Source organism: Rhodnius prolixus, unplaced genomic scaffold (assembly GCF_049639745.1).
Source record: "Rhodnius prolixus isolate KJV_2025 unplaced genomic scaffold, Rpr scaffold_8, whole genome shotgun sequence".
In the NCBI taxonomy this organism is placed as follows: Eukaryota; Metazoa; Arthropoda; class Insecta; order Hemiptera; family Reduviidae; genus Rhodnius; species Rhodnius prolixus.
Window position 1 is genome coordinate 27532687 of NW_027411593.1, and position 243793 is coordinate 27776479.

The 243793-nt window shown below is 32.4% G+C and overlaps 10 protein-coding genes and 3 long non-coding RNA genes across 30 annotated transcripts; 8 read left to right on the forward strand and 5 right to left on the reverse strand.

Moving 5' to 3' along the window:
- Nucleotides 1–3308: 3308 nt before the first annotated feature.
- LOC141451075 (uncharacterized) lies at nucleotides 3309–16873 on the forward strand. Its single transcript, XM_074122125.1, has 3 exons — nucleotides 3309–3591; nucleotides 11285–11869; nucleotides 13534–16873. Exons 1-3 carry the CDS (start codon nucleotides 3586–3588, stop codon nucleotides 14674–14676), a joined length of 1734 nt encoding a protein of 577 aa, XP_073978226.1. The 5' UTR covers nucleotides 3309–3585; the 3' UTR covers nucleotides 14677–16873.
- On the reverse strand, nucleotides 16386–28399 carry Hgsnat (Heparan-alpha-glucosaminide N-acetyltransferase). Of its 4 annotated transcripts, XM_074122132.1 has the most exons (14): nucleotides 28383–28399; nucleotides 27722–27783; nucleotides 24253–24313; nucleotides 23805–23946; nucleotides 23311–23551; nucleotides 22931–23087; nucleotides 21904–22011; nucleotides 21731–21827; nucleotides 21505–21660; nucleotides 19719–19840; nucleotides 18056–18225; nucleotides 17786–17972; nucleotides 16733–16845; nucleotides 16386–16613 (listed from the first exon to the last, which is right to left on the reverse strand). In XM_074122132.1, the coding sequence occupies exons 4-14, from the start codon at nucleotides 23937–23939 to the stop codon at nucleotides 16432–16434; spliced, it is 1668 nt and encodes a 555-aa protein (XP_073978233.1). In that variant the 5' UTR covers nucleotides 23940–23946; nucleotides 24253–24313; nucleotides 27722–27783; nucleotides 28383–28399; the 3' UTR covers nucleotides 16386–16431. The 4 variants fall into 4 exon arrangements, with proteins under 4 accessions (XP_073978233.1, XP_073978232.1, XP_073978230.1 ...); XM_074122131.1 differs by lacking the exon at nucleotides 28383–28399 and having other exon boundaries at nucleotides 23805–24007; XM_074122129.1 differs by lacking the exons at nucleotides 27722–27783; nucleotides 28383–28399 and having other exon boundaries at nucleotides 23805–24007; nucleotides 24253–24411.
- A 2374-nt stretch (nucleotides 28400–30773) lies between these two features.
- On the forward strand, nucleotides 30774–67946 carry LOC141451074 (uncharacterized). Of its 3 annotated transcripts, none has more exons than XM_074122124.1 (11): nucleotides 30774–30940; nucleotides 59902–59969; nucleotides 60057–60259; nucleotides 60601–60676; nucleotides 61035–61133; nucleotides 61244–61292; nucleotides 62544–62773; nucleotides 62910–63143; nucleotides 64076–64569; nucleotides 65772–66029; nucleotides 67349–67946. In XM_074122124.1, the coding sequence occupies exons 2-11, from the start codon at nucleotides 59903–59905 to the stop codon at nucleotides 67487–67489; spliced, it is 1851 nt and encodes a 616-aa protein (XP_073978225.1). In that variant the 5' UTR covers nucleotides 30774–30940; nucleotide 59902; the 3' UTR covers nucleotides 67490–67946. The 3 variants fall into 3 exon arrangements, with proteins under 3 accessions (XP_073978225.1, XP_073978223.1, XP_073978222.1); XM_074122122.1 differs by having other exon boundaries at nucleotides 30780–30935; nucleotides 59899–59969; XM_074122121.1 differs by lacking the exon at nucleotides 30774–30940 and adding an exon at nucleotides 59662–59714.
- LOC141451529 (uncharacterized) lies at nucleotides 42043–42462 on the forward strand. Its single transcript, XM_074122967.1, has one exon. The coding sequence runs from the start codon at nucleotides 42043–42045 to the stop codon at nucleotides 42460–42462; it is 420 nt and encodes a 139-aa protein (XP_073979068.1).
- A 655-nt stretch (nucleotides 67947–68601) lies between the features above and the next one.
- On the reverse strand, nucleotides 68602–88617 carry LOC141451072 (uncharacterized). Of its 7 annotated transcripts, XM_074122120.1 has the most exons (15): nucleotides 83900–84100; nucleotides 82463–82554; nucleotides 80830–80948; nucleotides 79372–79578; nucleotides 79178–79296; nucleotides 77613–77742; nucleotides 77133–77300; nucleotides 75390–76226; nucleotides 73064–73228; nucleotides 72939–72981; nucleotides 71539–71719; nucleotides 70405–70477; nucleotides 70255–70327; nucleotides 69638–69694; nucleotides 69449–69564 (listed from the first exon to the last, which is right to left on the reverse strand). In XM_074122120.1, the coding sequence occupies exons 1-14, from the start codon at nucleotides 83950–83952 to the stop codon at nucleotides 69687–69689; spliced, it is 2268 nt and encodes a 755-aa protein (XP_073978221.1). In that variant the 5' UTR covers nucleotides 83953–84100; the 3' UTR covers nucleotides 69449–69564; nucleotides 69638–69686. The 7 variants fall into 7 exon arrangements, with proteins under 7 accessions (XP_073978217.1, XP_073978215.1, XP_073978216.1 ...); XM_074122116.1 differs by lacking the exons at nucleotides 69638–69694; nucleotides 82463–82554; nucleotides 83900–84100 and adding exons at nucleotides 87639–87828; nucleotides 88477–88617 and having other exon boundaries at nucleotides 68602–69564; XM_074122114.1 differs by lacking the exon at nucleotides 69638–69694 and having other exon boundaries at nucleotides 68602–69564.
- On the forward strand, nucleotides 73573–76170 carry LOC141451089 (uncharacterized). Its single transcript, XR_012456530.1, has 2 exons — nucleotides 73573–74077; nucleotides 75063–76170. It is a non-coding gene; the product is annotated as an uncharacterized lncRNA (long non-coding RNA).
- LOC141451081 (parkin coregulated gene protein homolog) lies at nucleotides 84124–88508 on the forward strand. Its single transcript, XM_074122152.1, has 4 exons — nucleotides 84124–84513; nucleotides 85455–85626; nucleotides 86266–86415; nucleotides 86515–88508. The coding sequence occupies exons 1-4, from the start codon at nucleotides 84226–84228 to the stop codon at nucleotides 86673–86675; spliced, it is 771 nt and encodes a 256-aa protein (XP_073978253.1). The 5' UTR covers nucleotides 84124–84225; the 3' UTR covers nucleotides 86676–88508.
- A 28-nt stretch (nucleotides 88618–88645) lies between the features above and the next one.
- LOC141451085 (dynein light chain Tctex-type protein 2B-like) lies at nucleotides 88646–90154 on the reverse strand. Its single transcript, XM_074122160.1, has 4 exons — nucleotides 89870–90154; nucleotides 89629–89762; nucleotides 89167–89300; nucleotides 88646–88722 (listed from the first exon to the last, which is right to left on the reverse strand). The coding sequence occupies exons 1-4, from the start codon at nucleotides 90001–90003 to the stop codon at nucleotides 88675–88677; spliced, it is 450 nt and encodes a 149-aa protein (XP_073978261.1). The 5' UTR covers nucleotides 90004–90154; the 3' UTR covers nucleotides 88646–88674.
- Nucleotides 90155–90884: 730 nt separating this feature from the next.
- LOC141451076 (heparan-alpha-glucosaminide N-acetyltransferase-like) lies at nucleotides 90885–106946 on the reverse strand. Of its 3 annotated transcripts, none has more exons than XM_074122126.1 (14): nucleotides 106809–106946; nucleotides 106456–106697; nucleotides 106170–106331; nucleotides 104789–104911; nucleotides 104576–104685; nucleotides 96898–97001; nucleotides 96691–96821; nucleotides 96217–96323; nucleotides 95964–96071; nucleotides 94330–94588; nucleotides 93956–94244; nucleotides 92723–92847; nucleotides 92442–92625; nucleotides 90885–91131 (listed from the first exon to the last, which is right to left on the reverse strand). In XM_074122126.1, exons 4-14 carry the CDS (start codon nucleotides 104909–104911, stop codon nucleotides 90950–90952), a joined length of 1722 nt encoding a protein of 573 aa, XP_073978227.1. In that variant the 5' UTR covers nucleotides 106170–106331; nucleotides 106456–106697; nucleotides 106809–106946; the 3' UTR covers nucleotides 90885–90949. The 3 variants fall into 3 exon arrangements, with proteins under 3 accessions (XP_073978227.1, XP_073978228.1, XP_073978229.1); XM_074122127.1 differs by having other exon boundaries at nucleotides 106456–106539; nucleotides 106809–106918; XM_074122128.1 differs by lacking the exon at nucleotides 95964–96071.
- A 247-nt stretch (nucleotides 106947–107193) lies between these two features.
- Nucleotides 107194–110232, forward strand: LOC141451083 (uncharacterized). Its single transcript, XM_074122154.1, has 2 exons — nucleotides 107194–107526; nucleotides 109776–110232. The coding sequence occupies exons 1-2, from the start codon at nucleotides 107194–107196 to the stop codon at nucleotides 110046–110048; spliced, it is 606 nt and encodes a 201-aa protein (XP_073978255.1). The 3' UTR covers nucleotides 110049–110232.
- A 985-nt stretch (nucleotides 110233–111217) lies between these two features.
- On the reverse strand, nucleotides 111218–235507 carry PRL-1 (protein-tyrosine phosphatase 4A family member PRL-1). Of its 4 annotated transcripts, none has more exons than XM_074122158.1 (5): nucleotides 235342–235507; nucleotides 118552–119231; nucleotides 116794–116925; nucleotides 115703–115869; nucleotides 111218–113845 (listed from the first exon to the last, which is right to left on the reverse strand). In XM_074122158.1, exons 2-5 carry the CDS (start codon nucleotides 118672–118674, stop codon nucleotides 113734–113736), a joined length of 534 nt encoding a protein of 177 aa, XP_073978259.1. In that variant the 5' UTR covers nucleotides 118675–119231; nucleotides 235342–235507; the 3' UTR covers nucleotides 111218–113733. The 4 variants fall into 4 exon arrangements, with proteins under 4 accessions (XP_073978259.1, XP_073978258.1, XP_073978260.1 ...); XM_074122157.1 differs by lacking the exon at nucleotides 235342–235507 and adding an exon at nucleotides 206137–206369; XM_074122159.1 differs by lacking the exon at nucleotides 235342–235507 and adding an exon at nucleotides 133240–133261.
- On the forward strand, nucleotides 117517–119020 carry LOC141451088 (uncharacterized). The gene is made up of 2 exons (XR_012456529.1): nucleotides 117517–117999; nucleotides 118082–119020. It is a non-coding gene; the product is annotated as an uncharacterized lncRNA (long non-coding RNA).
- On the forward strand, nucleotides 166737–189940 carry LOC141451087 (uncharacterized). 2 transcript variants are annotated; one of them, XR_012456528.1, is made up of 4 exons: nucleotides 166737–167193; nucleotides 168556–168771; nucleotides 178118–178250; nucleotides 189526–189940. It is a non-coding gene; the product is annotated as an uncharacterized lncRNA (long non-coding RNA). The 2 variants fall into 2 exon arrangements; XR_012456527.1 differs by lacking the exon at nucleotides 168556–168771 and having other exon boundaries at nucleotides 166751–167193.
- Nucleotides 235508–243793: the final 8286 nt, after the last annotated feature.

Sequence of the window (243793 nt, forward strand, 5' to 3'; positions counted from 1 at the left end):
CTTCTTTGGTTTTATCCAAATATTTACATTTTTTATTCTAAAAGATATTGTATATCTTTCATATTATTAGCACTTATTCTTTACATAACTATTTTTCATTCATTAAATCAACTCAAATTTTGTTTGTATGGCTTTTTGCCTAAAAAATAAATTTTATTTCTGTTTTAAAATTGTGTTAAAAGTTTTAAACTTTAATTTCTTCTTGGCTGGCGGTTAGGATTTTCATCCATCCTCAGAGAATTGATTGCATCAGTTTTACGAAGAGAACTAGACTTGTATTTTTAACATTACTATTACATGTACCAGAGTTCTGTAACGCGTGCTAATGCCTTCAGACGTGCTCCTTTTTTAGTGAAAGATGTTTAAAAAATAGTAATAATAATGTAATTTCATTACCAGAACAAGTATTTTCATTTCCAAGTTACGGAAATAGCAGACTTATTTTCATTACTAGCCTCTTTGCGAGTCATCATCTGACCACCGACTTTATCATATCCTCTCTTGAGTATTGAGGGGTAGGGTTTTGTTTTTTGAAAAAGCGATTAGTGACCCCCTGATTGCCCGCATCTTTCTACAAAAACTGGTGGTGTACGTTTCTTTCATTATAGTGAAGTCATCATCCTCAGAACATCTGGAGCGTTTGTGGAGGTAATATATTTGGTTTCAGGGAATAGTTATCTCCAACTGGCAGCTCCTTCCTGCTATGTCTTTGGTGTGTCTGGGTAGTTCTGAAATACATGAATTTGGAGTGCCGCAAATGGATAAAGATTACGGTTCACTTCGATGCACTATTATCTTATGAAGAGATTAATCTGGGTAGTTTTTTGAAAGAGTAAATACCTTATATAATATGTTTCCGGTTTCTATGATGTAGAGGGCTAGTCCTTCTTGAGGGTACAAGAGGGAAAGCGTATGTTGCCACGTGAATGGTGATCCCTGATTGCTAGAACCTGCCGCTCGTGCAAGAACTTCGCTAGCGGATCTGGGTGAGTGGATTCACCACCTCGGTGTGCCATAGGGTGTGAGTTGAGGCCCAATAGAACTAGTTCGGTCTAGCACTTGCAGTAGATTACGATATTAAAAGAACAAAACAGAAAGAATGGAACGAATTCCGAAGTCCTGGTGCAACACCCCTTACTTTAAAAAACGGAAGGGAATTCCGAAATTATTGCGTAAAAATATGTCCTAATAATTTTTAATAAGCTACATATCGTACTCTGTGGCATGCCAGACGGGATGACATACAGAATTTGGAGTGTTGCGGGCGGATAAAGTGGTTTTTTTCAGTTGTGTCAAATGCTCAGACATAATCATAGTTATAGTATGTCATCTTTAGATCTTCATAAGTGGAAAAAATCAAATTGCTTTGTACCAAATCTCTGAAGTTGAATGAAAATCCGAAACGTGTAAGAATAAAATTTAACAAGAACACATATTATGATGGGTTATTTTAATACTTACCAGCGTATGCACGATCTAATCTAAATTAATTAGAAAAAAGGCCTCTACAAGGAAATAAAATATGCACTTAGACCATAAGCTGGCCGATTGCATGCGTATTTGGGCTTCCAATGGGGAAAAAAAGCTAACATCAGCCTTGTTTTTCTTTCGAAAACGCTATGGCAGATGGCAGCAAAAACTTCTACGTCCAGTTCAACTACGGATTACAATCTCCAAATATAAGGATAGTTTGCGTGCGTAATCGCGCATTCTTTAACCAGTTAACTATTTTTACCTCGATGGAAAATGTGTCCTCTACGTGCGTCGTACAAATTAAGCAATGACGAATGTATTCATCAAAACCAGAGTATGTTTGATATGAAATTGGGTTGCAATGTATATATGTACTCGTATATATTTTTTATATTTATATTTTTATATTATAATTTTAATTATTTAAATTATTTATTATTTAATTTTTAATTTTACATTATTATAATTTTTATAATATATTTTTTTTCGTTATTTATTTCGGGTACATTTATTAATTTATTTATATTAACATAAATAGGAACCAAATACATCAAAAATAAATTTCGTTGCACTCGAATATACTATTTGTTGTTGATCAGGAAACAGCTTGCCATACACTGATTTACTTTCTTCGATCGGACAAAAATATATTCTAAATCACCTTATAATCTCAAATACGCATTCAAATGATAAAGTGTTTTGAGGAAATCCGACAAAAAATCATAAAACATGGAAAAACCAGGTGCCACTAAACAGCTCACTCAATACTGTCCTTGCATAAATACCAAATTACAAAGAATGCACACTGCTGCAATTATCTCGAGTAGATCGCAACATTACAGACTGGTATTTATGCAAATGAATCCCTGACCAGATGATGAAATACAAACAATTATGCAGGGAAATATCTTGACAGGTAAATAGCCTACGACGCAATTTGGATGATCGCTAAATCGTGAACCCCGCACATGAGCCAAAAGCTCCGCCTCTTGAATACAGGTAAATAGGGAACAAAAGGATCCTCATCCTGTTTTTTTGTTACCAGGCGCGCCACTTACTGCATAGTCTAGCCTAACACAATTTATGAATTCGTTATTGATTGAGTGATGTCTAATAAAAGACATTTACGAAGACTAATTCATACTATATCTTCTATTAGTTCTTTTAATTTCGACATGGCCTCAAAATAATCCAAACTTCTTGCAGTTTACGAAATATTTTAGTTTTAACTAAAATAGCAAAATTAACTGCCGATGGTCACTAAACTGAAAACGCATGATGAATATACTCGTCATAACACAAAATTTTACACTTTTTTTCATAACGAATATCTTCGTCGTAAACAGTTAACTGGTTAAGAGAAACGAATCTGAGTTTCGTCCCGCTGGTTTGCAGAGGATCCCCAGCTAGTACCATTTCGTGTAGGAACGTTCGCCCAAGAGTTAGTTAACGCATTCGTTTTGCCCACGTTTTGGCCTTGTTTAATTTCTGTCCAGAAAGATCTAAGAGTGCTCAAATTTTTGTCAAAGCCTCTCACCAGTAGAGAGTATTTCACTGTCTTCACGAGCACATTTGTTTGTGCAAAATTTTGGAATAGCGGAAACTAATAAAAATTAAAAATGGTATTTAAAATGTAAATATGTTTAAATTCTTGAAGCTAAATATATGCAGAGTTTAGTCTATACACTCTCTAAGAAGAGAAGATACTCTGAACATAGAAAAGACAAGAGCCGCTAAAAGATAAAGTTTCATCATCCCCACCCTAACCATATGTATTATGAGTAGACATTTAAATGGAAATAAAGCAGAGTATCAGTGATAGCGAGCGATACCTAATAGGCCAGTACTACTAAGTAGTGGAGAGTATCTACTAGGTCTACCTTATACAGGATGTTGTAGTGAACACCAACAACGGCGTGGTAGAGGCTGGTGGAAGAAGTAGGGTGCGGGGTCAGTGGCACACTTACCTGCCAACGTTCTGTCTTGGTCCCATGTCGGCTTCTACTCACCTTTCTTCCAATCAGTCTACATCGTGTCCTTGACTTAGACACTAACTCTTCAGACCTCGGCTACACCTTCGCTGCTTTCTTGCTGACACATCTTTAAGCCATTATGAGGGTAAGTATTATTCTATTCATTCAGCTTCTTTTTTTTTTCTCTCTCTCTTGGTTACTAACATTTTCTTTAATCTTGATTAAAAAATTTTCAAACTTGAGAGAACCTAATATTTAATTACTCCCAAGTTTGTGACTATTTGTTACCGCTCTTTGAAAGTAGCAATATTTAGGATTAATTTTCTCGGTCCCGAACAGTGCCGGTAATATAAACAAAACTTTTTTTCCAGATAACTTCCGTTCTGCAAATGTGAGTTTAATTTTTGTTTGTTTGTTTTTTTAATCAAAAATCTCAAAAAAGAGAAGCAACCTTTTCTTTTTCTTTTTAATTTTCTTTCAAAACTTTTTTGAGTCCAAATATTAAAACAAAGTTTCTGCAAATAATTTAGTTGGTCCGCGGTAGCAATTTTTGTTCTTTTTTTATTTTATTTTATTTTTTGCCCTGTCAGCTATGCGGATATTCTTTAAATTTTGCTTTGTTTAGCTCTATCGTTTTTATTTTAAAATACTTTTTCAAGGCAATCAAGTTTTTCTCCTGATCTTGGCCTTCTCTAAAACTACAATTTCGTGGATTTTATTAAAAGACATTAATATTTTACTAGATTAAATTCTTCGTTATTAATTCTACTAACAAGATAAGCTTTTATTCCACCTAAACTAATCACATAATTGGGGCTATTACTTTAATAATATTCATTTTTAATACTTTATGCAGGAGTAAAATCATTAATTAGTTTACTTGCATTCTCGAAATTTGAATACAATACGAAATCCAATTGCACCACAATACAATAAGAACAATGGAAATTGAGTACAATGCAAGTTGTAATCAAGTTTGTGAGACAGAACTGACAGATTTGCAAAAAAACTCAAGTTTTTTTGAATTTTCTTTTAGACTACTCAATGGAAATTGAGTTCCATGCAAGTTGTAATCAAGTTTGTGAGACAGAACTGACAGATTTGCAAAAAAACTCAAGTTATTTTGTATTTTCTTTTAGACTACTCAATGGAAATTGAGTTCAATGCAAGTTGTAATCAAGTTTGTGAGACAGAACTGACAGATTTGCAAAAAAACTCAAGTTATTTTGTATTTTCTTTTAGACTACTCAATGGAAATTGAGTTCAATGCAAGTTGTAATCAAGTTTGTGAGACAGAACTGACAGATTTGCAAAAAAACTCAAGTTTTTTTGTATTTTCTTTTAAACTACTAAAAAGAGTTTTATTAACTATTTTTCCTGAGATTTCCCCTGGGAATAAATGTTGGGGGTTCTCAGATTGTAAATGTTTACGCAAGGTGTGTGAGTATTTTGACGTGTATATATGCCGCAAAATAACAGAATAGTTCAGAAAAGTTGCAAATTGTTTAAATTTAGGGTAGTCCTTAGTGCTGGTGCTATTGACATTCTAACTTCAGACTTTTTGGTGTTACCTTATGGAGAAACGATTATATGAAATTAATTATTCAGGAAATGCCCCTTAAAGACACGTTGAAGTGCTACCACCAGCAGGATATTAAGTTGTGTTTTAAGAACTTATAGAATTCAGAATTTAATGGAAATCGTGTTACCATAAGTGCAATTTGAGGAATAAACTTTAATGTTTTTGGAATTATCTCCAAAACAAAAGAAATTGTTCTAAGGAATTCATTTATTTTAGAAATCACATTAATCAACAAATAGATCTTCTGTTTACATTTATTTAAAACAAACATGTCCTATTTTGATGAATTTCTAGGTCTACAAATAAACATCATTTTTAAAAGCAGCTGGATTAACTACCCGTGTGGTCTTCAGTTTAGCCATTTGTAGAAAATTATTTTGAGAAGCCTGTACATTGCCTGCAAGTAATCCAAACTGGCCAAACATATGTTCAAAGAGGTCTAAGAAGTGTTTTGTGCAGTACGATGCATGGGTCTTTGTGCGGAGTCCGGTAGTTAGTGGGAATAGTTGTTTTTTAGTTGGATTTATTCTTGATGCAGTTATGTGTGGTTATTTACAATAGTTTAGTGTCCCTAAACTATATTTTGCTTCCTGGGTAGTTTAATAGACGGACGTGTCCATTCCTGAATTTACCCAAAAAAAACTGATCATTTTTACCTCTGTTTTAGAGTATTCAGCCGTAGCTTCAATCTTTAGAACTAATTTTGTTTAATTTTGTAACGAGTTTTCCGATTTTGGTTTTAAAATTGATCCATACATTTAGTTTAATTCCTTGTAATTATTTGTTCTATCATTATTAAACTTTTCCCATGAAGTGTACATTAATACTGATTCTTTATCAAGATTATATTGTAGAACTATTTATTTCTATTTCACATTTCTAATATTAGACTAGTTTACTATTTAAATAAACTTTTCTTCTCTTATTTTATACCAATTTTTTTTTGCCTGTTTTCAAAAAGCGATCCAAAAATTTAGTCCGACATGTTGGTAACTGCCTAGTAATAAGTAGGTTATCACACTCCTATTTCGTTTTCCAGAGAATTGTAATTTCAAAACGATCAAATCTAATAAACGCATCACCAGTGTAGAGTAAAACTTGATATTATCAACAACAAGAAGTTACAAATTGCGCAAAATATAATAAGTTTTATCCTAAATGGAGTTTAATAGATCTTCTTTTCGTTTACTTCTAATCGTGTTTCGATCCTATGCGCCCATGATATCATGGATCGGAGCGGAAGCACACAAGAAGTGGTCTTCACTAATTTTATAACTAATAAAATATAGCTACACAGAAGATTCGAACTGGAAATCTTCCACTTACAAAAACTCGCTTGTCAACAACTGCAGCAACAATACCTGATCCAAATACAATATGTATCATTGCTATATATAAATTTAAAAAAAAAAAAAACTATGTAATGTTAGCAAAACTTAAATATGTTTTGATATACCGAACTTGAAAAAAGTTTATAAATTAGATCCTATAGAATTGTAAGAGAAAATCATGTTTACGCCATATTGTATGTCACATTTTTAATGTTACGAATTCAAACTATGCTCTGAGTCAATTTCTGCACAAAAGTTAATAAACCAATCCCTAGGAAGGGATGAAAATCCGAAACTAGTTAATAGTTTGAAAACGAACACACATGCTGAGGAGAGATAAAGTTATTTTTCCAAGATGTTTACAAATCGAAAAACCTGATTTTCATATTTAAATTCAGTGTAAACTTTTCTTTAAATTTGTCAGAATGCATAGAAATTTTGTTTCATTTTTTGCAGTATCATTCCTACCAGACTCTGAAATCATTCTAATAGAATAATGCGCTTTATTTATAAGCAAGCGTAAATTAAAGCCCAAAAAAATTAAACTATAACTTAATTTGAAAGTTAGAAGTTATTTTGTTGTGTGGTTAGAAGTTAAAAAGTTGCTGCCCGCTTTACAGAAATGGAAGTACGCTTCGGCTAGAAAGTGGAGATTTGTATTTGTGAAGGAACATGTCAGTGACCGGCCCCGTTGGTTCCAAAGAAGATCTACTCTTGGCGTATAATGTATTAAACTAGAATATGTTATTTATTCTTCTTGTTTATTAAAAAGTTAACACCTTAATATTAATAAATTACATAAAAAAATTTATTAAGGAATTTACTATTTTAAATCGCAAAGGTTTCAAAATTTGAAATAAGAAATCTATTTTAAAAAAGTTAGTCCATTATGGGGATCTGATTGGAGTGGTTCTAGTAAATGAATAGTTGAACGGCCAGAATTTTCGGAAAGTGAAGTGACCATCAGCTATTTAGTTTCGGACATGATATATTTAGGGGAGTTGCTCTTACTTTCAAAATACGCGGGAGGGGCACGGCCGCAAGAACATGGTCCGCCAGGCAAATACAGTTTAGCGCAAAGAGAGGGAGTGAAGGGACGTCGTCGTACCGCTGCTTGTCTGGCTCTCTGCATGAAGAGCGAAAGAAACACACGAGCATACAAACCAAGCTGACAACCTGTTGATCTGGATTGTCCAAGTGTGCGTGCGGTGGATTGTGGTCAAAACAGGTTCACCAGCTACCATGGCGAAAGTTGCAATCTCTCTTCAACATCAAAATAGTATATTCTTTACAAACTTAACTAAAGTGATTTAAAAATCTGAGCTGAAAAGAAAGCGATCTGTTAATATTTGTATCAAATTCGAAGCAGAAAGTGCCGGGTGCGATCTTTAGAGAAGTCAAGAGAGTTTGAGATTGTTAACAGCCTAAAATTTGTTTTATAAAACTATTGATCAATTATTAACAAACTTGCTGTTTACTTTTTATTATTAAAAATACCTTCATAACATTATTAATCCAATATTTTAACTAAAGTTTACTGAATTCTAAGATTTGTCTCCACACAATGTTATTCTGTTACCCTATCCCCTAATGATATTAAATGAATGTTCATTTAAACCATTACCAATTGTTGTTAGAGAAAATTCATTACAAAAGTTCCATGGACTTTAAGAAGTTTAATCAGTCCATTTCTCTTGACTTCTTTTTTTTATAGACGCGTACACTCAGAGGTCCTTAGCACTCCTGGTCACTTCTGGAGCACTTCTGGTCTCCGAAAGATGTTCTCTTTGTTTGAGATAGTAATTTCCAACATCGGAAAGTGAACTAAAGATGCTCCAAGGAAATGAAGGTACAAAGAGGCCAGCTGCTTGGAATTAAATTCAAGGCCTCCGTGTTCCAAAATTAGTGCATTAAGAACTGAGCCTAATTGCATACCGATATTACGTTAATCTTCAGGATTTAGAGTATTTTTACATATGTTACGTCTATTTAAGGCATTTAAATTGTAAACTTTGACTGTAAAGAAATAATACTGTCCAGAAGCACAGAAAAAGGCTCTAGGCATCAATGAACTTCGGTGTTGAGCGGCTTAAATAATGGTAATGAATAGCAAGGGATTAGCTATGCGGATTCCGTGGATTCCCACGCGGAAATCCCGAGTTCAAATCCAGCTGCCGGCTCTTAGATTTTAACTTTCCCAGGAATTTCTTATAGTTTACCTTAATGTTGCTATAACGAATGAATTCTGTCTGGACGCCGAGAGAGTGCCAAAAAATGAGGCACCCAAAATTTAAAAAAATAGTAATAATAATATTAGAGAAGGGATTAGCTATGCGGATAGCATACTGGACTCGCACGCGGAGGTCCCGGGTTCGAATCCAGCTGTTGACCCTTAGATTTTCTCTTCCTAGGAGCTTCTTACAGCTCACTGTCCGATGATGGACAGTGTTGTCTGTAAAGAGAGAACACTGTCCGGAGGCCGGCAGTGCACTGAAAAAAGCTCCGGATGCCAATAACCTTAGATGTTGACGCGCCTTAAATCATAAATAATAATAATAATAATAATATTATGCAATAATAATAGAGAAGGAAGAGATTTGCCAATGAGAATTCGGATTCGAGTCTCTGAATTTCTCTCTCCAGGAGCCGTTGTTGTTTGCGGAGGTAGTATATCACATTGTTAAATTTAACAAGAAATAATGGGTTCATAACAAGTTGGTTCAACACCCTTATAAAACGAGTAAAATATGTCGATTCATAAGGCAATAGTTTTTAAAGAAAACTGAATATTTAGTAAAAATTCCTGGCTTTAAAGAAAATGTAGCGATTAGAATTATAATGTCGAAGGAAAAAGTCTTGTTAGTTTCCAGATCAGATAAATCTTTTTACGCAACTGCTCTAAAATGCAATTGTCGTGTTAATTAAGGCCGCTACAATTACGTATTAAAACTGTAAATATTTTTAACTGATGAAACAGAGCATAATGTGTAAAGGGGTTGTAAAGTCAAAGTCATTTTGATCATTGTGTTATGTTATGACACACATGTGATGTATAATGATGAAGTTCACTACTGTAACCTATGTAATTTCATTTCTGTAATGGTATATTTGATTTTTTTTTTGCTCGTTTCTTAAAAACAAATAATATTTTATTCACAAATTTTATTAATATTATTTTAGAATTCGTAGGCCTTCAAAATATACAATACATTATATTTATATTTAATAGTATATTTTTGTAAAAGTTCTTCAATAATATATATAAAAAGGTATTCATACTTCTACGTCTATTCCAACTTTACAACTCTTCATTTGTGGCTAAACTTTAACAATGGTTAAGATAACAATGTATTAGAAAGAAATATAAGCCCAAATTTTATTTAAAGCCACCTTTTAATTCAGGAGCTTCGTACTGATAAAAAAAAATCTGATTTTAATCAATCATTTTAAAATTATCACAAAAAAACTAGAAAAACTGGCTTAGCAATGCAAAACTATAATTTTTTAAAGGTCACAAATATTTATCGTTGCTAATTTCTTTTTCTTTTTTGGCATTTTTAAATAAAAAACCTATTTATGGTATATTAAGAATTTAGAAAGTTGATTAAATGAACAAACAAACAGCCGCTAGTAGAGAATTGTGGCTTTTTTTAGATTTATTTCTTTACATTAGTAGTAATTAAGTCCAATTATCCAACTCTTATTTATGTAGATCGTAGATGTATATCAAATTTAAATTAAACGCTCAGTCTTTTGAAAAATGACAGAAATAAAGTTCCTAATTCAATTATTAAAGTTATTATTTAAGCAAAAATGCTACAATACTTTATTTTCTCTTACAAAAGTGAACAAGGGTATTCGGAAACAACATATACAAAAAGAAAACTTTATATATAGAGAGCCGCACCTAGAATTTGGTTTGGGAAAGGGGTTTTTGGTTTGAAAAGTAAATTCATGATTCCCAACTCGTAATATTTATTGAGGATACAGACAGCTCTTTTGAAGCGAGTGGTATCATTCGTACGATACTAAACGTTTGTAGAAAAAACAACCTGAAGGACGAATAACTCTAGCCTGCCTAAATCTTGACATCGCCACCATAAGTGCTGCTACAAGCAAAGCGTGGGAGTCCAGAGTTTTGGCTTGCCTATCCGTTGATTGCGCCCAGTTTGAACCGATTCTTTAAAAAAAAATTACGTAATTTTGACAATAAACTGAAATTTGTTTTCCATATTTTAAATTACCATAACTTTTGAAAAACCTAACCGATTTCAAAATTGTTTTTTTTTAGGAGCTCAAATTCTATAAAAATATGCAACAAAAAATATAACGTTCCATTTGAAAAACAAAAGTTGGATGCCGTATCTTGAGATACAGGGGTTTAAAAAAATGGGTCAATCACTGAAAATAAACTAGACTAAAAATGATTAAATATGTGTTTTTTATTTTTTCGAAATTTCCCGCCGTTAAAAAAAAGTGGGTGGAGCATATAACTCTGGTCACCCTGTATAAGGCATTCCCGATAAATTTGAAAAAGACGAATGTATGGCTGTGAGATCGACTCTAAGAACTCATTCTTTTGACCCTCTCAAGATCATTACGTTTATTTAAACTGACAAGGACTGGAGAGTACTCCATATTGAGGGTGCTACGTAATTTATATGTAACAAATAACAATGAAGTAAAAGAAATTCGTAGATTTGTAAATTTGTAGATATTTTTCCTTTCTTTATTTATTTAAACTAAAAATATTTAATCCAATAAGTTGAAAAATTTTGGTGCATCCCATTGGCCCGTTAGTTGCTTGAATCATTGTCTTAACAAAATTAGGAAGTGCTATGGTATTATCAGAAAGATATCAACTCCATTTTTGATATTTGTAGAGGACTATTGGTATAGTGACAATGTTTTTGATGATGTTTCAGATGATATTGCTGGTCCCATGTCTGTTCGCGCTGAAGCTGGCCGAGGCAGGGTATTACAAGATTCGACCGCCCCCACCGCCTCCAATTCCTCCAGCGTCAGTACATTATGGTCCTCATCCTCCTCCACATCACTCGTCTTCCTCTTTCATATATCCACATCGGTCACCGCCGCATGCTCCACACCATTACATACCCCATGTACCCTATCACCATCATTCTTCGCCCAGAATACCACACCTACATAAAACTGCCTCCAGAGAATTTCACAGGCTACCACCATTTCACCCGCCGCCAAAAATAAATCATCAATGGAAAACCTACAACACATTCAGAGCTCCAGTAATCAAAGAGACATTCAACCCTCCTCCTGCTGTCACCTACCATACACCTTCTTACATAAAGGACGACGATAAAGGACCAATACATACAATTCCAGCACCAAATCTTGGACCAGCTGATAAGCCAAGTATATTTCAAAATGAATTCCATTTCCAGCAGAAGAAACAAGATCCAGAAGCGGATCTTGTGGCAATATTGAAACATGGAATACATCAGGTTAACATACCTCACTCTCCTGGTTATCAGGTAAAACTTTCTCATTTATTTTAGCCAAAATTAAGCAAACTTTTAGCGAACTTGATCTCATTTAAATGCTACAGAATTTAGTGAGGTTTGATTATGTTCAGTTTTCTACATAGCCAATTCTTAACAACTTCATTCTGACCAATACTTCCCGCTTTACAAACATTTAGCAGCAAAAAATAAAAATAAATATATTATAGAAAAAATTATATTAGTCGTTCTTTAAATTTGAAAAGAGAAATAAATTTAAAAAAAAAAAAAATTCTTATACATACAAAAAGTATTTTTAATATTCTATCTGCTATCAATCAATAAATCAATCAGATAATAAAATAAACAGAATTCAATATTTCTTAATTTCCAACTTACTTGGGTATTGACCACAGTTCACGAAAGAGAAAGGACCCTCTTGGCCCATTATAGTTTTATTTTTGTTCACAGTAATTATAAAGTAAGCTCATTCTTCTCAAAAGATGGTAGCTCTAAATATTTCAGACGCAAATAATTTAAAAAAATGCGTCATAAGAAATCTTTACGTTAGTTCGAAGTATTTTAGATTGTAGCGATTAAATCCTTTGGAGGTTGGAGCGTTTGGTTGAACCCACCCCTCTATTCCATACGCCCAGATGGGTTTCAAAATAGTAGTATAAATCAGTCTTTTAACTTCTTAAAAGATAGTGTCTGTTTAGTTCTGTTCTTTTAAGTCTAATGTGGGGGTTCCAAGAAAGTTTTCGGTCTAAGTAAAGCCGAAGGTAGCGGGCAACATTGCACTACTGATAGAGGTGTTAAGTTATAGTAGACTGGAGGAAGAGTAATGCGACGAAGATGGTGATGTTTTGTGTCTTAGTTTCATTAAACTTTATAGCCCATTTCTTGAACCACTGTTCTAATGAGAAGAGATGAGATTTTATGTCTCCAACCTGATTATACACACTGACCTTAACATTCCTTTTGTCACCCAAGTTGCTAAAACACGATACAGAAAACTCCACTTCAGCCTGCAATCTCATATAAATCCTCTAGCAAAAAATCTTTCTTCTAGAACTCTTCCTGACAACACGCCAAGACGCCTTAAGAGACAGTAGCCTCGTGATCTCCTCTCAAATGAAGAGAGCGACTAACCATATAATTTTTTGGAGTGTCGCCACTGGGTAACTTCTCCACTCATTTACTTCGACTGTTCACTGTTATCATTGTTACTTATAGCGCTAACGCGCTGATTGTAGCACAATAAACGCAAAAAAAAAAAATCTTTAACTCTTGTATTTATATGAATAATCGAGTTTATAGATTATTTTTTATTTTATCTTACTAAAATAAATGTTTTGGTAATCTAGAGAGACATAGGGGTTATGTCTGCAGAGCTGGGTAATATACATATATTTAATGTCATTTTCATTCTCTTTATTTCTAGCAGGTTAAACACCAATCATCAGAGGGTTATTAATCAGTAAATGCAGAGAATTTTATTTCCTCTTGTAATGTCAAACGAAAAAGGGATTCATACCACTGTTATGGATAATAGCTTCTTGGCTGAAGTGAACAGGACCCTTATCTTAATGATCAAAAATAATCAATAATTATTTCTACACTATAATTTTTTCATTATTATTGTTATTATTAATATATTATTAACTAATTTTAACGATTAATTATTTATTTTTCAGGTAACCGAAGATCCTACACTGCACAATGCACAATCTGATTCCCCATCATATTTTGCTCCCGATCCAGACCCAAGTGTTCCAACAGTCAAAGTACCCACAACAACCGATCCACATTCATTACCAAGCAACGGTCAAGTACCATTAGACTTGTACTTACAACAAGAAGCCGAAAAAGCGGAAACAAGTGCCCAAGTAGCCCCGACAGCACAACAATCATCAACTGGCGGAGGTGTTGGTGATACATTAACAGCACAAGATCTTTTTAATCTTCTCAATTACCAGCCAAGCAGTACGGTAAATCTTATACCACAATCTCAACTACAGCAGCATCTATTACAGCCGAACATACAGTTTTATCCTCAAGGAATATTAGTGCCTCAGTATCAAACATCTGATCTCGCATTACAACAACAATCTCAGCAACAATTCCAACCACAGTATCAAACGTTTAACTATGATGAACGTACACAACAGGGTGCGTACGGCAGTAACAGTTTTCCATCGTCCAGCATGAGTATTCAGATAAATAATGGCGATCTCAATGCACATAATGATCTATATGATTCAGCTTTCCTTGACAATAACGTTGCTGGTAGTGAGAGAGATGAAGTCTATCACAATGAGATTGTCCATCCGCAGACTGGTGCCAAAATTGGTGAAAAAAGAGACGAAAAATCCATCAGTAAAAGTCAATTAGTGAGCAGTAGCACAAAATATGGGACAAAAACTACTCAACAAAAAAATGAGCACAAAACACCCAGCGAGACAAATGCAGTTAATACCCCAAAACAAGAAGACAATTCGAAAGCACAGTTTGAAATATCTAATCCAGAAGTTCAAAATGAATCAGCCAGTAATGAAAACAGTGATTCCAAAACAGAAGAATTATTGAAACCAGATGATAATGTTCAATTGCAAAAATCAATTAAAATCTATGAAAGTAGTTTTACAGCAGGAACGAATAAGGAAAGTCAAGAAGATTTAAGAGAAACTTATGAATATAACAAAGGATATCAAAAAGCAAAGAAAAACGGAAGAGGTATTGTTGTGGGACAGGTAATTAATGATACAATAAACCTGCAGAGTGAAAGTGATCAGGGAGAAATCCCATTTGGAACACGTATTAGACCAAAAAGATACTAATTGTAATATTTATAAATTAGATTAAAAAGAACACAAACTCCCTTGTTTCTGGCTTTAATAATTTATATTTTGTAAAAAGACTGCGTGTTACTTTTTTTGTTATTGTTATAATGATTGCAGATCATTTTGTATATTTAAAAATTATTTCATATCAATATTTTGCAAGTATTAAATATTAGATATGAATAATCGTTTTGTAGCAACATTTTTTATAGTTTGGATTGCGTTCTTAATTGCTGACCAAATTTTTCAGAAAATTTAGCATCAACGTTTAAAATAATTATCTCGCAATCAATTCTTTCTTAGCTTATTTTTTAACCTAAACTAGGTAATAATTGGAAAAACTGAAACAACATTTGAAAAATTCCCAGAATCAGAATAGAGAATTAATGTTTTGATAAAATTCGGGATGGATAGTATCTAGAAGATTTTTGAGCTGAAAAGTGTGTTTATGTGTTTCATTTCGTCCATAGTGCAATGAGCTTCGTCAAAAGTTGTTGCTGGTTTGAGTTCTAGATTCTAACAAGAACTGTAGCAGTGCAAGAGTGCAGACAATGTGGATATCTGCTATTTTTCACAGTACTGTGGTTCCTGACAAAGCAACCACTCTTAGCAATAATACATGGCCAAAATAACTCTTTAACGCCAATAACTCTAATCAAACTGTAAACGCGAAGTCCTGAAAATCTGAAACGATAAACCAAAAAATCGTTAAATTTTTATGAAAGATAAGAATGGTTAATCCTTTACTGAAAATGTTTAACAAGATTTTCTGAGAGAATTTTCTTTTGAAAACATATTTCTTTTTAAAAAATCAGAAAATAAGTTTTAAAATAATGGAACACAACAAAAATTTGCAGAAGTTACCTTAAAAAAACTGCTCAATAAAAATAGTACATCTTTGTTGGATGCCATTTCTGAAGATTTAAGGTCAATATATTGTTGCTCAAAATAGTTTCTAACAAAAATGTATAATTAGTATAAGATAAATAAATAAGCATTCAATAAGTGAATTTTAATTTAAACCAGTTCTTAATTACAACACTTTTTGATCAATTAATTTTTCATTTGTGATTATGCCTAAATTTACTTTGATCCAATAAAGAGAGCATACGTTTAATATTGGTTTTATCGGGACGTTTCCTTATTATGCAATTTTAAAACAAATTTCAGAATTTTTAAAAACACTAGAATTTTCGTTGGCAAAATCTTTCAAAGTAAAATTAACTGTTTTACTCCCTAATTGAGGTGCATCATGCATTAAATTGTGCACTTATCACGAATAATTGTTAAATATATTTATATTTGTAATATAGTTACTAATACTAGGATATCATCGACTTCTCTCTTTTAGATAACGTATTATAATTTCATAAAAATGTTAAGTAGCAATAGTGGAAAATACACAAATTAAACTTATACTTGTTGCATCGTAAGATATGATTGTAATTATATATTTCAATATTAAGTTGCTTCGTGCAAAACTTGCTTTATATTTAACTGTAATATTTTTTGTTCTTCATGATATTTACTGTTTATACTATATAAGTACAAAGAACGATTTTAAGTCTACGCCATTAAAGACTTCCCTTATTCAAATTGAAAAATTTCTCGAGAAAAAAAAATTAAGAAGAAAGCTATAAGGTTTTTATAATTAAAGATATCAAGAAAAATAATAAAAGGGTGCTTTAAGAAACACATAAACGATACACAAAACACAATCAGGTTTATTAAAACAAAAACATTTGAAATCAATCATAAAGCTAAATAAAACTTATTTTTATGCATCCAGTAAGATATTAAGATCCACAAAAATGTACCCCAAATTGCTTCAACAGTTAATATTAAATGCGTATTCATTCTTCCATATCTGAAATGCCAGGGAAATAAATTCCAACATAATTCATGGCCAACGTACAGTAAAATAGCATTCATTCCTGCAAATATAGAATAGCTTCAAATTAATCTTTATAATAATATTTTTATTTACCACAAGTGACTGTGCATATTTTAAATGTAGTATCTATACTTCGAAAAATTGGCAAACTCTTCTTACCAGGATATTTGAATGGGGCTCCGCTCCATAAATTCTGTTCGTCTATGATAAAATTGAAGATAGTAAGTATGAAAAATCCCAGTGAAGATGTTACGGCAACATAAGATAACGACCTTAAAAAATTCAATAATTTAAAGCAAATTTAAAAACATCTGATGGCATAATATGAATTCATACTAAAAGAAAATTAATATGTATTTTATTTCCATTTCATCTGGACTCCAGTGTTACTGTCGTTACAGGCAGCACTACACATCACCAGATTGTGAGGTGTAACAAGCTCCTAAGAAAAGGAAATTTAAAAGGGGGATTCGAAACTGAGATCATCACGTGGGAATTTAGTGCGCTAACCACTGAGCTAAAACGTTCCCTCCTCTTTTAATTATTACCTTTATTATTTAATAAAAAATAATAATAATTGGGTACAGATTTACATCTTTTTACATAATGTACAAAAATAATACATTCAGTTCTACAACACAAAGATAAAAACGAGACACAAAAGAAGCTTTTTTTATCACTTTTATTTCTGATCCCTCAGTAATTCCCGAAATAATAATTATGTTGTTTTTTTAATACCGTATTAGGAACTGAATTTTTTGAATAACTTAAATTAAGGTATTGGATTATGATCAATACATTTAAAAAATTGATTCTTTAAATTTATAACCCAAAAAAGTGTCCAGTTTGAAATATTTCACAAAGGTTGGAGCGTATCAATTGCTTTAGACAGGATTTTTTTTAGTTTTTAGAATTAAAAATCATTTTAAAACAATTGCTTGAAACTGCAATAAATTTTATCTTTTAGAATTAAAGCATAATTAACTTGTGTTTGAATTTTCTGAAGATTTGACAAGAAAAACTAAATAATTTTCACCTATGTTTCCATATTTTTATTATCTTTTCAAAGCAAAAATTGTTGGAAAACGATTTGTACTGCAGTAATCGTACATCTATGCTCAGTTGATTGGTTAGGATAACACACTCCTCGTACCTCAAATAAACAATTCGATTGCTTAAAATCTTTCAAGAAAAACAAAAAAAGTTAATTACCATAAATTCTTATTTAAAGGTATCCAACCACCTTCTTGTCTTGCCTGGCACAATACCAAACCAGCAATACCAAATATTGCACCCCAAATTAGCCATCTCTTCATCCTTTGTTTCCATTCTGGATAAGTAATAATAATGCAACCTGCTATCACGCCTAAGAAGACTTGGAAAGTGGCGAGTAGGCAACCTAAAAAGTTAAAGTTAATTATTTTATTTTTAAAGCATTCTAAAAATAAAAATTTAAAAAGGAAGAAATGAGTGAGTACTTACCAAATATTCCTTCAGGATCAAAAGGCAAGGATTTATAGATTAACTTTGATGTCGGATTGTGATAAATATGGTTCATACCTAAAACCAACTTATCAACATAACCAGTGATTCCTCCTGTACAATTTTGATAAATACCATTGTAGTGGATTCCACCAGGTCCTATATATCCTCTGGAATCACATTGAAATTGTACTTGTACTTAGTTTTTAAATTCAAGATATAAAGAAATGGTATGAAATTCAATTCCAAGTTCCCATCATCTATTATCAAAATTATTTTCTTTAAAAAAATTAATTATTTTTCTGTAGGCTTAAGATGGAGAGCCAAAAAATTTTATTTTTCTGTTGGTCTTTATTTTGATAAAATTTGAATGTGCAATAAAAATATTCAGTAATGAGAAGTCTGTTAATGAACTTCAAGTTAATGTGGGGTTATATCAAATGATTATTCAAGAAAATATAGAGTATGTTGAAGTTGTAAAAGGATGGATTTCTCCAAAAGATACTAATGGTACGATCTAATCTTCTTTAAGATACCAAAAACAGTCTATCAGTATTTACAGGCCTGTCAATGCAAAAATGCATAGGCTCGGTGAAGGACTATTCTACAATGTACATGAAATTATCCACTCCAAGTTAAAGAGCTTTAAAATTATGGTAGGTCTTTCAACCAATTACCAGAGGCTATGTAAACATAAAAGCCTAAGTGGGGCAGTTGTCTTTGCATGCGCGACTTTCTTTACTTCACACTTCTAGTGAGGAAAATATTCCTCAATTGAATCGTCCTTGGCAAAGAGCTGATCGAAAGACCCCCCACTCAGATCGCTTTAAGACGTCTCTGAGGACTAAGTGATGAAGCCTAAAGTAACTTAACACGATAGAGTGTTCAAAAGATCCTTTGAGCAGAGAAATTAGAAAATTAATATTTTATAAGTGTTTTAATTTTTCTTTTTCCATTTAAAAATGAAATTAGGTAGAATTTATACATATATTTACTTTAAAAAATAAAGCACCATATTAACCACAAGTGAAACATTATGTATTTACAAGTACTATTTAATGTTTCAAGAATGAGAAAATTTCTATTTACAAAAGGCTAAGGTGGAAGAATATTTATAAAAGTGAACAAGTAGAAAATCTCAGGGTTTTTTTTCTATTTAGTTAGAAAGATGGAAGTAAGGCAGTGAAACTTCTTTTATAATCTTTGAAGCACTTTAATTTAAAAAAATAAATAAATAAATAAGCATCGCATTATATCTTGCCCTTATCTGAATAAGAGTTAGAAAGACTTTTTTGAAAGTTTACATTTGAATAATTAATAATTTGTGAAGTATATTAAATTACAAAGGCAAGAACATAATGGAGCATTCTCCATGCAATATTCCCATGTAAAGGGACCTTAATTTAAATGATTCAAAACTAGATGAATTAAAACAAAACAATTTTTGAAATACTTGAAGTTGTAGGTTTTTAAAAGTCCAGAAGAAAAGAAACAAAAATCATTCTACTAGATTGGTGCCCTCTGAAGTTTCATTGCTTACGTTATACTCAGCAGAGTAACCCATTAAACTAGTTTAACGTGCATTTTAGATTTGCAAAGCCCAAGTACTAAAGTATTATTATTATTAAGATAATTGAACGACTATTATCAAAGTAAAACTTACGTTGGACATCCAGGCAGTGGAAAATAGAAGGTTAAATAAAGATGCACAGCAACAATAAAAATCATAATAATCCATATAAGAGAAAGATTAATTAAGTCTTCACTTCCTTTTAGTTTTTTTACCTGTATTTCAATGTGTATATATACATTATGAATAATCAATAATAATAATAAAAAAATTATAATTTGCAATACTTCATTAAAAATAAATGGAATGAAGCACTTATTGAACTTCTTCGTGACTGTTAGCAATTGAGATCCTTTTCTTAAAGGTAGAGTTAAACTTTCAACAAATTTATTCTCTTCATCAAAGTCGATAGAGTTACGGTTATAGAGCTGATAATTTTTATTAAATCTTTGAACTGTTTTATTTGTAATAAAAAGTAAGTTGAATAATTCAAATATTTATATAGTAAATGTGTAAATAATAATAATAATAATAATGATGTGTGCCTGTAAAATCCAGGCCCTGAAAAATGATAAATTTGTCAAAACATTGGCGATAAATTATGTTAAATTTTGAAGATTTTTCGCTACCATTAAGAAAAGAAAATGTGTAAATGTTTGTTAATAGTTCAATTAAAATCATTCCTAATATTTTTTATAGTCCTGAATATAGACCTCTCTTAATTATGTGCAAAGACTGATAGTAAAGAAAAGCATAAGTAGCAAAGCAATAGTGATTATTACTTAATGCCGTTAACATAGAAACATTATTAATGTGTGCACATTATAAAATGATCTTTCTTTTAAACTATCTATTAATAAAGAAAATAATACATAAATTTAAATTTGGTTAAATAAAACATTAAACGAATTGACCTACTCCTGAAAATGTACATTCAATAGATCCATACTAGTATAAATATATTTCCACATGACATCTTCAATGATACTGCAGTAAACACTACAGGATTATACTCGTATATACCCTCACCACCGAAACCATAGGATTTTTTTGTTTGTTTAATTCGAAATTTATTGAAATGAAATTATGAGAAAGCAACTCTGTTGTTTTTATCATTCACACTATGAATAAAAACGGAAAAGGTGCCCCAGAATATGGTTTGAAGAAAGAGAAAGCCTTACAAGAGCGAGGACTCGACTAGAAGTCCAGAAAGTGTTCGGTTATTGAGTTTAAAAAATAAAGATAGGGAAGCTGATGTGGTTTTTAGAAAGGGCCCCCTGCTAGACAGTTATCTCTAAAGGTGATGATGATGGTAATGAACATGGCAAAAATAATTATTTATCGGTTTTAAAAAACATTGCTAAAGTTAAAGACTGTGGAGCAGACTGACTGCCTTAATCAAGTCTCTAGAAACCATATTTTTCAAAAATGATTATTAAAAGCGTTTCTTTTATTCTGATGTTCTAAAAATATGAATTATCATAGAGATTACTCGGATAAATAACCTTTATAATCTCAAGACGACATATTGTATTTCATTATTCTATGTTTGATGTAAGTTTGCTATAAAATGATTAATTTGTACAAAAGTGAAAAGCTAAATAAATATACAAAGATTCAAAATAAATGAAAGAGGAAAAAGCTCAGAACTGATACTAACAAAGAAAATTGTAGATAACTGCTAGGTTTTGTAGTTATCGCTGTATTGTGACTGAACAAATTAAAAGATGAAAAATAATAATTTTAACAAGCGCATCAAATAGATGGCTACCACAATTTAATTATTATTTCCAATAAAAAGGAATGTTTACTAAAACAATAATATTCGTATTTCTGAGAGAATGTTAATAATTGATGTATTCTTCAAATTTATACTTACGTTGCTATTAAGCATAAACAATGTTACAAGTACTGCAGTGATAAAGTATGAAATGGAGAATCTTTGAAGTACACCAAATATTCTGAGTGTAGAAAGTTCCGGACCAACGTCAACCGTGTTCAATGCTATTCCCAGCAAAAATAATAGTACAGATCTCTAAAAGCATTGATATTAATTAACTATAAAAGGCAAAATTAATAATCATCAATAAATTTTATCACAGTACCCTTAAAACAGAAGAGAGAATTTTCAACCTAGTAATTTCTTTGTTTAATTGTGATTTAACAGAAATTGGAATACACACACCCATGATCCACATGAACCTGTAATTTAAATTAGTAATTAAAAGAAAGTAATGATTAAATAAAAGTATTAGAAAAAGTCAAAATATTAGTAGACCATGGAAATAGTAGATCGGCCAAATGTAGACCGTTCCAAGTGGTATGCTGTAAGATGCTGTATCCCCCGGCTCCATCATTCACAAATATCATTAGCACAATGCATAATCTGTAAATAAATGGAGAAATGAATTACTTGAAGAAATAAATTTAGATCTTGCTATTTTTTTTTTTTTAAGTATATTAAGAATTTTGTCATTTTAAAATGAACTTATCATAAAATCAAATTATCACAGAAATTGACAATTAGCATTAATATTGTAAAGAACAGGTAAAGCGAATGGCATGTTAACTTGAAGATAAATATATTCAAATGAATAATTTTCAACCCTGGTTTACTGATAGACATTTTCTAAATGTAAGGGAAACAAAAGCCACGGTTAACGGTACTTTATAACTTATGTAGGATGAGAAAAAAGAAACCTAGGAAAATTGCAATGAGACCATCGATTCGCGATATCCGGCAGCCGTTTGGATGTATATAATAATGTTTACGGCATCGGGGATGGCGTTTTCGCCTGCAATTTCCAAATCGAGGAATCGGAAAGCACTAGTTTTCTAACAATCGGTTAGCCAAGGAAGGCTCAATAAAAATACTGACGCAAGCCCTTTGAAGTTCAAAACATTTAAGAGAATACTTTAAACGAAAGTGTTTGAGCCATTACATCCCTGCTGCCTTGTGGAATTTTCTGGGTGAACCAGTCTTCGCATACCCCAAAACAAATCGGTGGTGTCCAAGAGTATATACCGGTTTGGAATAATAAACTAGCTAGATCTGTCATCCTTGCAAAATATTCATATGCAAGAAAGTTATTTGTTTTCATGAGCCACAATAGATCCATTGGATGGCGATGGCGTAGGTCTTTAAGGCCGCCCTGCTAGAATTTGCATCCATTCCCGACCATGACCCCTAATAGTGAAAACCTCTATTAAAACAAAAATTGTCAACTTTCTTGACATCATCCATGCAAATTAAGAAATTATAATAATAATAACACAAATTAAGAACAGGTGAATAAAGACTTTACCCTCTAAATGTGTCTATGGCCGTTACCCTTTTGTTTTTCACAGTTTCTATTTGTCCTTCTTCATCGCCTTTATGTTTTTTACATAAATGCCTGGTACAGCAAACTATTGAATAAAATAATGCTAGCGTAAATAGGCACAAAATGATGATCAGTAATGCTAAAAACAAAAAAGCAATAATCAAACCTCAAAGAATAAACAACTGAAAAGTAAATATAATAATGATAATAATACTTTTTTTTTTGTAAAACAGTATTTATGCATGAAATTTCGGATACTTAATAATAATAACATTCCGTTAAAGCGTAATTTACAATAATAAAAATACTAACACAGTAGTGCATTTTAAGAAAGAGAAAGAGAAAACAAATGTTTTTCTTACATAGATAAATATTTACTGGATCTTTAACAGTAGTTAATATACAAGTATTATTATTTTGTTCTAATTCATATACGCCAAATTCGCCAAAATTTTTTGGTCTGACTTCACAAATATAATCTTGATTATTTTCATCAATTATTTTGCTAGTAACATTCTTATAAAGCCTCCAATATAGTTTATTAACTGTTGAAACTTTAAGTATTGATGAGCCATCAAATTTATTTATATAAGTAAATGGGCACTGAAAACATTAAATAAAAACAATAGTATTAATAATGAAAACTGTCCGGTAGGACAGTTGTATAAGGGTTGATAAGGTCATTAGTGATTAGTAGTAGAATTATAAAATATTCTATCAGAAGTTATTTATGTTTATATCAATCATGGAAGCTCTAATTATTAAATTTATAAAAAAAAAGTAATGTTCATAAAGAGATAAGATTATTATTATTAACTACATTAATATGTTAAAAAGGTAAATAAATAAAGATTACCCTGTAACACTCGTCTGTTAGTCCATATAGATAAACTGGGCTATCAGTTGTAATATTTAAATATGCTTCATCAACGTTTAATTCTGTCAAATCATAACTACCAAAATATCTTCCAGGATTTTCCAGCCATGACATTGTATGCCTGTCCGTTGATAATCAAAAGACAATGGAAACAAAACTCAATATGTTAGGATGTGATATTACTGTAAAATAAACGTGATACTGTATGAAACTGCATATGGGAAATGAATCGGTAACCGTCCTTGAGCATTCAATGGAATAAACAGCATTCTTTTATAATTATAATAATAATAATAATAATAAAAAGATACTAAAACCATTTTAAAAAATCTTGAACATGAATTTGCTTTAGTCAATCTATATTGTTATGTTAACATAATGAAGTTAGGTGATTATATATAAAAAAGAGTATTAAAACATTTAATACCTGTATAGAAATTCCAGAAATGGACGGGAAAACAGTAGGTGAACAGTGCACCTTCTTCAGGCTAGGTCACAAACATGTTTGGATTACTTTCTTTATTCAATACTGCCAGATAACTTTCATATTCGTTACAGTGGGGAGAACGTTAAATGTTTGGAAATATATTATGCAATGACCAACACTAACTTGTTTTTATTCTTCTTGATTTTCTTCTGCTTTTTTTTTTTTTCTTGTTTTCTTTTTTTAATTACAGAGCGTCAACATCTGTGGTCATTCTGGCGCCGGAGTTTTCTTCAGCACACTTACACCTCCAGCCATTTTTCTTTCGTTACAGAGAATACTTCCATCTGAGAGCTGAAAGGAATGGAAACCGGCATTTCCGCCTGGGATCCCAAATTCAGTTAAGTCTGAGCAAGTTCAAAGACAGCTAAATCTTTCCCTCGTCTTCTTTAATTTTTATTTATTTTTTACTATTAAGTAGTTTTAAATAAAATTGAACAGCCTAAAATTTTGCAAATTCTTTACGATACAGAAATAAAATCATTGAATAATTCGACAAATCAATACACACAAAAAAAAAGAAGCTGTTTCATCTGAAGTATTCTGATTAACAAAACATTCAAAAACCTCTCTTGTACGTGATTCCTTCTTTTATTAGTTACATTCTGGTAGGTTTTTATTCTTACTGGCATGGAGCCAGAACATTATAGAAACAATTACTATTTTAATTGATGTTATTTGGAAAAATTTGTGGGAAGTTGTTAAAAAAGACATAATGTCGCATGACGATGTACATTTCTTTTGGCATACTAATGCTGAAGGTTCTACATAATTAGTAAGATTTATTAATCAATAGCAATAAAGAATGTTACTTTCTCTGTTTCAATGAGGGTGTACATATAAATGGTATTATTGGGAACGCTAGCTACTCTTCTGAGAGTGTACTTCAGATGAATTGATTAGAGTAGAAATTAGAGAATAAGGCGCTGTCCAGTTACTTCGTAGAACTTTAGAATTTGTTTGACTAGTTTCAGTTACAAATACGATCAGCGAGTAGTGCAGTTTGAAAGATACTAAGTGGCCAATAGTGTGTCGTAATAGGTCAGTAATGTGCTATTATGTCTGTATTCTGGTGTGATTGAAAGGTGGTTATAAATACTTGAAAAGATCCAGCCCAGTTTGTCGAATAATCTTGTTGTGCAGTTTGTGACTTCGTTTCTATCTAGAAATAGTTTCTGACTTGGAATCTCGTACTGTACAACATTCAAAAATTGATGTATGTGTAATAATCCAACTCTTATATGCATAACTTTAAGTTCTTATAAAATTTTCGAAGCATAATTTTCAAGAGAAACTTTTCCAAGATTTTTTTAATAAGAAAGTAGATAGTACGAATTTAAACGTTATAATATTTAAATTTATATTAGTGATTTCTAAGTTTATCTAGAGGTACCGCTAACAAAAATCCTTTAAGTTTATTACCTGATTTTGAAAGAACTGAAAAGGGGGACTGGTTTAATACAATTTACTAATTCTATTAAGATTTAGCCTATTATTATTTAGGCTATGAATCGCCTAAGGATTAGTATAGGAATTGGTTTCTACCAGAGATTTCATCATTTCTTGAGGCAGCCAGCATTAGCCTTGACGACTAGAGAGTAAAAATATAATTGACCTGAGCATTAACATGGGGGTTGACTCCCTACTTAAAGTAGAAGAAGGCAAGTTCTTCAGTTGAAAAACAAACAATATTGATAGCGCAAGTAGTGCTTTGAATTAGCTAAGATTCACAGATTTTTTTAAATTTAATGTCGAAATTGCCCTACTCAGCCATAATTTGTTGGTCATAGGAATGGCTAAATACCTATAAATGAAATAGGTTGGTCTGCAGGGGTAGATTAAAATTGAGAAAGAAGTCCCCAGCTAGACAGAACTGCAATATAATGCGAATATGTGAATGGACAGTGGTTGAAATTCCAGTCATTATTGGCTAATTTAAGAAATGAAACAGAACAAGTTACCTTTTTTATCAATAAGATTTTCAACAAAATTTAACTTGGCAGCATTTCACCAAGAATGAAAAATATGTTCCACATTTTTCACTTTCTCCTCCTCTGCGGTATGTAACAGAAAGTATTATTATCATGCAGATTTCCTATTTTAAGTTCTCACCGAGAATATCCGTCCCCTGACACCAAAAAAGTGGTTTTTACAGATTGGTCTAATCGTTTGTTTGCAGGGTATAACTAAAAAAATGGAAAAATCACCGAGTTCTAATTAGCTATTTCAAATCAATATCACCATTCGATTCTTTTTTGATAAATTTAGTCAACTGAAAGTGCACATGTATATCTAAAAGTTTAATTTGAATCATTCTCTGAGGAAAATGCTTCTTGAGATCGTTCTGAGAAAGAGATGGTATAAGCTCCATTTTAAAGTGCCCAAAAATCCAAATTTGAAGACATCGCTTGAGTCAAAGTGCCACTTTACTGAATAAGTTTCGGGTATTTTTAATGATTTTTCACATTTATTAGTGAAAGCAAAAAGAAATCATCAAGTAAATTGCGGCAAAAGAGAGTCTTACAATTGTTCCACGCCAGAAATTAATTTTATTTTAATTTTTTTCACGCCTGATACAGATATGATTTATTATTTTATTTTTTTTTGGAACATTGATTTTAAGGGATACGAGAGAGTAGTCAAAAATTGTTTTGAATAAGTTTAAATGAAGAAAATATTTTAAGTAATCAAAAAATTAGGAAGTTTGAAATGAATAAAATGAAAAGTTAAGGATCAACATGTAAAGTACTCATGTACAAGAATTTCCACTCAGGTATTTAATAAATAAAATATATCATTATATTTACCACTTCATTACACAATGAATAATTAGAGAGTGTATAATTTATGCAATTATGAATATAATTGAAAGTAGAAGCGACTTTGCATTAATTATGTAAATTTTGGAAAAGTTTTCATGAAAAAGTCATCTTTTTTTACCGAGCTCTTATCAATCCATTTCATTTAACTAAAAATGTAAATTAGCAAATGTAAAAACTGGAAATTATTATTTTTAATACTAATTGATGTCAATATTTTCAAAGAAATCTGTTTTCCAACATAAATTATTTTAAAAAATTGTATTAATTTGACTTAAAAATTATTCATGAGATGATCATAGCTAGACAAAGAGGGAAGATAATTATATCTACAGACGAACTACTCGGTTTTAAAAAAATTCTAAACAATAGTTTCTAATTTATAAAAGTAAATTTATTTTAGTAAAATTTATAAATGCTCAAATATTATGTTAAACGCTTGGTCCTTTGACGGTGCTACACTCTTACCACAATCTCTTCAACTTTTAAGATCCAACTAGGTGTATTGTTAGTTGCGGCTTAAGTTTCAAATTAAAATTAGCTATTTATTTTTTATGCATTCATAAGTAAATCATAGAAGCATTGTAATTTACCTTCAAAAAGTTATAAAGAGATTCCAACTTCTACGTTTGACTTTGAATCACATTAAGATTTGCTAGAAAGAAATAAACATACTCGTTTAATTAAAAATGGAATTGATTATATACTTTAGAAATTATAAATGTATGAAGTAGATGAATAAGTAATCTATTAAATATTATTCGACTGAATAAGTATAAAAAACAATTCATTTTCCAAAATACATTTATTGCCAAAAAATAAATGGTTACCTAACAGCTAAGTTTCAAAATTATCTATACAAGTAATAATTCAAACGTAATTTACCTCGTACAATTTGTTGTCAATACATTTTACTAAAGAAAAAATCTCATTATGAAGTTTTAATTATCATTATAGTTTACACCTACTCCAAAAAACTGTAAGAAAATGTTTTCTGAAACTATAAGGTGAAAACCAGTAGGAATAGAAGCAAAAAAAACCATTAACTATAAGCTCATTACTCAAGTATCGCCCTAACTAAATTTGTATTCACAAAATTATTGATTCTAACATTATTTAAAATCTAGAGTTGTTTTTTTAAAGCTAGCTACAACTTATTCAGTGTTTTCATATTATAGAGTTAATATAAATGTAAATAGTGGTATTTAGTGATATTTGGATGATAAAATGATGCTAAATACATAAATGACTTACTGAAAACAAGACAAAAATAACTTGAGTTAGTTGTTAAGAAACGTCACGCCTTTTTTTTCTGTAAAACTGTTGTAATGAATGCAAACTTGGTACTGAAGTGGGAGTTGATTCATGAACAGTTTTATGAATATTCATTTGGTTATTAATGGATACAATCTTACCACACAAATAGTAAAAATGGCAATAGTTTTGTTTTCTTACAAATTACTTTACTTCAAAAGTGGTAGATTTACTAAATGAAAAAGTATCGGCATTTTAAGATACTGTAGGTACACCAATACCTTTTATCAGCCGTCAGGATCGTCCAAGGGGGGAAAAACAATAATTTTAGGAAAATATTTCATAATTTTATTTTTATTTTTCAGGGCACTAAAACTAAACAGACTAACAATTCTTAATACAACAGGGAGAGAAAAAATGTTATTAACTATCATGCTCAAATGAGACTGCATAACTAGTATCCTATTTAAGTGCTCATTTCCTCGTGAATTTGGTCCGTTTAATTAACATAGTTGCTTTCAAAGAGCAAAGGATTATTACATCCAATATGAATTGTGCATTATGCTTGTTTCTTAAAACATTATTATAACCACGTTAAAACATCAGTATTAAAGCTCAGATTTTTTTTATACCTCGTGGGCCGCTTCTTTCATAGTAAATGTACTATCACGTGAAAGAAGTTATTATATTCCAGAAAGCAAAAATTGAAAACAATGAAAGTTGGTTAAATTTCAAAAGTCATTAACTCCGTTTCTATTTCGTCTGAAATCTTGATATTTCACTTTGTTCTAGAATTAAACATTGTTCTTAATCAAGTTGATTTTGAAGGAGTTCTGAACAGTATTCTGTGAGATTTTACAATTTCAAATTAGAGTGAAATGTAAGTTAGTTAAATTTAAAAAGCCTTTATCTCCGTTTCTATTTCATTTGAAGTGATGATATTTCATTCTATTGTAGAATTAAACGTTGTTGTTAATCAAGCAAATTTTGTAGGAGTTCTGAACAGTACACTTTTACAATTTCAAATCTCTGGGAAATAAAAGTTGTTAAATTTTGAAAGCCTACATCTCCGATGTAATTTCATCTGAAATGATGATATTTCATTCTGTTGTAAAGTTTTAGAGTGGCTAACATTACACTGCGTTTAAACCCCATTAAGTTATCCAAAACATTTCTGAGCCTTGCAGCAACTTATCGAACCAATGCTTTCATAAGTTGAATAGATGTTTCCCATTTTATAAAGATGTCTACTTTAACTAGAGAGCCTAGCGATGGTACCAACCATTTGGCTGAAGGAGTTCTGTGAGAGATCTGAAAGCTTCTTACATTTGACTCCGGTCAGACAACGTGATACACAATATGCCCACCCAGCTTATCCACAAGAAAGAATGCTGTGTGATGCGAGAACGCTACGTAGATATGTTATGCGGAAACGATACGTACGACCAACTGCTGGCCCAGAATAATTTTATACGGTTTAATTTCAGTTTCGATAAAATCGCATCAATAGTGTCAAAATTTTCGGTTTAACTCATTTCTGTCAAAACGTTTCATCGGAATCGACGAAAACAAAATACTAAATTTGAGTATTAAGTAATTTTTAATTAAAGATATTCAGTCACGGACCACTCAGTGTGATTCAGACTACAGGTGTAGAAAATTTTGTTTCGACTTTAGGCGTACCAAAAACAATTTATGGAAGAAAACATAGTTTCAGAATTTCAACGTGATCGCATGCATTCCCTTATTAACAGTAAGCAAGAGACAAATATGTAGTGTGGTTTAGCATTCCACTATTTGTGATGCTAAAAGCGAATGTACGTTTAAAAGAGTTCCCAAATTAAAAGAGAGATATGCTCCTTTTTTTGAAGATGGTCCCATTGACCTCCGGTTTACCAATTAGTAACAATGGCTGTGCAGCGATTGTTGCCGGTGTAACCTTATTTTTGAATACTGAAAACGAGGAAACGAAGATAAGTTATGAATGAAAACTAATGTTGAAACTGTAAAAAAATAGAAAAAAAGAAAAAAGGAGAACATTAAAGTAAAATAAATGAAATGCTAAAATAGCTTTGTTTAGGAACTTATTAGAACAAGTTTTCTTCTCTGAGGACATTACGTCACTGCATAGCGATCCTTGTAGGCGTTGCATCTGCTCTAACACCTGCATAAATAACAATTCATTATTAATTATCTAATTAAGAAAACAATAACCCATTAATAGAATAACACAAGCCTTAATAGAAATCTTATGTTTTTCATAAAATTAAAAATTATAGTTAAAGTTAAAGTATAAAAAAAATAAATAAAAAATGGATTTTTAGTTTAAAATTTCTGTATGAGTTTAGTATACACTAGTAAAGATGCATACAGCCTCCCAAGGTTCTAATTTAGCGCTGAAGCGATGCCAATGTGCCTCAGTGTTCTCCCGTCTATTCAACTGTTCACATCGAGCATATGGGTGTTTAATATTTATTATATTTACGGGTTAATTTCCTTCATATTTTTTTCACTTTTTCTAGGCACATTTTATTTCTGAGGGATACAAAAAAAAACAGGTCAGTAAATAATTTGTAACAGTAGGGTGTTTAAGAATGACAGTTTGATTTACTCCAATGTGTCTGCTGACATACTTCTCAAAGCCGGCTTTTCTTATCTTTTTTTAATTTTTCTAGAGTTATTTATCTTTCTCCTTCAAATATCTCTAGAATATATTCTGGAACATTTAAAAAAATGATTACCTGTTGAAATAACTAATTGAACAAGTAGTTTTAGTGTAATTATTTAAAGTTAATATAATAAAAATACTTTATTTATTTTTTTTTAAATATTTAACTATTATAGAATGTTTAAATGTTGGAATAAGAACAGTAAAGAAATAATCATTTTGTAAGCCCTATTTCTCTCGTGCCAACATTTTGTTTGTGAAAAAATAGGGAATGACTCAGAGGACGTCTAAGTATATTTACTTTTACAAGAGGTAATTGCTATTTAAATTTCGAGCAATTTATTATCAAACTTCTTTCTTGTATTATAATTTTTTTGTACTTTTTTATTATTTCCTACATTCCCATTTTTATGATTTTAACCAGGAGTACATCCTTATGTCTTCTCCACATATAAAAAGCTATTTTACTTTGAAAAGTTTCCGTTTCCTAATGCTATTTTGCTCTACCCATTGTTCTGTAATGATTTAATCATTAACTAACAATAAAGCGTTTTTATTAAAAAGTTTTTCCCAATTTCGGAAATGGCTGCGAAGTTTTTAACTATATCTAGTTAAAGATTTACTACCCGTAGAAAGATATTGCTGGCGCGAGATCCCAGGAAAGACATGCCCATCAAATCATCAAATGAGATGAGTAATTCAGTCTGTAATGAATTCGTATCAATAGATTTATTATTATTAATAAGTAAATAATAGCATTTCATATTGGTGTTGGTCTTTTCACTTTCAAATACCGATTTCAACAGAATAATTGTATGATCCATCATTAAAATTTAAATTATAGAATAATTTTAAATTTAAATGCGTCTGTTACAATTATTTTTTCCTTTTATTGATTTCTTGTCTTTTAAAATAACTTTTATTTCTATAATTTAATTTGCAAAGAAGTTATTCAAATTTTTTGAGAAAATATAAATAGATACATATTTTGTTACTTAAATTTACTACAGAATATTGTATACTTTAATTTATATAAACATGTTTTTTAAGAAATGAAAATTGAATTCAACTTTAAAACCGTCCTATGCTAGAAGCAGTGTATTTTTAAATGTCCCAGAAATACAGTTGTTGGTTTCAATGAAACTGAGTTGACCTATTTCCAGCAAAGATTCAACTTAAACAGTAAACAATTACTTATTTTTTTTAAAAAACAGAAATAATTTTGTGTTTAGAATTATTTTTTATTGAATGAATAACATATTTTAGTGAAATTTGTTTAATTAAATATAACTTAATTTTAAAGATTGAGGTTTAGAAGTATGTACAAACACCATAAGGGCTGGATATATTTTGTTGTTTTTTTTTTTAAGAATCTGCAAATTGCAATTATTAATAAGATGATTTATAATTAAATAACAAATAATTTATATAAAAACAAATATATTGACAACAAAGATTTGTTGTAACGGGACAAAGTAAAAGTACATGCCCTAATTAGACCCAAGTTTCCTTTGTGGGAGCGTCAAGTCAGAAAGAGTGTCCTTGGTTCGACGTCAGATCGCCATATAAAGGCATAGAGTCCGGACTTGTAATCTGAAATCACACCTACGTCCTAGGAGTGTCCTTTTTTTTAAACAGCAGGTGTTGGGTGAATTTCTATTGGTTTTATATATCCAAAAACATTTTTTATTTTTTTGGAAATTATGGTAGGAACGCTTAAAAGTTTTTCATTAACATGCATTCTACAATGTAGTAAAGTTGCAAGTTATGAATGAAGTGGATGTTTGACCCTATTTCAATAAAAACTGCAATAGTATTATTCAAGTTATAGTAACCATATTTATCCCCCCAAAAAAGTGAGATATCTGTTTGAAATAAATATTACACTTGATCTAACACTAGTTTTGTTCAGAATTATGTAATTTGCTTTTGAATGAGCTATGGACAATTTATCAAGAAGTTTACTTACAGTAGTTCAATCTATAAAAATACTTGAACAAAATATAGAGGATTTAGAAACTGAGTAATGAATTCTAAGTACTACATCCCTCTCATAGATGCTTGGGTTGGTCTAAGAAAAACCTTCACATCATACAATAAGTGGGGAGTTCTTAGTGTCCATGACATAATGACTTTAAATATAAATAAAAATAGTTTTCTACAATTTCTGCCCAAGTAGTAGCTGTTAAAATAAATAAGAGTTTAATTAATTGATTCTAGTTGTAACTAGAGATAATATTATTTGGACAGTAGTGCAATATACGCCTACCTAAAAAATAATACCAGATGAACTAGTTTTTTAACTTTATGCAATGTGCAAGAAATATGTGGTAGACTGACCTAAAGCAATAACATAAGGTAGCATGCAATAATGTGTACAGCGATAAAAATAACTACAGTTACTAAACAAAGTGCCAGTTTTTTGGTTCAAGATGTGAGACATTCACACTAATTTAACGATTTGTGGTTGTTAAAATCTTAACAGACTTTCTGCAAAAATGGAATTCATTAAAAGTACTGAATAAATTTCTGTGTAGTTGCATTACAATGCATAAAAAGACTACTTAATAGCTTAGCTACTTAATAATAATAATAATATAAAGATTTAAAATATTGAAATATATTTCTATTCGAATTGAACTGTAAGCCTTTTGTAACTAAATATTTACCTAACATAAAAACATCGTCAAGAAACTTTATTTTGAGTCAAGCTAATTTTATCATCATCTCTGCATCAGTATTCTACAGCACAAGGACTTGTAAACAAGAAAAATTGCGTTTATCTTTTTGTTTTTAGATTCTTTCAGTGCTTAAAAATAAAACAGCTTACATCGGATAAAATTTCATTTCTTTTTTTTTTTTAACTGCGAGTCAGCAATCACTAAGGGGATCATAAAAGTTAAAGAAGGCAAGCTGTCGGATTGTACTAAATATTGAAAAACTTATAGTATTTAAGAACTCAAAAATTTTGTGGAAACTATGAAGATTTATTTCTTAAAAAGTTCTTAGTTCTTACAGAGTAAGCCGAGAGATAATAATATAATTGAACATATGTTTGTATGACATTTGAACTTACAATGATCTTACAAGTTAGGTAGTTAGTAATAATTTGATACCTAGCCAGAAATAATGTTGTGCTATTAGTATTATGCAGTATTTTTAACCAGTAGTTCTGGTACATAACATTTATAAAATTTCTGGTTGACAGAAAAACAATGCAAGCCTTTTCCAGGACATTCTTTTTTCTTTTTTTTTATCCTACGCCATGGTCGCTGGCTACTTCGGCCATGCGACTGCGTGCAGCCCAATATAAATCAGATTTGCAGCAGTAGCTGTTTCGTACATCCTGCAGAGATATGCAGTCGTCTAAATGCGAGGCAGTCATAATTTCTAATCTGCATAACGGGCATATTGGTGATCCAGCAACACCAATGCGATGTAAATGGGACTGTAAAATAGTCATGGCCCGTTTTCATCCGAAACAACGCCACCTCTATCCTACGTGGAAGGTTTGTGGGAACACGATCCGCCGGATTTCACAATGAGCCCCAGATTTTGTCCACCACTTTCCCTTCCAGCATTTCTTGTAGTTTTCCCAACATGTGACCCTTAATATTCTTCTTTGTTGTAAGGTACTTAATCGCGTTTTCGAGCTGTACCTTTTGGGCAACCAGTTTTGCAAGTTTGTCGGCTTCCTCGTTACCTTGTAGTCCACAGTGAGCTGGGACCCACTGCAGTACTACCCTGGTGGGACGGAACAGTAACCGTTCCAGCAGGTACTTGCAATTACTCACACTATCTGAGGAACTAAAAGCTGGTTTTGTGACCGCCGCTATCGCCGCCCGTGAATCAATGACCAAGACAATGTGCGTATACTCTCTCTCTCTCTCTCAACTAATTCGGCCAGAGCCACTTCTATTGCCATAATCTCGACGTCAAAATTGGATGCATTTCTGCCCACGGCTACTGACGTTTGGAAATGCTCTGAATAGACGCCGGCTCCTGCATTTTTCCTTGCTTCTTCAGCAGGGCCATCTGTATATAGGTCCAAGGAGGAGTAGGATACCATGTATGGATAGTCTCGAGGGCATATGCCCTTAATTCCAAGGATGACATACTCTCTTTGTCTGCAGGCTGTAATAGTTGAAAGACAGCTGGTGCAAGTCTGCTTGGAACCCGATCGGGTATGGATGTGAGAGACTGCAACGGAGCACATAGGTTATCAGGGCAACATAGCTCTTCTACTTTGGACCAGAATGAGACCTGGGTCTTTAGCCTGACGCTAGGGGGTCTTTTCGCTTCCCAGTTATCAAAGTTTAATCGTTTCATCCTCTCGTGCAATTTTAAGGCTGCTTCTTCTCGACGGATGTACATGGGTTCATTCTTAACGAGATTCTTAAAACATTTTGCGAAGTTAAACTTTTGGTTAATCAATTCTTTTCAAACTAAGATTAGCAATAACGCTTTAAATATAATTTTTATTACAGTGATGGCGGTAAGTGATTTGATACTTACCTTGTATCGACAAAATGTTCACTAAATTACCCATAAGGAAAGCTTATGTTATTTCGTTCTGTGAGAACCCCGAAAATCAATTTTATTGGAAAAATGAAGCAATTGAAAGTGATAACACTTAATTATACAATATAATATAAAGTTTGAATTGAATCGTTAAGAAAAGTCGCGAAAAACTGATGAAAATTTGGTACGATTAAGAATAAGTAAAGAAACTCTAATTATTAAAATACAGTCACAATCACAAAATGCTTTAAAATTGCCAAACACGTATGTACTCCTGAAGTTCTCCATTCGTTAAGCAATAAAAAATAACGCCGAATTAACATATCTATTCTACAGTCAAAACTATTCATTATTCATTTGATCTTGACTTTATCTTGAACACTGTCCAAGGTTCTGACCTTAATTTGGTGCATGGTACAATGTCCCGCACGTTTCTATTTCACTAAGTGTGCATTTTTTTGATTGTTAATTTAGTCAATCTTTATCTGTATGATCACTTACATATTAATGAAATTAACTTGAAAGATAAAGTAATTTAACATTGTATACAAACAATAATAAAATTCGAAGTTTTCTTGCCTAAATAAATAATTTACAAAAGTTTATTTACTAATATTGTTTGTTTAAATTTGATACATTCCTTTCAAATTTTGCTTTAAGAGAAAGTGAAAAAGTTTTCTACATCCTTTTCTCATCTGAAATCCTGTTTTAAATCTCTCTTCGAGAATGCTTCAGACAAAAATTCTGATTGGTGTTATTCAAACAAGAATATTCATGTTCCTTTTCTAATAAATATTTCATTACATTAATTTAAGGCGCAGTAACATCCTACGCGTCTTTGACACCATCCTAAGCCTTTCTAGGGACATGTCATTGACCTGAAAGGCTTTTAAAGGAAAAAAAAGCCTAAGAGAAGCACAGCTGGGTTTGTACCAGAGACCACCAAAGACTTATTAGCCTTATTAGAATTACCTTCCCTTTAAATTATAGCATTTATGATATAATGATATAATCCGTATGTTGGATAAATAAATATTGGAAAAAAATTAAATAAACACAATTAAGGCTACAAAAATATTTTGAAAGAGGGTCACAGAGTAAAGCCTCATTAGTTACTGTTTTATATACATATAACCATATACGGGTACCGTTTTTAAAAGAGTGTAACCCATATGTTCAAGGTTTTTAACTTTGTTTTTTTTTTCTTTTTATTATAAGGCCACATTCTGAGGAAGCGTCCTTAATCATTAATAAGAAAAGTATAATAACAAACTTGACACTTGTCTTCATTGAAAAAAAAGTGAACAACAAAGTGAAGGAATCCTTCAAAGTTGTATCTTATCTTTTGAAAGGCTTCGTAGTATTTTAGTGTCATTTTGTTTTTAAGTATTAATCATAGAATGCACAAAAAGCTGAAGTATAAGTTAACACGATGTAGTTATCATCATAAACATCTGTATGACGTTAAAGAAATATTCAAATTCGATATTTACCACCCACTGGAAGCTCTCCAATTAATTAAAAAATATTGCCAAGTAAATCACGAGACTATTGCCGTCTTGGTCAATGGTTGAAGTTGTCCGGAAGATTTAAAGATAAAATCTGGTCAATGAAAGAATTGAGAAAGTGCGGAAAGGCGATAATGAAATTTTTTGTATCGGACGGTGATTAGGTCTTAAATGAAAGCTGCTGATACCTTTAGATTAGAGTGAATGGTTCTATTTGAGATCTAATATGGAGCATTTAAAATACGGCGCACATTATTATTATTATTTTTAAATCTGTTCCATTTATGTGTATTGTGTAGGAAATTTTTGGTGCTTTAGAAAACGAGTGTTTTACATTTTTTGGGCACAGAGTATCAGAGCAAATTACCAGATAATCATTCTTCTGTTGACGAAAAACAAAATTTAAAAAAAGCAACCTTTAAGCAATTATAAGCGACATATTTAATGAAGTTGGTGCTAGTTACTGCCTGTCAGATACCATTGCATTTAATTCATATTGTTCGATCCTCGAAGGGATGTGCGGCCCCCCGGCCTAGAATTTATCTTTCGGCACAGCATTGTCCGATTGGCAGCACTGGAGAAGACAACGGAGAGGGGGCTGTAGCGTGTGCCTGGGAGCTCGAGCCAGTCGCCCTTGGGGCTTCTCAAAGGAAGTTGACTTTGCCGCCAAGTCCAGCCATGAACAAGATGTCCTGCTACACCGGTGTAGGCCCCCTGTCATGTGTCTCCTTAAAGACTTTATTATAAATATTTAATGGCCATTAACGTCGCGAAGTCTATGACTATTGGGTCAAGAAGTGAATTAATGTTGTAATAGCGAAGGAACATAAATTGTAATAAGAAGCTAAGCACGTGCTAATTGTAAGTGTATGTCTCGTAAGGTACCAAATTGTAAGTGTTTATAATATATATTTTATGTGGTCTGAATCAAATTATGTGTGCTTTTGTAAAACTGAACTATTTAAAAATATATGATCATTTTCTAACCAATCTCTTAGTATTCTGAGTGTTGGTGGCGTCCCCCACCCTTCCCAACCTTTAATCTTAGTTTATCATAATTCTCCTTTTCCAATCTGCTCTCCCAATTTGTCCTTTTGTTTCTCTAATTCCCCCTCCCCTTCTTCCAAAATCTTTCACATATTAAAAAATAATTTTACAAAACCTACCTTGGTTTTATTAGAATATTAACTCTTAGAATGTTCTCTATTTTTTAAATGGATAAATCTAACATAAAAAAAAAAATAACAACACTGCAAGAATCAATGATTCTAGGTGCACAATTGTACGAAAGACAGGTCTAGACAATAATAAAACTGACTTTCACTTTTCTTTTCTTTTTTTAACGCCCACTTAAACAGGAAATGAAACACACAATTATTTAAGATTCCTGATATAAACTAACATTATATATATTTAAGAACACCCACTAATAATGTGTAGGTTTAATGTAGAAATTTCTGTACGGATCAATAAAATAAAAGCCTCCTAGGTTGTTGTGACACTTGGAAAAAGAGACATAAAATAAGAAAGTAAAAGGAATATCATTATGTAAACTCCATCTTAGTTAAAATCATCAAAAAAAGTAGAGAAAGTATCTAAATAATAAATTTATCTTAAAAAAGAAGATACAATCGATTGTAGAATAATGACCAATAAAAATAGAAAAATGAATTATGGGGATTATAAAGAGAATGAAGCAGAGCATTGGGAACAACAGCGTTTAATAAGAGGCATTTTTTCATAATGAGGGAAGACCTACAATACTTTTGAACGAGATGAATCTGAAACAAAGATTATCGATGACAATTCTAAAATTTCTAGAGTTAAGAAAACTAAAATTAAAATTCACTTTTAACGGATTTCCGATTAATTTTAACAGTGCTATTTATTATACACTTATAGCATAAGTAACACTTTTTTTTTTAATTTATTCAAATTTATTTTAAATTTAAGTCTTGTGAACATCAGAGTTTTCTGGTCCCTGTATCCTACTTTCGATGAACTGCCAGCTTCGTATTCTTTTTTGCAGACATCATTATCAATCACTGTATTCTTTAATTTTAATTTTTGTTTTATTTTTATCACTTTTAATTAATGTACAACACTTCTCTAGCAGATGGACTGAGTCCATGCTCAAGTGTTTGGGAGGTTTATGAAATTTTCTGTAATTTGTAAAATAAGTATTTAAATAAACGCATTATTATTATTATTATTATTATTATTTTGGGGGGGGGGCACATTAACAGCTGAGGTTATTAGCGCCCGGAGCTTTTTCCAGTGCACTGCCGGCCTCCGGACAGTGTTCTCTCGTTACAGACAACACTGTCCATCACCAGACAGTAAGCTGTAAGAAGCTCCTAGGAAGAGAAAATCTAAGGGTCAGCTGCTGGATTCGAACCCGGGACCTCCGCGTGGGAGTCCAGCATGCTAACCTCATAGCTAATCCCTTCCCTTCATTATTATTATTATTATTATGTTAAGAGCCTGACGATTGTCGGTGGCTGATATAACCGAATATTACCGGTTATGGTTTAGGGAAAGAATGTATGGCGAAGTGGAAGAGGAATTGAATCGGGAATGGAGGAATAGGTGGCGAGCGTCAACTAAGGGAAGAACAACCTTTAGTTTCGTCCCCGACGCTGCCGGAGGTAGGCGGCTGGTTTCCACTGAGATGCCATATGCAGTTGCACGATTGGTCACGGGACACGGTATGTTGCGCGCCAAAATGTTCGAAATGGGCTTAGCAACGGACCCATATTGCGCTTGTGGAGATCCAGAGACAGCGGAGCACATTATTATGGAATGTGATCTTAATAATGATTTGCGCTGTATTATGTGGCGGAGAGTGGGATTTCCGTTCTGCTTGGCTGGAGACGTTTTCCCCTTGTTACTGGAGAACGCGTCTGCGTATGTGGCTTTCCGCGAATTCGCGCAGGCGGCCTTTGAGAGGCGGATGACCTCGGTGGTTGGTAGATGAAGTAGATCTGGTTGGTTGGTTGAAGGGTGTTGTTGGGAGTTTGATTTGGTGCGTATTTTTCGAGTTTGTGTTGGGTGTGCGCGAGTGTGTGTGTGATTTTATTTGTTTTATTTATTTGTAATTGTGTGATTGTTGTTGATGATTTGTTGTTGTTGATGATTTGTTGTTGTTGTTGTTGTTGTTGTTGTTGTGTTGTGTTGTGTTGTGTTGTTGTTGTTGTTGTTGTTGAGATTCTCTGTGCCTGTTGGCTTTGTTGCTTTGTTGGCCGGGACTTGTGAGTGTTGAGAGCTCATTTTGTGGTCGTTTGGTTGAACGGAGGAGTGTATACGTGGGGCGGGTATGAGCTAGCGCTCGGGGACCGCCCCTAAAAATAAAAAAAATAAAAAAAAATATTATTATTATCAATCACTGGAGTTGTAGTGGCTCCAAGGAAGACAAAATTTAAGATACATATTTGCGTGGATGTCCAGTGCACTAACCACTAAGCTTATCTTTCGTTTGCTAATAGTGTATTTGCTAATAATGAAGCATTTTTCAAACGTTTTAGTCCTACTTATAACAAAATGCATTGATTTTTTTTTTTTTTTTTTTAATAGATTGAATTTTTGGAACCGAATTAACCGTATTTCTTTGCGGATGAATAAACATTAGAAACGTTAACTGAAATAACTTTTCTTTTCTTAATTCTTAATTTCAAATATTTGGAAGATGTTAAATTTGATTGAAATGGTTAATTGTTTTCAAAAAAAAGAACTGTTTGAAGTAAAAAGCTTCATTTAACTAAAAATGCTTGATTTCAGTTCAGTAAAATCATGAAACTGTGAATTTGTTTACCATTTAGCTGTTTAAAATTAGAAATTTAGTTGCCGCCATAAATACATCTAGCTAGAGAGGAAAAGAACTTATTTCTGGCGAAAATAGTTTCAATATTTTTCTATTCAACTTAGAGCTTTTTCTTTTGATTGATTAGAGAAAACATAGCGCACAATGAGAAAATATTTTCTTTCTCCACATGTTTCAAAAATAAAATGACCTACATCTTCACATTCCATCACAGAGCTACATAGCTTTGTAAATATTCTAAATGTAAAAATTGGTTTTTATGATCAATAAAAATGATTTATTATGGACTGGTGCTTATATAATAAAACTAGTGCAAGGAAAAGACTTACTAACTATGAAAGAAGCCTCTATAAAATGTAATTTATATAGAAGTGCTCGCCATTTAACCACTTGGCTTAATTTAAAACTCCGTTAATGCGTATTAACAGCTTAGAATCTTGCGATGAAAATAAATTCCATTTAGAAGCATAGTGTTCAACATTTCCTAATTAAACCAATAAATTTAACTCAATTTATTTTCACAAATGGACGCAGAATACGAAAATTCTAAATTATACAAAAAGTAGAAGAAGTCTAAAAACTACTTGAGCGCATTTTATTAGAAAATTGGTAACTATTGAAAATTCCTAACATTAAAGACCGCTATCTATTGAACCAAATTGCCATTTTAATATTTTTGTTAAGATTTTCAGGTTAAACTTACACAAAAATACATGTGATTCTGTTTGTAATATGTACAAATAAAATAGAAGCATTTTGTTTTTGAAATAAAATTTTGGATAGGACTGCTCTCAACAATAGACATTAATCACAACAGATTAGTTGCAAAAGACAGAGCTATGGTTATTATAGAGAGTTTAAAGAAATCGTTGGAAAGAATTAAAGGGACACTTCTTTACTCGTGAAGCCCATCAAACTCTCAAAGGTCTTGCAAAAGTAGCTGATCTATAGCTTTACACAAAATTAGGAACTTACAACTCCAGTTTCACTCATGCAGTTCCCATCTTACATTTAAAGAAAGTTTATGATTAATTATTATTATTATTATTATTATTACGTGGCGCAGCTGTCCACTGACAATCCTCCAAGATATTTACAAGTAGTGAGGAATGAGAAATATGCAGACGACAGCTAGTGAATAAGATGAACTATGAGATGAAAGACTCGGAACTCTCGTTTTGGGAGCAGATCAGGCACTCTTCGGAGAAAGCCGCAAAGGTGACATCAGCACTGAGTGGGCTTATGTCAAACGTTGGGGGACCGACGTCTAGTAAACGGCGACTTCTGATGCCGGTAACGAACGCCACACTTCTATATGGGTGTGAAGTTTGGGCCGACGCTCTTAGAAAAGAAAAGTGCCAGAAGCAGATGGCTTCGGTTCAAAGAAGAGGAGCGTTAAGGATCGCCTGTTCCTATCGAAAGGTCTCGGAGCCTGCGGTACTAGTGGTGGCTGGAGTGATCCCCATCTATTTGATGGTACAAGTACGTAAGGTGGCCTACGATCTAAGGGAAGTCCTTGGAACATCGGAGGCGAAGGTGGCGGCCAGGGATCACTCAATCTAGTTCTGGAATGAGAGGTGGCGGACGGACACCCGAGGCAGATGGACTGCACGGCTCATTGGCAACCCTTCTGAGTGGGCCGGAGGCCGACTACTACCTCACCCAGTTTCTTACGGGGCACGGGTGTTTCACCGTGTAGGATGGGGAAAGTTGGAGACCCGTCATACATCTTCAGAGACTCTGACCTCGATGACGCCCAACACACATTCTTTCTGTATGATAGATGGTTGCCAGAGAGGGAGAGCTTGGAACAAGAGATCGGGGGAATCACTCCCGAGAACATAGTAGGGATAATGCTCTCTCACAGAGACTGCTGGGACCGGGTGGCTACCTTTGTCAAGGTAATATTAGAAAGAAAGAAACAGGAGCTGGACTTCCGTCTGCTCTGTCTTAATAGAGGATCGTATATAGGCCGGTAGGAGCTTGCATGAGCTGTTGTGAGGCACCACCTTGAAGTAATGCGTAAGTGGTTCCAGGGTGGGTTTCAATGCCTCTAGGGGAGGTGGGTTTTTTAGTGGGTGAGGATCCCACGTACCGTGGGCATTTCCCCACGACGATGTATAATGCATTTTTCCCCTCCATTAAAAAAAAAAAACTATTACTATTATTACAACTACTACTACTAAGACCTGACAAATTGCAAGAGTGACGCAGTTGTCCACTGACAATCTTCCAAGATTGTTGTCAAGTAGTGAAGAATGAGAAATATGCAGACGATAGATAGTGAATAAGATGAACTATGAGATGAAAGAAGAATTGAGGGATATGAGAGAGTAATTAGTAGAATAGCGCGAGATATGAGAGAGATATTTCATAAATTTACAAGAAATTGTAGGTCAGTTTTATCCAATCAGTAGATCTCAAATTGCTGGAAAAATCCAAAGAAAACAGTTTTTTTTTGTCTGTAAATAGAATTTCTCTTTTGAATTCTCTCAAATTTTGCTTTGGATTGAAAAAAAAAGAACACCTCCAGCTAGAGGCAATAATCACTCTTTTACTATAAATCGTATATAGCGCCCACTTCCTTTGAAAATTCAAAAGAAATGAATATAAATCCCAAATTAAGTTTATTTCAGAGAAATGTTATTTATTTTGACAAAACTGTAAAGGAAATATTAACTAACTGGTTAAACGACTACAGGAAGCATTAATCAACCAGCAAAAAGCTCTATTTTTTAGATTCAATTATTTAGTATTTATTTATTAAAAATGGTTAAGAAACAATACTTCAATTGATCAAGTAGCCATTACTGAAATATTTTGTTGTAAAAATATTGTCCCAATAATGGCAGGTAATAATCTTTAATTGCACTTTGTTGAACTGAATTGAGACAATTAAATCAATAATACGAAGCCAGTTAGTCATGCGAGCATAACAAACAGGGCAAAACTAATACGTATTGTTTTCTTCTTGCACGGTTTCAAAGAGATGTACTCAATGTAATTACAATACATAAATATAACAGTGTATTTTCTCACAATGATATTAGAGTGCATAGAATTGCCTAACAAGAATACAGACAATTTAATCGCCAGTTGGTTTTTCAGGTGAGATTTGATTTCTTTTTGATAAAACATATTTAGTACGCATTCTCCTTTTCCGTCTCCTAAGAAATTATAGGCTTCCTCAAACTCCTATACGTTACGTTACTACGCATTTACGGAAAAAATCGGTTCACCGCCAATAAGTCTTTGCCGAATCTGATATCAGAGATTTTCTGGTAAAATTCTATCGATATTTTTTTTATACAGAGGGCTGGTATTGGGTTATAAAACATTTTTAGTGATGCTACTTAAATCAGATCCCTTGTCTCAGTGATGCAGATATCTGCCCGGGATGCTCTAACTTCGAGAGAGAAAACCCGAACTATTTCCTCTAAATTTTTCAATTTTTGCGCTTGACTTAATTTAGTAAGAAACCCTTCACTAAATCAAGGCCATTCTGGAATGGATTCTATTGGATAGAGGTGTTTTACGTCACAAGGAATGTTCCTGCAATGTGAGGGATGTCCGTACCTAAAAGCTCAAGAATTTCCTTACTTTGTGTACATTTGATTTTCCTATATGTACTTATTTTAATATAGAATTAATGTAATATTATTTACGATCGAATTATACGAGATGTGGCTATTAAATAACGAGACTGATGCTGCTACAGAAGAACTATGCATGCGCCAAATCTTAACGACCGAAAGCTGTGCAGCGTAAACCCTTCTCTTTCGATTGCAGTGTCTCATGTGTTTGTAGAGAAATCTGTCTAAACGGAACCGTCGTTTGTGTAAGAGGTGTTAGTTTCGTTTTGCCGAAAACATATAGCAGAGCAACGAATTGTCGTGAAATTTCACACGAAACTTGGTGAAACTGCTGCTGAAACTTATCTCTTATTAAAAGAAGTTTATGGCAATGAATGTTAATCACATGCGCAAGTTTATGAGTGGTTCAAGCGTTTCCAAGATGGCCGAGAAGACGTCGGAGATGATGACAAAACGGATGAAAATATCGATTATAATTAATCAACATTACTACCGTGAGGTGCTTGCTCAACTCCGTGAAAGAGTAAGGAAAAAACGACCCGATTTGTGAAAGAACAAGTCACGGGTTCTCCATCAAGATACGCGCCGGCTCACACTGCATTGTCTGTCAAGACGTTTCTAGCCAAGAAGTACAACATCCCAGTTTTAGGCCATCCGCCTTATTCACCTGACCTGGCCCCATGTGACTTCTTTTGTGTTCCCCAAAGTCAAATCTGCATTAAAAGGGACACGATTTTACACCGTTGAAGCTGTGAAAGAAAAAGCGGCACGCGTCATGCAGGAGCTCACAATATAAAGACTTCCAGCACTGTTTCGAACAATGGTAAATTCGCATGGAGCGTTGTAGGGATAGGGGTGGGGTGTATATTGAAGGTGATATTAACTAAATATTTATAAATTTAAAATAAAATGTTTTATAGTAATAGTCTCGTTATTTAACAGTTACACCTCGTATAGGCTAGTTATTCCGAGACAGTAAGCGTCTAAGTGCCTTTTTGTACTTGATTGAACTATGATTTACTCTAATAAGACACTGGGAAATGTAACGGCGGATCGTAGAGAACGTGCGGGCAGGACTCAACTTGGGCAAAGTTGTTTTGGATCAAAAATTGCACAATTTTTAGGATTGTATTGTTTAAAGTTTAAAGATTTTCTTTTTAAACTTTCCACTTTTGTGGACTTTACAATTTTCCCCACCTACACATTGTGATGTGTATTTGGTGAAAATGTTTTTAAACATTCCACGTTTAAAAAAAACAAACAAACAAAATAAAATCAAGTTGGAGTTCAGAGAAAGTTTGATTTTACACCTGAATTTTAAATGATCAAAGTACTTTCAATCTTGACTCTTAAAAAAATAAAATAAAATAATCAAATTTCCTGACTTCCACCATCTCAGCGCTCATTTTCTATTGTTTTTATAAATGGCTGTCCTTATTGCACTTCCCAGATATGTACATGTACACAGTTTAACGGAGCACAAGTTATATATATATTAGATCCGTATTCTAACATCCTTTTTGAAGACATATCCGGTGATACGCTTATAGAACAATGGGGTCCATTTGTTTCTTATAAGTTATTTTATAAAAAGAAAAAGATGTTCACATTGTGGTCCTACTAATCGTATGTTTTATTTTTAATAGAATGTTTATCCACAGATTGTTCATAAAATTTTAATGTTTAGGTATATAATAATAATTAGTATATAAGAATTAATTTATTCAGTTAATAACTTTACTTAATTAATTCAATTAGTTAATTAGTTTTTTGTTTTAATTTTAAAAGAGAAACTAAATATAAAATAAAATGTATTAATATGTGATTGGAAAATTGTTATGATTAATACGTTTCTTTATATTAATCGATACCATATTAATACAAATAATTATGTTTATACACGAATACACTCCTATTATTTTGATTCAAACTTCTTAGTTGTGATAAGTTCAATCCATGAATAGTGCACATTTTACTGTCTAATTATATGCTTTCAAAGAGTATCATTTGTTTATTATAGTACAGGCCATCAGACCGTCTCAGGAAATAGGAGTTTAACCGCGTACAAAACTCCTGAAGGTGCTCAAAGCAAGTGTAGAGGCCTAAAGGAGGCGAGCCCTCAATTACACTTTGGAACTGTGGGCCAATCCCCCACATGTCCCAAATAATTCGGATTAAAAGAAACAAGATAGTCAATTCCAGGTGTAGGTGTGATGTTGAAAACCTTTCCAGATCGATCAATTTTCATTAGGTCAAATTATAATCACTCGCGAGGAAAAATAGAATTCTTAGACACCAAATATAACCCACGCGACCAACCTTGAATTCTGAAGCTTCTCATGAGATGAGTAATATTGGACCAGAAATGCATATTACCCGTACTATAGCTTCGTCGATTTACTCTAATTGCGGCTAGACCCTTTTATTAACAAAAAATGAACCCAGTAAAATGAACTTAAAGGCATTCTGGAAGATTTTAAGGGCACGCTCACTTCTAATCGGTTTATTCATTTTAGTGTGAGTATTTTATAAATATGAAGTACATTGAAGCAAATTTAAACTTCATAATGAACCTATTCAGTAAAAATCTGAAGACACACAATGATTTTAAATTAAAAACTGTAAAAAAAGATACGTCCAGAATCGATGTCTATGTTTATTGCTCCATATTTCTATTTCTAACACTATAAGGTTTTTATTTTAATTCACATCAAAAGAACTTTTGCCACGATGAAATTTTTTTTTGGTGAATGTAGTTATTAAAGTATTTTCTCATAATTAAATGCCCATTTTTATCTTGTACTCTGTTCATTTAAAAATAAAAATAAAATTGTCTTAAAGCCAAGTTTTATCCCTCTTTTAATATTGTAACTTTTGTCTCATATTTCTAAATTTAAAGATTACATAATGTAAAGACCATTAAACTTGATTTTGCCATCGCTGTTCATAGATATTGATAATGTTAAAATAACATAAAATAGATAAGAAAAGAATTTGTGAATCAATAATAATACAGTTTAAGAAATAAAAAGTAAATACGAGGTGTGTTCAAAAAATAAGGTGAATTTTCATTTTTCTTAAAAAATATTTATTTATTCATCGATTTTTATTTTGTCTCCTTCAAAGTAGTCCCCCTCAGATATAATACATAAGTGCCAGCGTTTTTTCCAATCCTCGGAACAGTTCTGATATGCACTTTTTGGTATGTCCTTGAGCTCTCTCAGCGATTCGGTTTTTATCTCCTCAATCGTCGCAAATCTCCGTCCTTTCATGGGTCTCTACAATCATGGGAACAGGAAAAAGTCGCAGGGCGCCAAATCTGGTGAATACGGTGGCTGAGACATGATAATGTCATTCAACAATTCCTGAGCGATGCTCATGCGACGGTTTTTTTGATCAAAATTCAGCAATTTTGGAACGAACTTCGCTACTACACGCTTCATGCCCAAAATTTCCGAAAAAAATTGCAGGACATGTGCCAACCGATATGCCGACAACCTCAGCAACTTCTCTAATTGTGATTCGACGATTCTTCTCAACATTTTCATCGGTTGTTGATGTGCTGGGGCGTCCAGGGCGAGCGTCGTCATTCACATCTTCTCGACCTTCTGTGAAAAGCTTGTACCACTTGTAAACATTTTTTTGACACAGAGTACTCTCACCGTACGCCACTCTCAACATTTCAAGTGTTTTTGAGCACTTAATTCCATTTTTTGCACAAAATTTGATTCAAATTCGTTGATCCATTTTTTTCGACAGAAGAAAATCGCCGAACTCGCAAAACACTTGTCTTATTTATGCCTCTAACATACAAACTAAACATGCTATATAGCTACAACTTTGAAAATATGTTCGAGACAAGTGTACCAACATAAAAAAAAAAGACAATCGAAATTCGAATGTACGTAGCCCGCGAAATTTGAAAATTCACCTTATTTTTTGAACATACCTCGTATATCTATCTATATTAAGACTTGTTTTAATGTTGAGGTACCTTCACTTTCAAGTTAAAGATTCTCATTTAGAGAATTATTTAACCTTGACTGTCAAGGGACGCAAACTGCAGAACAGCTTTTGTTAGTCGTTAAGCTGGACTTCGTTATAACTAACACTTTATTCCGTTTTCTTGTGATTAGATTTTTCTTCATTGCACCTTTTGTCTTGAAAAAAATAATACCTCTGCAATATTCTTTTACTCTCAATTTTTGCTCTCCTCAAAATTAATTACAGTTTTTATCTACTTCAATTATGAAAACTAACTTTTTAATTAATAATCATCTTGGTAATTATCGGTTCTAAATTACTCTTCTAGACTTTATGATTTTTTAAATAAATTCTAGCGGTTTTTAGGTTCGAATAAAAAACTCTAAACATTTCATCACTTTTAGCAAGTACAAAGGTCTCTGCAATTGAGTGCGATTTGTTTTATTGACTATTTTAAGTCACAATACCATGGTTTAAGGGAACTGTCACTAATAAATGGGTTGTTACGACAATAAGCAGGCTGAGAGCGAACCACGCGGTGTGCGGATCGTATCTACACAGGATCAACAAAAGGTCCTCTCCTCTTTGTGTACATTGCAATGAGGAGGAGGATTTCAAACATGTAATAATGATATGACCACGTTATGTGGTAGAAAGGAAACGAATGTTTGACGATATATACAGGTATTTAGATGCACCATTTCGCTACGACATTATATTCTCCACTAACATATACGAGCTTAAGTCTATAGCAGAGCTAGCAATGAAATATGAATGTATTTGAAAGTTGTAGAATGAATGCAAGGAAATGATTACAGAAAGATTTTAATTTCGGTTAAGCTAGAAGGATGGCAGGAGCACAGAGAACTGCTCCATCCATTAGCTGTGGTTTATGTAAATAGCGGTATACAGTAGAGGGATGAATGTGTGAAGCGAATGTATTTATAAGTAAGAATGGAGAGTGAGTGATATTCTAGTGATAAGCACCTAGACGATGCTGGCTGTATGGCGGAAGCCAATGCCAAAAAAAAAGCAAAAAAAAAAGTCACAATCTATAACATTAAAGCTAATAACATTATTATTGAATTGTCCTCAGATAACGATGGTTCTTTATTTCTCAAGAGAATTCTTTAACTGTCATTGAGATCTGGGACATTTTCAAAAACTTTCTCTGTCATTTCAATTATATTGATAGATATTTACTATTTCAAAAAACGTGACTGCATTCTTTCTACACTTCTCTGAATGAAATAATCCTTTATATTCTTTTTTCTCTTACAATGTGATTAATAAAAATGAACAATCAAATACAAACTTTGGCATTGTGACAGTTTCTTTTCTTTTATCCACTGCCTTCGATGGTATGTATACAAAAATAAGAAGAGCTTCAGCAAGCCGCTTTGGCTCCTTGGTACTTCCAATAGAAGTTGAGTAGGACATCATAGAATGAGTTAAAGAAGCCATTCTAGCTGGGGTTGTTCTTAATTGTAGTCGACCGGCGATAACTTTTTTTAGTATCTTTACTAAAATTTACTATGATTTTTAGGAGGGCAGTTCTGAATGTTTTCATTCTACTCATTCTGTCGATATTCCGCCCTCATTTCGGCTAAAGCTTAACGCTTCACTACTATGAAACGTAAATCCAATTTCATAATTGCGCTAAAACTTTGAAAACCTCTTGGTAATCGAGTATCAAAAGCAAGAATATTGCATAGATGCTTATTAAAATATTAACAATTGCAACTAAAAGAAAAAAAAAAGAAAAGAGATTAATCGTTATTTTATGATAAAGGGCATTATTTAAATGATAAAACGAAATAATATTATTAAAAAAATAACATTGGGCAGAACGTAACCTAGCACAGGATTTCAAGACTGAATAAAAAATTGCACACAGCTAGAAGTGGAATGCAGCACTCTGGCAGCAGGGTATGCGAGACACACCTAGAGTGGCGATCTTGCTTCTTTATGGCAGAAAGAAAAAAAAACCACAACCGTTTACAGGTCATTTCTGTCGATGACCTTGGCGTGTTAAGGATTGCGCATGCTTATTTTGTCCGAGTCTTTTAGCTCCATTTGTTTTTTTCATATAATTAAATATGAACATATATTTTACAATCATTTCTTTTGAAAACATAATCATTCAACCATTTAATGCAATAATTAATTGAACGACTCAGTTGAATACTTACAATTCTGTCTTAAGAAATACGAGAGTCGTTTGAAAAGTCCGTGCAAAGTCAGAGAGATAGCACTACTGGCGCGTATCGAGGTTATGTTTAGTTAGTAGCATCTCTTGGAAGAACACACACCAAGTTTCAGCCAGATCGGTCTATTTCTTTGTGTTTGGCATTCGTTTGAATCGAGGAAGTCGAGTGATTTTCAAAAAATGGACGAAAAAGAATTTCGTGTGTTGATTAAACACTACTTTATGAAAGGCAAAACGCCTGAGGAGACTAAAGAGAAGCTTGATAAACATTATGGTGACTCTGCACCTTCGATTAGAACAGTTTATAAGTGGTTTCAAAATTTTCGGAGTGGCCATATGGGCACAAGTGACGCTGAACGTTCTGGACGCCCTGTTGAGGTTACTACTCCAGAAATCATTGATAAAATCCATGATATGGTGATGGATGACAGAAGAGTGAAGGTGCGTGAGATTGCTAGTGCTGTGGGCATTTCGAATGAACGGGTACATAATATTTTCCATCAACATTTGGACATGACAAAGCTATCCGCAAGATGGGTGCCGCGATTGCTCACGCTTGACCAAAAACGATATCGTGTGAAGTGTTGCAAGGACGATTTGCAGCTGTTCCAGAAGAATCCGCAGGACTTTAAGCGTCGTTTCGTCACTGTGGATGAAACATGGATACATCACTACACTCCTGAGACCAAAGAACAATCTAAACAATGTGTTACCAAGGGGGAATCTGCGCCAAAAAAGGCGAAGACCGTTCCTTCGGCCGGAAAGATTATGGCGACTGTCTTTTGGGATTCGCAAGGAATAATCCTCATCGACTATCTGGAAATGGGTAAAACTATTACAGGTGCATATTATTCATCGTTATTGGACCGTTTGAAAACCGAGCTGCAAGAAAAACGCCCACGATTGGCCCACAAAAAAGTCCTTTTCCATCACGACAACGCACCAGCTCACACCTCAGCAGTTGTGGTCGCAAAATTAATGGAAATAGGGTTCCAACTCGTTTCACATCCCACCTATTCTCCAGACTTGGCTCCCTCGGACTACTATTTGTTCCCCAATATGAAGAAATGGCTGGCGGGAAAAAGATTTTATTCAAACGAGGAGGTGATTGCAGAAACGAATGGCTATTTTTCAGACTTGGACAAATCCTATTATTCGGAAGGGATCAACAAACTAGAGCAGCGTTGGACGAAGTGTATAAGCCTAAAAGAAGACTATGTTGAAAAATAAAAAAGGTTTACCCCAAAAAATTAAGTAGTTTTTATTTTTGCACGGACTTTTCAAACGACCCTCGTAGTTCCCGTCCATTGAAGATACCCATGTTTGGAGATTTTTTAAAAGTTTTATGAAGGAATACAAATGTTTTTACGAAAAGACCGAGTATATGTGATAGCGAATACAAAATACAAAAATTAAATTCGAATAAGACACTCAGCGACCAAGTACTTCATTCCTTTTGTTAAAATTGGAAGTTTGAGGCACATTTCCTGATTAGAATATAAATATATAATGATTAAAAAAAAGGAATGAAACTTCTTTGTATCAAAGACGAGTTCCTAGCTTTTAATTGTATCCAAGGTATTATTAATACATTAACAGTGCATTTAAATATGTTTGGAAAATGCCAAATTTGAATAACATCAATTAATTGAAAGTAGTATCAGGTTTATAATATAATATGCAAATTCAGCTACACAGAGAATAATTTTAGCCATTTAGAAATGTTTGAAAAAGCATATGTGTTTTATTCAAATTTCTTGCTGATTTATGTATCTTTTGTCGTTTAATCAACCCTTATGCATAACTTTTTAAACTTTTTGTTTTTATTAAGGAGATAAATGTATATAGAGAATTGTTCCTTAACTTGATACATAATCGCTCTTATTTCTAAAACAAAAGAGAAAATTAATTTTATGATTGCTTTTTGGGGCAGTTGTGTGGTAGTTACGTACTCTTAGCAGATGCCTCAAGAAAGGTTGTCCTCTCTTTGTGGGATTTATGAAAAAGTAAACTTTTAACAAAGTTTCATAGTTTTCAATTATCTTAATATCAACGCTGTTACAGTGAGAGTAAGAGAAAGTTGTTTGCTAGATTTTAAATAACTTCTAGCAAGTTTTATAATAATATTATTATTATTATATTTAAGACAGTGGGAAGTAGCTAAGAAATGACCATGTAACTTTATGACTAATAAAAAACCTCACAGGAAGTGATGATATGTGTAAAATACTAATTTTTTGAATGTTTAGTTATTTCCTGTCGTGTTTATTTTTTTGTACATATATAATTTAATTAGTAAACGAAATAACGAAGGCTTTTCTTAGTTCATGTTAATACAAGTCATAAAATTCTTTTTTTTTATTTTGCCAATAATATTAAGTAAATAAAGTTATTCAATGGTTTTATTCACTTTACCACTGTGTTAGTTCTACCAAGTAAATCAAACTAATATCCTTGAGTTGCTAAAATAAATATGTTTTTATAATTATCATGTTTGCCTCATTAATTAATCAAAATGACACACTTACAGTCATCGCAAGATCTACTGGCCTAAACGGTTAATTAATTACTGGATTTTTTTTAAAATTATTGTTACTCTTTTAATGTACTCGTTCGAATATGATAAATCTATAGATAAAATAACGTATTGGGAGGTCTTAATCAGAAAAGCCGTTTTCAAATTAATGAGATTTTCAATGTTTTTATTATTTCTTACAGTCTTCAGTTAATTACCTAATTTGGGATTGTTAAATATCAATTGTCATATTGTAAGATTTTATATGGAATGCAGTAAGCTGTGTGAAAACAAATAAAATGGTTTTTTTAGTCTTCTGTGGGTAGATAATATTCTCTAACGTGCCTTTTTGGACCTGAAGAAGTGACAGGCCCTGAGTCCCGGGTATTATCAATCAAATAAATAAAATAGCGTGCGGTGAAACTTCTAAAAAGCTATTTCAGTTTAAGTAGGTTTGAATGTACTACAAATCTAGGTTCAAAAGAAAATGGCAAATTGAAATTTTTATTTTTATTTTGCTCAATTTACCATTAAAATACTCTGGTTACACAAACCACACAGAAAGCATTTACTTGAGACTTTGTTTTCTGAGAAAATGTATTTTTAGAGGTTTACAAGGATGGAGATACTTCAGGCTTGCCTCAATATTAAGAGTAAAATATTACTCATGTACCAAGTGGTATATTGTAGATTGTATTAAAAGGGCGGTTCCACCAAAAAGGGGAAAGAACGCTGGCAATACAAAAAGCCCATTGTTCTCCGCCCACCACTCATCTCATAAGAGATACCGGGCCTTTAAAACAACAAATCCGGCTAAAGGTTGCCAGATTTTAATATAATAAACTAATGAAGTAGCAACAGGACACTTGGGAGCATGGCGTCTCAATCGCCCAGTGCACTGAATAAACCTAGAAAGTTCGTAAAGATTACCCGATGCTACAATCTCTGGGAAGGAAACATTTAACCTTCCGAAGACGAGGAATCTAGTTTTAGAATAATCGGGGCACACCTCTACAAAGTGCCGCACAGTCTCATTGGACTCACCACAGCCAGCGCAATGTACCAAGTGGTACAAATGTACTAATGAGAATTAAATATGTGTCAAAATTCCAGTGGTTGCAGGAAGTTAGTTATTTGACCGAAAATGTGCAATTTATATTTTAATTCATTTGCCTCTACTCAGACTTACTGCTTTTGTTTTGAAATTCCTTTTGAATAACATTGATTTCAAGAGAATTTTGGGAGATCTCAAGCTTCTGTACCAAGGTTCGTTTTAAAGATAATATTTAATAAAGCCAACTAATGTTTAGTAAGAATTCCAAATATGATATTGCTACAAGAATAAGTCGTGAATTTGACACATCGGATGTACGAATCAGGCTCCAAGTTTCTGAAGTAAATTAAATAAAACTTGGGAAATAAGAGCTACTTTTTTCGATATTCTACTTGTTTTCATAAAATTCTATCTTATATAATATGGTTTTCATATACAAGAATGTCTTACGAAGTTCATAAAATGATAATATTGGAAACTTTCTGTTTTAAAAATAGCCCACAACTCTAATATCACCGCTTTCAATTGTTTAACTGAACATTTCAAGGTTGCGTGTAACTAAAGTTCAATGGCAAGTTAGTGAAAGTGCTTACCTTCTCGCTCTTTCATTACATAGATCTATTTATGAAAAACTTTATACATTTTTTATTAAAAACAACTACATGATAGCGCAGTAAGATCTACGACCTTGGTGACTAATTATACTTTATAAAGTTTAAATATAGAATTTTTTTTTAAAAATAAATTATAACGTCTCTGTTGGTCAAATTAGAATGGTTAAGAGGCCTGGGACGCTTAGCTATGTATTCAGCAGTTGGTCCATTCCCATCTTGACCTTGGGTTTTATTTGAGATGTTAATTATGAACCAGTTACTTCTTCCACTGCTAGACACCTGTTAGACAAGTTGCGGCTGAAACCTGAAGATATTATTTCACAAATTTGTTTACTATCCACTATTTAGGAGTTAGCAATCTGTGTATTCTTCATACAATTAGTAAACTTGTGTGAGTAGAAAAATTATCAAATGAAACCATCTCTAGAACATATTATTAAGATCAATCAGGTCCGAAAGAAATCTCGGGTTTTTATGGCATTTCAGCTGGTGCAAGGGATTGTCAGGGATGTTGGGAGATGCGTGATTCTGTTATAAAGGGGATTAGAACTGTGGGAGTGAGAATTGTGTTAGTGGGGTGTTTTATATTTGCTGGTTTTGTCGTAAGGGATGTTTAGATTGTCTTGAACAATAAGATTTGAGAGATAAAAAAGGAGCTTCTGTAATTTTTCATTCATTCAACTTGGATTGTAATGCTTAAATATTTCGTATCGATTACTCTGACCAAATAGGTTTGATTATCGTGTTTACATTGATCTATCAATTTCCATTGGGTAATCTGGGTCATCGTCCAATTAGTCAGAAGTTTGGCACGTTTAGTCTGAAGAGTCGTTTGTCTGTGAAGAACCCAAGGTAGAACCCAGGTATTTAGTTGGAAGAGGATTGAAGGAGACAGGAGACAGTAACGTAAACGTGCATATTAGCATTTTACTGTTTAATTTTTATTTTCCACTTTTTAGCACATTGTCCTATAATAATAATAATAATAGAGTTTATTTAAAGAAATGTTTCCATCTTACAATACAATAATATTTATGAACAAATAATAATTCTAAATTCAATAGAAAAATAAATAATAACTCTGAAGGCAATGGATTACATCCGTCTGCCGAGTTGCGATTACAAATTATTATGGTTTAAAACTGCAACTAAATGAGGAACAAATAAACATCGGATAGAGTAAAAAATAAAAATAATATTAAAACAGAACAAAAATAGAAATGAAAACGACTTATCATCAGAGATAAAATTCATTAATAATCAATCTTCTATAAGAGATAGCTGATTTTAAATATTTGCATAAGTCACTCCAGTTTTCTGTACCATTCAAAAAACTACACACCTCCTCAATCGAGAGAACTGTTTTATTTAAATAATGAAGCCTATATGGCGCCAGTATGGGACAAACTCCTATAAAATGAATAACGGTTTCTATGTCATTTAGGTTACACAAAGTGCAGTTTTGGTCAGCTTCTGGATCAAAGGGCCTAAAATTTAAATTGAATGACTCTGATCTGGCTTTTATTATTAGGCGGGCATCTTCGACACTATAATTACAGAGGTATTCCCATTTATCGTAATCCAACCTCGGATAGATAACATGATGTTGTCCTTCTCTCGCCCTAGCTATATCATTCTCTCTCTCGTTCATCTTTAATATATCCAGAAAACTATTTAAATTACTTCTCCAGTTATCATAATTTTCTAGATTGAACGGGGATATTCCCAGTTGATGACACACGTTATCCCAATCCTTGAACCACAAGATTTTCTTAGCGATAATTTTCTTGGCTATTAGTTTGGGGAGCCTACCGTCTGGAAGTTGAAGTATTTTGAAAATATAACTTATGTGCAACTTCAATGTATACCAAAACATACTCGTCAAATTCGTTTCTAAACTGATTATATAATTAGCCGTATTGTCCTATAATATGTGTGACATTTCAAAATTCAAATCAAGATGTATTTTTCGTTGATGTCTTAATTTATATATACATATATTAAACATCCATTTAACTATTTTCTTTAAAAAAACATTTATCTACAATCATAGAGATTGAATGTTATTATTAATAAATAATAATCAATAGATATTTAACTGATAATTACAGTTTAAATATTCATGTGAAAACATGTCAAGGTTTAATTCTTCTTATAATACATTAATAATCAACAGGTGACAAATCTATGGTCAAGACTGACCGGGTTAAATTTCATAAGAGAATTATGTAGGAATGGATTCTCATTCTGTAACTATTTAGAGAACGTTTACCATTTGTCAAATATCAGAAAGTGCAAAGAGAAAAGAGACCGAACTGGTGAGTATGTCATCAGAACCGCTTCCTACACAGTTTTATAAAGACCTACGCTCAATAATACAGATATGTGATAATTATTACTTTATTTGTAATCCACGCATCAGTGAGCGGTGATAAATAACCATAAAAGGCTTAGCTTTTAAAGTTAGTTGGCCTATTTTGGGCGGTCTACGTGCAGATATTTCATATATTTAATCACTCAGTTTTTTTTTTAAATCTAGAGAAGAATAAATACATTTTGATAGAATTTAACTAACCATCCTTGCCTTAAGTTTCTTCTTCAGTAAATTATCCATTCAATCTGGAAGCTATTCTTTGTTTAATAGTATTTTTTGTTGTTGTCCGTTCTCGTCTTGTAAACCTTCAAAAGGGCGCTGAGTCACTAAGTGAGCTTGGGATGGAACCAGTAACATGTGTCAAACATCAAAACAAAATAATCGTGTGAGCCGACTAACACGGATGTCCAGTGGGAAGATATCAAGGACAGATGATTCTCATTTCTTGTCCTCCCCACACATAAAAAACAAAAACTGATGGACAAGTTTAAGAGAGATTTGATTTTTCTTTATTTGAATGTATTAGAGACAATAATCCGAGTAAAATTTAACTTAATTTCTCTACATGATAGGTCATTTTTAAGTGAGAAATCATGATATTGGCATAAAAGGCCTGCACGAGTGTAAATTGTGGTTTTACTCTTTTCTGTTCAGATCACAATGAAGGCGGGCAAACCTCAAAAGCGATTGATTACAAGAAAAAGAGTTCTACAACAAAATCTCGTTACGTTTTCTAGCATTGCCGACTGAACCAACATGTTTAAAAATAGTTTTTCAACTTTAATTTTTAGTGAAAAATCACTTAGCGTAAAAATATCAAGAGATTTAATTTTATAATCATGATAAATTAATATGTACGACAGGAAATACATAACCATTTTGAGATTATTTATAGAAATAGCCACGAACATCTAAAAAAAATAATGTATATATTTAAAACTTGTTAAATGTGAAAGAGCCGATCGCAAGGAAAATTGCGTTTAATGACGTCAAGAAAATTATATATATTTATATACAAAGTTAAAATTTTGTCTGAAGGAGATATCTCAACAGAAATAGCAATTCAGTCAGGTAAGAGAGCACATGGACCGCAGGCTTACAATATTGTGACAAATTTAGTGCTGAATTTATACTGTATTAAAAATACCAATACATTTGCTTTGAAGCACATGATAGGTACTATTTTAATGGAGATTTCCTACGAGAATGATGAGTTCTATTTTTCCCAAAAAAGGGGGAAAAAAATTATTCTATCCATAAATAGAACGTTCTTGAACGTTTGTTTAAGAGCAGTCATACTAACCATATAATATTCAAATTAATACTTTAAATCAACTATTACGACTGTAAATATATCCAAGGTCTGCTTCTATATTTGCTATAAACATGGTAATTTTTAAATAAAATACAGAATAGAAAATAATAAATCTGAGATTAAAGTGTGTATAATTGCACTTCATTGAACTGCCACTGTATATTATGTAAATGAACGTTTGACATTGAATCGACAGACACGACTTGAAGCGGCTTGAAATCAAAAAATGATACTATCAAGAAACAATCTCTTTGTAAGACAATCAAAACAACAAAGTTGTTATTTATATTGAAAGTGATTCAGCCAAGCATTCTAATATCTATTAGAATTACAATAATTACAACAATTACGAGGATTACAACCAAAAATTATAATCTGTCTTGCTAATGCTCCATGCAACGTCTCTAACAGAAATTGTCAATTGAATACTTAAAACATCACGTTACAAGAAATTGAACTTTCGCCTTTCTTCATAGCTCAACACTCATTTTCCACCTTTCATCTTTAAAACTTCTTGACGAGCCCAACCATTGACTTGTTATTAACTTTTTAGCAGAAGTGTGCAATAATTAACTTATTGGAAAGCCACTAACGGATGGTAACTTTTCTCGTCTTCTTATATTGTTACTAGAGTTACTTGTTGTAGAAGCAATCGCATCTGCAGATGTAAAATTTTAATGAGATTAATTAAAAAAGAAAAGAAATTAAAGAGAAAGTTACGTTGATGTAGCTTTGTTTCAAGAGTAGGCAATAAATTTTTCCCATTTCAGCACAATTTGGTTTAATAGGAGCTTACAACAGCAGTCTCTCAATTTCTCTAAACTGTAACCATTCATCTTTTGTTAAATGTCGAATGTTTTACAGGGGATTTTCATCTTCATAAAAGATATGTTTCTCTGACAATTCAGCAGATTTATCCCTTTTTGATTAAAAAAAAACCTAACATTTAATTATACTAATTTATGACACAGCATTATAAGTAAAACAGAACATTTGCCTACAAACGTTCTTTTAGCTTATTAATTCTTAATATAACTTTATAGTCATAGCTTATAGTCAGGACTGGACTGAAAGAAAATTTGATCAGTTCTGCGGAAAGCAATTTTCTTTCTGTAAAAAATGGAATCCTTGTTCCTTATTCTTCAATTATATCTAGTGTAAGATTAATACATTCATGTATATTAGGTACTACTAATTAGCGTACATTAAATTAAAAACTACTAAATTAAATGAAGAACGTACCAGAATTATTGATTTTGAGCCCAATGAAACGGTCTTAGCATTCAAAAAATTGTATTAATTAATATTATTACAGCTAAGTAAGAATCTGTTTCTGTTTTTCAGAATGAACAGGATGAGGGAGACCACCACAACTACTGTGTCAACAACAGCAGACCATGAAAGAAACCTAGGTATTATTTTCTTCTTAATAGAAAATAATTTTCCAAATAAGTATAAAAATCCTCTTTGAATTAACTCTTGATTCTTGATATTTGTAGATGCTTTACTCGAAGATTTACAAACAACTGTTTCACGATCGAATTCCACAATTAATTTAAATGGTAATGTGACTGGTTATCGAGAAGTTAGAAGAGCATATACGGACGGTACGCCAGAAGGTACAGTCTCTGAGTATCAAATTGAATATTTAAATCCTGCCAATTCTACACAACATATTGTTGAAAGCTCATATAATAATATGGTAATTATTAACCTAATTTATTTACTATGTTCACTTATTTAAGCTACAATACAATGTTTTATGTCGGTTCTGAAAGGCAAATTGCTTCTTAGTTACGTTGCTTTTGAGCAAAGAAGTATTTAATTATTTTGTTGTTGCAGTTACAATTTAGATAGATTATTTAATAGTAGAATACATTTCATTATTAAATAATACGTTATAAACTGATGTGGGAGTAAAAAGGATTAAAAGAAACAATCTTTCAAAAAATTAACAATCAACTGCAGTCTAAATCTTCCAGACCGATAAAAACATACTACATGTATATTAGCTTGTAAATCTAATACTTCTTCTTGTTTTAGCAAAACCCAAGTACCCAACGGGCTAAAAATGTTACAACTACCTCCTATAAGTACAACACCGTAGAATCTACATCAGGTGAGAATATTTTAATTTTTAATTGCTCTTTCTTTTGGCTATCTTCTATTTAATTTTTTTTTACTGTAGACGATCAAATAAGCATTTGGTGCTGTGCTACGAAATATATGTATGTCCTTAGAACTACCAATTATTCTTAATACATTTCCCTGCTTAGTTCCGTGAGAGCTGTTTTCTTTTTAATTTAATTGGTACATTAATATTTTCTATTGAAAGTAAACCACAAACTTAAATCACTTTTCTGTAGAGAAAAATAGTTAGTTTTGTTCTTTTAATGAGTAGAATAAAACCACTGTCCATTCTTCATAAAATAAATATTTAAAAATAAACAATTGACTAAAACCTTTTTTTGTTTCAGGAGGTGGATCTGGTGATTTAAAATTAAAGCAGAATATTTCTGAACTTGATACACTATTGGATGACCTAAATACAGCCCAAAAAAAGAATTTTGCTGAAAGTATGATATTATCTTGTATAAATATTATATCTTATTTTACATATAACAAACCTAACACACTTAGTGTATAAAAATTGTACAAATAATATTTATTTGTATGTTTTTCTTAGGTACAGTTATTTCCAGCAGGAATATGTCAGGAACTGATCCAGGAATTCTGTAAGTTTTGTATTGATATTTTCAAGACTTAAAATCCTCTTTTTACTTCAATTAATTACAACTAGTTTATTCAGAAACTATATTAGAGACTAATATTTTATACTTCTCAATAAGATCTTTGCTTATTCCTTGAATTATTTGAATAATTATGTAAACATTTGAAAAACAGTGCTCTTTAATTTGAAAGGTTAGAATAGTTCGCCTTTAAGCTTAGTCATCCATAAATGTTTCTCTTTTTAAAAGAAAATTACCATAATTAAAAGTCATTTTCAAAATTACGATCTATCCTTAATTTTGTTTGCTTATTTAAAGTAAGTTACAATAGGAAATTATGTAGGTAATTGTGTATTCTGCGAATTATATTTAAAGTAACGATTATATTAAACTTAGAGTATTGGCCATGCTGCATTTCGTGAATAATTTAAGAGCTTTACATTAGGAAGAAACTTAAGCACTTTCAAGACATCTCAAATAAATCTAAACCAATCTAATTGAATGACAAGCTCTGAGGAGATTTTACTTGCTATAAAATTTATGTCTCGAGCATCATAAATCTTTGAGTTCATTATCATAAGCGTTAGATCTCTATTGTGGGAATTATCGCAACAGATTCTATATGAAAGGCTGTGCATACGTTATCTAGGCTAAAATTTCGAAATTGGTGGTCCATTGATGAAGATAGAGTAGCTCCGCCAAACGGCAGTACCGCCGTCCCAATTATAGGTTATATATAGTCACAATCACTGTTGACTTCTGAGATCTAATGGTCTAATATGCCAACACAAAAGTGTCTGCAGTTTGATGTCCAAGTACTTGGCCTTACGGATGCTGGGGTATATCTGGCCACGCTTCCAGGACACCCAAGAGCTGGTTGCCTGTACGCGCTTCTCCCTTCTTAGGACCTCTCGACTCGCTTGGCTCTTGCGTTCCCAATTCTTACGATACTGTAAGAAGCTGTACTGCAGTTCTATACAGAATGGCGCTAAAGTCACTTAATTGTCGCCTCGGTAATCAGTGTTTTACAGAATTATCTTTACACTCGCCGTAACACCTATCCGACTCTCCACTTTTAGTTTGGTATAAGACCAGCTATTTCTCATCTGGTACCTATCATCGTATAAAAAAATAAAATAAAGCTCTAGTTTCTCAAATTCACTTTGATCCGTCATGTACTTGTTTTGTTTACAAATTATTACTGTTTAATACTTTGTATCACTACCAAGTTTTGAAATTTATGTAATTGAATTTTAGGGATCAAAGTGGTTCACGTAGTTTAGTAAGAACTGAACAGAAGCATTATACTGAAGAAAAGTCTTTAAGAGGTAGAAGTCCTTCTGCTAGAAGAGAATTAGTATTCACTGGACAAAGAAGTCAAGATCCCAGCCCTATGAGGGAACAATTGTATTACGAGCAACATGAGCAATCTCCTAAAGTACAGCAGTTTTATAGATATGAAAAAACAACAAGCACTAGAACTACTGGTAAGTTGATTGTCAAAACTAAAATTTAAAAAAAAAGTAAAATTTATAACAAAAAATAAAAAAAAATTGATAAAACAGTTATGAAAAGATTTCATTGATAAGGAATTATTAACTAAACTGCCTGTTTTGTTAAAAGGGCCAACTGTTACTGACCCTGTTCCAGCCGCTGATCCTGGAAGTCTTCAGAGTAGTACCGTTCGAAATTATACTTACGCCGATGAAAGTCCGCTACCATTACGACATAGATCTCCATCTCCTGGAGGTGCTGTTCATTCATATCATTACTCCAGTACTGCCACATCCAGAGACCAACCCTTACAGTCTCCACCTTTAGATAAATATAGAACCTATCCAGACGATTATCCTCCACGTAAGAATTTATAATTGTGATTACTCAGAATTATGTAATTATGATTTATTGTTTTGTGATTGTTATTACCTATTTTTAAATAATTTTACTTCAAATTATATGTCAAGAAGAAAGAAAAACAATGGTTATTATAAACAAAGAGTTGTACAGAGTAAAGGTTGTAATATGTTCAAAACAATAATATTTTTTATTTTTGTAATATTTTTAAAAGTGGAAAGTTTTTGCTGAATTTTTTCATTTTGACTTTTGCATACTGAAGATGAACTTTAATGATTTACTTAAAATTACCTTTTTTACATGAGAAAACCTACGAATTTATTTATATCAGACTATATTTCTGGCTTCTTTTGAACGCATTGCATCAACATCAAGGGCGTTAATTATCCTGAAGTAATGCGCAAATAAACGAACAGCAACACCTCTATCAACTCTACTTTCAGTTAACCTGTTTAATGATAATGAATTTTTATATAAAGATTCTACCCAGGTTAAGATGTTGCTATACACAAGTAAACGGTATTAAAAGTGGTTCGGCAAAAGAGGTAAAGGCGTCTAATTTAGCATCTGTAATTTCTCTTCACTGAGTGACTTAAATATTATCTGATCTCAGTCTTCATTCTGTAAAATTCCAGAAGATTGATGTATGTTTTAATTTATTAGCTCTTCTAAATCTTTATTGCTCATATTGCATAGAATGTAGCCTGTTAACCCCTTTGCGTGGTTTATATGAAGTGCCTTTTCTTTTTGGTCACAGATATGTAGCCTCCCCAAAAAATGCTGTTAATTGTAGGTTTCTAGCGTTAAATTTCTTTATTAATCTTCTATTATATTCTTATTTACTTACTGCCTTGAAAATGTGCGATTTTTGATGATTTAGTAAATAGTTACTAAGAATTAAAAAACAAATATCATTTATGAGAATTTTATTCCAGGACAAGGCAACGCTTCCTACAAATACAGTAGCACAGTTCGTGAATCACGAAGCGATGTGCGCGGAAAGACACCTCCGCCTCCACACAGATCACCATCTCCTGTGACGTTTAGTCAGCCGCCACCACCGGCAAGAAGTACCACTGTAAAAACGTATACATACGATCAACATGGAAACAGCGGGGCCCCTCATTCACCGCCACTTGGGCAAAAATTTTCCCCTTCTGATCCCAGTCACAACCGCTTAACATATAACGTATCCCCAGGACCACCACCTACACCTCCACAACATCATAGTTCAGTTTCTAATTACAAGTATTCAAGTACGACACATCATCATTACAATAATCAACAACCAGAAGAGACAGTGCCTCTCATGCCCAGACCATTTCCTACACCGCAGCCAACCACAGTTACTCCATCATCACATTCCGATCAACATCCACCTAAGAAATTAGATGAACTGATGGCTTCATTTTCTGATGCAGACCAGCGGGTAAGATATTAAATTTTCTAGGTACAGCGTAGGTTATAAATTGTAATAATAATTAAAAAAAAAATTGTAGAATTAAATGAAAGTTATGTAGGTATTAAATAATAATAATCATGGTAGAATTAAATAAAAGTTATGCTAAATTATTTTAAACAGTTGGACTGATAATTTTTTAAAAATTGTTTGCCATCAAAAATGGTTTAACAAAAAAAAAAAATTAATTGAATTCTTTTGTATTTAATTCTTGTATTTAATTTTTTCTTTTCGTTTGTATAATCTTTTATTTGACATCTACAGGGGATAGAAATATTTTCGTTACTGTTACTGATCCCTGAAGTATACAATCATAGATTGTCGAAATCTCGGGGGAAAAAAACAAAACAAAATGTCAGTGTTTTTATGTTCACTCGTATCACAGGCGGTAGCTAGAATTTTTAAGCCATTGGTTACTAAATTTGCTTTTGCTACATTATTATTATTATTTTTAGTATGCTCTTTAATCCAGGCTTTACAGTCTGAGTGAGAAAATTAGAATCCATTCCCGTAATATCTAACTTTGTTAGATCTTACAGCACTTCAAAGTAAGGCAATAATAAAGTTGCTTGCACCTCATAAAAATATTCTGAAGAAAGTATCACTTTTCAGTCCCATGTGTTGTTATTTTGAGAATTGACCTAGGCTCAAAAAATGATCTATAACTATAATAGCACTAGGACTAGGAGAAGTACTAATAAATAAATGTTTCCTTACTTTCTAAGACCTGTAGTTTTTCTTCAGAGATTCTAATGTAACGTCCTAATGTAAAGCCCATATCCTTAAAGCATAAGAAAAGTTTAAGTTGTGAGTTAAAGTTTGAGTGCAGTGGTTCCCTCAAGTCCGGCTTGCTACCCTCACTTTTATTTTTTTAAGAAGCCTATGGAAAGTGTTGTCTTTTACAGACAACACTGTTCAGAGAAGGCATTGCATACAGAAATTTCTTTATGCCAATGATTTTAGGCTGCTATGATCATGTGCCGAAAAAATAGTATTTTAATTGAAGCGAGATGCTCGAATGGCAAAGCCAGCAAGTGACTTTTTTTTAGTCAAGAACGATATTGAGCATAATTTATATTCCACTAATTGTCATATATTTCTAAGTAAATAGACATAAATAGTTTAACTTGAAAACCACTTATAATAATAATAATAAGTCAATTATTTTACAGCATAACAACAGATACACGGAGACAACAGTTCATCACTACACAAACAGTACTCATCATCCACCTCCGCAAGCAATACAACTTTATCCAAGTAATGAAAATGAGAAATTGATCGAAAAAGAAAAAGAAATTCAAAAAGAAAAAGAAATTGAAAAAATGGTAGCTCGTGAAGAGTCTAAGAACGTTACTGGTCCACCTGTATATTATCCACCTGGAGTTGAATTGTTTGCTAAAAAAGAAGAAAGTATGATGCAGCAACAGGTAACTTACTTAAAGATTATATTTTCGTACAAAAAATCTACTTTTTTTTTGTTGATAGAAGAAAATAATACAAATGATGATTAAGTTGGTATTCTTAAAGCACAAATTAAGTGTGTAAAGTTGTGTTAATCTGTTTCTTGTTTATCCCCAGCATAGGGACCTGACCACATATTCATAGTTATAAATCTAAGTTATAGATTAAAAATATAAGTTTAAATTTCCAAACTTAACCTACATAGCAAAAGACTCTTATATTTACTGTTACTGCGACCTATTTGGTCATACGGCATCGAAGTATGGGGATCGACTTAAGCGTTCCAACTCACTACGCCTCCAGACATAACAGTCAAAAATACTTGGAAAACTTCTTAACGCTCCGTTCTATGTATCTAACCTCTCTATCCATAATAACCTCTAAAAATCCCTTACATTACAGCTCTTGCTAACACTCGTTTTCTCAAATTTCATTCCTCTACAGCAGCTCATCCTAACCCTCTCATAGAGAACACCTATCTTCCTCCACATTACCAGGTAATCCTCTAAAGAGATTGAAGAGAAGATGGCCTCGTGATCTACTCTTATCGTGAGAGCAGTATAGCAAAGCACGTTACTGGAGTGACACTACTGGGTGCCTTCTCCACTCATATATATATTATATTTTTTTACCAGGATCCATATTTGCTTTTTGCAACAACCATTGCAGTTGTAAATTCCTATAAAAGATTAAAAAAAAAAAAATCCAATTTGTATAAAAGTTGTTAGACAAGAATTTGTGATTATTTTAATTACGATTTGTTTAGAGTGCACAAAATTAAAAATAAATTTTTTAATCTTTAATCTGGAGACAACAGAAACATTGAAATCAGTTCATATGTCTGCTCCATACTTTCATGATTCATGGGTTCTTTATCTTAGAAAGAAAGGAGAAATCCTTTCACGGTGTAAACAAAAAACTGTCCAAGAAAACTTAAAGAAATTGTGACTTTTTGCACTATTTTAAAGAAATCGTTAAAGCCATATTCACTAAAATGGTAAGACACAGTTAGGTTTGTGAATGCTGTCAGAGAGGTCCAATTGATATCTGCGGGGCTCCTATAGTCAAACGTGATTCCTAAAATTGGCGCATCTGGAATGCCAGATAAATCTTCTGTCATCAATTACACCATATTATAACAAACATGGCCCTTTAACAAATTTTAATGACCTCATTAAATGACCTTATTAAGTAATACAAATTCTGCCTGTCTTTCAATTGAATTAACTGTATACGCTATTAAATATATATGTAGATGTACTACAACCAATTATTTAAATTTCAGAGTGGAGGAGGAAGATATCGAGCTAAAGCGAAGTATGAATACGAATCTAAAAGTAAAAGTAAAATGACAGAAAGTTCTGGAAAAGCAGTTGTACCTGTATGTTTACCGTTATGCTGTGCAATGCCATGTGTGATAATGTGATAAAATATTTAACATTTATGGAAGAAATTGCTAAAAGAAGTGTGCAATAAAATACCTTTCTAACAAAATATGTAAGCATTATTTTTGTAAAAGCTCTTTTAAAAATAAATAAATAAATAAAAATGCTTTAAAACGATTTTTATAAAATTTAAAAGATTAAATGGAAATTTAACTGTCATGAAAAGGATAAAACCCAATTGTTTTAGAAGAAATAAAACAATATTTTGGAGTGTTATGAGTAACAAAAATCAAATGCAGAAATGTATAAAGATGATATATTTCTAGAATGTTAAATTAAATTTAAAAATAAATTAAACCTATAGACCTTTAGCAAGTAAATTTATTAATATATTTATTTTTTAAATGTATGTGTGTAACACTACTACTGAACAACTTTAACATATCCAACTATTCTTTATTTGTAAGTAAAGGATGAATAAATAACATTTTTAACTTATTTACTTATGTTATTAATATTTTTTAATATTTAAAGTACACACAATTAAGTTAAAAGAAGCAAAAATGGCAAACATGAAAATCACAAATAGGTAAAAGTGTTTAGTGCAATTGCACTAAATTACATTACTGCGGTAATGGTGAGAGGTAAATTGGGCTACTAAGATATAAAAGGGTAGGTATAAAAAATATAGAATACCTCTGTTAATAAGTTAATAACGGTTTAAATGTTTAAGCTTATTAGAAAGCGAGTAAACAAACCATATTTAATTTTCTTGTAAACTTAATAATTACTCGGTCTTTGTTACATACTGAATTTATAGCAAATAAAATCAAACATTATAAAGGACTTTCATCTTTTTATAAAGGAAATAGAGAAAGCTGAATTCGACACATTTTATAAATATGCAAAAACAGGTAAATTAAAAAGAAAAAAAAAGTAAAAAGTCTATACATTTTCAATTCGATTTACAGATTGTGACTGAGGATTAATGTATTTGTTGAGAAACGTAAATAAAATTCCATCATTAAAAGCTCAATCTCAACAATTCGGCAAATCCAAAAGTTCTTCACAAAACAATAGGTAAAAATAAAGTTGGAGTAAAATAAAGAAATCAAAAAATACAAATTATTAGAAAATTAAAAACAAATTCCTATAAATTTGAATTGTAAATTTCTGTATTAAACATTTGAAAAAGGAATTTAGGTATCAGACATTGCGTCCACAGTTGGTTTATTAGCTTCCACTTCATCTGATGCAAAACTTTTTCCTGACCCTACAGAACTTTTTTCTGATCTTACTGAATGATTTCTTGATCCTTTAGAACTTTTTCTCAAACTTTCAGAACTTTCTTCTGATCCTCTAGTACCTTTTTGTGGTCCTTCAAAACTTTTTTGTGATTCTATAGAACTTTTTCCTGATCCTCTAGTACCTTTTTGTGGTCCTTCAAAACTTTTTTGTGATTCTATAGAACTTTTTCCTGACCCTACAGAACTTTTTTCTGATTTTCCAGAATGATTTTTTGATCCTTTAGAACTTTTTCTCAAACTTTCAGAACTTTTTTCTGATCCTCCAGTAACCTTTTGTGGTCCTTCAAAACTTTTTTTTGATTCTATAGAATTTTTTTCTGATATTGCAGAACTTTCTTCTGATCTTCCAGTATGATTTTTTGATCCTTTAGAATTTTTTCTCATACTTCCAGAACTTTTTTCTGATCCTGTCGAAACTTTTTGTGGTCCTCCAAAACTTTTTTTTGATCCTTCAGAACTTCTTTCTGATCCTTCAGAACTTTTTTCTAATTCTCCAGATTTTTTTTTAGATCTTCCAGAACTTTTTCTCGAACCTTTAGAAATTTTTTCTGATCCTTTAGAACTTCTTTCTGACTCTCCAACAGTTGTTTGTGATACAGCACTGGATTTTTTATCAATTTCATGTTCTGCTAGATTACTTTCTTTTTTAAGAGAAATTGACTGAGCGTTATGATTCTTATTTTTACTATTATCATTCACAATAATTATTGGTTGAATGTCTTGATCTGTTGGTATTTCTGGCCTCGATTTCAACATTGATATAACTTTGCTGACTGGATCTTCGGGATGTATGTACGCCTTGTAATTTTCTGAAAAATTGAAACATTTTGAGTAAAAATTTCTACAATAAAATTTAAAAAGCATCTAATAAACTACGCTTACAGAAAGTTCGTGTAAGTTACGCCTACTGCGGTCTCATGGTTTTACTGGATTAATTTTCTTAAAAGAGAACAGTTTTACTCAATTAGCATCCATTAGATTCCACAACGTACCTTGCACTTAAGAAGCATTAGAAGGATACTAACTACCCAGTAACTCCGGGGCCATCAAAACAATTACTCCAATTTAAATAAAAAAAAAAAATCTATTACAGAAATTATGTTTAATTATGAACAATAAAAATTAAAAACAGAAAGTTCCTAAAGCATCTTTAACAATTCGAGGGCTGAGATAGGTTATAAGTGTCCTCTAACCATTTAAAGCACCCGGAGAGGATACTTCTTTCTACCCTTGAATAAAAGAATGAAACAGAAATCTTCCACAACTGCTAAGAACTACAGAAAGTAGAATGGCGTATTTGTCGCAGGAGTTCCACTCAGAATTCATTAAAGAAAGAACAAAAATAAAACATCTCTTTTTAATATCACACAAGCCTATCTTCGTGAAGCAAACGATTTATCTAGTTAATTAAACACAATAATTATATTAAATGAACCCTTATAACCTTAACAATCGTTGCGCCGTAAATAAAATTAAATAAAATAAAAAATATGCATTACCGCTTTTAACTTGTATTTTGATTTCAATTTGAGAAGGAGAAGTTCGATCATTTAATGGAATATCGTTTGCTGTCTGTTTAAAAAAAAAAAAAAAACTTGTATTAATACAATCATTTATGTATTTATAAAAACAATAACTGGAAAACTTACTACTGATGATGATGTTTTATCGTTAGTGGAGAAAGATTTTTTTAAAGAAGTGACTGGTTCTTTCGATATATCTCTGAAATATTTGAAATAAATATGGATTCAGAATCATTTTACTCACTAAAATATATTAACAATATTTAAATTTTTATAGTAAGAGTTTCAGTACTATATTTTTTATACTATTGTCTCCACCAAAAATGTTAATGAATCTATGTACATATATGAGAAGAGTGACAATTAAGGAAAAGAAATTGTTTAAAAACCCTAATCACGAAGTCCCATTTCAAATGATAAGTAAGTTTCTCACCCTCGAATGTTTTCACTTAGTATCAGAGCTTTAGCCTCCTGAGTTTTTGCACAGTGGGTGACTGCTTTAGACACGTTATTGTTAAGAAAAAGACCCCTTTATTGTAACCAGTCCAACTGACACGAGCTATGCAATTCTCTTATTCGAGGATCATGCGGTAAGTTCTTTGCTAGCAGATTCATCTACGATGTATTTTGAGTAATTTGAAGCTAGTAATACAGAATGGCATGCGATACTGAAAATAAAGCAAGCGTTCAGAAGCATCGGATTTAACAATTACTTTATATATATCAATTGTTTGTTGACTGGCGACAATTTAGATTCCCAAAACACATTACCTTTTCTTTTTCTCTCGTTGACATGTGGTATGAAAGTAAGCATGCGGTCAAGTACCACAAGATAGCAAACAGAATTTGACCAAGTAGCCTTTGCTCTCTCTCACAAGTCACCCTATAACCTCTAAATAATTACCCAACAAATTATCTTAAAATTATTGCCCATCACTTTCTACAGAGTTGCCCATTCGGCGAGATGTTTCTGTCGTAAAACACTCAGAAAAATTATTATGCATTAGGCATTTTATTCGGGCGAAATGAGGTTGACAGAATCAGGCATCATCCAAGAGTTAACGTGGATGAGATTGTTTTCTGAATCTCAAAATAGATGTTGTTCAAGACGCCTAAATTATTTTTATGTAATTGGCACATATTTCTTACAATTCTACACTGGTTCAACATGATGAAACAAAATTACGCTTTCTAAAGATGCTGGTCCTAAAAAAACCCTTATTTTCAATGATAATATAATAATTAAATGCAAGTACTAACTCTTTTACATTTGGTTCTGCTTCTTCGTCTTTAAAATGACCCAAAAAAGTAAAATGTTCGTAACGAACATTAGGATCAATTCGACGAGCTTTTGGTTTTGCATCCTTTTCTTCGTTTAACGAAACTTCCACAAATCTATCCCGATACTCAGTTGCATACGGATTTCGTCTAACTATTGGTTCTACAATTAAAAATCAGATCATTATGAGATAACATAGTTTTTTAATCTGTCGGAATAGCTTCCACCTCAATTATATATTTTTTTAAAAGAAATACTGGCTTCTTAAAAATCCGTTTTTTTTTTCTTATTCAAATAAAATCATTGGCCAATAAATATATCATATTAACATGATTGATAGATGCCATAATGCGTTTTTTTGGTTAAATTCATGATGATTTTAACCCAAATGGACAAAAATATAAAATATTATTTCAGCAAAAAATGTCTTAAGGTCCACATTGTGATAATATCGCTCATTTTATCGTTGTATTTTATCGTGGCTTTTAAACGTTGTGTAATGTTTACTTATGTAAGTTAGTATCGCTTTTATTTAAATCATTTTCCCAAAATAATTGAATTTGGGGGATCCTAAAGAAAAGAAGCAGAAATAAGCATCGCAAGCAACCCGTACGGGCTACGGTTATGTAAGCTACACAACACAATTTTAAGCAAAGTAAAATACCAAGTTTTCTCCTTTAGAGAAAGATTTAACCACCAAAATGGTGATGATAAGGATGGAAGCGTAAGAGGTGAATATGAAGGAGTTGGAATAATCTATGTTCCATCGTAGTTCGGGTGGTAAATGAGTTTTAGGGGACAACAAAAATCATTGCAGATGGAAAGATTAAAAATTAAAAAAATGAAAAGCCAAATATATTGCACGTAATAAGAAATATTGATGAATTCATGGACGATCCAAGTAGGAGATAACAGAATATAATCACCTTCTGTTGAAAATAATTTCATCCTCACAAAATAATCTACTACTTTTTTTCTCAAAGGATATCTTAGAACTTTGCACTTAAGGGATGTATGCACTTAAGGTAATGTTAAATCAAGCCTGGAGAGCAACAAATTTTGCAAACCAAAATGGACATATCCATTTCTTTAAATACATAGAACAGTTTTATAAATAACATATAAAACGTAATATTAGCAAAAGTTATAAAAAAATTAATTTTTTAAACCTAAGTATACTGAAATGGGCAGCGAAAACGAAGCAATTCTTTGGACGAGTGTTCTATAATTTTATAATCGCTGTGCATTTTTTTTTTGTATGTGTGTGTTCAATTAATTGTCAATGTTCCACAAAGTACGTTTTTGTTTATCAGATACTTTCATATTTGGCTAGCCTAAAAATATTGAATATTATAATTTTTGAATTATTATTATAACTTACCAGTAACGAAGGTACCTGCACACCCACAAGAGCAATCATTACCCTGCCAACAATTGATTTTCAAAAAGTATTAAATACCTAACTAAACACTTATAAAATTTAGCAACATATAACAATTTACTTACACATGAATATTCCTTCCCTTTGTAAAACACTTTGCCATGATTACATCTGTAAGGTAATTCTTGCTGAGAATGCTCTTCTAATCTTGGAAATACTCCTTCCCTTATCATGCCAAGAGCCTCAGGTGTTACATTAATATTTACTGGAGCTTCTCGGTAATTGATATTCTAAAAATAAGAAATTTTATGTCATCTTTAAAATGTTTATATCAAAGTTATATAAATTAAATATAAAATTATTTCCATAAACTTAAAAGCCTTTAAAATTGATTCCTTAAATAATAATAATAATAATAATAATAATAGGAGCTTCTTACAGCTCACTGTCCGGTGATGGACAGTGTTGTCTGTAACGAGAGAACACTGTCCGGAGGCCGGCAGTGCACTGGAAAAAGCTCCGGGCGCTAATAACCTCAGATGTTGATGCGCCAAAAAAAAAAAAAATAATAATAATAATAATACTGCTTTATTATAATAAAATAATAGATACAAAAGTATTGTATTTCTACAGATTCTACGGCATAAGGAAGAGAGAGAAGAAATAAAAATACAATAAAAAGTGACTCCATCTTAGATTACTTAAATAATTATTATTTCAAATAATATTATAATTATTAATTAATTATTACCGAGAAATATAGCAATAATTTCAAATTTTAAAAATGAACTATTATTATGTTATTCATACATTCATTGATTGATATTCATATGTTTTGCTTCTTGAGCAACAAAAGTAGTTTTTTATTTATTTAATTTTGGCGTGTTACCACTGGGTAACTTCTCCACTCGTATACCTCTGTAATTCATAGTTCTGCTATCACTGTTACTTATAGCGCCAACGCGCTGATTGTAGCGAAAATAAACGCAAAAAGAATTATTTAATTATTTTTTATTTTATTTTTTTGACCCGTGTAGTGTTGTAGAATGTAGGGACTAATAAAACTTCAAAATTAAAATAAATAAAATGTATATAGAAATGTTAACAAAGTGTATGTACATATATTGTAGCCTCATTACGTAGGGAACGGATTCGTATGTATTTACATATTTTTTTCTAGGCAATTTACAGACGTTTTTCAACTAGAAGTATTCATACTGACACTTTTTAAGCCGTTTGAGTCTACTTTTATTTCACATATTTCCACATATTTGGATGTTATCGCATATTTATACATATTTGATTTAAATAAATAAATATTTCTACATATTTAATCAAAATATGTACATATTTTTTCATATTTTTCATTTTGGGCATATTTTCATAATTGGGAGGTGGTGGACAGGAACTGTGAACCACAGACTGTAGGGCTGTGAATCACAGTGGGTACAATGGTTATTGTAATTTATACAGAATGCTGCTAAACAGTGACGGGCACTTGTTAGTTCTTTGAAGTTGTCTGTTCTTTCAGCTCGTTCGTTGAAGTGTCCAATTCATTTCGTTCGGTCATTTAGTGTATTCTTTTTTGGGTGAAATGCCACGAACATCGGCCTCAAACAAACAACTGGTTGCTAAATATCTTCGCGAGTTTCCAGCCGAACTTTTTCGAAGTGATGGAGACATTTTGTACTGCACAGCTTGTGACTAGCGCGTTTCTTGCTCTCAACGTTCCCAAGTCACCCAACATATTGCCACCGGATCGCACATAGAGAATAAAAACAGAAAGAAAGAGAGGACGTCCTATCAAGCCTTCCTTACATCTCCATCATCAAATAAGTCTACTCTGAGTACAGATCTGTGTCGGGCTTTTGTTAGAGCAGATATCCCTTTCCACAAACTTATTTATAATTGTAAAAATGTTCTTTTCTTGTATAAATAATTATAACTTGCCCCCCCCCCAAAAAAAATCCATTTTCATAAAAAAAATGTCCATTTTACTTAAATATTCCAGAAAATATTTTAAGAAAATCACATATTTTCCACATAATTGACGAAAATAAATGCATATTTTAATTAAATATTTGGCATTTTTAAATACATAAAAATCCGTTCCTTACTCATTAGACTTAAAGGCTTCCCTCTTTTCTTCATGAATTTCGGAAACTTTATAATAGCATTTTTTTAATTGATTCAAATCAACTAAAATTCTCAAGTTAAAAAACAAAAAAAACTAAAATTCTTGACATTTGCAGACTAACACACTCCCATACGATGTAAAGAAAATAGAATTAAGTAGACTGTTAAATCATTTGATTAACGTAAAAGTCAGAAATAGTAAAAAGATATGCCAATACTTCTATGAAATATAGTGAACTTTCTACCAAACATTTTATTTTTTTTACAAGCTTTTTTAAACAATTATAAAGAAATAAAGTTGAAACTAGTGCTTACTGTGATATTGATTGGTGCACATCGTCCACCAATGCTGCAAGATTGTCCGGAACTTCCCGCTTCTGTTTGAGTTGGTAAATTCACTAACAAACGATCGCTAGTTTCTGTTGAAATAGCCATAACAGGAGCAGTTCTTGATTGACGTTTTGCCTCTGGATCTCTCTTAGAATTTTCATCAGATTTTTTAATACGTCTGGATTTTTTATGAGAAGTAGATTTGTTACTTTTTCTGTCATCACCATTATTGTTACTAGATTGAGAAGATCCACTTGGTTTCTCTATATTCATGTTTTCATTATCAGTTTTTACTTCAGTTATTTTTATATCGTATTCAAGCGGTTTTTCTTTTTGAGGAACGTTACTTATCTGTTTGTAATCATTTAGTTCAGTAATCTTTACATCAGGATATTGAAATTTCTGTAACGGCGTTGAACGATTAAATATGTTGTCATCACTTTGCTTATTTATGCTTGAATTCGCTACATTCATGTTATTGATCCAATTATTATTATTCTTCAAAGGAATGTTATCACTGTTTCCATCATTTTCATTTCCCACATCGGATGGCTTTTTATTTCTGTTGCTTTTTAAAATGTTAGACGGTCCTGCCATTTCACCACCAGCTTCTAGTTCGCTTCCGTTTTGACTTTTATCTTTCTTATTGTCAGGTTTATGTGAAATAACTTCAACTTTTGTCTCATACAAGTATATTTTCTTCTTCTTTTCTCTAGAACTGTCTAGCTCATTTTCACAAGCTTCATTTCTTCCACCTAATTTTTGTCCTTTTCCTGAAAAACCTTGAGTTTCAGCATAAGTTTGATGTCTTTTATCAATTACCTATGTTGAAAAGTAAAAACACTACCATTAGTAAATAAACAAGCCATAGTATAAGTACTAAATTAGTTTTGGTTATATTACGGAAAGAAAACCATTTAGTTTAATTTCGGATACATATTTTTTGAAATTCAATCCCTTCTTCAGTCACCTCTAACAAAATTATGTGTCAAAGCGAACAGTTTATCGTCTAATAGTTGTTTGTTCTCAACTCTTACAGCCGTGCAGAAGGTGTTAGGGTGGAATTCACATAACTTCATGAAGAAGCCAAGCTCTATTGGATGCCAATGAGACCTAAAGTCAACCCATAAGACTACATAAGTCATCAGCGGTGCTGTTTGAGATCAAGGGATGATTAACAGGTGTTTTGGAATGGGGAGCCACATACATTAGATAAAATACTTCTGAAGCTCATTCAGTTCATCGATAAAAAGTTTTATGCCTCATATACCTCCGGTAATTCTTCAAAAGAGATATTGTTTGAAATCCTTAGAGGTATTCACCGTATACATGACCAATAAAGTTTACCATTATTAGCCAGTAAGATACCAAGATGACTAGACTAATCCGATGGAGAGAGCAGAATATGATTCAACTTTTCTGCACCAGCTGGTCTAAGAAATATTCAATTGATCTATGAGCTCGCTTGGAATGGCTTGTCAGAAATCCAAACTTAGAAGTAGGACAACTTTTTCTTCTAAATGAAGAAGAGCATCACCTTTAAAATAGCAGAGGAGCAGAATAGTCGACGATTTGTAACATTAACATATTGTACTAAATAATGCAATTAAGTTAACAAAATAATTATTGTGTAATTTAAAATAAAATAGTTCTTTAGAGTTTTAAAAATAATGATTTTTAATTATTTATTACTAATAAGTTAAAATCACACAAAATTAATTCAGTAACCTTGAAAACCACGCCATTCGGATACGATCCTTTGAGTTCGGTTGGGTAATATCCATCCTCAATATCATGGAAAAATTCTTGAACTGATAATGAAGAATATTCCCTGAACGGTTCATTTTCAAGTTGAATTCCATCAGCATACAGGTTTAAATTTAATAGTTCACATTGCTTAAACAAATAGAAAAGAAAAAAAACTGTTAAACAATCGTACATCAACTCCTACCATGCAATAGCCAGTTCTTTATTTAGGAAAAATTTCGGCTTAATTATCGCAGTCTTACAAGTGCCTATGCGTATGGGGTAAGCGACTGGAGTAATGAAGGTTTCAAAGATAACTTTCATTGTCACTTCACTAACAGGCTTCATCATTCAATTACATTTTCTTCTTTATTAATATGAAATTTCTCTATTTATTTTTCTAAAAATGTCAGATAAGTAACAAAAATAATTTTTATTTTACGATAATTAAAATCAAATTACTTTGAAGGTTGCTCCACTTCTAGTATGAATAATCTGAGGTTCTGTGGCCATTATATTAAGTTCATCTATAGATGAAAATACTTTCTGAAAATTGGGTGAAATTGATCTAGTGGTATGCGTCATACGAATCCTGTTGAAACAAAAAATGTGTGAATTTTACGGCAAAATAAAATTTAAAAAAATATATTTTTTTAAATTTGTCAATAGGCTTTCCCTTAAATATATTTAGAAGTAGCCTTGAGAATTTTGAAACATTTTATGCAAGTGTAATACAAGTAATTGGGAAAGATCATCTACATAATAGGTTCAATCAGCCTGAAAATGAATTTAAGTAGACATTTTGAAAACTAACCAGAGAGCAATTAATGAAGTGCAAAAAATTAAAAAAAAAACTTGCTCATCTCTTGTCTATAAATTTAGAAAAAACAAATGCCAGATAGACCGTTTTATGAGAGGTTGCAGATAATATATACTCTGATGGACATCTTGTTAACTAATATGTTTTACTTGTTTCTTAGAGGTAACCAAAAATTGATACCTACAGCATGGCCAGCATCTTTAGCCAGCATAGTTTTGGACAAATGGAAACTGGACACCTAAAGCAACTACTTAAAACACTGAAAATTAACAACACTGATTTCAGTACAAGAAAAAAAGCTTATAAACACTTGTACTCAGACTCTTGCTTATTCAGTTTGGTTGACGGTAGAATTAGAACATCAATAAATAAGTTGCAGGTAGTTGCGCCTTGAGAGCACCGTAGTTCATGCGGAATACAGACATACAATTGGAGTAGAAATAAACAAAATTATTAGAGTAGACAAACATTCGTAGAAGACATACGAAAGTCGGAAGTAGGATACTAGGAATTCCAAGGAACTTTTTTAGTTACTAATGGTCATTTTTTTATAACTTATTATTTGCGAAAATAAGCAGTCCTCTAACTGTGGTTCTTCTGAACGTATGGCAGGTAATTCGTATAACCTTAGGTGCGCTGGAGGTCAATATGTAAATGTAGCTTAGTATATCTCTGGCTCGATAAAGAGTTGATGTTGGTTTCTATACTTTTTACTTTAAAGAAACTATTAATAAAAACTTATGGCCTAAAGATGATGAACATTATTTCTTATTTCGTGAATCTTCCCTTATTGAAAGTGGGACTTGGAAGTGCTTTAAATAATAAACCGTTATTGCAAAAAACTGCCGACCTACAGACATTGTTCTCTTGTTACAGACAATTTTGCGGCCTTTGGCGAGTAACAGGGTTGTGTACGGAGTGGTTTAGTAAGTCCAACGATGCCATCGGAAAAGTGCGAAGAACCATAAGCCATGCTTGCGACCATTCTAGGTCTTTAATTAGGGGGACTTGGTCTCTTTGCAAAATGATCTATGGAATCTTGAACTGCCGATGTGGGGGTTCTGATCCCGAGGATCACAAGGTTTCAAGGTATTCGTGCTATTATAGTTCTGGCAGCTAAAGAAACCAATTGAAAAAACATTCGTCCAAATCTATTGAAGCAAATAAGTTTTAAAATGCGTTAAGAAAACAAATAAATAATACTCACCCTTCAGCTTTAATATTGCAAGATTCTTTATTACAAGTATTCTCTTCAGATTCACTTTCACTATTTTCATTAGAATCCACATCGCCAATCCATACCAATCCGTAATCAGAGAAAAATTGCTAGTGGTAAATGTAATTATTAATATAAATATAAAATTTTGTAAATTTTAAACTAAGTTGGTAATTGGTATTTACTTCCATTTCACTGATCTTTTTTAATAGTCTTTTACATTCATCTTGTAATTCACTTTTACTCATTGTTGAAATGGCATCTTCGCTTTCAGCTTCATCATTTTGACTATCATTACTAACTTTGTCTTGAAGAGGGTTCGTTTTTTTTGTTTTGTTAGGTATTTTCAAATTCTTTTTATTTTTTGCCTCATTTTCGGATTCCTGAGATTCCTAGAACAACACACGTTATTTATTATGAAGCCCAAGTTTCAAGAACAAAATACCTATCTTCAGAAAGGAAAGATAAATTCAAAATTTAAAAATAAATAAAATGCAAACGTAAATTTAGAAATTTCAATAAATGAAGTGAAGTGTGTAGAGACAACACAAACGAATAAAAATTAGATCTCCTTATTAAACGGTCATTATAATTCGGATGCTATGAAAATTTTATAGATAGAATTTTAAAAACGGCGGGAATTATGGCATAAAATATTCATAAATTCTTAACTTTTTATTATTTTTAATAATAATTTGTATAGCTGCTTAAAATATTAGAATTTCCAAGAAATAACTTTCCATTTCAATATTTTTGTCAATAAATCAAAAAGAAAGAAATAGAATATAGGATTTTGATTAGCAATAGAAAATATTTTTATTTTTTTTTTTGCTATTTCTACTTTAATATGTCAAATATTTGACAATGGAAACCAAATTTCACATTAGAATTAAATATATAAACCTATTATTTTATTCATGCCGTCTTTGAAAAAAAAAATGTCATAGATTTTATGAATAATGGAAACGTGATCTTCTATAAATTATTTTCCAATAGCTTTCGTTTAACGACTTTGACCATCTTCAGTTGAAGTTAAAATTCTATTCATAAAACCAAAATTTAAAATGTTTTCGAGACAAACTGAAATATAAAATTTAGATTAGTTTATGGCAAAAACTGTACATATTTATAGATAATTTTTACTTAAGTAAAATAGAAAGTTGTTCCTGTTTTATAAGGCTCGTTTAATATGTAGCTCTAACTGTTTACAATTTCTGGTCAAAATAAGAAAAGGAACTAAGTACCTACCTACACATCTCCCTCTTGCGATTCCAACTTATAACCTCTGAAAAAAACATGCCTCACACTCAAAAAGATGTACTAATTTTAATTAAAATACAGAAATATTTTAAGTTACATAATCATTACTCGCTACTGGTGTGACATATCCTTTAAATTATAGTTTACTTACCTTTATTATAGGGTCGGTTAAAAATTTAACTGCAACTGGAAAATGGTCTTCCTTGATCGAAAGCAGTTGGAAAAATAAATTGAAGCTACAAAGTTTCCATTAGAAGAAACCAATTCGCATAATTGTTTATTCCGATTCATTAATTAATGAAACAACTACAAATTTAAGAAGTGGATAGTTATAATAAACTAAATTTCATAAATGACTTTTCTGTACAAATAATTTTACTTACATTTTCTTTCAAATCAAAAATTTCCTGTTGTAATTGGTCAATTTCATTTTTGGCTTCTTTAAGTTCCAAAGTTAATGATAACACTTTTGTTTTCAATGCTTCCATTTTCGTTGTAAGCGCTACATTAGATTATTTAAATCAATTCTATAGATTGATACATAATTATTGATATATGTAATTATTTTTAAATAGTCAAAATTAAATACTTGGAATTATTCAGAAAGTAAAAATAAAGTGAAGAAATGTTTATGTTTTAGTGTGATTTATATGACTTTCATTACACATATCATAAACTTTTATTGACCCAAATCTCTAAAATAATTAAAATCCTCTATCATTAGAAGGAATAAAAAAATCTTTGTCTCAAAGTGTGTAATTTTTCTCATTATTGAAATCCTTAGAAGTCCTTGAGGAGCAAACTACTACTGATAGGACAGGATTGAAATCCAGATTGTTGGCGTCTATGATTCAAGATCTTCTACAAATATATTAAGTACTAGCTAAAGATGTAATAAATTTCACTACACTGAATACTCTCTAGGAAATAACTAGATGTGACTATTCTTTTCACCAAATATCTTTTCGTTTGTTCAGGGTCAAGGTTTTATTTTGAAGTTTTTCTCTGTGGAGTTAACAATAGTTGGGCATCAACGATTGTTGGCCATTTCAAGATTCACACAAAATATAAACAAATCAAAAGCAAATCAAACGCATCCAAGTCATTTGACGTGAATAATTATTTGTAGAGGTTCAAAGATAGCTACAAATCACATTGAATTGTTCAATCATCAGGGCCGGATTTAGATGAAAAGAGGCCCTAGGCTATTTCACTTGTGAGGCCCTTTCACCTCCCATTTTTAAGTTTGTAATTTACATGAGAGATAATAAAATACATCATTACTATGATACATCACTAAAACAGTGTTTTAGTGTTCACTGTATTTAGAATAGTGTAATTTTATTTTACAATTTGAATGTAGGCCCCTCTTGATCTTGAGGCCCTAGTTAGCCTATAGGAAGATCCGGCCCTGTCAATCATACCGAAATATACTTCAGATGGTTCAGCTCCTCTAACATCTATGTTGATGTTGATATATCAGGATGTGGTCATCAAGTATACATTACTAAACACTGATCAAGCAGTAAAAACAAACTGAATAATAAAAAGAAAAAGATGTAAAGTACACACAAATGCATTGATAATTAAAGCGCTTCAGTGGATAGACACTAAGTGTTATGATGAATGTGTTACTAAAATAGTTGAAAAAAGAATATCATTAGTAAATATTTACAGTTTTCGGATGTTTGTCTCTATAATATTGAATGACTCGGGCGTTTTTGTTATCTTTACCGCCTATTCTTCTACGACTAAATAAATACATCCAATTAAAATTAATTTCAATTGCTTGAAACTTATAATAATAATGTGAAAAATTATAATAAAGTGATTTGCACTTTTTTTGTAACTTTAAGTGACACAATAACTACTTAGTAAGATTAGGAATAGGCGCCTTATTTGGAGAGGTTTTTGGTACGCCTTGAAACGATCCTTATAATGAATGAATAATTTAATAATCTAACAATTAATAATCTTAATTTGCAGCAAAGATTGATTTAAATATCCAGAGATTACTTATGCCAGGTCCATTTTCTTCGATGACAGACATAACATTTTGGGCTTCAGAAACATGGTTCTTTGGTTTCTTTTTCTTCTCTTTACCCATCCTAAAAAAAGGAAGCGTAAAAGAATTTTGGAAAGAAATACCCCTGAGAAAAGATAAAATTATTGAGCAATGAAGTGGCATTAACATATTTAACCGATGTAAACAAAATTATTATCTGTTTTGCAGTTAATTTTCTTAGCAAGTGTAACTGTGCAACAAACATTGGATGGCTACAGTGCGGTACTTTTTACACAAGAAACTGGATTTGCAAGGTCTAAAACAGTGGTTCCCAACCTTTTTATGACCAGGGACCATTTTAATATTTTTGTTGTTAGCAGGGACTACAAGGTTCAATATCGCAATAAACTACTTTTAGATTTTAAAAATAAACTATAATTAACATTGTGATTATGTTTTCAGTTACTTTAATGTGCCTTTTGAGCTGGCATTCTCTTAACAAGATGGGTAATCCTGGGATTGATGAGATTGCTCAAAGCGACACCATCATTTGCTTTTAGTCGACTCCTGGACTTGTTTTTAGACGCTCTACGCTCGCGCTCGGCGTCCCACTTACCGCACCGTCGCCGTACACGCGGCCGTATGTCAAATAAATATTTTATTAAAAATGTTAAGTGTTTAGCGAACCATATTTTAGTTTTTGCGGACCACAGGTTGGGAACCACTGGTCTAAAATAAAATAAAATCAATCTGTACATGGATATTTGATGAGATTAGAATTATTTGGATGATAGGTCATATAACGGTTAAATTGTTATCTTAACAAAGACCTAATCCCTGGGAATCTTTCGAGCGAGAACTGTATCTCCATTATCCATAAAGGCAGAGTACACGGTCATGACTTAATATGACCACCTTGGTTTACCAAAAACTAAACATGAGAAGTGTGGGACAACGGTTGAATTCAGGGATGTCTAGGATCTCTCGACGTTTTTTGCACTGTTTAACTGTACAATAAATATGAGTTGTTTTCTGGTTTATCATTTGTATTTTGAATCTTCACTTCCTAACAAGAAGGGAATGGGTTTGTGTTCTTGAGGCTAAACACATCTCATTACTTTATTTTATAGGTAAATGTCCGGTTAGGAGCTTTACCTACATGTCTTCATTACAAAATGGGATGTCGTAGCTCATAATAGACACTAGGGAGGCTAATTTTTATTACTTTTTAGACAAGTTATTATACTTGATATTATTTCGACATGCGACTCGCCTAGAACTCCCAGAATATTTGTTTTCCTGAGGAATATTCCACAATAGTAGTTTTAATGACAAAACAAAATTTTAAAGAGACTCGGAAAAATTATGAAGAACAAGAAGCAAATTCTTACCTCGTTAATTTTAATATATTATTTTCATTATTTTTAAATGATTTTCAAGTATTTTACCTCTTCTTTTCTTGAGAAACTTTTTCTTTCTTTACAGACTTGATAGGTGGCATTGTAAATTAATAATTTATTTAAAAATAAAAAAAATGTCGCATGTAAAACATCGTGTTATTTATATAAAGTATTGTACAAATGTAATGTACAAATTATAGAACAATTTGAATTCAATAATTTGTCGTTTCATTTTTAGTAAATAATCAATGTTACCTTGGTAACGAACACATATGCCTTGAAATTAATACAACTCATATGACTTTTTTCATAACTTCAGTTTATTTTTATGTTTGACCTCGTTATGTACATGTATGTAGCTGCAATTATTAGATATGTCTACGGAGTGCAATGCATATGAAGGCAGAACACAACATTTAGACAAAAGGTGTTATCAAAAAACAGTTAATGTTATTCCAACAAAAAAAACAATAGAACCAAGAATTGTACCTCCATTTTCAACTCAATCTAGACAGAAAAATACTATCGTACAACCTTTTCCTAAGTCAGCTCCAAAAAAAAGATATCCAGTTGGGAAATCTTCATTTAGAAAGCATTATTTAAGAGGTGACATTCCAATAGCCATGGAATTCGACAACTTTGGGTATAAAGTTTCTTGGAAGGTAATCAAAATTTTCTTATTTATTAAAAAATATTTTATATACCCATTCTGAGCAATATCTAAACAATATTGTATTTATGTATATAATAAAAGAGGAAAGTAGTTATTTAATTTAATAACTTCGTTTGGGTAGAAAGAATGGATGGCTGAAATTCTGTGTTCTTTCTGTAATTACTGATTTATTAAGCCTATCATCCAGCTCAAGCGGTGATGATTAGAGTCATTATCTACGGTAGGAAAATGTTTCATTTAACCACATGTTAAAGCTATGAGAGTAAAGGCGTAATCAGACCAGTCCTGGTGCCTTGAACGCTAATCATTAACAAGTGATAAAATGTTTACTTCCCTCGTGTACGCTTAAGATGCACTTGCTTAATCAGAGTCGAGGGCTCCAGTAAGTGGGGTCCGCTGGCATGGTCTTTGAAATCATAGATAAAGAAACTCTCATGAATCTGTTTTGTTTGATACACAGAGGTTGTTGACTTGACAAAGAAATACTACTCTACGTCCTCTACCAATATACAGACAGGTTTTGCCGAGACGCTTCAGGAAGCCGTGAGGCCAGATTCGAGTATTTGCGCTAAAATGCACTTTGATTCGCTAACACTGGTTTCCTGCGGCACGTCAGTGCGACGACAGTGAGTTGCGTAAAGTCTCATGCCCGTTTTTGATTGGCATTCTGTACCAATGCGAAGCAAGAATTATTAGCATTGGTTAAATATACGAAATAAATTTTCATTTTTTCACTCCCATTTACATTTTAACTTCCGAGTTAAAACGAGGAAAGTAACATAAATAACTTGAAAATTCATCTTTGTCATTTTGCACTTTTTTCCCGGAAGTTAACATATTAAATTCTCTTTTATCTGTTTTTCCCATTTTGTAATTATATTTGAAGATTAATTATATTTGGAAATCAAAGTAATTGTTACTTTTTATTAGGTACATATTAGTGAACTTGATTACCATCATTATTTGCCAATATTTTTCGACGGTCTTTGCGAAATAGAACATCCATTTAAATTTTTTGCTCAAAATGGAATACATGATTTAATAACATTTGGACCAACTAAAATATTGCCGGTATTACCTCAATTAATTCTGCCACTCAAAAGTAAGTATTCTTTTTTTCCACTACATACATACATATATAAAAGTAAATTACTTTTTATTTAGCTGACCTAAAGTCCACTATCACTTTCATCTTAAACTTTTTCATGTCAAGTTTTTTCATGATTCAATGTCTGGAAGGCTGCTAAAAGGCTTTCTTTAAAACAAAAGGAATGCATTGAAAATACTTTTCAATTATTAACGTCCTTAAATATTCTGCTTTTTTTGGAGCCAGTATTTTGGAATTGCCAGTAGTTTTTTCTATTATGACGTCAATAACAAACTTTGTTCTTCTTTTATCAATTTGTTTTTTAATATCATGCTCTTTAAAAATGATCAATAATGATTGGAAATCCTGTATACGCTAACCAGTCAGCTAATCTCTTCCCTTTTTGATTATTGTGAAAAGTCAACTTGACGATTTAGAATGCAAGGGGAAGTTTCTGAGACGGTAATGCTTATTGAGAAATCATTACTGCCTCCAAAAGGAGATTATAAAATTTACGAGGGTTTATCGTGCGAAGAAGCACCAAATAAATTAAATTATAAAATAAAACGAATATTCAATAATAAGTTTGTTTTAAGCCTTCCATTCTAATTAGTACTTCGTAAATAAATATAAATTTCGTTCCTGAAATTTCAGATGCTTTAAATACTGGGAATAAAGTCGTTATAGCGTCGGCCCTCAAGGCTATTCAGGATTTAGTAACATGTGCGCCGGAAGTCGGGGAGGCTCTGGTTTGTTTTTACAGGCAAATTTTACCACCTTTAAATATATATAAAAATCAATATGGTAAATATATTTTACTTTTTAAAATAATTAAGCATAAATTGATATATTTAATCTTTTTTTTATTATTAATTTATTTCTTCATTCCAAATATACAATCAGAGGACACTGGCGATGAAGTTGATTACGGACAAAGGCGAAGAGAAAATATTGCTGATCTAGTATTTGAAACTCTAGAAATATTAGAACGAACTGGTGGTCCAGATGCTTTCATTAATATAAAGTATTTGATACCAACTTATGAATCATGTGTACTCAACTAAATTTGCTACCTACGATTTATATATTAAATATAATGATCTGGTCTCAAAGATATTAGATTTCGCTAGTTATTAGCTTACATTATTTAAGAATTGAAATAAGGATTAATTTAAATACTGTTATCAAAATTGAACTAACAGATGAAATATAAACAAAAACACTATATACTAACATACACGTTAAGTTTTACCAACTACGTAGATTAAAAATCAATAATAAATTTAAATGTATCCCTCTCGATTTTTAAAAACGCTTAATCAAAGATTCATATTAAAACAACCTTTTTATTATTTGTTTGAAACAAGTTTGAAATTTATAAAAGATGTAGTGACTATTGCAAATTAGAAGGTCGACAAAAATAATTTTTTGTTTGAATAAATAGAAAATAATAAACCGCAGTTTCACTTTATCGTAAGCTCAGCTATATAACATATATGTACTTAGAACTGTTTTTAGAATTCTCCTAATAATTAATTATATGAAAAGTATCTGAATAATCTCTCGCGATCCAGTTCAAAGGATGTGGCTTCCCGAACCTTGCAGCCGGATGATTAGAAACCCCAGGCTCCAACTGCAACGAACCCATTGCTTAGCCCAGCTAACATAGGTTTTCGCGTTCGTTAAAAAGGTCACTTTCCAATTTTTTTTTTCTTTTAAATAGTAATACCTAGCACCAAAATTTGAAAAACGAAGTACAGCAACGAAGAACAATGAGCACTATTAGGATATCTGTTTCTGCTGCGGATATGACTAGAATTAAAGAACTATGCATGTCTTTAATTTAAAACACGTACTCAATCATTTTTATTATGCAAACTATTTCATTTTAAAATAAAACTTTTTAAACAAGTTTTGCCTTGGAGTTGTCGGAGTCACACTTACAAAATAATAATCCTGTATGAAATAGTAACGCATTTACTATTATCATATCCCACCCCACTTCTAAAAAACAATTTAGGGTGTACCTCAACCAGGAAATGCCTCTTTAAACAGTGAAAATGGTCCAATAGTTTGCCAATAGCAAAGTAGTTTGAGTACGGATGTATTCTTTTTTTTCAGTTATGCAACGAACAAAAAGTGAAGTTTTCGACCACTTATTTTGTAAATTTAATTTTTGGTAACTTTTGTTGTTATAAGTGGTTTTTCTCAGCTTTTCTGAAATCAAAGTAAATAGAATTAATTAAAATATTGGAACTTCGAAAAAAAGCTGGTTTTGGTATAAGTTGAAATATTGATACTCTTTTTAAACTAAATCTACTCTTCCAAACAAAAGCCACAATTTTAATATTAAACTGCTTGAATTTTAGAGACAATAAAAAAAAATTGTTTTCACAGACAGTTACCTATTAGAGTACCTATCTAGTATTTATAAAAATATAAGAATTTTTCGTAAAAGGGTTACCCTTAAAGGATATTTTGCTCCTTAAATATTGTTATTTGTGCTTATTAAGTTTTGATAGAATGAAGAAAAATTAAATTATATGTTGTTCCTGTTATTTTATTTTAGCTTTTGTTAAACAGCGTTATATAATATTACTTAATTGATTAATTTATTCTATTTTAGTAACCACAAAAGAAATAACTTGAAGTAAAATTTATACATAAGCTAATGAAATGAGAAATGTTAAATATTTTGTTTAAATTATTCAATTTCATCTACTTCAAACAAAATATTGTTAAATTAAGTGAATACTGCTAGTAAAATCTCTTGATTTAAAATATAGTTTTAAACAGAATCAAGACTATGAACAAATTACACAAACTATAAGTTAAATTATAATAAATATAACAAAAAAAAAGTACCAATTAAACTATTGTATATTGAATTTCTTAAGTTTATCAGGTCCTACACTCCCTGTGCAAGTATACATACAGTGTACTTAATACAGATTAATATAAGTACTATATTTGATACTATAAATGAATATCACATTAATCAAAGACCACAGCCATCGCCTGATGTGTCTTAGAATTCTTATATTAATTTAAATTTTAATAACTTCAATAAAACAACACTCCATAAACTGTTGCTACACAAAACAATGTTTCCTGTAACAAAAAAAAAAAAAAAAATTCAATAGTAAACAAAAAACATTTGCCAAGATTTTTTTTTTTTTTGCAAAATGTGACTAGCATTATTAATTAAAGCTCCAAATTGCTGATAAGAGACTCGACATATACACTGACTACTATATATGCGCAGATCATATCAATGTTCGATACGTTGCATCTCCCATCAGTAACTAGAAGGAACTAAATAAAGAATCTCTCTTGTAAGTAAATATTTTAAACGCAGCTGGCTAAATTAAAAAAGCCAAGTAAAAGAGGCGATTTAAAAGCAACTTTGATTGCATGTGGCTTTCCAACATATTTGTAAATAGTACACGATGAGCATGTATAAAGATGGGGGTTGCCCTTGCTCAATGCTAAACAGTGCCAATAAGAAATTGGTTAAACCAAACTAATTATGAAACGAGGGGAAAAAAAACTTACGTTAATAAATCTCTCAGTCACATAGGTATCACATTCTGGATCCCAAAGGCATCTTACTCCAGATTTTATGCCTGCTCCTTTATGTTCACCGAGAATAACTTGCACAATCAATTTATATCTTCCATAAATCTGTCCTGAATTAAAGCAAAATAAGCTATAAGAAGAAAGTAATGAAACATTTAGCAGGGTATGGAGGAATGACAGGAGATGTAAAGGTTTAATGCTAATGAATTATCGGTTAAACTTCAGAGTTCTCGGATCACTAATTTACAAGTTTAATGGAAAGCGGGTTTAGTTTATTTTTGTAAGAACAAAGCTCAGTGAGGGCAGTTCACTAGTCTGTGTTTGTGGTCCGGGATTCTGAAGTTCTATCGAATTTATCATTAATAAGGTACTGAAAAATAATCCATTTCAATACTTTAACAAACAGTAGAAACTTAACGTATAGCTAGAACTTAATACCTTCAAGGTTGATACGGATTGAATTCGCTAAATGTTTCGTTAATTCACCAGGGTTGTGATCAGAATATTTTTTACCATTCAAATTATCATGCAAAACGTTACTTATGATTTCCTTTGCTAACGAAGACTTAAATCTGAAAAGTATGGCACATTTTTGGGACCTTAGAATGCTAACTTGAACAATCATAAATCACGAGTATAATGTTTTTGTTTAACAAAGCTAAAGCCTATACGAAATTACCTATTCTGTGGTTCAGGTCTAATTTGGAATTCTTTATAAGGTGATAAATCTTCTTTCACTTCAGGCGGTGGTAATTCTGGCATATCTTCTGGTCTTTCACCTTCAAACACACCATCCCAATCTACTTTCATCATTTTTGCTTTCTAAATAGCACCTACTTAAATTACTATGGAGTCACTAGCGCTTACTTCATTCCACTGTGAAATTTCTTGCTTCTATGGAAAGAAGTAAACGATAATCATCCTAAAGCCTAAATGAACCTTTCATCATAACCTACCTAACCAACAACGTTTAATACTAATGGTGATTAGGCCAGTCAAGGAACTCAAAATTTTCCCGCTAAAATTTAAATATAAATTATATTCATGAAAACGCTTATCACAATCATGTTACTATTTGACAATAATTTGTTAAAATTGTATGTAAGTTGAAAATTAGAACTAAAAAGGCCCTTGATTCTGCAACTATTACTGCATAAAGTGAAAGAACTGCAAGTTATATCTATTGAGACATACTCTCTTTTTCCCAAAGCAGTCTTGAAGGCATAATCCTGACACACCTGATCACATAGAAGGTGAATATTTACAAAACTTTTAAATTGCTCATAACATTTTAAATGAATGGAATTCAAGCTATAAGGAAACAAAATTTAAAGGAATAAACAAATGTCGCATCACTCGCAGAATACCAGATTAATTGAAAACCTATTGAATACAACATTAGAAGGATGGGGACATAATATCCAATTACACTCACTATTTTATGGTAAAGATCCTTGCCTTAAATTAATTAATCTCGAATTTGAACTGCTGTGATTATCCGTTTTGTACGTTTGTTTACTTGAGTACTTTAATCAGCTTCAGCTATTCAAACAATGGAAAAGTTTCAATGAACTCTTTTCTAGATTAAAATTTAGTTGCTCACTTAAAAAGCCATCTTAGGATCTATAATCTAATAATAATGTAGCTTATTCATTTTTGATAAGGTTAATAATTAATATTTAAACAACAGCAAGGTTAAAACAAAGTTTTTTGTTTATTAATGAATAATAAATATAAAAAAGAAGATACAGTTTAAAGTTTAGATACTAATGTATACACTCCATCTATCCAGCAGCAATGCTATTACAATCCACAAACTTGTTGACCAAACATTCATCCATAGCATATGTGAATGTGTAGTTAAATCAAGAGGGGTCCAATTCCACGGTATTGCCTCTTTAGTAATTATACTGCCAATGTAAATTAATATAGCATTCTTTCCTACAATTTAAAACATGTTTAATTAATTAAATTATAATTAAAAAAGAAAGGTTTCAATTTTTCACTGAAACTTTAATGTTAATTATTAAAAATTTCGTTAATTTATGGCAATCGTTCATGATTTTTGTAAACTGAGTTTTCACTAACCCATATCACACATGCTAGGTAGGACAAAAAACTATATGAAACCTCACATCACTTTTTATTATTACTATTCTAGCTCATACATTTTCTTCTATCTTCGAATTTTCGAAAACAAATTAACTCATTTTTACAATTTTTAAAACCAAATATTACATTTTAGAGAGATGTCCCTCCACTTCCAGTACTAGCCTAAAAGAAAAACCCAAATTCCAATTATAGAAATTTAAGTTATGAATCTATGTGTTAAGTTGTAAACTATTATAAACTTTGAAGAAAACAGTCGGAACCATTTTCGGGAAAATGTCAAAAAAGTGAAAAACTCATTCCACGTTACTTGCTGTAGCGAGTGCGATGATGTGCAAAACGAAGGGGTTAGGTTGATAAAATCTTAACAAAGTAAAAGATTTTTTCTTGAGATTTTTGGCAGCGTGTTCACAAACACATACGTTCATACTCACACACCATTTTCATAATAACACTTCAGAGTCAGAGCACCCGAAAGCAGATATGAAAATCTGCATCAAAATTTTTTTCCGCAATACAATCTAAAATAAAAAACCGCAAATAAACCAAATAGAGTGCGCAGGGGTGTGAAGATCCTGCTAACTCACTATGGAATAACTATGAACTACGTTATGTATTTATATCGGTAACATGACAGTGAGAGGAGCTAGCTAGTCAAGTATGAACAGGTTAAACTGCTCAAAGCAAAAATAAGATTTGGTTTCAAAATAATATGTTAATCATTTTTCAATTTATTCATAAAATTGAAATGAATAATTATATATAAATTTATGAGCCCAAAAGGAACCTATACTGACAGAAGTGTATAGAGTTTTTATTTCTATATGTTATAAGTAATAATAAACACATTTATATATTAACTATCAAACCAATTATATTTTGTGCAACACTATGTACAATATATTAAATGATACCTAAAATCAATGAAATTTTGTAAAGAGGAACATGCAGATTAAAAAGTTAATGGGTGGAAAAGCGTTGACAAAGCGTCAAAAACATGTTACTCATATTCGTAGACAGCGGAACATGTATTTTCTTGAAAACACAATTTCGAAAATTCTCTTACTTCTCGAACTTCCTCTTGAATGAAAGAAAGAATGAAAGAAAGCAAAAGAAACTTCTTCAAAACACATATTACTTACCAACTTGATGGAATGGAGCTCCTGACCACCATTTTTTACAGTCAATAAACAAAAATAAAAAAATTTTCATACAAAACGCCATACTTGATGTGGCTAATGCAAAAGATACTGTCCATAAATTTTTGTTCAACGGCATAGAACCACCTTCTTTGGACCAGCCACATAAGTGACCAGCAATTACACCCTAATTTCATCAAAGTAATGTAAATTAAAATATGTACAGAAATAAATAATAAATAAATAAAATACAGAAATAAAAGTAATAAAAAAATTTTATTTACCGTTATCACAGCCATAAAAGCCCATCGAATAATACGACCTTTTGGATTCGTATAACAGAGAACGATTCTACCAGCGTGGGCCCCCAAAAACATTGTTAATGCGGTAGTCAATATTCCAAGTAATCCTGAAAGAAACGGAAGGATTTATTTTACTTTATTTTAATGCGCTCCTAATATATGAGGTGATTGGCGCCTGGAACCTTTATCCTTTTACTGCCAACCTCCAAAAGTGTAATATTTTTTGCCCAAAAACAACTTATATGGACAGAAGTAATTAAAGAGTTTTTATATTTGACATGTGATAACAACTACATTATCATATATTAAATATATGAACCAATAATATTTTGTATAATTGCATATATAGACAAATCGACAGTGAGTTGTGAGAACTCTTAGGAGAGCAAGAAATACCTAAGAGTTAGGCATTTGGATTCAAACCCAAGATTTCTGCCTGGGAATCCAGAGTTATCCATTGTAGTAACCCTTTTTCTAATGACAGTTTTTGATCTCCATATAATTGTGCTTGTTATATTTTTGTAAACTAGGCTTCTAAACACTTTTTTTTTTTATTTATTTTGTGAAACAAATTTTTAGTTAACAGTAAAGGAAATAACAATTGTGCAATCACGAATCTTTTGTAAAGAGTGTAGAGGTACTTGGTCATATTGCTTACTGGGTATTCTAGGTCAAGAACTTATTCTCTAATTTTTCTCCTAGAGATGGTCAATTAATATGGAACAAATTCAATATTTCATTAAAATAAAAAATAATTGCCCCTACAAACGGTGTCTGTTTCATGTAGGCACTTGAGGAGCAGCAACCCAACGGGTTACTACGGCACAGTACACCCTACACCAGAACTGTGCTCGCACATATATATACTTCACACAACTCAAAGGGCACAATTTACACAACCTAGAGCTACCTTCCCCTAGAAAGCGATCCTTCTAGGAGAGCTTTAAAGTCAGGCATACAGTTGGAAAGTCTCTAAACCATAAGGCAGTTGAGGCAATCGCCTAAGAATGTAATTAAATAAAAAAATAATTTTCAAATTATCTAAACGGAAGTTTCTACAATTTTACAATAGCTGAATTATACCGCTATTACCAGTGTTTTTAGATATCTTACTTGAACTTTTCAAGCAAGTACTTACAGAAACACTTGAATTCAAATACATATATATTAGATTGCAATATTAAGAGTTTGAAATTCAAAATTATATTTTATTACCTTCTGGATCGAAGGGAATTTGCGTATGATATACTTGACGAAGTGAAGTTGAATTATATAAGTGTTTAAAGGTAAAAATTTGCCTATCAATGTAGCCTGCACTGCCGCCTGTACAGTTTATATAAGAACTATTCTTATGCAATCCACCAGGTCCCAAATAACCAGTTGGGCATCCAGGAACTTTGATACAAAACAGTCCAAAACAATAAAAACCAACGAGGATGAGCATAAATATCCACTGAATCCAACTGTACAACCAATCTTGTATCTTTTTAAGCGTTCTAGGGATCTAAAAAGAAGAAGGAAAAAATACATGTATTAGGATGAATAAAATTGGAAAATAGTAATTTAATTGTATAAATATAATTACAAACATCATATCTGTTTTGAGTAGAAATAAAAAGTGTTTCCAGGCTTGCTACAATTAAGTAAGCTAAGGCCAATCTTTGTAAAACTCCAGGAAACCTCAATGTAACAGTATTGTTATTCTTAATAGAATTAAGTATAATACCAATTGCGCATAAAGCTAAACTTCTTAAAAAAACTTTCATAAGTAATGTTCCTTTTGTAACTGAATTTCTTAAATGAGCATTTAAAGATAACATTATGCTGGTACCCATTATCCAAGCAAACCTGAAAAGCATTATAGTTATAATTGTTTTATTTTTACTTTTTGAACTGGGTTGATTAATTTTAGATAAAAATGATTTTAAAAATCTGAGAGTATTCATTAGATGTTTGTTTATTCATATTTTTGCTTGTTAAGTTTCTCAAGCTTTTATTTTTTTTTCAACGAAATTGTTATTTTTTTAACAGCGTCACAATTAATAAATTTAAACAATTGGAAAGTATTGGGGAGAGCATAATTCCTTTAAAATGTATTCTCATTAAAATTTTTGATCTCTCTAAAGCTGAAAGGGAAGGGAATAGCTGAGTGCTTAGCGAATACTGGATTTCAACGCAGAGATCGCGGGTTTGAATCCAGCTACGGGTCCTTAGATTTTCACTTCCTAGGAGCTTCTTACAGTTCACTGACCGGTGATGTACAGTGATGTCTGTAACGAGAGCACACTATCCGGAGACCTGAAAAAAGCTCCGTGCACCAATAACCCCTTCAGCTGTTGACGCGCCTTAAATAAATATATATTGTAGAAAAAATAATATATATATATATATATATAGACCTAATGAAAATTTCGCACACAGCTCTTTTAAGCATTTACTAAGTTCTAAAATAAATTTTTTCTAAATGTTTATGAATTTTAGGACACTAAAGATAAATTCAAAATATGATAAAAATGATATCAATAAAACTAAACAAAAATTGTTTTCAATTTTGAAATAATTCTGAAAGTTTTTATTGTTCTGAATGTGAAAAGATTCAATATATCAGAAGTGAGTGAAGAAGGTTTACGACCTCATACACGTGACTCGGAGTACTGTAGGAACTTTATTTTTATTTTAAGATGAAAAAGTATGCAGAAAAAAACACGAATCTAAAAAAAAAAAGAAGAGGTACGAGACTGGTCTAGACTCTTGTAATTAAATAAAAATTGGAGTGAGTTAATTGTTAAGTTCTAATGCTCATTTGTGTGACACAATACAGCAATCCGATCTATTAAACATCCCAATTAGATGCCAAGACAACTGAGATAAGCTTCTGGACTGATCAAAATTATAAAAAATACAAGCTATTTGTGCAAAAGGTAATCGCTTAAAGAATACATTCCATTTTTAAGTGCAGTTAACTTTTCTTGCATACTTTTCAACACATCTTCCAAAATTTTGTGGACTTCTCTTAGCAATTTAACTACAAAAGCTATTGAGTTTCCAATTTTAAAATATGCCAAATCTAGGCGAAAGCAATAAGGCTGTGAGAATAATTGTAAATAACACGAAAAGTTATATTACTTAAAATTACATTTAAACTTTAACCGATCAAAAAGGCATATTTGCAATCAGATCACAAATATTAAGTCCAAAATTATAATTAAATAAAAGAAACTACCAAGGAAATATCACATCAGCAATAGTAATTCCATTCCAGGTTGAATGTTGAAATATCCAATATTTTCCCCCGCCGTAATTAACAAACAACATAAGCGATATTGTGATACTAAAAAAAAATAATAATAATAAGTAAAAATAAATAATAATATTAAATAAAAGAATAATAAAATAAAAATGAAAGTAAAGGCACAAAAATGGAAGAGATTCTTCCAAAAAAAACAGTCAAATATAAAGGTTTTAGTAGAAATTACCCTCTGAATACATCAAGTGATTGAATTCTTCTATTTGCACATATCTCTCTCGATAAATCTGACAGAATGGGTGTACTGGCACCAGATCTAGATATTGCCCCTAAATCCTTTAAAAAAATTCTTTACATTAATTTCAAGAAGCTAATTTTGAGAGATAATTTTCTAACTAGATGAATATCGAGTTAAGATAAAATTCATACTGAAAATAAATAAAAAGCGAGTAACAATTCATTTTTTTCATTGATGGTTTCTTAATTAGTAAATAGCTGAATAATAATACTTTACTGAAGCAAGATTCTATGTTTTATGAACATGTCACATTTAACGCGGAAACGATTCTGCTTGTGAGAAATTGGTTAGTTACTTTTTTTACCAGCCAACTAAGGGCAAATTTCTAACGAAATTTTGATTTTTGAACAAATTCTCAAGGAAAACTTTAGTAAATTTTATATTAACAATTTGGAAGTGACTTACATTTTCTGCCTCATTAACAATTAATCTGGGTTGAAAAAGTCGGATATACAATTGTGTATATGTAAAAATATAGGATCCAATAAACCACAATATCCATCCTCCAAATAATATCCAAAGGAAGGTAAAAAGAGCTAAAATAATAATAAACAGCAATAGCAAAAACTACATTAATTAATATCCGTTTTGGGATTTCAAAAATTAACTTACGTCCATTTGCACTATTTGCAGGCAATATTTCTGATAATTCAGATATTCCAGAATTTGAAATATTTATTCCATAGTGGCCATGTTGTTCAAAAACAAACGTATTCCTTCAAAAATAATATTTATTTATTAATCACAAGCTCTTAACTAACTAATTAAGCCCATAGGCCTTTGACCCTTAAACAAAGCAAAAAAAAAAAATACTTAGAAGTCAGAAATAAATCAAATATCTTAAAAGATAAATCTTAGCCAATAATTTCAGATCCTATTCAAATAGTAAATTAATATTATTAAGATTCCTTATACGATTAATTATCTAGTCATCAAGGTAGTGCGAGACAGCTTCCTATGTCCTGACTGATAAATCTACCACTGAAATGGATGAAAGTCCTTAAAATAAACATGCGTGATACGACGGATAAATTCGAAAAAATTGAAAATCTGTTTTTCAACATTTTTTTTACTTACTAGGTATATAAATTTACGAAATTAATAATAATAATTATTATTATTATGTAAGAGTAATGTTAATTCTTGCGAGGCAAACTCATTCTAATTTTAATGTTATCTTGAGTCAAAGCTTCCTTAACGAAGAAAAGTTGCACTTAGTTCACGAGTGGGCAATATGGGCCTTAGCTTTGCTTTGCCGGCCGCGCCTTGCTATAGCCTACTTTATATCACTCGTATCGCCTACTTGCTATGCGCTATGGCGAATCCAACTCAAATAACATTTAACAAAAATTAGATTTTATTTATAAAATTTTCATTATTTAATTTTTAAAAAAAGTAAAAGGTTTAATAGCTTTTCTTTTTTTAAATAAACGTTTTGTAATGAACATTTTTACTTGTCTAATGTGCAACAAACAAAAGAGATGAGAATATTGGAAATGGTACAAATATGTATATAATTATGGACACCCAGAGGTAAGTTGTCTAAACAGATCACACAATCTAGACTCTAGACCAGTGGTTCTTAACACTCTGTTCCGCGAATATGGTCCAAGTGTTCCGCGAAATTTCTATTTTAAATGTACTGAAATTTAGAAACTTAGGAAAGATACGAAAACAAAAAATTGTTCCTTTATTTTTTAATTTGAAATTAATTTTAAGTTCTTGCTAAATACCGAATTCCAATTATTTAATGGTAGTGTTCCGCGTCTATGAAAAGGTTAAGAACCAATGATATAAAGGGTTGAGAATGTTTTGGGTCATGAAATTCCGTAAAATTATGGCCGTTCTATATCTCCCACTGTGAACCACGTATTGGTATGGAATTTTGTTCTCTTATACACTTTGTTTTTCTCAATTATAAACTATAGTTATTTTGTGCACAGATCTATAAATGTAGAAAATATAAACGGTTGAAAATTTTTTGGGTCATGAAATTCTGTCAAATTATGGCCGTTCTATATCTCCCACTGTGAACCACGTATTGATATGGAATTTTGTTCTCTTATACACTTTGTTTTTCTCAATTATAAACTATAGTTATTTTGTGCACAGATCTATAAATGTAGAAAATATAAAAGGTTGAAAATTTTTTGGGTCATGAAATTCTGTAAAATTATGGCCGTTCTATATCTCCCACTGTGAACCACGTATTGGTATGGAATTTTGTTCTCTTATACACTTTGTTTTTCTCAATTATAAATTAAAGTTATTTTGTGCACAGATCTATAAATGCAGAAAATATAAAAGGTTGAAAATTTTTTGGGTCATGAAATTCTGTCAAATTATGGCCGTTCTATATCTCCCACTTTGAACCACGTATTGATATGGAATTTTGTTCTCTTATACACTTTGTTTTTCTCAATTATAAACTATAGTTATTTTGTGCACAGATCTATAAATGTAGAATATATAAAGGGTTGAAAATTTTTTGGGTCATGAAATTCTGTCAAATTATGGCCGTTCTATATCTCCCACTGTGAACCACGTATTGATATGGAATTTTGTTCTCTTATACACTTTGTTTTTCTCAATTATAAACTATAGTTATTTTGTGCACAGATCTATAAATATAGAATATATAAAGGGTTGAAAATTTTTTGGGTCATGAAATTCTGTAAAATTATGGCCGTTCTATATCTCCCACTGTGAACCACGTATTGGTATGGAATTTTGTTCTCTTATACACTTTGTTTTTCTCAATTATAAACTATAGTTATTTTGTGCACAGATCTATAAATGTAGAATATATAAAGGGTTGAAAATTTTTTGGGTCATGAAATTCTGTAAAATTATGGCCGTTCTATATCTCCCACTGTGAACCACGTAATGATATGGAATTTTGTTCTCTTATACACTTCGTTTTTCTCAATTATAAATTATAGTTATTTTGTGCACAGATCTATAAATGTAGAATATATAAAGGGTTGAAAATTTTTTGGGTCATGAAATTCTGTCAAATTATGGCCGTTCTATATCTCCCACTGTGAACCACGTATTGGTATGGAATTTTGTTCTCTTATACACTTTGTTTTTCTCAATTATAAACTATAGTTATTTTGTGCACAGATCTATAAATGTAGAAAATATAAAGGGTTGAAAATTTTTTGGGTCATGAAATTCTGTAAAATTATGGCCGTTCTATATCTCCCACTGTGAACCACGTATTGGTATGGAATTTTGTTCTCTTATACACTTTGTTTTTCTCAATTATAAATTAAAGTTATTTTGTGCACAGATCTATAAATGCAGAAAATATAAAAGGTTGAAAATTTTTTGGGTCATGAAATTCTGTCAAATTATGGCCGTTCTATATCTCCCACTTTGAACCACGTATTGATATGGAATTTTGTTCTCTTATACACTTTGTTTTTCTCAATTATAAACTATAGTTATTTTGTGCACAGATCTATAAATGTAGAATATATAAAGGGTTGAAAATTTTTTGGGTCATGAAATTCTGTCAAATTATGGCCGTTCTATATCTCCCACTGTGAACCACGTATTGATATGGAATTTTGTTCTCTTATACACTTTGTTTTTCTCAATTATAAACTATAGTTATTTTGTGCACAGATCTATAAATGTAGAATATATAAAAGGTTGAAAATTTTTTGGGTCATGAAATTCTGTCAAATTATGGCCGTTCTATATCTCCCACTTTGAACCACGTATTGATATGGAATTTTGTTCTCTTATACACTTTGTTTTTCTCAATTATAAACTATAGTTATTTTGTGCACAGATCTATAAATGTAGAATATATAAAGGGTTGAAAATTTTTTGGGTCATGAAATTCTGTCAAATTATGGCCGTTCTATATCTCCCACTGTGAACCACGTATTGATATGGAATTTTGTTCTCTTATACACATTGTTTTTCTCAATTATAAACTATAGTTATTTTGTGCACAGATCTATAAATGTAGAATATATAAAGGGTTGAAAATTTTTTGGGTCATGAAATTCTGTAAAATTATGGCCGTTCTATATCTCCCACTGTGAACCACGTATTGGTATGGAATTTTGTTCTCTTATACACTTTGTTTTTCTCAATTATAAACTATAGTTATTTTGTGCACAGATCTATAAATGTAGAAAATATAAAGGGTTGAAAATTTTTTGGGTCATGAAATTCTGTCAAATTATGGCCGTTCTATATCTCCCACTGTGAACCACGTATTGGTATGGAATTTTGTTCTCTTATACACTTTGTTTTTCTCAATTATAAACTATAGTTATTTTGTGCACAGATCTATAAATGTAGAAAATATAAAGGGTTGAAAATTTTTTGGGTCATGAAATTCTGTCAAATTATGGCCGTTCTATATCTCCCACTGTGAACCACGTATTGGTATGGAATTTTGTTCTCTTATACACTTTGTTTTGCACAATTATAAACTATAGTTATTTTGTGCACACATCTATAAATGCAGAAAATATAAAAGGTTGAAAATTTTTTGGGTCATGAAATTCTGTAAAATAATGGCCGTTCTATATCTCCCACTGTGAACCACGTATTGATATGGAATTTTGTCCTCTTATACACTTTGTTTTTCTCAATTATAAATTAAAGTTATTTTGTGCACAGATCTATAAATATAGAAGATATAAAGGGTTGAAAATTTTTTGGGTCATGAAATTCTGTAAAATTATGGCCGTTCTATATCTCCCACTGTGAACCACGTATTGGTATGGAATTTTGTTCTCTTATACACTTTGTTTTTCTCAATTATAAACTATAGTTATTTTGTCCACAGATCTATAAATGCAGAAAATATAAAAGGTGGTAAATTTTTTGGGTCATGAAATTCTGTCAAATTATGGCCGTTCTATATCTCCTACTGTGAATCACGTATTGATATGGAATTTTGTTCTCTTATACACTTTGTTTTTCTCAATTATAAACTATAGTTATTTTGTGCACAGATCTATAAATGTAGAATATATAAAGGGTTGAAAATTTTTTGGGTCATGAAATTCTGTAAAATTATGGCCGTTCCATATCTCCCACTGTGAACCACGTATTGGTATGGAATTTTGTTCTCTTATACACTTTGTTTTTCTCAATTATAAACTATAGTTATTTTGTGCACAGATCTATAAATGTAGAAAATATAAAGGGTTGAAAATTTTTTGGGTCATGAAATTCTGTCAAATTATGGCCGTTCTCTCCCACTGTGAACCACGTATTGGTATGGAATTTTGTTCTCTTATACACTTTGTTTTTCTCAATTATAAACTATAGTTATTTTGTGCACAGATCTATAAATGTAGAAAATATAAAGGGTTGAAAATTTTTTGGGTCATGAAATTCTGTAAAATTATGGCCGTTCTATATCTCCCACTGTGAACCACGTATTGATATGGAATTTTGTTCTCTTATACACTTTGTTTTTCTCAATTATAAACTATAGTTATTTTGTGCACAGATCTATAAATGCAGAAAATATAAAAGGTTGAAAATTTTTTGGGTCATGAAATTCTGTAAAATTATGGCCGTTCTATATCTTCCACTTTGAACCACGTATTGATATGGAATTTTGTTCTCTTATACACTTTGTTTTTCTCAATTATAAACTATAGTTATTTTGTGCACAGATCTATAAATGCAGAAAATATAAAAGGTTGAAAATTTTTTGGGTCATGAAATTCTGTAAAATTATGGCCGTTCTATATCTTCCACTTTGAACCACGTATTGATATGGAATTTTGTTCTCTTATACACTTTGTTTTTCTCAATTATAAACTATAGTTATTTTGTACACAGATCTATAAATGTAGAATATATAAAGGGTTGAAAATTTTTTGGGTCATGAAATTCTGTAAAATTGTGGCCGTTCTATATCTCCCACTGTGAACCACGTATTGGTATGGAATTTTGTTCTCTTATACACTTTGTTTTTCTCAATTATAAACTATAGTTATTTTGTGCACAGATCTATAAATGCAGAAAATATAAAAGGTGGTAAATTTTTTGGGTCATGAAATTCTGTCAAATTATGGCCGTTCTATATCTCCTACTGTGAACCACGTATTGATATGGAATTTTGTTCTCTTATACACTTTGTTTTTCTCAATTATAAACTATAGTTATTTTGTGCACAGATCTATAAATGTAGAAAATATAAAGGGTTGAAAATTTTTTGGGTCATGAAATTCTGTAAAATTATGGCCGTTGTATATCTCCCACTGTGAACCACGTATTGGTATGGAATTTTGTTCTCTTATACACTTTGTTTTTCTCAATTATAAACTATAGTTATTTTGTGCACAGATCTATAAATGCAGAAAATATAAAAGGTTGAAAATTTTTTGGGTCATGAAATTCTGTCAAATTATGGCCGTTCTATATCTCCCACTGTGAACCACGTATTGATATGGAATTTTGTCCTCATATACACTTTGTTTTTCTCATCTATAAATTAATGTTATTTTGTGCACAGATCTATAAATATAGAAGATATAAAGGGTTGAAAATTTTTTGGGTCATGAAATTCTGTAAAATTATGGCCGTTCTATATCTCCCACTGTGAACCACGTATTGGTATGGAATTTTGTTCTCTTATACACTTTGTTTTTCTCAATTATAAACTATAGTTATTTTGTGCACAGATCTATAAATGTAGAATATATAAAGGGTTGAAAATTTTTTGGGTCATGAAATTCTGTAAAATTATGGCCGTTCTATATCTCCCACTGTGAACCACGTATTGATATGGAATTTTGTTCTCTTATACACTTCGTTTTTCTCAATTATAAACTATAGTTATTTTGTGCACAGATCTATAAATGTAGAATATATAAAGGGTTGAAAATTTTTTGGGTCATGAAATTCTGTCAAATTATGGCCGTTCTATATCTCCCACTGTGAACCACGTATTGGTATGGAATTTTGTTCTCTTATACACTTTGTTTTTCTCAATTATAAACTATAGTTATTTTGTGCACAGATCTATAAATGTAGAAAATATAAACGGTTGAAAATTTTTTGGGTCATGAAATTCTGTAAAATTATGACCGTTCTATATCTCCCACTGTGAACCACGTATTGGTATGGAATTTTGTTCTCTTATACACTTTGTTTTTCTCAATTATAAATTAAAGTTATTTTGTGCACAGATCTATAAATGCAGAAAATATAAAAGGTTGAAAATTTTTTGGGTCATGAAATTCTGTCAAATTATGGCCGTTCTATATCTCCCACTTTGAACCACGTATTGATATGGAATTTTGTTCTCTTATACACTTTGTTTTTCTCAATTATAAACTATAGTTATTTTGTGCACAGATCTATAAATGTAGAATATATAAAGGGTTGAAAATTTTTTGGGTCATGAAATTCTGTCAAATTATGGCCGTTCTATATCTCCCACTGTGAACCACGTATTGATATGGAATTTTGTTCTCTTATACACTTTGTTTTTCTCAATTATAAACTATAGTTATTTTGTGCACAGATCTATAAATGTAGAATATATAAAGAGTTGAAAATTTTTTGGGTCATGAAATTCTGTAAAATTATGGCCGTTCTATATCTCCCACTGTGAACCACGTATTGGTATGGAATTTTGTTCTCTTATACACTTTGTTTTTCTCAATTATAAACTATAGTTATTTTGTGCACAGATCTATAAATGTAGAAAATATAAAGGGTTGAAAATTTTTTGGGTCATGAAATTCTGTCAAATTATGGCCGTTCTATATCTCCCACTGTGAACCACGTATTGATATGGAATTTTGTTCTCTTGTACACTTTGTTTTTCTCAATTATTAACTATAGTTATTTTGTGCACAGATCTATAATTTTAGAAGATATTAAGCAGTTGTTCTTAACCGGTTTTCCGCGAATATGGTTTAAGTGTTGCGCGAAATTTCAATTTTAAATGTTTTGAAATTTAGAAACTTAGGAAAGATACGAAAACAAAAAATTGTTCCTTTTTTTTTAATTTGAATTTAATTTTAAGTTCTTGCTAAATACCGAATTTCTAATTATTTAATGTTAGTGTTCAGCGAGAAAAAAATATACATATAATTGTGTTCCGCGTCTATGAAAAGGTTAAGAACCACTGCTCTAGACCGATATTAGCATATCCAAACTTTATTATACATGTATTTACATTTCAAGTTGCCCTTTTCTATATTTAAAACTTAAATTTATAAATTCTCTTTAACAATAAAAGAATTATCACTAATAAAGGAGCAAATTGGATCATCAAAAATGAAAAACTTACTTAAAAAAAGAATTATTGAAGGAAAATTGAAAAATTGTCCTGTACGTTGTTTGAATTATTTCTGTCCTATGATCAGCAGGTAAAATTTCCATTAAAGGTTCTAGGCTGCACTAATAACATTATTGTACAAATTAAAAATATTTCAAAATTAAAACAAAAAATCAAATATATGAAAAAAGGGGAATTTATATTTTACATATGAGCCATTCTTACCTGGTGGCAATCAGTACTTTGCGAAAAAATATGCACAGAGCTCTCCGCAGTGTTGTATATGTGAAGGCAAGCTTCATCATAAATCAGTTTTTTATTACCACACTGTAAGTAATTTTCCGTCATCTACAAAACAGTAAATTAACCGAATTACACGAAAACATAAGTATATGTAAAAGATATCGGAATAAACTTTTATTCAAACAAATGAAGTTTAGAAATGTACCCCACAAAGTTGATTACGATCCGCTTTTTTGGATTGAGCCAAATCTTCTAGTTAAAAAAAAAAAAAATTATAGAGATGGGCCGGTCTCCAAGTCTGCTATTTCGGAGTGTTTGTTACCCATCTTTAGTCCATGTATAGATGACTAGTAATTACTTCTTATGGAATGCAGAAAAAGGAAAAAGGCCAAGCTAGGAAACCATAACTGGTCTTCCTGAAGTAAACACTACCTGGAATTATTTTTCTCTGTACCCCTTTCTGTCCCCAGAGCGTAAGAAGGAGCTATAAGTGTTTTATGATCTATTGGTTCACAGCGTACAATTTCCCATTCATAATCACAGGAGTACAGAGGAATATTATGAAGTATTTATTCTGCCAATGATAAATACTCAAAACGAAATATTTGTACATTCTTGTCGAGAAAGGAATGAAACTATGAATGAATTTTTAAAACTACAGAGGATTAGCTGTAAAGAAGGAAAAAAAGTCCACACACTTTAAACGACTAAGGTCAAAATGTGACCAAGGTGGGAATCCCGTTCGGAGTAGCTTAAGAATATCTGCCAAGAACTCGGGACGTAAGAAGAGCTACTCTTGAAAGAAGACGCACAAGACCTACAACAACTCAGCTCAGCGTTTAGAAACAAAACTGCGAAGGCTAGGTTAGTGTGATCAACCAGGTTAGAGTCCTCGTCTCGGCCATTACCTTTTAATGAGCTAATAAGAGAATTTACACTAAACTATGCTAGCTGTCCGCCTTCTTTCTTGTCTTATCTAATATCTTGCCTTATCAGTAAGTAGGGATTTGTAAACCCAAATGGAGGAGCTTATCAACTGATAAGCTTTATACCTTAACGAAAACGAAAGATTCTCAAAGAGAATAAATGAGAACTAAACTCAGTCTCTTAAATGTTTCAGCTATCCTGACAATGAAGAGGTCTTTGAACATTTTCGTTGGTTGAAGCCTCAGTAAAGGAGTTATACTGAAAAGCTCAGTATGAGGCGTTTAAAATTTATAATTAGAATGAACTGCTGTAGTTCTGAGTCATTACTAAAAGGTAGAAAAAGCGATAATGTATATGACAAAAATTCATATTTAAACAACTTACTTTCTAAGGAAAAGCTTTCGTGCACACAACCCACTTAATAATTATATCATACCTTTTTGGTTTACAGTTAGGTTAATCAACTACGAAGTTCAGATGGAAGGATAAAAAATTACATGCTCTTTTAGCTTCAAGTTAAATTTGATTAAAAGGTAAAGAAAGATTTGCTCTTTTTTTACCATTTAAACTCCTTGCCGGTAATTCCGCATCACAATTCCTAAAAACCCACATAAGTTAATATAAAAAATTAAATGGCACGAGTCATCATTTTATACAAACTAATTTTTCGACCATACATACACTAAATAACTCGTGAGTGTATTTAGTATTTTTATTCTTACCTCAAAAATCTAATTCCAGATATCTTTAATATTGCTTGCAGACCAAGACGTGCTTAGATACTGTATCCAGATATTTTAGAAGTTCTAGAAGTATTATTTCAATTTGATAAAAGACATTTACTATTTCTGTTTTAACTCATTATTAATTTTTTTCAGCTTTCATAACAGTTATTGTTTCATTGAATTTTTATAAAAATTCATATTGATAAGGAGGCAATAATTTTGTGTTCAGTCAGATGTGCCTGTAGTTGAATCAGTATAAGCTTACAATTCTAAATAAATACGATTTCAAATACACAGACAAAAATTATATATGATAAACCAAACTTGATTTATCTTGAATTAATACTTACAAAAGCGTCCGACCATTTCACCTTTGATGAAAATCAGCTTACGGGAACTTTTCTACTACAATTAGAATGCAATAGTTGACATTGATATAACCTTCCATGCTGTTTCAAACACCTTGGAATCTGATTCGACAGTCTAGTGCCCGTTTCTTGCGGCAGTTTTTACTTTTGAAGCAACATTTAAATTTAATAGCCTTTAATTCCGGAGTTTTACTGTGAGTTATAAGGTTCAATAACCGTTAATTATTGTGCTTCCGACAATAATTGTAACATCTATCAATATCTATAATAATTACACCGATTGTAAATATAAAGTTAAAAATAATAGTTTTCTGTTTAATGCAGATGAATTTAATTTGATATTGTTTCATCACATCATGCTAACAGAATGCCTAAAACTAGTGGAAATATAAGTGAAAAAGAAAGTTTACCTAATTCAGTTATTGCTGAAGGTGAAAATAGTCAATCTAATAATGACAAGGCTTCAACATCCAAATTATTGGTAAGGAACTGTGAAGTTCTCCACCACCAATATCAACCTTCAGGTGATATACCATCCATTTCACAAACTAAGAGCGAACAAGAAAATTTAGAAATTACGTTAGCCGATCCAAAGCCGTATTCTTGTATAAAATTAGCTGACTACATGAAAATAATTAATGAGATTGGATGTCGTAAAGTAAAAATTCCACCCAACAAAGGCAAAACCTCCAAAAATAAGGTAATTCAAACCTTCAGTTACTTTTAAACGTATGGTTGGATGCATAGTGCTGGAAAATTTTAACAGAGTTCGCATGCTTATTTTCCAGTAGGAATATTGGTGGTAAAGGTTCACCGTAATAAGAATTGTTTTCAAGTTACTCAACTTTCAGAGTTTTTTTTTCTACGTTGCGATTTCGATCATATGGCTATGTAGTTTAATGGCTTGGTTTAATGACTTGGTTCTTGGTATGAAAAGGTTGAGGTGGGGGTAAAAACTTATATGTAAATTCATTTAACTTGGGCCCACCTGTTGGAGCCATCCATTTCTCACTGTTCTTTGTATAATTTTCTGATAAATGAAGATTTTCTGGTAGATTGTAATGCTCTTTTTAAAATCCGTTCACGTTTCTTTATCAAAAAACTTTCTACACTCTCATATATCCTTTATTACGCTACTCTCCTGCGATTGATTGTGGATGCCTGAATAATTTTGGAAACACGCCGCCGCTTTTGAAGCTGTGATTTTAATTTTCCTAACTAAAAATTACTGTGATTTATATCGCATATTTTCTTTTTATTGTTAAACTCTTTAAGTTTCATTAGTATTTTCACTGCTGTTAATAAATAATTATTTGAAAATGCTATTAAGGGAAGGGATTAGCTATGTGGTTAGCGTATTGGATTCCAATGCGGCGGTCCCGGGTTCGAATGGTGCTGCTGACCCTTGGATTTGCTCTTTCTGGAAGCTTCTTACAGCTTACTGTCCGGTGATGGACAGTGTTGTCTGTAACGAGAGGACATTGTCCGGAGGCCAGCAGTGCACTGGAAAAAGCTCCAGGCGCCAATAACCTCAGATGTTGACGCGCCGTAAATCATAAAAATAAATTAAATAATAAAAATAATAATGTTATTAAATAATTTAATGTGTCAGTAACGTTTAACTTGGTAGTAGGGGGATTTTATTTAGAATTGTGACTTTATGTTTGGTAACTATTCAAGGGCTGTAGTAAAGGGAGAACTCCTCGCCTCCGAAAGCTTTTATCCAATAAATTTTGTAATGACAAGTGTTCCTGATTCAGCGACTTCTGAATGATTTGGTTATCTTTGCCAACCAGGGCGCAGCAGTTCCTTCATGCAGTGGCGGTATAAAAATAACGGTGGTCACCGACGTCCTTTCAAAATGCCGAGCCAGTGATATTCCCTCCAAAAGTTGCCATAATTATTTGAAGTTGTGCCCTCTGAAACCAATTTTTTAAGTTAAAATTACCAATCCTCTAATATTAAAAGCGAAAATAAAGATCATTAGTGATAGGATGTCGTAAAGGTATCCCTTTCTAGCAAAGAAAATTACTAACAAACAAGGTATTGGGAATGGTTGAATTTAGGTGTTGGTGAAAATGTTAATGTAGTGCCAAAAGACGAAAGTTTAATCGGTAAAATTTCTTCTTTCACACAAATCTGATGAACCTAACTGTGTAGGTTGATAAAAATACGAATCCTGTCGGGATGAAAGAGAACGAAGATGCTATGATAGATGAAATTATGTTTAATCTTGTGTTAATACATATGTATTTCTTAATTAGGATCTATTTAAAAGTAAATAAATGATCGCCATGTTATTTCAGGCGAGGCCTAAAGTTAAACTAAATTTAGAAAGTATAAAATTCGATCCTATAGAATTGCCTCAGTCACCCATTATCAGTTACCTCCGAAAGAGGAAATCATCAGGCTGATCTGATTCTGAGACCTGGTTATATGCACTTGCAGCATCAACTTCTTAGCGTGCTTAGAAAGAGAGGGAAACAGTAGCTAATTAACATAAAAGCATATTATTTTTATACACAACTTGTTCCAAAGTACATTGTTTGTTTTCAAGAGTTCTGGGTCCTTCCGACTATCACCCTTGTCGTTTTAGAACATGGTATTAAACATTTGGGGAAAAATTTGAAGGTTAGAACATCAATAAATGCTGTTTGAGAAAGTTGCGTAAGGGTTACACTATCAACCAATTCTACTTGCCGTTCGGTGCTCTCTGGCATTTTATTGAAGTTTTAACAAAGTCAAAACGAACAGGTTAATTACATTAACAGATTAACTTTTAATTACATTAAAAGCATTTAACTGACGTAATAGTTTTAGATGTAACTGCATTTAAACAAAATCGAAAGATAAATTGACTTGGATTGATGGAAAATATAAATATTCATGTACATATAATAATAATAAGAAAGTAAGCATTAATCTAATTTCATTCTAATTCAATTTTAGGGTCTTAAAAAAATTAATATTCCTTTAGACGAACAAGTTTACAAGGGATTGATAGATCTTGAAGTAAGGGAAGAAGATTTAGGGATTAATGTTGGCCACATGAAGCCGAAAGAGATTCCAAAACAAAAAGATGCTGAACCTATTCTTTCAAATTATTATAAACCAAAATTTAATCATGAATACATTGTAAAACCACATCCACCAGAATTTGAAGTTACAAAAATCTGGAACTTTAAAGGTACTGGAGTTTTAAATGCTTTAAACCGCTGGTAAATGATCGATAATAAAATAATAAATGTATTCAGTGTTTGGTTAATTAATTGTTTTAATTTCTTGCTAAATGTTACAAATACTTTCTTTAATTTATGCGCTCTTTAAATTTCTTACTTTTCAGTGAACATTTTGAATATTTATTAATAACTCACTTAATAAAACATTGGATTTTTTTGTTTTAGTATCCAATTATTTATTTTTTCCTTTTCAATTTTTTTTTTGTTTCTTTAGTATTACTTTCGAAGAGGTATTTTTTTGCGCTTTGACTTTAGAGCGTATTTGTTGATCTTATCAAATATATACCAATTATAATAAGGGGAAAACAATTGTAAATTGCGTTTGTGAGAGTTTATTGAAAGTGTCTATTTTAAAAATCCTAAGTAAATGTACGAAATATATATTAGTGCAAATGAATTTGATCCTACCCTCATATCTGTAAGTGTAATAATGAAACTTCTATCCCATATCATTGGGCATATTGAAATGAGAGAATTACTTAGATCAAAACTACATGAGGAGAATCAAAATATAACAATAATTAAAGAGTAATATTCATCATTTAGTAGAAACTATGACAACTCACTGTTTAAGTTTAGATGTGGAGTCCGCTATTAATTCCTCATTTCATTATTTTTATAGAAATGGTAAGTACATTTGGTCTAGCTAAGGAATATACTAGATTTAATGTTCATTTCAACAAGTTATAGCTCAAATCAAGTTAGCCAGTTCCTAATTCCCGACAAGAATTTATTAAAATATGGTGGAATATTTATTTGATGTAAATAAATTTTGTATTTGTTGCAAATTGCGACAACCTGATAGTTACTAGATTTTTTATTGCAGTGTTCCTTTGCTTAAATTAGTGTGTGTTTTACTAAGTGCTAAGAAGCAACCTTCTGTTCTCCTTTCTTAATAAAAAATAATTTTTAGTAAATGAATCTGATAAAGATATATTTAAAAAAATGGTATTTTAATTTCCTATATAATTTTAAGAGGGAAGATACTCTTATATTTTTTGTTGTATTTTACAAGAAAAAAAATCATTTTACTACTTTCTAATTTTTAAGGGAATATTGAGTTTATTTAGTGCTAATATTGCAAATTAAGGGCAAAAAATAAAAAATAAAATAAAATTAGAATATGTAATAGGATATTTAAAACAAAAAAAACTTAATTAATTTTTTATTAATTTTTTTACAGTGACTTAAATTCAAATTGCAAGTTTTCGAAATTCATCTTATCCCACCGATGTACCTCATAATAGTAGATATGACAAATAGACAAATTTACACCTTACATTCATTATAGTTAATGAAAAACAATCAGTATCCATTATTAACTTAGCATATATATAGTATATTTAATTTCAGTTTCACCGTTATTATTTTATAATTCTCATTCTAACAACAATATAGCCAAAGTCACAACATAAATATATATACCATTTTATAGACGAAAATGATTACGAATTCCTAAAATATAAATTGTGATGATGGAATTACATGAACAAAAAAAAAGACGAAAATAAACATACGTAAAAAGTATCAAACTTAAATATAAAAGCTTATCGCTTAAAAAAAAACTTTCAAGTTTTTTATTGCTTTAAAAATAAAAAACGAAGAAAATGAATATGCAAAGAGAACAATAAATAAGTTTACTGAATTAATAAGAAAAATTTCAAAACATGAATTTATACATAAATTCTTCACTTTAAAAAATTTTGACTACAAACTGTGCCATAAAATGTCTTTTTGAATAAGCCTAATATATATTTTTTATTAAAATTAAGGCCTATATAATTTAGTTGTTGCAAAACCAAAATTCTTGGGAGAAAAAAATATTTTCATCAAAATACATATACTACACACGTTTAACATTTTTTATTTATTTACTTATTTCACAAGAATATATTAGATTAGCTTACCGTGAATATTAATATGGCAGTGTTTTTCAATTAATCACTTATAAGATATGGTGGGCCCATTTGAAATAATCTGTTGTAGTCATTAGCGGTATTTTAATAATATTTTCTTTTTATTAATCCTCTGCTTTTATACAAACTATTCCGGCGGGCTAATACCCACAATCATACAAAATTTATTTTCAACCTTCGATCAAAAATAAAAAAGTCATTACATTTTCAAAACAACAAAAGTTCTCAATTTCAAGTCATATTTGCAAATAAAAAAAAGTCGTAATTATTTTTAAAAAAACTGAAAAGAAAATAGTTCGTTCCGTCAAAGGAAATTGGTATGTACACAAACTGGTTCTGCACAAAACAAGAAAAAAACGCATATGAAAAATTTCCATACAATTGGCTAAAACGAAGGCAGAAAAATCTTTAAAATTTACACTTTTTTTGAGTTTCAAAACTTACTTAAAAGTGAGTTTCTTGAATATTTATTCGCTCACAGTAACAAAAGTTATGATTAATTAAAATAAATTTAGATAATAAAAGAATATTTGTTACATTTTGGAAAATCAATGATGTTGCTTCGTTTATTTAACTGAACAGGTTTTATATTAATAACAAGACGACACAATATAAAGATCAATTAAATAATCCTGTAATTGTTTACAGGATTCACGCTTTCAGACGCACTTTGCGCCGTCAGTAGCCGGCCGCACGTCATGAAGGAAGGGAATTGTTAGTACTTCTAACCCAGTACAATAATCTTAAGGTTTGCGGACTATATCTCTTAAATGTTCAGATTCATGACGCTAATGTTTACAAATTATTTTAATTTGGATCTCACTTTCCACCGTTACCCTATCAGATTTGAAATTAAACATACTTTCTTCTATAATTAGTAGTTGATGTAGTTCTTCCAAGAAAAGTTCCGTAATTCTGCCCTTCAAGGACTCCTTCCTCTACTGCCTGCTATCAGATGTTAAAGAAAAAGTAAACCACAATTTTTCAACTTTGATAATTCTTTTATCAGATAGATTGGGCTCCAAATTTAGGAAAGAGGCTCTAACGGTAAAAGAAGCGCACTTAAGATGGATAATCCATTATACACTAGGCACTGAGTACTTTATTCACCATGAACACAACTAATCAAATGGCCCAATTAAATAACGATACCCGATATGCACATAATTTGCCCGTTGGCTCAATTTCGGTATAGGTTTTTTCATATGCGTTTTTATTTTAATCTCCCCTCAGATTTTATCATTGAAATAGCATTTGCTTCTTTTTAAAATCACTAACTTCTTTTCACTATCTATAAATACAACACATAAATAACATACAAAACCTACAATTAGCTGCTAAGCGTTTTTAATTACCTTCTGCTTTGCAACATCCCAACATCCTAGTGGTTAAAAACAAAGAATCGTATAAAAAGAAACTAAGATGTAGCTTTCTAATATATTTAAAAACTAAAATTCTAATGGTACGAACACAGTATTTAAGAGAAATTAAATTTTAAAAAACATGACTTTTGATTATTTACTAAGGACAATTTATCAACATTCTCTAATTTATAAATAATGGAGGTTAGTTGGCATGGTAATCAACACACCCTCAGAAGAAAATTTATTCTTCCACAATTACGAATAAGAATAAAATTAATAATAATAATGTACACATTTAGGTTATATAAATAATAATTAATAAACTAAAAAAAAAAATTGTTATATTATCAGAGAACGGTTGACTTAGTTGTGTTATTGGCTAATGTTGTTACTGAATACAACAGGAGTTCTTATGACCATTCTTGATTTTAAGTCTGGATTTTGGTTTGTATTTTTCCAGGAATGCTAACTGTTTAGCATTTATAGCACCTCTTCGCTTCCTGAAATTTAAAAATGAGAAGTATAAAGGACAGGCATACGAAGGTTCAATAACATAAAACATTTTTCTGACAAAATTTTAAGTTACTTTTAGGCATCACCTTAGCTAAATCATGTAGGAAAATTAATTTTACATCACCTAAAAATTCCCCCTTAAGAAAATTTTAAAAAACTATTCAGTGGGTACCTAATTTTTACCATTAGGTAAAATATAGCTGCCTCTGAGTTCGTCGTTGTGTATTTTTGAGTTTCAATATTAAAATAAAAAATTTGCAATACAACTGGAAAGTTCTATAAGGATTTTTCAATTTTTTGGATTTTCTTGAGAACACTAAGATTTTCTGTAACCTAATAAAAAAAGTAAAGTAATGCCTATTTTTTCAGGCGGGCTTTACGTCCAACTACCAAATTATTAGGTGTCGTGGACGGAGGCGACTAGCTAACATACTTCACTATAAACTTTTCATATTAACCATTAAATAAAATCCAAGGCCTAAGACCGGGAATCGAACCCAGTACCACAATACATATTAGCTTTGCAAGTCTCCTGTAACCTAGTACCCTATATATGTAGCTCTATAACTTTAATTTGAAAATTATTTTCAATGAAATTATATGAGAACACTTCTAAGGTAAGTCTGTAGGGCAGATTTACTCAGAAGTGCCATTCTGTGTTACACACATCCTCATTAAGGGGTCAAACAAGTTTATCCTTACATAAGGTGAAACTACAAGTTCAAGGAAGAAACCCAGTCGCTTTTGAACTTCATTCCTATCAAGTCCCTTCTTGAGCATGGAACTCTACATCTTCTACATACCTGGCACAAACAAGCCCATCCAATGTTTTCTGTATTTTAGAAAACTTACATTTTGTTGCGAAAGAAAATCGCGGATATTGAAGGTGCAGGTTATGTCAGACGGAGATTTTTTTTATCAGTAGGTTTCGTTCTGGACTTTGCTAAACAAGAGGACAAACTAAACCAGTACTGGTCAATAGGTTCAGTTTTCGGGAGTTGGCCCAAACTACAATCTCTGCGCTATTTCACATCATCTCAAATTTATGAAGCTCAAGGAGAGTGTTGACTTCTATTTCCAATTTCGTATAAAAAGCTATTTAGAGTCAGGGGAGACCTATTATAGTGATGGGTGTAAATTCCTCTACAATCCTGAACGGAAGACTACGGATGGTAAGCCAAAATGACCTTTAGAGCTTAATTTGAAAACATCTCCGTATATTCTGAAAGGTGTAATGTATAAAAGATGCTTCGGTGGACCAATCCTTCAGTAGAATCAAGGTTTAAAACCCATCCGATTTAAAATGCAAGGATACTAAGGCTAGTTAATGGTAGAACTAAGTAGCTAATTGGTAGATCTATTTCACTGAGGTTTCATACTTTATACAAAGAGAGTGGTTCGAGGTTTTAACGAAAAGAATTTAAGCTATTTGTGGGAAAATGGAGGTAGACACTCCCTTCCTTACTCTAGTAGAGATTTCGATGCAACTTCAATTTTGCTGAGAGACTATGGTGGTAGCCCACAGTGCTGAGATAAGAAGTTGAGGTGTTAGAGCATGCATCCTTCAACAGTACTACTTTATTGTAGAGATATGTAATAACTTTTACAAATAAGTAATAAAAGAATTTATTTAGAACTAAAATGTTTAACAAAGTTGAATACTATCGAGATTGGTTATATGATGAATGGACTTGAATTAGGAGCAAATAAATACGCGTTATTAGTCTCAAATTAATGCTGTAGTTAGGAAGTTGATCATTTAATCTGCCTGAAAAATTGCTGATTTTGTTTTGTAAGAAACCAAGTCAAAATGGTTTATAAATCAAAATAAAATATGTCCTTACTGTCGAATAAGTTCCACCGCATCTTCATATTTCATTCCAAGCTCAATTAGAGCTAATGCTACCAAAACTGGTGCTCTACCAAGGCCAGCAACACAATGAACAGCCACACAACTCTCTGGACACTCTCTGAATCTTGTCTTTAATAATTCAAACCACTCGTCTACAACCTGTAAAACAAAATTTTTTTTTATTATTTCGTGGTTTAATAATTTGAGAAGGGATTAGCCTAGTGGTTTACACAGCACTAGCTTCAGGATGTAGAGAACCCCATGGTCGCGACCAGCTGGCTACCTATTGATTCTAATCCAACGAGCCTCTGCAGTCCACTGAGAAGTCTTAGAAAATAAGTGACCCTAGTTATTTGACGCCTTAATTAAAAATATTAATTTCAATAATACAATATAAACGAGAAGGGAATAGAGTAAGTGAACAATAGATGACATTGAAAATGCTAGAAGCTATAGAATACCTTTAGTTTGTAAAATATGCAATGAAAATGTACAATGGCCCGTAATAACAAGCTGACGTAGTCCTTGAAAATTCAACTATTTATATTAGAATGTTTTAAGCATGAATTCTTAACAAGTACTCACTCGATCAAAGTCTAACTCGGTGATTAGGCAATTGGTTAAGCTTTATTTACTAGTTGAAAACCCGAATTAAAACGTCAATGTAGAGCTACTGTGATTTATGTTTTTAATATCTGAAAACCAGTGAGGATAATTCTTTTTCTAACAGCTAAGATGAGCATTTTGTCAACTAAAAGACAGTTAAGTTTTTAAAGCTGGTTAAGTTATTGTAGGGAAATGAAATCAGACACACATGATATGATTTAAATGTTTTTAACTGCACTGATGATACTAATTGTATCTTAAGTTGTAGTGTAGAGGATCGATATATTGACATTTTGCCAAAATAACGTTTAAGTGGTTCCATTTCAAGAAAAGACAGTGCGAAAGGTATTAAATACCTTTTTTGATTAAAAATAAAATCTTAACACAACTGATGGTAAGCAAAAGTTTGTTAAATCTATAGCTTTCAACAAATTAGACAGAAACGTAATTTGAAACGATATTTCATTAAGATAATACCTCTGCTGGTGGTGAAGTTCCGTCATCATAAACTAAGTCTTTGACCGATATTCCTTCTGAACGTAGTTCATCAATTTTGTAAGTTGGTTCGCAAACCCTCACTACATCACGTACCTTATGTTTTTTCAACTCCTGTAACAAAGTTATTTCTTTTTTTATTTGAGAACAGGAACATTATAATCATGGTAATGAAAAATATTTTAGTAAGATCAACTTTTATGTTCTGAAAGGTTAGTTACAGTGATGGCATCCTACCGGTTCGCGCGAACCTTTTTTTTTTAATTCTGAGACCTTAGGGAACCGGTTATTAAAAATAAATGAATTACTCTGGACTTCAGTTTTGAATAGTGCGCCATGCCCTGCAGTGTTGCAACTTTAGACTGCCTAAGTCGGGAGGCTTACAAAATTGCAACCGCGCCGTAATCTGTGTCGCAATAGTGTACACTCTCGTGAAAAAAGTGGTATTTTTAAAGCAAATTGAGGCTAGGTAAGTGATTTGTTTTCACTCTTAAAAAAATAAAGAATAGTATCCTAGATATCACTTGACTTTATGGAACCGGTTCTTAAAAATTTAGGATGCCATCACTGGTTAGCTAGCATATGGTTGTGACCTAATGAACTATTTGGACTTTGGCTAACATTTCGGTGGCCATCGATAGTTCGATGGGGTAGATTTCTGCCTTCCCAAATGAATTAAGATCTATGCAGGCTTTACTACAGAAATATTACGTTATTGCTTCTTATTTATTTTGTACATTCTAATTTGTTTTTTAACCATAAAATTACGTCAAATCCATTCCTTCCTCTTTTTTTACATCTAATTTTTGAAGATTACTAAAATAATTTATTTATTATATTTTGCAATCTTTCAGATAAATTCGCAAAAAATTTATCTCGAATATTTAAATGAAACAAATGGCATCTCTGGAAGCTTGTAAAAACAAATGAAGCAAATCTCTGAATATTACAAGACAATTATGGCCGAATAGCTTAAAACAAAATGAGAATGTATCACGTATGTCGGGAGTCTTGAAAAAAATAAAAAATGGACAGAGCGGCTTGGGAGATGGATCGCCTGTGTCAGCGACTTTGTGGGATGCGCTGACGGCTCGCAAGACAAAGGATGAAGAAGTAGAAGGGAAATATGAGGCTATGCAAAGGAACTGACATTTCGTAAACCTAGATAAGATGATTGCAGTCTTTCAGGTGGGCCTAATCTATGCATGCACCTTTGTGCTACAGAAATTATAAGATTGTAAATAATTTATTCCAATGTTTTTTTGGACAGTCGATATTACCTCTGAAGGTAATCCAAGAGCGTGAAGTACTCCTGAAGTCTAATCAAGGCAACTGGTCTGATTAGCATTACTGGACCAAGATTTAGGAGCCAAAATAAGATGCCTCTTTCGTCTGTGTGCCCAGACTTTTTGTAGTAATGGCAGATTTACATGACAGGAATGCAGAGCGTAAGTCCATAAGGCCTGAATTTGGACGATCTTTCCAATTTGCATATTTTTTTCTTTAGAAGCACCTATTTCTACATAGATTTTTAATCACAGACAAGATCTTGCTGGTAGCAGGGTTATATTTACACTAAATTGCCTTCGCTAATACGTACACCAGTACCAACCAAACTTTGTTAGAATAATTAAAAAATAAATAAATTAGTTCAACATTAGTTCTTTTTGTTTTGTGACAGTATAACTAATTACTTTTTAGTTTAATACTTTAGTTAATTTTAAATGTTTAAAAACTTACCATAATATAGTTATGAATATTTTGGTCATTTGGACGGTCAGTGATGAGGAATTTCATATTCTTGTACTGGATCTCGCACGGAGGGGGTCTAATATCCTTATGCCTCATCGTCTCTATATTCATTGCCTGCCACTCAATTTAAAAAGAAAGAACTGCTTGCTCTTTTAACGATTGGTTAGCCAGTAAAACGGTATATATTTAATTATATATTCTTTTTATTTTTCTACTAACGTAAATGTATTTTAGAAAAATACTGCTATTCAGATCTGTTCAACAGATCTAGAATGATTTTATTTTGTTGAAGAAAAAAAATATATATTATGGTTTAGACAATAAAATAGTTAATCTTTTTTAAAAGCACCGGAGAGCATCTGATGAGCCGGAAATACAACACACCCTCTAATTGCTTGGTGTGCGTTTTTACTGCCCCCCCATACACAAATTTTATTTTTTTTTTATATTTTTTTTTTCAACCTCTTCTACTGTGAAGGGTGGATTTCCGGATTGTCTCACCAGGTGTCAACACGGTGCACGGATTGACGACGATTTACTTTTTAATCACTAGTAAAACTGTCCCTTTGGTTTTGTTATTAGCTAATAGTTTATTTGTGCTGAGCTTGGCAGTACTCCGCACTGTCCAGTCGAAACTCCATCAATGTTAGCCAGGTGGTGCCCAAGAGCTGGAACACAAAAAAGAAAAAGAAGCGTTATCATTAAAATAAAAATCTTTCATGATGTATAAAATTTGTTTCTATTAGTCAAGAGAAACAACATGTCACTTTTCAACTTCTTTATTGAGTAAGAAGTTTATTAGTCTCAAAAAAAAACTACATTTTCTTGTATAGTAATTAAAGAAATTTTATTATAGCTAGGATTTTTAACACTTTCAGTTTAATAAAATATCCACTGACGTAATAGTAACCGTTATAATTCTTTTTATAAATTTCCTGACTGATCAAGGACACAAGGATTTTTTGTTTTAATTTTTCTACTTCTTATAACGGCAATAAGTTTTCTGTTTAAATTATATATAATCTAAATTTTTTTTTGTTCCTCATAAAAAGTGATTTTTGTAGATGATTAATTTTTTTAAATAAATGCACCATGAGTTCTTTTTTAACTATTGATATAGTTTAAATATGGTTCTTCTCCATTTTTGTAACAAAGAGCAATAAAATTGTACAAGTGCAACAATTGTGAAATATTAAATATAAATACGATAAATTATTTACGAAAAATGTTCGCCAGGTTAAGCCTAAAAGTAATAGAAATAAATTAACGAATTTAAAACGTACACTTACGATAAGTGGAAGATTTAATACTTTCAAGAAGCTATATTATTAACTATTATGGAACTATTTTTAAAAAATATTTGGTCAAAAGACAGCGGAAATAAAATTAATAAAATTTGGCCACAAAAGGACGTTGAACCTACAAAATGTTTTAATTATAAAAAAAAAAATGAAACAATCACATGCATTTTTCCTAAATATTTCTCCAGAATGTGCAAAGTTTAAACAAAATAATAATAAACTTCCCCAATGAATCATGTTTCATTTTGAAAACAGAGATACCAATTTAGATATATGGCATTGAAATCAAGGTTAAACACTTTACTATCTAATAACATTATGTAAATGTGAATTAACTAAAAATAACCATAATGTTCCTTTTTAAATAATCAATTTTGTAACGCATACAACTGCTTTATTTTTATTTAAAGTAATTAGTTGAAATCAATATATAACTTTCTCTCTCGGTTTTTTTCTTGAATGTTCATTTAATTAAAGATTATATAATAAATTTATTTAAAAAAAATAATCATGAACTGAGAGCTTGGAGAATCCTAGAGTTGAACTGTTCAAGATTTGGAACTTTAAAACAGTTTTTTTGCTAATTATCAACGAAACGAATCCATTTTAAGTGATTGCATTATCTTTCAAAACAAAAAAATGTCATGTATGTTTCACAAGTAATGCAAAATAGTTTTGTTTTAGTACAACTGTACTAAAAGATATTTCCGCTTTTTCGTCAATTTCTGAAAAAGATGATTTCAAGCTGAAGGGAAAAAGAGGATGCACGTGCAGAGGGTGAAGGACTTGATACACCCTCCCAAGTGCGGGTATTGATCCCAATGTCTAGTACCCCGCCCACGGCAACCAAACTCCAACATTCCTATATTTTATTTATATAAAATCCTATATTTTAGTTATTGTTTCGAAATTCATTAAAACACTTAATCTAATTTTGCCTAAAAATATATTAGCTGGTTTTATTATAAAGAGATTCGATTAATAAATGAATCTGCTTAAAATAGATTGTACCATATGTTATGATTATGTTTGAATTAAGAAAATTCCAACGAATGGTAACAATGGACAGAATTATCCTTAAAGCAAACTGACTTGTATCACAAACTTGACACAATTACAAGCTTTCTATGAATTGGGTCAACCAAGTGAAAAGTTACCCCTACTCCAAAAAAGCTGTGCCCCACATTTATTATTTTATATATAAAAAAACATTTTGATTTCCAATGAAATCGCTTCTTGTTACTCTTATAAGACAAACGTATTTTCAGTTAAACTGAATTGGAGTACCCATTATAATTTCATTTATAACCTCGAGTAGAATCATCTTTAATTTTGGAGAAAAACAAAAAAATATTATACCTGATGACCGCTTGGGTGGCGATTATTTAATAAATCGCTTTGAGTGTAAAATAGAGAAGTATCCAGCATGGAATTGAAGACGACAGTTGGAGATGAATTAGAGCACATAACACAGCGATCAACACGTCTTGAAGACGATCACAGGACTGCGCCAGAGACACTGGCAAGCCGATAGGTTACATATATCCCCTCCAATGATATTCCCACTGGCGCCCTGGGCTAGCCCCACTATTATTTCGCTTTGGCTTCTGCGTCATCACTAACAATTTACAAAGAAATTTACTTTTATTTGTTCTTTTCCTTTTATAATTTATTATAATTTAGGAGACCAGAAAATAATAAAATAATAATTACATATTTATAGTAATTTCTTTGAAAACAAAAATTTTTTCGAACTTCAGATTAAACTTATTGCTTGGAACTTCTGAGCCTTAATTAGCCACTATACCTTTTAAATTATTTATGAAGTTTGTTAATAAATATTAGTAGATGTTCGCAATTAAAAATATATCAGTATGGAAACCACGTTTACAGTAATTTCAACTATTCAAAACACTTGTAAAGTGTATTTTTCCCGATTAATAAGTGATATTTGAGGCAATACATCTACATTTTTTACTTGTCACAGTTCTAAACCAGGTATGTATATATAATATATATAAAATGTTCTACATACCCTCAGATTTGAGGTACGAGTAATTCTAATTTACCAAGGATAATTAAAATATGATTAATCCTTCCTCAGAATTACATTCAATTAAACTCAAAATCATATACCTCCCTCCAGGAGGAATCTAGACCGAAAGTTACTGATTTAATTGAACTTTGTTTTCTAAATGAACGTTCCCAAAATCTGGTGTCACACTGTCTTTCTATTATCACATTTTATGTTATTAAATTTTCTCCTTATTTTGAATTTACAGTAATAAGATAATTGACTTCAATATTAAACACACATGAACATTAAAGGGTCGATTTTCAAAATAATCGCTAAAAATTAACAAAATCTACACAGTAAAGTGGCACTTTTTGTCGGATGGTTAATTTTAAATTAGGAATTTGGTCACACATTTATTCCTTGTAGGTGATGACAACGAAATTGGATTTTACAGGGAAGCTCCACTTCATAATCTCCCAAAAATGCCCTAAACCTAATTTTCTAGAGAAAATCTTTCAAACACAACTTATTTAAATGGTTGTGCATAATACGTATCTATCTGACTACAGCTCTATAGTAACCGGTTGAGTCCTTTAGTATCCGGGGCTCGTCCACAAGCTATTTCCAGATTTCTCCTTTTGCCTTAAAAAATATCCAGTGTTATCTAGACCATAGTGAGCTTTGATTCTACTTCGTCGGGCCAACTGCGACGACCATTGACAGAGGAACATCTTCAGAAGTTGGAATCTATCTGAGCGGATATTTTGCGTTTTCATTCGGCATTTCGTCAATCATGCCCAGGGGCTATAAGCTTGTTTGGGATTCCCAATACTCTTTTAAGCTCATAACTTTTAGGCTTGCGTAATTAAATTGAAAAATACGTTATGCTAGCCTATGTTAGAGACGTATACTTTTTCTAACATCTGCCTTACTGAAAATTTTAGAAGTTTATTGATCGGATCCTTCCCAAACTATATTGGTCTATATTATGCTCTGATTTTTCTATTTATTTTTTTTCTTCTCTTGTGGTTACTCTTTTATTAATTGCAATACACACGACTTTAAATTTTCAGTTTTTGAGAAAGTGCCTTTACTTTTAAGTTTTTATTGATTCATTTTTTCTAGAAATGCGGCCTTAACTAAAAGGGTGTTATAGCTATAGAACAAAATTAAATAGACCAATCGAATTAACATTATATTCTCCGTTGGATGTTATCTGCCCTACCATTATAAGAGACGGGTATCATTTAAGAGATTAAATTAAACAAAGGTCATAATATTTCCCAAAAATATAGAATGAAAAAAAATCTAAACTATAATTTAGATATTAGGCATTTGTAAATAGTGGCTTAATATAAAACGAATTTTTATTTGGGATCTAATAATTTATAATTGCTAACGTTTCGACAAATCGAAATATAATAAAATATAATTTTTTTAAATTTTAAATAACTTCATCATGAGAGATAATGCCTCTATTCATTTTGTGTACAATAAAACTGAAACTGTCCGGTAGGACAGTTGTATAAGGGTTGATCATCAAAAACTGCACGAAAAAGCGTAACGTTGAAAAACACCCAACTTTGACAATTTTTTTCTCCTTTTCTATAAAAGATAAAATTCCCAAATTTTCTTTATAATATAGGGCAAATCCTCCTTTGTAACTGTAATTTTTATTGCAACAACCTTGATCTGATAGATTTCGAGAGAAAAGTTGCTGGAAATGAGCAAAAACGGCTTTTTAAAAAATTGTTCTTGTTCTTGTTCCTCTTGTTGTTGTTACCTTTTTTGTAAACTGCGTAGCGCCTAAACGCGAGAACCAATTTACATGAATGAGGTGTCATTCCATTCGAAATTTTATGCAGATGTGCCTTTTGTGGGTCTCGACGCTGTACATCGAATAGTAGAGGAGTTAGCCCCCTTTATGTAAGGCCCCCTCCAAAATTATTATTACTAATTAATCAGTAAATCTTGGCCCGATTTTGATAAAATTTGGTAGGATAATAGGGTTAGGGCTCCCCTAACTCCGAATAAAGGGCATATTAAAGATAAATCATAAGAATAATTTGGAATAGAGTTAAAATAAAGTACCTATTTAATAATGAAGATATAATATACATTTTATCATAATTATAACAAAAAAAATATTATGAATGGACTGGCCAGCATAAGGGTCTGTGACATCTAATAAATCCTAAACAATATTAATGAAAATTAAAGCAGTCAATTACTTAAATATTTAACAATAAATAAATAATGTTTTTCAAATCCATATACACTTTTTTACAATTATTTTAAGGGATGATTTTTTTGTATTTTCTTGCGCAAATAAATGTGAGAGTGTAAACTAATTCACCCCGATATATCCTGTACAAATAATTGAAGAAATAAATATATTTTCAAAGTGAGTTTACAGTGTTAGAGATGGCTGCAAGAGAAGAAAGCCAGGTAAGGAAGATCCTAAAATAGTTTTTACTCTTGTACATTCCTTTTTAAGTGCATCCCTAATAACTTTCAAAACAACCCTGCCTGACAGCTTAGAACCCTCATGATTTACCAGCTCTTTCTAGTCAAGTCCACCCCCTCTTAAATGTGAATGTCATACAAAACCAGTTACTGAATTATTTTTTTTTTACTTTAAAAATAAATGAAACTGCTTCGTTTAGAATGTGGCAAATGGTGGTCAAAGTAAAAGATATTTATTTTTTGTACAAGTGGGAAGAAAATTATTGCTAATTCTAGTCTTACGTTTCAATTATTTTGTTACCAGTCCATGGACTAGGTCATCTTTAGAGCTTATGCCGATTAATAAACGTTATAAATGGATTTTGAGTTCATAATTTAAGTAGTACTTTAACATTTCTTTAAATAGCCAGTAGGTTTACAAAATGTTTCAATACTTCTCAAGAGTACCCACCCAAATCAGCAACAGTTTACATTTGGAGGATAACACATACGAGGGTCGTTTGAAAAGTCCGTGCAAAAATAAAAACTACTTAATTTTTTGGGGTAAACCTTTTTTATTTTTCAACATAGTCTCCTTTTAGGCTTATACACTTCGTCCAACGCTGCTCTAGTTTGTTGATCGCTTCCGAATAATAGGATTTGTCCAAGTCTGAAAAATAGCCATTCGTTTCTGCAATCACCTCCTCGTTTGAATAAAATCTTTTTCCCGCCAGCCATTTCTTCATATTGGGGAACAAATAGTAGTCCGAGGGAGCCAAGTCTGGAGAATAGGGGGGATGTGAAACGAGTTGGAACCCTATTTCCATTAATTTTGCGACCACAACTGCTGAGGTGTGAGCTGGTGCGTTGTCGTGATGGAAAAGGACTTTTTTGTGGGCCAATCGTGGGCGTTTTTCTTGCAGCTCGGTTTTCAAACGGTCCAATAACGATGAATAATATGCACCTGTAATAGTTTTACCCTTTTCCAGATAGTAGATGAGGATTATTCCTTGCGAATCCCAAAAGACAGTCGCCATAATCTTTCCGGCCGAAGGAACGGTCTTCGCCTTTTTTGGCGCAGATTCCCCCTTGGTAACCCATTGTTTAGATTGTTCTTTGGTCTCAGGAGTGTAGTGATGTATCCATGTTTCATCCACAGTGACGAAACGACGCTTAAAGTCCTGCGGATTCTTCTGGAACAGCTGCAAACCGTCCTTGCAACACTTCACACGATTTCGTTTTTGGTCAAGCGTGAGCAATCGCGGCACCCATCTTGCGGATAGCTTTGTCATGTCCAAATGTTGATGCAAAATATTATGTACCCGTTCATTCGAGATGCCCACAGCTCTAGCAATCTCACGCACCTTCACTCTTCTGTCATCCATCACCATATCATGGATTTTATCAATGATTTCTGGAGTAGTAACCTCAACAGGGCTTCCAGAACGTTCAGCGTCACTTGTGCCCATATGGCCACTCTGAAAATTTGGAAACCACTTATAAACTGTTCTAATCGAAGGTGCAGAGTCACCATAATGTTTATCAAGCTTCTCTTTAGTCTCCTGAGGCGTTTTGCCTTTCATAAAGTAGTGTTTAATCAACACAAGAAATTCTTTTTCGTCCATTTTTTGAAAATCACTCGACTTCCTCGATTCAAACGAATGCCAAACACAAAGAAATAGACCGATCTGGCTGAAACTTGGTGTGTGTTCTTCCAAGAGATGCTACTAACTAAACATAACCACGATACGCGCCAGTAGTGCTATCTCTCTGACTTTGCACGGACTTTTCAAACGACCCTCGTAAGTTTGTAAATCATCTACTTTGCAAAAAAAAAAAAAAAATTAAGTACAGTTAGATTTATTTAATCAATACCAATGTACAAGATTAATTACCGAGCTTAAGACCTATACTAAATCAAACCCCTGTTGAAAGCAGAGGCAAAAATAGAAGGAAAATAAGGCTGAAATTGGTAATCTCTTCTCTCTCAGAAATTAGTCACTAAAAAAAGATAAACAGTATTCTAAAATTTATGACATTATTTAACAAAAGCAATCTCTTTTTTTTTTTCATTTTGTCTGACAACTCACTGTTAGAATATTTGTGGGATATAAATCCCTATTATCGTATAGTATGATTTTATTGTATTTCATAACAATACACCACGAAATCTAATGACAATAATACATCAACCATAATCTATCTGGTTTATCTCAAGTTTGTATAGAGAGATAGAACTTTCTCTTTATTATATAATTATGGAAAGATATATGGAAAGTCCAAATCAACGTTTCTGCATAAACCAAACACTGATTAAGGATGAAAATTCTTTAGAATCTAGGACAAGGAACATTCTAAAGTAGACTAAATTTCAGGTAGTTGTCAAAATCGTTTCGAACTCAAAGAAAAATCTCAAAATACATTTAGGAAAGAAAATCTTTTTTTTTTTTTTTTTAATCATTTATTTAGTTACAATCAACGCATTTTGCGTTATAAGTAACAATGATAATAAATAACATACACATATCAGAGTGGAGAAGTTACCCAGTGGTAACACTCCAAAAACATTCTAAGTTCTACTGACTCCCTTCATCAGAGAGGAGATCGCGAGGCCACTGTCTTTAAAGACGTCTAGGAAGTGTTCTGGAAGATAGATGTTGTACCAGTGAATTGTGATGTGTTTGAATGTTAAGATGGAAATTTCTGTAACGTGTTTTTGCAACTTTTGTGACGAAAGGTATGTTCAAGTCTGTGTGAATAGTTTGATTGGTGACGTAGAAAGGAGCGTTTACTATAGAGCAAAGAATTTTAGATTGCAAGGACTGGATCCTTTGCAGATTTGAGCGTTTGGTTGAATCCCACAGTTCGATGCCGTAAGCCCAGACTGGTTTTAATATACTTACATATATATAAGTCTTTTGTTGTCCAGAGTGAGTTTTGATCTGTTGTCGAGTAGTCTTTTCAGTTGTCGGAAGCGACTGTTGAGTTCTGTTCTCTTAAGTCGAGTGTTCGGTCGTGACTAACTTCCGACTCCCGCGGCTCAGTCTCGCGCCCGCGCGCGTACTAATGTACGCATCCGCCTTAATTTCCTGCTATCACTATCGCCAATTACTAAGTCTTATTTTTTATTCAATAATTTTCAGTATATTAAAATCTTAGTTTCCGTTTCTTATGCCAAATGCGTCACTACCTATCACTTCTATTTCCTTTATTTGTTTTTCCTATTCTAAGCCCTTTGCCCCACTACTTCCTTTAGGACCGTGTGGTCACCTTTCGAGCCTACACAGTTCTCTGCGGGACCGCGCTATTTACGCTTCTGTGTTTCTGTGCTAATACGCTTATATTCAACGCTTCACTCATCACTTCACGCCTATCATTTTTCATCTGCATCTAGTGCCCTTAGTACGCTATTACTTTCATACTTCCGCTGACACCTAACAGTACGCATCATCCGCATCTAAACGCCTCTCCCGAATATCGCTTCACGCATATTCCACCGCTTATAGTGCACTTATTGCACTATTCCCCCTTTACTCTTCCGCTTACCTCATTTCCACTTCCGCTACGCTTCTATGAGCCTGAGCCCAAATATTGCCTCCCTTTCTCAGAGCTCAACACACACACACACACACATTTACATAAACATATATACACGCTTCCGCTCCACAGCTTCCTTTCCTCTCATCGCTTCTCAGGCAGATTATCAACATACCTCACGCACATCGCTCCTTGCAAAGGGTAAGTACCTTCCCCTTTTTCTTTTATTTCTCTTTAGTTTTTCTATTCTTCTTTGTCTACTATTATTTCGTACAGCGCCCACTTGGGCATTTGGGTGTAGGCGTACTCGAGCGCCTACATCGAGTATGAGGGTTCCATGTAATTCTTCTGTCAAGGTAAAGCCCAAGGTAGCGGACTACGTTGACAGCTGGTAAAGGAATAAGATTGTAAAAGACAGGAGGAAGAGTGATGCGTCGAAGAGTGAAGGTAATATTTTGAGACTTAGTTTCGTTCAGTTTGATAGCCCATTTTTTGAACCAATTTTCTAAGGAGGTGAGATGAGACTGAAGGTTTCTGTGAGCTATTAATGGATCTTTGTTAGTAGATAAGATGGTAGTATCGTCAGCATAGGTGAGAAGAGTAGTTTGAGGATGAGTAGGTATGTCTGAGGAGTAGATAGTGTACAGAATGGGGCCTAGTATGCTGCCTTGCGGAACTCCAGCGTCAGCATGGCTGAATGGAGAAAGAATAGTTCCTACCTTCACTCTAAAATGTCTGTCAGTCAGGAAAATCCTAACATAATTTTCTTTTACCATAATTCTTCAGTTAACATTATGCCCAGAATTTATTTTTTTAAAATTTAGAATCTGTATAAAGATACAATATGTGAATAAGATGTAAAGAAAATAGCAAAGCAACTACGCAGCGCCATCACTCACTATGATAGTGAACCAGAGACACTGAATCGAAGGAAATCTCAGAACCACTGGCGGTTCTGTCGGCAAGGTGGATCGTCAGGAATGTTAGAAGAGGCGAGAGAGTATACAGAAGGATTAGATAGTAAGAGAGAGGGCTATTTGATATTTATAGTTTACCTCGGTGAGTTCTTGTACGAAAGGAATGTTGATCGGTATGAAGAGAAAGGTTTGTGACGTAAGAAGGAGCATCAACTATCTGTCGGAGTAAATTTTATTGAAATATCTGTATGGTTCGTATGCTTTTCAGTTTTGCTGAATCCCACGGCTCTACATAGATTTGAAAAATGCATTGTTATATTAGTCTCTTCAAATCCATTAACAATTTAGATTGTCTTCCTTGAAATCACGTCAGTAAAGAGGTTTGGTGAGTTTAGATATGCCTATTAAGTCAAGTTTGTAAGTTCCATTAAGTCTTTCGTCTATAAACAGTGCACCAAGTCTACACAAGGATGAGGATTGATACAGACTGGAGGACAAAAAAGCCCTGTAGGGTCAGTAAATGTGTCATGTTAGCATGTTCAATTTGATTTACCACTTTTTCGTCTAAGATTATGTTAAAGTATATTTGTAGTTTGTGAGAAGCTGATGTTGGAAATGTACTTGTTAGTGTGGCTGTTTACGTAAATTCCAAAAACTGAAAAATATTCATAATAATCTCTTAAGTAACCAGTAATAAAATGCTGAATTGAGACGAGAATAATAATTCTCTGTTATTGTAAAGTGGTAATCCTAATTAACCGATTTTTTCAAACTCAGAATTCTGATACTTATTAATATTGTACAATTAGTTAATCAATATCTTGACACAGACTTATTTGTGTGTAGTATGGTGTATTATAAAAAAATTAATCAAATATACCATATCATTACGTACAGGATGGAACTCATTGTTCTACAAAGACATTCATCTTAAATCCTACAATAATTTATAAGGTAAACAAAGGAATTAAGATCATAAATCTGAAAATTAGGCACATCGATATAATGAAACACTCGGAGCAAAACAGTGATGCTCTGGAGTAAAAATGGATTTTTTTTTTTTTGGTCGGAGGAGATATGGATGAATTATCAATCCAAAAATTCCTAAAAGATCAAAAGTCTGAAAATTTTAATAGGTCTGAAATTAGTTTTATTGGTCTTATCCTCCAGATTTGAAACTTTTCTCTAAAGAGAAAGAAGAAAACATTTCTTCCTTAAGATTTATAAGAAAATCTCCAGTTTTTTAATTTTTTGTTTTCTTGATGTATGCTATGATAAGTAAATACTCAGTATAGGATATACTTTATATTTGTAAAAAGGAGAATCATGACTGCCAATAGATGCTATTTCGGCCTGGTAAAATTTCTTGAAAGCAGCCTAGTATCAAGAAAGTCGAAGTTCAGGCTGTACAAAACATTAATCCGCCCAGTTCTCACGTACGCATCCCAAACATGGACCCTTCCAAAAGCAAGTGAATGCAACCTTCTTGTCTTCGAAAGGAAAATTCTTAGAAGAATCCTTGGACCCGTGAGGGAGGAGGGCAGATGGAGAATAAGAAAGACCCAGGAGGTATATGAGCTGTTTGGGGAAGCGGATAATAAAACATAGTCGGCTTAGCTGGGCGGGGCAAGTAGCCCGAATGGGAGAGACAGACCCCATCCCAAAAATATTGAATTTGAATGGAGAGATGGGCCAGAGCAGGAAGGTTGGTAGACCCAAATTAAGATGGCAAGATGGAGTAGCCAATGATGCAAGAAGCCTACTGAGGGTTTCTAATTGGAGAGCGGCAGCACAAAACCGCCACGAATGTCATAAATTAATAGAGGAGGCCAGGACCCACTAAGGGTTGTTGAGCCACGGAGATAGATAGATAAAAAATATTTGTATTATCATTTGTATTTATTTATTTAATTTTGAGTTATGTACTTATTTGTTTTTTAATTATTTCATCTCTCTCTGAAAAAGTGTATCACACTTTTGAAAACGCTTTTAGAAAATATCCTGCAATGCGAATAATTAATGATAGAAGGTTAATTGCAGCATTGCCTCAAAATATAACTTTATATAAGGTTTGGTAGTGTGTTTTTTAATTAAAAAAATTAGGATAAAATTTAAAATAATAATTGATACAGTAAAGCTAAAGCTTCCTACTTTGACGAATATTCCTTGAGAAGGTAAAGGGTCGCATTGTGGCTACAATGGATGAATAGACTGAAGCAAATTTCTAAATTTCTCGGTTTTTATTTCCATCAAAATTGTCTGGAATTTTTCAATATATACGAGGGTCGTTTGAAAAGTCCGTGCAAAGTCAGAGAGATAGCACCACTGGCGCGTATCGAGGTTAGGTTTAGTTAGTAGCATCTCTTGGAAGAACACACACCAAGTTTCAGCCAGATCGGTCTATTTCTTTGTGTTTGGCATTCGTTTGAATCGAGGAAGTCGAGTGATTTTCAAAAAATGGACGAAAAAGAATTTCGTGTGTTGATTAAACACTACTTTATGAAAGGCAAAACGCCTCAGGAGACTAAAGAGAAGCTTGATAAACATTATGGTGACTCTGCACCTTCGATTAGAACAGTTTATAAGTGGTTTCAAAATTTTCGGAGTGGCCATATGGGCACAAGTGACGCTGAACGTTCTGGACGCCCTGTTGAGGTTACTACTTCAGAAATCATTGATAAAATCCATGATATGGTGATGATATGGTGGGCATCTCGAATGAACGGGTACATAATATTTTGCATCAACATTTGGACATGACAAAGCTATCCGCGAGATGGGTGCCGCGATTGCTCACGCTTGACCAAAAACGAAATCGTGTGAAGTGTTGCAAGGACGGTTTGCAGCTGTTCCTGAAGAATCCGCAGGACTTTAAGCGCCGTTTCGTCACTGTGGATGAAACATGGATACATCACTACACTCCTGAGACCAAAGAACAATCTAAACAATGGGTTACCAAGGGGGAATCTGCGCCAAAAAAGGCGAAGACCGTTCCTTCGGCCGGAAAGATTATGGCGACTGTCTTTTGGGATTCGCAAGGAATAATCCTCATCGACTATCTGGAAAAGGGTAAAACTATTACAGGTGCATATTATTCATCGTTATTGGACCGTTTGAAAACCGAGCTGCAAGAAAAACGCCCACGATTGGCCCACAAAAAAGTCCTTTTCCATTACGACAACGCACCAGCTCACACCTCAGCAGTTGTGGTCGCAAAATTAATGGAAATAGGGTTCCAACTCGTTTCACATCCCCCCTATTCTCCAGACTTGGCTCCCTCGGACTACTATTTGTTCCCCAATATGAAGAAATGGCTGGCGGGAAAAAGATTTTATTCAAACGAGGAGGTGATTGCAGAAACGAATGGCTATTTTTCAGACTTGGACAAATCCTATTATTCGGAAGGGATCAACAAACTAGAGCAGCGTTGGACGAAGTGTATAAGCCTAAAAGGAGACTATGTTGAAAAATAAAAAAGGTTTACCCCAAAAAATTAGTTTTTATTTTTGCACGGACTTTTCAAACGACCCTCGTATTTTATGTTTGAGTATGGTGAAAGAACGGGACGTGAATGATGGTACAGCTTAAGAGAAAAAAGATACAAAATGAAAGAAGATGATGTTGAAGCCCCACTGCAAAGTAAATCAATAATTTCCAGTAGAATGGATGACCAGCTTTCACAAATTGCCATTGTTCAGTTAGCAGTCACTAACTCATGTGACCGAATCAAATAGTTGAATTACACTAGATGGGAGAGGGGCCTTACTCTTTAAAACGCTCTGCAGAGACACTCCAAAACCTGCTAAAATGTGTGCCATTTGTCTGATGTAGAAATCCCACTTTTGAGTATGATATTAGACTTTCGAATTTGTTCATATCATAATCTAGTAAATATTTAGCAAAATTAAAAATTCAAATAATCGCTCTGGTTTAATTAAACCATTCTTTTACATAAAAAGGGATCCCCCAGACCTCACATACTGACGCGCCTTAAATTAAAAAAAAAAAAAGTCTATAAGCTCCAATATTCTTGCGCACATACAAATAGGATTAAAAAAAGTAAAAGCAAAAAAGCTCTTGTTGCTATCGTTACTTCAACATGCGCCCAGTATACACAAAGTTTAGGAACTGCTACTTCAGAATCTATTCACCAAAAGAAGTAACGTTTGGCACAGCAGTCCTCTAAATCTATACTGGCGGCAAAAAAAAGAATTCAGAAATTTGGTTCAACCTATTCTTTTTGAACCACTGTTGAAAACACTGTTACCCATTTTCATCCTAAACAGGCAGCCTGTCAAAAATTATCTTACTAACAGTACAGGACAGTAAATTAATCCTCATTTTTTTTAAACATTATTTAATTTTTTGTTCATTAATTCATGAAAACTGTTTGGTGATCAATTGTACTAACACTCAACACTATTTAAACTTGATTTAGTTAAAAACAAAATTAACTTACATGGTATCTGGGACACAAAGATTACCGTTCATTGAACTAGCAGAAATTGAAAATAAATTACTAATCTCATATCATTTGGGAGAAATTATTCTTAATTTATCAAGAAGTTTCCATAGTAAAGGTGTTAAATATATGAATATAATATGAAGAATATATTTACTAAATAATTTAATTTGTTAAAAATCAATAGGATGAAAAAATAACAGCCAGTTTCAGTCATGATATATTTTTATTATCCCGAGCTTTCGACCTATGGACTAGGTCAACTTCAGGGCAAATTGACAATGCAAGTCACACTCAGTCCATGAGTAGACAAGCCAGAAGACACACCAATCCTTTAATGATGTAAAATATTGCATTGTCAATTTGCGCTGAAGATGACCTAGTCCCTTAGGTCGAAAGCTCGGCATAATATCATGAATGAAACTGGCAGTTATTTTTTCATCCTATTGAAACTACAAATCAGTCACCAAAAATAATGAACAGTAATTTGTTAATACATTTGATTATTTATTATGTAATACAGCTACATATATATAAATTGAAAACACTGTCACCCATAGTAGTAGACAGGCTGTCAAACATGAGCATAATTATCGTAACAACATTGGGTTGTAAATCACTTGCATTTTTTTTTTCTCTTATTATTGACAAGAAAAGCAATGCTAAATATTTAATAGTTTTTCCGATATCCTGGAAAATGTTCCCTGTGATTTTCATTAAACATTAAAAATAGAAGGCATTGTGAAGGTTTCACAACTAATTTTTTGTTGTTGATTTCATACATTTTACATACACATAAACTCTACCCAACGCTGAAAATAAGCAAGTTGTTTCAAGGTAGTATTAATTGGAATAAATGAGTAAGAAGAATACTGGGAATTTCCTTTTATAAATATGCCTTCCTGTAATTTTAATTCGAATTACTAATATTTGTATTATAAGATTGGGTTTTAATTTAACACTCCACTCCTTACGCTGTCTCTTTGATTTTACAAAATTTAACCAGTTAATGATTATTTGAACGAAATAAATATACTTTTTATCCAATTTTTTAATCTTCTTTTTTGGCCTTATGGTGATTTCAAATTAGTTACCATGCAGAGGTTTGCTTTTATCTAGTGGGTAGTTTGTATGTTAGTATATATAGTTTTAAAGTCACTGACCGTGTGGTTGCGTGAGAATTATATTTTAATTTTATATGTAGTTATATTATGGGTGATAAAAGGCCAGCATAAGGGTCTGTGACATCTAATACATTCTAAAAAATTGCTAGAAGTATGAATGAAATACTTGCTCGCTGAAGTACTTGCTGATTTGTGTACCTTTTGGCGTTTAATATTTTATATGTAGTTATATAAATCTGTGTAAATGTCTGGGTAAGTCAGTATACGAGGTGTGGCTATTAAATAACGAGACTGATGCTGCTACAGATGAACTATGCATGCGCCAAATCTTAACGACCGACAGCTGTGCAGCGTAAAGCCTTCTCTTTCGATTGCAGCGTCTCACGTGTTGTGAGAGAAATCTGTCTGACCGGAACTGTCGTTTGTGTAAGAGGTGTTAGTTTCGGTTTGCCGAAAAGATGATACTACACATGTAGTAAAGCAACCAATTTGTCGTGAAATTTCACATGAACCTGGGTAAAACCGCTACTGAAACTTATCTTTTATTAAAAGAAGTTTATAACGATGAATGTTAATCACTTGCGCGAGTTTTTGAGAGGTTCAAGCGTTTCCAAGATGGCCGAGAATACGTCGGAGATGATGACCGCCTGGGTCGCCCTTCCACGTCCAAAACGGATGAAAATATCGATTATAATTAATCAACATTACTACCGTGAGGTGCTTGCTCAACTCCGTGAAAGAGTAAGGAAAAAAACGACCCGATTTGTGGAAGAACAAGTCACGGGGTTCTCCAGCAAGACAACCAGCGCCGGCTCACACTGCATTGTCAAGACGTTTCTAGCCAAGTACAACATCCCAGTTTTAGGCCATCCGCCTTATTGGCCTCACCTGGCTCCATGTGACTTTTATCTGTTCCCCAAAGTCAAATCTGCATTAAAAGGAACACGATTTCAGTCCGTTGAAGCTGTGAAAGAAAAAGTCAATCTACTGCGTTAAGCCGCTTCTGATTTTTTATTTATATAATAAGTTTTCCTAGTTAGTAATTGTAAATAACTCATTATTTTAAAGATTAGTTTTTTTGTGATATTTAAACTAATTTTTGAATTATTAGGAACAGTTTAGTCATTTTAGTTTCATTTTTAAGAGGAAACTGTTTTGCTACGAAATGGAGACGGAAGTTTAAATATCACGAGACGCTGCTAGATAATATGAACGGATAAAGGTTTTATATATAGATAACTTGAATTAGGAAGAACACTTGTAAATTTATTGAAGACTTCTTTAAAAAAAAACAAAATAACAAACTTGGAACCGTTCCAATACATGTTTTAACATTCTAGCTTTTTTTTTACATAAAATTTTCAAATACACAAGTACACATGTGTGTACAGATGCCTCATGGGATGACTAGTTGAAGATTAAATTATGTATTTTAAACCAGTTTATCAAGTGCAATGAGATGCTACATTACTGAAATTGCTCCGGATTCCTTAAGTACTTAATATTGTTACTTAATCTATAACTTTCTACAAGTTGATTTTCAAGATTTTTTTGGAGGGGAATTGTAAGTGCTCATTTTGTGAAGGAGTTAATAGCCTGTGATCGCCGTCATGCGTCCATCCGACGCCACAGAAACATCTTTTTGATGTGGAAGAGAAGAGAAATCAAAGTATAATCTTTGCTGTAAGAATATGTAGCATTCGTTGTCAATTTAAGTCCATACGTGGTTCTATGGAAGACTTTTGATTACCATTTTTGAAAATCTGATAGACGAACTCATTCGATTTTCTTTTATCGTTAATTTTCACGATCATATTTGATAAATTTTTTTCTTTAGACTTTCCTTAAATGAATTTAAATTGGAAACCTCTTCTCAATCCTCTCTTCTTGGTCCATTTGCAAGTACAGTCGAACCTCGCTTAACGAGCATAATTCGTTCCAGAACCTTACTCGTTACGCGAAATACTCGTTAAGCGAAACAATTTTTTTATATAAATTAAAATAAAAGGGGATAATTGCTAGATCAGCCACACTTACACCATTTTCTCGTTTCTCAATGATTTTACGTTTCAATTCTAACGTTATTTTAATTCTTTTCGAAACCATTTTGTTAGAGGGATAACAAAATAAACACAATAATATTTAAACACAAATGTCACTATATGGACTTCTCCTATACACCACTCATTCGGTGAAGTTCGGTTTCGACTGTATCAATGCATTAGATACGTGGAGAATATGAAACGCATATGCGTAAACAGGAATGACTAATCGAAGAATGCGCAGTTTTCGATGAGTCAGCGAAAACTGCGCAGTCAGCGAAATGTCATTAGAAAACTATCGTTATGCGAAACATCGCTCGCTATAAGAATCAATTTGTTTTACTCGTTATGCGAATTACTCGTTAAGAGAGGTGCTCGTTATGCGAGGTTCCACTGTACTAAAAAGGGTACAATATAAACTATTCCAAAAGCTAGCCACTTCTCCTAAAATATATATATTTTTAAATCTTTTATTGTAATTTACCACTGCAACAGTTGTTGCAACAAGCAAATATGGTGAAAGAGAAAAGAAATAAAAAAAAATCATGAGTGGAGAAGGCACCCAGTAGTGCCAATCCAGTAACGTGCATTGCTATACTGCTCTCACGATAAGAGAAGATCACGAGGCCATCTTCTCTTCACTCTCCTTAGAGGATTACCTGGTAATGTGGAGGAAGATAGGTGTTCCATGAGAGGATTAGGATGAGCTGCTATAGAGGAATGAAATTTGAAGAAACGAGTGCTAGCAAGATCTTTAATGAAAGGGATTTTGAGATCATTATGGATAGTGTGAGGTTAGATACATAGAACGGAGCGTTGAGAAGTTTTCGTGGTATTTTTGGACTGTAATGCCTGGAGGCGTAGTGAGTTGGAACGCTTTGTCGATCCCAATATTTCGATGCCCTATGACCAAATGGGTCGCAGTAACAGTAGATATAAGAGTCTTTTGTTATGTAGGTTAAGTTTGGAACGTTTGTCAAGTAGTCTGGCGAGAAGTTTTGTAGCTTTGGTTAGTTTCTTGTCTTTTCAGTCTAGTATGGGGATTTTATGTCAACTCCTAAAATATGAAATGAATTAATAGGTTTCTTTTTCTGAATCCTGAAACCAATTAAAATTTCATTAAATAAAATATATTACAAATATAATTGATAAGTGTAGGAAATGTCATTCGAAGTTTATAAATAATCGATGCATCCAAAACAATTAAAACAAAAATCTTTTCTGCAAAATCGAACTATTCTTAGCTCGATTTTCCACAAAATAAACATTTTATCGACATTTTTTATTTTCATGATGTAGTCGGTGGATTAATTAATTGTTCTGTAGGCACACCTTAATAAGGAAACTTAATCAAGCCGAGAATTCCACGAAAAACCAAATTTTCTCTAGGAAAACCTTGAAATAAAGTTCCTCCTCTAAGATACACCATTACTCACCTAAAACAATCCCAAATACACTGTTCAATGAATCAAAATTTTCAACGGTCCAATGCCCCTAAACCGACTAAAATATCAAGGAGATGATGATGGCCTTGGTTAATGGGCGAACAAACTTGTAAAATTATTTTTTATCAGCTGACTTCTCGCAAATAATCTTTTACCGTTTGATTTTGTGCTTTTTGACGAAATTGTTTATTCCCACGAGTAGACGAAAAACTATTACAATAATAAAATTTTCTCATGGTTGTAAATGTTCAACAGTACGAAAAATATAGATGATAGCGATTACACGTGCTGATTTCTATATTTTGTAATATGCTGACAACTATCAATTCAGCATATTGCCACGGGATGTCCATCCTACCGAAATAAAACGTCAGAATTCAATTCTCAACTACTAAAAGAATGTCCTGAGAAATGATTCTTCTATCCTAGATTGATTTAATTTTTTTGCATGTTAGAATAAGGTTTTGGTAGTGTCAAATACCTAGAATTAGGTTATTTGTTTTTATTTATTCATATTTAAGCTTTAAGATTCAAAAATTGTAAAATATAGAGTATTCAGTCTCGACAAATTGTTGGATCTAATTTGTAATAAGTGTACTTTGATGTAAGAGTGGCCAGAGAGATACTCGTAGTATTTATTTAGGAAGCAATTGATTTTTTGAGGTACTTGAAAATCTGAATGAGTAAGTAATGGAAGAGACCTGCAAAGCTAATATGTATTGTGGTACTGGGTTCGATTCCCGGTCTAGGCCTTGGGTTTTATTTAATGGTTAACATGAGAACTTTGTCGTAAAGTATGTTTGCTAATCGCCTCCGTCCACGATTTGGACGTAAAGCCCGCCTGGGGGAAGAAAATAATTTTTAAATTTGACAAAATATATGCTAAGTCAGTTACAATTTTGGTAGCGATATATGGAAACTTAAGAAATATACAGGGTGACCAGAGTTTATATGCTCCACCCACTTTTTTTTTTTTAACAGCGGGAAATTTCGAAAAAATAAAAAACACGTATTTAATCATTTTTAGTCTAGTTTATTTTTAGTGATTGACCCATTTTTTAAAACCCCTGTATCTCGAGATACAGCATCCAACTTTGTTTTTTCAAATGGAACGTTATGGTTTTTTTTAGTATTTGAGCTCCTAAAAAAAACAAAAGCTTTTTTTGAAAGCCTTTAGGTTTTTCAAAAGTTATGGTAATTTAAAATATGAAAAACAAATTTCAGTTTATTGTCAAAATTACATTACTTTTTTTTTTAAAGAATCTGTTCAAACTGGGCACAATCAACGGATAGGTAAGCTAAGACTCTGGACTCCCACGCTTTGCTTGTAGCAGCACTTATGGTGGCGAAGTCAAGATCTAGGCAGGCTAGAGTTATTCGACGTTCAGATTGTTTTTTCTACAAACGTTTGGTGTGGAGTTTTAGGAAATCAACTAATCGGCCCATACTTCTACAAGAGAGAATTTAACTGGTGCAAGGTATCCAACTTTTTTTTAAGAGACATTTTGCCAGTTCTGCTTGAAGATGTTCATCTACAACGTCGGCTAGATATGTATTTTCAACAAGATGGTTGCCCGGCACATAATGCGAGAGTAGTTCGAGGTTACATGGACAGAAAGTTCCATGAAAAATGCTTAGGGACTCATTGTCCCATCCAATGGCCACCTCGATCTCTGGACTTAACCCCAATGGACTATTTTTTTGTGGAGATATCTAAAAAATAAAGTGTACAGTAACCTTAATCCCGTGGCTTCAGTAGATGACCTGAAACGTCGAATAACTCTAGCCTGCCTAGATCTTGACTTTGCCACCGTAAGTGCTGCTACAAGCAAAGTGTGGGAGTCCAGAGTTTTTGCTTGTCTATCCGATGATTGTGCCCAGTTTGAACAGCTTTTTTTTAAAAAAAAATAACCAAATTTTGACAATAAACTGAAATTTGTTTTCCATATTTTAAATTGCCATAACTTTTGAAAAACCTAACCGATTACTAAAAAAATATTTTTTTTTTTTTTTAGGAGCTCAAATACTATAAAAATATGCAAAAAAACCCCATAACGTTCCATTTGAAAAAAAAGTTGGATGCTGTATCTCGAGATACAGGGGTTTAAAAAAATGGGCCAATCACTGAAAATAAAAAAGTTGGTGGAGCATATAACTCTGGCCACCCTGTATGTACTGAAATTGCACGGTACATAGCGTTAAAAAAGTCGTACACAAAAGTACATTATTTTAGTTTTTGGAGAACCTTGAAAAGTATATTTGTTTTAAACTTAATTTCAAATAATAACTCTAACAAGGAATAAGAAAAATAAATAATTTCAGACACTGTAATGCATTGGGGACATTGATAGTGATAAGAAAGTAAAACAAGCATTAATCGAAACATAATTCTTAGCAAACTATAAACGTCACTGATATTGTGAGTTAAATATCGCACTGGTTAACTTTCCTTTTAAATTAACCATGCAAATAACAATATAACGTGATTATGTGCATGCAGTTTCAGTTTAATATTGTAGTAACGGAATAGAAAAGGAGGCAAAGAATAAGAAAATAAAATCAATAAGCACACTTGTTGATTGCATAAGTCACGGTGGAAAGAGATGTAGGGGTAGGGGCTATACTGACGTCACAGAGTATGCCGTAGACGTCTGTGGAGGCAGCGGTGCAAGTGGGCGGTAGCACAGTTTGCCGCCTCCTTTCGCACGATATGCCACGTGTATGTGGGAGTAATTCCATTGAATTCTCAAACCACCCACCCAATACGTAGAACTAGTTTAGGTTTTAATGTAAACTATAGCCTTCCCTACTCTAGCGGCTATGTACGTCATCCAAATCTTTATGCCAATAGAAACCCAGACGTAATTATCTGTTCTTCAAAAGCTAGAATTACATAACCATTCTGCGTAATCAAGAACTTTAAATAAGAGATTTAGGCGTTCAATTTCGTAATTACTGGAAGTAGAAAATACTGGGAAGAGAAGGGCTTTACTTTTTAGAAAAGGGCAAGATGAAATTGAATAAAAGGTTTGCATAATAATTTCGACCAAGGCTATTGTTAAATTACGTAAGTTTATGCAATAAGTTTGCATAATCCAATGAAAATTAATTTTAACATACACATTATGTATTTGCTTAGAATTTGGCACGGCAATCGCATAATAATGCGACAAATTTTAAACTCACCGTAACGAAAAAATACTTTTTTTTCAAATAAGTTGCGGCATCAAAGGAAAAGTAGATTTACTTTTTCTCATAGGGAAGGGATTAGCTGAGAGGTTAGCATACTGGACTCCCACGCGGAGGTCCCGGGTTCGAATCCAGCTGCTGACCCTTAGATTTTCTCTTCCTAGGAGCTTCTTACAGCTCACTGTCCGGTGATGGACAGTGTTGTCTGTAACGAGAGAACACTGTCCGGAGGCCGGCAGTGCACTGAAAAAAGCTCCGGGCGCCAATAACCTTAGATGTTGACGCGCCTTAAATCATAAAGAAAAAAAAAACAAACTTTTTCCAGTTGATAATTTAACATTGCTCAACTATAGTCAGTTATTGCCAATGTGGAATCATATTGACTCCATAATTTATTTTTATCTTTTTTTATATTAATTTCAATAAAATTCGCATTGAAGGATGAGAAAGAATAGGAATTAAGAACGAAAAAACAAATTTTGTCCACAAAATCGGCTTTAACATTTCACGTAGAAGGAATTAACTTCAACTTAGGATCCAGTAATTTCAGAATTTTCTAGAACTCTGATTGACTGCCTTCTGATCAGGGACTTTTTAATTTTTTTTAAATTACATTCACTATTTTTTCAATTACAGAGCGCTGTTGACACGGATCGGAAATTACACAATTCGCTGCAAGTTTTTGCTGCAATTCGGACAGAAAATCAATTCTAGAAAGAGGCTTTTTTTTTTGTGCCTTGGTACTTTCTATGAAAATTATGTAAGTTTATCAAATGAGTATTTAGGCAATAATCTGGAGTCAAGTTAATAACAGAAAGTTTATTTATATTACTAATCAGGAGTCGTAATAACTCTTATGATTCAAGTAAACTAATCTGCAAAAAAGAAACTAAGAATACCATGGTCTTCAGCACAGTGACTATCGAATGGTGAGAGAGTGGGGATAGCATATCTAAGAACATTTTGAGATAGCTGTGAGATTTGGGGAAACAGAGACCATTCCTATTTTTTTTTTGGAGTCAAATTGACTTCGGATTGGCAATGCGGTGTTAATGGAATCAAAAATAACAAAATAAAATAATTTGTTAAGGTGGAAATTTTCAAATTCAGAAATGTTTATTGATTATTAGTTCACAATTAATTATTAATCTTCCAAAGAATCAATTTAGTATTGAATGACCCTTTTTAGTGTCATATTATAAAAAGAAAACAAGTCACAAGACATGAAGGTGAAGGTTGAATAAGCGCCCGGATAACCACTAAAAACTCACAGCTTCAGCTAGATAAGTTTTGACGCCACTATATGTCTGGTTGTGTTAACGGTTAAACAAGTGCTAATATTGCTGCATGGGAATCTATCAGTAAAACAATTACTATGTACCTCATGCTTCTTTAATTTTCTGGCAGCCATTTCCACAGCTTTTATTTCTCTAGAAAGTTCTCATAACTCTTGCCGACAGCCTTAAAAGCTTAGAATAAATTGTAGAAGACTCCAGAACTAGCACTTCTCACTCCAAGGGTTGCAGACCTGTCCGTTTAAATACAGGAAAAAAAATAATTTTTTGCCAGCAAAAATTGTTACCAAACTTACGACTTTTTTGGTAAGTGGTTCAATTCATCTCTTTTCGATGAGTTAATATTGGGCAGGGAAAGTTTTTTTTTAGAAGATGGTATGGAACAAATTTGGAAAGCAGATTTTACACAATCTCTGGTAGTTTAAAAGTATTTAACAAGATGCCTGTTAACGACTGTGCACAATAAAGCACAGAAAAGTTATGAAGGCTTTTAAAGAACAAAATCTTGATACCAACAAAAAAGTGAATAACATGCAACTTTTACTAATTCCAGAAATTTTATTTATTTACTAAAAGATACCATATTGATTTAAATAATTCATTTTGACAGTGTTGAACTATTCATGTTGAACTGAAAATGAATGCTGGAAAAATTTATAAAAATGTAGCCTTCTTTCATGTACTCTTACCATAGATTAAAAAAAATAAAAATAAAATCTATATATATAAAAATGAATGTTTGTTTGTACTCGATAGATTCAAAAACCAAACATCCAATCGCCGTGAAAATTTGGGAAATTATTAGGTATATCCCCGGGAAGGTTTTTGCAATTTTTTTTTAAAATCAGAGTTGGGGCTCTAGGAGCTCCCGAACAAATATCCCAAAAATATCAAAATAACATTTAATTAGTAATATTTGTTAAAAGTGTAACCATGAAAACCATGAAAAACAGTTTTTTGCAATTATTAACACGAGAATAAATTATACCGAAGATGGTGAAAAATCCATTAAACTAAAAGTACTCAACAATACTATTGACGTTGATAATCGTTGGGTAGTACCATATTCTCCATTACTACTAAAAACGTATAACGCACACATAAATGTTGGGTACTGCAATTCAGTGTAAGCTATAAAATATATTTGCAAATATGTGAACAAAGGAAGCGATATGGCAGTGTTTGGAGTGGAAAATACAACTGCATCTAACGATGAAGTCACCCAATATCAACTGGGACGCTTCATAAGTTGCAATGAGGCTGTATGGCGTATTTTATCATTTTCCATTCATGAGCGATTTCCAACGGTTGTTCATTTAGCAGTACATCTTGAAAATGGACAGCGTGTGTACTTTACATCAGAAAATGTACGTGCAAGAGCAATGTCACCACCTCCAACAACATTAACTGAATTTTTCACATTATGTAGAAATGCTACCTTTGCAAGGACACTACTGTACTCTGAAGTAGGGATAATTTTATTGTTAATTTTCATTTCGATGTATTGTATACATTTGATCATTAATAAATTATGTTTGAGGTATCAAAACTGCCTTTTTGTTAAACACAGCAACGTGTGAACGGGTACAGCTACTAAATTATAAAAATGAATTATTTGTTTAAATATTACATCTTTTGAGAAAAAATAAAATATGTTTCTGTTTTGTAAGTAATTAAGTGGAATAATTTTCGCAATGAATTTTGTGAAAGCGGTGACAATTTTGTTATATGACAGAACTTTCACCAAGTGAACAGAAATTATCATCTTTGTAATAATCTGAGTGTGGTAAACCAAGAACACTGTTTATTTTTCATTTTAAAACAGAAACTATTGTTATCCAATAGAGATATTGATTATTAAATCAATTATTAAATTAAAAAGTTATTTAATCTTTTACTCTTTTGTGAATATTATACTTGCTGTAAGTGAATATAGCAGAGCATCTATTGAATACAAACAAAGAGTAATAGAAGTGATCACTTTCAGATTTGAATTCGAAATTTGAATCTTGGAGAGTTTATTTTTGGATCCCTATTTTGGCAAACTGCACGTTGCAGGAAATACCAAAACATTCCTGATTATGGGCAATCTCTTGAAACAGATTAATGGTATAAAACAAAGGAGATGATCATGTGCAATCAGGTAAAAATTGATTAGAAAATTGTTTACAATCACTCGGCGTATATTATTCCATTTTTTCTTAAATGCAAGTTTTTTTTTAACAGATAACAAAATACATAGAAATCTGAGAATGTTTCTATAATAAAACAGGGAAATTACCTTTTTCTGCAACCATGTAGGGAAGTTCTCATTACTCAATTAAAATCAGCTGTGTAATGCCCAACTTCCCACACTAGTGGGGGGAAATTCCCATTAGTGTCACTTTCCGCACAAGTGAGTGGAAAAACTTTATTGTGCTTCCTTGATATAAGAAGTTTTGTTATTAACATAAATATTTTCTGTAAAACTCTAATAAGCTTATTTAAATTTATTTTATTTAAATAATTAAAAAACGAATATTAAAAAATAAAATAAAAATTGAAAGGAATATAGAAATAAAAATAATACTTTAATAAATAATTAGATATTTTTAATTATAACAGTTAAAAAGGTTATAGTGTTACTTTATAGAAATTTAAAATGGTTTCTAGTGATGCCTGTTTAGAAAACACTCCTCCATCAATAAAAGAAACAGCAGAAAATGTAATAAGTAATGTAAATAATTGTAATATAACAATAAATGTTTATAATAAATAAATTACTTTTTGTAGACTGTAAAAATGAAATTTTTAATTTTATTAGTTAATAAATGGTTGCAGAAAAAATATAATATTTAACTCTAGTGTAAAGTATTTTCCTCACACTCGGCAATTTGCACTTGCACGAGCGAGCGAAGCACTTGCGTGCAAACCCTGCCTCGCGTGAGGAAAAGTACTACTTTCCACACTTGTTAAATAAATAACTATGGTTAATGTTATTTAATATGGAAAGTATTATTTTACAATTCCTGATATTTAATTTGTGGTTAGAAGCTGCGCTAAATTTATTTCTTTTGCCTTCAAACCTATATTTCCTTGTAAACTCATACACCTAGGTACATTTTATCTAAAAACTTTAAAAATCCGGACACTACTGTTCAAGCTCCTTTTCTGTTAGCCGCTAGTCTTTAATGATAAATTACTCCAGATAATGTTAAGATAAACACTAATTAATACTTCTAAGTTCTATTCATTGATAGCTTTGCCTAATAGAATTTGTTAAATATTGGGTGGAATGGCTAAATTTTACAAAAGTGTCTTTTAAAAATGTTGATCTAATTACATTACCATATTTTTCTGTTTTAGATATTTAAGAAAGATCTGTGCTGTAATTTTTTTATAGTTCTCAATTCCTCTATATTCTGTATACAATTCCTCTATATTCTGTATACAATTCCTCTATATTCTGTATACAATTCCTCTATATTCTGTATACAATTCCTCTATATTCTGTATACAATTCCTCTATATTCTGTATACAATTCCTCTATATTCTGTATACAATTCCTCTATATTCTGTATACAATTCCTCTATATTCTGTATACAATTCCTCTATATTCTGTATACAATTCCTCTATATTCTGTATACAATTCCTCTATATTCTGTATACAATTCCTCTATATTCTGTATACAATTCCTCTATATTCTGTATACAATTCCTCTATATTCTGTACACAATTCCTCTATATTCTGTATACTTCTTCTTCTTCTTCTTTCCTTGGCACTACGGCCCTTGTAGGACCTTGGCCTCCTTAAGCAGATTAGACCAGCCGTCTCGATCTACTGCCTTTCTTCTCCATTGGTGTATCTGCATTTTTTGGAGGTCATCCTCCACATCTTGTAGCCAACGGAGTCGCGGTCTACCCCGTGGTCTTTTCCCCCCAGGATGCCCTTCAAAAACTTTGCGTGGGCCTCTCCCACGATCCATTCTTTTTAGGTGCCCCAACCATTCTCAGTCTTCCGATTTTAATAGTGGCCACCAAGTCTGCATCCTTATACAGCTCCTTCAGCTCGATGTTCCTTCTACATCTGAAAACTCTATATTCTGTATACTGAATGGCTAAATTTTACAAAAGTGTCTTTTAAAAAAGTTGATCTAATTACATTACCATATTTTTCTGTTTTAGATATTTAAGAAAGATCTGTGCTGTAATTCTTTTATAGTTCTCAATTCTTCTGTATTCTGTATACAATTCCTCTATATTCTGTATACAATGCCTCTATATTCTGTATACAATTTTTTATTTTGTTTTATGGTATACTCAGTATAATTTTTTGTTTTTCCTTTTACCAGATTGAGGCAGTTTATTTCTTCACAAACACTTACATGCTTAAAGATTTCTAGGAAATAAGAAGGTCGGCTATGGAAAATTTGAAATTGACTTTTTTGTTTTATTTGCTTTGGTTTTTAAACAGTAACCTTCAAATATATTTTCTGTACCATCAAATAAAATAAAATTGTAAGTATTTAAGATGAGATATGCTGCAAAAAAAAGTCACTAAAGAAAACAACACAAACTAAAATACTTTGGAAAACGCTAGTGACCTGAAAAAAAAGCTTTCTTTATTATACACTAAGCTTTGAACACTTGTTAGGATTACCTCCCTGTTCAAATGTTCTCTTTATGCACTAAAAGTTAGCCTTTTATTTATTTTTAGGGCAGCAAAAAATGCTTTCACAAAAAAACAAAAACAACCTTTGTCATATAGTGCTCCAGTAGTTTACCCTCAAAATACCAGGTGACTAAGCAAACCTATTGCTACTTTCCTTTAAAATAAAAAGACATATTTTTGCTCACAATAACTTATTAGGTAAAAATATTCACCAACTCTTTCCAATGTGTGGGGCAATTTAAAAATTCTTTTTTTAAAAAAAAGGTTGTTAATTTTTACAGCAAAAAAAGAAGTGGAGAATTTTTTTCATAATTTTCTAGGCCTTAATTTATACAGGGTGTTCATTATAAGACGGCTCAAATACATTTCAGGCTTAAACGGTTGATCTGAGCGAAAAATGGTAGAGGTAAAATTTGTTGCCCGTCACCTTTAGTTTCAGAATATGTGACTTGATTTTAGATTTCTGCCCGCATATGCGGCTGACGCGCTACCAAAAGTAAAGGTTTGCAGTTGACCCCCATTTTCATGTACACAGTTTTAAAGAGGATAAAAAGTTATGAAAGAAACCGGAAACCGCAATTCGACATCTTCAAAATTAAGGGTGCTAGGCCATTTCAAAATCTGGTATTTATTAATCATATTTCAATTTTTTAACTTGTTATCAAAGAGAAACAAGAGCACGCGATAGGTCATTTTTATGTATTTTTTCATCCCCTTTCTACTAAAAATATTGCCAAGGCAGTAAAGCTAGTATTTTTCTTAATATCGGGAAATAAGTCGTTTTCCCAGTGATTTTTCTAAGAAAAATCAAATGTTAAGAGCTTTAGATGTTCTCAAGCATACACAAAATGGCTAAAAATTAATTTTACAACTGTTACAAACAAGAAGGTTTAATAATTGTTTGGTAATATCGGGAGAGTTGCGTTTAATTACCAAAAAACTTGGAAACCTCCTGCCACATATTTAAGTGATCATTATCTTTCATGTAAAGGATCAAACTTATTCCTTAATTTATCAAATAATGCACTTTACTCAACTAGTGCAGCATGTACTGTGCCTTCAAAGGTGCCTCCTCTGGCTCGCAAGCCAGGTTAGCCAGGAGGTTATCAATTGCCCTCTTTATCTGAGGAGATTAACCGTTTAAGCATGGAATGCATTTGAGCCGTATTAAAATGAACACCCTGTATAAGAAAGATGTTTGGCAATGCCAAGTGGAAGTCTTCGTAATAATAACATTTTTTATTTACACTATACTTTTTGGGTGCCCTTCATCCTCTGGCTTCTGCCCTTAGCTTCTGGGTAGTTTTGTAAGTTTTGACATTGATGAAGGGCAATTTTGGTACCCGAAACTTTTGAGTATGTATCATTATTATTAAAGTTTTTATAATGCATATGATTGTCAAGTATAAATAAACAAGGTAACTCGTTGAATACGGCAGATGAAGAATAATTTCCTAAATCTGTTATCTGCAATTGCCACCCAGTGTTATCTTTTAAAAACATAACGATACGTTTATTCCCTTGAGATGGATCATTAAATTACTAATTGATCATGTACTCTTTACAGTACATATTTTGGTGTAAATGTAAATAACTAACTTGGAGGTAATCTTTTCGAATAATTTCTTTAGAAGCGCCTTTTTGGGATGTAAACCAGGCTTCGCAGTACTTCGTGGTGATTCATTTGGAGAGAGCCACTGCCTTTTGCGATTTGGATTATCATATAGGACCCATTTTTCGTCTCCAGTGATCAAACGATAAAAAAAAAACGGATCGGTTGGCTTTGTTCTCTTCGGACAGATTATGGGGACCTAAACACAAAGACTTAAAATGTTCCTGGACGGTCGACCAAGGTTGGTTAAGGGTGTTTGACAGTTCCTCGATTGTTTGACATGGATTTGCTTCCACTTCTGCCCATAGCATGTCGTTGTCTAATGTTGTTGGTCTTCCTGATCGATAGGAGTCAGAGTGATCAAAATTACCAGATCTGAACTTGGAAAACCATCTTTGGCATTTACGAACGTCTAATGCACTTGGATAAACATCGCAAATGTTTTTGGTGGCAATTGTTGCGTTACTACCCTAGCGAAACTCAAAAAGCATACAATGCCGTATATACTCTTCTGGTATTTGGCGGACCATTTCACCCCAAACTGCAAATAAAGAAGAAGCTTTTAATATTGAATTATTTAGAGGAGTTGTCCACCAGAAGGTAGAAATTGGATTTTGCCCCAGATCTTTTTCAGCTAAGTAATATTTAACAACAATTACGACTTTAAATTTGAAATGGTCACTAAGAATACCAGTAATTGCGAAAAGAAAATTATACGAATGATTTATTTGGTCAAATTTTCTTTTTCTTCAAGACCTTGTTATGAATATTAATATTTTAAGGTGTTCATCTATGTAAGTTATGTTTTATATGTATTAAGATAAATAATAATACAAATAAAAAACTTCAATTTAAAGATAGATGTACTTTTAGTAGTATATATTTGTTAAGCAACCTATTAATAGATAAATTTTTTGTCGAGTGGTCGGGTGTTGTGACATTCGAGATGTTTGGAAGAGTCTGCTGCCTTAGGAATACTGTTGGTCCTTGTGTGCATGCGTAGTTGCTAAATCTAGAGAAAAGGCAGACTACGATCAGTTGCCAACTTAACTTCAATGTCATTTTCAAATAACAACTCTCGTTCAGAACAGGGAACCCTTAATTACTATAGCGTTCTCTTTCAAATAACTATTAGATACATCGCAGGCAGCCATCTCCTTGTTCATCAATGACTAAACTATATTTAATCATTTTTTGGTTTTTTAAAGACGTAGAACCTTCAATGAAGGTTTTTTTAAAAAATATTTTGCCAAAAAATTAAAAAACAATTACTGTTAGAGTCAGAATAGGTTCCACTTCCTCATTATATACTTGTAACTCAATGTTTTCTGAATAAATTATTAGAAAAATTGGGAAGCCAACGCAATGTATTCCAAATTCAAAGCAAAAATTAAAATAAAAAAAATACATTATTTTTTCTTACAAAAGTTAGATTCTAATTCATACATCTCAATAACTCTGAATTCTGAAACATCTAATTCGTTTACTAGCATTTACCCAAGATAGGGAATATCTATTTTTTAAGATGCCATTATTTAACCAAAACTACAACCCTTTTCAGAAAATCCTAATACGAATTTTCCTAGATAATTGATTCAAAGAAAAGTTTTAGTGATCTACATGTATAGAGTACATACGAAGCTGAGACAAAATAGTAAGAAGATTTATTTTCCAAAAACCAAAAACTCTATTAATTCAGTAAAGTGGTACCACCGACTGTATCCATTTTCTTCAAAACCAGAATTTTATCTACGTATTTTACCTTCCTTAATAATATTCAAGAAACAAGATCGTACATTACATTTGAAATCTATTTTGAACATAAGTATATGTAGAAAAGTTCAAGTGGAAAACAACAGCAATACAACGTAACGCATAAAATTAGATAATTTTTGTTGCTCAGAATATAAGAAGGTTAAATATAAAGTAAATTGTTTTAGGAGACGACAATGATGTCTAAAAAATAAAGATCCAGTGAGCCCAAGGATCAAAGTGTATAAGCAATATCATGAAGCAAAAGAAAATGAATAATACTCTTAACAACACACTATTGCACGTTTGAAAAGTCCGTGCAAAAATAAAAACTACTTAATTTTTTGGGGTAAACCTTTTTTATTTTTCAACATAGTCTCCTTTTAGACTTATACACTTCGTCCAACGCTGCTCTAGTTTGTTGATCCCTTCCGAATAATAGGATTTGTCCAAGTCTGAAAAATAGCTATTCGTTTCTGCAATCACCTCCTCGTTTGAATAAAATCTTTTTCCCGCCAGCCATTTCTTCATATTGGGGAACAAATAGTAGTCCGAGGGAGCCAAGTCTGGAGAATAGGGGGGATGTGAAACGAGTTGGAACCCTATTTCCATTAATTTTGCGACCACAACTGCTGAGGTGTGAGCTGGTGCGTTGTCGTAATGGAAAAGGACTTTTTTGTGGGCCAATCGTGGGCGTTTTTCTTGCAGCTCGGTTTTCAAACGGTCCAATAACGATGAATAATATGCACCTGTAATAGTTTTACCCTTTTCCAGATAGTCGATGAGGATTATTCCTTGCGAATCCCAAAAGACAGTCGCCATAATCTTTCCGTCCGAAGGAACGGTCTTCGCCTTTTTTGGCGCAGATTCCCCCTTGGTAACCCATTGTTTAGATTGTTCTTTGGTCTCAGGAGTGTAGTGATGTATCCATGTTTCATCCACAGTGACGAAACGACGCTTAAAGTCCTGCGGATTCTTCTGGAACAGCTGCAAACCGTCCTTGCAACATTTCACACGATTTCGTTTTTGGTCAAGCGTGAGCAATCGCGGCACCATAATGTTTATCAAGCTTCTCTTTAGTCTTCTGAGGCGTTTTGCCTTTCATAAAGTAGTGTTTAATCAACACACGAAATTCTTTTTCGTCCATTTTTTGAAAATCACTCGACTTCCTCGATTCAAACGAATGCCAAACACAAAGAAATAGACCGATCTGGCTGAAACTTGGTGCGTGTTCTTCCAAGAGATGCTACTAACTAAACATAACCTCGATACGCGCCAGTGGTGCTATCTCTCTGACTTTGCACGGACTTTTCAAACGACCCTCGTACAACAGATTCAATTCTCTTTATAAATGTGTAATTTTCTTTTTTTCTTATAAATTTAGTAACGAAATACATAAAAAGATAAAACATTTGTTTAGTACCAGGCTTAATAAGACTGGGTGATGAAAGATGGGAATTACAGATAGAAGTCTGAGGCTGCTGAATTTAAATAATGTGGTTCTTGTGCTACATTCTCTATAATGAAAACCTAGATGTACCGATATCACGCAACTATTTTATTTTTAGTACTATTTTATTTTATTTTTTTAATCCAATAACTATGATGTATATAAACTGTCGTGCAACATTATTGTATCATCACTAAATCCAGTATTTTTTGTAATTATTATTAATAGGAATATTCAATTTCATTTGAGTGTTAATACATAAAACTTTCAGTAGAGGTTAATACTTCAAATTTGAATTTGAGTGAAAGAATAGGACAATAAAATGTCCAATTTTATGCAATTTATAAAAACAAAACAAAAATGTGTAACAAAATATTTATTTCACCATTTAGCACTACTTAGGCTTTCGTACTCTAGGTCTAATTTGGTAAATTAACCAGCTAGACGTTGTTATAATAAAGTTTTCAGCGGGCTTCATGATCCATTGTTTTTACAATGGAGTTCAGAAACCATGGCCTGGAGATGTCGAGAACAGACTCGACGTGGCAAAAAATTCTCTCGGAGGCATTAGAACAGACGCTAGAACTCCATGTCCTGACCCTGTCGGTAGCATCAAGACGAGAGACTATAAACTCCTTCATCAAGTTAAATAACACCATTTTACGATTAGAATTCAATTGAAACAAAAAAAAATTATGGATACATGTAACAAGGCTCTGAAGTAATCAGACTGATATTTACTAAAAATCATCTCTTTTTTGAATATGGACTATTCGAGAAGATTTCTTTTCTCCAATAAGTGTTGAAGATTTCTTCTCTTTTTTTTCTCCTAGAGAAAGAGTCTTTTCTAGGAACGGCGAGCGAAGGGGAAGAGTTTGGCTTGTATGCAGTATTTCTCCCAGACTGCGGTTTAAATGAGGATCATGTTGAAGAGGCCGACTGGATTTTGAGGAACTTAAAGAACTTTAAAAGGTGTGTGTATACCCTTATCGTTTACACTTACATTTTAGAAATTTAAAGAGTAATGGATCTATTACCAGAAGACAGAATAGCTGTATCACAGCCAGTGAATTAAAGAAATATTTCCAAACAGTTGAAATGTTGTTTATCAATGAACGTTTATCCGAGGCTGATATCACCTGGTTTTTAACATTCGAGCTCTTAATGAAGTATTGGATAGAATCATTCAACAGATTGTGGAAACCTTATTTTATCAAAGCCTAAATAACATTATCAGACCCACGAACGACACATACAGGTAAAATAAAAAACTTTGTACTTTTCCTTGTTTTTTAAAGATTACATTAACCGAATATTTTCGGTGTTTAATTTATTGTACTAATCTATCTTTCCATTCATTCAAATTTAATGTATTATCTCTTAAACTTATTATTAGTTGGGATACCAAATGAAATTGATTATTCTCAATAAAAAAAAAATAAATAACGGATTTATAAGATAACTGAAGCGATAATTATACAAAGCAGTTAATAATGAAAGTATAAATAAGCATTAAATTTATTATAAGAACATTAAATTTAATTTTTCTTCATTTTTAAATTAATTTTTCAAACATAAGTCTTCTTATTTTCGCAATATATTTTATTCTTCTAATTACTTAAATAAAAATAACCTTCTCATTTTGGTAAATGTAAAACTGCTTTATTTATAGAATTTACCTAACACTTGACACAATCTACGAAACAAATTTATGTATAGATAAAAGACAATTTGCTATGTGGTAACTGCGCGCCAGATAATAACGTAGAACTAACTATTCATTCTAGTTCTCAATGAATTCTTCCGCCAGACATTTAGCCTAATTTAAGTCACACCAATTACTTTGAATTGACATTCAAACGGCTGTAACCTACCAGCTGAAGGTTATTCTAGTATCGGAGTTCGAGCACTGCTATGAGGAGTGGAAGAAACGTCTCCAGCGCTGTGTGGCTTTAGAAGGAAGTTATTTTGAAGGTGACAATATGGAATTGTAATTCTTTTTGAATAAAAAAATTTGAAAAATCAATTGAACGATAGAGTTATTTTTTTATAGCCTTAGAATTTTGTTTGAAAATGTTTTTGAACTGTGAAAAGTTTAGATACTGCGTGAAAAAAAACAAGTATTGTGAACTTGCCATATTTTCAAAATAGATTTAGCATAGGAAATTATGATTCAAAGTCTTTAGAAAACATTAAAGCTTATTTTTCATTTTAGGAGTTGGCTTTTATACTCAATAAAAAAAATTAAACTGTGGCTGTGTCATGCACACGGCCGTGTGTTGTACGTGAATGCGTTTACGTAACGGGTTATATTTTTTATATAAAACATTTTTTTTATGTATTTAGGATGAAATCAAGGAAACAAATAATTACTGTGTTACAATATAATTTTATTAATTATAGGTCTGTGATACGAAAAGTACGTCACAAATGGCGTACAAGATACATCGAGATTTCTGGTAAACGTTAAATCAATATAGGTATTACCTAACGTTGTTGGAGAAGTTTCAATATAAGACAAATTGAACTCGCTGAGCATGAAGTCGGGCAATGAGCGGTTTTGTCATCAACATTAAAGTCGCCAACTATCATAATTGGAGTAGTAAGATCAGGCTCGTAATCGGGTATAATTTTAGAGATGATTTTGGAATATTTTAACAACGATCGTAACATAAAGAGTAATTTCTGCTAACGCTGTGCCCGGATGGATATACACACACCCGAGTACGAATTTGAAGGTGCTATTGGCCTTTACGTTTACTAGACAGACATCACCAGCTTTTGCGTCTTTCATTTCCAAATAAATTTCCGAAATGTCAATGTTAACTCTATTACAATCAGTGAAGTTATTGAGGTAGCAATATATGGCGACTCCACCGGCTTTGCGACTTTTACCATTCGATTGTTCTTCAGAAGCCCTTTCCAACCGTATACGATCTCTGTATTTGGTTTTGGCTTTTCGACGCGTATAGGCCGGATATTATATATTTTTGATATTTTTTTATTCTAACACCTTATTATATTAACTGTCTCTATTTTACACTAATGTTTTATACACAATCGATAGATTGAGACGACAGCTAACGATTAAAACTTAAACGAACATCGTAGCTTCTCCGAGTCAAAAGTTATACTAATTGCAAATCTCGATACGCAGCAAAATTATCTCAAAATGGCGACGCTTCCCCCTCCACCGCGCGCGATGTGTCACAGTCCTCGCTTATCGTAATGAATTCTTTGATCCTTTAGCTATCCAGTGGTCTAATTTAATTTTGGATGTAGACGATAGATTCGAAACTATAATGCCAAACTGTATCCCCCGATTTTGTTATCATTAGATTTTTTGGATTGCTACCATATGATAGCAAATTTAAAGACGTATTCACGTGAAAAAAAAAAAAAACATTTAAAGAACGAAATTGAAGCATATGGAATAAGATTGTGCACTTTTTTTTTTTTTTTAATTTATTTTGTTATTTACGAGGGTCGTTTGAAAAGTCCGTGCAAAAATAAAAACTACTTAATTTTTTGGGGTAAACCTTTTTTATTTTTCAACATAGTCTCCTTTTAGGCTTATACACTTCCTCCAACGCTGCTCTAGTTTGTTGATCCCTTCCGAATAATAGGATTTGTCCAAGTCTGAAAAATAGTCATTCGTTTCTGCAATCACCTCCTCGTTTGAATAAAATCTTTTTCCCGCCAGCCATTTCTTCATATTGGGGAACAAATAGTAGTCCGAGGGAGCCAAGTCTGGAGAATAGGGGGGATGTGAAACGAGTTGCAACCCTATTTCTATTAATTTTGCGACCACAACTGCTGAGGTATGAGCTGGTGCGTTGTCGTGATGGAAAAGGACTTTTTTGTGGGCCAATCGTGGGCGTTTTTCTTGCCGCTCGGTTTTCAAACGGTCCAATAACGATGAATAATATGCACCTGTAATAGTTTTACCCTTTTCCAGATAGTCGATGAGGATTATTCCTTGCGAATCCCAAAAGACAGTCGCCATAATCTTTCCGGCCGAAGGAACGGTCTTCGCCTTTTTTGGCGCAGATTCCCCCTTGGTAACCCATTGTTTAGTTTGTTCTTTGGTCTCAGGAGTGTAGTGATGTATCCATGTTTCATCCACAGTGACGAAACGACGCTTAAAGTCCTGCGGATTCTTCTGGAACAGCTGCAAACCGTCCTTGCAACACTTCACACGATTTCGTTTTTGATCAAGCGCGAGCAATCGCGGCACCCATCTTGCGGATAGCTTTGTCATGTCCAAATGTTGATGCAAAATATTATTTACCCGTTCATTCGAGATGCCCACAGCACTAGCAATCTCACGCACCTTCACTCTTCTGTCATCCATCACCATATCATGGATTTTATCAATGATTTCTGGAGTAGTAACCTCAACAGGGCGTCCAGAACGTTCAGCGTCACTTGTGCCCCCATATGGCCACTCCGAAAATTTTGAAACCACTTATAAACTGTTCTAATCGAAGGTGCAGTGTCACCATAATGTTTATCAAGCTCCTCTTTAGTCTCCTGAGGCGTTTTGCCTTTCATAAAGTAGTGTTTAATCAACACACGAAATTCTTTTTCGTCCATTTTTTGAAAATCACTCGACTTCCTCGATTCAAACGAATGCCAAACACAAAGAAATAGACCGATCTGGCTGAAACTTTGTGTGTGTTCTTCCAAGAGATGCTACTAACTAAACATAACCTCGATACGCGCCAGTAGTGCTATCTCTCTGACTTTGCACGGACTTTTCAAACGACCCTCGTACAATCTGTATAATTCACTATACAATAAGTAAATAGGGAGATAGAAGTATAGAGGCGTGAAAGGCAGGAGGAAAGAAACTGCCCAGCGGCAGCACTTTCTACAGGATATTAGATTGTGCACAGTTAAATACCAAATCTAGTCACAAATGGGCTTCAAACATTACAACTGCTTAAATTGCAAACTAAAAATGAAAATAATCTAATCAGTGCCAGACCAAAAAATAAAAAAATAAGAAAAGCGAAACAATAGATAAAATAACATGAGATGAAATTATTTAAACAAAACCTGAATTATTTACGTAAACTGAAATAGAATTCATATTATTCTTCCATGTGGCTTTTAAATTTAGACTGTTTACAAAAAAATAAGAAGTCTTTATTTTGCGACGATGATAAATTATGAAACTCTATCTCTCACTCGTCATTTTATACTAGCCTCTCTTAGGTCGATACCTTTTTATCTCGATGCTGCAATAGGATACTGTTATATTACTCAATTTCAAATTTTTGTAGTAGCCACATGGCTACACCAATGCATAAATATAGGAAGAAAGATGAGAGATTGAAAAGAGGGAATAATAAAATGCATATTTTCTGTGAACGAATTATTTTGTCATCAAATAAGATGGAAGCTTATAAAAATGAAGATAACTTAGTGCATTTAATCGATGGAGCTACTTCAACAGTTCAGAAATTCTTTTTAAATCGACCAATAAACACATGTTTTCAAATAACTCATTTCACTCAAGCCCAATGAAAGATCGTGCATGTCTACATTTTGTTTTTGTTTTTAAATAACGTGCGCAGAACAGTGAAATTTCTACAGTCGACTCTCGATAAATCGAAATCCAAGGGACTACAAGAAAAATTCGAATTATCGAGACTTCGAATTATCAAGAAGTTTGAATTATCAAGAAGGGGGAAAAAAATCGAATTATTAAGAGTTTTTATTATGTACATGTATATGTATGTACATACGTAAATTGAAAATACGTATGAGCTTACCTCAGTTTTAGACATATATAGCCTCAAGTAAAAAAGTAAAAATAATGGAAACGCTCTATATACATACTCTTAAATTACATCGCGACTACATAATTAAATCGTTAAATCTTGCTACAGATAGATTACCCCGGTTACTGGCACAAAAAACTATTGATAGTAATACATATTGGTTGAAAGATATTCAAGATACATTAGTCAAATATAACATAAACATTCAAATAGATTTTAGTGATACTATTTCTTTGAAAAAACAGTTCAAACAATTAAGAGATGAAGTTCTAATTCAACTACAAAATGAATATATAACTGCAGCTAGAAACACAAATAGATATTTATTGTATAAAGATTTAGATTATAATAAAAGTTATATATATGATCTACCACTAAGTGATGCGATATGGGTTGCAAAAATTAGAGGAGAAAGTCTAAATGTAAATGCTAAACCAATCAGCGGCCAGTTGGACGCTTCATGTCCTCTTTGCTATGTCTGTGACAGAGAAGATGTCTATTATTTCATAGCAATTTGTCCAAAGCTAGCCGGTGTTAGATCTAAATGGTTCAACCAGCAGTATTTAGAAGGGTATCAGTTTATGAACTATGTTAACGGAGATGACTGTATAGGCTTATCGGCTACTGTAAAGAGGCATGGATGTTAAGGCAGAGTTTATTGTAAAGTCTTCATCATGCAAAACATTGTTTTCTGAGTATACTGTTGATTTCGTTAGGTTTTGGTTTAAAAAAAAAAAAGTTATATTAAGTTGATGTGATTTAGAAGATTGTTTATTTGTTTATATTAATTTGATGTTATTTGGAAGATTGTTTATTTATTTATATTAATTTGATGTTATTTGGAAGATTGTTTATTTATTTATATTAATTTGATGTGATTTGGAGGATTGTTTATTTTCTTATTTATTTGATTTGATTTTTATTTTTTGCAATTTATTTATCGTTCGCTTTTTCCTGTATCATAGAGTTGCAGCTCCCTTGAACCCCTCGGACGGTCATTTGACCATGTAGTATATTGTCTTGTTTTATGTATTAAATAGAGATTGTAAATTCTTTTAAATAAAGACAATTTATTATTAATGGAAACGACAAAAAAATTGAATATGTATTAACATTTCAATAAATAATAATATACATATGTACCTAATTTAAAAAATGATGAACAGTTATTTGTTTCAATGTGGCTTGACTTAGTCGAGTGACTTAGAATTGTAGAAAGCGTTGATGGTGGAATATTGAAAGATTTTGGCGATATCTTTTTTTTCGAACCACTTTTCACGGCCGCGATAATTTTTTTTTGTCGGACACAGTAAGGGAGACGTACTTCCTATCGTGACAAACTAAGAAAGAGAATCGGAAAGTTAAACTGGGCTGAAAGAAGGGAAACATTACGCAGGGAATTAACAATAAGCGGAAAATGAGAAGTAAACATTACTTGGGAAAATTAGAATTGTAAAGAGGGGAAGGTGGCCTCGTTCGAATTATAGAGCCTTCTCCTCCCCCTGTGGTTAAGAAAAGGATTTCGAGTTATCGAGCGTATCTAAATACACTGAATTTTTTCGATTTACCGAAGTTAGCAGCTGTAGTGTTCGAATTATCGAGTTTCGACTGTATTTAAAAAAACCTCTTTTTCAAGCTTAGAACATCTCGCAGAAGATACTTGAGTAAGAAAAGGGTTTACTAGAGGAGGGTCCAGACAGGATCACCTGTTTGGTTGAACGAACGGTGAGATGAAGGAGACCATTGTCCTAGATTCAGACGAGAGCATTGCTTGCTAGTAAACATTAACCTAGGTTAGAGAAGCTATGGATTTAGTCTGTTGAAATATGGCCTGGGAGGCGAAACTCCGCTTTATTATGATTACTACTTTTGGTGGGAGAGTGCATTATGTTTACAAACGGATTGTAAAGTTAGAAGCTGGTAACTTAGGGGTAGAAGTTTTTTGCTCATCTTTGATGTTCTTAGAAGTTTTTTTTGCTCATCTTTGATGTTCTTTCATGGTAAACTATGTTTGGGCACTTTAATAGTTCCATTGTGCACGGAGAACATTTTTTTCCCCTAGGATTCTAAGTAGAAGAAAGAAGTTCTAAAGAATAGGTAATACTAGTTGGTGGTCCGGTCCTGTTCTTTTGTCCAGCTAGAATGGGTGAGGAAATTGAACAGTTTTGAGGAACAAAACCTGTCGCTATTTTAGAGGGTGCACATAATTCTGGAGAAGAAAGAACCCTAATTATAATTACAAAAAATAAATAAATAAATAATATAAAAATACTTGCGGTAGTCCAGAACCAAATATTTAAGGCTAATTCCTCCACTCACCTGAAAACAATAAGCCATCCAATAAAATATTGTCGTATTATATAAACAATTATTTCTATAGATTCTATCAACAAAATATAAAAATATGAGAATACTTTGTATTTGACTTTGAATTCAATCACAGACAGAATTTAATAAATAGAGTATTCTATTTATTCAGATTCTGTTTTTCAAGTACACAATCATTTTTCCAATAATTTATACAAAAAAAATCAAGAAAGAACAGTTAAAGATCTTTCTCTTTATAAACTACTATTCTCAAGGTTTTTTTCAACTTTAAATTTTTGATAAATTTTGAGTTCGCTTTGCTATAACGAAAGTAGTTTTCCTTCGCTGTAATAAAAGGACATCTAAGGGAAGAAGAAAACAAAGATATTTGCCGCATTTTCTTGGATAACTACAGCTTCCAAAGGAAGACGGAATAATAAAAGCCCCGGGGGACAACCTCCGTGACAAACCCAGATCGTGAGATACTCTGAAGATGTAGCGACATTTGATATTATATAACAGTGAACTACTACTGTATTCTTTAAAATACATTTGAAAATAATATGGCACCAATGTATAAAATTAATTGAGAGTTATGTACTAACAATGGATGAACAAATAAAACGAACTACATTTTCAAATTAAATAATGTTTACTCTTAAATGTACATTTAAGAGTTCATGAATTCATTTTTATTTTAGAATTAATCAATTAATTAATCAAAATGAGATGGGAATAATTTTAAATCATTCAAAAGAATAGAACAAATACAAAACGGCAAAGTTTAGAAATGTATTTGCAAATTATAGTTCTAAAAAAGGCTTTTTCATTGCAACTCATGTTGCTAGAAGTAAATTATTATTGATTATATGCTTCACAAATATTTATTTATTATATAAATTTTCTAACAATCTTTTTTTTTTTGTTTGTTTGTTGGCTTCCTGTTCTAACAATCTTTAAATAAATTTAATATATATATTTTGAAATAAAAGTCATTAGATTTAATTTGAATACACCTACTCTAAGAAAACAGAGAATAAGAAGTAATTTAAAAAATTCCTAGCTGTTCATATTTGTATTTTTGTTCCTTTATATGTATATATTTCGATGTAAACCAATCTATACAATTAAAAGAATGAATAACTCCGCATTAAACGAGGTCTGTAAATTAAGTAATGAGACTGATTTTTTAAAAAAAAATTATTCAAAAAGAATTACAATTCTATATTGTCATCTTCAAAATAACTTCCTTCTGAAGCCACACAGCGCTGGAGACGTTTCTTCCACTCCTCATAGCAGTGCTCGAACTCCGATACTGGAATAACCTTCAGCTGGTCGGTTACAGCCGTTTGAATGTTTTCGACTGTCAGCCTTGACTTTTTGGATTCAATTGAAAATGACCCCCATTTTCTGGAACGTGTCATTACTGGTGACGAGTCTTGTGTGTTTGAGTACGACTCAGAAACCAAGCGCCAGAGCATGGAGTGGCACACTTCAACCTCTCCAAAGCCCATAAAAGCAAGGATGGCAAAGTCGAAGATCAAATGCATGCTGATTTTTTTTTTTTTTTATATATATCCATGGAATTGTCCACAAAGAGTTTCTACCTCAAGGTCAAACGGTCAATCAACACTTTTACCGAGAGGTTCTTGGAAAAAACTTCGAAAAAGGGTCATTCGTGGTGAGACCAAACATGAAGAACAAGTGGGTGTTGCATCACGATAATGCTCCTTGTCACACAGCAATTTCAATAAACCAAAGTTTTGGGCCAGTAAAAACATTCCTGTGGCTCCTCAGCCTTCTTATTCGCCTGATTTGAGTCCTTGTGACTTTTTTCTCTTCCCGAAATTGTAAAATCACCTCAGGGGAATTCATTTTGGGACAGTCGAAAACATTCAAACGGCTGTCACCTACCAGCTGAAGGTTATTCTAGTATCGGAGTTCGAGCACTGCTATGAGGAGTGGAAGAAACGTCTCCAGCGCTGTGTGGCTTTAGAAGGAAGTTATTTTGAAGGTGACAATATGGAATTGTAATTCTTTTTGAATTAAAAAAATTAAAAAAATCCGTCTCATTACTTAATTTACAGACCTCGTAAGACAGAATCGTAGATTTTATCTGCCGTTGTACACGGTTTTTATTTATTAATTTTAATCCATTTCGGATTTACATTCATCATCAGAAACATATTCAACACCTTAATGTAGAGAATTTGATTGGTAAATTTTCACACGCTACTCTTGTTGGCTGAGTGACAGAATTAAATTAAGTAAAAACTGAAATGATATTACAGAAGCTAATATGTGGGTTAGTAGAGTATAACTGGGAATTATTAATCTTATTAATATAAAATGTCAAAGTACTACTTGTTTACAATGTTTTTTTTGTATATATATCTGAGAAAAAATGAGTGTCTTTAGAAATGAGTTTAAGATTGAAACAGGATATGATAAACAAAATGAACACCTTTTTTGTTATCATTTCTATTTTTAGAACAAATATGTAGCACATTAAATACAATTTTAAAAATACAACGACCAAGTGATATGATTCACTTGACCTTCAAATCTTCTTAAAGATCGAATTTTATGTTTCTCTCGTACAGAAAGAAGTATTTCTTCACACGTAAAGAAGATGGCTTTAAATTAATGAAATTGATCATACATAAAAATAAACATGATTTTGAGGTCCCCTTTAAACTGCCACTATCTTTTTCGGACAATCCTTTTATTCAGAATTGTCTCTTGTTGATTTGGATATCTTTGCTACTCTGTTTTTCACAACAGCAATGTGCTCGAGAGAAGTTAATAAAGTGACTAAAGACTTGGCTCGTTTTCTTGCAGAGTCGACAGTTTGGGTGTGGGGTTAATACGATCTCAAATTTTCTTCAGTATAATTTGCGCGGTTAATGTTCTGTCTTTTATGCTGAGTTGGCATTTTTCTGCAGTGAATTGGAAACTGAGCCAAACTATAACAGAAAAAAAGTAAAAATAATTGGCCATCTATCCCTACTGTTGGTACGGCCATCTGTCCCGAATGCTAGAGAGAGATGGCCAACATGATAAACATAACTCAACGCGTACTTTTTGACAGTTTTAGAAGTTAGGATTCATTAATGTATATTGTACTTTCCTAATATGTAAAAAACAACACTAAAATTTCGACACATACATTCACTGCAGCACGCAGTATGTAACTATCATAAAATTTTTGTTGAGGCGATAATGTTTTTATTCTCTGAGTTAATTAATAACGCTTTGACGCAGACCAAAATATTCTCACTGTAGTCAAACATGAACGTTCACCACTTGAGAGGTCACGCAGCGCCGTCGGACGACATTTCGGTTAAATTTCGGCTGTTGGCCATCTCTCCCGATTTGCCATCTCACCCGACTTTACCCTAGACAAAAAAGTAAGTAAGGGAAGTAGCAACGCCTATTTATGTATCCAAAATATATAAATGTGTTGGACGTACGTGACTAGCAAACTTACTTTACTATACATTGTTTTGTATTAACTGTTACTTAAAATCTAAAGCCAAGAACAAGAAATGGACCCAGTACTATAATAAATCTTAGCTTTAGCAATAACTTCATATTTCATTTGTACTATTCCAACTAAACAATTAATATTCGGTCAAGATACTGATATAAACAGAGGTTCCTCTCATCACAACGAAATTCTCTGGCTCGAAAACGAATTGAGAAATATAAAACTGGACTTCCCACATATTTGAAGGCGACGTCATTTGACCCTACATGCCCCACAGGTAGTGTTCTTAGTCTCCTATTGTGATCTGCAGAAATGGGGACGTATTCTAGAGGAGATCAACTCAGAAGTTGGTGTAATTTGTAAAGATCTTGGTGATTCCATATCAAAGGTATGTAAGTTTCTTACATATATAATCTCTGAGGTTGTAGAAAATACTTTCGGCCGCACAGTTAGACAAGGTGCGTCAAGGTAGTATCTTACAAAAAGGTCAACAATTATTGTTACAAGTGGAGTCAAAATACTTGGCTATTATTAAAAATTAGATATAAAAGGCCTTGGAAAAAGGACTCGTTCAAATAGAATATACAATTATAGTAAGAATTAATTAGACTCTCTTTTACGATAAAGTTTTTAACATCAAACAGGGTTAAATTATTAACTCGGTAAGCAATAGATATTAACCAAAAACGACCACATTTTATTCTTCAATTTTTATTGTAGTATTCTAATTGGTAATGTATTATTTAAGGTGATTACAACTAGACCTGAAAGTTGTTTGCTCTAAACGTTTATTGGGCCAAATGAATGATGCCAATTAACTAGATTAATATTACCAGAGTAATTCTTTCTGTCATGTTATTTGATCACTATGGCAACATTAATGTTTATTGCGTTCTAAAAAAGTCCAGCCTTCGTTCAAGCCATTTATTTGGAGCTAATCTCAGGGATAAAAGCATTATTGGAACACTGCGCATTTTTTATATCGTACGAGTTATTAGGACGATGTTGTTTTGAAAACTTTCAGTAACTGTTGGAAGCTGTAGATCTTATCGGGGCTTTTGAGTTTGCACAAACTCTGCATTTATTATACTCCTTAGTGAACTGTATACGTTCAGCTTGGAGCTCGCCACGCTATCCCACACAGGATAGGCGAAGATACATTTGCAAAGCGAAGTGTACAATAGCTTGTCGCAAGTGATTTTTCAATTTGAATTTAGTGATTTAAAAGAGGATTTGTTAAAGATTAGTTGGCAAAGAAGGGGCAGATGTTAGGTGTGAGTTTGTGGCTGACGTGGTGGTTCCAATGTAAGCCATGAATCAAAGGTTGTCTTCTATTTTACGGAATTACCAGTATCTGCCAATTTCGTTAGAATTGTATTTAGATGTAAATGACATTTTCTTTTTTTTACGTTCAGCTTCTCATTTTAGCTAAATTAGTGCTTATTTAGGCGTACTAATACTTTAAAGCAATATACAATAGTAGACCTTTGGACTAAGGCTCTCCTCGCACAGGACAGGAGCAGGGTTCTTTCGTTGCAGACAATAAAGGCCTGTTTTACAGTTTTGAAATTCCAGGAACGGTTATAACAATTCTTTGGTTAACTCAATTTAAGTTTTAGAGACATCTTAAGCTAAAGCTCTATCAATATCAAATCTTTCATTCGTCCAAGTAAGCTTGTTTTTCTTCCTTCTAAATTTACATCCATAACCTTCAAGATTCAGAAAACTCCACTTCAACCTGCAATCTCATATAAATCCTCCAGCTCAAAATCTTTCTTCAAGAACTCTTCCTGATAACCCGACAAGACGCCTTACAAGAGACAGTGGCCTCCGTTATCTCCTCTCAAATGAAGAGAGTGGACTAACAGCCTAATGTTACCACTGGGTTACTTCTCCACTCGTTTGCTTCATTTGTTACTCTGTTATCACTGTTACTTATAGCGCCATCGCGCTGAATTCTGACAAAAATAAACATCCATAACCGGTTTTGGATTTTCATAAATGTTAAACGATTTAAGTGCATTAGATTTAAGTCGAGAATTAGTCATGTTACAAAATTTACGTCTCTCAATATCTATTTGACAACCAAACGACACTGGTAATCCTATTCACAATATTTCCTATTACCATCTAGTAAAAGTAAAAGATATCTATCACCAGTAAGCTTGTTTTTCTTTCTAAATTTACATCCATAACCTTAACATTCCTTAAACAAGATACAGAAAACTCCACTTCAACTTGCAATCTCATATAAATCCTCTAGCTCAAAATCAAAAGAATGCCTTCAAAAGAAAGAAGAATCAAAAGAATAGCTTCTGTTTATAATTTTTAACTCAAATTTCGAATTAAGCGAGACATTTAAAAAAATGCCTACTACGTGGATTTGTGCCCAGTCATTTTCACAGTGAACAGAGAAGGAAAGGGAGAAATATATGTGAAAAAAAACAGAACTCTGTGGTTTAAAAATTTCAACGAATTAGAAAGAAATAAGATCAGCACGAGTTCTAATAATTTATACCAGTTACATAAAATAGTTAAGTTGTAAAATTGCATAATAGAAAAAAAGATTACGTAACTAAAATAGGGTGCTGGGTAGCGACTAGACACAATTCTAAATATGTCCTTCTCAGAAATACGATCAATTTGTTTGGTGATGGTCACAACATAGCGCGAACATAATTTAACACAGACAGTAAATGTACATCAAACAATTCTGCTGATGTTACCAGTATTATTTTTATTATTGCGCGATTTTTTTTTTGTGTAGCCTTATTAAAGTATAATAATGATTCATTATTATTTTTTTTCTATCACGAGTGTGAAGAACCATTACAGACACCGCTTTTAAAGATGAATGTTGTTGTGGTAAAGTTACTTTGTTTAGCAATAGCTGAGTAATGTCTGCCTGGTTGATAATAATACGGTGAGCTTAGTAGTAAATGGCACGTGTACCAATAAAAACTTACCAACAATGCATACTTTTGTTTTATATCTATTTACAATAGTTGAGTGTTACTTTTAAGTTAGTTACTAACTTACATTATTGGCCCCTTCTTTTACTGCAAAAGCCATAAGAATTGGAACAATATTTTCTTAAATTTTCACGATAAATTTTTGTTCGATCCTTGAATAAGAAAAATCTAGTAGGAGAAATCTAGTGACCTACTTTCTTTTCTGAACATTGTTACAATTACACGAATTATGTTTATATATGTCTATAAATAGAATATATTCGAGCAAAGTTTTCGAAGAAATGTGGGTTCGGGTATTTCGGTTAATCTTACCAATAAGAAAGAGAATAAAATTGTTTAATCAATAATTATAAAAGCATTTTTAAGATATTCGCTCAAATTATTTTGAATATTGAGGTTGGTATTAATCTGGAATGACGTATTTTGATTGAGTCAGTGATGCAATGATGTATTTGTTCTTAGGTGATACAATTCTCGCTACCATCAGATAGTATTTGCACTTATTTACGGATCTTAAGAGAAAATACATTTTATATAATTTTTCAAAATTAGAAATAACCCCAAAATTAATACTTCATAATAATTTAAATGAAAATGCCTCTTTCAAAATTCATATAAACGGGAATTTTACTTCTACCATGTATTTCCCAGTGATAAGAATAATGAAGGAGAGGTTCTTACTGTTTTTCTCTTCTTCCTTCCCATTGAATATAAGGAGAATGTTTTTCTGTGAAAATAGAACTCGGTTATCAACATAGATTCGTGTAGATTACGCTCATTTCGAGGTCTTAACGGCACTCATCTCAAATAATAACAATAAAAATAGATGGTAAGTAAATCTGTTGTAATTTTACTTTAATAAGCGGATAATATAGTCATTCTTTTTTTAAATCGTGAAGTTGATTTAGATACACCGAATGAATTTGTTCATTTGGATGTAAAACTTAACAAATCTTTATTTATAAACTTCAATGTCATCAGTTGGCAAGACGAATTGGTTCAGTTAAAAATATATTATCCATAAACAAAATGTGATAGTTGGGTGCTGAGATTGTGGTTATTTTTTAATGCGATTGCGCTAAGTGTAATGTTTGTAAGGACACAAATCTGGAGTGTAAAGATTCATAGATTTTTTTAGAAAGAGCAAATCTGGATTTCTGTAAAAGGTTATACCAATTTTCTACAAAATACAGTTGACTATATTATCAGAACGGAAGAATTTATATATTATTAGATTTAGCTGAAAATGGTTAAAATTATCTTCGGATGGATTAAAACCATCAGAAAGAACAAAATTTCAGCGTATCTGTTTCTTAAGACTTTCAAAAACTGAGTAGTGAATCTATGGCTCTCCGGTGAAATAATAACTAGTTTATTCCAGTTGGAAAGCTTATTGAGCGAACATAATATTAGTTTGGAAACCGCCAAGCTTAGTTAGGTTTTGTATAAGTTTAATAGAAATCCATAAAGAAGGTTAAAAGATTTTGATAAAATTGGATAACAGCAACAAGTACTTCCTGCAATTGTTTGTTTATGTATTTTTCTTTTTTCCAGCGAAAACATCTTACATTAATACTTTTTTAACATAAATAATTTTTGATGGAAGAGTGATTCAGTAAAAAAGTTAACGTAACGTAACAGCATGTCATGTCACTGTTAATGTGGTAGAGTAACATAATTTAGTTTTTAAATGAAATTTTTTTATTCGGGGCTAAATTTTTGAAAAAAAAGGACGTAAAACAGTGAGGTTAGATACATTGAACGGAGCGTTAAGAAGTTTTCGAAGTATTTTTGACTGTAATGCCTGGAGGCGTAGTGAGTTGGAACGCTTAGTCGATCCCCATACTTCGATGCCGTATGACCAAATGGGTCGCAGTAACATTAGATATAAGAGTCTTTTGTTATGTAGGTTAAGTTTCGAACTTTTGTCAAGTAGTCTGGCGAGAAGTTTGTAGCATTTGTTAGTTTCTTGTCTTTTCAGTCTAGTATGGGGATTCCGTGTCAACCGTTTGTCTAGGTGCAGTCCAAGGTACCGTACTTTGTCCACAGCTGGTATAGGAGTTTGGTTCAAGATGACAGGAGGTAGGATTTTCCGTCTGAGAGTAAATACTATAAACTTAGACTTCGTAACGTTGGTTTTGATTCTCCATTTGAAAAGCCAGTCCTGTAAGTGGTTGATGTGTGTTTGTAGATTTCGTGTAGCGATAAGGGGATCGGAATGTGAAGATAAGATGGAAGTATCGTCAGCAAAGGTGGAGAGGATAGTATTTGGATGTTGAGGTATGTCTGCTGTATACAAGGAGTAAAGAATAGGACCTAGGACACTACCCTGAGGAACACCAGCTCGAGCTAGACGGATATCAGAGTCTGCTGCTCCACAGTTGACTCTGAAATATCGATCTTTTAGGTAAGATTTGAGGATGAGGTAGTAAGTATGAGGAAGAATCTCCCTCAGCTTAAACAGTAGTCCCTCGTGCCACACCCTGTCGAACGCCTGAGCGACGTCAAGGAAAACACTCGGGCAATACTGCTTTCGCTCGAGGGAGGTAGCAATAGTGTCTACACCTAGTGAGAATTGACATTTAGCCTTACCTTCTTTTATGAGGAGAAAAAAAAGAAAATCGCCTCACCCACTAGTAATATATAACAAAATTCATTTTAATCCATTTTGATAATAAAATGTTACATAATATGTATTTATTGATAAAGCCAAAAATCCGTAACAATAATTTAGAACAACTGAAATTACACATTAAGTGATATTCACTGACTGACATTGATGAAGCGAAAAATTGTGAACGCCTGGTTATCTAAATGTGATTTATATTAATGAGTGATTTATCAGAACAAAAAAATGTAGAAAAAAAATTAATAAAAATCATCCATAATCAGTTGCATCATCCGGAAATAGAATTAAATATCTCCATTTGGCTAATTATTATCGTGATCTATTAAAAATCAATCCATCAAAAAACTTACTATTACATTCTAAATGACAAATTTTCTTTAAAAAAAACCGAAGGCTGCAATTATTACTTTGTAAGATGGTGAAACAGATAACATTACAGAAAAAAGAAATGCAATTTGTAACTGAATTTGAAAGATAATTGTAAAGGCAAATTGATTACGATTTAAAGATCTATTTTGGTTTCTCTTGAACCATAGTTGAGTTTGAAGCAGAGAGTGTAAGTCTGAGTAATGGCTGGTCATTGTCTAAGTGCTGGATTAGGAGCAAACGTTTGTTAGTTGGTTCACAAAATTCAACTTTTTTTACTGGCATATGCAGATTTTGGTGGAATACTTTTCTAATTTCATCAATTTTGAAATGAAATTTGTAAAGTATTCTTTTAGTGGACCAGCATTCAACTTCTATCAGAGTCACAAATCTTGGGCAAAACTTTGGTACAGCGAACTCAGTGTGGGCAAACAATTATGTAGAATCGTATGTAGACTTCAGAGTAACCATATGGTTTTGTACGACCCGAATATTTACAATAAACATGTGAAGGGTTCGCCTCTCTCCCACAACTATCCTCATATTGGAGAAACGAATGTTAAAAATTTGACACATGTTATGGATGATAGTCCAAAAAATTTGTGAAACACAAAAAAAGTTTCTCTTGAACAAGCTGCTGTTTCGTCGCTGCTTCTCAATTACAAGGTAATTGTTGCAGAAATTTACGAGGGTCGTTTGATAAGTCCGTGCAAAGTCAGAGAGATAGCACTACTGGTGCGTATCGAGGTTATGTTTAGTTATTAGCATCTCTTGGAAGAACACGCACCAAGTTTCAGACAGATCGGTCTATTTCTTTGTGTTTGGCATTCGTTTGAATCGAGGAAGTCGAGTGATTTTCAAAAAATGGACGAAAAAGAATTTCGTGTGTTGATTAAACACTACTTTATGAAAGGCAAAACGCCTCAGGAGACTAAAGAGAAGCTTGATAAACATTATGGTGACTTTGCATCATCGATTAGAACAGTTTATAAGTGGTTTCAAAATTTTCGGAGTGGCCATTTGGGCACAAGTGACGCTGAACGTTCTGGACGCCCTGTTGAGGTTACTACTCCAGAAATCATTGATAAAATCCATGATATGGTGATGGATGACAGAAGAGTGAAGGTGCGTGAGATTGCTAGTGCTGTGGGCATCTCGAATGAACGGGTACATAATATTTTGCATCAACATTAGGACATGACTAAGCTATCCGCAAGATGGGTGCCGCGATTGCTCACGCTTGACCAAAAACGAAATCGTGTGAAGTGTTGCAAGGACGGTTTGCAGCTGTTCCAGAAGAATCTGCAGGACTTTAAGCGTCGTTTCGTCACTGTGGATGAAACATGGATACATCACTACACTCCTGAGACCAAAGAACAATCTAAACAATTGGTTACCAAGGGGGAATCTGCGCCAAAAAAGGCGAAGACCGTTCCTTCGGCCAGAAAGATTATGGCGACTGTCTTTTGGGATTCGCAAGGAATAATCCTCATCGACTATCTGGAAAAGGGTAAAACTATTACAGGTGCATATTATTCATCGTTATTGGACCGTTTGAAAACCGAGCTGCAAGAAAAACGCTCACGATTGGCCCACAAAAAAGTCCTTTTCCATCACGACAACGCACCAGCTCACACCTCAGCAGTTGTGGTCGCAAAATTAATGGAAATAGGGTTCCAACTCGTTTCACATCCCCCCTATTCTCCAGACTTGGCTCCCTCGGACTACTATTTGTTCCCCAATATAAAGAAATGGCTGGCGGGAAAAAGATTTTATTCAAACGAGGAGGTGATTGCAGAAACGAATGGCTATTTTTCAGACTTGGACAAATCCTATTATTCGGAAGGGATCAACAAACTAGAGCGGCGTTGGACGAAGTGTATAAGCCTAAAAGGAGACTATGTTGAAAAATAAAAAAGGTTTACCCCCAAAAATTAAGTAGTTTTTATTTTTGCACGGACTTTTCAAACGACCCTCGTATTGTAAAGTTTTATGAAATTAACTTAAGTCAACCAGCGTTTAAGTGTAGTAATAAATTATTTCATTATTGTCACTGCCAGTTATAATTATTATATATTTCATGGTTGTGACCTCAAACAGCCGATATTCAGTATCTCTGCGTCATTTAAATGCTTTAAAACAAAAACTACCTAACATACTATGTTTTCACATTTTGAAGCAAACTTGCAATACTTTACTTTTCAAATAACTTTTATATAACATATGTTACATATATAATACTAACCGCTAAATGCAGTTCTGTGCTTTCATGTATAAGAGAAAGTTGAAAGTGCCTTCAGTGCTTTTTTAAAACACCTCTCATGATTTCTTTTAAGCTTGGAAGGTTAATTGCACTTATAATTAGCCAAATTTGTAACATTTTTCCACCCTAAAAAGACCTATTTTGGAATTTTGAGGATAGAAATAGAAATAGAAAAGAAATTTATTATTTTGGGACTATTGTCCCCTAAGAATAAATACAGGAACAAATAGAGGCCTTAACAGTTTGGCCTGTGATTAAACAGAAAATAAATAGATAAATAAGTATTTACAAAAAGTGAAAATAAAAATAACAGCAGAAATTAAGGAAATAAATTAAAACAATTGGAATTTCGGAGGAAGCTGAATAGAAAGGAGATAACTGAATAGACGGGATTTAAAGATGGATAGGGTAGGAGCATGGCGGACAGATGATGGCAAGGAGTTCCAGAGAGAGGTAGCACGTATAAGGAAGGGTTTGTCAAAGGATGAGGTACGGTGAGAGGGAATATAGAGATCGGATGAGCGAGATCTGGTATTACGGGAATGGATCGAGGATTTAAACTTAAGGAGTTGAAAAATATAGGATGGCCTTTGAGACTGGATGACTTGAAAAAGGAAAGTAGTCAAAAAATATTGGCGGCTATAGACAGGAAAAAGCCACTTCAACTCATCGCAGCAGTGCGAAATGCGAGAGTCTCTGGAAATGCTGAAAATAAATCTTATAAAGCAGTTCATGAGGCGCTTGAGCTTAGCTTCAATATCACCAGAAAGACCGCACCATACACTAAACAACCATAGTCGAAATGGGGGAATATAAGAGAGAAAACTAGGAGTTGCCGGGTCTTAATTGGAAAAAGGTGACGGGAACTATTAAACTGCTTAAGGATATGGATGGAGCGGCGAGAGATTTCGGAAACATGGTTTTTCCAGGATAGGTTTTGATCAAAAGTGATACCTAGGTTTTTTACAGAGGAACAATATTTTATTGGGATATTGTAAAGGAAAAGATTAGGAAGAGGAGCCAATGATTTAAGGAGTGGGTTGGAGGATACTGTCAGTTTGGTTCAAATGTTAACTGTCGTACTTGTGACGGAAGAAGATAGATGCTGACAAAATAGAGCACCAACTCTATATTTACATTCTAGCCAAAATTCATTATTGTCTACATTCTTTTAAGTCTTGGACATACTTTATTAGATCTTTATCCACAAAAAAGTACGTACATTCAAATCGATTATTGACCTAAACCTGTCCATTTCATCAATTCATTCAATCTAGTTCTTGCAAATACACCCGAATAGAAAATTCCAAACTGGTTTAATAGAACACCAAAAAAGGCCTATATTTATTCATTCCGAATATACCAGTTATGTAGGGTTGCCAACTGCCCTTTTTTTTGGAAAGGACAGTCCTTTTTTAACACCTGATTGTCCTTGTCCTTCCTTAAATTAGGAAAGGACGCCTTTTGTCCTTTTTCCAGATACGTATTATTCACACAAACCTATTTATTTTATTGTATTTTTGATTTAAGTTCTGACTTCCGAGACTTCTTCATTTGTCGTGTTGTTTTTCTGTTCGAACTAACGATGTAACGATGAACTTTTCATGAATAAGTATGTAAGATACAAATATACCCAGGCCATATTACTGACAGGGGGAGAGGGGACTTTAGCCCGGGGCCCGGGGCCGGAGTCTCTGCATGTACACCTAAAAAAAAAAAAAAACGAATGATATATTCCCAAAATACTGTCGACGGCCCCCTAATGTACCTAATTATTTTAGGGTGTTCTTTTTTGGAACTTTATAGAGTTGGCAACCCTACAGTTATGTCTCCTGATTATGCCACACGTACTGACTAACCTTTGGTTTTCTCTCTTCTTCAACTTCATTCTGCAAAACTGAAGCTTTACTGGCTGCATGCTGTGTACTGCACATGAAAAACTTGCATAAGACAGGAACTTTATTCTTTATGTGAAGTGAAATGTGCTTGAAATAGTTGAAGCTAGCATTCATACGCCTGTACAAGAGATTAAGGCGCCACGGTAGCCGAGCGGTTAGAGGCGAGACCTGCGAAGCTAATATGTATTGTGGTACTGGGTTCGATTCCCGGTCTTAGGCCTTGGATTTTATTTAATGGTTAATAAAAGAAATTTACAGTAAAGTATCTCAGCCTCCGTCCACTACACCTAGTAAATGGTAGTTGGACGTTAAGCCCCGCCTGAAAAAATAGGCGATTACTTTACTTACTTTACTTTACAAGAGATTATTCCAAAATTTGGAGGAAAATCTTTTGCGATACTGATTGAAATTTACTGATTTATATTATCATTCAATGTAAATAATCTAATAAATTGGTTCAATTAAACGTTTTGAAAATGAATCAAATGATATTCATTAAATGATGCTTACTTGATTTGATTTATTAATTGATTAACTGGTTGATTGATCAGTTTAGTGAAAAGAATTCGACTTCAATTGTTTTTCATTCCCAAACTACCACTCAGATAGTCTGAGACAGCCCACTTTCTTCTAAGAATCTGAGATGAGATTAGGAGGTTTCGTTGCGCCACTCTTGGATTTCTATGAGGATAAGGGATAAGTGAGGATAGTTTCTGGATGGGTTGTCCGTGTTAAATACGTGTTATCACTTAATAGTGAAAAAAATGAGAAAGTATAAGAGAAAATTGTTCTGAGTTTTCTCACACGTAATGAAACAGAATGTAGTCCGGATTCCAGAGTACTGATCAACTTTAACAGGTGATCAATCTCAACAACTTGAAACTGATAGTTTCGCACAAGAGTTGGAGAAGTTACTGGGTTTTTCAGTCAGTAACCCTAGGATCAGGGATTTTATTTTACTTTCTACTTGTTTTTTGTTAAGCTTTCGTGATCTTCAGCGCTCATACTGATTGGTTTTGATAATATAATTTAAATTGTTACATTTATTTACATGGTAGGTTGCTAAAAGAAAAAATTGTTTAACTCAAAGGTTAATTTTTATTTATTTATTTATTTATTTTGTAATTTACAATCTGAATAAATATATACAATAAGTAAATAGGAGGTGAATGAGATGAACTGGAGCGGGAAGAGCAGGAGGAGAGAAGCTACCCAGCGGTAGCACTCTCTATATGAGATAGGGGAATGTGAGGAGGAGAATATGAGTGGGAGAGAGGAGAGATTTAGTTCTTCTGGATGTAAGGAAGTCGCGGGTCCACTGGCGATTCAGTTGGCGAGGAGTATTGTTAGGGATGTCAGAGGAGGCGAGAGACTGTACAAGAGGATTGGAGCAAGAAGAGAGAGCAGTATGGAATTTTTGATGTTTAGTCTTGGCGTGTTGGTCTATGAAGGGAATGTTGAGGTCGGTGTGAAGAGTGAGGTTAGTCACCGTAAAAAGGAGCGTCAGCTATCTGTCGGAGGAGTTTTGACTGAAATGTTTGTACTGTCCGTATGTTTGTAGGTTTGGCTGAACCCCACAGCTCTAGTCCGTAAGTCCACATAGGTTTGTACTGTATACTAATCGTTTGAGTTCAATGGGTAATTTGGAGCGTCGTCCAAGAAGTCTGTAAAGCAGTTTAACACGTTTCGTCATTGCTTGTCTTTTAAGTCTAGTGTGTGGGTTCCACCGTGAGTCGTTTGTCTATGTAGAGCCCAAGGTAGTGCACCAGATCTGTACAAGGAAGAGGATTGCTGTTGAAGAGCACAGGTGGACAGGAGCCCCGCCGGAGAGTAAACGTGGCATGCTGGCATTTCTGTGGGTTCATTTTAATCCGCCACTTCTTGGCCCAGGATTCTATTTTATGTAAATGTGTCTGTAACTTGTATGAAGCTGATGAAGGATGTGTACTTGTGGCTAGTATGGCTGTGTCGTCTGCATATGTACAGAGTAGTGTAGAGGGTTGTACAGGTATATCTGATGTGTATACTGTGTAGAGAACGGGGCCAAGTATACTCCCCTGCGGCACACCCCCCACTGTTGAGTAAGAAGAGATTGCGGAGCCAGTACTAACTTGAAAGAACCTATCTGAGAGATAGGAGCGCAGAATGAGGTAGTATGTTGAGGGAAGATGCTTTTTTTAGTTTGAACAGTAATCCAGGATGCCAAACACGATCGAAGGCCTGGCTTTAAGAATGCCCCCCGAGCAATACTGTTTTCTCTCCAGCGCTGAAGCAATGGCATCCACCACCTGGTGGCATTGTTGAACAGTACTATGATGACGCCTGAAACCAAAGTGGTGGTCTGGTATAACACCAAACTCCGATAAAATGGGGCTAATACGCTTAACGGTAACATTTTTTCGAGAACCTTTCCTAGAGTCGGCAGTAAGCTGATTAGTCTGTAGGATGAGGGAAGGTGAGCAGGTTTACCAGGTTTCGGGATCATTCGCACCACTGAATACTTCCACGTTAGCGGAAAGTATGTAGTACGAACGAAGGACAGAGTAGGTTAATTGTTAAAATTATTAATTCAAAAGGATTTTGTGATGGATTGTATGCCCTTAATCAGACTGAAATTGGTAAACATTTCTCTTTCTTTGTGTATATTTATTAATTATTACATTTTTAGTTCTCTATCAAGCTCAAAGTACATGTTTATTTAAAAGAAATGTTTTCTAGTGTCTCAGATAGGTTCATTGACTAGCATCTCCTATTCTACTAAAGCAGATGATGCGTAAAAAATTTTACTAAGCCAGTTTGATTCAAGAGTACACATACAAACAATAACAAAGAATGAAATAAAGGAATGAATCCTGTGTATGTGTGTACAAAAAAATAAAAAATAAAGAAAGAAAAAAGTATAAAGACAAAATAATAATAAAACAAACTGAATACAGCAGCAGACAAAAGAAGATGGCGCTACCTACTGACTGACGCGGATGTAGTACTGAAAGCAGGAGGACAGTTGGGTCGGTGCTATCTGGAGAAGAACCACGAAGAGGGCGGCCCTGATAAAATAGAAAAAGAGGAATAAAAAAACTGACCGAGGAGGTCAAGAACCTCATAGGCCGGCATATCGTCCACGCATAGTTCTGCTCTTCCCTAAGGCCACTGTATTCCTAACAAACTCTTATTTTTTTAATTTTATTTCTTTTTTTTCCCACTTTTATTTTAACATAAACAAAATCTATGTTTAAAGTAAAGTAATTGCCAAATTTTTTCAGGCGAGCTTTACGTCCAAATACCGATTAGGTGTAGCGGACGGAGGCGACTAGCTAACATACTTAACTGTAAATTTCTTTTAATAATAATAATAATAATAATAATATTTATTTTACATATGAAATATTTACAAATTACAAAATGAAAATATTGTACGGCTTGGAAAATCCGTCAGCCGGAGTCGATGTTACTATAATACAAAGAGAAAAGAAAAACAAATAAACCAAAAAATAATAGTAGTAATAATAAACAAAAAATATGACTGACCTAGAAATAAAAATAAAACGAAATAACCAATATATAACAGAATTATAAATTAATAATTAAACTCCTGAACCAGCTGATACCGATAAGACCAGGCATGGCGAGCATATTTAATAAGAGGTTGACAATTTCGCGTTCCATTTAGGAAAGAAATCAATTGTTCTCTCGTAAGTACTGAACGTCCGAGATAGAGTCTCCGGATCTCAGAAAGAATTGAGCAGTCACCAAGAAAGTGAACCACGTCCTCAATGCACCTTGAATTACACAGAGAACAAAGTTCAATCTCCCTAGGCAGCCATGGCGTATGATTCAGGTAGACAAGCTCACATCTTAACTTAAAAATCCAGCAGAGTTCAGTTAGAGTTAGACCCAAGGAGTTATCTTCATTCAAGTGACAAAGGCTAAATGAGTGGTCAAGTTCTCTGTATAAAAGGAAGCGGGACGAAAGAGAGACGCGGTCCATAAACCCCCGACGATGAGCTGCTTTCATCTTAATCAACAGGGAGGCTAATTGATCCTTCCACGCAGGTATATTTTCCACCGAGGCCACAAAATCGCAGGAATACTTCTAAGCCAAGTCTATCCAATGTCGAAACCAGAAAATCTTTTTATTGATAATCTCCAACGCCAAGATTCTCGGTAAGCGGCACTGGGGGAGATCTAAGACTCTTAAAATATATTTAAAATGGAGTTTCAAAGTAAATACCTCCAACAGGTCCACAGCGGTCTCAATGTAAAGCATATAATTAGGCGAAGATGAAGGAAGTGCAAATAATTTTTTAATAAAAAATCTTTGGAGACTCTCTACAACATCATACCTTTTATTAACCATTAAATAAAATCCAAAGCCTAAGATCGGGAATCGAACCCAGTACCACAATACATATTAGCTTCGCAGGTCTCGCCTCTAACCGCTCGGCTACCGTGGCGCCTTCTAGAATGAATACACAGCGCATGGAGTTGTCGTCAATTGCACCGTGACTAGAAGATCAAGTTTAGTACCTGTTTCTGTGTTTTAGTACTAATATTTGTATTTGAAAACTATATTTTATCTAATCTTGTTTTATTTTAGCGTGTCCAAAGAATCTTTAACAGAAGACAAAGAAGCCCGACATAGGCCATAAAGATGTGCTACGTAAGGAAAGAGGAGAGGAAGACACAGAGAGACGAATTGGGAATACCACCAGCCAACGGGGCAAGCCTAAGTAAGTAAACTATAAAGTTTAGATTGGAGGATGGTGTTTGTAATTGTCCGAGCCAGTGTTTTGGCTTGAGAATGTTTTTGCTTGAAATTGCTTTTTTTAATTTCATTATTGAAAAGTACTTTATTTCCTCACCTGTTAAATAAAGTTAGCTTATTATATCTAGTAATCTAGAGACAGAGGTGGCCAACTTTTCTGTATAATAAGATCTATTTTTTATCCTAAAAGTGTGTCGCAATCGACTTGTCGTCATAGGCGTAGTCTAAGGGGTTGAGAAGGGGTGTGAAATGCATACTATGTTTATACACTGTGTTTCAGTATAAGGTGCATTCCAGCGAGGTATGGGTAGATTAGTGAAATATATTATTTTTTTAAATCACTTATTAAGTTTTCGAGATATAGGCTCATGAAAGGCGCCGACAGGTAGCCGAGCGGTTAGAGGCGAGACCTGCGAAGCTAATATGTATTGTGGTACAGGGTTCGATTCCCGGTCTTAGGCCTTGGATTCTATTTAATGGTTAAATAAAGTATGTTTGCTAGTCGCCTCCGTCCAGGACACCTAAGGGGCCGTACTTAAATTACGTAACGAACGCAAGGGGGGAGGGGGGTAAGGCTCGATTGTTACCATTCGTTATGGTTCGGGGGAGGGTTTTTTTTAATGCTTGTACGTAATTTTTCCAATTGAATCTATAATTTTTTGGTCATTAATGGAAAAATACTAACGATATTTTTCGCGCCAAATTCTACTATAGCCAACCTTCATACTAAGTGATAATGTAATTAAATAAGTAATAAATAAAAAATATATGTTTGATTTTAATTAAATACTATGCAATGACGATATTCCATAACAAAAAATTACGTACATTTGGCTAGGGGGGGAGGGGAGGTTGACATTTTGTTACGATCTGTTACATCGGGGGGGGGGAGGGATTAAAAAGCTCTTTAAATTGCGTTACGTAATTTAAGTACGGCCCCTAATTGGTAGTTGGACGTAAAGCCCGCCTGAAAACATAGGCGATTACTTTACTTTTTTACTATAGGGCCATGAAGAAAATCCGACTTTTTCGCAGCAATCCGTTCATGCGGTACCTAAAAAATTCTATTTTCCGACACTTTTTCAAGCTAGATTTTTACTAACTTAAAATGCAATTTAATTTTTATATCAACTGCAATGTATAAGTTGTTGTACTATTTGTTCGTAAATATGAAAAAGTTGTTATAAAAATGCACAGTATGGCTGATAATTTGATTTCAATATTTCACTTTCACATGTTTTTTGGGGGCCAGGAAAATTTATCATGCAAGAATTCCCAGAATGCATTGCTAGAAAGTTTTTTCTTCTACAATCGCTTCAAAGTCCAAGGTACACGGAATTCCACCCTAGACATTGCGAGCGATCGACGATCGACCAAAACTGGCCTCGTAATAGTGTTTCCACTTAAATTGTGAGAGAGTAGAAGAGATAGTAATCACAGATATCTGTCAGAAATTTTCTACGAATGAAAAAAAAAAAAAAAAAAAAGCGATAAGAAGTCACCAAAAGAATGAAATATATAATTCCAAAATTTGGAATTGAGCCTTTCAAGAATTTAAAAATTATAGATTTCTAAGAATAAGACTAGGTTTCCTGAAGGAGGTTATATCAGTGAACTTGGAATAGATTACTACATGATATTTACTGGAAAAAACTATAATAGAAGAGATGTGAGAGTTGTATATGTAATTAGGAGGTCCCCAAATTACATTTTTAAATTTAAAACAACTTGAAGGATACAAAGATTCGTTTATTTTTTTTTAGATTTTGTCCATTTTTCGAGAAAAAACAACAAAAAACTATAAAAATTAGGTTCTAGGACTATTTTTACTGGTTTTCGTACAGGTAACATAACGCCCTAATGATCACAGCAAAATATACAAATATTTTTAATATTCTTTAATCTTATCCAGTATGAATACAAATTACCAATTATTATTGACTGATTCAATAGCAAATAATTCAATTTGCTGGGCTGAAGGTTATTTTCAGTACTTTGCATCAACAACTATTTATTCCACTGGAATAATTAAATCAAAGAATATTTTTTTTTACCTAATTCTCATCAGTATTTATTCTCAAATCTAAAATTTAAAATAATTCATTAAATCGCAAATTAACTAACTTCATTAATCGATAATTGAGTTGCTTCTTAAAAAAAAAAAAAAAAAAAAAAAAAAAAAAAAAAAAAAAAAAAAAAAAAAAAAAAAAAAAAAACTACGATAAATCTATTCTTGAGCTGTTATGGTCACTTTGTTGCTGGAAAATATGTTACCTCCAATTGCGGTTATCTTCCAATTTTGCTACAAAACTACTCTTAAAAAAAAACCTACGATAATATTTTTTTATTGCACTTTTATTTAATTAATTATTAGTAGTAAAGTTAAAAATAACAATAAGACTGATATTAAAATGATGCCATTTCAGTCAACACTTATTTTTCCTGTAATTTTCTGCGACATATGACTCACGAATCAAATGACGTCTGACTCACATCTCCTAAGTAAGTAGTGACTCACCAGATGTAATACTATCAAATAAAGGCTAGTCCAAAGCCTGAATTACAATAAAATAAAATTAAAAGAAAAGAAAAAATAAAAAAAAAATAATTACATTTTATTGTGAAATTTAACTAGAATCAAGAAAAAGAAAAAAAGAAATACTCGTAAATTCTTATCTGGAAAAAACAGAGGGACATAAATGTTACAGACTAGAGGTTATCGTAACACATTTTAACTTAAGATAATAGGAACTCTTTTAGATAAGAAATTAAGTTATAATGGCTTGTATTAAACGAAACAATTCTTTGCTACAATTTACAAGTTGTTGAATTTCATTTTTTCTTTTTTAATTCAAAAAAAGGCAATTATGATAAATTATGAGCCAACATTTAGCCTTAGCTATAGAGCGATACAGAGTCAAATCTAATTGGCTCCTGTAAGTAAGGCATCATCATGCCGTAACTGAAATAGAAATCTTTCAAGTTGTAAACAAAATTGTTGAGTTGTACTTTAAAAGTGAAAAATAAATTTAAATATGTAAAATAATAAAAAAAATAAAAATGGGGGGAAACACAAACTAAAACACATAAAACATAATAATTTACTTAATACTCTTAAGGGTTTGAATAAACACAAATTAACCTAAATATAGTTTATTCTCTTAATTCATAAGGCATAACACACATAAAGCATAACTTCCTTAATTGAGTTGAGTTTAGTTTTGTCACTCTTTATGGAAGTTATGCTTTATGTGTGTTATGCCTTATGAATTAAGAGAGTAAACTATATTTAGGTTAATTTGTGTTTATTCAAACCCTTAAGAGTATTAAGTAAATTATTATTATGTTTTATGTGTTTTAGTTTGTGTTTCCCCCATTTTTATTTTTTTTCTTATTTTACAACTCTGAAGTTAATTAACCTAAATTATTAGGTATTAACCTAAATATAGTTTATTCTCTTAATTCATAAGGCATAACACACATAAAGCGTAACTTCCACAAAGATAAAGAGTGACAAAACTAAACTCAACTCCACTAAGGAATGTCTCCAACTACACGCTACCCTCTAGCTACCCCTAACGGTCAGCCCTTCCCTTACACCCTCAACAGGGTTGCCAAATATCAAACATTCCAATACAAATTTACTACAAATAGTTGATCGCAGCATCCTTTAATACACACATCATATTACTCTGCCGAACAATTTAATCAGATTTCAACTAAAAAAATATCCACACAAATTTCCTTAAAAGAGAATTCTATCGTTAGTAATTCATAAAACTGTTGCATAACATTGGCTAGTTACTTCAAAATTAAAGTGAAAAGTAAAACGTAATTTCTCTGGATTGCAATTCGTTAAAATAACAAGTACGCTTGAATAGTTTGTAATTGTGGTTTAGGTTGGCAGTGCTGGATAACAACTTTGATTTTAACTATCGAAGCATACATGTTTATTGTATCCCTAAAATCGATTTCGGTCTTTTAACTATCATTAGAGGTAGATTAATCTGTTTGGTTCAGAGAATTCGTCTTCAAGTTGCTGTCTCTCACTATAATCGCTAGCTTGGGTACCAGTTGGATTTTTGAAACGATTGTAATACTTCTTCTTTCTAGTAAAGAGATTTCCTTTGAAAGTGTTATTTCAGTGAAACTTAAGGTCCTACCACCTACCTAAATACCTATTATGAAAGGCTAAATTTATCGCTTTAATTCAGACATTTTGAAAAGAGTTTTCAAAAACTTTTGAATTGTTTAGAAAATGGCGGTATCTCTGTCCTTCCTGTAAGCATTACACACATGCAGATCTACATCTAGTATTTAAATTATTTCTGTATAAAAATTCCTCTTAGGGAAGTTTTGATGAGTGATGTGTGCAAGCTTTAAATTGTATTTATTTCAGTATTATTATATAGGGTAATCCATTTAAAACGCACCAATCGGTAATAACTATTTAGGAAGGCAGAATTTTGAAAAAACCCATGAAGTAAACTATATGTTTTTTTCGCTCTAGTTTTCAAATTTTCCACCCCCGATGCTGTATCTTCATTTTTGGCGGAGTTACGGCTAAAAACCGGTTTGGGGTTTCATATGGACCACTGGTTTTGACAAAGATTACGAAAACTACATAAAAAACTGTGAAAAATGACGTTAATCCCGTTTTGATAGCCCTAATATTTGTTGAGATATTTAAGATCAAAGTTACAATTTTATCTATTCGTGAACGGTTTCCAGTATTAATTTTCCACCAGAAATACACGTTTTGGGAGGTCCTCTGACTGCAAAAAATATTATTTGAGACTCAAAGAACAAGAATAATAATAATTGAAAATTTAAAAAAACTGTAGTGCAATGTAATGGTTGTGGGTGAATCAGGATAAATTTGTTTTACGAGTATCATCAAATAAAAGCAACCGTCACATCATTTTAATGCACCCACTATGCAAGAGTTCTTGACCTATGATTACGGTAAGAATGTCTTGCCAGGGTATTGGTCTAGTGGTATTGAGCGTGGCTTTGTGAATGGGAGATCCCCTGTTCGAATCCCGCGTATGACTAGACTTTATTTAAAAAAGTATTACGATTATTTAAGTAATAAGAATGACTGCATTCGCTGGATTCGAATTGGGGATCTCCCATTTACAAAGCCTCGCTCAAGACCACTAGACCAATACCCTGGCAAGATATTCTTACCTTAATCATAGGTCAAGAAGTCTGCATACGGGGTACATTATTCTGATGTGACGGTTGCTTTTATTTGATGATAAAACAAATTTATCCTGATTCACCAACAACCATTACATTAAACTACATTCTGTAAAATCTTCAATTATTATTATTTTTGTTCTTAGCGTCAAAAATAACATTTTTTGCAGTCAGAGGACCTCCCAAAACGTGTATTTCTGGTGGAAAATTAATACCGAAAACCATTCGCGAATAGAAAAAATTGTAACTTTGATCTTAAATATCTCAACAAATATTAGGGATATCAAAACGGGATTAACGTCATTTTTCACAGTTTTTTTATGTAGTTTTCGTAATCATTGTCAAAACCAGTGGTCCTTATGAAACCCCAAACCGGTTTTTAGCCGTAACTCCGCCAAAAATGAAGATACAGCATCGAGGGTTGAAAATTTGAAAACTAGAGCGAAAAAAACATATAGTTTACTTCATGGGTTTTTTCGAAATTCCGCCTTCCTAAATAGTTATTACCGATTGGTGCGTTTTAAATGGATCACCCTGTATATTTACTGAAAACTGAATAGTATTAGTAAGAATTACAAATTTTTATAATTAAAAATGTATAGAGAATACAAACAGGCAAAAACTTAACAATAAAACAATAGTGTTGCTAATCAAATATTAAAACTAAAGATTAGATTTTAAAATATTTAAACCAAATGAAATTAATCACGCCATTATTATCAAAAAATTGTTTAAAAGAATATCTTTCATTATAAATAAATAAAATTTGCTATTATGAAATTACAATTATATAACTAAACTATGATTATTTCTTTCTCAAATAATATTTGATTTTAATCAAATATATGTAGCGTATTTATCAATGTATTAAGTTCCAAAGGGCAAGATTTCAAATACAAGACTAACTGTAAAACATTTCTAAGTTAACAGGAAGTGAATAAATAGAAAGTTTTAAATTAATTTTCTACATCCTTGAATGTAACGCAATATCCGCTTTTGTACATGACGTACAAATTAATGATAGCAGTTTGTACTTTTAAACTGGTCCAGAATATGTAGATAAAAATCTAGCCAATCTTAATCCAACATCAAAAGATATTGTTAATCAACTACTGAGGGATATTTGCTTATCAATTAATAACAAAAATAGACTGAAAAGGGATTTGTTAAGTGAAGATAAAGTTGTACATTTTTCCTGATCTAAAGAGTGAGAAATGGAATCTGGTATGTGGAGGGGGAAGTAAACATCCTCCTGGAACTTGATAGCCAAAGGTTTGTCTCTTTCGTGCCCTAAGAAAGAAGCAATAAGGAAAGATCGGACAGAAGAAGTACATATCGAAGGTATAAGAAAGGAAATGGCAGGAAATGGATTGCAAGAAAGAGGATTGTAACGATAGGAACTTGTAAAGGAACAGTTCTCTCATAACTTTTCCCTTTCTAGCTTAGACTTGTTGTGCTAGAACCTCCAGTTAAAAGCACAAACAGTAATAATCACAAACAAGCCGAACCCAAATTTTAGTATCTTTATACTAAAAAATAGAAGATAAAAATTTAAATTCAGATTTGCATTGAGAATAAAATTCAATCAATATTACTATTTAGAATTTTACTAATACACGATTTAAAAAGTATTTGAAGAGTTGTTTTTTTAGTTTTTAAAGAGGTTCAAAATATTTACTTAAAAATATAAACTGTTAATTGTTTTGTCACTTAACTTCTATCATGGTTATAAGTGTTAAAATACTTATTATTTTGTTGAGCGGAGACAATCTTGGTATGTTTGAAACACGTATATAATTACTAAAGCAAATGTTTATATTGTTATCGTATTAATAAAAATAATCAATATTTACTTTGTACAATATTTCCATTAAAAGTAGTTTAAAATGAAATAAAAACAAGGCAAATAAGGAGGTCTAATGCTGTTCACATATCCTTCATTATTTTATCTAATACTAGCAGTTTTGAAGAATTATTTTTTGTATTGCATCTGATGATGTAGAAGATAATTGCTTAAATAGGCGCCAACTTGTTGTTCCTACTCGTGTTTACACGCTTGAACATGTGAGTTAAGCGTGAATCAGTGTTTGGTAATATTGCGACATTTAACATCCATTCTAAACTTTTTTTATTTTTTTGAAAAGAATTAATTTTTAAGTTTAGCACATTAAAAATGAACAGTACTTTTATTTATGGTAACAATTATTGTGTGTATTTATTGTGTAGTATTCAATTCTCTGCTGCATACTTAAAAAAAAAAGGTTCTTGAAGGAGAGTGTTAAAGATTATGTATAACATCATGCGTTATTATGGGTATAGAATGCAATTTTGTAGAGTAAGACTGGATTAGGTGACGAATAAAATGATTGTTAATTCTGTATTAATTGTTAATTCTTTATTAATTGTTAATTCTTTATCAATTGTTAATTCTTTATTAATTGTTAATTCTGTATTAATTGTTAATTCTTTATTAATTGTTAATTCTGTATTAATTGTTAATTCTTTATTAATTGTTAATTCTTTATATTTTATATTTATTATTATTTTATATTTATATTTTAATAATTGTTAATTATTTATCTTTTGTTTCTGTTCAGTCACTTTTAGATTCATGAACTCTAACGCCGTAATTTGCGATATTTTATAAACTAGGGGCCAAAAAATTGCACTACCCAGAAGTTAATTTGTACCCCAAACTTTCACTCAATTATTATAATTGGCTTCAACAACCAATACGCAGTATTCTAATAATTATTATATGTTTATATATATATATCTGTACCTCGGAGGGAAAAGGCACCATGTCACAAAAATTAAATTTTACAGGGGAGCCAAATAAAGATATTTTTCCAAATTCATTTTTTGTTCCACTTTTCCGGTTATACTCTTTCCTGTACTTCTCACCATAATTATTACAGTTGGTATGGCCACTTAACCTCCCATATTTTAAAATATTTTATTTTGATCTCCATTGTGAAAAAAAATTTATGCCCATGTAGTGCCTTTTACCCTTAAGCAATGAAGTATCATAGCGCTTTTTAAAAATACATAAATCGCTTAATAGTAAACATAGGACATTGTGCTTTACACCTCTAGAAAGAGCAACAAAAAATCTGTAAAATGATGCCAAAATCTGAAAATCGAAAAAAATGGACATGGTGCCTTTTCCTTCCGAGGTACAGAATATATATATATATACGTGTTTTTTTTTAATCTATAATTTCTATTTATTGTACTTTCTTTTTTCTTTAAAAAGCGCCTACAACTTAGACTACTGGATTTTTTTTTCAGTTAACTGCTATTCTCTAAACAGTGTTTTCTCGTTACAGAAAATACTTTGCACCATTATCCTCTACATTTAAATGCAAACCCAAGGCCAAAGAACCTTTCATAAAAAATTCTTAAGAAAATTTAGAGTCTTAGAACAATAATTATGAAATTATGCTAGGCTTGTGTTTTCTTAATGTTTTTTTTTTTCCTGGAAGTGGCGACCAGAACAAAAAGTGGGCCCATTAACGAGTTTCTGCGTAGTTGTACTACATATATATTTATATAAATTTGTCTTTAATAGCATGACAAACATAAATAAAAGATAAATAGCAGCTTAACGCTATAGACTTTATCAGCAAATATAAAAATCTATTGTGACTTAAAAGATGTCGACCAATAAAATGTATCATTGTATACACGTAGAAGTCAAGTTTAATAAACATTATTGGCGCCAGCGTGTCCTACGTCAGCCGTTTAACTCGTGTTTCCTCTTCTGTTGGTTTAACGTTTTTATAATATACATACATATATATATATGTGTGTATATATTTAGGTATCAGAAATGTCTAATAAATTATACTTTAATATTTGATTTTTCGCGATAATCTATATTTTATTATATTATTCTTTGTTATCTAATAATTTTTTTAAAAAAAATATCCAAAATATTATTACTTCCGTTTAGCTAATTTGTCCAAAAGCTTATTTACTTTCCCATTATAAATACAAACAAACCAAAACGAATTTATAAAAACTAATTATCTAATTCAGGAAACATAAAACGAATTCAGGAAACACAAAACGGAACATAAATCCAATATTTACAGTACTGGAGAGGAGGCACATTTAAACAGGGGGCACCTTTGAAGTTTTAATTTATCGCCAAATATTTAAAACATTTATGATTGGTAATTTTCTCCATATTTTGTGGTAGACCTGTTGTATAATTAGGCAGAGTTTCCCTTCGTTTTCATTGTTCGGTAAAGTCAGAATTGAGGAATGTTATATTTTGTAAGGTGGAAGTAAAATTTTTGTTGCAGCTTTGGAAGTGTATTGTGAAGATTGTAGTGGACAAGGTGTAAGTATTGTTAGTCTATATTAACATTTGGAATTCGTATTTTTAAATCTAGTATTTACAAAGGTATTTGCTTACAAAAAGTGTTGGACATTATATTTTCTTTTATGGAAAGAGAGGGGGCACATTTCAACATCTCAGTTAAAATGTGCCGCTCTACCGACCTGCAAGTTTGTGACTTTTTTTGGTTTAATCGCAGAGAAAGGGAAAGTGGTCCGAACCTACATTAAGAAGCGCAACAAACCTAATATTTTGTTCAAACTTCCTAAACCCATCACTTCGGGTACAACATCCCGAACTGAGTCATTTTTGATCTAGATTTCAGTGGTTTAAAAGAGAAAGTAATGTAGTAGTGAGAGAAATAACTGATAGAAGGTAGATTTCAGAGTAAAGTAATATCATTTCTTTCTATTTTATATTGTGTTCAAAGCTACCCCGCCATTGGGGCAGATATTAACATTTGACACAACATTTTTAAATTAAAAAAAAAAGATATGTATCTAAAGTACCAACTGTTTATTGATATAAAGTCGACCCTCCCATAAAGGACACTCTCACTAGCGGCCACCTCCATTTACGGACAGTTTTTGGATTTCCCATTTTACCCCTATACACTTTCTATATAAAAGAACCTCCGTCTAACGGTCACTCTACATAGCGACCGCGGACATTGATTTTGGGGAACGGATTATATGTTTCACCTCCCACCAACGACCACCTTTTTATTAATAATAAAATAATTATCCCGTCTCAAGTTTTTGTTTTTTTTCTGGTTTTTCCTAAAGTTTCCTATATAAGCTCATACATTTTGTACCATTTTAATCATTTTTCAATATAACTTTGGACGAACAATATTATTTTTTCCGATATGTCTCTCAAAGGATAGCGGTTAACTCTAGAAGAGAAAATAAATGTGTTGGAAGATTTTGCAAAAACCAAATCGAGCCATCGTCAACTTGCCGAAAGATTTGTTCTATTTTTCTAATAATAGATGATGGTATGATGATAATTTTACCATAAATTATTATTTTTATGAATAAATGTGATGATTATTATAAAAATTATTAATTAGGTCAATAATAAGTAGTTTATTGGATAATTAAGAAAAACTTGATGCATATCATTTAGTTAAATAATTATGCAATTATTTAAGTTTTTAAATCTATTAATTATAAACAATTTTTAAATAGATGTTTGTAAAAAACCCATATTTTTTCATTATGAAACTTGCCTACCCACCTACCAACGACCACCTCCAAATAGCGGCCACTTTGCTTACCCCCGCCAGTGTCCGTTATTGAGAGGTTCGACTGTAGATCTGTTCAGTATACTTAATAGTTGTAGAAAACAAAACAAAAAGGTTCAATAATACAGATTCTGTGCACGCTGTAACAGAAAATGTAAATTCTGTTCAAATGTGCCACCCTCTCCACCACTCAGAATTGAAAATGTACACGATCACAATACCTACTTCTATTAGTAGAGTAAGAGGACAAGGTCTATGTCCCCATAATTATACTAGAGCATCTTTGAGAAGGTCATTGAGCACCAGATTTCTCTAGAACACAGTAAAAAATGCGACGTAAATCTTTAAGTACAAAAACTATCATAATCCTGAGCTAAAAGCTAAAAAATAAATAAATAAAAATAAAAAATACGTCATATGAGGAGATTAAAAAAAAACAATTTTTAGAATGTCATGGAAGACGGAGCAGAGTGGGTGCCGCTGGTCAGGACATCCTTGGAGGTGCCCTTGAATCCAACTGAGGGTTCTTTAACACAAGACCCTTGAACCCAACATGCCAACGGATGGCCACCACAACAACTATCTCACTCTTACGAGTATATTCTAAAACTGGTTTCATATTACGTAGTTTATTAATTTACTTAACTTCTTTTCCAATAAATATAATCTGAATAAACTTAATAATTAAGCGAAGTAAAATATTGTGTCTTTTATTTTATTTATTTTTCGTAAATATTTTTACCAATAAAATCTATTTAGAAATGCGGTACATTCTATTTGAACATTACTCTGTCTCCACTTTAGAAAATTTATTCAAATTTTAAATATTTATGAAATGTGATTTTTAAGAAAATTTGTCAATAAAACAGTTTTCACTTTTAAGAAAATCACTACGTGACTTCATTGTGCTTTTTTTAGTTTTTTGAAATTTAAAAACTATGCATTTTGAATACTAGGCGAACTATTTGCTCTTAAGTACGAGGGTCATTCAATAAGTAACGAGACAAATTATTATTGCTCAAAAACGGTTTATTGAATCAGTACAAAACTTTGGTTACTTTTCAACATAGTCCCCAGCAACACTTATACACTTGTCCCATCTTTCTGCTAATTTGTAAATGCCCTTGGCATAAAATTCTTTGGGTTGATCTCAAAGCCACTTTTGCACCTGATTCTTTACCTCTTCATTGGATCGAAAATGTATCCCTCGTAGACCATTTTTAAGGGGTCCAAACAGATGGAAGTCTGATGGGGCGTGGTCGGGGCTGTATGGGGGGTGTGGAAGGATCTCCCATCCCAGTTTCTGAAGTTTTTCTTTCGTCAGCTGTGCCGTATGTGGACGGGCGTTGTCATGAAGCAAAATCACGCCTTCAGTCAAGAGCCCACGGCGTTTCGTTCGAATTGCAGGTCTTATCTCTTGTTTTCCAGCATGTCACTGTAGTACTGGCTGTTGATTGTTCTTTGGCCTTCAAGAAAATCACAATAAATTGGCCCCTGAAAATCCCAGAATACTGTAAGCATGACTTTACCGGCAGATGGCTGGGTCCTGAATTTTTTTCCGAATGGGAGAAGTCGTATGCTTCCACTCAAGGCTCTGTCGTGTTGACTCTGGCTCATAGTGGTGGATCCATGTTTCATCACACGTTACAATTCTTTTGAAAAAACCTTCTCCTTCAGTCGAATATCGATTTTTCAACTGTTGACTGATTTGAAGCCGGGTTTCTTTGTGAGTAATTGAACAGCTGATCAGATGTCATCGCAAGGTTGCCAACTTTATGTCCTGAAAGTTTCATACGGATCAATTTAGCTGTTTTTGAGCAGTAGTAATTTGTCTCGTTACTTATTGAATGACCCTCGTAGAAGAGAATGTAAAAGTGTATAATAGATGGCTCACCATTATTTACTATAATGTTCAATCAATTTGGAATTCATGATTTTTTTTCCTTTTTATTTTAAACCCCGAATTAAAGTAACACATTATGGAAATTCTACAAAAACATTTTACGGTTAGTAAGCCAGAATATTGCACAGAAATGAAACTTTTGAGAACTCCTCATTAGTAATTTTGTAAGAAACATTTTTTTTTTTCGGACTCCAGAAAACCAAGAAACCAGAATTAGGGAACCGGAATATCTGGTTAAAAAACTCGATAGCCATTGAAAAACTTGTTAAGATCACAATATAACGAAAAATGTGTTCGTCGTTTTAGTTTTTTATTTTTCCAGAAAATAGCAAAATATTTCTAAAACCTGTTTCTACTTATGGGTTATCCATTTTCTTGAAATTTTATAACTTCAATAATATTTGGTTATAAGAAATATGATCCCGATTTTAATTTAGCTAATTTTGATTTAGAATGTATAATTAATTTGAATTGTAGATTTCATAAAATTAGTGATCAATTGTAACATAACTCCAAGCAGAATTTTGTTAATATTGCTAGAAACTCCTCTTCTGGAAGATTGATTTGATCTGGAGGAATTGAGCTATGATTTAGGAGAAAATAAGTTTATGAACAATAAGTACTCTTTAGATCAGATCTCCTGGATTATAAAAGCGAGAGGCGAACTTATGTTCCTTAATTATAGATTTTTTAGAGATGAGTTCTTTGTGCGATATATCCTTGCCAGAGAACACTTATCATTTTCTCGCTGAGTGTCTGTCACTTAAACAGTTTCGCATTCGCTTTTTTGAAAATGAGAGTCTCACAAAAGAGCAGCTAATAACATATTTAAATGGTTATCGAAAATGGAAACCAATTAAACATTCTTGTAAATACGCTTGGAATTTCCGCTATAATTACTTAATTCAATCAGAAAATAAATAATGGTATAATGCAATAAATTCTATAATATTTTTGTGATTTTAAATTATAATCAAAGTTTAAAGCAATTTTTTGTAATGTTTAAGTACGAGGGTCGTTTGAAAAGTCCGTGCAAAGTCAGAGAGATAGCACCACTGGCGCGTATCGAGGTTATGTTTAGTTAGTAGCATCTCTTGGAAGAACACACACCAAGTTTCAGCCAGATCGGTCTATTTCTTTGTGTTTGGCATTCGTTTGAATCGAGGAAGTCGAGTGATTTTCAAAAAATGGACGAAAAAGAATTTCGTGTGTTGATTAAACACTACTTTATGAAAGGCAAAAAGCCTCAGGAGACTAAAGAGAAGCTTGATAAACATTATGGTGACTCTGCACCTTCGATTAGAACAGTTTATAAGTGGTTTCAAAATTTTCGGAGTGGCCATATGGGCACAAGTGACGCTGAACGTTCTGGACGCCCTGTTGAGGTTACTACTCCAGAAATCATTGATAAAATCCATGATATGGTGATGGATGACAGAAGAGTGAAGGTGCGTGAGATTGCTAGTGCTGTGGGCATCTCGAATGAACGGGTAAATAATATTTTGCATCAACATTTGGACATGACAAAGCTATCCGCAAGATGGGTGCCGCGATTGCTCACGCTTGACCAAAAACGAAATCGTGTGAAGTGTTGCAAGGACGGTTTGCAGCTGTTCCAGAAGAATCCGCAGGAATTTAAGCGTCGTTTCGTCACTGTGGATGAAACATGGATACATCACTACACTCCTGAGACCAAAGAACAATCTAAACAATGGGTTACCAAGGGGGAATCTGCGCCAAAAAAGGCGAAGACCGTTCCTTCGGACGGAAAGATTATGGCGACTGTCTTTTGGGATTCGCAAGGAATAATCCTCACCGACTATCTGGAAAAGGGTAAAACTATTACAGGTGCATATTATTCATCGTTATTGGACTGTTTGAAAACCGAGCTGCAAGAAAAACGCCCACGATTGGCCCACAAAAAAGTTCTTTTCCATCACGACAACGCACCAGCTCACACCTCAGCAGTTGTGGTCGCAAAATTAATGGAAATAGGGTTCCAACTCGTTTCACATCCCCCCTATTCTCCAGACTTGGCTCCCTCGGACTACTATTTGTTCCCCAATATGAAGAAATGGCTGGCGGGAAAAAGATTTTATTCAAACGAGGAGGTGATTGCAGAAACAAATGGCTATTTTTCAGACTTGGACAAATCCTATTATTCGGAAGGGATCAACAAACTAGAGCAGCGTTGGACGAAGTGTATAAGCCTAAAAGGAGACTATGTTGAAAAATAAAAAAAGGTTTACCCCAAAAAATTGAGTAGTTTTTATTTTTGCACGGACTTTTCAAACGACCCTCGTAAGTCTATTATTATGTTCAAGGATGAAATTACTTTTGTATTTATTGTTTTTTTCTAAAAATAAAAGGCTTTATTATTATTATTATTATTAATATTTGGTTAATATTAATTTATCAAATAGGTATTAAGGAAACTTAAGAAGAATCTTTAAAGTTTCCAGTTTCTTTAAAGTCATCCCCAAATAATCAATTTTTTTTTTAAACTAAATTATTCAACAAAAACTGATGAGTATGTAGATAAAGAATTGCCAAATTAAATAGAGTTTTTGAGCACCATTTTCGAGTGTACTTCATTCCTATAGACTATGTACTTGAAGCTTTTTTCGTTGTTAACATACCGAAAAACTTAAACTCTATTGAAATCTCATTGATGAAATTTGGCATGGTCGCAATACTCTTGCAAGAAATAAGAAAAATAAAATAAAAATTTTTAAAAAAGAATTAAAGGAAAAATTGCACATTTTCTTTCTTAAAAAAGATACACTACGTGTTTGTGCAGTAACAAAATGTGCACAATAAAATTGCATAATGAAAGAATTTTTGTTTTTTTAATTTCATGCATTTGTATTGAAGTGCTATCAATGCAGTATAGTTACACTTCAATGAGCTTTATAACCCAGATATTTTCACAATGAATTGGTTGCAAAATATCTAGCGGTATATCTTGGGTAAACCCCTCTTTAAGATGTTATTTCTTTCAATCAACCATAACCAACTGATAGTTCTATTTTAGTTTTTCTATTGTGAGGGACACTCCAAAGATGACTTAATTAAATTATTTATGTCGCAATATTTTAATTATACATAATAGGATACTGTAGGTTTATATCTTTTGTTTTTGGCCTTCACGTAGTTAAAAATATTATTGTGACTTTTTTTTAGTTTATTTAGATCTCAAAGGAAGAATGACTATTGCCAATTTCAGCCGTAATTTGTTATTTATGATCTAGTCCCCAGACCCCAGGTCGACAGCTTGGCAGAAAATAAAGAAAAAATTATAACTGCAAATGGCAGTTATCTTTCTGGATTAATGAATCAGTTACCAACAAAATTAACACAATATTCTGCAATTTATTTGTTTGAGTTAGAATTGCAAAATAAAAGGAAAAATAAGGAATTCTCGTCCAGTTATATTGGAAAAATTGAGATTTCAGCTTTAGTGAATAAATAACTTAGCCAGAGATGGAATGTATACACAGGGTTGCCTGAATTTTGAGTTAGAATTGCTAAATAAAAGGAAAAATAAGGAATTCTCGTCCAGTTATATTGGAAAAATTGAGATTTCTGCTTTAGTGAATAAATAACTTAGCCAGAAATGGAATGTATACACAGGGTTGCCTGAATTTTGAGTTAGAATTGCAAAATAAAAGGAAAAATAAGGAATTCTTGTCCAGTTATATTGGAAAAATTGAGATTTCAGCTTTAGTGAATAAATAACTTAGCCAGAAATGGAATGTATACACAGGGTTGCCTAAATTTTGAGTTAGAATTGCAAAATAAAAGAAAAAATAAGGAATTCTCGTCCAGTTATATTGGAAAAATTGAGATTTCTGCTTTAGTGAATAAATAACTTAGCCAGAAATGGAATGTATACACAGGGTTGCCTGAATTTTGAGTTAGAATTGCTAAATAAAAGGAAAAATAAGGAATTCTCGTCCAGTTATATTGTAAAAATTGAGATTTCAGCTTTAGTGAATAAATAACTTAGCCAGAAATGGAATGTATACACAGGGTTGCCTAAATTTTGAGTTAGAATTGCTAAATAAAAGGAAAAATAAGGAATTCTCGTCCAGTTATATTGTAAAAATTGAGATTTCTGCTTTAGTGAATAAATAACAGCCAGAGATGGAATGTATACACAGGGTTGCCTAAATTTTGAGTTAGAATTGCAAAATAAAAGAAAAAATAAGGAATTCTCGTCCAGTTATATTGTAAAAATTGAGATTTCTGCTTTAGTGAATAAATAACTTAGCCAGAAATGGAATGTATACACAGGGTTGCCTGAATTTTGAGTTAGAATTGCTAAATAAAAGGAAAAATAAGGAATTCTCGTCCAGTTATATTGTAAAAATTGAGATTTCAGCTTTAGTGAATAAATAACTTAGCCAGAAATGGAATGTATACACAGGGTTGCCTAAATTTTGAGTTAGAATTGCTAAATAAAAGGAAAAATAAGGAATTCTCGTCCAGTTATATTGTAAAAATTGAGATTTCTGCTTTAGTGAATAAATAACAGCCAGAGATGGAATGTATACACAGGGTTGCCTAAATTTTGAGTTAGAATTGCAAAATAAAAGGAAAAATAAGGGAATTCTGAAATTTCGGCTTCTTAACTTTATTGCACAACTAGATTATTTTATTTATTATTTTATTATTTAAAGATTTCATTTCCTTGGATAACGCAGATTGACAAATAATTAAAGCAAATCAATATCATAATAAAAATCTAGTTTTAATAATCAAACGATTTTGTCTTACTTCAATTTGCACAATTTTATGAAGTGATCACATAAGTATAAATCCAAGTTTCATATCCACGCTGTATCCCAAACTGGTTTTGGTATTTATGGTTCCTGAAAACGAGTACATCCGGTAAAGATTCTAAATCGATTAAAAAGAACAATTATTTCCTATTATGCAGGAAATGAAAATTAATATTTTTAATTCTATAAGATAAGGAGAAGAGATGTAAGAGGAGAATATTCAAGTTTGTAATGTTTTAGATATCATTATCATTAAATAATTTTTTTTGTTTAAACATCCATTTAGATAAAGCTGTATTCACGTTGAAGGAGACGACTATTGAGGTTATGATGTATGTATATATTTTCATTGAATAAATTAATCTAAACATTCTAAAACAACTGTATTTACATTCATCGTCACGTCACTGCTTTTTAAAATAAGGATTGTTAAAAAAATTAATCAATCACCAGTCAATGAAATTATTAAAACGTGACCGGCTATTTAATTTGTTAATACTTCCTAAAATGCTCCATTTTTGTTTTTTTTGCTTATCACCTATTTTTAGCAGAATAGCACGGATATTTAATTATTTCTCGTTTGCCAATTACCTAACGTTAGTTTGTGTAATATGCGTACTTCTATAGCGCTATGATTTATTTATACCATAGTAACTGTGTAAAATTTCTTTTATAAGGTAATAATAAAAAAAAAAATTGTGCAGCATGCTAAACATTAAAAAACTGACATAGCTGTGTCTAAAATTGCATGAGTCAGCTTGTCTAACAGCATATGTTAAGAGACGGCGCCTTAAAACTTGTTGCTAGCTGCTAATTTAGCAGAAGTGATGATGGCAGAAGTGATGATTAACATATTAAAATTGAAGTTTAAATTTTAGTCCAATTTTGTTCTATATATTGTTTTTTTGCTTTTTGTTATTAGTTTAAGTGAAAGCTAGTGATGGTTTTCCAGTATTAAGTTTGCTATGAATAAAATACAAATTTTGTAGTTTAATAAAAGCGAAGGATACAGCCGTACGTGTTAGTTAGTGTGTTTAACTTGAATATAAAAATTGTGTAAGTAAAATTTTGCGAGGTAAATTGGACTAAAAATTTAAACTACTAAAAATTTACTTGTTCTATCTGGTGTAAAGTTGGATATGGAACAGAGCCATTTTTTCAGTGTTGAATATGAGAAGTGGCTGTATGCCTGGGTGCTGGATTATGAGCAGTATTATGCAAGTGGTTTCACAAAATTCAACTTTTTACACGCGTGTGCAGATTCTGGAGGAATAATTTTTTTTGTATCTTATTAATTTGGAATCAAATTAGTAAAGCATTCTTTTAGTTGAAAGAATTTATGTGACATTGTTCGCAGTCTTCAGTTCTCTTTTTGATAGTATTTTTATAGATTTAGGGAGTTCCCTAGAGAAGGGTTAGGGTACGCTTGACTTTAAGATTAAATTTTAGGGTAATGTAGGATTTTACAATCTGTTCAGTTTTAGTTAGAATTAAATATGTCTAAATTATTTGGAATTTAGCGACAATTTGTAAATTATTACGTTGAAAATTATAGTTATCAAGGGCGAATCTATCAGTAAACAGTATGGGCAGTTTTATTTCTTATTTTTTAATAAAATAATAATAATTCCCTACCTTTTCCATTTCTAATTGCATCAGCAACATAAACATGAAAGAATTACGAAAGAAAAATCTCTATTTTCGGTATATTTTTGATTATTTGCTTTTTATTGCATATTCTGAAAATTCATCAAATACCTACGAGGGAAAAATTATTTAAAACAAATTAAAATGCATTTTAATAAGTAACAATCCATACTAAAGAAATGACCAATCAGAATGGAGAATTGAAAATGTGAAATGTAGGCGGTATGTGGAGCCAATAGAAAGGCCAGCTATTGTTATCTGACCACGCCCTTAACAAGCAGGCCACGCCTGTACTAATGAAATCTTCACTGGATTAACTTTATAAAATGGCAGTCTATACTTTAATTTTTTCTTTCTGTTAATGCTTTTTTTTTTGTGTCAAGAAGTAAAGGTCAGAATGGCCATCGAGATTAATTGTACTTTTTACAACTTTTAGTTCATCTATTTGAATTCTACACGATAAGAACATTTACAGAAATAAATTAAGTGTGTAAAAAGTTGGCCTACAAAGATAAAAATCACAATTTAAATGATAAATGCTTTACATTTGAGGATAAGAGTGAAGATTTATAAAAACTTTCAGGAATTTACTGTCGCAAATTTTGATGCCCCTAATATTTGGCACTGTTGGCCACTGTCTAAGCTCGCTTCTTGCAACGGGTCTGTTATAATCACTTTTACTAACACAAAGCTGAGTTTTTTTTGCCTCATTATTCAATTTTATGTTTTATATTTTGTACAATTTTTGTAATTATTATGCTGGAGGTTATAGTATTCGCACTGGCACTTCAATGTACATATGTACGTATTTATTTTCATGTAATAAATAAAAATCTTTCATTCATTCTTTTACTAACTTCGCTCAGATTTCATAACCTGGAAGTACATCTTCAGTAAAGTAAGTAAAGTAATTGCTTATTTTTTCAGGCGGGGCTTAACGACCAACTACCAATCAGGTGTCGTGGACGGGGGGGTGGCGGAAGCTCATACTTTATTATAAACAATTTTTTTTTTTTTGACAAATAAAAAGTAGCCATACGCAGGATTCGATCTGAGGATCTTCCACATGCGAAGCCATGCTCTTGACCACTAGACCAACACCCGCCCCTGGAAATACATCTTTACTTTAGGTGATTTTCTAGATTCTTGAAAATGGTATCTATGTTTATTATTATACTGCAAGTACCACATATACTCAAGAAGACCAACCATTTCTTTAAATTTCTTCCCAGGTATATTTGTTTGTTTTTTTTTGCGGTTTTCCGAGAACCTCTTTTCTGAAGTGCAAGGGTCTTGACAATTAAATAAGCCATGGTCTTCTAGATCAATCGTTCTCCATCATCTCACAGTGAGATATAATGTTACATGGCCATGAAGAGGTCTGAACAATAAAGGGTTTGATCCTTCCGAAGTTAAATAATAATCTAAGCTATTAATCCAAACCTGCCAGTTCTCAGACAGATATTTTTCTAATTTCTATTTTATTTATCTAATAATACAGAAAATATCAAATTATCAACTAAAGTGGGTGTAAATTAAAGTGCGCGTATATTTGACATATATTTGGCAAAAAGTGTAATTAACGTTAAGCGCGGTTAATTAATGATAATTAAAATATTCTTAGTGGATATATAATGAGTTCAGACAATGAGTGAACAGGTGTTCGTGAATAGATCGGAACAGGTGGGGGCAGGTAGAAAATAATAGAAGTAAATTGGCCAACCAAACTCAGTGACAAAATGAAGTGCTTTTTAACTGCTTTGGCATTATGTGTTCAATTTGATTTTTTCTATTTTATTCTTTTGTTTTACGATTGCTTGAGGAATGCTCTGTTTTTACTGGATGGTAGAAATGTAAAGAATGTTTATCTTTTCAAACAGCGAAGCTGCATAACTTTCGTACAGTACCATAAGAAGTTAATTGTTGCTAAGGGTACACCAATAAGTTGGAGCTTTTCTTTAAAATTTCGACACAGTGTTTCCCGCTTCATAGGAAATACATGATTTGAGGTCATCCTCCCAGTTAAGTCAAGCTAAATCACACTGGCATGGTACTACTGGACTTAGAAAAAGCCTTCGACACTGTTTGGCATACTGGACTTCTTCTTCCGCTTAATTGACTACCACTTTCCTGTATACCTCAAAAAAACTCCTTCACTGTTACCTCTCCAAAAGAAAGTCTATCCTCCACCAAAACTCTGAAGTGGCCTTTTTACACGTCATCTTGAAGAATACATCACCAACAGACTTACTCTTACAATAGACATACTTACAAAATTCTGCAGCAAAATGGAGAATTATTTTAACCACGACAAGACAAACGCTATACTCTTCACCAAACGCAGACCCTCTTTTAACCGACAAATCAGATTTAATAACACTCTCATTCCATGGTCTACCCACGTTAAGCACTTAGGCCTAACTTTGGGCAACAAACTGACTTTCACTAAGCGCGTTCAGGACAAAGTAAACTCAGGCAAACTGGACTACACGACTATTATTTCCTCTTCTCTCACGTGACTCCAAAATGACTGTGACTAACAAACTCTTTCTTTGCAAAGTAGTCATTAGGCCGATGTTGCTCTACGCCTGCTCTGCCTGGAGTCCTGACTTATAGTAGCAACATCAAGAAACTTCAGATAACGCAAAACAAATTTCTGAGACTCGCAAAAGACTTTCCACGACGTACTAGAATTGACTCACTCCACGAGACTGCGTCCATTATCCCCGGTACACTCCTATATCCAAAATCGTCTGCTCAAACTCTTTTCCATCCTAGACGGCCATCCTAATTCACTATGCCGCGACATAACCTCCTCCATCCTTCTTCAACATACGAAAGGTCGTTTGAAAAGTCTGTGCAAAGTCAGAGAGATAGCACTACTGGCGCGTATCGAGGTTATGTTTAGTTAGTAGCATCTCTTGGAAGTACACACACCAAGTTTCAGCCAGATCGGTCTATTTCTTTGTGTTTGGCATTCGTTTGAATCCAGGAAGTCGAGTGATTTTCAAAAAATGGACGAAAAAGAATTTCGTGTGTTGATTAAACACTACTTTATGAAAGGCAAAACGCCTCAGGAGACTAAAGAGAAGCTTGATAAACGTTATGGTGATTATGGTGCACCTTCGATTAGAACAGTTTATAAGTGGTTTCAAAATTTTCGGAGTGGCCATATGGGCACAAGTGACGCTGAACGTTCTGGACGCCCTGTTGAGGTTACTACTCCAGAAATCATTGATAAAATCCATGATATGGTGATGGATGACAGAAGAGTGAGATTGCTAGTGCTGTGGGCATCTCGAATGAACGGGTACATAATATTTTGCCTCAACATTTGGACATGACAAAGCTATCCGCAAGATGGGTGCCGCGATTGCTCACGCTTGACCAAAAACGAAATCGTGTGAAGTGTTGCAAGGACGGTTTGCAGATGTTCCAGAAGAATCCGCAGGACTTTAAGCGTCGTTTCGTCACTGTGGATGAAACATGGATACATCACTACACTCCTGAGACCAAAGAACAACTAAACAATGGGTTACCAAGGGGGAATCTGCGCCAAAAAAGGCGGAAAGATTATGGCGACTGTCTTTTGGGATTCGCAAGGAATAATCCTCATCGACTATCTGGAAAAGGGTAAAACTATTCAGGTGCATATTATTCATCGTTATTGGACCGTTTGAAAACCGAGCTGCAAGAAAAACGCCCACGATTGGCCCACAAAAAAGTTCTTTTCCATCACGACAACGCACCAGCTCACACCTCAGCAGTTGTGGTCGCTAAATTAATGGAAATAGGGTTCCAACTCGTTTCACATCCCCCCTATTCCCAGACTGGCTCCCTCGGACTACTATTTGTTCCCCAATATGAAGAAATGGCTGGCGGGAAAAAAATTTTATTCAAACGAGGAGGTGATTGCAGAAACGAATGGCTATTTTTCAGACTTGGACAAATCCTATTATTCGGAAGGGATCAACAAACTAGAGCAGCGTTGGACGAAGTGTATAAGCCTAAAAGGAGACTATGTTGAAAAATAAAAAAGGTTTACCCCAAAAAATTAAGTAGTTTTTATTTTTGCACGGACTTTTCAAACGACCCTCGTACAGACACAAAAGACTAAAACATATCCTACTCTAACTCTCTACACTAGCTGCAGGTTTTTCCTCTCCTTTTTTCCCTACATTCCAATCCTCCTCACCTAATTTTTCTCTTTCTTCACGAAATTAGAAGGTTGAAATGTATAATACATTTACATTTCTATATTTATTTTATGTATATATTTTTGTAATAAATATTTATTCTATTCTACTCAAGCTAAATTTATTTTACAACCTTTTTTTATAAGTACACATCACAAAAGCAAATATCTACATTAAAAAATTATGTTTACACCAAAACATCATGCCAAAATAACTAAAAACTAAACAATACTGATTAAAACCAAAATTGTGGGTTAAAAACAAAATTTATACAGTATATAATTAGGAATGATACGCTCTATAATAAAAACAAAAACATTCCATTGAACTGCTCACATTTTCGCTAACAATGTGTCAGCAAGTATAGAGGGAAACGGAAACTTAGTTAAATTGTAATTCTTTGCGCTCATACAAATTATCAGTCTTTGCAGATCGATGAAAATTTTTAAACAGATCAGAAATATAAAATACGAGCACTCGTACATGCGTGCTGACAGAGTAAATCAGCTATAAAACAGTTAATAAACTTCTAAAGAGTCTAAAGACCATCAGAAATCCTTTAAAATGATGAGAATTCCAGAAATAATAGTTATTTATTTAACAAGTGTGGAAAGTAGTACTTTTCCTCACGCGAGGCAGGGTTTGCATGCACGAGCGAGCGAAGCGATGCGAGTGCAAGTGCAAATTGCCGAGTGTGAGGAAAATACTTTACACTAGAGTTAAATATTATATTTTTTCTGCAACCATTTATTAACTAATAAAATTAAAAATTTCATTTTTACAGTCTACAAAAAGTAATTTATTTATTATAAACATTTATTGTTATATTACAATTATTTACATTACTTACGTATTTACATTACTTATTACATTTTCTACTGTTTCTTTTATTGATGGAGGAGTGTTTTCTAAACAGGCATCACTAGAATCCATTTTAAATTTCTATAAGGTAACACTATAACCTTTTTAACTGTTATAATTAAAAATATCTAATTATTTATTAAAGTATTATTTTTATTTCTATATTCCTTTCAATTTTTATTTTATTTTTTAATATTCGTTTTTTAATTATTTAAATAAAATAAATTTAAATAAGCTTATTAGAGTTTTACAGAAAATATTTATGTTAATAACAAAACTTCTTATATCAAGGAAGCACAATACAGTTTTTCCACTCACTTGTGCGGAAAGTGACACTAATGGGAATTTCCCCCCACCAGTGTGGGAAGTTGGGCATTACACAGCTGATTTTAATTGAGTAATGAGAACTTCCCTACATGGTTGCAGAAAAAGAAATTTTTCATAAACATTCTAAATATTAAGCGATATCGGAATAACAGTTGAAACAGAACAAAACAAAATCATAAAAAACTTAACAATATATTCCGTCAAGTGTACTAACGTTGAGTTTTGGCCCCTCCAAAATTATTTGGCAGAGTTAATGTTGGAAAAACTTACTAATTCAAGTCGTCTTACTTTCTTACGTTTTTATTTATATAGAAATTGCGTTCTCAAACAAATTTACTCTCAATTAAATAAGGTTAAAGTATTCAAACTATCTGCTGACATCAAAAATATACAAATAAATTTCTTCTCTGCAGTTCTCCTTCGAATGGAAGGTACGTAAATATATAAAATTACCGAATGATTGGCTAAAATGCGTAAACATGAACCACGTCGCTGGCCGCAAGCCAGTCATATATACGTATAATTAGTGCGTGCCTAATACTGCGACTAAAATTTCTATGCATCAAATCAAAGTTAAATAAATAATAAAAAGAATGTTTAAGTCAATAGGCAGTTTTGACTTTTTACTTTCCCAAAGATCATTGCACGAGAAATCATTGTTTTTTTTTTTTGAAGTTTTGCAAATTTGAGTTCTTTTATCCCAAAGTTTATTTTTGTTGAGAATCCCAAAATTTGTTAAAGCTGTTTTCTCAAATTAGCCTGTGATTTTACCTGTTGTTTGACAGTATATTAGGAACGACCAAAAGCCTGATCCTGAGATTCCATCAGATAGTTAGTTGTCAGCACCTTTATAAAAAGGCTCATAACTAGGAAAATCAGTAATTTATTAGAAGACAAGGACCATTTTATCTTTAAAAAGGCAACCCCTCTCCCCAAATAATCCCTAATTCTCCAGTTATAAAAATTGTTGGTGTTCTCAAACAACATGAACTAATAAAAATCAAAACCTTGCAGCAACACCAACAAAAGAATTTTAAGCTCTCGACATTTTGATATTGCAAATAGAAGATCTCTATAAATACAAAGTTTTATAATGACCTCTTTTGGAAATTGACTATGTGTCGACCATAAAACTTACCATGCGGAAAAGGCATTCCAGAAGAAATGAAATATTACAGAAATTTGCTGCATCACAAGGTCAAAGTCTGAAGGTTAAAGACTGACAGGTTACTTAGACTCACCCAGTTATATCATTCCGGGGCTACGTTTGTTAATTTTTTTTTTAATGATATTCCATAACGTATTTTTTTTTTATAATGTAGAATAATATGTACTCTTATTAACATATATATTTTTTAAAAGAGTTTAATAAAGCCAAATCGAGACAAGTAAATAAATCGCAAGACAAATCTGTTGTTTGAAAACAGATATTTTGAATCTAAAATAACGCACATTATACAATAAAATACATTAAATTAGCCGTTATTTTTAAATTCTAAATTTATTTTTAAAAACTGAATGAATAAGAAATTTAAAATATATATATATATATATATATATATATATATATATACGCTCATATATTCAAAGTTTAGCTCAGGCCATCAAAAATATGCGATAGAGTGCAGAGGAACTCTATTTTTAACAATTTTATATTAAACACTAAACCAGTGGTTACCTACAGCGGCCAAAGGATTCTGACCTTTCATAATTTGCTAGTTCATATCTTTTTTAAAATAAGCGTGCGCTGAATTGAGTTTATTTGGTAGAAAAGCAGAAAATTTCTGACTAGCTGTTTTAACCAAAATCAATTTGGTTATTGTGATTTTCCCACAGAATATTGAATGAACTAAAATTTATATCTAAAAACGTAAAATACTAATAATAATAACCTATTAATTATATTCTTGTCAAATTTATGAGATTCCTTTTTCTCAAAACTGTATATTATAACACGCCATTAAATGCCAATAAAAAGTAAGTTAGTTTTTTGTATAAATCAACAGCATTATCCGTCATAAACTAATACGTACTTACAAACACATATTGCGTTCGCTAGCAGAACTAATAAAAAGCTCGACAAAAGTAAGGCTCAGATTATTTATTTGATTTTCCCCAGTTTTGGCACTACAATGTTTTACCATCGAACAACATTCATTGCCTACAATAGTCACATAATACACGCAGGGACTTACAGAGATAACTGATATTAACATAACCGTTGCATAAACAAAACGTTTTAGAAACAAATATTAAAAGATACAAATTGAATAGAACTTAAACAAAAAAAAAAAAAAAAATCACATAATATAAAAATAATCATACTAAATGAGAGATAAACTTCTAAATTAAATTATAACTTAAATATTATAATAGTACATTATAACTTACATCAGTCATTAAGCATGGATGAGCGCAACATGACTACGTTTGTAAATATTAAGACAGTCAGATTTCGACTGTAGTGATAGTAAATTAAATAGTTGTTCCTCTCTGCTAATAGAGCTTGCAATAGATAATTGGGATAGATATTTTAATCTAATACATTCATAAATCGGACAGATAATAAATAAATGAAATAAATCTTCATTTTTCATGGAGATGGCAAAGAGTACAGAGCTGGTTAGGATTATCTTTGTATAATATTGTAATACATACAAAGAACCAATTGATTGATTTGATACAAAGATCAATCCGCTTTATTCAGCCAAGCAAGTTTTACAACAGTTTTTTTTTGAAAAATCTTGTTAGTCTAACAATTTGAGTCACATTTACAAAAAAGAGAAGCTTTTTATTATTTGAAGAACGAATTAGAAAATGTACAGTTAAAAATACTGCAAAATAGTGTAAACAGGTATGCATCAAGAAGGTAAAAAGAGAGAAAAAAATACGCGGAAAAAGTATCTAACTGTCAAAAAAATCATTGTAATATAAGAAACAGCAATTAAGAAATATTCTATTAACTATTTAGCAAAAGATAAGCAGATGGACTGCTGTCCATGCTTTTGTGTAAATATGTTTTGCTGTTTATAAGATTATGTACATATTAATTCAAAATAAAACACAATTATTATTATTATTTAGCAAAAAAATTCAACAAAAATTTAATCCAAAATATCCGGAGCGAGCGTGGAAATTTGCTTTATTATTTCTGGAATAATATTTCAATTTCTGCGGGCAATGTTTTTTAAAATGAACTACAATATCATTTTAATCATTGAATTGTTCAAATTTAAACAATACTTAGAACTCACTATTTACCTAAAGAAAATACACACACGTACTGAAATTGTTTAAAATGAAAATAAATAATGAATGTAAATTTAAATAAAATGATTACCTTATAGCTCATGAAGAAGTAAAACAGCACAGTAAGTTATAGAAATAAAAATACAAACACTGGATATTTACTGACACAGAAAACACTTCAGCATAATTTCACTACACACCAGCAATTGTAAGCCATATACACTAAATTTCTGTATTAACAGAATCACAAATACCTGCACATAACTAAGAAAAGAATACCTGCCAATATAATACTAAGAAAAGTGAGAACACACACTTCATACGGCTATGTGAGGTGGCCTTCTTTCAGCAGGCCTTGACATGAACGCGCTCTACTATTTCTTTAAGTGAACAGCTTTTAACGTAGTTTTTTTTTTAAAAATAATCAGTAATTTATAATTAAAAATAAATATATGTATTACAATTACCTTCTCCATATTATTTGTTTATTTGTAAATGTCAGAATTTAAAACAAAAATATTTAAACACTCTTATCGCAGTTACTTAATATTATCACTTATAAACTTCTCTTAATCTAATAATAATAATAATAATAATAGCCATAGTACCTAGGAGCTTCTTACAGCTCACTGTCCGGTGATGGACAGTGTTGTCTGTAACGAGAGAACACTGTCCGGAGGCCGGCAGTGCACTGGAAAAAGCTCCGGGCGCTAATGACCTTAGCTGTTGATGCGCAAAAAAAAAAAAAAAAAAAAAAATAGCCATAGTACATAGCGTGTCAAATACATTAGAATAAGAACATCTTAAAAACAAAATAAAAAGTCGTAGTAAGTTCAAACTTCAATTCAATTCCATCTTAATTTATAGTCGCTTAAGATTCACTTTTATCGTTACCCATCAAACTATAAGCGCTTAAACTTACAGTGTTTATTTATCAGTTATTCATGATTTTCTGAGAATTCTTTTAACTATAATATAAACATTTGAAAGTTTAATTATTTTCCATTTTAAACCTTTGAAATGGAGAAGGAAAGGGAAGTGTAACCATCACTTATTTCCTAGAATGCCCAGAGGCGAATTTAGCTCAGTTTAACTGTCAAAACGTATTCAGAATGAATTATTCAGTTGACCAAACTTAGTAGGAGGTAATGGTGAATTGTTTGTGTTAGTAAGCTTTCTATTTATTGTCGTTTAGAATTTGTAAACTTACTTTGGACCAGCTTGACATTTTACGCACATTCACTATTTAATTTTTTCTTTTTTTTCTTTTTAATTGCGGCTCCCATAAAATCCGCTTCTGAGAGTGTCTCGTCTTTTGATTCTAACAGATAGTTTAGCATCTTTACTTGATTAGATTTTTAAAACAACAAAAAAAGATCTTTCAACTTAGGGAAGTATGATTTTACCAGATTTTCATTTTCATTATACTTGGCAATGCTAACTGCTCATTTAACCGTGACTCATCTTTAATTCAAACAATTTTGCCAGAAAACTTTCTTCCCTCTCAAAAAAAAAAAAAAAATTCATTCACTTTCATGCGAATGAATGAATGGCGTCCAAATTTAAATTTTCAAAATACAACTTATGAACTGAAAAAGGATTAGTGCTCAGTCGACTATTTACTCACCTCAATCCTGCACCATCTCCTTGCATTTACTTGTTGCTAGACCAAATGATCTTTTAATGATTAGCATCTTAATTTATTTATTTTGTTTGCGTAGAGTAGACGACAAAGTGAACTCCGTCCACTGTTTGGGCAAATAATATTAATAATTATTGTTGTGTATTGTTTAACTATTGTAATAAATGTCATAAGAGAGAGTCCAGTGTGATTTACTGCAGTTTTTAACTGATTTTTATAATAATACGGTACTCCGATGTAAAATTTGACTTTAATTGTAAAGAAATAAATTTACTATTTATTTTATAAATAAGAACTAAATAAATATATATCTACATCTACATAAAATCTGCTACGCTGCTGCTGCAATTTACTTGGTGCACAAGTAAGTACCAAATAAATTTACATTTATTAGCTTCTTCACATTTACTAGCTAGTTAAACTGAATTTCATGAATATGGAATAACCGAAAATTTAATAAGTATGAAAAAATAAATACCAATTTAGATCATAATATTTATTTGTTGTGCCAAACTTTCGACCTAGGGACTAGGTAATCTTCGGGGCTTATTGTCTATATCAGCGTTTCCCAACCTTTTTTGGCTCGCGTACCACTTGGTAGTACATCATGCTAAAGGAGTTCAAGTTCATGTTCACTTTATAAACTTATCTTCTAAATTATATAAACAAATCTTCTAAATTTATTTCTTTTAAGCATTCAACTATCTGTAAGTACCAATTAAATTTAATGTTGCTTGGATAGAGCTTACTCATTACAATCGGTCTCTTTTAGCAGATTTTAACATAGTTATCATTTAGGTTCTGCCACATGATAATTCTAAAAAATTTTCTTTATCTTTTATTGATAATGATGTAGCTTTTCCTAAATTTTCTTTATAGAAGCGGTTTGAAATCTAATTATCATTTGTGTTTTCGGGTTTCGGAAAATACTCCGCGAAAGACAATTTTAATCCTGTTAAAAGTGCTATTATATTTTCTCGTATATCTTGAGACAGACCAACCTTATTACGAGGGTCGTTTGAAAAGTCCGTGCAAAGTCAGAGAGATAGCACCACTGGCGCGTATCGAGGTTATGTTTAGTTAGTAGCATCTCTTAGAAGAACACACACCAAGTTTCAGCCAGATCGGTCTATTTCTTTGTGTTTGGCATTCGTTTGAATCGAGGAAGTCGAGTGATTTTCAAAAAATGGACGAAAAAGAATTTCGTGTGTTGATTAAACACTACTTTATGAAAGGCAAAACGCCTGAGGAGACTAAAGAGAAGCTTGATAAACATTATGGTGACTCTGCACCTTCGATTAGAACAGTTTATAAGTGGTTTCAAAATTTTCGGAGTGGCCATATGGGCACAAGTGACGCTGAACGTTCTGGACGCCCTGTTCAGGTTACTACTCCAGAAATCATTAATAAAATCCATGATATGGTGATGGATGACAGAAGAGTGAAGGTGCGTGAGATTGCTAGTGCTGTGGGCATCTCGAATGAACGGGTACATAATATTTTGCATCAACATTTGGACATGACAAAGCTATCCGCAAGATGGGTGCCGCGATTGCTCACGCTTGAACAAAAACGAAATCGTGTGAAGTGTTGCAAGGACGGTTTGCAGCTGTTCCAGAAGAGTCCGCAGGACTTTAAGCGTCGTTTCGTCACTGTGGATGAAACATGGATACATCACTACACTTCTGAGACCAAAGAACAATCTAAACAATGGGTTACCAAGGGAGAATCTGCGCCAAAAAAGGCGAAGACCGTTCCTTCGGCCGTAAAGATTATGGCGACTGTCTTTTGGGATTCGCAAGGAATAATCCTCAACGACTATCTGGAAAAGGGTAAAACTATTACAGGTGCATATTATTCATCGTTATTGGACCGTTTGAAAACCGAGCTGCAAGAAAAACGCCCACGATTGGCCTACAAAAAAGTCCTTTTCCATCACGACAACGCACCAGCTCACACCTCAACAGTTGTGGTCGCAAAATGAATGGAAATAGGGTTCCAACTCGTTTCACATCCCCCCTATTCTCCAGACTTGGCTCCCTCGGACTACTATTTGTTCCCCAATATGAAGAAATGGCTGGCGGGAAAAAGATTTTATTCAAACGAGGAGGTAATTGCAGAAACGAATGGCTATTTTTCAGACTTGGACAAATCCTATTATTCGGAAGGGATCAACAAACTAGAGCAGCATTGGACGAAGTGTATAAGCCTAAAAGGAGACTATGTTGAAAAATAAAAAAGGTTTACCCCCAAAAATTAAGTAGTTTTTATTTTTGCACGGACTTTTCAAACGACCCTCGTACTGTACATATTTAACTTTAAGTTTACTGTATAATATTATTATTGTAATTAAAATAATTTTTATGATTTTTAGGAAAAGACGTTTCTATGATATTTTTATGTTTTTTTTTTTATTTATTTTTTCTTATATCCGCCATTATTGATTATTTTATGCGTACCACCAACCAACAACTCGCGTACCACAGGTTGGGAAACGCTGGTCTATATGATATTTTTACATAGTTATTGTAAAATTAGACGGAAACATGTTGGCCTCGACACATGTAGCTCTCTGCAGGGACAAAGTTAATAGCATTAACTCGCTCTCGTCTAGTGTATCCTCTATCATGTCTGCTAATGAACTCTGAAGATGAGCCCTAAAGATTACTTAGTTCCTAGTTTCGGAATAATAAAAATATATCATGATCGAAACTGTCATTTATTTTTTCATCCTATTGAAATAATGAATCTGTCATCAAAAATAAATGAACAGGAAAATTTAATTCAAAAATATGAATAACGATCAATTTTTTTTGTGCAACAACGAATGAATAACGAAAAATGATTTATAAATAAATATCTAATTGAATTTAGTGCATAAAAATGTGTTTGAATAATGCCCAAATGTTAGAGTCACGCAAAAAAACAATAACAAATAGTCTACTATTTTAATATTACTTCGGTAATATTCATCTCAAATAGACCATGATTTCCGGCATTCCAAATGGACAAATAGACGGAAACATGTTGGCCTCGCCACATGTAGCTCTCTGCAGGGACAAAGTTAATAGCATTAACTCGCTCTTGTCTAGCGTATACTGTACACCAGCGTAGAGAACTTGAACTAACTACTCGTATACTAAATTTATAGCCCGTTTTATAAACTAGCACTTTTCTTTTTTTTTCATATTTTTTGAAAATAATTTGTCCAGAAATAGTTATTTATTTAACAAGTGCGGAAAGTAGTACTTTTCCCTACACGAGGCAGGGTTTGCACGCACGAGCGAGCGAAGCGAGACGAGTACAAGTGCAAAGTGCCGAGTGTGAGGAAAATACTTTACACTCGAGTTAAATATTATATTTTTTCTGCAACCATTAGGGTTATTAACTAAAAAAAAAACTAAACAGGAATCACTAGAATCCATTTTAAATTTCTATAAGGTAACACTATAACCTTTTTTACTGTTATAATTAAAAATATCTAATTATTTATTAAAATATTATTTTTATTTCTATATTCCTTTCAATTTTTATTGTATTTTTTTAATATTCGTTTTTTAATTATTTAGATAAAATAAATTTAAATAAGCTTATTAAAGTTTTACAGAAAATATTTAATAACAAAACTTCTTATATCAAGAAAGCACAATAAAGTTTTTCCACTCACCAGTGAGGAAAGTGACACTAATGGGAATTTTTCCCCACTAGTGAGGGAAGTTGGGCATTACACTGCTGATTTTAATTGAGTAATGAGAACATTCCTACATGGTTGCAGAAAAATAAGTTTTTTTTTTTAAAGTACAAAATTGTTTCTGTGGATAAACTATTTATAGAACTATTTCTATTCTTTAAATTTGGAATTCCAGATCTTCATCATTCAGAGCCACCTTAGAATCAAAAGATAACGTTCATCAATCACTGCAAACAAAAATTTGCATATTGTGCAAACTCTTGCTGCTTCCATATTTCATCAAGTTTCTGCATTTGATTTCATTTTAATTATTACGGAGACGCCTAAAATACAATGTGTAAAACTCAAAAAGTTATTTACGTTTGTGAAAAGTAACATTATTGTTTCCTATTTAATTTATTTGGTATAAGAATTATAACAATCGCAGGAAAAGTAAACCGTATGATTGTTTTACATCAAAGTTTATCCTAAACATACATAAAAAGGTAAAAGTTTCCAAAAAAATTATAATAAATCTTTTAAAAAAGTATAATCCAATCAAAACATGACAAAATAAAAGATATAAAAGATTGTTATAAACATGAATCAATTTGACCAGTCTAAACAAATAGACTATAAATTACTTCGGAGCAAGGACGGCATCATCACACTTCAGCATCATTAGGATGCTTGCCAACTTTTCTTATTCATTGGCTATCCAAGTTGATTACTATCTGATAGAAGATTAAAACAACGTTTTAGCACTAATTAAGAAAAAGTATTTTTTTTTGTCTTTCTTTAATTCTTAATTACTTGCACGATAATGTTTAAATATTATAATAAAATATATTTTTGAATTGTTTGCCAGGATTCAGTCAATAAAAACACTCGATTTTTCGTTATAGGTTTTTGGAAAATTAGTTTTCCTTTGGGCGTTACTGTAAGTGTTAGTTGTTTGTAAATATTGATATTGGTAAACCAATATTTATTGTACCAATAATGTTGTATCTAATATCAATAGTATTGTAACTAACAACTAACACCTATAATTACGCATTGAGAAAAACAGTGACGAACAATTAGGAGTTGTTTTATTGACCGAATCCTGTTAAACATAATTCATTATATCCAATATTTTACGGCTATTTAGAAAAAAAGTTGATTCTAATAAAAAACTGTGACTAAGACATCATAAAATAAGTAAAAATGAATAACCCCAGGCAAAATCTTTTTTATATAAAAAAAAGAACATTATAGTTATATATAATTCTAAACAAAGTTTAGAAACCTCAGAAATGCCAGCATGCCACGTTTACTCTTCGGCGGGGCTCCTTCTTCAACTGCAATCCTCTTCCTTGTACAGATCTGGTGCGCTATCTTGGGCTCAACATAGACAAACGACTCACATGGAACCCACACACTAGACTTAAAAGACAAGCAATGACAAAACGTGCGAAACTGCTTTACAGACTTCTTGGACGACGCTCCAAATTACCCAATTGAACTCAAACGCTTAATATAAAACACTATTCTCAAACCTATGCGGACTTACGGACTAGAGCTGTGGGGTTCGGCCAAACCTACAAACATACGGACTGTACAAACATTTCAGTCAAAACTCCTCCGACAGATAGCTGACGCTCCTTTCTACGGTGACTAACCTCACTCTTCACACCGACCTCAACATTCCCTTCATAGAACAACACGCCAAGACTAAATACTAAAAATTCCATACTGCTCTCTCTTCTTGTTCCAATTCTCTTGTACAGTCTCTCGCCTCCTCTGACATCCCTAACAGTACTCCTCGTCGACTGAATCGCCAGTGGACCCGCGACTTCCTTGAGGTCTGAACAACTAAATCTCTCCTCTCTCCTCCTCGTATTCTCCTCCTCACGTTTCTCCTCTCTCCTATAGAGAGTGCTACCGCTGGGTAGCTTCTCTCCTCCTGCTCTTCCCGCTCCAGTTCATCTCATTCACCTCCTATTTACTTATTGTATATATTTATACAGATTGTAAATTACAAAATAATTTTTTAAAAAAAACAAAGTGATGGACGTTAAGCTCCGCCTGAAAAAATAGGCGATTGTGACTGTACTTTATATTTCTGAACAAAGATGTAAGAAAGGTACTTAGAACTGAAGATTGCTACCCTAAACAGGTACTGGTTTAAAAGGAATCTTTTCATTTTTTCACCAAAAACTATTTCTTTTCAATCCAGTTTTGTTCATAAGCATTATAAAGTCGCCCTGCGATAGGGTAGACCCAAGAATAAGTGAATAGAGGCATCTGAGAAAGCCTTCGTGGTTACGGACTGAGAGCAGAAGATAGCTGGGATAGATCCAGTTGGAAGCTGAAATTATAATATTTGTAGAAGTATAGAAATAAATGGGTATGGCTCCAGAATTTTCTACAACTTCGTGAGCCAGCCCGCGCTGGAGTTCTGTCACCAGGCTCGCGAGCTAAAGGAAAGGTTTCGTGGCAGTCGATGTATAGCAATGATGATGGTAGACGCCCCATAATCTATTGTGTAGGAGGAGAATGATTTGGTTTGTCTTCGGGAATAGTTCGGCCATTCTTCTAATGTTCCACGAGAACATTTCGTTATGTACATTTCTTATATATTTTCTATGAAAGGAGCGTGAGTAAGTCGCAATTAAAAATAAAGAATGATAACATCGACGGATCGTACAGTCAACAGAAATATGGAGTTTAAATAAGATAATCGTGATGGGTTATATCTTAAAAATTACAAAATAATAGTAATAATAATAGTAATAAAAGTTAGTTATTAACTTTAAGGGAAAAGCTTCCAAATTTGATTACTGCAAGAATATCAAGGCTTGAAAGGGTAAGATACGAAGAAATAGATATTAAAAAAATGAAGGTTTCAAAAAGTGTGCTACAGAAGATGGAGTTAAAGAAACTTAGATTGTACAGCATGGAAGATGGAAGTATGGCTAAGGAAATCTAAGATTGGGAAGCCGAAGGAAGAAGATAGGGTAGACCCAAGAATAAGTGAATAGAGGCATCTGAGAAAGCCTCCGTGGTTACGGATTGAGAGCAGAAGATAGCTGGGATAGATCCAGTTGGAAGCTGAAATTATAATATTTGTAGAAGTATAGAAAAAAATTGTAGAAGTATCGTTTTGAAATATAGATGTTCTATCTTGATTTGCAATACTTTAATAGTTGGTAATAAAAGTTTAGAAGTGAGGAGAAAACAGTACAGTTGTATGCGCATAATGTGCAAGATAGTAACCATTATAGATTGGTGGGAGTGCATGAGAATGGGGTCAACATGTAGGAAGGAGGTGCAATCCAGAAAGGGGACACTTCACTTGATTGCATAACAGCACGTGCTGCTGCTTCGCTCCCACCGCTGCTGCATACGACCGGCTGATTAAAGGTCAAGACCCTAGTATCTGCTCTTTTTGTGAATTCTGCAGGCTCCCCAGAGTGATGGTGCCTTTCTCTTACAGAATGAACCTCTTAGGGGGACGGAGATACGAGGTCTGGCTATCAAATATCGAGACTATTGCTGTAAAACATTTTATTTTAAATTTATACATATTTAGTTATTATCACCTTCAATATACACCCCTCCCCTATCCCTACAACGCTCCATGCGAATTTACCGTGGTTCGAAACTGTGCTGGAAGTCTTTTTCTGTCAGCTCCTGCATGACGCGTGCCGCTTTTTCTTTCACAGCTTCAACGGACTGAAATCGTGTTCCTTTTAATGCAGATTTGACTTTGGGAAACAGATAAAAGTCACATGGGGACAGGCCAGGTGAATAAGGTGGATGGCCTAAAACTGGGATGCTGTACGTGGCTAGAAACATCTTGACAGACAATGCAGTGTGAGCCGGCGCTATAAGTTTCAATAAAAGATAACTTTCAGTAGCGGTTTCACCAAGTTTCATGTAAAATTTCATGACAATTCGTTGCTCTACGACATGTGTAGTATCATGATTTCGGCAAAACGAAACTGACACCTCTTACACAAACGAAGGTTCCGGTCAGACAGATTTCTCTACAAACATGTGAGACGCAGCAATCGAAAGAGAAGGCTTTACGCTGCACAGCTGTCGGTCGTTAGGATTTGGCACATGCATATTTCTTCTGTAGCAGCATCAGTCTAGTTATTTAATAGCCACACCTCGTAGACCTACTAGGATCCGAGCCTAAAAACTATCAATATTAGCTTCTAAAAACATGCAGTTCGTTCAGAGTTGATTGTTGTTTGCAACTAATGTGAGTTTAGCAATGCACAAGCAAACTCTTAATTTCTCTTCACACTTGTATATTGTTTACAAACGTCTAGATTCTATCTACAAAATCTGATATTAAAAGGATTTACAATAAATCGATTACAGAAATTTAGCAAATCGATACAATACATTGTTAATTATTTAAATAAAATTAATGGTTTTCACTTATAGCGATCGTGCAGATTTCAGATTTTGACTTTTAACCAGAAATATAAGTTTTATGATTAATTGAATCCCAAAAATTGATCTGTGCGTTTGGTAAATTTGATCAGGAAAACTAAAAATAGAAAAAAAACGTGTTTATTTATTATATTTCATTTTTTAAATCTCCAACGAATTTATTAAACTTTCAAGCTCATAACCCAAATAAATATTAAAATTAATATAAGTAAATTAAGGATCTTATAAGTACATGTATACTATAAATTTTATTTGTAACCATTCACACGGAAAATACTTCTTTAGACAGTTCTGGAGGAGAGGTGGATGAAACTTGCCTCTAAAGTATCATTTTAATGAATAAAATTCGAAATAATTAAATTTTCAAGTATTGTTCATTGTTTTTAGTGACTGATTCATCAATCCAGAAGACAAAAAAGACTAATGCCAATTTCAGTCATTTTTTATTATTATTTTAATGAATTAAGGTGCGTCAACATCTGTGGTTATGGGTGCCCGGAGCTTTTATTCAGTGCACTGCCAGCCCCTGGACAGTGTTCTCTCGATAAAGACAGTGAGCTGTAAGAAGCTCACAGGAAGAGAAAAATTTAAAGGCCAGCAGTAGCTGGATTCGAACCCAGGACCTTTCTCGTGGGAATCCAATATGCTAACCGCATAGCTAATCCCCTACCTAGTAGTAAGTCGTTATTTTATTTTTGCCGAGCTTTCGTTGTTAGGGACTGTGACATCTTCAGGGATGTGGAACATATTTTACGGTAGAATTAATTAATAATTGTGTTACAATTAATTTGTATAAAGTTAATTTACAAATTACAAATTAGTGCCTTATTACAGGATAAATTTGCGTTTTTTTAAGTTTATTTGTAGAAGCTTGTATTGCGCGAATTATGGAAAGAAACCAAAGGTACCAATGATACATATTTTTTAATAAGAACTAGCACAAGTGTGAAGAAACCATACGATTTCAATGTCATTGTTGCACTTCTCTTGAGAATATAAAATGAAACCTTTTTTCTTTTGTGCAATACTTGCTTCTTTTTCTCTAGTCTTAGCAGAAAATAATGCATTGATTCTCTAATTGAAGATATTAATTAAATGGTTCAAAAAATGGGCTATCAAACTGAACGAGACAAAAATCTCAATGTATTATCTTCATTCTTCGATGCATCACTTTTCCTTTAGTCTTTTACAATTTAATTCCTTTACCAGCAGTCAACGTAGTCCGCTAACTTGGGCTTTACCTCGAAAAAAGACTTACATGGAATCCTCATACACGACATAAGAGAGAACAGAACTCAACAGACGCTTCCGACAACTGAAAAGACTACTAGACAACAGATCAAGACTCACTCTAGAGGACAAAAGACTTACGAGGTCTGTAAATTAAGTAATGAGACTGATTTTTTTAAAAATTTTTATTCAAAAAGAATTACAATTCTATATTGTCACCTTCAAAATAACTTCCTTCTGAAGCCACACAGCGCTGGAGACGTTTCTTCCACTCCTCATTGCAGTGCTCGAACTCCGATACTGGAATAGCCTTCAGCTGGTCGGATACAGCCGTTTGAATGTTTTCGACTGTCCCAAAATGAGTTCCTTTGAGGTGATTTTTCAACTTCGGCAAGAGAAAAAAGTCACAAGGACTCAAGTGAGGCGAATAAGGAGGCTGAGGAGCCACAGGAATGTTTTTACTGGCCAAAAAACTTGTTTATTGAAATTGCTGTGTGACAAGGAGCATTATCGTGATGCAACACCCACTTGTTCTTCATGTTTGGTCTCACCACGAATGACCGTTTTTCGAAGTTTTTCCAAGAACCTCTCGGTAAAAGTGTTGATTAACCGTTTGACCTTGAGATAGAAACTCTTTGTGGACGATTCCGTGGATATCGAGAAAACAAATCAGCATGCATTTGATCTTCGACTTCGCCATCCTTGCTTTTTTTCAATTTCAATAAAGGAGTTTTTGGCCAGTAAAAACATTCCTGTGGCTCCTCAGCGTCTCCAGCGCTGTGTGGCTTCAGAGGGAATTTATATTGAAGGTGACAATATAGAATTGTAATTCTTTTTGAATCAAATTTTTTTAAAAAATCAGTCTCATTACTTAATTTACAGACCTCGTATATACGAGGGTCGTTTGAAAAGTCCGTGCAAAAATAAAAACTACTTAATTTTTTGGGGTAAACCTTTTTTATTTTTCAACATAGTCTCCTTTTAGGCTTATACACTTCGTCCAACGCTGCTCTAGTTTGTTGATCCCTTCCGAATAATAGGATTTGTCCAAGTCTGAAAAATAGCCATTCGTTTCTGCAATCACCTCCTCGTTTGAATAAAATCTTTTTCCCGCCAGCCATTTCTTCATATTGGGGAACAAATAGTAGTCCGAGGGAGCCAAGTCTGGAGAATAGGGGGGATGTGAAACGAGTTGGAACCCTATTTCCATTAATTTTGCGACCACAACTGCTGAGGTGTGAGCTGGTGCGTTGTCGTGATAGAAAAGGACTTTTTTGTGGGCCAATCGTGGGCGTTTTTCTTGCAGCTCGGTTTTCAAACGGTCCAATAACGATGAATAATATGCATAGTTTTACCCTTTTCCAGATAATCGATGAGGATTATTTCTTGCGAATCCCAAAAGACAGTCGCCATAATCTTTCCGGCCGAAGGAACGGTCTTCTCCTGTTTTGGCGCAGATTCCCCCTTGGTAACCCATTGTTTAGATTGTTCTTTGGTCTCAGGAGTGTAGTGATGTATCCATGTTTCATCCACAGTGACGAAACGACGCTTAAAGTCCTGCGGATTCTTCTGGAACAGCTGCAAACCGTCCTTGCAACACTTCACACGATTTTGTTTTTGGTCAAGCGTGAGCAATCGCGGCACCCCATCTTGCGGATAGCTTTGTCATGTCCAAATGTTGATGCAAAATATTATGTACCCGTTCATTCTAGATGCCCACAGCACTAGCAATCTCACGCACCTTCACTCTTCTGTCATCCATCACCATATCATGGATTTTATCAATGATTTCTGGAGTAGTAACCTCAACAGGGCGTCCAGAACGTTCAGCGTCACTTGTGCCCATATGGCCACTCCGAAAATTTTGAAACCACTTATAAACTGTTCTAATCGAAGGTGCAGAGTCACCATAATGTTTATCAAGCTTCTCTTTAGTCTCCTGAGGCGTTTTGCCTTTCATAAAGTAGTGTTTAATCAACACACGAAATTCTTTTTCGTCCATTTTTTGAAAATCACTCGACTTCCTCGATTCAAACGAATGCCAAACACAAAGAAATAGACCGATTTGGCTGAAACTTGGAGTGTGTTCTTCCAAGAGATGCTACTAACTAAACATAACCTCGATACGCGCCAGTAGTGCTATCTCTCTGACTTTGCACGGACTTTTCAAACGACCCTAGTATGTAAGTATATTATAGCCAGTCTGGGCTTATGGCATCGAACTGTTTGGGTTCAACGAAACGCTCATACCTCCAAAGGAACCACTCCTTGCTGCCTAAAATTCTTCGCTGTATAGCAAACGCTGCTTTACAGACCAATTACAGACTGAAACATTCCTTTCTTTACACCAGTTGCTAAATTAGTTACAGAAAATTCCATCTGTAACAAATCTGCAACAAGATTATTAATTTTAATTTGAAAAATGATATCTATCATAGAGTTGGTCACTAAATCTAGATTGACGTAATTCCAATAAAAAGAATAAATAATTAAAAAAACTGGTTTTAACAAACCAACTGTTAAAAATGAATTAAAAAATTCTAACTACAATGTGAAGATAAGATCCTCAAGATTGGCTACTTCAAAAGCAGGAACGGAAGTTCAGGCACATTCCGCCCACATAGTTGGTATTAATGGGAGCGAAGGCCTCTATCCTACAGCAACTGGGCTATTCTCTGCTTGTATTTCTTAGTAACATAAATATTAGTAAGAATAAATCTAATATAGATTGTTTTTTTAAAATTAAATGTTCAAATTTCTGCAGTAATAATCAATCTAAAAATTAAATAATTTTTTCTTTTTTACGTATTTTATACCAAAATTATGGATGTGACCAAAAAAAAAAAAAACTAATGCAATATTGAGTTGTACATATTCTTTTAAATTAAATAAACCAAATCACAATATCCAGTGTAAACACTCATTTTAATTTCTAATATTGTTGGTCACTTTAATATAATATATTGTATATGCAAATATGTGCCGTTTATTTTGAAAGTGGGGCAAGTCCATTTTTTGTTATTTCGAGATATTTAAGGTTTTGCGGTTCAATAAATTTAAAAATATTGGTAAATATTAATAGACATATTTTTTTTGTATTTTATGGTGTTAGATAATGTAAGTTTATAATCCTACAGTGTTTATAGTGCTGGGTAAGAAAAATAAAGATTTATTATAACTAAATGGACTTGCCTCACTTTCAAAATTAATGAATTATTGTAATCGTTGATTTAAATGAATAATATTTCAGTCGTATCAGTCTTTTTTTAACAATAAAAACAAAATACTAATCAATAGTTCAACTATTAGGGAAGGGATTAGCTATGAGGTTAGCATGCTGGACTCCCACGCGGAGGTCCCGGGTTCGAATCCAGCTGCTGACCCTTAGATTTTCTCTTCCTAGGAGCTTCTTACAGCTCACTGTCCGGTGATGGGCAGTGTTGTCTGTAACGAGAGAACACTGTCCGGAGGCCGGCAGTGCACTGGAAAAAGCTCCGGGCGCTAATGACCTCAGCTGTTGATGCGCCAAAAAAAAAAAAAAAAAAAAAAAAAAATCAACTATTCTTCTTCTTTTTAATTATCTTTGAATCATTTTGGTCCGAATTGCCTTCGTATTCAGATTCAGATTCTGATTCCAAGATTCTTCTTTTATTACCGATTGTCATGGGTCTTATTTCTACAAACATAATAAAATTACTTGCAAATGAGGATTTTATTTGAAATGGCGTTATTACCCAGAAATAGTTATTTATTTAACAAGTGTGGAAAGTAGTACTTTTCCTCACGCGAGGCAGTGTTTGCACGCAAGTGCTTCGCTCGCTCGTGCAAGTGCAAATTGCCGAGTGTGAGGAAAATACTTGACACTCGAGTTAAATATTATATTTTTTCTGCAACCATTAGATTTATTAACTCAAAAAATTAAAAATTTATTTTTACAGTCTTATTGATGGAGGAGTGTTTTCTAAACAGGCATCACTAGAATCCATTTTAAATTTCTATAAGGTAACACTATAACCTTTTTAACTGTTATAATTAAAAATATCTAATTATTTATTAAAGTATTATTTTTATTTCTACATTCCTTATAATTTTTATTTTATTTTTTAATATTCGTTTTTTAATTATTTAGTTACGTTAAATAAGCTTATTAAAGTTTTACAGAAAATATTTATGTTAATAACAAAACTTCTTATATCCAGGAAGCACAATAAAGTTTTTCCACACACTAGTGCGGAAAGTGACACTAATGGGAATTTTTCCCCACTAGTGTGGGAAGTTGGGCATTACACAGCTGATTTTAATTGAGTAATGAGAACTTCCCTACATGGTTGCAGAAAAAGTATTTTTATTTTATTTTTGTGACCTACCAAATTCACTTTCAGATGCATCAGAGTTATAATTACCGTTGTAGTCGGTTTCAGCCATTTTTTCTTTTTATAAAATAAACCAAAATCCGTTATTAATTTTCAAATAATGAAACTTTTTTCGTACACCGAGCACAAAACAACACAGCTTACTTGATAGCCGATAATATAAGTGGAATGTTATACAATTTACAGTTTTTCAGAATGTTTCCAATAGTACTAAAATTTCCTGATGTAGGTGTTATTATCGAAACACAAAATTAAGATGTACTTATTGTTATTAAATAATAATCGATAGAAAGATCGATAAAAACACCCTACATTTCAGACGATGTTAAACCATCACATTTGCTTCACCCTACAGCAACCGAAGTTAAATTTTGCTGTATAGTTAAATAATTTCAACCTAAGATGGACTTGCACCATTTTCAAAATAAACGGCTCATATATTCTTTGTTTGAATAAATTTTATGGATTTTGGGAGAATTCGAGGGAAGAAACAATGTTTAGCTTGCTAGTTTGATAAAACAGGGAAGTGATGATACAAGTTTGAGGTAGAGAAGTATCTACTGCTCGGTTTACCAAACTGGATACCCAATCATAAAATATGGACAACAAAATTATATACGTAATTCTTTTTGTTTGATGGAGATGGAAAAATGTTTTTATACAACTTCGGTTAACATTCGCCCACGGATATGTGGAACGTTCATCCTCTAAAAAAAATCCTCGTTCCCCTACAGGCAAGAAAACCTACCCTGGGACCGCATTATATCAGGGTGGTGCCTCGTAATATGCCTTATTGTAACTACCTTTAAAATAAACACAAGACTATTTGCTTTAAATGAAACTTATGTACATAAGTAATTCGCACCAAATAAATAATAAGAAGAATAAAATAAAATTTCACTATTTCTGATAAATGAACTAACCAACGGAAGTACAAAAAAAGCAAAACAAAATAGTAGTCAAAGATCTAATGGAAACAGTTTCATTATGATAATTATCCCACTGAGGACATTAACATTGTTGATGTTTAAGGGTTGGTAAAAGGTCAATGCGAAGGTTGAAATGAATAAAATAGCCTTGGCAAAGAACAATGTCCAACCGCATACCACGTGCATACCTCATGATCTAAATCGCACACTGTTAAATGCTCAATTTTTTGCAAATTCAGTTTTATTGGCTGACATGAAACTCTAATGTAAATAGCCAGTTATAACTTATTTTCCTTCTAATTTCAACTTTCGACATGACTTCTTTTTGCGGCAGAAAGATAGTTTACAAAAAAACAATTTGACTTGATTATTTTCATGATTCTAGTTACTAATTTTCTTCGTACCCATATTGTATACTTAGTATTTAAAATTAAAATATTCTTACGACTAAGCTGTGGACAAACCTCCGAAAGTTAAATTTTGTTTTCCAAATTTTGTGGCTCTTCAGCCTGTCCAAAGTAAATTGTATGTTTCAATTTTATTGAAACAAATTAAAATTTCATTTATTAAAGTAAAGATATTTTTTCAAAAAGAATTTTAAATGTGATAGGTTAGAAATTGAATAGAATTATATTAAAATACGGTACGTAATATGTAGTACTACCGTTATTTTCATTCAAACACAGGTTTAGTTGTTATTTATTTGTTTATTTACTTTGCAATAAGTGAAAATAAATATAAAAAACATTTAAATGTTATTTAATATCATAAAATAATAATTTGTGAATACAAATGATCTACAGAGTTTGTTTACACTCTATCATCCTTGCGGCTCTTGGTAAGATTTATTAAAATTATTTAAGGAGAAATGGCTCTCTACTTAAAATAGGTTGCCGACCCCCTGGTCTAGGTGCTTATCACTAGATTATCACTCACTCTCCATTCTTACTTATAAATACATTCGCTTCACACATTCATCCCTCTACTATATACAACTATTTACATACAAACTTACAACTAATGGATGGATCAGTACTCTATATTCCTGCCATCCTTATAGCTTAACCGAAATTAAAATCACGTAATCCTTCTCTAATCATTTTCTTGCATTCATTCTAATCGGCTATAACTTTTAAATACATTCATATTTCATTGGTAGCTCTGCTATAGATTTAAGCACATAGAAGTTGGTGGAGAATATCATGTCTTCGTAGCGAAATGGTGCATCTAAATACCTGTATATATCGTCAAACATTCGTTTCCTTTCTACTACATAACGTGGACATATCATTATTATATGTTTGAAATCCTCCTCCTCATTGCAATCTACGCAAAGAGGAGAGGACCTCTAACTGGAAACAACGTAAAAATAACTTCCTCCTAACAAAAACCAAATGTGTAAAGTAATGCCTATTTTTTTTGGTTGAGTTATTCGTCTATCTACCAAATTAGGAGCCCCGCATGCAGTTTTTCCTTTAACGGAGCTACAAATTAACTCAGATCTGAAATTCTATCCATTTAGGACTTATTTACCTCGAACTATTGTATGCTCATGTATGGTACAAGTGAAACTATCGGACTGTCAACATACATAAAGATAAAATTTTAACACAAATAAAGATTACTTGAAGAGAAGTAGATAGAACAAAAATACAGTAAAGTAATTGCCTACTTTTTCAGGCGTGGCTTAACGTCCAACTACCAATTAGGTGTCATGGACGAAAGTGGAAGCTCATACTTTGCTTTAAATAATTTTTTCTGACAAATAAAGAGTAATCATACGCGGGATTCGACTGGGAATCTTCCACTCTCGAAGCCACGCTCTTGACCACTAGACCAATATCCTCCTCAAGTAGATGGAAATGTTGTCTATGAAATAATAATAATAATAATAATCAAGAAACTGAAATTAGGAAAGAGTCGTTTTTTTTAAAAAAATACAGTGGTACCTCGGTTCTCGACCACAATTCGTTCCGGAAGTGCGGTCGAGAACCGAAACAATTTATCCCATAAGAAATAATGTAAACTATGTAGTTTATTTCGTTTCTAAGCCCCAGAAATATGACGTTTTACTGGCCTAATTTTTATATTTTATGTAAAAACATTTATCTAAACAAGAAATAAGATCTAAAAGTGTAAATATAAAAACAACTCGGCTCATCTCGGGTGTTCGAGTTTCAAATGTTTGTGCGGATTTTAGGACAATATTTTCTCGAATTTCTTGATCGAATACCGATTTGTTTGAAAGTCAAGTCGTTCGAAAACCGAGGTACCACTGTACTTTAAAAGTTCAAAGTCATGATGGTGTCCAAGCGTAACAAAAGGTTACAAAACTCGCGTGTACAAAACATGCAAGTCTTTACCTTTCAGACTGAGATTACCGCAAAATACGTGTTTTTAATAAAAACTTAAACCAAAAAATTTTACATATGTTTCCTCGTAGAAGAAGTAAAAGAAACCAGTAATTTCAGAAGAGCTGACTTTAATTACTAATACACGAAGCACAGCTGAAACAATAGTGTTTCACACGAGCCATTTATAGACAGATAAATTTCTATAATGTCCAGTTTCAGCAAGTATTTAACTGCAAGAAGTCAGAATCATTCTTAGACTGATTTCTAAAACGTGAATGTCTAGCTCGTCAGATTTATAAATCTAGACACCACTCAGCAGGGAATAATGGCACATTAAACAAAAGCGAATATTTGAACAAATTGTAAGTGAATAAAATGTTGACGAGTCAAATCTCTGTTAGACAAGTATAACAAGTAATTATGGCCTTGTTTTCTGGACGCCAATTGATCGTAAATTAAAATGAAACTATCAGCATTAAAGTACCTTAACTCAAACATCGTCTGTTAGACTTATAATTTTTAAACTAATTAAAATCTATTACCAAAATGTGTCGAATTGTTGAAAGACTTAGGAATACACCTTTAGATGAGTTTTATCTATTCTAACAAGTGGTGGTTCATACTTTAGGTTATATGATTGAATATTCTGTTCCTAGAATTATTTAGAAAATCTAATAAACTAAAGATGCAGTGAATATGCGAATGAAATTTGGCGGCAAATACTCAGTAGCGCAACTCTGTATCTAGCAAGGCCACCACCAAGGGCTAAATGGATTTTCTTTTTCAATAACTTGTTTCGATAACCATTCATACTTTCAGAATTGCTAAATGCACAAAGATAAGCGAACATCACTAGATCGAGGGAAGTCTAAAATTCCGTTTGATTTTGCTAAATGAACTTTTCAAAAAATTATGCTCAAATTTCTGTGTGTTCGATTATAGGTGAATTAGGTGCATTATGTTTAGATTTTATTGCTAAACTAGTCGAAGAAAATGAAATGTAGGGCACTTGCTGATTTGTGTACATTTTAGCCTTTAATCAACCATTATACTGTAAGTTTTTGTTAAACAGATTTTTGTACCTATAGATAGATTTTCCTTTTTGTCTTTTCTGCAAAGTACGTAATATATCTAATTTACAGATTTTCTTATCATTTATAATAAGCAATATTTTCATCATGTCCTGATATGGTATTAAGTTGGAACCGTAACAACCACTGGAGAGAACATTTAAAATTGGTCTTAAAGTTGCTGTCCCCAAAGAATCCACATTTATGAAACGATTTACAAAATCTCCAAAATTAAACCATCTATATTTCAATAACTCTTAACACTAAAACAATGCTATTTATACCAGTTATAGAGTAGACTTTTCTCTACAATTTAGTGTAGAAATCATTAAAATAGGAACATTACGAAGAGAGTTATAGAGGCTTGAAATTTGAACGATTTGCGAAACCTCCAAAATTTAACCTTCTATATCTCAATAATTATTATTATTACAACATTATTATTTATACCAGTTATAGAGTAGATCTTTCTTCACAATTTGTTAATGAAATCATTAAAATAGGAACAATACGAAGAGAGTTATAGAGGTTAGAAATTTGAACGGTTTGCGAAACCTCCAAAATTTAACCTTCTATATCTCAAAAATTATTACCACTAAAACATTGTTATTTATACCACCCAAAGAGTACACTTTTCTCTACAATTCGGTATAGAAATCATCAAAAACGAAACAATACGAAGAGAGTTTTAGAGGTTTAAAATTTAAACGGTTTGCAAAACCTCCAAAATTTAACCTTCTATATCTCAATAATTATTACCACTAAAACATTGTTATTTATACCACCCAAAGAGTACACTTTTCTCTACAATTCGGTATAGAAATCATCAAAAACGAAACAATACGAAGAGAGTTTTAGAGGTTTAAAATTTGAACGGTTTGCAAAACCTCCAAAATTTAACCTTCTATATCTCAATAATTATTACCACTAAAACATTGTTATTTATACCACCCAAAGAGTACACTTTTCTCTACAATTCGGTATAGAAATCATCAAAAACGAAACAATACGAAGAGAGTTTTAGAGGTTTAAAATTTGAACGGTTTGCAAAACCTCCAAAATTTAACCTTCTATATCTCAATAATTATTACCACTAAAACATTGTTATTTATACCACCCAAAGAGTACACTTTTCTCTACAATTCGGTATAGAAATCATCAAAAACGAAACAATACGAAGAGAGTTTTAGAGGTTTAAAATTTAAACGGTTTGCAAAACCTCCAAAATTTAACCTTCTATATCTCAATAATTATTACCACTAAAACATTGTTATTTATACCACCCAAAGAGTACACTTTTCTCTACAATTCGGTATAGAAATCATCAAAAACGAAACAATACGAAGAGAGTTTTAGAGGTTTAAAATTTAAACGGTTTGCAAAACCTCCAAAATTTAACCTTCTATATCTCAATAATTATTACCACTAAAACATTGTTATTTATACCAGTCATAGAGTAGACCTTTCTTTACAATTTGGTAAAGAAATCATTAAAATAGGAAGAATGCGAAGAGAGTTATAGAGATTAGAAATTTAAACGGTTTGCAAAACCTACAAAATTTAAGCTTGTGTAACTGATTAAATTAATTAACTTTAATTACTAGAACGTTTCAATTTATACCAGTGATAGAGCTAACTTTTCTCTTCAATTACGTGAAGAATTCATTGAAATCTGTACAATACGAAGAGAGAAAAACCTTTTAAAATTTGAACGATTTCCAAAATTTAACCTTCTTTTTCTGATAACCTATTCAATCCATTACCGGAATGTGTGTTGTAGAGACTTCGAGAAAGAGAAAGCATGCTTGGTATTGAAGCTAGTGGTCTCTGTTTCATTTATTTCATTAGCCTGTTTTAATATTTCTCTAGAATTGCGTAGTTTTCTATTTATTTTCTATCTTTTAATAAGTTAACCAAATTAAATACCGTTTTTTTATCAATAACAATGGCAGAAGTTTGACGTAAATAATGAATAATTTATGTAAACCGTACGTAATATAATTAATGTTGGTCTGCGTTAAAAATAAATATTTATTAGTTAGAAAGTGATATGGTTTATTTTTTATTCAACAGTAATAAATCACAAATTTATTCAATTTAAAAATCTGTTTTCTGGAGTTTTAGTATAATTTTAAGTGAGAATTTCCTTCTAAATCTGAACTTTATTTACCGATAATCAATATATATGTTGCAGGAGTAAAATATAAATATACCCGGTATATTTTAGGATGTAATGGATGCTAGATAGTTTCATTTATATCCCAATCGAACTCTATTTTCAAACATAGAAATCTTTGATACGCAATTTTAGAACTAACCAAATTATAGTCCTCCCAAATATACTAAATATAAGTAGAAGGTGCTCTAATACATTCTCTGTGTTTAATACAATATAAAACACCTACAATTTCAAATATGATGAAATTATTATATTTTCTCTTTCAATGAAAGTAATTTCAAGCTAAAAGTAAAATCAAGCTAGACCATATAAATAGTCCAAGATAAGTAATGGTTACTAGAGGTAACCCAGTAAGAGGATGTGCTAGAATTATATGTGATTGGCGAGTAAATTGTAAGAGTTCGCCATTCTCCTGCTGGCCTGCCAAAAGGTGTAAGTTCGTGTGAGCCCAAAAAGAGCCGAGCCATTAAAATGAAGAAATTTTATGTGGCACTATCCAGGTAAACTTCTCTTAACTTATTTCCTAGTAAATGGTGAAGGCTACCGAAGTCTTTGGACAGATCAAGTGCTATAGCAGGTGTGCCAACCACTTCAGGTTAGTTCTGACCCTTACAAACTCGATCAACATCACAGGATGGCCACCAATAAGCTTTAGTTTTATGCAGTGTTCGTGTTGAAACGAATGTTGTATAATAGGCTGAACAAGAACATTTTTTTCGATTAAATGAAGCACGCTTAGCTTAAGCAATTTTTTGTTTTAACATGAATCAAATTAAGTAAGTAAATTGTAAGCCATAGACATGGTTATATAAAATAGACCACGATTGAACTCAACAGAGTTAATAGATGCCCGTAACACAATGTTTCTAAGGATTTTTATACGAGGTGAGGCTATTAAATAACGAGACTGATGCTGGTACAGAAGAACTATGCATGCGCTAAATCCTAACGACCGACAGCTGTGCAGCGTGAAGCCTTCTCTTTCGATTGCAGCGTCTCACGTGCTTGTAGAGAAATCTGCCTGACCGGAACCGTCGTTTGTGTAAGAAGTGTTAGTTTCGTTTTGCCGAAAACATGAAACTACACATGTAGTAGAGCAACGAATTGTCGTGAAATTTCACTTCAAAACTTGGTAAAACCACTACTGAAACTTATCTTTCATTAAATGAAGTTTATGGCGATGAATGTTAATCACGTGCGCGAGTTTTTGAGTGATTCAAGCGTTTCCAAGATTGCTGAGAAGACGTCGAAGATGATGACCGCTCGGGTAGCCGTTCAACGTACAAAACGGATGAAAATATCGATTATACTTAATCAACATTACTACCGAGGTGCTTGCTTAACTCCGTGAAAGGTAAGGAAAAAACGACCCGATTTGTGGAAGAACAAGTCACGGGGTTCTCCATCAAGACAGCGCACCGACTCACACTGCTTTGTCTGTCAAGACGTTTCTAGCCAAGTACAACATCCCAGTTTTTTAGGCCATTCGCCTTATTCGCCTGACCGGGCCCCATGTGACTTTTATCCGTTCCCCAAAGTCAAATCTGCATTAAAAGGAACACGATTTCAGTCCGCTAAAGCTGTGAAAGAAAAAGCGGCAAGCATCGTGCAGGAGCTCAAGAGAAAAAGACTTCCAGCACTGTTTCGAACAATGGTAAATTCGCATGGAGCGTTGTAGGGATAGGGGAGGGGTGTATATTGAAGGTGATAATAACTAAATATGTATAAATTTAAAATAAAATGTTTTATAGCAATAGTCTCGTTATTTAATAGCCACACCTCGTATCTAGAAACAATGAATATGGTCTAAAGTGTAATGTACGCATGTTAGTAAACATCAAAAATGTGCACAGCTTATTAGATCTAGTAGAAGAAAAACGCCAACTAAAACTCTCATTTCGAGCTCACATTTTTAGAAGCGACTTTTTTATATCCAAATAATTTAATTTAACAAATTAAATTTATATATAATTTAATTTATATCCAAATAATTTAACAAGCTCCTTATTAGGGGGCTAGTACAAAAATTTATCCACTCACCTAATAGCCATCTGTAAGACGAAATTCCTGATCTGTCACCTCCAGCTCCCGTAACGTTACTGGTCAGCTAGTGCGACACAAAAATGTTCTTAAGCCACATAAAAAGTCACATGATGCTGATACGAAATGAATAGATTCTTTTGTTAGGTCTCTATTCTATTCTATTATTTACAATGGTATATATTTGTGAAAGTTACGTCATTATTTTGTAAACAAATAAATTTATTTATGGACTAAACATTGATTTATCAAGTTAGTGTTATCATAGGTAGAACCAATTTGTAGACTTTATGTATATTAAATTCAAAATAATTTCGAAACTAATATAAAGAGAATGAAAGAAGAGTATTATTCTAAAACTAAACAAATCTACTCGATTAGAACAATATGTATTCCAAGAATACGTAATAAATTATTAACAATTGGCAGTTTTGATAACCTAATAAAGGTAACTAATATAAACATCCAGTTGAAAACAACTAAACATTAAATATAAATTCAATGTATAAAGGAAACGTGGTAAATGAGATTAAAATTCCGAATTTTTTTAAACAAAATTGCGTTATTGACAGTGCATATTTTCAGAAGGATTTTTTGCAATTATTTTTGAAAACCGCTGCAGGCTTATTTCTAATATGTTAACTTGTACTATAAACTTCCTAATTGCTAACACATAATATTTACTGATAATTTGAAACCTTCTTTTGTTTTCGACAGAGAATTTATAATAAAGCAGTTTTGGAGAGTTAGGGATAGTGTCCCCTCTAAATTGCCGTTTTTTTTTTAATTACTTGCTTACTTATTTGATTACTTTTTTATATTACGTTCTTAAAATTCTAATTTTTAAGAAATTCTCTTAAACGGGGAAGTGTTAACCGTCTTTTCAGTTTTAAGGAGGGGTTCTGCAGTTGACGCTTTGATTAATGTTCTTATCTAGTCACCATTATTAAAACCAACTATCTGAAAGTAAAAATTCGAAAGAGTGATTGTATCCGCAGCTAATAATAGAAAATATCGTTGTTTTTATCAGTCATGAAACGTAGGTTTTTCTTACCTATAACAGATTTCAAAAGTCCTTTAGATGTAGAGTAATTTGTTTAATGTAAAGAATTTGTTTTTCCACAAATATCAATATAATGAAGTAGCTAATGCAGAATAAGAGAAGGAACTCGGAATCAGCTGAACTCGGAACGGATTCAAATCTCAATTTTGAGGAAATTCTGAAGAAATAGATTAGAATAGGATGGTTCCAACTAAGAAAGGAACGCCGGAAAGAATGCCCATTGTTCCTCGTCTAAGCCATTCCTCTACTAAAGGAATTCCGAAGCGTAAATAGTCCAGTAGAAAGATACTTAAATTACTGGATACTAATAATACTATTTTGTAGCAGATTTAGTAAAATAGTCTCCCAGTTTGTTATGTGTAAACTTAGAGAGTTCGTTTAACTTACCGGACACTTCATCTTCCCATAAACAAGAGCTCTGGTTTTTAAATAAGCCTCATAACCTCATGATTTTATTGGACTCACCATAGGTTGCGCAAATTGGGGAATCGATTAAGGCCGCAGTTAAATAGATAGTCCGCGGTTTGCTCAAACGTGAACCAATGGCGAATCTGAGACCTGCTAAAAATCATTCACTTCCTCACTTTATTTTAGGATACACTTTTTGTCTTTGTACTGCTAGTCGGATAACATGTTGAACAGTGATTGTGACCCACAATACTCCAACCCGTGCCTGATATACGAGGTCTGTAAATCAAGTAATGAGACTGATTTTTAAACTCGTTTATTGAAACATCAAGAACAAGTGGGTGTTGCATCACGATAATGCTTCTTGTCACACAGCAATTTCAATAAACTAGTTTTTGGCCAGTAAAAACAATTCCTGCGGCTCCTCAGCCTCTTTATTCGCCTGACTTGAGTCCTTGTGACTTTTTTCTCTTCCCGAAGTTGAAAAATCACCTCAATGGAACTCATTTTGGGACAGACGAAAACATTCAAACGGCTGTAACCGGCCTGCTGAAGGCTATTCCAGTATCGGAGTTCGAGCACTGCTATGAGGGGTGGAAGAAACGTCTCCAGCGCTGTGTGGCTTCAGAAGGAAGTTATTTTGAAGATGACAATATAGAATTGTAATTCTTTCTGAATAAAATTTTTTTTAAAAAATCAGTCTCTTTACTTAATTTACAGACCTCGTATCTGTAAGAGTCGTACAAGAAAATGTCCTCATCCGATTTTGTTTTACTTTTCTTGAAATATATTTGTGCTCTACAAATAACACCTCAAATAGATAAGATTTGTACAGCAAGGCGTGCATGAAACACTATAAATAAACATTCATGTATCTGATTGTATGTAAATTTCTGTACGAGTATCAAAACAATGAGGTGAAAAGTACTGTAAAGGTTGTTGTTACTAGGTAGCGCCGTTATCGACAGAAGCCACACACTGTTGAACTCACTACTGGAGGGCAAACTGATAACCTACCCTACAATTCTGTACCTCAATTATTTTGACTGTATACACTTAACCATATTCCATTTATTTCAAATGTTTAACTTCATTACAACCTAAATATTGGTTAGTACTTTTTTGTTCCACTTAATTCTAAGTGTTCTTAAAGAACATGTGCAAAAGAATAGCCAAAAAAGAAACCTATATCAATGTCAGTAGATTTCTGAAGAAGGTTTACAGTCTTATAAAGGACTGTGACATAGAGATGTATTGAAAAAATCTATTTATGGAAGTGGAAGAATTTATTTTCCACACTTTAATTGGTAGATGGGTAAAGCAAGGAGTCACCTTACCACCAAATATTTTTAATGTTATGTTGGAAATTATTTTTAGGTAATTGAGTTAGGATGGCAAGAAATTTAATCATTTAAGATTTGATACTGAAATTCTGCTGTTTACTTCTTCAAAATAAGAAATGGAAAGAATGTTCGAAGTCTTGAATTGTGCCTGCAGAGAAGCTAGACTGTTAGTAAGTTATAAAAAGATTGAAGTACTCTCACTAACGTCAGTCAGTAAGGCGTCAATATGTTTATTAACTACTAAAAAGGCGAATAGAGAGAATTAACTAATATAGAGGTAAGTATGGCAATGAAAATGAAAATATTTAACAGCTGTTAAATAGAGCTCTATGTTTCCTAGTGTAATCTACAAAGCAAAAACCTGTGAATGACTAAAACAAGATGTGCAGATTAAGATTAAGACAGAAGAAAACACAGATTAGGATACTTACAGAAAGCAATGGAACGCAGTATGTTAAGCATTAAAATTAAAAGACAAAATAAGAAACTTAGTGATCAGGGAAAACTGAACTCATAGAAATGAAATTGGACAAGATATTTGTGCCGCACATGAAAGATAAATTAGGCAAGTTAGTGACCGATTCATCTCCAGAAGAGTGGAAAAAAAAGAAGAGGTGGATGTTAAGAATTCTTTGGTCATCTGTGGACGAAATGTGCATGAGACAAGAGGTTCTTCCATAAGGTAGAGGTTGCTGAGGGCTTTGCCTAGTTCCTGAGACAAAAATTTTATTTTATTTAGTAAAATGCTATTTAGGAATGTATGCATTACATTATCAAAATTAGTGCTCATATTTTTTGTATTTTAGCTTGGAATAAAGGCTATTTTTAGTTTTATTTATTTATTTTTTAACAGGCACAAATTAGTTGATGAGAAAATAAAGGCTTTTTCTTTTTTCTGGTACACCAAAAAAAATGGTGAGTAACCCAGTTTAATATTAGCCAATTGAAACTAAAAATGTGCGTCCAGTAAACGTTTCTAAGAATTATTTTCAGTGAACGCTTTAACCAAAGAAAATATCTACTGTGCCAAAGATTTCTATCAACTAAACCTGTTAGAACCTGCCAATGCATGTTATGGTATTAGCATATTTTTAATCTAGTTCCCTCGAATACAGCCACAAACATCGCCTGGCGCTGGGGGATTCCCCTCAGATATAAACAATCTCAAAACTGTCAACTATATTTGTTATTTTATTTAATATAAATTTATCTGAAATAATTAGGTTAGATTAGGACTGGGACAATTCTTTTCCTATCCCCACCAATGGAGAGTTACGTAATATTAAATTTAAATTAGATCGGTGTAGATGACCTCACACAATGCAATCAGTTTGTAACCACTAGGATAGTCAAATTTTATTGAAATAACAACCATGAAAAACAATACCTTATTTCAATGTACAATTTAAAATTCTATTTCAATGAAAACACCAATATTTCTCTTTTTCAAGCTTTGATACTTACAATTTATTGTCCTTGTATGAAGTTACGTTTTTACTGAACGTAAAATAGCTAAAATACTCCCACCAGGTAGTAGAACGTGACATTGGTTTAAGGTATTTACAAGAATGGTGAGTAAATCAAGTATAAGGAAAATAATTGGAATCTTTTACAAGGAAAATGATTGCAATTAAAAAACGCTAACTGTCAAAATACACTTGAATAATTATCAGGAATTGATATATTTCTGTTATTCACCCGATTGTATGTAATAGAAGAAAATGTTCTCCTGTAGGATCCCAATAGGTGGAAAGATTAAGGCAACATTTTTCTGGAAACTACCCATTCGATCCATGATAAATTTTTGTCACGAAAATGATACAAATAAACTGATATTTAGACAAAATTTTGTTAAACATTATAACCTTACTCGTTTTATCAATTCTGCCAAAACCTTTTTTTCATCAAAATAAACTCAAATGTTAACAAGCTTTTATAACGTTCTGTTCACCAAAATATCCTGAGCTCCTTAAAAGCTAAGCGCTGAAAATACAGTATTGTTTTTTTTTGTTTTCGGAAGGTTTCATATAGTGTTAGTGAACATTCTACATCGATAATTTGACACGATCGATAAGATGAAAATGAGAGAAAAATTAACAAATACATAAAATTTATGCGTTTACAATATATTTTACATTTTTCATATTGTTTAATAATAATGAGTATCCGCAGTTAATTGGCAAGTTTACCATTAAAACTGTGATTAGGAAATCTTAAATTATAATACACCCACATAATATAATTTTAATTTTTTTAGTCGTGGCTTTTCTTTGGTACTTCGTTTTAATTCTAAAGTTTACAATCGGCGCTCTGAAGACAAACTCTCATCTACTATGCTGGAATATAATGTGTGTACTTTATTTTATTTCATTTTTTAAAAGTAATTACTGAGGGGAAATAGTTATTCATTTTTTTATTATTATTATTATTTTTAATTTGGTTTTTATAGTTGCAAAATTTTCTAATGCTGACTGATAACAATGTGCCGATAAAGGATAGTATCTTTTCTTTAATTAAATATTTATAAACTAAAATAAAAAGCTTACCCAAAACCACCGTAAGTATTCGAAAAAATTTTTAAGTAAAGGTGCAATCCAATAGTGACTAGAAGCCGAGTAAAGTTGGCTGTACGCACACACTTGGTTAACTAACGATCAAAATTATACGAGAGACACTTTTTTTTTCCAATGCGTATACAATAAACGGGAATTATTGTTTTATTACTTAACAATAATAATAATAATAAAAATAATTGTGTTAGTTGAGTGTTTACAAAAGCAGACTGGCGTCTGAGATGACTATAGGCAGGGCAAGTTGTATATTTAGATATGTCTTGCACAGTCATAGTTTCCTCACCGACCTCAGTGTGTACCCTCTCCCCCTATTTTATATATATATATAAAATATATAACTTGTTGGTATATTTCGTCCGGTCACCCACTAATCAGTAAAGACAGCCAAAAAAACACTTTGTAAACTGTTAGTCGTCATCCAATCTCTCAAAATATTTGACTCATGTCTCATTTAGTTTTGCAATATTCACTAGTGATGTTTTTAAAAGACAGGCGCCAATTTTTATTTCGCAGCTTAAATGACGTTTTAATTAATAACAATTAGTATCAATCATAAACTATGAGATGCATTTCTATGCTTTTGAACAGATTATCTTGGTCAGTCTAAACGTTTAAACTGTTCATTAATTAACTGTGCATTCTTGTATTAATTTTTGTTCGCTACAACTACATATTAAGAGAGAAACTAATTAAAAAAAAAAAAAAAACTCATTGAAATTGAAATTCATTTATTTACAAATATATACAAATTCAGTATCAAGAAGTATTCAGGCCAGCTGCCTATGTACACTAAACAAACAAAATAATAATAATAAGGGAAGGGATTAGCTATGCGGTCAGCATACTGGGCTGCCTCGCGGAGGTCCCGGGTTCGAATCCAGCTGCTGACCCTTAGATTTTCTCCTCCTAGGAGCTTCTTACAGCTCACTGTCCAGTGATGGACAGTGTTGTCTGTAACGAGAGAACACTGTCCGGAGGTCGGCAGTGCACAGAAAAAAGCTCCGGGCGCCAATAACCTTAGATGTTGACGCGCCTTAAATCATAAAAAAAAATAATAATAATCATAATAATTCAGTTGTCTTGTGTTAAATATCAAGCATATTCGGAAGTTTCACTTAAACCAATACACTATAACAGTACAGTGAGATGAAGGATATGACAAGGCGGGACAATAATTACCTATTTTCTCGAGAGTATTCTCTAATTAAGAATTGACATTCTAATGAATATATTGAAATAATTAAAAAAACAAAACAAAAAATGAATATTTAGACCAATTTTTGTAGCTTTAGCACATGAAGTGTAAAGGAAATTGTCGGTGTTATTTTACAAAAATCACTTCAGTTATATTGTAATTCTGGTTAATGAGTTGTGGCCAAAATCTTAATGTTAAATGCAGTACCAACAGAAAAACGGAATGTAACCTTGAACTAAGTGTGAAGTTGTTATTTTGTTGAAACACTAACTTTTTTTTTTGTATGTGTTCAAGGGTCGTTAAATAAACATTTCCAGGAGAATACCTAATTTTGAAAATTTGGAATGATTTCAATTGTTGTTTCTTATAAAGGAAGTTAGAGAAAATAACAAACTTAAAATATCTAAGTTTTTTCTACACTGGATTGGAAATAGATTCTAGAAAGAGATACGAGGGTCGTTTGAAAAGTCCGTGCAAAAATAAAAACTACTGAATTTTTTGGGGTAAACCTTTTTTATTTTTCAACATAGTCTCCTTTTAGGCTTATACACTTCGTCCAACGCTGCTCTAGTTTGTTGATCCCTTCCGAATAATAGGATTTGTCCAAGTCTGAAAAATAGCCATTCGTTTCTGCAATCACCTCCTCGTTTGAATAAAATCTTTTTTCCCGCCAGCCATTTCTTCATATTGGGGAACAAATAGTAGTCCGAGGGAGCCAAGTCTGGAGAATAGGGGGGATGTAAAACGAGTTGAAACCCTATTTCCATTAATTTTGCGACCACAACTGCTGAGGTGTGAGCTGGTGCGTTGTCGTGATGGAAAAGGACTTTTTTGTGGGCCAATCGTGGGCGTTTTTCTTACAGCTCGGTTTTCAAACGGTCCAATAACGATGAATAATATGCACCTGTAATAGTTTTACCCTTTTCCAGATAGTCGATGAGGATTATTCCTTGCGAATCCCAAAAGACAGTCGCCATAATCTTTCCGGCCGAAGGAACGGTCTTCGCCTTTTTTGGCGCAGATTCCCCCTTGGTAACCCATTGTTTAGATTGTTCTTTGGTCTCAGGAGTGTAGTGATGTATCCATGTTTCATCCACAGTGACAAAACGACGCTTAAAGTCCTGCGGATTCTTCTGGAACAGCTGCAAACCGTCCTTGCAACACTTCACACGATTTCGTTTTTGGTCAAGCGTGAGCAATCGCGGCACCCATCTTGCGGATAGCTTTGTCATGTCCAAATGTTGATGCAAAATATTATGTACCCGTTCATTCGAGATGCCCACAGCACTAGCAATCTCACGCACCTTCACTCTTCTGTCATCCATCACCATATCATGGATTTTATCAATGATTTCTGGAGTAGTAACCTCAACAGGGCGTCCAGAACGTTCAGCGTCACTTCTGCCCATATGGCCACTCCGAAAATTTTGAAACCACTTATAAACTGTTCTAATCGAAGGTGCAGAGTCACCATAATGTTTATCAAGCTTCTCTTTAGTCTCCTCAGGCGTTTTGCCTTTCATAAAGTAGTGTTTAATCAACACACGAAATTCTTTTTCGTCCATTTTTTGAAAATCACTCGACTTCCTCGATTCAAACGAATGCCAAACACAAAGAAATAGACCGATCTGGCTGAAACTTGGTGTGTGTTCTTCCAAGAGATGCTACTAACTAAACATAACCTCGATACGCGCCAGTAGTGCTATCTCTCTGACTTTGCACGGACTTTTCAAACGACCCTCGTAGTATCTTGTTGCTTATGATGCGATGATTTCAGCCTAATCTAAGATAGAATTCGGTTTTTACAATTTTTAAAAACATTTCTCACATTAAGAAAATTTCATTGTAGTAAAACTGGACCTGTACCATTATTTCTTTTTAGAGCCACCCTATTTAAAGTGAAAACACATTCACTTTCTTTTGTTGTTCTTTTATTTAAAATAAAAATAATTTGAAATCCCGGCCAAGAATTTTCTTTCGATAGAAAGCATTTACAAAGCAGGTGACATTGAAGCATATAAAGACTAGAAAAGAAATATAGCAATAAAATGCACAAATTAAGAAATCTGGTAAAATTATCAAATAATAACTTTAATTAACTAATTTAAAAGCTAAAACTCATTTCAAATCATCAAATCTAGATAAAACTTTATTAATAAAATACTTATTAAAATAGTATATTATTAACTTTTACGCTTAAGAAAACAAAAATGAATATAACTCTCACTATATATTTGAGATCCTTCCAAGTTCGGTGTTCATGTTGAGATACGTATGCCTCGTAATTAGTAGAGGTATCTTTATTAAGCCTTAGAGCAATGTTTTGTTATTAATTTTATTTTTTAATTTAAGCTGCGTCAACAGCTGAAGTCTTTTTCCGTACCCTGCCGCCGCCTACTAGATTTAATATTCTCTTGTAACAGATACCCACTGTTCATCAACGGATAGTGAGCTGTATGTGGATGCTAGAAAAAGATGAAGGATTGGACTCATGGCAGGATGGACACGAACCCGGGATGATTTCCAACTGAGTCCAATGCACTTCGCAGCTAATTCCTTTCGTTGTAGTTTAATACAAAATAAATAATAAACAATTACGAATAGTAACAAATTAGCTATGAGGTTAGCATACTGGACTCCCACGCGGAGGTCCCGGGTTCGAATCCAGCTGCTGACCCTTAGATTTTTCTCTTCCTAGGAGCTTCTTACAGCTCACTGTCCGGTGATGGACAGTGTTGTCTGTAAGGAGAGTACACTGTCCAGAGGCCGCCAGTGCTCTGAAAAAAGCTCCGGGCGCCAATAACCCTAGATGTTGATGCGCCTTAAATCATTTTAAAAAAATAAAATAAATATAGTTGTTGTTCATTCTTTTTGGTGACTGATTCATAGTTTCAATCCCATTGAAAATAAATATAACAAATTACTCCTAATCCAAACCGATAACCACTCTAAGTCAGAAAATGATGATACACAAATAATTAATTTGGTGGAATTATTTAATTATTCATACGCAAATAATGGTTAAATGTAAGTTTTCTTCCAAATGTGTTGTTGCCCACTTGCTCAAAGTATTCTTATATATAAAAGTTGGCCTGGATATAAAACATAAGGAGTGGTACCCTTGAAAAATAATTTCAAGTATAATTGAAAAGTAGATAATGTTTAAACAGCAATTTAAAAAATCTATTCGTTAAGTGCTTTTTTTTCTTTTTTTTTTTTAAATTATAGATCTCGACTTTTTATTATTTTTATAATAATTTATTTAATTATATTTTGTACCCTTAAGGCAACTGCAATTGATACAATGAAATCATTCAGCATTTGAGTTGTCGGAATCCACTTAGTTTGAGCTCATTTGTTACATAATGGTTATTGCTGCTTTCCTTTCCTACCTCTTTCTGTCTCTGAAACACACAGTATATCTCTTTTCTCTCTAAGCATGTCAATTTCTTAGATCAATCTCGTATACAAACTAATTTTAACTACAAACTATTAGGAAACTCGCATTTATGAATAGAACCAGAATTAATTGATTGTTTAGTTATACGTTTTCAAATATGCCTGGTTGCCATGCATTTATAACTCAAAAAGTACATTGCTAAATTATCTTTTAGTAGTTTATATTATTATTATTATTAAGAAATAAATATTTAAAGGTACATCTAACAAAAATGTTACAGAACCTCAATTCTTTATAGTCAATATATTTCCCTTGATATCATCAAAATTGACCTTAAATAAAATCTACATAAACGAACTTATTTTTCCTAAACAATTTCTTCAATAAGAACAGATAAAAGAATGAAGAAAATAATTTGCAAAGCTAGAGTTAAGGTTCTTAAGCAAGGTTGAAGGTTAAAAAGAGATCTCATAAGAAATGTCGACTTAAAAGAATTTCAGCTATACAATATAGGAAAAGGAAAACAAATGTAAAAAGAGTATCAAGCCTTGGGTAAAAGAAATAGGATGATAGAAATGGATATGAAGGATTGCAAAGGAACAGACATGTGATTCACTGACATCAACGTTTCTTTGTGTTTCTAAAATATTAAAGTAGATTCAGATTTGCAATTCCATTAGATGATCACTATTGGATCGTGGAAAGAAAATTCTTATTGATTTGAAACACAATATAAGATAAAGTCGCCATGCGCTTTTTGGAACAATAAAGACACTAACAGGTCGTAAGTGAATTCCGATTTTAACTATATATAAGTGGATAGTAGTATTGAAAAATAGACCTTAACAAACTTCAGGTAGTTGTTTATAAGCTTGCTCAGAAAACCAGAACAAAAAAAAAACTTCTGAGCTGACAAAATTTATTAGTCAGAAGCTAAAATAGAGTTTAGAGATTTTTTTTCCCGAGCCCAAGAATGTACCTGCGAGGGATTTAACATCTGGCAGATAGAAGACTTACAGAAGTTAAGTACAGTTATGAGCTATATTTTGAACAATAATAAAAACAAAATTATAGAAAATAAGTAAAATTATAATATTATTGTTTTATAGAACTTAACTGCTGTATGACTGTTATATAATAATTTAATAAGTAGGCAAATAATGCTTATTTTAAACATGAGTAGGGATTTTTTTCCTTTCAAAATACCCTCTGAGGGGAAATTACATTTAGAAATACATAATTGATGAATAAAATATCTTCAAAAGAAAGCACAGAAAGATTGCACTTTATTTTGTTTGTGTTGATTGTCATTTTTGGGAAAGATAATATCACAAAGATGTATTAAAGTAAAAAGTATTAATTTCAGTATTTTTTTTCAAAATATATGTATCTAATTTATTAAAACTTATTTTTCACTCTCCAATATAACTTTATTTCAAAAATTATTTATCAATAACAGTATTTTATTCAGTATACACAAAACAAAATTATTATGATTAATATGGTGCACAGAATTCCTTCATCCAAATCGTTGTACAGTCTAAAGTCCTTCACCTACTTTTAACAAATAAGAACTTACAAAAGTGTTACCTTTTTTCTAGTTCAAGCCATAACTAGTTGATATGTCAAGCATTCTGTTTTATTTTATTAAATATGAACATCGAATAAGGATTAATTAGAAAAAGAAAATTAATTTAGAGCATTCAAACTATTCGTTTATTGTAATTGATAATAATTTTTTTTAAAAAAAGACGACATGGCGCTCAATACGTTGTCTGCGGTATTGTCTTCGGAGGTCTGTGGACAACTTTACATCTTTGTCTGTGCGACAAAAGAAAAAAATAGAAAAAATGATCGAGTACTCACTAATATAATTTTTTGAGGAAATGATTAATGTGTTAGATATTTGTATGTTGAGACAATCTTTCATAGTACATGGATTGAATGGAATGTGGGTGCCATCATGGGCCGTTTAAAAAACAAAATAAAAATCTGGTTTGCAGCCAAAACTGCTTAAAACTAGGCCAGTTTGGAGTATATTCATTGTATTACTGGTATAAAAAGTATTATGGACTATAACTTAAGTTCTCTTAATTATAGAAAATACAAGCACAAAAGGCTAAAGCATATCTTGCTTTAATTAGCTCTATGTAGTAAGGTTTTTTTAAAAAAAATTTTGCCTTAGCATTAAGTTGGACTTGTATCCAATGTAAATGTTGATATGTTGTGGAGAGGATATAGGCATGCAGCCTGAAACCTCCTTTTAAACATATTTGTATAAAAAAATTTAAATTGTAAATAAACATTTTCAAATTCAAATTGTATTACTGGAAAGTCTACTGACGATTTTTTGTGCAATCAAACCCGTCTTTGGATTTCGATAGTAATCACATTGCAAAGAAGTCCTATGCTTTCAAATTGTTTGAGCATACTGCTAGTTCTGTGACAGAAAGAGGAAAAAAAGAGATACACCGAGGGAAATATGAAAATTACTTTTTTCATAATCAAGGAACCTCTGATCATGTTTTATATTCAAAACTCATTTTCAAAATTGATCTGATCCTAATATTTTCTTTCGAATTCATCAAGGTAAATATTAAATTAAACTATTTTATAGCATAAGAGTATATCCATAAGCTATGAGTATATAACTATAAGCACTTTTTCATCAAGACCTACAAACTCACCATTATGTATGTTAATTCTCGTTGTAGAATGAACGTACTTCCAGAATGCTACAGCTCGCATCACCATAGCTGCATTGATAATTAAATTAGATTCAACATCTGATACATCTCATTCAATATCAGTGTTCAACCGGTGCATTTACTGTTTTTTTTTTTTTTTTAATGACGTTGCGACACTTATTCTATTTTGGTAATGTCTTGACTAATAGTCAACAAGAAATAGGTGATCTTGATTGACCTTAAAGTCTGCCTATATAAAATTTCTATCAGGAAACTAAAATCGAATTAATTTTAATCAAACAATTTTATAATCAAATGTTGAGAAAAATATTATTATTTGAGGACTAACGAAGTTAGAAAGGCATTCTCGCCAAAAGAAAGTGATTTCCGAGTGGGAGGCAAGCCAATAAAAGAACAGGAAGGAAAACGATAACTTTTGGGAGTGATAATGACATACGCGGCAAAGAGTTTAGACTTACAGACTTACAAAAGATGTTTAAACAAACCTTCTTTTTTTTTTTTTTTAATTGTGCTACTATATTTTTTCAACCCAGCTTTTTAAAAAAAAACTTCAAAAAATAAAAAATCCTAAATTTACTTTCCATTTGCAAATTTTTCATTCTAGGATCAATAAAATTTTTTTTTTAGATAAAATCATGAATTGTAACTTTGTATTTATGGTAGGTTAAAATTACAACTGAAATTAATAAAACAATCTTTAACAAGAAACAATATTCCTCCAAGAGACGAACGAAAAATATAATTAATCTGTATTTTCTTAATTATAATTAATAACATTAATTACAATTATTTATCGCATATGGATTGAAACGATAACTTTGCAGATCATTCATAAAATTCATTTACTCGAAAAAAAAGTTCTATATAAAATTGTTAGATTACAGAAATCTTTACACGAGCAGTTTTAAAAGTTTAAGTTATCAAAAAATTAACTTTGAATAATAGTAACAAAAAGGAAAAATAATAATAATGATAATCAGAACAATACAGCTTCACATTTGGAAATAAAAAATAATGTTGTAACTATTTTTTTGAAGTCACGAGGTATAATATATGTATAAACAGGATGTCCTACATTATACCAAGAAATATTTATTTAGTTGAGATATCGCGCCTGTCTCC

What these genes read in the sequence shown, in the direction of transcription:
- LOC141451075 (XM_074122125.1), top strand. An exon ending in CTCACTCTCCTGGTTATCAG is followed by an intron (nt 11,870 to 13,533) that starts GTAAAACTTTCT and finishes TTTATTTTTCAG; the next exon opens with GTAACCGAAGATCCTACACT.
- Hgsnat (XM_074122132.1), bottom strand. Translation starts at nt 23,939, where the DNA reads ATGTCATGGCTGGAAAATCCTGGAAGATATTTTGGTAGTTATGATTTG. An exon ending in TCCAGTAAATATTTATCTAT is followed by an intron (nt 23,088 to 23,310) that starts GTAAGAAAAACA and finishes TTTTGTTTTTAG; the next exon opens with CATTACTGATCATCATTTTG. An exon ending in GCCATAGACACATTTAGAGG is followed by an intron (nt 22,012 to 22,930) that starts GTAAAGTCTTTA and finishes ATTTATTTACAG; the next exon opens with ATTATGCATTGTGCTAATGA.
- LOC141451529 (XM_074122967.1), top strand. Translation starts at nt 42,043, where the DNA reads ATGAACTATGAGATGAAAGACTCGGAACTCTCGTTTTGGGAGCAGATC.
- LOC141451074 (XM_074122121.1), top strand. Translation starts at nt 59,677, where the DNA reads ATGGAATCCTTGTTCCTTATTCTTCAATTATATCTAGT. An exon ending in ATTCTTCAATTATATCTAGT is followed by an intron (nt 59,715 to 59,901) that starts GTAAGATTAATA and finishes TCTGTTTTTCAG; the next exon opens with AATGAACAGGATGAGGGAGA. An exon ending in AACAAGCACTAGAACTACTG is followed by an intron (nt 62,774 to 62,909) that starts GTAAGTTGATTG and finishes TTTTGTTAAAAG; the next exon opens with GGCCAACTGTTACTGACCCT.
- LOC141451072 (XM_074122114.1), bottom strand. Translation starts at nt 83,952, where the DNA reads ATGCCACCTATCAAGTCTGTAAAGAAAGAAAAAGTTTCTCAAGAAAAG. An exon ending in GAAGTGGAGCAACCTTCAAA is followed by an intron (nt 77,301 to 77,612) that starts GTAATTTGATTT and finishes TATTTGTTTAAG; the next exon opens with CAATGTGAACTATTAAATTT. An exon ending in ATAAAACATCATCATCAGTA is followed by an intron (nt 70,328 to 70,404) that starts GTAAGTTTTCCA and finishes TTTTTTAAACAG; the next exon opens with ACAGCAAACGATATTCCATT.
- LOC141451081 (XM_074122152.1), top strand. Translation starts at nt 84,226, where the DNA reads ATGTCTACGGAGTGCAATGCATATGAAGGCAGAACACAACATTTAGAC. An exon ending in GGTATAAAGTTTCTTGGAAG is followed by an intron (nt 84,514 to 85,454) that starts GTAATCAAAATT and finishes ACTTTTTATTAG; the next exon opens with GTACATATTAGTGAACTTGA. An exon ending in TATATATAAAAATCAATATG is followed by an intron (nt 86,416 to 86,514) that starts GTAAATATATTT and finishes ATATACAATCAG; the next exon opens with AGGACACTGGCGATGAAGTT.
- LOC141451085 (XM_074122160.1), bottom strand. Translation starts at nt 90,003, where the DNA reads ATGATGAAAGTAGATTGGGATGGTGTGTTTGAAGGTGAAAGACCAGAA. An exon ending in AGACCTGAACCACAGAATAG is followed by an intron (nt 89,763 to 89,869) that starts GTAATTTCGTAT and finishes CATACTTTTCAG; the next exon opens with ATTTAAGTCTTCGTTAGCAA. An exon ending in AATCCGTATCAACCTTGAAG is followed by an intron (nt 89,301 to 89,628) that starts GTATTAAGTTCT and finishes GCTTTAATTCAG; the next exon opens with GACAGATTTATGGAAGATAT.
- LOC141451076 (XM_074122126.1), bottom strand. Translation starts at nt 104,911, where the DNA reads ATGACGGAAAATTACTTACAGTGTGGTAATAAAAAACTGATTTATGAT. An exon ending in AAAGTACTGATTGCCACCAG is followed by an intron (nt 104,686 to 104,788) that starts GTAAGAATGGCT and finishes TAATGTTATTAG; the next exon opens with TGCAGCCTAGAACCTTTAAT. An exon ending in GCTGATGTGATATTTCCTTG is followed by an intron (nt 94,589 to 95,963) that starts GTAGTTTCTTTT and finishes AATGCTTTTCAG; the next exon opens with GTTTGCTTGGATAATGGGTA.
- LOC141451083 (XM_074122154.1), top strand. Translation starts at nt 107,194, where the DNA reads ATGCCTAAAACTAGTGGAAATATAAGTGAAAAAGAAAGTTTACCTAAT. An exon ending in GCAAAACCTCCAAAAATAAG is followed by an intron (nt 107,527 to 109,775) that starts GTAATTCAAACC and finishes ATTCAATTTTAG; the next exon opens with GGTCTTAAAAAAATTAATAT.
- PRL-1 (XM_074122158.1), bottom strand. Translation starts at nt 118,674, where the DNA reads ATGAATATAGAGACGATGAGGCATAAGGATATTAGACCCCCTCCGTGC. An exon ending in GAACTTCACCACCAGCAGAG is followed by an intron (nt 115,870 to 116,793) that starts GTATTATCTTAA and finishes TTTGTTTTACAG; the next exon opens with GTTGTAGACGAGTGGTTTGA. An exon ending in GCGGTGGAACTTATTCGACA is followed by an intron (nt 113,846 to 115,702) that starts GTAAGGACATAT and finishes TTTAAATTTCAG; the next exon opens with GAAGCGAAGAGGTGCTATAA.